This window comes from Pseudorca crassidens, chromosome 2 (genome assembly GCF_039906515.1).
Source record: "Pseudorca crassidens isolate mPseCra1 chromosome 2, mPseCra1.hap1, whole genome shotgun sequence".
Taxonomy (NCBI): domain Eukaryota; kingdom Metazoa; phylum Chordata; class Mammalia; order Artiodactyla; family Delphinidae; genus Pseudorca; species Pseudorca crassidens.
Window position 1 is genome coordinate 122,617,540 of NC_090297.1, and position 282,422 is coordinate 122,899,961.

At 41.2% G+C, this 282,422-nt stretch overlaps 4 protein-coding genes and 1 long non-coding RNA gene across 11 annotated transcripts; 3 read left to right on the plus strand and 2 right to left on the minus strand.

Moving 5' to 3' along the window:
• The first annotated feature begins 46,574 nt into the window (after positions 1 to 46,574).
• Positions 46,575 to 61,855, plus strand: POGK (pogo transposable element derived with KRAB domain). Of its 3 annotated transcripts, none has more exons than XM_067728517.1 (6): positions 46,581 to 46,840; positions 48,301 to 48,434; positions 53,904 to 54,030; positions 54,817 to 54,915; positions 56,266 to 57,749; positions 59,970 to 61,855. In XM_067728517.1, exons 2-5 carry the CDS (start codon positions 48,303 to 48,305, stop codon positions 57,735 to 57,737), a joined length of 1,830 nt encoding a protein of 609 aa, XP_067584618.1. In that variant the 5' UTR covers positions 46,581 to 46,840; positions 48,301 to 48,302; the 3' UTR covers positions 57,738 to 57,749; positions 59,970 to 61,855. The 3 variants fall into 3 exon arrangements, with proteins under 3 accessions (XP_067584620.1, XP_067584618.1, XP_067584619.1); XM_067728518.1 differs by lacking the exon at positions 46,581 to 46,840 and adding an exon at positions 47,658 to 47,772; XM_067728519.1 differs by lacking the exons at positions 53,904 to 54,030; positions 54,817 to 54,915 and adding an exon at positions 47,658 to 47,772 and having other exon boundaries at positions 46,575 to 46,840.
• Positions 61,856 to 64,551: 2,696 nt separating this feature from the next.
• Positions 64,552 to 79,860, minus strand: TADA1 (transcriptional adaptor 1). Its single transcript, XM_067728520.1, has 8 exons — positions 79,721 to 79,860; positions 75,231 to 75,322; positions 74,905 to 74,970; positions 70,473 to 70,570; positions 68,792 to 69,001; positions 67,358 to 67,509; positions 65,330 to 65,492; positions 64,552 to 64,885 (listed from the first exon to the last, which is right to left on the minus strand). The coding sequence occupies exons 1-8, from the start codon at positions 79,792 to 79,794 to the stop codon at positions 64,733 to 64,735; spliced, it is 1,008 nt and encodes a 335-aa protein (XP_067584621.1). The 5' UTR covers positions 79,795 to 79,860; the 3' UTR covers positions 64,552 to 64,732.
• Positions 79,378 to 84,694, plus strand: LOC137219637 (uncharacterized). Its single transcript, XR_010941188.1, has 4 exons — positions 79,378 to 79,538; positions 79,741 to 80,192; positions 80,947 to 81,050; positions 84,303 to 84,694. It is a non-coding gene; the product is annotated as an uncharacterized lncRNA (long non-coding RNA).
• Positions 84,695 to 112,393: 27,699 nt separating this feature from the next.
• ILDR2 (immunoglobulin like domain containing receptor 2) lies at positions 112,394 to 171,119 on the minus strand. 3 transcript variants are annotated; one of them, XM_067728522.1, is made up of 10 exons: positions 170,934 to 171,119; positions 154,567 to 154,899; positions 153,583 to 153,702; positions 135,831 to 135,887; positions 132,941 to 133,087; positions 131,656 to 131,832; positions 123,375 to 123,488; positions 118,808 to 119,024; positions 117,005 to 117,677; positions 112,394 to 115,727 (listed from the first exon to the last, which is right to left on the minus strand). In XM_067728522.1, exons 1-10 carry the CDS (start codon positions 170,977 to 170,979, stop codon positions 115,692 to 115,694), a joined length of 1,920 nt encoding a protein of 639 aa, XP_067584623.1. In that variant the 5' UTR covers positions 170,980 to 171,119; the 3' UTR covers positions 112,394 to 115,691. The 3 variants fall into 3 exon arrangements, with proteins under 3 accessions (XP_067584623.1, XP_067584624.1, XP_067584625.1); XM_067728523.1 differs by lacking the exon at positions 135,831 to 135,887; XM_067728524.1 differs by lacking the exon at positions 131,656 to 131,832.
• A 132-nt stretch (positions 171,120 to 171,251) lies between these two features.
• MAEL (maelstrom spermatogenic transposon silencer) lies at positions 171,252 to 235,961 on the plus strand. 3 transcript variants are annotated; one of them, XM_067714230.1, is made up of 13 exons: positions 171,252 to 171,377; positions 183,917 to 184,000; positions 184,248 to 184,340; positions 186,138 to 186,237; positions 187,167 to 187,322; positions 188,551 to 188,592; positions 207,624 to 207,748; positions 208,508 to 208,562; positions 208,682 to 208,823; positions 230,835 to 230,897; positions 231,655 to 231,787; positions 234,757 to 234,832; positions 235,362 to 235,961. In XM_067714230.1, exons 3-13 carry the CDS (start codon positions 184,284 to 184,286, stop codon positions 235,547 to 235,549), a joined length of 1,137 nt encoding a protein of 378 aa, XP_067570331.1. In that variant the 5' UTR covers positions 171,252 to 171,377; positions 183,917 to 184,000; positions 184,248 to 184,283; the 3' UTR covers positions 235,550 to 235,961. The 3 variants fall into 3 exon arrangements, 2 of the variants coding, with proteins under 2 accessions (XP_067570331.1, XP_067570325.1); XR_010937176.1 differs by lacking the exon at positions 171,252 to 171,377 and having other exon boundaries at positions 183,869 to 184,000; positions 231,698 to 231,787; positions 235,362 to 235,425; XM_067714224.1 differs by lacking the exon at positions 171,252 to 171,377 and having other exon boundaries at positions 183,869 to 184,000.
• Positions 235,962 to 282,422: the final 46,461 nt, after the last annotated feature.

A 282,422-nucleotide genomic window follows, 5' to 3' on the forward strand; every position in this document is an offset into this window, starting at 1 on the left:
ATACTGTTGTAAATGGCAAGATTTCCTTCTTTTTATGGCTGAATAATATTCCTTTGTGTGTGTATGCCTTTTTGATTTCTTAATTAATCTAAAAAGTAATATTTTAGTATTTAAATATATTATAGCAAAAAGCCATACAGAATATGATATATCCTAAATAGCTTTCAACTGCCCCATCTCACACCTCATTGAATAAAATTTTAGTAGCATCATTCTTAACTCTTCTTGCACATTTAATTCTCAAAATTGTAAGCAGTGAAAGGGGTCTAGACACACACATCGTGACTGAAAGCCTCAGGTTCCAAAGTCAGACTGACTCGGGTCCAAACCCCAGCCCTAACTCCTGTTACTATACAATATGGGGCAAGTTGCCTTACCCAACCAAGTTTCTGTGTCCTTATCTGTGACATGTGGATAATAGTTTCTACCTCACAGAAGAGTCATGATGATAAAATGAGTGGTGCACCTTAGCACTGTGCCTTATAAGTATCAGATATTATTGTGATTATTCTAATTTTCTGCTGCATTTCTATCCTCCTGAGGAGTTCAGAAATGCAAGTTAGATCTTCATCTTTGACAAATGGCACACACAAGGCTATTGAGACAGCATGGACAACAGAAGCCCGCCCGCACTAATGTAATGTGCCTTAAAGTTTATCCAAGCCAAGTCCGGGAATTCCCCAAAGAAAATACTTTCAACCTCTTTAAACTCTTCATACTTCCACTTCTTAGACAAAATACAAACATATTTTTCTGAATCCAAGTGCTTCCCAATAGTTATAGTTCTTTACCACAGTGCAGATGCCTATCAATAATGTTAATTTTGATGATAAGTTGTTTTATGAAAGTTAAAAAACAAAAATTTGTTGAACTGACCCTAGACATAAAAGTTTTATTGGAAATGAGAATGTGGATCAAAATCTTCAACCACCTTTTTTTTTTTTAACATCTTTATTGGAGTATAATTGCTTTACAATGGTGTGTTAGTTTCTGCTTTATAACAAAGCAAATCAGTTATACATATACATATGTTCCCATATCTCTTCCCTCTAGCGTCTCCCTCCCTCCCACCCTCCCTATCCCACCCCTCTAGGTGGTCACAAAGCACCGAGCTGATCTCCCTGTGCTATGCGGCTGCTTCCCACTAGCTATCTATTTTACATTCGGTAGTGTATATATGTCCATGCCACTCTCTCACTTTGTCCCAGCTTACCCTTCCCCCTCCCCATATCCTTCTCTGTTCCCAACGTACTTGGGCATGATGGCAGCAGCAATGTGAATGCAAGGACCAGATAAGGAATATTCTGCTGTCCTTGGTTCTCTAGACTTCTCAGACTCTATAGGCTGAGGAGATTACCCAAGGTATTTGAAGAGTTGGGACTAGATATGAACTCCAGAAGCTTTCCTTTCAGGGTGAATGAACTTTCAGATCTTTCAGCCATGAACAAATACACATAATCAGAAGTATGCATTGCTAAGAATGGTTCAGTCCACTTCCGAGAGACCCCTTCAGACAAATGGATCCTTCTGTAGGGCATGAAAAAGCCTCCATCCTATCTCCCTCATACCAGATAATACCCAACAAGAAACTGCATCCAGTGAAAATGCAACAAACACTTCTGACTAAATAACTCCCACTGAGCAAGCCCATTCCCAAGGGGAGTAAATGAGTAAGAAGACATGTTATAAGCTTAGTTTTGTTTTGTTTTGTTTTTTCAAAGTGTCACAGAGGTTTATTTCCTGCTCATGCAAAGCCTATTGTGGGTCCAGGTGAACTTCCAGGGCAACGGTCCTCCAATTGGCAACTCATTTTCCAGGTGGCTTGGATTTTTTTTTTTTTTATTGGAGAAGCTTAGTATTTTTGACATGTAGTTTTCTCTGACTCTTTGAAGGAGTCTATTTCAAAATAATGATACTTATAAATGTGAAACAATTTGAAATATGAACTAATTACTTTACATAATGTTCTTTAGATGCCAGGAAACATTAATAGCCCTTCGTGTTTGAAATGATGAAACAGATCTGTACAGTTGGCTGACCTTAAGGCACTGCAGTGAGTAGATTAAGAACCAGGAACGCCCAAAGTAGATCCTGTGGTTTAAATCACACAGCTGGCTGTCACTGTTTCCAAAGCCTTGAAGGAAATCCTAGCCCATTAGTAAATAAGCGACTCCAGTGCTGCAGGAGGTGGAAGCAGCAGCCGCCTTGCACTGTACATCATAAGACAGCTTCACACTCCTGCAATGACACCTCGACGACAGGGAATCACAGGTCCCAGTTTTCCCGGCTTATTGGAATTCAAGTGAGTATCACAGTAGGTGGCTCATAGCTTGGTGCCCCAGCTGGTTACAATTCAAAGCATGACTAGGTCCTTATATTCTCAGAAAATCCTTCCCTTAGCTGACTTAAGCATCCTGTTTAATTAGCAGACAAAACCAGTTGAAGCATGATCCTACTCTGAACCTAAAGGAAGCACCATTGTTCTAACACTGTGCTAGCAGTATTTTCCATTTATGCAATTTCATTCATTCATATTCAGTCATCCATACAACAAACATTTCAGAGCTCCAGACGCTGTCCTAGGCGCTAGGGATACAGCAGAAAACAAGAAAAACAAAGTCCCTTGGTAGTGTGGAGCTACATAATGTAGGGGGAGATAAATACTAAACAGGTAGATAATAAGCATAATGTCAAGGAGGGAAAAGGACCAGGAAGAAGAATAAAAATTTGTTATATAGAATATGGTCTGGGAAGGACTCTCTGGGGAAGAGCATCGCAGCAAAGACCTGAATGTAGTGAAAGAGGCAACTATTGTGAGCAACTTGGTATCTAGTCTCTCTCATTGTTTTTGATGTACATAAATATGTTTTTCTTCAAAAATTGAAACACACCTACTTTATTTTAAACTTACATAATTTATTTCAGTAACCCACCAATTGATGGAATTTAGTTTGTTTCAACATATTGGAATTTATAAAAATAATTGACTGAAAACTAATTATTAATTAATTATGAAATAGTGGGTAATGAAGACTGTAAGTAGCTAAAAGACTAAAGGCTGGAAAATGTGCCGATGGCATATCCAAAGATCATTTTCATGTTCACCAGTTTGCTCTTAGCCAATTACTGCACTTCACCCAGAACACTCCTTTACTATTTCACCATCACCTTCGTAATCAATCATTACCCTGGAGAGCCTATGAGCAACTTCAACACACAAGTAATTCAAGAGCTACCATCCGTGGCATCGAGAATCAAGAAAGAACATCTGAGCAGGAAACACCATCTGGCTCCCCTCCTTAAACACACAAGTCCCTTACTGATAACAAAATACACCTGGAACCTTCCTAATGCTGTGGAAATTCTACCTCAACCTAGCCTCTGCTTTCATGTGGCTCTGCCTCACTATCCATCCACTCTCTGCCATATCCTGCCCTGCTTCTCTATACCCCAGCTTTGAAAACTTGAGGAGGTGACCTAGACACATGACATAAGAAGTACTGAATTCCCACAGGATGCAATCCATTCTGTCACTTAGCACAAGGGAGGGTATGAACTGAAAGAAGAGTCATGGGAGCCTAGCCACTGTTCCTCCCTTAATAAGCCAGGTCTTTTCAAGGACCCTGGGGCCCTGCTGCACCTGTGATACAAAGCCTAAGGAAGAGGAGACTTCCTGTTCATCTTTTTAAGTGGGCCAACTCACTAGGCTGTCACCCGAACCCCTCCACCCTCATTTGTTCCCCACTTATCAGTCCTTACTACTGTACTTATTCCTTGGCCATTATTTATAGCCCCAGCCCATCTCTGTGGTTGCCTTTTATGCCCTCTCATCCGGGCAGCCTTCAAAATTCCGTTAGTTATTTTACACCTTAGCTTTCTAGCAAAGTTTTATTTTATTCACTCTTCCCCCCATCCAAAAAAAAAAAAAGCAAAACTCATAAATTATAGCTATCCAGAGTCTTTTTAGACAAAGATGGACAGCCCCAAGTTCAACTAAACATACAAACCTTTTCAAAGTTGCAAACAAATGTATAAATAATATAGAGTATAAATATTTGACTTAAAGTATCTGAGAAACTATCTCTGTAGGTGTGCTAAATATGAATTGTCACATTCAAGTAATTTGGATAAAAGCCTTTTCCCTTTCTACAGAGTGGGGATGTCTGTGAATTGTGAAACTGCAGAATTTGTTCCAAATTAGAAAGAGAGTTGGAAAGAGAAAAATAGGGAGGCAGCAGGTGGGTGGTAGAAGCATTGTTGTAGCAATCTTTCTGGAAACTTGTTTCTGTTGCTAAGATGAGCACACCACTTCCACCTAGTTGGCAGGTGGAACTCACAGAGGCAGTTTTACAATATTACAAAGTGCCATTTGTAGCTGTATTTGCAAAATTAAGATTATGAAATGCACCCTATTAATGTCATCTAATTTGATCTTTCAAGACAAATCTAGGGCAGGTGAGTAACAACAAAATATATGGACAAAAATTGGAACAACAGAGTGCAGACTTAGAACTTTCTGATATGATGGAATGTTATAAACACATTCTCCAGATTATGAACTTCTGCCTTTTCCATTGTGTTCAGTTCAATGAAAAGGCAGACCTCTAAGGAATCCCCAGTGGATGACCAAACGCAATATCGGGACTAAAGCAATGCACCAGGCAAAGCAAATATCCCTGTGGGTATTTCCAATAAAATCCTAGTGACAGCTGATTACATGGACTTTATTTAAATAAATAAGTTACATAATTTCCAAGGAATGCCGATTAATGTTACCAGCTATTCTTGGTCTCATGTTTCTGTATGAACACACTGAAGTCAGGAGCTAGAGATTGACCAGATGGGACTTGGGTCAAGACCCCCTGCCAGGACTTGACTGGTTCAACATGAGTAACTTCTGGAGATCCTGCCAGGTCAAAATTGTGGTGTAGTATCAGATATTGGGTTTCCCCACCTCAAGTTGGGGGTAACGTATAGGACTTGCAGAGAGCAACAGGTCTTTGTGCAAACAGGAGCTCTGTAAAGGACAAAGTCAGAGGCACACAAGTCAGGCTGGGAGCCACGGGGGTCTGGAGGCCAAGAGCATTGATACCTCTGGTTTGCTGGTTGTCACAACCTGGTATTACTGTGATCAACAAGCAATGGTGAGGAAAGTCCTTGCTCAAGGACATATTAAAGGGCTTACATGGGCACTGACATTATTCTCACCACACAATCCAGTAGTCAGTGCTTCTCTAAAAGATTGTATGTTATTTCTCCAAAAGAATTTACAAGTTACTCTTTTAAAAATGAATATAAGCATGTTTGGGATCATCTGCATGACCAATGACCAAATTCGTTTATGTTCATGACTGCATTGGTGCCAAAAGGAACAAGTTTTTAATTGTCTCAAACAACTAAAGAGAATGTAATATGTAAACGATAAACAACTAAGTGAAGGCTAAGCAAGTTTTCTGTGGTAAAAGGAGAAAAGTGAAAAACAATTTTTAACATCTTTATTGGAGTATAATTGCTTTACAATAGTATGTTAGCTTCTGCTTTAAAACAAAGTGAATCAGTTATACATATACATATGTCCCCATATCTCTTCCCTCTTTCATCTCCCTCCCTCCCACCCTCCCTATCTCACCCCTCTAGGTGGTCACAAAGCACAGAGCTGATCTCCATGTGCTATGTGGCTGCCTCCCACTAGCTATCTATTTTACATTTGGTAGTGTATATATGTCCATGCCACTCTCTCACTTTGTCCCAGCTTACCCTTCCCCCTCCCCGTATCCTCAAGTCCATTCTCTAGTAGGTCTGTGTCTTTATTCCCATCTTACCCCTAGGTTCTTCACGACCATTTTTTTTCTTTTCTTTCCTTTTTTTTTTTTTAGATTCCATATATATGTGTTAGCATGCGGTATTTGTCTTTCTCTTTCTGACTTACTTCACTCTGCATGACAGTCTCTAGGTCCATCCACCTCACTACAAATAACTCAGTTTCATTCCGTTTTATGGCTGAATAATATTCCATTGTATATACGTGCCACATCTTCTTTATCCATTCATCTGTTGATAGACACTTAGGTTGCTTCCATGTCCTGGCTATTGTAAATAGAGCTGCAATGAACATTGTGGTACATGACTCTTTTTGAATTTTGGTTTTCTCAGGGTATATGCCCAGTAGTGGGATTGCTGGGTCATATGGTAGTTCTATTTTTAGTTTTTTAAGGAACCTCCATACTGTTCTCCATAGTGGCTGAATCAATTTACATTCCCACCAACAGTGCAAGAGTGTTCCCTTTTCTCCACACCCTCTCCAGAATTTATCATTTGTAGATTTTTTGATGATGGCCATTCTGACCGGTGTGAGATATCTCGTTGTAGTTTTGATTTGCATTTCTCTAATGATTAATGATGTTGAGCATTCTTTCATGTGTTTGTTGACCGTCTGTATATCTTCTTGGGAGAAGTATCTATTTAGATCTTCTGCCCATTTTTGGATTACATTGTTTGTTTTTTGATATTGAGCTGCATGAGTTGCTTGTATGTTTTGGAGATTAATCCTTTGTCAGTTGCTTCATTTGCAAATATTTTCTCCCATTCTGAGGGTTGTTTTTTCATCTTATTTATGGTTTCCTTTGCCGTGCAAAAGCTTTTAAGTTTCATTAGGTCCCATTTGTTTATTTTTGTTTTTATTTCCATTTCTCTAGGAGGTGGGGCAAAAAGGATCTTGCTGTGATTTATGTCATAGAGTGTTCTGCCTATGTTTTCCTCTAAGAATTTGATGGCCTTAAATTTGGGTCTTTAATCCATTTTGAGTTTATTTTTGTGTATGGTGTTAGGGAGTGTTCTAATTTCATTCTTTTACATGTAGCTGTCCAGTTTTCCCAGCACCACTTATTGAAGAGGCTGTCTTTTCTCCACTGTATATTCTTGCCTCCTTTATCAAAGATAAGGTGACCATGTGTGCGTGGGTTTATCTCTGGGCTTTCTATCCTGTTCCATTGATCTATATTTCTGTTTTTGTGCCAGTACCATTCTGTCTTGATTACTGTAGCTTTGTAGTATAATCTGAAGTCAGGGAGCCTGATTCCTCCAGCTCTGTTTTTCTTTGTCAAGATTGCTTTGGCTATTTGGGGTATTTTGTGTTTACATACAAATTGTGAAATGTTTTGTTCCAGTTCTGTGAAAAATGCCAGTGGTTGATAGGGATTGCATTGAATCTGTAGATTGCTTTGGGTAGTATAGTCATTTTCACAATGTTGATTCTTCCAATCCAGGAACATGGTATATCTCTCCATCTATTTGTTTCATCTTTAATTTCTTTCATCAGTGTCTTATAGTTTTCTGCATACATGTCTTTTGTCTCCTTCGGTAGGTTTATTCCTAGATAGTTTATTCTTTTTGTTGCAATGGTAAATGAGAGTGTTTTCTTAATTTCACTTACAGATTTTTCATCATTAGTGTATAGGAATGCAAGAGATTTCTGTGTATTAATTTTGTATCCTGCTACTTTACCAAATTCATTGATTAGCTCTAGTAGTTTTCTGGTAGCATCTTAGGATTCTCTATGTATAGTATCATGTCATCTGCAAACAGTGACAACTTTACTTCTTCTTTTCCGATTTGGTTTCCTTTTATTTCTTTTTCTTCTCTGATTGCTGTGGCTAAGTAAAATTTTTTAAAAAGAGAGAGAGAGGAAGAAGAACTCAACTTGTCACATGACACATAGTGATGTAGCCATACCAATACCAGAAGAACTGCAGCAGGTTATACCAGGTTCATACTGAAAGCCTTGGAATAAGAACTACTATGTGGTATACTGTACAGTTAAATCAATTATGAATGCCACACATTTCAGGTCCTCTGTAGTACAAGGCTAAATTAAGCAAAAGAGAGGATACTTTGATAAATGTGTAGGACTACCCATCATAGGACAGACACACAGCCTGGCCTCAAGAAGAACCTGCTGCAGAATCTGGAAAACTGCTAAAAACTCAGACAGGATCCGCTCTCTCATGTCTCTGCTCTGACCACTGACTCCTTCTCCCCTATCTCCACAGAGCATCTTCGTCTGCTCCCAGCCTGCAGTGCAGAATATGGCTGTCCATAACTACCCAGCTTGAATCAACAGGCCCAGCAATATGAGGGGAATGTGTTTCTCAATTCCTGTTCTAAATTTCCAGCAAATAGGCTAGGTCAACTTGGGTCAAGTTCTCACACCTAAACCAAGCAACCATGGGCAGAGGGCAGAGTTATTTTATACCCACATGGCTGCTGGGAGCCGCCCCCCAGCCCCGCATGCATGAATTGAGAGGGAGCAGTTAAGAAAGTCACTGAAACCTGGAAAGATCTCTCCAAAAATGTTAACAGTAAACAATATATAAGGGTTCTGATTTTTGTGCAGTCCACAAAGACAAAAACAAAGCTTCCTCTCTGTAAAATCTTGGAAACACTACTTCTTTATAACAGGATTACTGTAAATTCTCAACCTGCTTTCATTTGCTCAAAGGTTAAGTGTGAGTCCTCTTTGACTATATTTCTCTCTTTCTCTATAGTTTTTTGCTAGATCTCTGCCATGCAGTTTCTTAGGAATAGCTTCTCTCTTCACCGGCATGCTGATGCTACCCCTAGCTCCTCTGAGATCTGTCTCCAGTACCTCTGTGTTCTCCAGAAGCCACTGTGTTCTTTCTTCTGCCCCCGGCTTCCAGGGTAGCTTCCTGACTGGGCCTGGCCTGAAAGAGAGTCCAGTACACTTCCTCTGTAACACCTACACAATGTACAGTTAATCCATTCCTCACTCAGCAACCTGTGGGTACAACAGATGATGCAAATATAGGAAGTCTTGATCTCATCTTCAAATCTGCTCAACCTCTTTCATATTGGATTGAGAGTAAACCCCACAGAGAACATGATGCTGGAAGCATGTTCTTTCTATGCCATAGATGAAAGAAACTTAAAAACTAGAAAAGGGGGCAGTGTGATGTTTTATACAGACAGCAGTTTCAGAATATTTTACTAAATTTTCCAATGGGAATTGTGATAGAAGTTATTGGTTCTGCCCAGGTAGCAGTGATTGACTTTATATAAGATGACTAGATGGGCGATCTCCCCCACTTAGAACAGAATAGAGGTAGTGCCCCTCAATTCTGCACTACCTTTGTATAATATTTCGCGGTGTCTTGTCAGGCTGTTTTCTGCTATCCAAAGAGAGGAGACCATGTTTTTCCTCTTTTTATCCCCACCACCTAGAAAAGTAAGCAGCACATAGCAGATGCTCTATAAACATTTATTGGTTTATTCACAATACTCCATGAATGAAAAAAAAAAAACAACTACCAAAGGGTTTTATTAGAAGCAGGATCACAATCACTAAACAGATGAAACTAAAGTAAACTCCACTGAGTAAAGTCATGTTTGGGACACATTTTTTAAAATGCACTCTCAGACATGTATAATTTGTGGATTTTGAGTGCTCTCTGGCACGTAGGAAAGACCATGCAACTGCTGTGAAATAATTCAGTGATATAGATGTTTTTATAATGGGACAGGGATATTTCTTTTCACTGCTGACAACCATTTACATTTTTCCACTTGAGGTTAACCTAATCTTGTACCTTGTCACTTTCTGTCTCCTGAAGAAGTAAATCCTCTGTCTATAAATGTATACAACCATAATCCTATGAGCTTCACAAAGACAGTTTGACAGTTTTGACTGGGTAACAATATTTAATAGCTCAAGGGGTAGCTGACAAAGAAGTAATTAAGAGAGAAAAGATTTTCACAAGCAGATAAAAATTCTTCCTGTAGCACAGTTTGCTAACTACAAAGGTAGAACTTAAATTCAGAGATAAATATTAGAGATAATTAGTTACTGGGTCCTTTCAAAAACAAGCTAAAAATAAATTTGAGTTTAAACCCACTGAATATAATTAATGTCAGTTACACCTCAGTAGCCTTATTTCTATGTTTTTGTAATTTTTTAAAAGTTGGCATTAAAAGATGATCAGAAATACTACAGTATTTCTGATGATATTTCTGATATGTTTATCTTTATTTTTTTATTGCAGTGTAGTTGGTTACAATGTTGTACTAGTTTCAGGTGTACAGCAAAGTGATTCAGTTTTATATATTATATATAACTAAATATATATATATATTCTTTTTCAGAATTTTTCCCTTATAAATTATTATAAGACATTGAGTATAGTTCCCTGTGCTATGCAATAGGTCCTTGTTGGTTATTCTATTTTATATTTAGTAGTGTGTATATGTTAATCCCAAACTCCCAGTTCATCCCTCCCCCCACTTTCCCCTTTGGTAACCATAAGTCCGCCCTCTCTGTCTGTGAGTCTATTTCTGTTTTGTAAATAAGTTCATTTGTATCATTTTTTAGATTCTATATATAAGTGATACTGTATGATATTTGGCTTTCTCTGTATGGCTTACTTCACTTAGTATGATAATCTCAAGGTCCATCCATGTTTCTGCAAATGGAGTTATTTCAATCTGTTTTATGGCTGAGTAATATTCCATTGTGTGTGTGTAGGACAGATAGATAGATAGATGATAGAGATAGATAGATAGATAGATAGATAAATAGATAGATCTCACATTTTCTTTATCCATTCATTTGTTAATGGACATTTAGGTTGCTTCCATGTCTTGGCTATTGTAAATAGTGCTACAGTGAACATTGGGGTGTCTTTATTATATATGTCTTTTCGAATTATAGGTTTCTCCAAATATATGCCGAGGAGTGGGATTGCTGAATCATATGGTAACTCTATTTTTGGTTTTTTGAGGAACCTCCATACTGTTTTCCATAGTGGCTACACCAATTTACATTCCCAGCAACAGTGTAGGAGGGTTCCCCTTTCCTCCACACCCTCTCCAGCTTTATTATTTGTAGCCTTTTTGATCATGGCCATTCTGACTGGTGTGAGGGGGTTCCTCATTGTAGCTTTGATTTGCATTTCTCTAATAATTAATGTTGAGCATCTTTTGTTATTGAATTTATGAGTGGTTTGTATATATATATATATTTTGCTTTGTATATTTTGAATTAATCCCTTGTTGGTAGCATAATTTGCAAAGATTTTCTCCCATTCTGTGGGTTGTCTTTTCATTTTGCTTATGGTTTCCTTTGCTTTGCAAAAGCTTATAAGTTTGATTAGGTCTCATTTGTTTATTTTTGCTTTTATTTCTATTGCCTTGGGATACTGACTTATGAAAACATTGGTACGATTTAGGTCAGAGAATGTTTTGCCTATGTTCTCTTCTAGGAGTTGTACGGTATCATGTCTTATGTTGAAGTCTTTAATCCATTTTGAGTTTTTGTGTATGGTGTGAGGGAGTGTTCTAACTTCATTGATTTCCATGCGGCTGTCCAACTTTCCCAACACCACTTGCTGAAGGGACTTTTTCTCCATTTTATATTCTTTCCTCCTTTGTTGAAGATTAATTGATCATAAGTGTGTGGGTTTATTTCTGGGCTCTCTATTCTGTTCCATTGATCCATATGTCTGTTTTTGTGCCAATACCATGCTGTTTTGATTACTTTGTAGTATTGTTTGAAGTCTGTGAGGGTTATGCCTCCAGCTTTGTTCTTTTTCCTCATGTTTGCTTTGCCAATTCTTGGTCTTTTGTGATTCCATATAAATTTTAGGATTATTTGTTCTAGTTCTGTGAAAAATGTCATGGGTAATTTGATAGGGATCACATTAAATCTATAGATTGCTTTGGATAGTATGGCCATTTTAACAGTATTAATTCTTATAATCCAAGGGCATGGGATATATTTCCATTTCTTTGAATCATCTTCAATTTCCTCTATCAGTATTTTATAGTTCTCAGTGTATAAGTCTTTCACCTTCTTGGTCAGGTTTATTCCTAAGTAGTTTTTTTAGATGCGATTTTCAAAGGATTTTTTTTTTTAACTTTCCTTTTCTGATATTTCATGGTTAGTGTAAAAAAAAGTAACATATTTCTGTATGTATCCTGCTACCTTGCTGAATGTCATCCACATATAATGAAGAATGTCTCGTCTCTAATGAAGAATGTCTTGTCTTTTTAAGTATGGAAGTTAAATTTTGCATCATAAATGTTTTAGTATTTTATGGTTTCACAGTACCGAAGAAAGAATAAAAAATTCCTGACATCTATAATTATTACTCAATGACCAGCAAAGACAATGACAAAGGTATCTGGATCACTGGAACAGGGGCCCTGCAAGCTCCAGTTTTAGCTGCTACTCACTTTAATAAATCTACAACTTGACCTCCAGAGTTTTACACTTCAGTTGTGAACAATTTGACAAATTCAAACTGACTGCGATACCCTACAGTATGAATATTTACAATGAGAAACTGTTTAATTCCTTCTCAATTTCTGCAACAATTATGATCAGTGAAAGTATTCACGTTAATCTAAAATTTCTTTTAGATGAGAAGAGAGGCTTATTTTTGTACTAATGACAATCCATCTTAGAATTTCCTTCTTTATAATCAACTAAGTTCAAGTTTCTGCCCTTGGGAATTTGGTAATGGATGTTCTATATCTATTTGACTTCTTTTTTAATTTAGAAGATTACTTTTTTTCCCGTAGCCTTGATTTGTCTTGTTGTGTAGTTATGTGCTATTATTATTTAAACATATCCTTAACAGGTGATCCCTAATGAGTAATACTTTTACAAAACAAATTATCCTTTAGCTATTTTTTGCATAAGGAAAATTTAAATTGTGTAAATTATCTAGAATGATGTAGAAAATCTGAACCTTTAGCCATCTAGAAAATGACAATATTTCCACCCTTATTCTCAATAATGTTAGTGGTTTTCAACCCCCTTTATATCCTTAAAACTATTGAAAACTCCAAAAGAATTATTTGTGTGAGTTACATCTATTGATATTTACCATATTAGAAATTAAAACTGAGACATTTAAAAAATATTTACCTGTTTATTTAAGAATGACAATAATAAACACAATGCCCTTTAAAATAGACATATTTAATGAAAAATAACTCTTTTTCAGAAGAAAGAAATTTAAGTGTAAAGAGTGGCATTATTTTTTCATTTTGCAAAGCTCTTCAATGTCTGGCTTGACAGAAGACAGCTAGATTCTAATATCTGCTTCTGTATTCAGTCTCTTCTAATATGCTGTTTTCATTGAAGTTTATGAAGGAAAGACAGCTTAATTCAGATAGTTGGGAAAAGGAAGCATATTTTATTAGCCTTTGCACATAATTGAGGCTATTCCTCTTAGACATTAAAACAAAATTCTACAAGTGATAGTTTTTTACAGATTATTTGCAGTATGAAATCTGAAACTGCCTCAATGAACTGTTTGTAGTCTTATTACATTAAAATCCTTTGGTCTATCTTGCACTTTGCACACATCTTTTAACCATGCATAATTTTGTATCATCATACTTTGGTTATTAGAAAATACTGGTTTCCTGAGTTGTGCAGATTTTCCAAATGTTGACGTTATACAATATCAAAGAATCACATTTCTCATCAGAAAACCCTTTTAGTATTAGGAAGCTATCAAGCTTATAGTAGCAAATAAATTTTTCCAATATTTGAATCTTTGCTTGAATGCTCTAATTTTATCATTGACAACAAACGCTGTCAGATGTTTTCCTTGAAGTGACAGGTTTAATTCATCTGTTTTTTTTTTTTAGAAAATGTCTGCCAGATACCCAAGTCAAAACAACCATAGTTTATATGTCAATTATTCTTTCAAATAAAAATGGTGTTTCATGAGAAAAGTCAGTATCTCAGCTCACAACTTAAACAACTGCAAAGTTTTTTCCCCCAGTGACAACCATCATATTTTAGAATGCAGCAGAAATGTTTTATGCATTTCCCATTCTATTACACAGAATGTTACAAACATCTGCGGATTGATATTTAATAAAATTCATAATTCACCAAGGACGTTGTTAGGTGAAACTGGCTTTTTTGTTTTTAACTGCATATGTATGGCAAGGAAGAATGCAATGACTACTAGTGTGGTTTGGTACCACTGCTTTGATTTGTACTGAGGTACCAGCCCTTTTACTCTTCATTGCTTTTGTGTCATCAGTGCAAATGTCAACACAGTGAAAAAGGCAAATAAAGTCGATATAATTCTGAAGTTTCCCCCCCACAGACTCTGAAAGGATCTCAGGGACCTGCGGGGGTCGAGGGACTAGACTTTGAGAACTGCTACTCTACGTAACGTTCAGTTTAGTCTTCACTTCTAAGGCTCAGGTTTGAAAACTTCAGCAACATGGTCTAGTGAAGATGGAGAAGCCAAAACTGGGTTAAAGGGGACAAGAAGAATTGCCCCAATTGGAGGACTATCCCTTCAAATAAGTGAATTCCAGCGCCAAGTGAAATTCAAAGTCAGACTGGTGGTAAGAGTGGCAGCATTGTCATATGAAGGATCAATCTGTTTATTTTTAAAAGAATCACAGCCACTAGTTATAGAGCTAAGAAGCGATTTCCCCCAGAGATGCCATCTGACAAGATTTAAGCACGATATTAAGTCTCTGACTAGGTAGGTTGAAGTCAAACACAGTGTTCACTCCTAGCAGTGGATGAATAATGTGCTGGTTAGTAAACTGAGGCAGATACCTAGCCATTATGGATAGAACCAACTGAGGAGAGAGGTTAATTTAAGGGAAGAGAGAAGAGGGTAAACAAATGCAAATCCTAAAGTATATAGATTCCAAAGGCCCACAACCAAGCACATCAGGCCTTAGGTCTATACAAGAAGGATTAATCCTAGACCACACCAGCTGGCATCTGAGTGAGGCTAGTAATAAACCTCATTCCTTGGTGAGTCTTGGTCCTGAAACTAGGAATGGTAGAGTTTACAGATTTAAAGCATGAATGACTTCATCTACAGGGTCCTCAAGAAGGCAAAGACAGACATAATTTCCCAAACCAATTGAAACGATTTTATTTTAATGATCGTGACAATTTGACCAATTATTATTATTATTAGAATGGAGCTATATGAAGAAATAATTTTAAACCATAATCTTCAGGGTCCCGGGACGCAGCATGGGGGGCTATCTTATGGTATTTATAACATGTGTAGAAGTTAGATGTATGACAATAATAGCACAAAATGTGGGAGGGAAATAAATGGCTTAAGCTCTTGTAGGGTTATTGCATTGTTTGGAAAGTGAAAAAGACTAATTTAAGGTAGACTGCAGTTAGTCAAGGGTGTATATTTTAACCTCTACTGTAATCACTAAAACAATAATGCAAAGCTGTTTAGCCAAAATGTAGTAGAGGAGATAAAATGTTATATTTTAAAAATCTTGCTTAATGGAAAAAAGTCAGGAAAGTGAGGAAAAAAGAAAAAGTCAGGAGAAAAGAACAAATGAGACAAATGGAAAATAAGTCACAAAATGCTAGAACATGTTACCTGAAAGAAAAGACAGAGATATGTTACAATAATAGCAATAATAATTATTGAGGTGCCAGGCCCAGTGCTAGACACTTCTGTGAATATTTCATTATCCTCTCAACAATTCAGTAGACAGGTATTACTGTCTCCATTTTATTACTGATAGGAAAACTGAGGCTTTTAGTAAGGAGCAGAGTCAGCATTAGAATCAGAGTTGCCTGACCACAAAACCCAAGTTTTTAACCATTCTGCTAGTATGCTTGTCTCCAGGTTATAAAGAAGATCCGAGGCTCTAGACAGCCAAACCTGCAAAGTGATGAATTTATCTGTACTATGGGAATGTGTTAATAGTACGCTCAGCTTACTAGAATACAATGAAAACTAAAGACTATGATATACATATATGTATTTATATATATATATATACCTATAACTAAATATAAACTAGTTGTAAAAACACAATAAATATATACTAAATATAATAAAAATGATTATATATGTTTGTATATAATATACCTGTGGATATATATCTATTGATCCTTATCCGTCTCTATCTATCTGCCTTTTAGACCAGAGCGTGACATTGAAAGGACCTTTATTTTGAAACAATTACATGTATATAAATAGTATTGATTTTACTTGAATGATAACAGTTTATTTTTCAAGAGGTTTTGAAATCTAGTAACAGAAATCAGTAAAATGGGTTCAGTGTAAAATCAGTTAGTATGTATCCAGACATAAGATTTCTGGGAGTTTAGAAACTTTGAGGAAAAATTTTTGTGAAAGATAACAAAAGTAAAGGAGAAGTGTAGATCTATATTATAATTACTGTATTGCTGTTCTTTAGGTTTAGAGATTTATAATGAATTCTGTATAGCTGAATCTGCTCATTATATTTTCATTTTTACTTGTCTGGATGTATATCCAGAGAATGCCATGTACACAATTGTCTGCCTCTTTTCTCTGCAAGTCAGAAGGAAGAGCGTTCTTATTTACCCTCACTATCTGGAAAGCGCAAATACCTGTAGTGGTCAGTTAATTGTAAACTTGAGTGGTCCATCAAGTGAATATAGGAGTATCCAGGAGCAGTTTAAACCTTCCTGACTCTGAGATCCTGAAGAAATATGTCATAATATTTCATCGTCACAACCAACGGTCCATTAGGTGAAAGACTGATGAGATGAGGGAGAAAGGACATGAGAGTCAATGACACAAATATAAACAGCAGGTGATCCAAAACCTGATTATACTTCTTTATGTTCAGCTTTGGCAAATAAGAGAAATGGTTTGTACCACTTCTATGTGTCTATAACCACAGGTGCAATGGAGATTCTGGCTGAAAGAACAGACAACCTAGGATTAAAATTTAGTCAAGATGGAATATCCTAGAAAGGCATAGTCGAAGGCTGACTGGGTATCTTCTAACAACAAATATTCAAACCAAATTCTTTAAATAAACATTTTACAGAAGAGACATAAATTTTTCTGGCTGGTCTGAATTATTTCATGCAGACTCTGAGAGATAATTTATTCTTTACAAAATGTTTATCAATATTATATGTTTCAATTAATATATGCTTGAAGGTCCTTGAAAAAAATTCACCAAAGCCTGGGGTAAAGAATAATTAAAATTCAGAATAACTAAACTGAACTCTTGGCATGATCTTCTAAACTTCCTATCACTGGCAAATGCTCCTTCCGTGCGTTACCCTTAAAGAGCTGTTAGCCCTTTTTCAGTTCAAACCCTAACCTAAGTGTGTTGAGTCTTCCACGTGCCTAGCACTACGTTAGATTCATTAGGAGATGCGACTGAAGTCCATGACATAGCTCTGGTCCTAAGGAATTGATCCTTTCCTTAGGAAATCAAAATACCCACTCTGAAATGGAGAAAAAAAGAGGACCATAAAATATTAAGACATGATCATTGTGACACAGAGAGAGAGAGCTGTGTTTTAAGTGAATCTCAAAGGAAGGATAGAATTTTGAAAGGGAAGATTGAGGAAAGGATATTCATTTTTCCATTTGTTCCTATTTCATCACCACCTGAAGGTGAGAATGAGAAAAACATATTTGGAGTCAGTGAGAAGACTGGCTTGTCTAGAAGAGAGTTTGATATGAGGAATAAAGGGATGAGGGAGTACATTAATAATTGTTGAGTGCCCCTATCATGGCAGGGCAGTATTATTAGTAGATATGAATATGAATGTGGATATAGACGAAGTCATAGATATCGATTCACACTTAGGCCTTCAGCAGCCCTTGGTAGCAAAATTCGTATTGCCCACATTTTGCAAATAGGAAAATACAACTTGCCTGGGGTTAGGAGTCAAATCCAGGTCCTTCTGATGGTAAAATGACATGTTACATAAGGCTTAGATAGGTACCTAAGGCAAGACCAGACTGAGCCTTAGAAATTACAATTTTATCTCTGTCACAACTCCGGATCAGTGGGCAAGCAAAACACCAGCTCCCTTTTTGATGTTCAGAGAGGCCTCTCATTTCCCATGAAGCACTCCTGTGGTCAGAGGGATGCACAGAGCAGCTCAGGGTCTCCTGACCTTCAATAGCTTGGCTAAAACAGAAGCCAACCGGAGATTAGCATTTAGTCACAGATTGTTTAATTCAAGATGATGACATAAGAAAGAATCTAATAACTATATAAACAAACTAATAACTAGATAAACAAGTCTAATAGTCTAATAACTATATAAACAACCTAGTTTCTTGCATTAATCCACTTTACAGAAGAAAAAAAAAAACAACCCAGAGCTTCTGATGATCGGAAACATTTGGTTTAATGGACTAGTTGTCGCCTTTGCCTAAGAGCTACTGGTAATATTGACTAGAATTGTCTGGCAAATAGAGAATCCGAATACATTGTGTCTAACTACACCATAATGTCACCACCTAGTGATTAAATATAAACTGACTTTCCATATTAATGTTATGAGGGAATAAGATAACACGTCCCTGATGTCCATCTCACCAAAACATTTTTTAGAAATTGAGATGAAATCAGTCTTTTCTCTGTGATGATCAGAAAATACCCCAGGATTTGTAGATGCTAAACTGTAAACTCCACAAAGGAGGAGTATATCTATGCGCATATAAAAAATATTTGTTGAGCCTTCTTTTTCTTCTCTGAACTTGCTCTTTTCTGAATCACCTTTAAAAGAAGTAGTTTCTCATATATGTAAAGTAATAATAGGAAAATATCTCCTGAGTGCATCTTCAGGGATCCTTGAGCTACCAGATAAAAACTGATGTGGCTAATGATTTTATCATAAAGAGGTTATCAACCCCTTAGCTAATTATATTGAGGAAGTGAGATGCTCTCGGCACTGTACTAAAAGATTTAAGGGAAATGTAATTCCTGGCTCCTATTCTCAAGCTTACTGGGAAGAAAAATAAACCTAAACCAAAGCATAACAAAAACTCTACACAACTAAGGAGAAAATTGTGAGTGGTCTAGACAATAGATATCACAGAAAGACTAAAGAAGAGATCGTGACGGGCAGGACTGGTCAAAGAAGGCCTCAAGAATGTGGCAGATGGTATTTTACTCCCAACTCTCTGCTCCCTCTCTTGTAAGAGCATTATACAGCCCCTCCCTTGCCCGTCTCTTCATGGGTAAAATATATTTCCACACCACTTTGTCATACTTGGCCAGGTGACAATGGGGTGTATGTGCATGTGTATACAACATGACTGACCAGAAATTCTAAATGCACATGCAGGGCTCTTTTGGTCTCTTGTGTTCCTGCCTTCTGCCATGAGAACAGTGTGTCCTAGATAAGCTGCAGAAGCTGTCCTTAATGAGCCGAATTACCAAATCCACTGAGTCATAAGATTAACAGAGAACAGAAGCAAATCATTAGACAATGGAAATAAAATATTTGGGATCCAGCCTGAGCAGGTCAGGAGAGCAAAACTAAGTTGCATGAACAGATGGTCTAAAACCTGATGTCATCTATTCTGATACATGGACATCTTTCCTTCAATTTATTTCTGGGGTGAGCGGGGCCTACAACCAGCTGATGGAGGAAGAAAATCTCAGGGCTTGTACATAGATGGATTACCTCCACATGTGGGTGAAAGCTGAAACTGAATGATCTGGAAGGCAGCAATGAAGCGAAATCCTCCCAGTGAGCAGACCTGTGAGCAGTGTGCTTGCTTATTTACCTTGAATGGAGGAAGAGATGGGTTATACTTGGACGCCTGTGTAGTGACAATGGATTCACTGGTTGACCAGGGTCCTAGAAGAAGCAAAATTGGAAGACTGGAGACACATGGGGGCATGTGGATGGACCTGTTGGCGTGAGCACAAGCGTGTAAATCTATGCTTCTCACACTGATGCCCAGGAAAGAGGAGTCCCTCAATAACCTGGCAGAGGTCCTCTCTCCTTGGTCAGGCTCTTTTCTCAGCCACTCCTGGGCTTGTGCAATGGATCCATGATGGCCATTGTATCAGGCCTTTTATGAAAAGACCCCCAAACATGGGCTCCTTCTCACTAAGGGTCCTGCCACTGATGAAAATTTGATATTCCAGTAGCAGAGCCTAACACTGAGCTTGAAGGGGCCAGCCAGCCACTTGGTGGCAAATTGATTGCATCAGACCTCTTTCACCATAGAAGGAGCATCAATTCATCCTTACTGACTTGAAACCTATTCTGGATGGGATTGGCTTTCCTTGTCCACAGTACCTCTCACAGGCCTGCAGGGTACCTAATGCACAAACATGGGGTCCTGCACAGTGTCACTGCAAGCCAAGGCAACCACTAACCAGCTGTAAGACCTCTGACAAGTTACTCTCTCTCTCTGAGCCTCAATTGCCTCATCTATAAAATGAGGAATTTAATAATAATTGTATTGGTTATAATGCATATAAAGGCATTAACATATAAGTCCAGAGTGACTTTTAGTTCTGTGTCCTATCCTCATGTTTTATTTGGCCTCCTTACCATGAGCTGTTAGGGAAGGATAGTAGTAGAGGGCAGGGCTTGAAACCCAATAATTGTTATTTTGGGGTGTTATGCTACAGGTGTGACTTCCATGAAGACTAAGACCAACCCAGCTTCACCTGCTGACTGATGTCTGGCATTCCACCATCAAGGGCTCACTTCCTTCAGCTTGAGGCTAATGTGGGAGAGATCCACTTTGCTGAAAATGTTTGTTTTAACTGTTCATCCCCAAAGGAAAGTTACTGTTGTATATAAGATTAAGTAATAACATAAAATAGCTTTCAAAGCTGTAAGCTTTGATCAGAGAGGAAATAAATAAAACAGAGACAAAAAATAGAAAAGATAAATGAAACAAAGAGCTGGGGTTTTTTTTGAAAAAAAGAGAGATGACCTAAATAAACAAAATAAAAAATGAAAGAGGAGAAATTACAACCAAGACCACAGAGATTTTTAAAAATCAAAAGAGAATACTACAGTTATATACCAACAAATTGGACAGCCTAGAAGAAAGGGACAAATTTCTAGAAACATACAACTTGCCAAGACTGAATCAGGAAGAAATAGACAATCAGAGCAGACTGATCATTAACAGTGAAATTGAATTAGTCATCAAAAAAACTCCCAGCAAACAAAGTCCAGGACTGGACTGCTTCACAGGGAATTCTACCAAACATATAAAGAAGAGATAATACCTATTCTTCTCAAACTATTCCACAAAATTGAAGAGGAGGGAACACTCCTAAATTCATTCTTCAAGACCACAATTACCCTGATACCAAAACAAGACAAAGACACTACAAAAAAAGAAAGTTACAGGCCAATATCTCTGATGAATGTAGATGCAAAAATCTTCAACAAAAATATTAGCAAAACAAATTCAACAACGTATGAAAAGGATCAAACACCATGATCAAGTGGGATTTATTCCAGGGATGAAAGTAAGTTTCAGTACCCCCAAATAAACCAATGTGATACACCACATTAACAAAAGGAAAGATAAAAATCACAGGATCATCTCAACAGAAAAAGCATTTGACAAAAGTCAAAGTTGTAACATTTTAATACAGGAAATCAACACATTCTGCTTAGTTTTCTCACTGAGGAGAGAAAAAGATGAGGGAAACCTCTGAGAATAGTCAGTCAAAGGAGCTATGAAAAGCTGCTTCATTGTACACTTAAAATGGGTGAATTTTATGGTATATAAATGATATCTCAATAAAGCTGCTTTTCAAAAAACCTATCCAGAAAGCCTTGGAGTGGAGGGCAGGGAGAAAGGAGCTATGAAGACAATGGTAGATCTTAAGAAATATCTCTAGATTACCATTAACCTAACAATTTTAATGGAATTAAATTACATAATTTACTCTTTTTTTCAATTTTGAACTACTGAATAATAGTCATATTTTTTTCCTTTCCTAGCAAACCTATTCACATTGAACAACTCCAAAACCCTTCTTTCATAAATATCCAGTACCTGATTGAGTTGTCTCCTGATGATGTGCTGGAGCTGGCTTGTACCAGCTCACAAGAGGCAATTGGTAAATTTTCAGGAATTTTGGTAAGCAGTTGTTGAACACAGGCATTAAAAATTAAACTATCATATAAACTTGAAATTAAATAAAGTATATTAAAAACAAAAATGATAAATACTCCAAACTCACCCCGTCCTAATTATTTTACTACTTTTATTTTCTATGCTCTTAAGATTATTATTTTGTGTTTTTTTTGGCTGCATGTGGGATCTTAGTTCCCCATCCAGGGATCAAACCCATGACCCCTGCAGTGAAAGTGCAGAATCTTAACCACTGAACTGCCAGGAAAGTCCTATATTTCTATTAGACAGAAGAAAGCAGTCCTCAGATCAGGAACAAGACAAGGATGTCCACTCTCAACACTATTATTCAACATAGTTTTGGAAGTCCTAGCCATGGCAATCAGAGAAGAAAAAGAAATAAAAGGAATACAAATTGGAAAGAAGTAAAACGGTCACTGTTTGCAGATGACATGATACTATACATAGAGAATCCTAAAGATGCCACCAGAAAACTACTAGAGCTAATCAATGAATTTGGTAAAGTTGCAGGATACAAAATTAATGCACAGAAATCTCTGGCATTCCTATACACTAATGATGAAAAATCTGAAAGAGAAATTAAGGAAACACTCCCATTTACCACTGCAACAAAAAGAATAAAATATCTAGGAATAAACCTACCTAGGGAGACAAAAGACCTGTCTGCAGAAAACTATAAGACACTGATGAAAGAAATTAAAGATGATACCAACAGATGCAGAGATATACCATGTTCTTGGATTGGAAGAATCAACACTGTGAAAATGACTCTACTACCCAAAGCAATCTACAGATTCAATGCAATCCCTATCAAATTACCAATGGCATTTTTTACAGAACTAGAACAAAAAATCTTAACATTTGTATGGAGACACAAAAGACCCCAAGTAGAAAAAGCAGTCTTGAAGGAAATAAACAGAGCTGGAGGAATCAGGCTCCCTGACTTCAGACTATACTCCAAAGCTACAGTAATCAAGACAATATGGTACTGGAACAAAAACAGAAACATAGATCAATGGAACAAGATAGAAAGCCCAGAGATAAACCCACGCACCTATGGTCAACTAATCTATGACAAAGGAGGCAAGGATATACAATGGAGAAAAGACAGTCTCTTCAATAAGTGGTGCTGGGAAAACTGGACAGCTACATGTAAAAGAATGAAATTAGAACACTTCCTAACACCATACACAAAAATAAACTCAAAAGGAATTCGAGACCTAAATGTAAGACCAGACACTATATAACTCTCAGAGGAAAACATAGGCAGAACAATCTTTGACGTAAATCACAGCAAGATCTTTCTTGATCCACCTCCTAGAGTAATGGAAATAAAAAACAAAAATAAACAAATGGGACCTAATGAAACTTCAAAACTTTTGCACAGCAAACGAAACCATAAACAAGACGAAAAGACAACCCTCAGAATGGGAGAAAATATTTTCAAATGAATCAATGGACAAATGATTAATCTCCAAAATATATAAACAGCTCATGCAGCTCAATATTAAAAAACAAACAACCCATTCCAAAAATGGACAGAAGACCTAAATAGACACTTCTCCAAAGAAGACATACAGATGGCCAAGAAGCACATGAAAGAATGCTCAACATCATTAATCATTAGAGAAATGCAAATCAAAACTACAATGAGATATCACCTCACACCAGTTAGAATGGGCATCATCAGAAAATCTACAAACAACAAATGCTGGAGAGGGTGTGGAGAAAAGGGAACTCTCTCGCACTGTTGGTGGGAATGTAAATAGATACAGCCACTGTGGAGAACAGTATGGAGGTTCCTTAAAAAACTAAAAATAGAATTACCATATGATCCAGCAATCCCACTACTGGGCATATACCCAGAGAAAACCATAATTCAAAAAGACACATGCACCCCAATGTTTATTGCAGCACTGTTTACAATAGCCAGGTCATGGAAGCAACCTAAATGCCCATTGACAGAAGAATGGATAAAGATGTGGTACATATATAAAATGGAATATTACTCAGCCATACAAAGGAATGAAATTAGGCCATTTGTAGAGACGTGGATGAATCTAGAGACTGTGATACAGAGTGAAGTAAGTCAGAAAGAGAAAAACAAATATCGTATATTAACGCATAGATGTGGAACCTAGAAAAATGGTAGACATGAACTGGTTTGCAGGGCAGAAATTGAGACACAGATATAGAGAACAAACGTATGGACACCAAGGGGGGAAAGCCGTGGGGGATGGGGGGTGATGAATTGGGCAAAAAAAAAAAAAAAAGAATGAGGTCATTTTGGTAACACAAACATTTGAAACATGGGTTTGAAGATCAGGTGATCAGCAAAACATCATAAAATTGATGTTGTTTGTCATCAACACCAGGGCATTTTTTAATTTAATTAATTAGTTTATTTATTTAAAAAAAGAAGAAGAAGAAAGCAGTCCTGTGAAAGAGTCAAAAGAGTCCCAAAAGAAATCGGAAGAAGGGAGAAGCTGTCTGCCACTGTTAGCTCCTCAGCTAGAGGTCCAGAGATACTGAACTGCAGTTCCAGACCACTGCGATAAAGCTACTCACACAAATTTTTGGGTTTCTCAGTGAATATTAAAGTTATGCTTTTACTATACTGTAGTCTATTAAGTGTGCAATAACATTATGTCTAAAAAGAACAATGTGCATACCTTAGTTAAAAAGTGCTTTACTGCTAAAAAAATGCTAACCATCATCTAACAATGCAGGGTTGCCACAAACCTTGAATTTATAAAATAAAAAAAAAATACTCAGCATCTACAAGGTGCAATAAACAAGTGTGCCTATAGTATTGCATCATCGTTGCTGTTATTGCTAATGGGGAACATATAGCCCCAGAGTCTGTATCCCATAGGTTAAACACTGGGTGTTGGCACCCTTCTAAGAGTTCACCTTAAAAATTCTTGCACACCATGACGCAAGAAAGCCCAGTCACAAAAGGCTCAGAACACCCAGAAGACATGTCTCTATTCTGTAGTTTTGACCTTATTTTTAATTTCCCTTTCCAAAGATAGAACGTTAGCCCTTTCCAAAGATAGAACGTTAGCCCATAAGAATCTGCTGGACTCCTCCATTGGGGATAGCAATTGTTTATCCATCAGCTGTTCTCTTCTCTATGCTGAGAGAGATTGAGCTCCAGTATAATCTACCCAACTTCCACTTGTTTCTTTTACTAATCTAGTCATTCCAATGGATATAATAATGGATCACAGATTTGTGATATCATTGCTTAGTTATTTTTATTAGTTAACAATAAGTTTCTTTAAGTTTTCACCATATTGTAAATGTTCTGAAGTTTCCTTGAATTATAAATGTAATTATTGTACCAAACGGCCTCTTTCTCTAGGATTCTCTTGAAACATCCTTTTGGTCTCTTCTGTATAACTTTCCCCTTTGGGGCCACTGGCCTTTGATCCCCTTTGTAAATTCCCAGGCTTTGAAGGATAGGCTGAGGTATATTCATTAATTTCTTCCCTTGTTTCTACCTAATAAACTCAACACTCAAGTTCGTATCCAACTCCACCTGTTCCAGGAAGCCTCCCCTAATCACCCAGCTCTGCCTTAAGCTATTCTTGGGAAGCAAGTGATAAAGAGTTTTTTGATCTTCGGTTGGTTTTGTTTGAGCTCGTATCCCAGAAATGGAGACTTTTCCTCTTTTGTAGCAGAGCTGCCTTTACTATTGGTGGCTATGGAATTAAGTAGGCAACTACTCTTAAGGACAGATTCATTAATTTCCATAATTGATATGTGTCTAAAAAGATAAGACAAGCAAAATTCCAGAATAGATATATAAAATAGTTAATGATATAAAAATGTTATAGATTGAATACAGCTTTCCATTAAGGCAGTCTATCATTAAGAAATTTTAATGCCCACATGTCTATATCTTCCCTACTTTCCCTTTTTATTTTTCCACTGAATGTCCATTGTGCGAGGCAGTTGGCAACATTGGCTATTTACTTTTCAAAGAAGGAGAAAGTGAGGCTAGAGAAATGGGGATAATTTCCCAAAGTGAAAAAACTGATAAATAACAGAGTTAGGATTAGACTCTTGGTGTGTCTGATTCCAAAGCCAAGGTTCTTTGTAATATGAATAATATATATATATGTGTGTATATATGTGTATATATATATATTTTTTTTTACAAATAAGATTATTTCTTCTAATAATTCCACCTGAATTTCCAAGATCTTCACATATTTTTTCTAGTGATACTAAAAATAAGTAGGGAATATGAATTCTTTCAGACCTTGTTTCCTACCTTATTATTTGAATTTTGGAATTTTACCACAGTATCTCTTTCTGGGGGTAATTTAGGGACTGTGACCCTTCACTGGGACCCCGAGCTTTTGTGCAGAGCCTGCCCTACCCGTAATGGACAGCAGAGGGAGCTGTTAGCCCTCCCTCACTGAAAGACTGGTGGCTGCAAGTTGCATGCTGCCCTTCCTTCCAGTTTCAAAAGCACATACCTCAAAAAGAATATTGAAGGAGACAGGGAGGGAGAAGGAGGTGGAAGAGAATACTTGGACACTCCAGAGAGAAAAGTGCTGTGATCACTGGGGCTTGGTGTGGGGAGCAGGGAAGCAGCATGTGTGAAAACAACAGTGTCTGCAAAAGCGGCAGTGGGATGTGCAGTGGGGATGGCTCCAGACAGGATGCCTATTTTAGTCACATCTGCCTCTTACTCCCGAAGTTATTGTGGAAAAAGATGCTAAATCTACCTGAACCTCCGTTTTCTCATCTGTAAGACAGCAATAATATCTGCCCTGCCAATTTCATAGAATTGTAGGGATAAAATAAGATACTTAGTGGGTACAAAGGGCATGCAAAACCGGTAATGAAGGTAATATCTGGCATACACTGAGTGCTTATCCTGTGCCACATAAGAGCTTTACATGTATGAAAACACCTAAGATAATAACACGAGGTCCAGAGACACGGAGGATTTATGGACCGTCTGCTCTGCCAAGTCACCCAGATGAAAGCAGTGATGTACCATTTTTAGTAAAAGAAAGAAGTAAAAATTACTGGCTTTGGAGATGGTCCTGCCGTTAACTGCATGGATCTGTTACTTCATATTTCTAAGTCTTACTTGCCTTTCAGTAAAATGGGAGTAACAATACCTACTGTGATTCACAGATTAGGAGAAGGAAACTAATTCCTTCCTCATTTTTCCACATCTTCTTTTGGCTCCCAGTAGTTTCTTACACACTTGTTGATAGAACCGAGAACACAACTCCAGTCTCTGGAGTGCAGCCTCAGGCACTACAACCTCATCCTAGGGGGGACCATGGCCAGCCACTGATCCACAATTCCTTGTGGGGTCTAACAGCATTAATTCCTCAGCATGTCCATTTCCCTGCTTACATGAAACCCCAAGCATTGCACACACACTCCAAACAAAAAACTTCTTAACCAGGAAACTGTTTTAAAAGAAAAACTAATGATTAGATTCAAAAAGTCTGTATCCTTATACTGAGCATTATTCACAATTGTCTGCAAGTCTTGATTCCAAATAAGCTGCCTTACTGTTGATCCACTCTCACCTCCCAACTTGTTGTGTTGGATGTTTGGATTTGGGGATTGAAAAATGAGGTCGCGCTATTATTTTTATCATTGGAAATCCCTCCCTCTGAAAAATTCTAAATTAATAAGTAGAAATCACTTTAAGATTAATTCGGTCTATGTCACTGTTAAGAAAAAACTTGGAAATAAGGCAGAAGGAGAACTGTGTGCCCTTTCAGTGTCATACTGGAGCTTCGTCTCACAGACTACTCAAAAAGTGTCTAATTCTCTAGCAGACTTACCTTTGTTTGACTTGCTATTATTGATTGAGACCAAGATTCTTTGAGGTTAGAAGATAACTTGCAGATTTTCATCAGGTAGAATTGTAAATAATTTCTCTACTATGGAAAAGTGAACCACAAAGCTGTGGTTTTATTGGCCAGAATGATACTAACCAGGTTTGCGTCTAACCTGGTAGTCGACATTCTAAAAGTCATGATGTGCCTAAAAGTTCTTCAATTGCTCTTGACACCAACTTTACTACTGATTCCCTTTTTAATGCGTTTAATAACTCTTTGATGTGTGTTCATTCCATATTTGTATAAAAATATAATTTTTAATTATTAGTAAGTTATTCTTTGACATCCTTCTCTCTTCCCTACTCTCTACCGCTGCATCACTGAATGGTAAGATAAAATTCCTGATTGTATATCAAGAGCCAGAAGTGGCTGCAAAATACAAATGGTCTTACTCTCTAACAACTGCCACAAAACAAAAACAAAACTACTCTATACTGACATGAAATGTATTATCCTTAGGACAAGCAATCTTCACAATCTAATAGATGTACAACAAGTAACTACTTTCTGAAGGTCAGCTTGTCCTGTTAGCTGAGGGTATATTCTTCAGATCTACATTCTAGTGTATATATTATGAGGCAGAGTTGCTTATGATGTCTTCGTCCATTCGACATTAATTGATTGAGTGCCTACTACTTGCCAAGTACTCTTCTGGCTGCCAGCAATGCAGTAACTAACAAAATAGACCAAGTCCATGCACCTATGAAACTTACATTCCAGTGGGAAAGCAGATGATAAGTAAGTTAATATAAAGGAAGGATGTCAGATAAATATAAAGAAGAAAATAAAGCAGACTACAAGAGATAGAAGATGTGGAATATGAGGAAGTAGCTGTTTTTTAAATGGTAGTCATGGGAGGTCTCATTTAGATGGTGACATTCAAATGGAGGCCTGAGGAAGTGAAAAAGAATTTTCCAGGGAAAAGGACAAGCAAGTGCCAAGATTCTGAAGGAGGAATGCGTACAGTGTGTTTGAGGAATGGCAAAGAGACCAATGTGGAGTGAATAGGAGGAAAGTAGTAGGAGATAAGATCAAAAATATGTCAGGAGCAAGGCTTTCCTGGTGGCACAGTGGTTAAGAATCTGCCTGCCAATGAAGGGGCCATGGGTTCAAGCCCTGGCCTGGGAAGATCCCACATGCCACGGAGTAACTAAGCCCGTGAGCCACAACTACTGAGCCTGTGTGCCACAACTACTGAAGCCCACACGCCTAGAGCCCGTGCTCTGCAACAAGAGAAGCCACCGCAATGAGAAGCCCGTGCACCGCATCGAAGGGTAGTCCCCGCTCATCGCAACAAGAGAAAGCCCGCGCGCAGCAACGCAGACCCAAGACAGCCAAAAATTAATTAATTAAGTAAGTAATTTTTAAAAATATATGGCAGGAACATAAAGACCTTAAAAGACACAGTAATGACTTTGGATTTTACAATGGTGATTGGAGGAGTTTGAGCAGAGGGGAAGACTTGCCTTTTAAAAATACTCTAGGTGCTGTGTTGAGAACAGACTGTAGAGGAGAAAAGTGGAAGCATGACGACCAGCTATGAGGTTATCAGCAATAACCTAGGTAACAGTTGCTGGTGGTTCACTTCAGGTGGAGGAGGAACGACTAGGGATATATTTTGAAGGTACAGCCTACAGGATTTCCAAATGAATTAAAAGAAAAACACAGGAATCAAGAATAACTTGGCCAGAGAAACTGTTAGGATGGAACTGTTACTTGGTAAGATGGGAACAATAGAAGAATAATTTGAGAGTAATATAGGACTTAAAGTTTGGACTGATTTGGTTTAAGATGCCTGTTAGACATACAAATAAGTATATTGGGTAGACAGCTGAGTGTGAGCTTGTAGTTATGTTCCAAGCTGGAACATAAATGTGGGTCTCATCTCAAATGTGGGAATTTAAAGCCAGGGGACCAGACTGAATAAGGAAACAAGTATAGAAAGAGAAATCTAAGAAATGAGCTCTGAGGCATTCAAATGTTCAAAAGTGTGGCAGGTAAGAACGACAAAGAAATATGAGAAGAAGCAGTTAGTGAAATAAGAGAAAAAACATCCTGGAAGAAGGGGTTTTAAAAAGAAAGACATACAGGGACTCAAACAGATACTTGTGTACCAATCTTCATACCAGCATTTTCCACAATAACCAAAAGGTAAAGGCAACCCAAATGTCCATCAACTGATGAATGGATAACAAAATTTGGCATATACATAGAATGTAATATTATTTGCCTTAAAAACAAGGAAACTCTGATACATGCTACAACATGGATGAAAGTTGAAGCCTTTATGCTAAGTGAAATAAGCCAGGAACAAAAGGAAAAATATATGATTCTACTTATATGAAGTACCTAAACTAGGCAAATTCATAGAAACAGAAAGTAAAATGATGGTTGTCAGGGAATAGGGGAGGGGGAAATGGGAAGTTATTATTTAATGGGTACAGAATTTTTGTTTGAGATGATGAAAAAGTTCTGGAAATGAATAGTGGTGATAGTTTTACATGTGAATGCTTTTAATGTAACTGAGTTATGCACTTAAAATGTTTTTAAGTTGGCAAGTTTTATGTTATGTATATTTTACCATAATTTGAAAAATATATACATATAGAAGCATGATCAACTTTGTCAAATGCTGCTAATTAGTTGAGCATATCAGCTGTCTATTATACATTAAAAGCACCCCAAAACCTTGTGACTTAATCATTTTCTGCTTATGATTCTGCAGGTCAATAATTTGGACTGGGCTCAGTAGGCAGTATTTTGGATTTTTTTATTTTAGGTTTATTGAGAAATAATTAACATATAATACTGTGTAAGTTGAAGGCATACAATGTGTTGGCTTGATAGACTTCTATATTGCAAAATGGTTACCACCATATTGTTAGCTAACACCTGCATCATGTCACATAATTACCATTTCTTTTTTGTAGTGAGAACATTTAAGATCTACTCTTTTAGCAGCTTGCAAGCATATAATACAGTATTAACTATAATCATCATGTTGCACGTTAGATTTCCAAAATGTATTCATCTTGGAAAGAAGTTTATACTCTTTGACCAGCATCTCCCCTTTTCCCCCATTCCTTAGTTCCTGGTAACCTTCACAACCATCATTTTAGTTTCTATTTCTTTAAGTTGGGCTTTTTAAAATTCCACATAAGTGATATTATGCAGTGTTTGTCTGATCCATCCATGTTGTTGCAAGTGGCAGGATCTTCTTCTTTCTCATGGCTATATACGATTCCATTATACGTATATCCATTCATCCACTGATGGACAGTTAGGTTGTTTCCTTATCTGGACTATTGTGAATAGTGCTACACTAAACATGGGTGTGCAGATATCTCTTCTAACTCCTGTTTTCATTTCCTTTGAATATATCCCTTTGAAGTGGGATTGCTGGGTCCTGTGGTAGTTGTATTTTAATTTTTTAAAGGAGCTTCCATACTGTTTTCCATAGAGGCCGAACCAACTTCCATTCCTACCAACAGTGTACAAAGGTTCCCTTTTCTCCACATACTCGCCAGCACTTATTTTTTGTCTTTCTGATGATAGCCATTCTAATAGGTATGAGGGGATATCTCACCGTAGTTTTGATTTGCATTTCGCTGATGACTAGTGACACTGAGCATTTTTTCAGGCACCTGTTGGCCATTTGTATGCACTCTTTAGAAAAATGCCTATCAGCTTATCCACTTATCTTTAATCAGATTGTTTGGGGTTTTGTTGTTGTTGGTGTTATTGAGTTGTATGAATTCTTTATATATCATGGATATTAACACCTTATTCGATATATGACTTACAAATATTTTCTCCTGTTCTGTAGGTTGATTTTCATATTCTTTGTTTCTTTTGCTGTGCAGAAGCTTTTTTGTTTGATGTAGTCCCCCTTGTTGATTTTTTCTTTTATTAGTTGTGGTTTTGGTGTCATATCAAAAAATTATTACCCAATCCAACATCAAGGAATTTCTTCTTTAGGTTTTCTTCTAGGAATTTTATAGTATCAGGTTTTATGTTTAAGTTTTTAATTCATTTTGAGTTAATTTTTGTGAGTGGTGCAAGGTCGGGATCCAATTTCATTGCTCTGCATGTGGTTATCCAGTTTTTCCAGCATCATTTATTGAAGAGACTATCCCTTCTCCATTAAATATTCCTGGCTCCTTTGTCAAATATTAGTTGACCATATACATGAGGGTTGATTTCTGGGCTCTCTATTGTGTTCCATTGGTCTATTTGTCTATTTTTATGCCAGTACAATATTTTGTAAATTACTATAGCTTTGTAATATACTTTGAAATGAAGATATGTGATGCCTCTGGCTTTGTTCTTCTTTCTCGTGAATGCTTTGGCTAGTCTAGTTTCTGTGGTTCCATACAAGTTTTAGGATTGTGTTTTCTATTTCTGTGAAAAATGCCATTGGAATTTTGAGAGGGATTGCATTAAATCTATAGATCACTTTAGGTAGTGTGGCCATTTTAGCAATATTAATTCTTCTGATCCACGAACACAGGATATCTTTCCATCTGTTTGCGCCTTCTTCAATGTTTTTCATTAGGCCATGTCGTTTTCATTGTACAGATCTTTCAGCTCCTTGTTTAAATTTATTCCTAAGTATTTTATTTTTGATTCAATCGTGAATGAGATCGTTTACTTCATTTTTTTTTCAGATGTTTTGTTGTTAGTGTATAGAAATGTAACGGATTTCTGAATGTTAATTTTACATCCTGCAACTTCCCTGAATTCATTCATTAGTTCCAACAGTTTTTTGGCTGAGTCTTTAGGATTTTCTTCATGTAAAATCATATCATCTGTAAACAAAGACAATTTTACTTCTTCCTTTCTTATTTGCATGTCTTTTATGTCTTTGTCTTGCCTAATTGCTCTAGCTAAGACTTCCAGTACTATGTTGAATAAGAGTGGTAAGAATGGGTACCCTTGTTCCTGATCTTAGAGGAAAAGTTTTCAACTTTTCACCATTGAGTATAATGTTAGCTGTGAGTTTGTTATATAGAGCCTTTGTTATGTTGAGGTATGTTCTCTCTTTACCTAATTTTTTGAAAGTTTTAATCATGCTGTATTTTGTCAAATGCTTTTTCCTCATCTATTGAGATAATCATAAGATTTTTATCTTTCGTTCTATTAACGTGGTCTATCACATTATTAATTTGCCTATGTTGAACCATCCTTGCATCCCAGGGATAAATCCTACTTGCTTATGGTGTATAATCCTTTTAATGTGTTGTTGAGTTCAGTTTGCTAATATTTTGTTGAGAATTTTTGCATCAGGTGTGTTAGAGTAATTCTGGTCTCATAAAATGGGTTTGGAAGTGTTCCCTCCTCTTCAATCTTTTGGAAGAGTTTGAGAAGGATTGGTATTAATTTTTCTTTCAATGTTTGGTAGAATTCACTAGTGAACCCAACTGGTACTGGGATTTTCTGTGTTGGGAGGGTTTTCATTACTTATTCAATCTCCTTATTCATTATTGGTTTATTAAGATTTTGTATTTCTTCCTGATTCAGTCCTGGTAGGTTATGTGTTTCTAGGAATTTATCCATTTCTTCTAGGTTATCCAGTGTGTTGGCATGTAATTATCCATAAGCGTCTCTTATGATGCTTTATATCTCTGTATTATTAATTGTAATGTCTCCTCCTTCATTTCTGATTTTATGTATTTGAGTGCTAGTATCTGGGGTTTAATCTCTGTACCTGCTCCAGTCTTCTTGCTCCCTCTTGTGGCAGGATTCTTAAGCTGTTATGTCTTCTCTGGTTCCTACCAGTCACTAGGCTAGCTAGTGGAAACCTCTCTTTTGTTTTCCAGAAGATGGCGCTATAGCTCAAGTTTATGGTTTCTCCTTGCCCACAGATAGTGGCTTGTTTTCTGAATGCTCCCAGTCTACTGGGGCTCTCTATCGAAGCCTCATGTGGAAGTGCACAGCAGGTGTCGGTGCAGAGTTGGGGAAGGTGTGGGTTTAGCACTTGGGGCCTTGGAGGTGCCCACGGATCTGATAGATTCCTGGGTTCGGTACTCCCAGAGGCTTGTGGGCAGACTTCCTGCTGAGTGCAATCAGCAGGAATGAAGTCCCTTCTCTGCTTCTTTCCCAATATCCTCTGTCCCCCTTGTCATGAAGGTCCCACCTCAAGGGGTGGGGGACCTGGGAAAGTTTCTCTTACCCCCACCTCCACTGCAATCAAACTCATTTTTTTTTTTTCTAGAATAGTGTGCTGGAATTTCTCCTTGGGAAAGCTGGACTTTTGCAAATTCTCCTTCATCCAGGGCATGGATATCTACCCAGGGCAGCACTCTCCAGGTTTTTTTCCTGACTGTGCTGAGAGAGGTCTGGGCAGGTTTGCTGGCTCCCCATTTCCACAGCCTATACCAAGGTCTGTCTGCCTATTACTGAAATCACCGGGGACAAGACTTCTCCCAGATTCCTTGGCATGTGGTGCTAGATCCCACAACACCCACAGAGGCCCTTATGTTCATGGATGGATACCTATTTCGTTGTTTAAAAGGGGGGGATACAAAGGAGAACTGTCTTACACCACCGTGATGCAGACACCACTCCTAGGCAGCACTTCTAATGGTCTTGCTTAGGGACACTTAAGCAGCTGCAGTCAGACAGCAGGTTGGCTGGGAGCTGACTCTTTCCCGAGGGCCCCATTGATAGATCTGGTGGTCAGTCTGGCCTGCCACATCTTGATTCTCCTCCACATCACCTCTCCAGCAGGAGAGCACAGACTTGTTTCCTTGGCAACTGGGCTCCAAGAGAGCCAGTATCAATGCACAAATGCTTATCAAGCCTCTGCTTGCTTCAGACTTGCTGATGACTCATTGGTCAACACAAGCCCCATGGCCAGGTCCAGAGTTTATGTGGAAGGACATCACATGGGGGTGGAGCCTGAGACACATGACCTTTTGGGGACAGTAATGTAACAATGTACCATAGTCTAGTAAGATGCAGATTGAGAACTGGGGAGGGAAATAATCAACTCCAGCCCTGTCTTCCTGTCTCACTTAAGCAAGAAGGAGGGAGAAGCATGTAACATGCTTTTATGCTGATAGAAAAGACCAATAGATGATTCATGGGACTACTGTTTCTCCATAACCTCTGTAGGACAACTAGTAACATCTGCCTGAAAGTTTTTCAAGGCAAAAATTATTCAGTACTTTACCATGCTTGAGGTTTAGAACTTTAAGGATTCCACCCAGCATGGGCTGAAACGGATCTAAAATTACTTTCATAAAGAAAAGTCTGGCTTTGCCCGCAGGTACCCTTCTATCCAGGTCACTCAATTTTTGTAATTTTGTCACTGAATGTCAACTCTGTCCCACCCTGCCCTTCCCCGGTGATGTGGATTCCTAAGCACATGGAGTCTTCCTGTGGGCAATATAAAACACCAGCGTTTCTGTTTCTCATTTGCAAATTGTCTCTCTTCAAGCTTCTAGCAAAAGCTAGGCTGGTAGCAATGCTATTCAGACAAGACTGACCCACAAATTAGCTTCCATCTACTCCTCCAAAATCTCTACATTCACTCCTTACATCAAGAATTGGACACCTAAGGGATAAATAGTAAATGTCATCCATTTATCACCTTACTGATTCACCTTTACTGAGTTACATTTCTATGTTATTCCCTCAACTTTTCCTAAGAAACAACCATATTCAGCAGTTACATGTGTGTCATGAGAATTTCAAGCAATTTCTATTCTTTTCCATGAGAAAAAGTTTTCTTTTTTTCTAATAAGAAAAGCAGTTTCTCTCTGACATGTACAGGGCTTGGAAGTGGTCATTCCTGTCCTCCCAAGAAGAAAAGCTGGAAAAAACAAAATCAACAACCCTTCTTAGATCTGTGAGAAAATTGAGGTCGTAAGGCAAGTCGCCACACTGAAAATTAGAGAGACAGGTGAATACAGAGAATCACAGCTTCCTGGGAGCAGGAGTCCACCGCTGGAGCCAGTATGGGTAGAAACACTTGCTAGAGTCTAAGTGTGGACCAGCTATAAGTTAAAAATTCCAGGGGCTGAGTCTTAGTGGAGCCCTTAACATTCATAAATTTTACCTTCAGGAGCCCCATCAGGTCCTCAGAGTAAAGATCAGAGAAAATTCCCCTCATGTTTCTGGCAAGGGAAGAGGACAAGTAGGTTTTTTGAAACAAGTCCATAGTGTTCTGTTCTTTTTTGTTCTGTTTTTGTTTTTTTGAATTTTTATTTTATTTATTTATTTTTATACAGCAGGTTCTTATTAGTTATCTATTTTATACGTATTAGTGTATATATGTCAGTCCCAATCTCCCAATTCATCACACCATGCCCGCCCCGCCCAACACTTTCCCCCTTTGGTGTCCATACATTTGTTCTCTACATCTGTGTCTCTATTTCTGCCTTGCAAACTGGTTCATCTGAACCATTTTTCTAGATTCCACATATATGCGTTAATATGAGATATTTGTTTTTCTCTTTCTGACTTACTTCACTCTGTATGACATTCTCTAGGTCCATCCACTTCTCTACAAATGACCCAATTTCATTCTTTTTTATGGCTGAGTAATATTCCATTGTATATATGTACCACATCTTCTTTACCCATTCATCTGTCAATGGGCATTTAGGTTGCTTCCATGACCTGGCTATTGTAAACAGTGCTGAAATGAACAGTGGGGTGCATGTGTCTTTTTGAATTATGGTTTTCTCTGGGTGTGCCCAGGAATGGGATTGCTGGGTCATATGGTAATTCTCTTTTTAGTTTTTTAAGGAACCTCCATACTGTTCTCCACAGTGGCTGTATCAGTTTACATTCCCACCAACAGTGCAAGAGGGTTCCCTTTTCTCCACACCCTCTCCAGCATTTGTTGCTTGTAGATTTTTTGATGATGCCCATTCTAACTGGTATGAGGTGATACTTCATTGTAGTTTTGACTTGCATTTCTCTAATAATTAGTGATGTTGAGCATCTTTTCATATGCCTCTTGGCAATCTGTATGTCTTCTTTGGAGAAAGGTATATTTAGGTCTTCTGCCCAGTTTTTGATTGGGTTGTTTGTTTTTTTAATATTGGGCTGCATGAGCTGTTTATATATTTTGGAGATCACTCCTTTGTCAGTTGCTTCTTTTGTAAATATTTTCTCCCATTCTGAGGGTTGTCTTTTGATCTTGTTTATAGATTCCTGTGCTGTGCAAAAGATTTTAAGTTTCATTGGGTCCCATTTGTTTAGTATTTATTTCCATTACTCTAGGAGGTAGATCAAAAAGGATCTTGTTGTGATTTATGTCATAGAGTGTTCTGCCTATGCTTTCCTCTAAGAGTTGTATACTGTCTGGCCTTACATTTAGGTCTCGAATCCATTTCGAGTTTATTTTTATGTATGGTGTTAGGGAGTGTTCTAATTTCATTCTTTTACATGTAGCTGTCCAGTTTTCCCAGCACCACTTACTGAAGAGGATGTCTTTTCCCCATTGTATCTCCTTGCCTTCTTTGTCATACATCAGTTGACCACATGTGCGTGGGTTTATCTCTGGGCTTTCTATCCTGTTCCATTGATCTATGTTTCTGTTTTTGTTCCAGTACCATACTGTCTTGATTACTGTAGCTTTGTAGTATAGTTTAAAATCGGGGATCCTGATTCCTCCAGCCCCATTTTTCTTTCTCAAGATTGCTTTGGCTATTCAGGGTCTTTTGTGTTTCCATACAAATTGTAAAAATTTTTGTTCTAATTCTGTAAAGAAAGCAATCTATAGATTCAATGCAATCCCTATTCTGTTCTTTTTAACAAAATCCTGCCCTCAAGGGAAACTATTTTACCAGAGGCTAAACAACTTGGGGTTTTAGCAGAGCCCAACTGACCTGGGGGAAGGGAAATATTCAGCTCCATCCCCCTCTTCCTGTCTCACTTAAGGATGAAGGGGTGGGAAGCAGAGAAGCACCTGAGAAAGTCAGAGCCCAGGAACACGGGCTCATGAAAGGACTGAGAGACCTAATCAGAGGATTATGGAATGCTTCTCCTCCCTGCCATGTCTTTATACCACATCATTTGGGCTCCTAATAACAGGAAGTCAGCAGAAAAGCAAATAAAGACAGCAATTTGTACTAAATTATTATGCGTTATTGGTCCCAATTCTTTATGCTCCTGTGGTATTTTATGCCCACACCCTTTTTTTTCCTGGACATATTTTATTTTGTTATATGATTGTTCTACAATTATTTCATACTCCTAAGATCCATAGGATTCTAATTAAAATTATTATGAAAACATTTATAATAATATTAGAAAAAATTTTTAATTACATACAATTCCACTGTTCTATCATATGAATCATTTTCATTTCTCTATGTTTTCTTCCAGTCTTTGTACCTATGCAGACATAATTGTTATGGCCTCAAGGTAGGCAGGGCGTATGTTTCTCTGCCCCTTGACTTTGGGCTTGGCCACGTGACTTGCTTTGGTCAACAGGATATGCGTAAATAAATGAAGACTTGAAATGTGCTTTCTTACAGATGCTCTTGCCTTCCTGTGTGCCTGTAATCCACCATGAGAAGAGTTTTCTTCCAGTAGCTGCTGTCCCTTCAATCTGGAACCTAAAGCAAACACACGTGAGCACACCTGAGCTCAGCCCACAAGCTGGAAACATGTGCAGCCAACCCACTGCCTAAGCACAGCCACCCAGGTGAGTCCAGCTGAGATCAGCTAAACAATAGTTGACATGCAGGCCCATGAGCATAAAAATAAATGCTTGTTTTTGTAAGACACTGAGTTTGGGAATAGATGTAATACAGTAGAAGCTGACTAACAGAAAGTTTGTGAGTAGAGGTGAGCTGCTGCTATAACAAAAGTGTAAAAAAATTGGACTGGGAAGCAGGTGGCCCAGAAACTGTTATAAACTGGAAAATGATGACGTTTTATATAGTGGTAAAATATTTGATAAAACTGTCACCTGTAGTTACTGGAAAGGCAAGTAACTAATGAAATGAGGACAAAGTTTTAAGGCAGACTGTTGGCTGTGGACTAGCTGTTACTAGTTACATTTGATAAAGTACTAGAGTAAAGACAGCTACGAAATGAGCTGAGAAAAAACTGGCCAGATTTCAAGCAGAGATTAGAGGGAATATAGAGATCACAGAAATTGCAGAGTCGGGAAAACGAAACTATTTCCCATCAAATCACAGGAGTGGCTATTAAAACACAGACTCGAGAAAAAGACCAAATCAAAAGTATGGCTCTTTTTAAGACCTTGGAAAGGACTAAAGTATCACAGAGCAGATCCTTCCAACTACACAAAAGGACCACTAGAAATATCAAAAAGCTTGGCCCAGAAGCCTGAAGTGCCCCACATTTCCTTAACTGTGTCGAGAGAGAGAGAGAGAGAGAGAGAGAGAGAGAGAGAGAGAGAGAGAGCGAGCGAGCGAGCGAGAGAGCGCGCGAGCTTATCCCCCAAAGAGTGGTAGGTGTGTCTTTGGACACATGATGCAGATTGTAATCAAATACTTAGAAAATTCACAAAGTTTTTAGGAGGGCTGTGTTTGCAAAAGGTGCCTCACAAACCCAGAGTATAAAAACAAAAAAAAAACAACCCCGAGGGTGTTCACAATGAATAAGGATCTGTGAGCCTCTATATTTTAGAGGCAGGGAGCAGGTTGAGAAGGCCACTCTGCCACCAAGATGGGCATGCTCCCCTATGGCCTCTTCAGAAGAGGTTAAGGAGAATGATGGAAAGTGAAGGACCTCCCAGAGTGTGGAGCCATAGTGGTAAAGGACATGAGCTTCGGAGTCGCTCCCAGAAGCAGACCCAGGGCCTAACCAAGAGACATTCCCAACCCCCCAGGACAGTGAAACCTGACAACACTTGCCTACTGGGCTTTCAGGATTGCTATAAATATGACTGCTCAGGGTTTCCCTGGTGGTGCAGTGGTTGAGAGTCCGCCTGCCGATGCAGGGGACACGGGTTCGTGCCCCGGTCCGGGAGGATCCCACATGCGGGGGAGCGGCTGGGCCCGTGAGCCATGGCCGCTGAGCCTGCGCGTCCGGAGCCTGTGCTCCGCAACGGGAGAGGCCACAGCGGTGAGAGGCCCGCGTACCGCAAAAAAAAAAAAAAAAAAAAAAGAAGACTGCTCAGCCTCTTTCAAATCAAAGTGTTCATTGTGGTTATCCTGTCCCTGTGCTCTCATTCTCTACAGGGTGTGCAGAGCTGGGGAGGAGGGTAACTTGCCTTCTTAAATCACAGCTCTCCTGATCAAGCAGACCTGATGTAGTCATGAAAATCTGGACTTGGAGCCGATGCTGTGAATAGATGAGACTTGGGGGTGGGGATGGATCTTGGAATGGGTGTGAGTATATTTTGCACAAGGGAGGGTCATGAATAATTTTGCAGATTGAATTATTGTTTCCAATGATTTATCCCTTGTGGTAGTATTATACAGTGACACCTACTATGGACTGAATTGCCCTCTAAAAATTCATATATTGAAGCCTTGCCCCTCAACGTGACTTTATTTGGACATGGGGTCTTTGGGAGGTAATTACGTTTAAATGAGGTTGTAAGAGTGGGTCCCTAATTCAATAGGATTGGTGGCCTTATAGGAAGAGGAAGAGAGAAGGAATTCTCACTCTCTTTCCACATGTAGCACTGAAGAAAGTGCATGGGAACACACAGTGAGATGGCGGTCTCCTACAAACCAAGAGAAGAGGCCTCAGAATGAAACCTACTTTGCCAGCACCTTGATCTTGGACTTCCCGGACTCCAGAACTGTGAGAAATAAATGTCTGTTGTTTAAGCCACCCCATCTATGGCATTTTGTTAAGGTAGCCTGGGCAGACTGAGACAACACTCCTACCATGGCCTCATGGTGGAGAGAGAGTATTTCTCCAGCTCTTGACTTTGGGCCTGGCCATGTGATTTGCTTTGGCCAACATGTTAGTGGTTATAATATGAGCAGAGGATTGACATGTACTTACACAGTGAGGCTCGCCTCTTTTGCTCAAGTGATCAGCCTGGTCCCATCTCCCAAAACCTAGTGGTTTATATTAAAAAGTATTTATTTTCATGTTCACTGGTCTTTAGGCCAACTATGGATCAGATGATCTAGGCTGGGCTCCACTGGCAGCTCTGCTTCAAGCAGTGAATTGGTTGGGCTTGGTTCCAGGCTGTGGGTTCAGTTAAGGTCAGATCCACATGTGGTCCAGAGACCAGGCTCAAGGAGCAGCTACCCAGGGAAAACTCTTCATAGCCAACCATTGGAGTATCAGAGGCAAGCCCCGCTGTGCAAGCACAGGTCATTTCTCTGCTCACATATGTCCACTAACATCCCATTGTGCAGCAAAAGCTGACAGCTACATTATTTGAATTTTGAGACTACATTTTCTCAAACAGTGTTGTTGAGGACAGTATTATATCATTCAGTTTCCCTTATACAAGACACATGAGAAACTGACCTAGCATTCACTGCTAGGGAAGAATTTGTTTTCTGCCAAAGAACTAGTTTGCTTTTTCCTTTCCAGTAAAAAGACTCTTCTGAATGTAGAGAGAAGAGAAAACTAAATACACACAAAAACATATGTGGGAAAATTACTTTGAGGATTATGGTATTACTAAGATCTCAGGAAAATCCTGAACTACAATAGATCATAAGTAATCTCAAAGGACAAGGGGCATAAGTAATCTCAAAGGACATAGGGCATGAAACCATGCCCTATGAGGAACTATTGAAGAAAACAGGAACATTTAGGGGAGATTTGAAGGAACAAAACAGAGGTTTTTAAATATCGACAAGGCTGTTATGTTAGATTTGTTTTGTGTCACCTCAGAGGCTGAGACTAGGAGCAATAAATGAATATTATAGAAGAGAACGAGAGAGGGTTGTAGACATAACATATAAACTGAGAGATAAGAAGAACCAGCATGAATGGGCTGTACTGAGCTCAACTCCACTGGTGTAAAGGAAACTAGCTATTGAATTGTGTCATCTATGAGGATAAAGGTAAAGTAGGAGATTTGCCATAGCCTTATCTGCAAGTTAAAGATAAGTGGCTTCCCTATTTAAAGAAGCCCTAGCCAGTCTGACATGTGAAGAGCTTGGAAGTCATCCCTCCTATTTTCACAAAAAGGAAAAATAAAAAAAAAAAAAAGCTGAACAAACTGAAAATCAACAAGTCTTAGATACATCAGGGAATTGAGGTTGCAGGACAAACTGCTACCCCGAAAACTGGAGAGACAGACAAATATGGAGGATTATAGTTTATTAGGAGCAGAAGTTGCAGCTGGAGCCTTGCAGGAACATGTAAAGGGCAATTGACTAATTATTGGCGACTGGGCCCCGACTAGCTTAAGAGATAAATTTGCCTGGCAGCCCTCACACTTTCCTGAGTTTTATGTCCAGGAGGCTCACCAGGTTCTCAGGGTGAATATGGGAGAAAAATCCCTTCATACATCCAGAAGGGGAAGGGGAAAATTAACCATTTTTAAATAAGCCCAGCATGCTCTGTTCTCCTTAACAAAAGCCTGCTTTTAAGGAAAACTTATTTTAACAGAACTTAACCAACTCGTGTTTTACCAGAGCCTAACTGACTTGGAGGAAGGGAAAAACCCAAGTCCAACTTCTTCATCGTGTCTCAGTTAACGGGGAAGGAGGAAAAAACTGAGAAATACTTGTGAAGGTCATAGCTCAGGAACACAGTGAGCTATCCAAAGAGATGTGTGTCACTTTAGGGCTAAAAAAAAAGGGGGGTGTACATTCTCCATTTTCTCTTTCCTCTTCACTCTGATGAAGAAAATCACAAGGCCTGCGGGTGTGGCAGAGCCACAAGATGGAAGGAACATGGGTCTCTAAATCACAGCATGGAGGAGAGTCACCTGTGGACCAGGAACACCCACAGAGGACTGTTACATAAATGAAAGATAAATTTCTATTGTTTGAGCCTTTATACATTTGTGTGTCTGTTTGTAGTCTGTACAGTATGCCCCCCTTATCCATGGTTTCACTTTCCACAGTTTTAGTTACCCATAGTCTACCATGGTCTGAAAATATTAAATGGAAAACTCCAGAAATAACTCATAAGTTTTAAATTGTGCACTGTTCTGAGTAGCATGATGAATTCTTGCACCATCACCCTCCATCTTGCCTGGGACAGTGAATCATCCCTTTGTCCAGCATATCCTGCCCATTAGTCACTTAGTAGCCATTTCAATTATCAGACTGATTTGTCTCAGTATCTCAGTGCTTGTGTCAAGTGGTACTTATTTTACTTAATAATGGCTCCAAAGTGCAAGAGTAGTGATGCTGGTAATTTGGATATGCCAAAGAGAAATCACAAAGTGCTTCCTTTAAGTGAAAAGGTGAAAGTTCTCAACTCAATAAGGAAAGTAAAAAAATCATATGCTGAGGTTGCTAAGATATGGTAAGAACGAATCTTCTATTCATGAAATTGGAAAGAAGGACAAAACCCATGCTAGTTTTGCTGCTGCACCTCAAACTGCAAAAATTATGGTCACGGTGTATGATAAGTGCTCAGTTAAGATGGAAAAGGTATTAAATTTGTGGGTGGAAGACATGAACAGAAAATGATCCAGTACTAACTGTGGTTTCAAGCAGCCACTGGGGGTCTTAGATCATGTCCCCTGCGAACAAGGGGGGACTACTGTACTACACTCAGTACTACAATTCTCTTTGCTTTTTTTCTAGAGAGACCTCTACCTGTTCCTTAATCCTCTGAGTTTCTCTAACAACACACTGCCTCTCCAGGAACCTTTTAACCCTTCCAAGAACTGTCCGGAGCAGGGTTTCCCTTACCATTTTATCAAGATCTCCCAGGAATAGTTTCAGGCTTTACTGGGAATATGAATGTAGAGGTCATATCTTGATCTTCCTCTGAGGTGCCAGAATCCCAGGGAAGAGAAAGATACAGCCAGCAGTTGTATGCCCTCCCCCCATTTGGTTCTTTATGTCTCCACTCCCAATCTCGGATTCCCTTGTGCACATATCTGAGGATTTCCACCATGAAATGGCAACTCTCCTTTCCCCTGCCTCAGAGCATCCCCATGAGGGCCAATGATGGGAGCTCTAAGTCCAAGGCTGCCTGTTGTCACTGTCTCAATGAGCTTTCACCACAAAAGGGCTACCTAACCAGCCTCCTGAGGACTCAATAGTTTAAATTTGTTTAAAACAAAACAGCGACCTCTTCTCATGTTCACAGGATGGCTGTGCAGCACAGGTCTCATTCTGGAGCCCAGGCTGGAGGGGCAGTGACTAACTAGGCATGATTTTGTCATGGCAGAGGACAAAAGCTACCGGAGAGAAAAGTGAGAATATGTGAGACCTTCTAGGACCCATGTTCAGGACTCACATGTAGTCACTTCCACCTACATCCAATCGGCCAAAGCATGTCACATGGCCATGCCAAGTGAAGGGGCATTGAAGTACGTTCTGCACAACTGAGACCTCAGCAAGGTGTGCTATGTAACAGCAGGGTGTACTACCACAGAAGCACAAAGAAGCAAGACCATTAATTCAATCTACCACAGTCCCTGAGAGATGGAGCAATGGGGGCCAGTAGCTATGCTGTCTGAGGGCCATGGAGTCTGTACTGAAGGTCAGAAATGTGTATGAACCAGCAGACACTACAGTTCAAGAGGTATTTTGTGGGACTTGGGCTCTTTGGAATCCCTATGGTTTGTGTATTGCAAAAATTCAACAGAAGGAAAGATGAAGTCAGACCAATCACATTAAAGAACTACCATGTTGATGCCATGGGTGTTCTGTTCATAATTGTTAACCACTTACTAACAGATATCCATCCTACCTAAGTACCAAAGCCACGCACCATTTCAAAGACTAGCTTCAGTCACTCCCCATTCAGACTAAGCCAAAGTCTTACGGAGAAAGGAATCACTGAATGATAGAGGTGAGGGGAAGCTCAGACAATAACTAGCTCAACCCCCTCTTTCTGAAGATGAGGAAACTCAGGCAGAGACAAGTGATGTGACTTAGCCACAAACATGAATGTCTGCAGTGTATTGTGCTGACCCCAGCACTTTGTTCCTACGAGTAAGTCGTGTTAGCAGTTGTGGACTTCTACAAAGGTGGGCCTGTGACAATAATTGAGATCATGGGGCTGTGGGTTCAAAGTCAAGAATTCAGGTGGGACACTGTTGGTTGGCCTCTTCCCAGGGAAAACCTAATCAAAGCAGCATGAGAACAGTGGGGCTCTCAGAGCCTAAAACCCTAGCATAATATTCCTCTTTGGTTATCTCATAACCCGTATCAATACTTTTTTTGTAAGAAGGTGAGCTGTCAGCAGTGCCCCTAGTACTCTTCTCCTTCCTGACTCCCTCACCTTTCCATTTGAACCAGCCATTTTCTCAGAAAAGATGGGAATGTCAATCAGTTTGAGCTAAGATGTCACACTTGCTCTAAAAATATTAACTTTATACACAAAAAGAATTGTGCGTAAAAACAAACAAAAAATCCTAATATCTACCTCTCTCCCAGTATTTGAATTGACTGCTCTCCATCGATTAGACCTCTTTGGTCTTGGTCTTTGGTTGTCCGCCATAATTACACTTCAAAGATGCGACTGTCATACTATATTTTATATATTGAGAGCTCCACAGTTCCACTGTAGCCTCTCCACGGCAGAGAGAAATCAAAGTCACATATAAATAAATACAAGAATGGCGACAAAAACTTGGAGAAATCTTTCCCTGCAGGCACTCAGTTCTCAGGGACAGTCTGAAAATTTTGACAAAATTCTCTCCTTGACCAAATTTTAGTCAGGCTCCTCTGAACCCTCTTTTCCACTAGGCCTCTACATGGGACACATACACACCCCCTCCGGTCCTCAGCCCTCCCAGCACAGAGAGAGCCCCCCCACCCCGGATATCTGATCAACCTGGCTTGCCATCAGCAAGCATCCCGTTAAATCGGTTTAGCAAGAGTCCCTCTACCCTTCTTGTCTCCTCTTAGTATTCCACCCACTGACCTCCTCACTCCCAGGTGGGTGATAATTCCCCAACTGGTCTTTGCTGTATTCAGAGTTGAGCCGGAGAGCTCAGCTCTATTGCGATAGTCTTGCCAGCTATCTCAATAATCCCGAATAAAGTCCTACTTTTCCGCTTTAACAATTGTCAGAATAATTTCTTCTTTAATGAGCTCCCAACAAAAATACCAAACCCGGGATCTTTTTCTAGAATGAGAAGCGATTCAGGGCTTCTCCGCTCACTTTTGTTGTATTGTCCACAGAGCTGCACGCAAATTCTTTGAACATTTTGGAGAAGATCCTGCTTTAGAGTTACTTCCTCCATGGCATTACACACTTGGGATTTAACACGCAACAACTACAAAAATCAGGAAGTTCCTTCAACATGTATATTACGTACGAAGTTCTGAACATATGCCTGCCAGAATATGCATGCTTCCCGAAAGATCCTAGACCCCTCCACACTCCCCCCAACCCCCTCGCTGGTCTACTCTTCATAACACATTCCTTGAAGCATGCCTTAGAGTGCCTCGAATGCTCGTCCAAGCAAGTGCAAAGCAGTCGTTCATGCAAATAAGCGCATGAACGTGTGCACCCAGGCTACATTCAGTTCAAACATAAATCCGGGCTCTTCCTGCCTCATCTATGCCGAGGTCGCACATGGTGCACAGGAAACTGCACCAGGGGAAGCAGAGAGGGCAGAGAGCACTACTCCGGCCAGCGAGGCGGAGCCGGGCGGAGGGTCGGGAGCTCAGCCAAGAGGAGCGCGCGGCGCGGACCAGCCGGAAGCCACGCCGGGAGGAGGGTCGGGAGCTGGCGCGGGCGCCGTCCCCCGGCGACGCCGCGGCCCGCTGACATCAGCCGCGCTCCTCCCCTCGCCTCCCAACACCCTCAGCTCCCGGCCGGACCCTCCCTCCTCCCACCACGTGTCCTCCCCGCTCCCTCCCGAGGGGCCGCGCGCACGGGAAGCCGGAGAGACGGAAAGGATGGCGCTGTGACAGCCGGGCCGGAGCCCTCGGCGTCTCCACCGCGGCCCCGGCCCACGCCCCGGCTCTCGGCCCGGAGGTGAGTGCGCGCGGGCGGGGCGGGGGCCGGGGGCGGCATGGCCCCTCCCTCGGGCCCCCGGCGGTCGGGCCGCGGCGGGGGCGGGGGGTCCCGAGGCTGCAGCTGCAACTGCCGCCGCCACTGCCTTTGTTGCGGGCCCGCCGGGGAAGGCAGGCGGCGCCGGCCCCAGCCGCTCGGCAGGTGCGCTGGGGCCGGGAGCGGGCCAGGCGGGGAGATGGGCCGGGCCGGGCGCGGGCAGGGGGGCGGCAGGAGCGCTCCCGGCGCGGGGCCGCGGAGAAAGGGAAATGGGACAAGATGGCTGGAGAAACCGGAGCGCGCCCGGGGGCGCGGCAGCGGCGGCGGGCGGGGCGCCGGGCGGGTGGGCGGTGGCGGGGCAGAGGATACCTCTTCGCCTGCACCTTCGCCGCGGGGCGGCGCCCCCACCCCCCCATCTCCCTCCCGGGAGCCGGCGGGGGAGGCCGCGGCCAAGTTCGGGCCCCAGCTCCAGGGATCTGAAGCCTGTTCCACCCGCCCCAGACCTATCCTGCCGCATTCGCCCGTCCTTTTTGAAAATATCGAAGGAGCAGACTTTGAACTCCGGAAGGACCTTTTCTTTGGAAGCCCGGGAGGATGCGGCCCACAAGATGCGCGCTCACTCCACACCTAGGAATTGCCCGCGCCCCTAGAGGGCAGGAGCGCGGCCCTTTGTACTGGCCTAGGAGCTGGGCGAGAGAATTTGCAGAAGAGAATTTGCGGCCCAGAGGCAGCGAGTCTTCCCGGTGGCGGTGGGCCCCAGAGCCTGGCCCCAGCTGATTTCTGCACCTTCTTGCGTGTCCAGGCATTACCCCTCACTAAGGATCACCGACTCCTGGGCTTGGAAAGTCGCTTAAGGCAGAACAGTCTTATTTTCTGACCTGGCTTATGGACAGAACCTTTGAATCTGGAAAATCCAGGTACTCTGGGCCACCCAACCTCCTGATGCTGAACTGGCCCTGTAGGAACAACCCAGTTGAGCGAGTGCTCTATCTGTGTTCAAATGCCTTCATTGAAAGGAAGCCAATACCGCTGTCTTGCTGCCAATTCCATGTTTGGGTGGCACTGGCTGTGAGAAAGTTCTGCCATTTGATGCACTCTTTAAAACCTCTTCTTGGAATGTTTACTCAGTGGCCTGCTCTGCCTTTGGGTCTCTACAGAACCAGTCTGGTCTGTCTTACACAGATAGCTTTTTAAATATTTGAAGGCAGCCAGGTATGCTATCTGCCTGCAACCCTCTTCTTATCATAATTAAATATGTCACCTTCCAGCTTCCTGGTGCTTTCCCTGAAACCCTTCCTCCCCAGGCCTGGCCCTGTCCCCTTCCATTGTTGCAGCTGAACTGTGCTTGGGGCTAAAAAGGTTTGTGTAGCCTGAGCTGGCCCCATCACAGACTTTAAAGAGTTCACACTAGCATCTGATTTTTCTGAACTGAATCTTACTTGCAGAGATGGAGTCCACAGCCTACCCTCGCAATCTGACCCTGAAAGAAGAGGAAGAAGAAGAAGAGATTCAGAGCCGGGACCTGGAGGATGGCCCCACAGATATGCAGAAAGTCCGAATCTGCTCAGAGGGCGGATGGGTAAGTAAGAAGGTGTGGAGTCCACACACAGCTGTGAGGGGCAGGCCTGGGAGCCAGGCTTGTATTAAGTCTCTTCCTCAAGCAGACATAGGAAGTAAAAATAGCCTAGCCCAGCCCGGTGTGTTTGCATTCCTGAGAAAACAGTTCTGTGGCTTTAAAAGGCACAGCGAAGAATGGAACTGGTTCTGGGAACAGTCCCTTCAGGCACGCAGCTTCAAGCACACCATCAGGATCGGGAGTCCAAGAGGCCACGACTGTGTCTCTCTCCTGTACCCGTGGATTCCCTGTATCCTGCTCAATGCCAGGCACCTTGTAGACACCAACTAAATCTCTGCTGGCCTGGGTGAAAGAAAAATTGTCCTGGCATTTGTTAAGATGATAAGGAAGACTATTCAGGACTATTGAGATAGGTTTCAAGACTGTCACAATAGGGGAGAGAGATCGGGCTCAGCAAGTGGGGATTTATAGCCAAGGAGCAGCGCGGAGGGCTCAGTGGTTGGAAAATTACTAAGAGGAGACATCCACGGTGGAGGGTTCTTTCTAAACTGACTTAGCAGGATTCTTGCTAAAACTGGTCTGGGCAGACTGAGAACCGGAGGGGGGTGTGTATGTGTCCAAGATAGAGGCCTAGTGGAGAAGAGGGCTCAGAGGAGCCTGGCCAAAGTTTGGGTGAGGAGAGAGTCTTTATCACCTACCGCTGGTTGAAGGGAACCATTTAAACCATTTAAGTAAGTCTTGGGGCACTGAACTGACGTGAGGAGAGCTTTATGGGACGAGGCCAGTTGACACAGGAGAGAGCTGCATTTCCAGCTGGTCCTGGATGGAGGGGTTGCGATAGTAGGCAGCAGTGAATAGGGAGCATATCCAAACAGCATAGTGTGATAGAATTAGAGTAAACTTATAAAAGTGTAAATGCAACAGATATTAATAGTCATCGTTATGTACATTATTCACAGTACTTACTGGACTTCATGATAATTGGGCATGAATGGTAAACATTTTAAAGAAGCAACAAAATGACATTCCTTTTCTCTGCTTAGTTTTCCACTGTGTATGAATGTCATCGGTATACATATCCTTTGTTTCCAGTGAGAGATCTGTATTCATAGAATCATGGTCCTTCCAAACTATCCAGTCCCGCTCCGCTCCCACTGCATGGGGTGCAGCAAGGTTATCTATTTTGCTCCTAGGATACACATGTACACTGACATTTGTTCTTAAAAACACCTCTTGAGCTGGAACCTTAAAAGTACTTCATTTTGTTGTATGTATGTTATACTTCAATTAAAAATATTTAAAGCAGTACGACACCAGGCTCTGGGTTTTCTCATCTAGCTATGGAGCCTGGATTGCATTTGTCTCTTCAGCCCACCCTGGCCTCCTCCCCAGTTCAGATCCATGCAGCTGGGGAGATTTTGGAGAGCAGGCATCCGTCCTATCTAGCCCTGAGCAAGAACCCATGGCTTTGAGGCTGCATTGGCCAACCGAGAACATCTAGACAGAATGGAGAAGTGCGCAAAGCAGGTGCAGTAGAAGCGCACATAAGAGTGTATTGGGACAACACAGAGAGGAGCAAGGTGAAGCCCATGCTTGGCTGGGAAAGAAGGAGGTAACCAGAGGAGCTGGAGGAGGGGGACTGGCATGTGTGGCACCCAGGCAGCCTGCCATCCATCCGCAGCTACTGAGCACAGTGCTGGGTGTTATTAAGGCAAGATCCCTAGTCTCGCGGGGGTACTAGTCTTGTGAGGAAGATAGGGAAGTAAATGTAATTAACTGCACAGTATTTGGAGTTCTGTGGGGGAAGATGGGCTCTCCTGCAGGCTGGAGAAGGCAGGCAGGGACCTGGTTGGAGCAGTAGGCAGTTTTGCCCCCAGCCCCATCCCTCCCAGGGACGTCTGGGTGGAGACGTCTTTGGTTGTCATGACTCGGGGTGGGGCTTGGGGAGTGGGAGATCCTACAGGCATCTCCTGGGTAGAGGCCAGGGATGCTGCTACCCATCGGTGATGCACAGGACAGCTCCCACAACGAAGAATTATCTGGCCAAACATGTCAGCAGTGCTGAGGTGGGAAAACCCCTGCTCTAGAGCATTAAAACTAGGGGAAAAAAAGAATCGAATATGCATTTTGGTTGTTGGGGATTGTGTTAGAGTGATCAATAAAAGCTTTTCCAACCAAAGAATCAGGCTGTATATTAGGGTAATATTTCGTGGGAGAACTGGAGTAGAAATCCACTTTCAAGTAGAAAAAAGGGAAAGTGTACTTTGAACCAAGCCTTCGGCCTAGGTGGAACCAGCCAAGGAAAGGGAGGGTCTTGCCCTCGAGGCAGCCAGAAGCAAAAGCACTGGAGAGGAAAGCTCGTGTGTGCAGAGTCCAGAGCAGCTCCTGCAGCTGGAGCCCGCAGTGGAGTCCGGGAGTGGAGGGGATGGGCGAGAGAAGCAGAGGGGGCCAGGGGACCGAGCCAGCCCTGCGGGGGAGTGTGCTGCGCCCAGGAGTCTGAGCTCCCTCCCTAGCAGCTCTGAGGGAGAAGTCCTCGGCTCGTCTTTCTAAGGGACGTTAGGGTTTGCTGCCGCCACCAGGCAGAGGCCACTTGGCCTAAGTGGCCTGCCGAGAAAGCACGGGCTTGGGAGTCCGACTTGCTAACTCTGTGACCTTGGGCAAGATACTTATCAGCCCTGTTTCCTCACCCATAAAACTGGGGTGGTGATCCCCGTATCCCTGTAGTATTTAAAGGATTCAATAAGGTAACACATTTAACCACGTAAGAGGGAGTGTCCTACACAGTGCCTGGCATACAGCAGGCGCTCTATCAGTGCACCGGTCCCAGCCCCCTAAGTGCTGTCTTCGCTGGGTGCAGCGAGCCTGGGCAGCATGTAAGTACTCTAGGACGGTTACCCTTGGAGATAAGCGTTGGAATCCCAGCTCGTGGGACCGAGTGAGGCAGCACACACAAGCTGAAGGAAGAACACCTGTCTGATGAGTCCTTGACCTTCTGAGGGAAGGGAGGAAGGCGGGGATCGAGGGCCTCTACCTGTGAGGCCAAGCAAGGGTGTCCAGGGGTTGGATGGCGGCTGCCTGATTTCTGAGTTTGGCCCAGGGCTGGCCCTGTTTACCTTCTGCTGTGCTTGGCTAGATAAAAGGCCTCTGTGGAGAGAGGGGAGGCCTGCACAGCAGGGCCTGGCTGAAGGCTTGCTCAATTCTCACAGAAGGTTGCTGTGAGGAGAATTCCTAAGCCACTGCACTGCGCGCCTCTGGAACATAATGTGGGCTTGTCTGAGGATCCTCCGGGGCTCAGTCCTAAATGGGAGGAGATGAATCCAGCCTCAGCCTCCAGCTGCCTTCTCACCACTCCAGGGCTGCTGATATATTTACCAGGCCCAGGACGTGTTACCTTTTACAAGGATCGACGTGGGTAGCCCCTCTGCAATGACAGGCATAGCCAGTCCTGTGTCCTGTTTTATCAGCAAAGGGAAAGGGCCTATAAATAGGTATGGCCTAGATCTGGAATTTCCTAGGGAGAGAAAAGGCCAAAGGGAGAGTTGTTTAAAAGCCTGGGAAGTGGGATGGGGTGGGATGGAAAATTCCTGGCTGCCTGGCTTTCCAGATTGATGGAGTCTGAGCGGAGCCCAGAGACCAATCCGTTTGTACCTCCTGGTATTTGACACTAGGGATTTTTGTCCATTCTTACTCCAAAGAGTAAGTTCAGTCTTGTGACAGATACATTTTAACGATTGTTTGAAACTATTCCTAGCAGAATAAGAGACGTCCAGGGGTTATTTGCTTAAATCTTTGATTCAAAGAACACATTTTTAAGGGATTACTACCTACAGGAAGTGTTCTAGGCTTAGGGAAACAAAACAGAATAAGCCCAGAGTACTGCCCTCAGTGAGCCAATATTCTAGTGGAAGAAGCAGACAGGTAAGCCAAGAGGACTCTGCAGTGTGATAAGTGCCATCAGAGCCTTCAGCCCAGGGCGTCACAGGGCACACAGCTTGGGTTGGGACCAGTTTCCTGGGGAACAGGATGTCTGGGCTGAGTCTTGGAAAGTGGGTGGGTGTCAGCCAGGCCAAGAATGGGGAGGACCTCCGAGGCAGCAGAGCACCATGTGCGCACACACAGAGGGTGCGAGGATGGTTTGTTCAGGGAACTGCAGCAGCTGTGTACTGCTGAGCGTGTGCGGGGTGGGAGCGGAGGCCTGCCAGCTGGTGACCTGGGAGACCCCTCTGCCCTCTGTGAGGGCGGGAGCCTTGAAGTCAGACAGTGCTGTGTCCCACTCTCAACCCTGCCGTTATTGGCTGTGTGACTTTGGGCCAGAAACGGGGCTGCTCTGAGCCAGTTTCCTCCTTAATTAAATGGGGCTGTGGGGGGAATAAGGGAAGCAGTTACAGGGCCTTTCCTAGGAGGTTCTCCCTGTGTGGAAGGGGCTGTGATGCGGGGGAGGGACGAGGTGGGCTTCGTGCGTAAGGAAGAAGGGCCAGGAGATCTAGATGATTGACGGCCGGGGGCCTGAAGAAGCTGCAGGTGGTGCAGACACTGAACTTTTGTAAGCAGATGGAAAACAGTACTCTGATCCCCCAGGCCCTAGATTCAGCTATGGGGAGTAGCTGTGAAAGCAGCAGCCCAGATCCCTTACCATTGAATACGATGAACTTTGGAGTAGGATTTTTAATGACTGAAGGAAAACACATAGTAAAAAGAAAAGCAGAGAGTTGAACAAGAGGGGGTCGGTCTGGGTGCCTTGGCTGCGTTTGGCTTCTCAGGCACCCCCGTCCCACTGGCCCATGGGGATGGGGAGGTAGGTGAGCCCGGGAGCGGGCAGTAGAGCGCTCTTCTCTGGCCTTAGGGCTTCCTGCTGCGGGTCTAGGCACGGAAGCAAAGCAGTCTGCTCTAGTATCTCATTACATAAATTGAAGCTCTAATTAGCCCTTCTGTCCTCCTCCTCGTGGATTGGAAAAGGCCGGCCGAAGCCCCTTCTCTCACTGGCCCCTCCCTGGCAGCGTTGGGTTCTGAGTCAGAAACCGGGGCTAGTGCCCTGCAAATGGAGACTAGTGCCCAGGAGGCCCCCAGCACCCTCCTGGGCTGAGGATCTGTGACCAAGGGAGAGAGCAGGGTTGTGTTGGTGGGGCAGCTGTCTCGGGGTGTTTCCTCGAGCGTGGTTGGTTCTGCCTCTGGATGGGGGCTGAGCCGTGATCGGCTCTCCCTGCTGTATGTGAGGACCCAGTGTCTCCCAACCAGTACGGGCGACTTTTCTTCTCAAGGTGCTGCTCTCCTTATCTGTGGATGCCGGGGGAGGAAAGCACTCAGCAGGGCACGGGAGACCTTGTTTTTGTCTTGGTGTTGCTTCTCGGAGGAGCCGTGTGACTCAGGACAGACGTTTCCCCGGGCCCAAGCCCTCGCCTGTGAGATGCGGGTGTGTGATCTGTGTCTGCATGTGCCTACTAGTCGCTGAGAAAGGCCTGTTCACTGTTGCAGGTGCCAGCCCTATTCGATGAGGTGGCCATATATTTTTCCGATGAGGAGTGGGACGTTTTGACGGAGCAGCAAAAGGCCCTGTACCGGGAGGTCATGAGGATGAATTATGAAACTGTCCTGTCCCTGGGTAAAGCTTTGTTTTCCTTTGTCTCCTAGAAGCTCTGAGCCCAGAGAATTGTTTCCACGTCTCTCTTCTCTGGTGTATCCAACATCCCTCTCTCCTGAACTTGGAGTCTGTCCCCTCAATGCCTGTGCCCATTTAATTTCCTGTTTTTGATTTAGGCAGGATATACATATTGTGTCCTTCTACTCAGCAGCTTGTGCCAGCTCTCAGAACCATCCTCATTCAACCCAGGCATTCTCATCAAAAAAAGAAAAAATAAGACATAATCTAAGAAATGTCACCATGGGTCTGCGCCTGTGCTTCATATGTTCCTTAGGAGGGAAGGCAGGCCTCATTGTTACCCTGTCAGCCTTAGAAGCTTGGGGACATATCCTCAAAGAATCCTTGCTCCCTTCCCAGCATTGATATCCATATTATTGGAATGTAACCATATTATTAGAATGTAACCATTTGGAGGGATCTCCTCATTTGCTCATATGGGTACCAGAGTGCTCATTAGATCCGTGGCTGCACCCACCCACTTCCCTGCTAAATGCAGTTCCTTTTTGTTGTTGCTAGTACATTAGCAGAGATTCATAAATTCCCTTGGACAGACCTATTTCCCATCATATTTTTTCTTTAAGTATCCCTGAGCCCTTTCCCCCCGCCTTTCATAAATCTGCATATTGAGAAGACTGTGGTGGGGTGGGAGTGGAGGGGAGGGTTTCTTAAGTATTATAAAGTACTTATTTTGGCAGTGTTCCAAGACAGTAACACACAGCTGTTACCTGTTCTATTTCCTATAAACAGAATTCCCATTCCCTAAGCCCGACATGATCACTCGGTTGGAAAGGGAGGAGGAGTCTCAGAATTCTGACGAATGGCAGTTCCAGGGAGGAACCTTTGCAGGTACTATGATTAACCCAATTCAACATCCATCCAATGGGAGAATAATGAAGATGAATTTTAAGTTTCCAGGTACATTCTGTGGGGTATTTAAGAGTAAGGCAAGGTTGTGAGGCAGAAAGATTATGGGCTTTGGAGTTTCAGAATCTCCTTTCCTACGCTATGTGACCTTAGGCGACTTCATCCACCTCTCTGAGCCTCCATTTCTTCACCTGTCGACTGTCAGTAATAAGTCTCAACATGCACCTTTGTATGCAGGTGAACCAAAGTGAAGTTTGTGTGGCTTTGGTCCAGCGCACATCCTGGGTGCCTCGGTGGCACACCACACACCTCTGAAAACTAAGGAAAATAGTGTGACGAAGCATGCATCCAGGGTTATTTACTTGGCTTCCTGTCTCCTTAATCTTGGATAGAAAAAGCAATAGCAGCTGTAGTACATGCTTGAGCAAATATGTCTAAAGAAGCACTCAGTCTTTTATCAAGAAATATAGTTAGAGGGCAGGCGTTGGAAAAATACAGCTTCCCAACAGCCTGAGTGGTTTGATTTGCCTTCTCTCTATAAGTAATAGTTTAAAATGCTGTCTTTCATTGATTCCAAGACACGTTTTTCCCTCATCACTTTAACATCTCTGCAGTTGAGAATGCCTCTTAAAATTGATGGCGTGCTATAGTTTCACTAGTAGCTTTTTTTTCTTACTGGCATATAATGGTGCATCTTGCAATTGATGGCATCTTAGTTCTGGTGAGATATGGTAATTTCCGTGAGTCGTGTTCAGCTTCTGTGGCCACCTTCTGAACAGAAACATACAGTGAAACCCAGTTCTGACATTGGTATGCAAGAACCATACTTCTGCCTGATGAGCTTAACTTTGCTAAGTGTGGTATTGCTATAGATTTTCTTGGTTTAAGGGATATGATTCAGCCCATGATGATACAAATTCTGTAACATTACGTGGTAATATGGGTTATAATTGGCTTCTCGTCCAGGTAAAGGTTATTTTGACCCAAGCATGGCCCACACAGTTGGTATGTGATCCAAGCTTGTTGCCTGTGTTCAGTTTCCAGCTCTGCCACTTCCTAGCTCAGCTACCTTGATGCATTACTTAATTTCTCTAGACTCACGTGCAAAGAAGAAATAATCAGTTATTGTGAGAATTAGATGGGGTAATCCATGGGAATTGGCACGGGGGTAAGGACTTCGTGTTATCTGTTATTAGAGCTACTGCTTTTAGTGAATTTGAGATTAAGGTATTCTTGGTATTTCGACCAAGAAAAAAAAAAAAAATCAGGGAATGAGCCAGAAGTCATTTTACTTACGGGCACTATCTTTGCCCCTCCCTGTCTGTCTGCCAGAAAATGAAGAATCTGACGTGAAGCCCCCAGACTGGGTGGGCCCGATGAACACGGCCTCCCAGTTTCCGCAGCCTCAGCACCTGGACAGCTATGGCCTCCGTCTGCCTCGGGACATCACAGAGCTGCCCGAGTGGGGCGAGGGGTACCCCTTCTACATGGCCGTGGGCTTCCCCGGGTACGACCTCTCGGCAGACGACCTGGCCGGGAAGTTTCAGTTCAGCCGGGGCATGCGCCGCAGTTACGACGCGGGGTTCAAGTTAATGGTGGTGGAGTACGCCGAGAGCACCAACAACTGCCAGGCGGCCAAGCAGTTCGGGGTGCTGGAAAAAAACGTCCGCGACTGGCGCAAAGTGAAGCCGCAGCTGCAGAACGCCCACGCCATGCGGCGCGCCTTCCGGGGCCCCAAAAACGGGCGCTTCGCCCTGGTGGACCAGCGCGTGGCCGAGTACGTTCGATACATGCAGGCCAAAGGGGACCCCATCACCAGGGAGGCCATGCAGCTGAAAGCTCTGGAGATTGCCCAGGAGATGAACATTCCGGAGAAAGGGTTCAAGGCCAGCCTGGGCTGGTGTCGAAGAATGATGCGAAGGTATGACTTGTCTCTGCGGCATAAGGTACCGGTGCCCCAGCAGCTGCCGGAAGACCTGACCGAGAAGCTCGTCACCTACCAGCGGAGCGTCCTGGCTCTGCGCAGGGCACACGACTACCAGGTGGCTCAGATGGGGAATGCTGATGAGACGCCCATTTGCTTAGAGGTGCCCTCGAGGGTGACTGTGGACAACCAGGGTGAAAAGCCCGTCTTGGTCAAGACGCCAGGCAGGGAGAAACTGAAAATCACCGCCATGCTTGGTGTCTTGGCAGATGGGAGGAAGTTACCTCCGTACATCATTCTGAGGGGCACATACATCCCCCCCGGCAAGTTCCCCAGCGGCATGGAAATCCGCTGTCACCGGTACGGGTGGATGACGGAGGACTTGATGCAGGACTGGCTGGAAGTGGTGTGGAGGCGGAGAACCGGTGCAGTGCCCAAGCAGCGAGGGATGCTGATCCTCAACGGCTTCCGGGGCCACGCCACTGACTCGGTGAAGAGCTCCATGGAAAGCATGAACACCGACATGGTCATCATCCCGGGGGGCCTGACCTCGCAGCTGCAGGTGTTGGATGTGGTGGTCTACAAACCCCTGAATGACAGTGTCCGGGCCCAGTACTCCAACTGGCTCCTGGCGGGGAACCTGGCCCTGAGCCCCACGGGGAATGCCAAGAAGCCGCCCCTCGGCCTCTTTCTGGAGTGGGTCATGGTGGCATGGAATAGCATCTCAAGCGAATCCATCGTCCAGGGGTTCAAGAAGTGCCACATCTCCAGCAACTTGGAGGACGAGGATGACGTCCTGTGGGAAATCGAGAGCGAGCTGCCAGGAGGAGGGGAACCGCCCAAAGAGTGTGACACTGAGAGCCTGACAGAGAGCAACTGAGGGAAAGCCAAGGTAAGCAGTCGGGAGGAACTGCCCAGCGCCTACCCTGAGAGACGTGTTGGGTTCCACAGACACCTTTTCTCTTGCCATTATTTTCCTCTGTTTCCGAGAACTCTTCGAGCCCACAGTGCAGTGCTGTAGGTGACAGGCCATCAGCATTTTCACCTTTATGTGAAACTGGTTGCTTGGCTTATTTCGTGGGTACTTTGTATAATGCATGAAGTGAACAAGGAGTGAGCTCCGAGAACACTTAATCTGAGAGCTGTAATTATCGCTGAAATTATTGGGGCCTGAAAGAGCGTAGTCTGACATGGCCCCGATAAGAAAAAGTTTTGTCTGCAAAACCAAAATTTTTCTTCCCCTTATAAATTGTGCTGAACATTTAGGGCCAGTGTGTGTACCTGATTCACTTGGAGCGGCTGTGCTCGCCTTGGCTAGCCTGTAGGGCTGGGATGTAAGGACGCATGTGCCTTCAGACTGTGTACCCTGGGCCTCGGGTCTCCGTCCTGGGGTGGTCTGCAGTAGCCCAGTGGGGAAGGAAAGAAATAGCTTATGCCTGCTTCTCCCTGGGAGTTCAGAAGTGTGTTTTAAACCATCATCTCATTCTCATGACATTCACGTGGAGTGAACAATTATAATAATTTCACAGACGTTTGAAGGGTGATACTTTTAAATTGAAACTGCACCAAAAAAAAAAAATGCTTATCTCGGACTACAGTGAGTAAAGTCTAAGGACTAAGGACCACAGGCCCGAGAATTTTCAGTTGAGTATAGAAGGGCAACAGCTTTAAAAGGAAGTGGGGGGCTTCCCTGGTGGCGCAGTGGTTGAGAGTCCGCCTGCCGATGCAGGGGACGCAGGTTCGTGCCTCGGTCCGGGAAGATCCCACATGCTGCGGAGCGGCTGGGCCCGTGAGCCATGGCCGCTGAGCCTGCACGTCCAGAGCCTGTGCTCCACGACGGGAGAGGCCACAACAGTGAGAGGCCCGTGTACCGCCAAAAAAAAAAAAAAAAAGGAAGTGGGGAGTGGGGGGCTACCAGATATCACTAGTGGAGTGAACCTCCCCACCCGGACCCCTTGAGAGAGAGTGAACGACCACCTACAGTGGGCAACATACAGAGAGAAGAGACATTTCATTTTACCTTCTTGTTCTCATTTCCCTAATTGTCAGTTCATTTGTTCCTCCAGACAGTGTTTAATATGAAGACAGCACTCCTTTTACAGAGGACCTAAAAGTATCTTGACGGTTTTTCTTTCCTTTAAAGTATAATTAGGTATTTCCATCCTACTTGCTTCTTTCTCCAAATGAAATGCTAAGAGAAATCTTGTTACACCGCCCCCCTTCATGCTGTGTAAGTTGAAGAGTGACTTATGTCTCCTTCCCTGCCCCCAAATCAAACTGTACTCCTAACATTGAACCGCAGTGTTATTCTGAGACCCCTAGAATTACAGAGACAAGGAGAAGTTCTTACTATTACAGTCGAAATCACGAAAATTGCTTTTTCCCCTCATGTTCCCTTATTCTTCCACTCCGTGAATTCAGCCTCCCTTTTCTGCCAATCATTACACTGCCTCCACTGGATTATCAGACTTTGAATTATAGTGACTTTTTATCCTTTTTACCTTCCCGCCCCCCCTTGTTAGATAACATTTTTGTGCATTTTTAATTTTCTAAGCTATTTGCTACCCAAAGGACTGGATCAAAAACTGCGAGAGGGCTTCCCTGGTGGCACAGTGGTTGAGAGTCTGCCTGCCAATGCAGAGGACACGGGTTCGTGCCCCGGTCTGGGAAGATCACACATGCCGCAGAGCGGCTGGGCCCGTGAGCCATGGCAGCTGGGCCTGTGCGTCCGGAGCTTGTGCTCCGCAACGGAAGAGGCCGCAACAGTGAGGCCCGCGTACCGCAAAAAAAAAAAAAAAAAACGCCAGAAGAGGAAAGGGAAAAAAACAATGCCGGGCTACAGCTATGTACGTAGGCATTTATGTCCGATCCCAACCACTAGCTTTGGCTCATCTTGACAGCCACAGTTCTCTGTACAGCTGCCCTGTTTTTGAGCTGAGGAAGTGCCAGAAGTAGACAGGGATTCTCATCGAACAAGGCATTTTGGAGGCGACGTGGGCATAAAACGGCCTCTTCTCATCTGTTTGGAAATCTGACTAATCTGTTCTTGAAAAGTTATACCATGTCTAAAATCCAAGGGTTAACTCACACTTAGGTTCTCTCTGTTTTCCAGCAAATGAACTGTATTTGGAACAGCTGAGGAGGAAAATCCTCAAGAAGATTTCCTCACAGCATAGGTACACAGGGAGCAGCAGGAAAAGGCCATGGGGCTCAGAACAGCCCAGGTCCGGACGGCAGCCTGAGCATCCTGTCTTGGGACACCGCCCACCCTCGCCCCACGTCCATGAGGTGTCAGAAAAGTCTAGGACCCTTCACTTCGTCAGAGACATGATTAGAAAAGAAACTGCTTCTGCCTCATTTCTTGTTTTAGAGATTACTCCATGTGTCCATCAAAAGAAACCTGTAGATAGGAATGAACAAAGGTATTTCCTGGAGAAGAGGCCATTTGTTCAGCGCCAATAAGAGACTCATCATACGGGCCCAACTCCACTGGTATTTTCTGTGGAGAAAACCTCAAGTCAATGTTTTTTCTTCTGCCTTTAAAAATGCTTCCATCAGTAGAACCTGTCCCCACACAGGTCAAGACTGCAGAGAAGGCTTTGTAGAAATGGTCATTCATGTACACCTGCTACTTACACATTCCTCTTTTGGAAAAATGAGATGCTAATAACAACAACAAAATTCAGACGTACTGGCCTGGTGCCAGCAGATGGCTTTTCTGTAGACAAACTAGGTTAGTGTGGAAGATACAGATTAAAATAAACTATGCCGTTTCATTTATCTTCCCAATCTGGTTGGCAGCTAGACTTTTCTAGGGTCTCATTTAATGGCCCTGTTTTTCATTATTATTATATTTAATGATAGGGTAGCATTTAGTACACAAGCTCTTCTGTTTCTCAGGCTGCCTGCAAAAGTCACCATAAATTATCTGCTGTCTACATGGTACAAAGCTCATTGACTCATCTGATACTTGTTTTGTTAATTCCGATTCCTTTAATGTTTTTATCGCAAGGGTGGTGAGAGGGCGTGGGTCTTTGGCCACAGCTGTTTGAAGACTTCTTCTATCCTGCAGAAACAGGTGGGAGGTCTTTGAATTTTTACACTAAAGTAATGTGCATTCCCACATACGTTGAGTGTTGTGAAAACATTCCTTCAAAGCTACCTGTGCTACGAAAAATATGCCAGAACCTCATAGACAAAGCCATTGTTAGAAATGTCATTCCAATGTCAGATCTGGTTAACAGGCTACCATAACCACTTTTCCTTCCTGTAGACCCAGCTCATTTGTATATTATACTTGTTCTTGGCATTTTGAAACACCTATTTCTACTCAGGTACTCATTTTCCTATTAGTGATTCACCTTCCTCATTTTTTAAAACCAGTTTTCCTCTAAGAGGGGAAATTTCACTTAACTTCTGAAATCTGAATAACTTTCAATGTTTGAATCATTTCCCCATTTGCTTTTACCTGTACTGTATTCTTTGTCATCTCAAACGGCATCTAAATCCAGCTACTTTTCATTCCAGAAGTTTTCATTCCCTCCAATTACACTTAATTTATCCTCCACTATCCTGGTTCCTGGCCCTTTCCTCTTTATGTCCTATTTTACTTGCTTTGGGAGCTTAAAGGACTTTATAAGACCTAATTTTTGGTTCCTGCATTGGAGCCGTAGTTGTCTTGCAGGGAAGAGTAGAAAATGGGTTCAACTCCTGTTTCATTCTACCAACACCTCCTTGAGTCTCATCGTCAGCTGATAGATGATGCCTTACAGGTTGCTTAGCACTGGAACTTCCCTAGAGGAATGGCTCTACTGTCAGGGTTTTTCTGGGCTCATTCTTCCACTGACTTTATTATGATCTATGCCTAACAGAGCCCCAGTACAACTATTTTGCAGAATGGCTATTACCCTAGAGTTACTATAGCACATATTGAGACATAGTTGTACTCCCCAGTAGATAGGAACTGACTCCGACAATAAACTTTGATAATAAAGACAATAGGCTCTGGTGGTTTTATTTATCATATGCTAGCCTTGTGAAAAGTCATATGTCAAACTCTTCATTTACACTTTATTCTCCACTCAGTTTGGTACCAATATATTACACCCTTGAAATAAAAAAGTCTGTTCATGGGATGGCAGTGTAAGTAATGTCGGTGTCTTTAAAGACAAATGTTACATGTGGTTTTAAACTGGCTTTTAAAGGTGGGGGAAAGGGCCCTGGCAAAAATAGCTTTTTCCCTCAATGAGTCATGTTTTGGATGCTCACAGGAAAAATCACACGAAGGAAATTCATAAAGGGATATTAATTTTAAAAGGATGGAAACATGCAGCTTGATGAACAGAAAACTTGTGTCCTGTTTTCATAAATTTCTCTCAAAATGAAAGTATGATGAACCTATATGCCCTTTCATGGTGTGCTTTTAGTCTTGACAATTTACCATGCCTGTAGATTCAATTAAATATTAATCTACTCTCCAAGAATAATCTAGACATTTTTCCTTTTTTAAGCCGTGAGAATTAAATGCTGAACCAATCTGTTGGCCACAGCATCTAAGTCTGACCCCGAAAACCAAGCTTCCTTACCATTGTTCAAACTGGAGGCATTCTGGTCCGAGTCAAAAGACATGAGGACACACAGGTGTTTATCTACGGTCAAAGTGAGCAGTCATTTAGAAGACGCTTCATGAAATTCGATCAGGAACGTCGTGATCACTTCAGACAATGGGAGAGGTGTTAGAGAAGTTATGTGCTTGGTTGATCCCAGCAATGGGTGACAAAGGGGTAAGAATGTGTGCTAAGCCAGCACTCTGGTACCTGGTAGAAAATAAGGCGGGCCTTATCAAACCTGGTTTTAAACAATGATATACCTACAGCTAAAAGACAATTACTGAAATCCCTACAGGAAAACTAAGCTCAATTCTAAGCCTGAAATTATCTGGTTTCTAGTAGCTTTTTTCCTCTTTGAAATAGTTATTTTTCTAAATGATGCTTGATAATAAGCACTCCTGATTTCTTAAGAACCTAATTATAGAAGAGACTGCACTCAGGGTCCCACAGTTGACCACGGTGCTACGGCTGGAGGCCACCTTTGGTGGAACAAGGCATTTGAACTCTGGCTCTCTTGAAAAATCCTAAGTATCACTCTATCCAGCTGCCTGCCTTGCCCTCAACCCAATCTCTCCACTGTACAAAATGATGCTTGAGGGAAACTGGCATGGAAAGTAGATCTTGGAGTGTAGGCCCGAAACTTGGGAGGCAAAAAGAGTCCTCTGGTGTCCTGTGGTCCCACCAGAGTAGGCAACTAGGGACTTAGGCCAGGTCCTACGGAGTAGTGAGGAATTTTTCTGTTTGGAGGGCCCTCTGCTATACAGATTTCTATGGAACCTGCCACTGCAGTGGGCAGCAGGGCATGTCTGAGGCTTCTAGCTGCCTCTCCATCTATGGAACACATGAAATTTAACACATACTTAGCATTAAGACTCAGATACATGGATAGGCCAAGCCAAAACCACTATATGCAATTAGATACCAGTTCAAATTCTTACAAACCCTAAAAATTCTTGAGTTATTGAAAACTCTAAAGGACTTTCCAGACTTGTGCCAAGAACTGAAACTAGGCTGTTTATTTTTTCTTTTTAGTCTTAACCTACATATCACAAGAGGAAGAAATGACATGCCTTAATTGGAACCTGCTTTTAATCTTTCTCATGTAGTATGTTCTTTTGAAAAGTCTCTGCTAAGATCTCAGAAAGCAAGGTTCTTCATATTTCTGTAGAAGGTGGTATTCCTTATACGTTTACTTTAATAAACAAAAAAAGTTTTCTCCCAAAAGGTTTATTCGTCGCATTTAAAGTACAAAACCAAATACACAGATCCAGATATTGAACCATATATACATATCTATACATATGTTATTCAGACCTACGTAAACCCATCTGTACATTCTAATGTATCCACCAATAACATCTCTTGAATAAAAAGCAACATATCTCTAAACAAACGAACAGTTATTAGTAACACTGCCATTTGAAAGTATAGAAAAAGATACTTCACAGGAATAGGAGAATTACCAAGTATAAATCCAATATGTTCACATGGACTCCTATAGGAATAATTAAAAGATGAACCTGCCAATCAAAGTCTTTGGGCATAACAACTCTATAAAAGAAACTTGAGTTATGAGAAGATATTTTATAAGGTTAATTACATTCTAAGAGATTGTTTTGATTTGGTTTTTAATTTAAAGAAAGGACTTTATTTTCTCTAATAGCACAGCATTTCTAAGTCTTATTTTCTATGGAGTTGGAATGAATCTTTAGGCAACTACGTATACCTGTTAAAAATTAAACTGGTCACAAAAAATATATATATATATATATAACACTGGTCACTAAAAATGATAACCGATTTTTAACACTGTGTTAAAAGCACAGTTCTTTCTTCAGGAGGAAAGCAGAAATTTTAGACTTGCCAGATACAGAATACGTGATGTCTCTAAACACAGAGATGTCCTGCTGATCGTGGGGACTAAGTTATAACAGCTTCTTTGTTCTAGAATGTCACCTACCTCACATGCAGACCACAGGATACTAGGCCTCAGATGCCTAAACAGCACCATTCCAGGCACAGAACTTTCTCAGTGCCTATTCCCATAACTGGGAACACACACACACATACATACAGAGATACGGGTCATTATTAAAATCAGATTTATTAATGGCTTCACAGTAGCAACACAAAATGTACTATCACCTTTCCATAGGAAAGGTTATATTTACTCTACACACTTCAGTCTTGAAATGTGGCCCCCAAAAGCATTCAATTCCCAATCATCAATGAATTTGCTGAGGGTCCCACACCCTCCAATCCCAATTCAGCAGAGCAAGAGCCCCTCCTTGGCTGCCAGGCGCTGGCAGTGGACTTTGTCTTGCTGCAGCTCTTCATGATTTGGATGCCAGAGCTTCATAATGATCCTTTCAATGTTGAGAGCATATACAGTGTGTGTAGGAATGACTTCCCTGTGTACCTGGGATTGAAAACATATCAGCACGTCTCCCATTATACTTCAGTATACTTACTTTTCCAACACAGAAAATGAAAGTAAGATCTGTGTCAACAAAATACTCACACAAAAGACACACAAACCTGTAAGTTTTAAGCCAGAACCTAATTAATCCCAAATCAGATAACAAGAAAACAAGGAAATAACAAGGCTCTGAAATAGAAATAAGGGGACAAGGAGATTTTTTTTCTTTCACTGGGGAGGTGAGAGATGCGGGAGGTAAGTTAGGAAGGACTCTTGAGCCGGGGGTTTGAAAGATTAGGTTACTATTAATGGCTTTAATAACAAACAATAGAAACTGAAAAACAAAAGCCAGGAAATGGAAAAGCTAGTGAATATCTTTGTAGACTTGAAGAAACTTTGAGCCTATCCATAAATCCAGGTAAACCTTAAGGAGCCAAGAGTTACCTGCAAAGCTTCAAAAAGGTCGTACATGTTCACTGGAGGCAAAGTCGTGGGTAGCGTGTCCCCCGAGCACGCCAGCAGGAGTGCGGCCTGCTGCTCAGCATCGTCAGGAGGCAGGTGAGACGCTGGATTCTGACCAGTACAAGGAGCAGAAAAGGCTGGAGGGCTGGAAACAAAATGTTTCAGAAATATTACCAGTAAGTAAGATGGGAACAACTGAACAAACAGAATAGGGATGGGCTGCAAGAATACTTCCTCTAAAATATATCTCAACGTGAATCAGAAATCCAGTTATCTTTCAGCCAGTGAATACACGAGTAGTCTATAGTTTTAATTTTTAAAGGCAGCCCATCTGTTGGGCTGGAAATAAAATGCAGTGCAACTGCATTTACCCTTCTTCCTCCACAGTGCTAAAATACTAAGTCAGGATACTGAGTCAAAATTGTTCCCTGCCCTTAAAGAGCTTCTAGTTGGAAAAAAGTAACAGACCTTCATTAAAGGAAAATGAAATTGGAAACAACCAACCTGGAGAGGAAGGTAGATGATACTGGAGACAACAGGATCAAAAATAACAAGCAAGAAAAGAAAATAAAGCACAAAAAAAGCAACAGGCAAAAATGAGGGTGGAGAAAATTCATCCAGATCTTGCCAATTTCCCAAAATAGAACCCAGGTATAACATCAACTGGGAAGTCAGACATAATTTTTGTATCGTAATACAGTAGGAGATAACCTATGCAATTCTGGAGAACACGCAGGAGGTGAAACAACAGTGAGGAGAGAACTAGAACGAAAGCACAAGTGGAGCGTGAGCGTGGGCTCCGGCAGCAGACAAAGGCAGCGCTGATAGAGAAACAAGCGGCCGACGGTGAGACAGGAGCCTCACAGGGACAGGCTGGCAGGGGGAGAGGGCAGCTGGAGGCCCGGCAGGGTCACACACCGCTCCAGCACTCGCCCGCTACGAGGGGCCACTCTTTTACTCTTTTTGGTTTGTTTTTCTCTAGAGAAGAATGACTCACAAATGAGAACAAATAATCCCAAACAGATATGCCTGAATGAGATTAAGAAAGTAAATCTTCACCTATGGCAATCTAAATAGTGAACCCAGTTTAAGCCAGTGATCTTCAAGATAAGCCCTGTGAGCCGTCTCAAGGTCTTCGGGGCCATGAAACAGGCACCAGCACCATGCCCTCCCCGTGGTGTCAGCACCATCTGCTCTCTTCAACTCCCTGCTCGGCTTTCCCACCCCACACCCCTCACTGTCACTCCTCCTGCCTTCCCTGCCCATTACTTCTTCCCCAGCATCACTCCTGCCAGCCTTCCCAATCACACTTTTTTCTCTGAAGTTTTATCTCTCTTGTCATCTCTTTACCTCTCTTCTCCCTGAAAAGGGACAACACAGGGATGAAGGTAATTCAGGTCATCTCAGAGGGATGACTCAGAATATCAGAGAGGTCCTGGGAGCCCACAGTGGAGTGCAGACAGAGAGGTTCCAGAGATCGGAGCTGAGAGACCAGAACTGCACAAGAGGATGCCAAGAGCAACCTGATGACACCCAGCACAGGCCGCTATCTTGAGCTACAGCTAAAAAAGCCAGAAAAGGACCTGGAGAGACACCTACTGCTCCTCCTCCCACCATCAAGAAACCCAACCTTGACCCAACAAGCACAGGCCACGTTCCTGAGTGAGAGCTGGCCCACTCCCCCCACCAGTCAGGTGATGCCCCTCAGGAACCATCCAGACGCACTGCCCCAGGGAACTATTCCACTGTACTTCGGAAAGTGGGGGGCACTCACTTTAAACCACGTGCAGCGGCCAAACTCTACAACTTCACTCCTAACATAAAGAGTACCATAAGAATTCACTGGTTATCACGCAAGGATGCAACTTAAGAAAATAAAACCATACTGCTCTCAGAGGTACCTTAGACGCACAGAGCCCCAGTAACCAACTTTAACAGTGGTCTATTACAAAAGAGTAGTGTAACCAATTAGGAAGGATGGATGCAAAGATCACAAGAAACTTCACATACCTTTCTATTAAGTTGTTGTAAGCTACTACACTGTTCTTCAGGTATGGCTGTGGGGTCACATTACTACCAAAGGCATATTTAAAATGACCATCACGTAATCGATAAGCTTTCCTTCTTGACACAACTGATGTCAATATATCTTTAAGGTGATTCTGTAAAAACAAGAAAAAAAAAGAGAAAAATAGCATGAACTCCTCTTTAAAAGCAAACCATAAAACTTACTTTGACCAAAAAATGTTTATTGGCATTTAGTGGATGGAGATGTGAGACAGGCAAACAAGTGCTGAAACCAGATGAATGTTCACGAAACAGCCACAGAGCCATACATACCAGGGTACGAGGGTACAGAAAAGAGCAAAGGGAGACACGCTATTTTTATTTAGTTCTATTTAGGATGGGCTTGCTCTACTTTAAAATTTATTAAAGTTTTTATATCTCTGAATTGGCTCCTCTCCCTCAAAAATGATGTTCAGATAGCTTTAAATAAAGTACAAAAATAAGTAATTTTTTTAAGCAGCAAACTACCTTGAAGCTTGGTTTAAAATGGTACAAAATGTTTCACCATCAGGAACATATTGGTTATAGTGCCCAATCTACTAAAATCCTTGCATAAAAAGAACCTTGGCTCTCTCAAAAGCCACATAAACAAAAGATATATAGGAAATAAACAGAAAGTTAGGTATTTAATATCTCTTCGCCCTTGTGAGAGCCAAGTACCTAAGAGAGGGTTAGAGAATGTCTGCGAAAATAGAGACAGAACCAGTCCCAGCCTATCCTTATTAACAGGGGTGCTGGGGTCAGGGATGATGTTTCAATTCTACCAATAAGATCAGCTCATGTCAGGACTTCATGGTACAACTTATGATTCAATGTTTATAACTTCTTGAGAAAGCTATTATAATCTCTGAGGTACCGGCAAGGAAACGGAGGCCCAGAGAATTGAAAGGAATGACCCAGCGTCACCGGTCAGTACCTGTGCACTCTAGACCCCAGTGTCTGCTCTGTCGAGTAACTAAATGAGTAAAATGAATGAATGAAAGAGTGTGCTGAGACAAGAATCCCACAGTTCAGATGCCAAGTCTAATAATGCTCTTCAAATGCCGTACCACAGCAACATCAAGTGATTTTAATCTTTAGGATTCTCAATCTCTTTTTTTTTTTTTTTTTTTTTTTGCTTAAAAACTGTCCCCTTGTTGAGAAATTAAACATCCAAAGTGTTATGCAAGTAACCTTTCTGAAAAGTTTTGTCTGTTAACTGAAGGCAATTGTTTGGATTGTGATGTTTCTCCCCTCAAAAGAAAACAAATTTCAATGATGACAATTCTGAGATCAGAGTCACATTTTAGTTCTTTTCTTGCAGTACCAGCTTTGAATAACTCACACAAGCTTGTCACATTCAATCTGTAAGAGTGTTTCTGCCACCAGCAAACCAACCTCCACTGCATAGACCACAGCTGAGACAGCCTCCTCGGTGACGTTGTCCAGCCCATGCTCGTAAGCAGTCACTATCATTCTCCCTTCAAGCTGACCCCGAGTGGGAAGCATCATTGTGTGGGAACAAAGTTTCAAGTCATCATCATCTTGGGGATCCTTGGCCACAAACTGCTGGGCTCCCGAGAGAGGATTTTGAGGCTGGAATCTATGCTATGGGTAAGAAAACTTTTCAAAATTATTCATTATGTGGCAAGTAATAAGACACAAACAAAAGTAACCTATGAATTGGACCTGAGATCCCACAAATTAATGCCACCAAAACTATACCACAAGAGTTAAAAAAAAAAAAAGTAACTCATGCACAACTAATCACAGATTCACACCCATTACACAGTAATAATGAAGACATGAGTTATGGGGAATAACAGTACTATGCATAGCAGTTTATTCTATTCAATTAATACCTCGGTAATCACAGAATATATGGCTCTGTGCTAAAAATAACAACTGGGGAGAAGGAGAAGATATAAAACTATATTCAAACAAGTCAGAGTATTTTAAGAATACTTGTAAGTAAGCAGATTCTGAAAATAAAAATATATAATTAATGCTTAAGAAAAGCCCTAAAAAAACCTAGCTAACCAATATAACAGATCTAATAACAAATATTCCAAGATAATGTAGGGTAGTGTAACTCTTACCATTATCTTCTACTAACAACTCTCAACACAGAATCTTTCTAAGACACAGTCATTAGTTTTTTTAAAAATAGTTTCTCCCAATCTTTTCCGCTTATAAAATCTCAGCCTTCCTCTGGGAGATGCTGATAGCCCAATTATACTCTCCATAATCAGTGGGAGATATGCCTCAGTAGCTTTTGCTTAAGCCCAACTCACAAGATTTTGTAGCGAATATGGCTTGTCCTGTTTGAAGTTTGTACTATAAAAGCAATACTTGTTGTTTTTCCATTTTCCAAGTAAGTATAAAACTGTATTTTATATCAAACATGCTTTTTTAAACCAAGTATACCTCTCTGGAGATACTGATGCCCTCCAGATCGAATATTCTTGACTTAAAACATAGAGCCAAGGTAGAAATAAATAAATATTTGTTAATGTTAATGAATAAAGCTATCAATACCCAGTCAAATCTATAAAAGGGATACTTTTGGGAAACTGTGTTCCCTGGATATAAACCAGAAAAAAAAAAGCAAGTTATTCTAAAACGTTTACAAATTTTATAGCCCAATGCCTTCAAGATTTCTCTGAGGATCCCCAGAAGGCTCAAGGCCTAGTGGGGCGTCAGCAGCATCCTGCCAGAGGCCTCTGGGCCTCCTGGACCCTTGGAACAGAAGTCTTCAATCTGAGAAACATTATTCATTCCACACAGATATTTAAGAGGAAAAAGAACACAGGCATAGTTGTTGAATTACTGAAAAATCATTAGGTACTAATGATAACATATTAATAATTACACAATAACAAACTGGAATAAAAATTCAGACACAATCTTTGAAACCCTCTTCACCAGATTCAAATATAATAACACCGTTTTCTCCCCAAATCATGCCCTTTTTTTTCAACTTTACTACCAGAATTGTAATATTCATTAAAAAACTAAAGCCAGTTCCATCACACCAGTGCTTAAATCAGTTGTTACCAAGATCTACTAAACAACCTACATCAAATTTCTGACGAACAGAAGAAAGCTTTTTCTTTCCCTTTGGTTTTCCAGGTTTGGCTGCAGAACCCCCTGTCCAGGGTAAAGATCCAGCACCCTCTATAAGACAGAGAAATAACAATCATAAGAGAAAAGAATGACAACTGATAACTGCTAAGTTTGTTTTCACTTTAGGCTAAAAAAGTATGAAATGCTCAAATGATGAAAATGAACAAATGCTTAAATTCAGATCTCTCATTCTCCTTCTCTAAACAAAACATTCTCCTTCCCTAAACACAACTTCTCTCAAATCACAATTTTTCTCTAGCTGTAACCAAAATTGTTCTTTTAGGAAGACAAATTTGTTTTTCACATTTTTCATTGTTTACTGGGTGTTTGTTTGCTTACTAGTAGCAGTAGTATTATAAAAGCAGGACAGAATTTTCTAGTTCAAGATGGTGAAATAAGCACATGTATTTGTCTCCTCTCTCTTCCAAGACCCTACTAAATATGATAGTAGAAAAAAGTAAATGGGGGCTTCCCTGGTGGCGCAGTGGTTAAGAGTCCGCCTGCCAATGCAGGGGACACGGGTTCGTGCCCCGGTCCGGGAAGATCCCACATGCCGCGGAGCGGCTGGGCCTGTGAGCCGTGGCCGCTGAGCCTGCGCTCCGCAACGGGAGAGGCCACAACAGTGAGAGGCCCGCGTACCACACACACACACACAAAAGTAAATGGCACACATCCAGAACACAGATAAAAAGCAAAACGAGTGGCAGACCAAGATGAGATATCAACAAATTTCAAAGATGGGCTAAAAAGGAGCCAACTTACAAAGCGGACACTTGGAAGCTGTGACCTAAGTTGGCAAGGTTGGTAAACAGGTGGAAGTAAATAAACCTGACTAGTAGATATCCACAAAGAATCTGGATTTGGAGAAGGTGAGTGCAGTGGGAACCAGAAGGGATAGTACAGCTTAAAACAAGATTAATGGAAGATTTATATTGAAAAGTCATCCATAGAAACCCCTTCCCTCACCCCCAGGACTGAACTCAGTACAAAACAAAAATGCAGGGTCCCTTGCTCAAAAGTTAAGAATTTCAAAACAACCATAGTACAGCACTAAACCAAGTGCAGGCCCTTCCAAGTTCATGGACAGTTCCTGGCCCCATGAAACCAGCCCCACTCACTCCTGTACACAGTGCAGTATAAACAGGTGGCAGGGAATGGAGAATGGAGAACTCTTCTCTAGTTAAATAGAACAAAATTTCTGGGATTTACTGAGGTAGCTGGTATGAATGTTGGTACCCTAGAGCACAGTTCTCTGCAGCTGGCATTTGAGGAACCTCACTGTAATGGCTGGCCTCCCGTCAGCTCACTCTAAAGCACAATCTCCAGGTTTTATGCTTCATTCGTAAATGTGGATTCTCAGACATTTGATGATAAGCTGTAACATGGTAAGAAAGACCAAAGTAAAAAAAAAAAAAAAAAAAAAAAAAATTGAGATCCTAGAGATAAAGAATTCAGGCAACACAAAGAACTTGAATAATTTCTAATTCATATCCTCAGAGAAGTCTGAGAAGATGGGTATCCATAAAACAAAAAGAAGACGCTACAAAAATTGCTGAATTAAAGAATGCACTGGACAGAAGGGCTGAAAGAAAGAATTGAGGAAATCTCACAAAACACAGAGCAATAAGGCAAGATGGATGTTTAAAACCAGTCAATCCAGAAAGACGTTTCAGCACACTATACGGAGCCACTGAGGTCCCATAAGAAGAACAAAAAGCAAAAGCAGTTGGTCTTTGAGAACAAGCTGGTCTAGGAGGGGGAAGCTTTTCATTCTAAGACCCTCTGTACTATTTTTTTTAAACCATGAACATATATAGTTTAGTGTTAAAAAAAAAAAATCAAAAGTTATACAAGCTCATTACAGTACACTTGAAAAAAATATCCCAAAGAATTTTTTTAGGAAAAGAAAAAAAAAATCACCCATCATTCTAGCAAAACATTATTTCATCTTGATGTTTTTGGAAGAATGAGTTCGTAAAGCTTTGAAAAAATATTCCTGGTTCCTCAGCTAAAAAAGAACTGTTTGGAAAGTCAAGTTCCTCTTCTCCATCGCTTTAAGTATCTTTGGCACACCTAGATCACACCTGATAAGACCAGTCAATCTTAGATGATTTCCCTGATGAATGGAACTTGATGTTAGGCGATGCTGCTGCTGAGTGGCCAAATATACCTCAGGTGAGGAAGCAAAGCACGGCAAGGACTAACTCTGACCCCAAGGAAGGAGGGCTTCACAGCAGCAGTCAGATTTTGGTTTGGATCCAACACTTCTACTTACTAGCTGAAGAGGGCCTCAGGTAAGTTTTTATTTTGTTTTGTTTTCTCTCCTCTGAAGTTTGTTTCCTAGCATATAAGAAAAGAGGCTAATACCTCTGAAGAGTTGTTGTGAGGATTAATGATAACGCACATAAAGCGTCTAAGGCACTGCAGTTACGGTATTCAATAAATAACATTATTAACATCATCTTTCCTGCCTGACTTAGAAAAACAGTAACCAACCTGATCACAATTATTAAAGTACAAAAAACTGTATTTCTATACTTTAATAGAAATCACCTCTTTGTTGCCAGCAAATATTAATTTCATTTTAAAGGAAGACATTTTGGGTGTTTGAGAAATAACCTCTAAATTCTAATGTTTCTTCATTTATTTTTAACCAACAACAAATATTCAAGAATATCAAAGGCTTTATTTAATTAAAATCAGCCACCTATACTAATACCACTTCGTATTTGTTTGGCATTTTTTATTTTTAAGAGCACTTTTTCCATGTTCTTTCATCTGTTTTTTTTTTTTTTAAATAATCCTGCAGGGTAGATATTACTGTCTCTATTTTATAAATGTGGACGCTAAGAACACTCAATAATTAACTACATTATCTAAGCTAGTGGCAAAACCTAAACTTGAACCCAAGCCCCTTGACTCCTATCAACCAAGGTTTTTATTTTTATTTTTTTGCGGTACGCAGGACTCTCACTGCTGTGGCCTCTCCCGTCGCGGAGCACAGGCCCCGGACGCGCAGGCTCAGCGGCCATGGCTCACAGGCCCAGCTGCTCCGCGGCATGTGGGATCTTCCTGGACCGGGGCACGAACCCGCGTCCCCTGCATCGACAGGAGGACTCTCAACCACTGCGCCACCAGGGAAGCCCCAACCAAGGTTTTTATTTCCGATCATCCCACTGAACCTTTTGGGTGGGTGCCACTTTAGAATATACCTACCTAAAAAGTAAGATCTAATCCTCACAATGTTGGCTTTTCTGATCAAATTAAACTTTATACAATGAAGTGGATTATCTTTATGATCTAACTGGCGAAAGTCCACTTCTATTTAAATTAAATAAAACATTAGAAATGTGACACAGTGTAGGATGTGCAGTGAGGGGTGTGGTGAGGAGTGGAAAACTGCCTTCCCTCTCTAACACCAACCTCCGTAAACAAACGCTCACTGCTTATTATTCTTCACACCAATGGCGACTTCTTTGAGTGTGGAGAACAAGCCTTTAGGAGATCTCATCTGAACTCTCTATCTTACAACAGAGCTTAGCAGAGGGGGATGATACAAAATACTAGTCACTTCTAGGTAAACATGGGCTTTTAATAAATGATCATCAGAATCACCACAGGCCCTTTAAACAACAAAAACTTCAATTTAATCTACAGTAGGAGGTACCTGTAAATTCAAGTTTTTAACAAGAGCCCAGGATAAGCTTTATCATGAGGCAAAGTTTTAATGCATTTACCTTTTTTTTTTGACTGATTAAAATAAAATTGAAAGAGGGGACTTGTACCACTTAAGCTCCAAAAAATTAGGGACAAAGGAATCATTCTGTCTATACCTATTTATTTAGGTCGAAGTGACAGACTTAGCATCCACATACCTCCCCACCATGCTGCTATTACTACCTTTGTTCTTCACCAATAGTTTGCCAAACACATGCTGACGCTCCAACCTTCCAGGTGCTAATATCTCACTTAATTAAGAATAGGAGAAAGTCCAGGTTCTCAACATATGCTGTGGTTTCCCCTCCACGTACTTTACCGTCCCTATATCTATGGAAACGCTCTCCTAACCACCAAATTCCCTCCCTTCACTCCTCAGCTTCTTCCTCCTGACCACCTACCCTCCTCCTCACTTCTCATTTATTTAAGTAATCTAAACCCAGCTGAATGGGGGGTAAAGACCAAAAGTCAATGAAAGGACAGAGAAATCACCTGCTTTAAAAAGGTTCTATAGAAGAATCTCTATTACACAATAAAATGTTTCTTCTGAGCAGTTCAAAGAACATTTCATTTGCAAACAAGTCTGTTAAAGGAAGTGAAAGTCTAGTAAGCCCAGCATTCTGTGGTTTTGCTGACTGACATCCCTGGAGGTGTTTCCACTCCCTTACCTGGTGTAGACACCAAAATCTGACAACGCGTGAGAATAGCCAGGAGGAAATCGTTGTGAGAATGGACTGAAAAAGGGAAGATTGTCACAAGTCAAATACAGAATATTTACAACATAAGGAACCCACTGTTTCAGTCTAGCTTTTAAGGACTTTGGATATCCCCTTCTCTGCCATTCTTTCCATTTAATTTTAAATATCCACATTATTTAAATGACCTTATACCACTAAAACCAAAATTTTTTTAAAATTTTAAATAAACTTTTAATTTATTGCAAATCTGGGAAAACTTCAGAACAGTAAAATAACTCCCCAGATAATTATTTTACCATTATCCTGTGTGAGAAGTCTATGAGCTTCAAGGTCAAACTCTTCTTTGCTGATCTTCTGCTTGAACCACAACTTTAAGTTAGCCCAGTATCTGCAGAGGCAGAAACAATATTAAGAGCCTCAGGTTTTGCTTCTTCCCCAAGTTCACCTTATCTGCCTCAACTCCCAGGAAAGGAAGGAAATTTTGCATTCCCTCGTGTTATGGACTGGGTTGTGTTCCCCCCAAATTCATTTGTTGAAGCCCTAACCCCCAGTACCTCAGAATGTGACTCTACTAGGAAGTAGGGCCTTTAAACAGGTAATTAAGTAAAAATGGAGTCGTCAGGGTGGGCCCTAACCCAGTGTGACTGGTGTCCTTATAAGAAGAGATTAGGACACAGAGAGAGAGACAGCAGGCAAAAGCCAAGGGGAGAGGCCTCAGAAGACAACCCTGCTCACACCTTGATGTCAGGCTTCTAGACTCCAGAACTGTGAGAAAATAAATCTCTGTTGTTTAAGCTACTTAGGAGTCCGAATACCATCACAAGAAGGAAAGTCCTCCCTAAAAGGGACTGAGCAGTAGTCATAGAATCAGACTCATGAGTCAACCAGCCAAAAACCACTGCTGTACCTTTCCTTTCTCACTGCTGCCCTTCTAAAAGACCTGCTCACCAGAAACCTACACTTAAGATTTATATTTTAAAGTATTATTAAAATTATCAAATATTGCATATTTGAAAATTGCTGAGATCTTAAAAGTTCTCATCACAAGAAAAAAATTTTTTAAACTATGTATGGTGAGTGACATGAACTAGAGTTACTGTGGTGACCGTTCTGCAATATATACAAATACTGAATCATTATGTTGTACCCCTGAGACTAATATACACTTATATGTCAATTATACCTCAATTTTAAAAAGATTTATATTTTAAAATGTGTATGTGTTTTATGGGCATTAATACCAATTCTGGGCAACCTCTTTCCTTTCAAATGAACTCAAGTTTTAATCTATCCTGGCTGAATGGGATTCTAAAACAGCTCGCCACAAAGAAAAACACCTGAGCATAGGAGAAACTTAGTGGTTTTTAAAGTGAAAATCAACCACTAATCATAAAAATTACTAGTTAACTAGTAGGAAGAAAGGATCCAATCTTTTATACCTTAACAACATTATTAGAAATAGGAGTAAAATACTTTACTTTTCACATCCACACCCCTTGTTTCCGTGCTGAAGAAAGATACTCCTCCTTCAAGAAACAGGGCTAAAAATTACTTAGTATGTTTTACAATCACTTTCAATTCACGATTAACTACTTTCTAATGCTCATTTGAGTTTCTAACAGAAAAGAACAAAAAAAAGGAGCGATTCCTAAACGAGATGGTTTAATGCTCTCACTGACCTATTATACCCATGGCAGGGTTTCTCCTGTTCTCCCATATGTAGACTAGCTTAAGTCTGACTAAGTATATATGTAATTGCCTGGGTTTCTGTGCTTTGCCCTCATCCCCCCCTTCCCCCCACACCGGAGAAAACCCGTAGCTTTAGTGGCGTCTTAAAGCTTCCCAAGACCCATTTCATTCAACAGCAAAACATGTTAGTTCTAGAGCCTGGCACCATGTTCCACGTGACTAGTCACACCCAGCAGTCAATAATAACTTCCCAACATCAAACACTTAAATGCCCCAACCTCTGCTTTTTTTTTTCAAAGAACAACTAAAAAATGAAATAAAGCTCCACAGAAAAACAGAAGTCTTTTCCTATCTCATTTTATACAACAAAAGAAAATAGTAACATGAGAAAAACTTCATTATTTTAAAAGCCCTGTGTTCCTATTTTATAAGAAAGAGGCAAATACATTTATATTTGGTGTATGAACTTGTTCCAGAACTAAGGCAAGGCTCTGCCAACATGATGCTGTCTATCTTTTCCAGTGGCAAACTTTCAAATAGCCAGCACTGGCTATCAAGTTGAAGACTCGCTCCCCAATCCTGGTCCCTGTATTAACTTGCTGTATAGCCATGGGCAAATGACTGTTTTCCTCAAAAATACCAAAAACAAAGTTAGTCAACCTCTATGTAGGTGAGGATGATGGGTGATGAGTATAAATGGGTCAGACTAGGAAGCACTTGAGATACCTGAAGAAAATTAAATAACATATGGCTAAATCATCCGAAAAACTAGGCACCCATTTGAACCCAGAACTCTACTGGGTACTATACAAAGTGAGTTAGCCAGCAAAGCTCATTTCTTTCTACAAGCTGACATGGGCACACAACCTGACATAAAGAACATTAGGGCCACTGCATAAATAGAAAGCAACTCATATCTGAGTTCCTTATACATCTTATTATATATTTTACCTACGAACAAGGACCACATTTAAATGGTCACGTTGTACAAACCAAAGCTAACTACTCATGGAGGAAATGTGAGAAATTACTGTATAGCAATATCACAGACTGTTCAACCAAGAAGCGCTTTTCAAGGAGCAGAAGGGGGGAAAGACCATTAATGAGAGAACGGAAAAAACTAATAGAGAACAACACTGTACCATTAACTGTTCCTGGCACAAAAGCATATTTTGATTGCGGTGTTAGTGGAGATTCAGCTAAAGATGCACCAAATTAGCTTTGGCAGCTCTATGTGACCAACGTTTGACAGCCAGTGTTGACCTTTAAAGACCAAACAGGAAATGCTAACTTCAACATTTCTGGCGACCCCAAGCTTGTGTGAGGAGTGTGGTATCACAGAGTTCACCATCGCATCTAATCAATCAATTATACACACAAGCCAGGTTTATTGTAACATGGAAACATTCACTTTCAAATATCTGTAAGCATCTTAGATGTAACCGAGTGAAAAGTCTTTTGTGCTTAAAAAGTGTAAATTTTAGCTGTATTACAAAAACAAGCTATAGTAATTAATGAAGGTAAAAGCTGTCAATTTTACTCATTAAAATAATTAAGAATTTTTAATTAAGTAAGCAAGGAAAGAGACAAAGTCAACATGAATATTAAAATATAACTTTAGGTAGAACATTTTATCTTTGGGAATCAATGTTTACAAAAAATTAAATAATTATGCCAAAATAACAGATTAGATGATTAAATTTTAATTCTAGTGTTTGTAGTTTGATTTATTAACGTTCCTAATATTAAAGCAATCTTTAAAAATTATATTTTGTTCTTAGTTATTCCATTTAGGCCATGAGTGTTCCAAGAAGTCTTACATGGGAATTCTGCATATCTATCTTGCGAGGACGAAAAGTAGATTCTGCCACCCCAAAATTTCACAAGAAGGAAAAACTCCAAAGATCACGTATGACATCCAAGTTAAGTAACTTCAATCTCCAGTCATAATGAAAAGTAGAAAGATGAGAAGGAGAAAGTGCTGGAGAAAAAGAAAGATCCCCCCAAACACCTTGCTCCTCCGGAAACATCATTTCAAAGTGTCTGTTGAGTAATGCAAACGTGTAGAATATCACAGAAACCATCTAGCAACAACAACACAAGACTTATACTTTTAAACGTTTAAAATTTGCTTCTTATATTTTAGAAAAATAAAATTGTAATAACAATGTTTTGAAAATTTCCAAACTTGACCTTGTTTGTACCTCGGAGGGTTCCTTCTATGACTTCAGCCTTGTATTGAGTTACTGATTTTACACTCGGCCATTTCAGCATCTGACCCCACTGTGTACTCGGTCCCCTGCTATAACCTGGGTGAAAGTCTGTCTGAGAGTCTCTGGGGTCCTTTGCAACCCTCTGTAAGGTATCAGAGCCAGAAATCAGATGCAAAGGCCCCAATCCTGCCATGACTTTGAAGAGTTACTTAACCTCTCAAAATCTCAGTCTTCTCATCTATCAAACGGGAATGATAACTGCACCTACCTCACATCTCTGTTGTGAGGATTAGATGAGATAGTACATTTAGGGCGCTTAAAAGGTGTTCAGTAAATGTCTGCTACTACTATCATCACTATAACTGCAGTATTGTTCGGTGACTATTTCACCGGAGGGTCTGTCTGCCTTCCGAAATTGCTGTCCACGCTCTTACCGACAGTGCCTCCACAACACCCGCGCTCAATAAGCCTCTGCCTCCAGGAAGCCCTTCGGGAGCGGGCCGCCTGAGCGGCGCCGGCTCAGACCAGGCCGGTAGTCAGCCACATGCGTCCCGCACCCTCGCACGGGCCGCAGTCGCCCAACAGGCCCTTGGGCGTGAAGGCGTGGAGTTAGGTTTTCCCGCCCCACCCAGGACACAGCCTCGGGCGAAGGCGCCCGCGAGGTTCCGGAGGGAACCAGGGAGGCCCGGCCCCTCCAGCCGGGTGAGTCGGGGTTGCCCGCCGGCCCCTTCCCGGGCCCGAGAAACCCAGAGGCCCCGCCACCCGCTACGCGAGGGCTGCACAGGCCTCGCGGCCGCGGGGGACAACTCCATAGTGGGTCGGCAGCCCGAAGCTGGGGGAGCACCCGCGCGGAAACCCGGAGGCTGCGTCCGGGGAGTTCTTACTGTTTCACGTTGTCCCCCAGGGCCTCGCTCAAGTTCTTCTTGGCCGCCTCCAGCTCGCTCACAAAGGTCGCCATTGCTCCCCACGTCTCAGCCCGACCTCAGACCCCTCGGCCACAACGACCAGCAACCGAAAAACCAACTCCGCGAAGGCTTCGGCTCTGGAGGCTCCGTCTTCTCCCGCCTGCCCCGCCCCCAAGCTCTGAGAAGACGTTTGTTTGGTTTTCGGCTCCGCCCGCCTTTCTGGAGAGAAAGTGCTGAGCCAAACTCGGTGTTTTTGTGGTCCTCCTGCTCCCGCCCCCTCACATCACGTGACCCGCTTCACCTAGCGCTCCCGCGCCCCACCTAAACCCGCCGCGCCCGGCCCGGGCTGCAGCGTCACCTGCAGGGCTGGCGTATCCCGGGCTCTCAGTCTTACCGCTGCGGAAGTTCCGAATTCGGTCCTTTTAGCTGGATGAATATCTTCCCCCTCCAGGTCAAAAAGTAAATGTAGTATTGACTTTATTCTCTTTCTTTGCCTTATTTTTTTTGCCGATCACTTATCATCTAACATGCCACTTAATTGACTTATCTTTTAATTTTCTGCCTTCTCCAACTAAAATGTGTAAGTTCCGTGAGGACAGGATTTGTGTTTTGTTCACTGATGTTTCCGCAAGTTCCTAGAGCAGTGCCTGGCACATAGTGGGCTCTCGGTAAATATTTGCTGAGTGAATGAAGTAATTTTGAAAAACAGGAAAATGCACAGAAGGATAAGAGGAAAAGAAAGAAAACAAAATGTTACCACCCCGGGAAAAACCCTTTTAACTAAGAGAGATTCCCCCTTCCCATAATTTATAATCATACTCTATCTTCAATTGTGCATCTTGGTAGAGTTTTGTTATATTTATACTTAATAATATAAATGTTTTCCTCTGGTATTGTCTTTATAATCATAATTTTGGTGACAGCATATTAAATACCGCACAGGAGGAAGGCACACAGTAACTTGTTTCCCAATTGTTAGGCTGATTATTTCCATTTTTTTCTATTAAAAGCAATATTGTTATACACTTTATACATAAAGCTTTTCCTCATTTAGGATTATTACTTTAGAACAGAGTCCCATAAATAGAATTACTGATTTAAAGACAGGAGTATTTATAAGAGTCTTGGTGCATATGGTCAAATTGCCTCCCCCAAATTTGAAATAATCCTAAATGGCTTTTAAATCTTGGGTAATTTCTCCACAGAGACTCCTTCAGTCTTCTCCATTCCTTCAGCAAATGTATAGTGAATTCCTATTATGCGCCTGGCAATCTTTTGGGTCCTGGGGATACAAAGATGAACAAGGCAGGTAAAGTCTTCCTATCTGTGTCATAAAACTCTAAAGAAATTTTGACTTTTTAAAAAGTAGTTATCAACTTATGCTTTCCATGTCTCCCCACTGACTACTGAACAAATTCCAGACTCCCTAACCTGGCATTCAAATTTTCTTATGACCTGGACTCAGCCGACCTGTCCACCTCACACACACCCAGGCCTGTCCATCACCCTTTAGTATGCACTCCGCATTCTAGTTACTTCACTTTCTATAACAAACCACATGACTCAGTCCTTTTATATATATCTCCCCTCTGCTAGTTTTGAGACCTATGGGTGGCTACCTACATTTTTTGCAATCAGGTTCAAGTTTGTTTTTTGGTTTTTTTTTTTGCGGTACGCAGGCCTCTCACTGTTGTGGCCTCTCCCGTCGCGGAGCACAGGCTCCGGATGCGCAGACCTAGCGGCCATGGCTCACGGGCCCAGCCGCTCCGCGGCATGGGGGATCTTCCCGGACCAGGGCACGAACCCGTGTCCCTGCATTGGCAGGCAGACTCTCAACCACTGTGCCACCAGGGAAGCCCAGGTTCAAGTATTAAAGGACCCATTCAATAGGACTAGGAAGGGGCACAGGTGTTTGGGTATATCTTCCAGGAACTGTCCCCACTGTATGGCTACCTGTCCACTAAGAAAAATATGACTCTTATCTCTTGGAATCAAGGCTTGAAAACATGCATACCTCTACACATCTAGCTCAATTAAATAGTCCATTCTCCTTCATCACTTTGTATACCAATTAGCATTAATTTCAGTATAGTGATTCAGGTAAATGTCCACTTAAACTGTAGCGTTAGACAATATAACAAACACAAACAGACATCTGACCGAACAATATACTTAATAGAAATCAATACTAAAACCATTTGTAATTTGGTAGTTTACTTTAAAGAAACTAATTTTAAATCTTTTAGTTATAGACGTGCTTGTAAAAATGTATACCACATATAGACAACTATTAAATAGCTTCAGAGAATGTGTGTGAAAGTCGTTTATAAAATGTAAAGAATTCTACAAATGTTAGTTTAATCTAGTTTTTTACATCTTTTTAAAATCATTATTCTATAGCAATTTGCTCTTCCCCAAATGCAGGCTAGTCTGAGAGTAACTAGTAAAGTCAACTCAATAGGATATTGGGCACAGACTATATAAAATAAGAGTTCCCTTTATTTATATTATCCATATTTTTTCCATGTCGTTAGGATGAACTGTTGAAGGTTGGTAGTATTATTCATATATTGCCTATTCTTATGCAACATCTTTCAAAATATAATTATATAAATTATAAATATAATTGTGTACAAACACAATGCAAAGGAAAACCCCTCAGAAAGGCTATTTTCATAGCTATTTTACTTGCATATCCATGAAAGCTTGGCCTCTGCTTGCTTAATTCTTCCCAGTTCTTTATTTTATAAAGCACTAGTTTGTTTGGTTTTTTTGGTGGTAGGGTTTGATGTTGACGGAGTTGTGAGATATCTCAGATCTGGAGGTGACGATGATGATGATGATAATGATTTCTCCCAGATATGATATTTAGGTTCCTTAGACCTGTATATAAACCACTGACTCATTCTTTATTCTGGCTAGCACCTAGTGCAGCAGAGATATTTGATTGACTTTCCTGGTCTGCTCATTGGCATTGATTCATTAGCTTTCTTCTCGAAGCACTGACTGCAAATGTGTGAGTTGTTTCCATTTCAGACGTCAGCAGCTCTGCTTTATTGGAAGGACTCTTACAGTTCAGCTTTAAAATATTATTGATAATATTTTAGTTGCCCGTTGAAATTACCCTCATAATGTTCACAACAATTTGTAATACTTATTATGTAGTATACTATGGTATGTATGGTACACACATATGGTACCTACATATACAGTTATACTATAGAACATAGTGACTCGCACTCAACGTATCTGGTAGAATTAAATATTTTAGAAAATTCTACATAATAGTCTTCCTCTTCTATATCTATATTGATCTACAGATATTAATATAGTTAAAGGTTATAGACTAGCATGTACTAGGTCCTAGTAAAATTTATGGTTGAAAACACTTGGAGAGGCATATCACACTGACACCACATATACTTATTTTATGTCTGCCCAAATAAGATATAAAGAGGTTCTTGATCTTTTATTTTGTGCCATGGGCCTCATTGGCAGTCTGGTGAGCCCTTCTCAGAATAATATTTCTAAATCCATAAACTACATATGATTACATTTAAAACAGTTTTATAGAAACACAGTACTATCCATGGGCCCCAGCTTAAAATCCTCTGAAGCTTTATAGGTACTTAGTTTGCTCAGGCTGCGATAACAACACATCACAGACCAAGTGGTTTAAACAACATACATTTATTTTCTCACAGTTCTGGAGGCTGGAAGTCCATGATTAAGATGCCACCAGCAAGTTTAGTTTCTGGTGAGGACTTTCACCTGGCTTGTAGACGGCCACCATCTCTCTAACGTCCTTACATGGCCTGTCCTCAGTATGTGTTTGGAGAGAGAGGGTGATTGAGAAGGAAAGAGGGGAGGGGCAGAGAGAGAGAGAGTGTGTGTGTGTGTGTGCTCTGGTGTCTCTGCTTGTAGGGACACTAATGTGTTGGATCCGGGCTTCACCCTTATGACCTCATTTAACCTTAATTACTTCCTTAGAGGCCCCATCTCCAAATATAGCCACGATGAGGTGGGGTGAGGCAAATATTCAGTCCATAATAGTACTACAGAGAGTTAATTATAGTTTCTCTTTCCTTTTTTTAGAAGCTCTTGGAGATTAAACTTTTAGGACTCTGAGAAATGGAAGGCATCTAGGGATTCTAGTGATAAAAGACACCTAAGCAACCCCTAACAATACTGAAAAGGGAGCGCTGTTTTTACAATGTGTCTTGGCACTATCATGGTTGTAATTAACTTGATGAAAGCATTTTCCCTGGAGTTAGTGAGTCTTACAATAGAGGAACAGACGTTTAAGGAATAGAAAGAAGAGGCATGATCTGTAATGTAGATAGAAGATAATTAGAAGCCAGTCAACAGTACAGTACATTAAAAAATTTAAACTCTACAAATATTAGCTTAGTCTAGTTTTTTAAATCTATTTTTAAAATTATCCTAGCAATTTTTCTTCCCCCAGTTAGAGGAGTATAAGTAAAAGTGTAAGTATTGTTGCAATTAAAAGAAGAGGGCTTCCCTGGTGGCGCAGTGGTTAAGAATCTGCCTGTCAATGCAGGAGACACCAGTTCGAGCCCTGGTCCGGGAAGATCCCACATGCCAAGGAGCAGCTAAGCCTGTAAGCCACAACTACCGAACCTGCACTCTAGAGCCCGTGAGCCACAACTACTGAGCCCGTGTGCTGCAACTACTGAAGCCTGTGTGCCCTAGAGCCCGTGCTCTGCAACAAGAGAAGCCACTGCAATGAGAAGCCCGCGCACCGCAACGAAGAGTAGCCCCCGCTTACCGCAACTAGAGAAAGCCCGCGCGCAGCAACAAAGACCAGACACAGCCAAAAATAAATAAATAAACTTAAAAAAAAAAGAAGAAGAAGATTTAGAATTACGACAATCAACTGAGAATAGAGATACAGTAGAGTTTAGCTTTCAGCTAAGAGCGCAGACTACGCGGCCGAGGTGGATGACTAATTAGCTTCCGAGGACACAAAGAACCAACCTTGAGCACAGTTCCATGGGTATCCCCAGGATATTTCTATGCCTTGAAGGGAATCTCAGAAACTCTCTTCATTCTGTTGCCTCTTCTTACTCTGGGAGCCTGACAGCAAAGACCCCGTTGGTCCTATATTAGTAGTAAGAATGCTGCAGACAGTCTGTTATGAAACAGGGTCCTATGAAGGATGAAGTTAGTCCTGGGCATAATATCAGAGATATTTATGGGATCATTCTTAAAATTTTTCAGAATATTAATTATTAAACTGTGTATGTTGAAAAAGAAATCTCTGTAAGCAGCCTGCCAAACTGAAATTTGGAAAATTTGGCTGAAGTCTTTGGCCAGGCTTCTTATAGATAAGAGCTTCTCCAAGGTGCTAAAAGATTTTTTTTGTATAGAGATGGAGGTCAAGCTTTGGAGACAGCTTTGGCACTGGGGGCAGGTGGAGATTCCAAACTGACGCACTGTCTCTGGAGTTGCTAATAACACAGGGAGACTATGCTGGATGGAGACTAGGCTCCACACGTCACCCTCTGGAAGGAGGGAAAGCCACAGTGCTGATCGAGAAAGAGGAACTGCTCTCTGCTGTTGCCCTGCAAAGTCAGGCCCCAGGGATGGAACTTGATAAGTGAATTGTAGAAGATTAGGCCAGGGCTCATTGTTTGAAATCCAGGAGGTGATTTGCTAACGGAAGTTACAGTGGCAGTTGTACCACACAGAGCATCCTATGTACTTGCAGGAGTCCTGAGCCCACTCTTTACCCCTGTCAGAAGCTGCAAGCCTGCTGGAAGCCAGGGCTTCCTCCACAGTAAGGAGCTCTGTCTTGCATATCTTTTGTTAGCTTTATACCTAATTTCTTTGAAAGTTTTTGATGCTCTTGTAAAGATACCTTTTATGTCTGTTACTTATTTCCTTTATTATGTTATCTAATTTCTTTTGTTCATGCATTGGAATGCCATGGAGGCAAGATAGCATAGTGTTAAAGTACAAGCTCTAGAGCTAGTCTGCCTGAGGTTTGAATTCTGACTTTTCCTATTTTAGGTGTATGACTCTGAGCAAGTTACTTGATCACTCTCTTTCAGTTTCCACACCTGCAAGGTGGGAATAGGAATAGTACTTACCTAAGGGTCACTGTAAGAATTAATTTTAGAGTCAAGATGGTGGTATGGGAAGACGCGAAGTTAGCATCTCCCCACAGCTAGGGCACCTGCCTGCCACTGGTGGGGAACTCTGACCCCCAAGGAGGCGGGAGGAACCCCAGAGTGAGCCAGTAGGATGTAGGGGGACCGAGAGGGGTGAAGAAGTGGAGGCCAGACAAGATCGGTGCCCCTGAGGCTGGGGAGATCAGGAGAGGCAGGTGGGACGGGCCCTCCAGGAAGAGTGGAGGGCGACTGCCCCACCCACTCGGGCACGGGGAGCCTGCTGAGCTTGCAGGCCAGTCCCCTGCCCTCCAAGGCCTCCATCTCCCCCTCACTGCCCACATTTGTCCTGGGGACATAGGAGGGAGGCCTGGAAGATCAGGAGAGGAGGCGGGAGCGGCCCTCCCAGACTCCCAGACCAGAGGAGCAGCAGAGGAGGGCATTTGCCCTGCCCACTCGAGCCCAGGGAGACATAGCTTGGGAGTTTAAGATTGACGTGTACACCCTACTGTATTTAAAATAGATAACCAACAAGGACCTACCGTATAGCACAGGGAACTCTGCTCACTATTCTGTAATAACCTAAATGGGAAAAGAATCTGAAAAAGAATAGATACATGTATATGTATAACTGAATCACTTAGCTGTACACCTGAAACTAACACAACATTGTTAATGAGCTATGTTCCAATATAAAATTTAAAAAAAGAAAAGAAAATGGAGGCAGAGATTGGAGTGATGCTTCTACAGGCCAAGGAATGCCAAGGGTCACCAGCAGCCACCAGAAGCCAGGAGACAAGCATGAAACACATTCTCCCCAAGAGCCTCAGAAAGAACTAACCCTGTTGACACCTTAATTTCAGACATCTGTCCTCCAGAGCTGTGAGAGGGAAGAAATTTCTAATGTTTTAAGCCACACTGTTTGTGGTAATTTGTTTTGAGAACCTTAGGAAACTAATATATCAGAGAAGGAATGGGGAAGAAATACCCTGGTCTCCTCCTTTTCCTGCTCTCTGATCTCAAATGGCAAGGGAGCCACAGAAGACACAGTCTGCAGAAAAGGGCATAAAGAGTCCTTTAACCTAGGGTGGGGTGCGGGTGAGGGCAAACTGAGAACATGAGCACCATACATGAAATGCAGATTATTATAAACAAGTTGCCAAACGGAAATAGAGCAAGGATAGCTGGTAAATTGCTTCAGAGAGGACATAGACCATGAAGGCTAAACGTATTTCCTTTGCTGTTGGACTGTACTAAATCACAAAGGTAAAAGCGAGATTTGGGCTCATCCCAAGGGTTTGCCTGTTCTATTCTCAAAGAACCAGGCTCACAGATGTCCACCTTCACACAGTCAGTAAGTGAAAGAGTTGGGCCTGAAACTAGGTCAGCCAGATCCTAGTCAGTTTCCCATTTTCTGGTGTAATATTTTCCTCATCTAGAGAGTTTTCTTTCAGTTAAGAAGGCCAACCTGGTGCTTTAACGTTCTCTGTTTTTGAGATATTTTCAGAAATAGCAGCTTTTTGTTCCGATGGCCTCTCAAGCAGAACTCAACACAGTACCGCCAGAAGAGTTGCCCCGTTTTCTCAGGAGAGAGGGTGCTGATTCAGAGGGTGCTTTCCCAGAGGGCTCTGTTGTGAGGCATCCAGAGCTACGGCTTCAGTCAAGCGTGTTTTAGGGCAGCTCCGTAGCTGCCCACACTCTCTGATTCATTGCACACGTGCATTAAGCATCTAATAGATACCAGGCAATGGGGATGCAACACTGAATCAAACACAGTTCCTGCCCTCAAGGGTCTTGCAGTCTAGAGAGGAGATGAGGAAGTAAAGGCATGGGGTGGGGGTGGTCCATGGAGTGAGTACCTACCTCACCCAGCATGAGATTCAGGAAGGCTTCTGAGCCTTGAAGAGTGTAGAAGGCTGCTTTTTCCTCAAGCACGATAGAAGCTCATGGACAGAATTTTCCACATTCTACAGTGTTTGTTTGTTTGTTTAACAGACTTTATTTTTAGAGCAGTTTTAGGTTCACAGCAAAACTGGGCAGAAAGTACAAAGAGTTCCCACATATCCCTTGCCCCCATACATACACAACCTACCCCACTATCAACATCCAGCTTTAGATTGGTACATTAGTTACAATCCAAGAACCTACATTGACTCGTTCCTATCATGTTTACATTAGGATTCACTCTTGGTGTACATTCTATGGGGTTTGACCAATGCATAAGGACATGCTTCCATCATTATAGTATCATACAGAATAATTTCACTGCCTTAAACATCCTCCATGCTCTGCCCATTCACTCCTCCCTCACTCCTCCCTATGCCCCAGCCCCTGGCAACCACTGATCTCTTTACTGTCTCTACAGTTTTGTCTTTTCCAGAATGTTATGTGTTTGGGATCATGCAGTACGTAGCCTTTTCAGGTTGGCTTCTTTAACTCAGCAATATGCATTTAATATCCCTACATGTCTTTTCACAGCTTGATAGCTCATTTCTTGTTAGTGCTGAATAATATTCCATTGTATGGATATGCCACAGTTTATTTATCCATTCACCTACCGAACAGCATCCTGGTTGCCTCAAGGTTTTGGCAATTAAGAATCAAATTGCAACAAGGATCCATGTGCAGATTTTTGTGTGTGCATAAGTTTTAAACTCCTTCGGATAAATACCAAAGAGTGTGATTACTGGAATGTACGGTCAGACTGTTTAGTTTTGTAAGAAACTACCAAACTTCAAAATCAGCTATCCTATGGTATATTTTTTAAATGACTTAATCTTTTTTTTTCAATTTTTTTAAACATCTTTATTGGAGTATAATTGCTCTACAATGGTGTGTTAGTTTCTGCTTTATAAAAAGTGAATCAGCTATACATATACATATATCCCCATATCCCCTCCCTCTTGCATCTCCCTCCCTCCCTCCCTATCCCACCCCTCTAGGTGGTCACACATCACCGAGCTGATCTCCCTGTGCTTTGTGGCTGCTTCCCACTAGCTGTCTATTTTACATCTGGTAGTATATATATGACTTAATCTTGAATCAAGCAGTACCTATATGAGGTGCACTCTCAGAAACTCCAGAAAACTTCCCTGATCAGCCTCTACTTGGAAGATGCCTCTCCTTCCAAGCTTGTTTCATATTTTTAGTCTGAGTCTTTGAACTCTGTCAAAATTGCAAACCTTTGTACAATTGGTAACAATTTTCATTGTCGTCAATGATGTATACCTTGAACAGGAACAAATGTTCTAAGAGTGCTTTGATTAAGCACAATGCAGTGAAGTTTAAGGGGAAGAACAACAGGATATATAACTAACTGGTCTACATACTACTGCCCCCAGGAGTATTTGCTGTATCCAGGGAGAGAGATCTGTCCTGTTTAATCTAACGGGTTCATGCCCCGGTCCGGGAAGATCCCACATGCTGCAGAGCGGCTGGGCCCATGAGCCATGGCCGCTAAGCCTGCGTGTCCGGAGCCTGTGCTCCGCAACGGGAGAGGCCACCACAGTGAGAGGCCTGCGTACTGCAAAAAAAAAACAAAAAACAAAAAAAAAAGAACAAAAAAAGGAGGAGCAGTCTGTGTCCTTGAAGAGATAACCACCCAGGCATGTACGAACAAAATTTCAATATAACATGATAAGTACTATAATCCCAAAAAACATTTATCCTTGATTTTTAAAAAGTCTGCTTAGTTGTCAGTTGATGTATCAAATCATGTGTTACAACCTTTGATGCAGAAAATATGGTTTGCTTGAATAGAGGCATTAAACACCACAGAAGCTCAGTGGTGAGCATGACTGACTCAGCCTGGAGGGTCTGAGAAGTCTTCACAGAGGAGGCAAAATTGGGGTTTAATACTCAACGATGTATGTGACATTTCCTGGCACAGGAGAGAGACAGAGGTTTTAAGGCAGACAAGTCAGACACAGGTCAGCGTGTGCAAAGGTGTGAAGTGGGAAAGAGCTTGGTCTGTTTTGGGGTGGTGATTCGGTGTGGCCAGAGGAAAAGGTACCTGAGCTGGGGGCAGGAGGGGCGGGTGGGAGGAGACAGGATGAAAAGCAGGCAGGAGGCAGCACATGAAGGGCTTTCACATCATGGGCAGGAAGCTGACCAGTAGGATAGCCACGAACCATATATGGCTCTTGAGTATGTGAAATATGGCCAGTGCAACTGAAGGGCAGAATTTTTTGTTTTAGTCATTTTATTTACGTAAATTTAAAAATGGAAGTAGTCTAAAATAGATAGATAGGTAGATAGATGGATAGATTACATGTTGAAATGATAATATTTTAGATGTGTTGGTTAAATAAAATATATTACTAAAATTAACTTCACCTGTTTCTTTTCACTTTTTAAAAATGAGACTACCAGAACCTTTAATGTGTTAAGCTCCCACTATATTTCTGTTAGGCTTTGCTGCTGTAAGCAGCTGGGAGCCATTGAGAGTTTTTATGCAGGAAAAGAATGTGATTGGGTTGAGGTTTTATAATTACAGTTCTGATAGTAGAGCAAAGGATGGCTTGGTGGGAGAGTGCACCTTGAAGTAAGGTGACCAGTTAGAAGGCTCTTGCTATAGTCCACATGAAAGCCGATAAAGACCTCAAAGAGGCAGTAGAGATGGAATGGGGGAGCTGAATTGAAAAGATATGTAGGAGAGGAAATTGGCATGGCTTAGTAATGGATTGGCTGTGGGGGTGTGTTGTACAATGAAGAACTTGACTTTTGCCCTTGGTTTCCAAGAGGTAACCTTGAAGTCTTTGGACTTTCCCAAGTGTCTTTGTTATTCATGATGGGCCCCTTGGACCACAACTGAGTTTATGCTAATACGGTGACTCATGGTGGGCCACTGAGTTTCGGGATAGGGACTGGCCATGCCAACCATGGTCACATGAAAGACCAACCATGTGATTAGGAGGTTGGGGCTTGGAGCCAAGTGCTATCAGCTAGACCTCTGAACTTTGGGGAGGGGAAAAGAGATTAGAGTGATTTCAGTCGCATAGCCAATGATCCCAGCACTCATGCCTCCATAATGAAACCCTAATGAAAACTCTGGACACTGAGGCTTGAGTGAGCTTCATGGTTGGTGATGCACATTGATGTGCTGGGAGGGCGATGCATCCTGAGGACACAGAAACTTCACATTTGGGACCTTGTCCTGTGGTTTCTTCTTTGAGCTGGTCCTGATTTTTATCATGAACTATAATCAGAAGTACAACACTTTCCTGAGTTCTGTGAGTTGTTCTAGTAAATGATCAAACCTGAAGCGGTCATGGGAGACCCTCCAATTTATAGCTAGTTGGTTAGGAGTGCAGGTGAAGTGGTTACCCCTGAGCTTGTGGCTGGCACCTGAAGTGAGGGCAGTCTTGTGGAAGAATGTGCCCTTAGCCTGTGAAATGTAACCTGTCTAGCTAGTGTCAGGATTATACGGCAGGGTGAAAGAGAACAAGTCAAGGATGACTCCACAGATTAAAAATATAAAGAACCCAACAGGAGAGGCAAGTCTGAGTCAGAGCAGGGGAAAGTGGATTGAGGTGTCTGCTGTCTTCAGGGTTGAGATGTCTATAAAGCAACGCAGTTGGAATCCAGGAGCGAGTCTGGGCTGGAGGTAAAGATTTGAGGGTGCTCCATTGACAGGAGGTTGAAATAGGAATTTTTCTGCTTTGTTGTCTTCTAAGGCTCCTTGTTCCTCCATCCACTTCCCTCCCACTCTACAGATCTTCCTGTGTCTTTATCTTTTCTACCCCACCCAAGTTATTCCTTCTTCTTCATGCTCTTCCCACTCTGGCCTGTACTGGTCCCCAGAACTGCCTACCTGCCCTAGTGTTGAGCCAATGATCTGGAGAAGCTGGATAAACAGGTAGCTCTAAGCACACCTTCCCCTGCCCTGTGTACAGTTCATCCTCTTCTCTCACCGATTTTTATCTGATAATCTGCCTACATGACTCTTGCCCTTTCTATCTTTTCTTCTGGAAGCAGAGAGCATAATATAACATGGTGAGAGTTCATGTTTTTAAATGCCAAAGACATTCATTTTTCTTCCCAACAAATATCTGAGCACCTAGTATGTGCTTAGTGTTAAAGATATAAAGATGAAAAGACATATTTGTTTACAGTCTGAAGGAATTTGAACACTTACATGTTAACCAAATTCTTTTGATCATGTGACTATGCATAAATTGTAATTGAGGAGGTAACCTAATATAAATCCATCTTAGAGCTGACAGAGGTTAATACATTCAAGATGAGTTGTAAGTCTTTTTACTGTGTCCTCAAGAATTTGTCCATTAAAGAAACTGGATTTCAAAATATAAAATATTTCTTCTTTTTTGGCTTTTAAATTAATGCCAAACATCTAGATTTTTAAAGCACTTTTCATATCCTTTCATTCATATATATATATGTCATATACATCTATATTATTTTATATGTATATATATTCATATTTATGTATATGTATTTTACATATCATATACCACCTCCTTTTCCCTTGCTCTGACACTTCTGTGAATATGGGCTTGTGGTCTAGGGAAAGAGGAAGAATTATTTTATTTTGAGACAAGCTCTACGAAAGCAGAATGAAAACAAATCCATAGAGGTTCCAAAGACGGCCACTTGTCAAAGGACTATGCAAGGATTGGCTCTATTCCTTGATACTCTGTACCATTCAAAACCTGGTAGCAACAACATGACCTGGGATCCTATTAGAAACGCAGAATCCCAGGTCCCAGCAAGACCTACTGAATTAGAATCTGCATTTTAAACAAGATACCCAGGTCATTCAAATGCACAAAAAAGTTTGAAAAGCACTGCTCAGTGAGTTTCACATGGAGTTTTGTGAAATGCTATTATTATACAAGAGAAATTAGATTTCAGTCCCCTTGTAAACACTGACTGCTTGTTAAAGACCCTTGGTGTGCTGGCCAGCATTTTTAACGAGCTGGCAGAGAAAATTGTCCACTTTCGGCTCGAGCACATTCTCCTACCTTAGGATATGGAGAAGAATCTTGAAAGAGGGACCTTTGCTCAGCACAGTTGTGCAGAGATGGGCTGTGTATTGGGGGTGGACCTGAGCAAACAGAGCCCAGTTTCTTGATGCTCCAATTTCTTGGAATGGACGTTGGGAAGAAATGTGGTCCCATGAGCAACAAGGCCCGCCCATGGCTAACTGAATGGCGGGACACTTTTAGAGCCCAAAGTTTCCCTCTCTTGGTGGTTTAAGAAAGCAACTTTCCCTGGATTCAGAATTCAGACGTTCCCTCATTGGGTTTCAGCTTTGGGGGTTTTGCCTGGGTTTGAGATCTGTACCTTCTCCTGAGTTAAGTGCCTTTAGACTTGGGGGCTAAAGGTTTGGGTTTTCACTTGGAACTTGATCACATTGTAATTATTCATAGTCACCCTGGGGAAGCAGGAGCTCATGGAAAGTGCACCGGTTAAGAAGTACGGCTAGTAGTTCCTTGCTGTGCCATTGTATTAGTTTCCTGTGGCTTCATTTATACACTACCGCAAATTTGAAGGCTTAAAACAACAGAAATTTGTTCTCTCGCAGTTCTGGAGACCAGAAATTGGCAATCAATCTGTCTGCAGGGTCGTGTTCTCTCTGAGGGCTCTAGGGAAGAACGTTTCCTTGACTCTTCAGTTTCCGGTTGCTCTAGGTGGTCCTTGGGTTTTGGCTGCACACCTCCAATCTCTGCCTCCTTCTTCAGATGGCTGTCACCTCGATCTTTCTGTGTCTTCCCTTCTGTCTCCTATAAGGACATTTGTCATTGGATTTAGGGCCCACCAGGATAATTCAGGATAGTCTCATCTTGAGATACTTAACTTCATTACATCTGCAGAGATTCTTTTTCTTTTTCTTTTTTTTAGGATGTTGGGGGTAAGAGTTTATTAATTAATTTATTTATTTTTCCTGTGTTGGGTCTTCATTTCTGTGTGAGGGCTTTCTCTAGTTGTGGCAAGCTGGGGCCACTCTTCATCGCGGTGCGCAGGCCTCTCACTATCGCGGCCTCTGTTGTTGTGGAGCACAGGCTTCAGACGTGCAGGCTCAGTAGCTGTGGCTCACGGGCCTAGTTGCTCCGCAGCATGTGGGATCTTCCCGGACCAGGGCTCGAACCCGTGTCCCCTGCATTAGCAGGCAGATTCTCAACCACTGCACCACCAGGGAAGCCCTCTTTTTCTAAATAAGGTTACATCCACAGGTTCTGTGACTATTTTGAGGGATCTACAAATCAATCCACTGCAGACCCTAATAAGCTGTGTGGCTCTGGACAGCTATCTATAAAATAAGATAAGCCTCAGGTTTCTCATCTATGAAATAAGATCTCTGTTAACAGTAGTGTTAATATTTTCTGACTCTAAGTCTTTTACTTGAGTGCTCTATCCCTAGGCAGAATAAGATGATTAAAGGGAACACCGTTGTGTGTGTGTGTGTGTTTTAAATAACATCATCCTTATGGTTCACTGTTTTTACATTAATTCTTTAAACAAATATTTGTCTAGGATGCAATTCCCAGCAAGGTGTTGGACTACAGTGATAAATGAACAAAATATAAGATTCCTGTCCTCATGGAGCTTACATTCCATGTAAGCTTACATTCTCTCCTATTGGAGAAGAGACACAATCAAGAAGTAACCAATAAATACTCAAGCTAATTAGATAATGCTACATTCCATGAAGGAAACAAGGTGACGGACAGAGGCACCAGACAGGATGACTGGGAAGGCTTATCCAAAGAAAGGATATTTAAACTGAGATATTAAAAATGAAGAAAAGCCACGAATAAGGTGGTTCAAGAAACTGAAAGGAGGCCTGTATGACTGGAATAGATTTTTTGAAGCCTCCATGTGAAAAGTGAATTATGGAGAACAAAGCTAATAGTGTATGTGAAAAATCTTGAAGGATTTTGGTTGACAAGGTGTCAGTAGTGTGCCGGGAGTGCCACTGCAGTCCCTGTGGTCGTGGGCTGCACAGGCAGAAGTCTGGTCTCCACAGGGAAGATGTTGGTCCTGTGCTGCTCAGAACACCCTCAGTGTGTTCCATCTGGACACTGTGCATGGTCCAAGTAAAACTGGGTCAGTTAAGGACCATCTTTGTTTGTTTGTTTGTTTTTAAGCATCTTCCTTCCTCCTTCCCTCCCTCCCACCCTTCCTTCCTTCCTTCCTTGCTTTCTTTCTTTCCTTCTTTCTTTCTTTCTCCCCCCCACCCCACCTTCTTTCTTTCTGTATTTTGGCCATACTGCATGGCATGTGGGATGGTTCCCTGACCAGGGATTGAACCCGTGCCTCCGCAGTGAAAGTGCTGAATCCTAACCACTAGGCCACCAGGGAACTCCCAAGACCATTTCTGGACTGTGTAAAGTTAAAAAAAATCCAGATCTGACTCCAAATGATTTGAACAATAATGTAAATCTTTACTAAGTTTTCTTGAACTTACCATACAGATGTTTGTGTGGGGCATCACAGAAAAAAAAAATCTTTAAAAATTCTCTTTAGACATCTTTTTCACCCAAGCTCCACATTCGTGCTAGCTTCTCAGCTTCTCTTCTCTTGATTGCTCTCCTTTCATACCCTCCCCCGCAGTGCTGTCTCTCCCATCACCCCCTCCGAAAAGCCAGGGCTGTCCACGTCTGCCCCTTCCTGCACTTCCCACTGGGAGTGTATTTCCCTCTCTAATTTCTCCTTTCACGACAAGCAGCCCACCCACCACAAATAAACCTTTCAACTCATTGCATTGCATACACTTTAAGATGGCCGTGGAGAATAAATACAAGAGATATTTAAAAGGTATGATCAACAGGACTCCGTTACTGATTGGCTAATCATAACATACTCTAACATTTATTTTGTTCTTGCTCTGTGTCACAGCCTGTGCTATTCTATGAAGCAGACGGTGTTCTTATGCTCATTCAAAAACGGGGAAACCAAGCCTCAGAAAGACTCCATGACTTGCCTAAATCCACAGAGCTGGAAAATAGCAAAGATGGGATTTGAACCCAAGAAGTCTGACTCTGGGAACTGGACATTTCACCCCTGTGCTGGGGTAGAAGGGTGAGAGAAGTCTGTGATGATCTCCTAGGACTCAGGTTAACTAACTGGGATTAGTGACTCCATCAACACAGGTAGGAAAACTAGGTCAAAGGGCAGGCCTTTTGTTTTTGGGGTGGCGTGGCTAGTGTAAGTTACTGTTACTCCTATGTTAAAACTCCCAGTTTATCTCTAAGGGTAATGTAAAGATTGCTTCTTTTCTGTTTTCCTGCCTTCTTTATTCTGCCTTTGTAGCAACTCTTAACTCTGATTTTTAGACTGCAATACACCAAACTCTTCCTAAAGAAATATAAAAGGATAGGTGGAACACACCCAAAGAAGATTCAAAATCAGACATGAAGCACTGATAGCTTCATAGCTTTGTCTGATCTATTTGGCCACCTTCCATCCTTAGCAATTGGAGTGGATGGCTTGGGGGGTACAATCTGGGGCTAATGGGGGTTCAGACTCTGTTTGTGTGTCTGATGCGAACTATTTGGGTAGAGCCCAGGTGCTTCATGTCCCCTGGTTACATAGGTTCTTGGCGGCCTCACCTATGACTGGGATAACTCCTGCCCCCTTCCTCCCGACCCGCATCAATCTTATAGCCACTGGGTGCTCTGGGATTATTACAAAATTTAATCAAGAACTTCTTCAGACAGTTCCTCTCCATGGTTAATGGGGAGCACCTTTTGAACAAGTTTCTTATTCATAGACTCACAAGCAAGAAAGCTGCCCACCCAGAATCAGTCTCCCTGGACAGCAGGTGCGGTTTTTGATACCACATTATTCTTACTGGTTCTCTTCCCTGACCTCCCTCATCCTGGACTAAGGCTGCTTTTGCCCCTTACGGCACAGTCACAGTTTGTTTTTCGTATTCAAGGCCTGGTTTCTGAAAATATCAGAGGCTTGACTCACAAAAGAGAGACGGTTTTAGAATCCTTTATGATCATTTTCTAGACCAAAAACACTGGGTTTCTAAGACACAGAAAATGAGGACCAGCAAGAGTCTTCTTTGTTTTTTCTTTGCGGTACACAGGCCTCTCACTGTCGTGGCCTCTCCCGTTGCAGAGCACAGGCTCCGGATGCGGAGGCTCAGTGGACATGGCTCACCGGCCATGGCTCACTGGCCCAGCCTCTCCGCGGCATGTAGGATCCTCCCGGACCGGGGCACGAACCCGTGTCCCCTGCATCGGCAAGCAGACTCTCAACCACTGCGCCACCAGGGAAGCCCCCGGCAAGAGTCTTCTTTTGCTGTCTTCTGCTCTGGCTCTCCCCCAGGGTTGCTTGGACTCATCAGTCTCAGTTTATTTGTATCACCCAAATAAAGTCACTGTCATAGAAAACAATCTTATGATCACCAAATGGGAAGGGCGGTGGAGGGATAAATTAGGAGTTTGGGATTAACAGGTATACACTACTATATATAAAATACAGTGGATAAACAACAAGGGTCTACTGTATAGCACAGGGAGCTATATTCAATGTCTTGTAATAACCTATAATGGAAAATAATCTGAAAAAGAATATATATATATATATGTATAACTGAATCACTCTGCTGTACACCTGAAACTAACACAATATTGTAAATCAACTATACTTCTATAAAAACATATTAAAAATGAAGTCACTGATATTCACGTTATATCATCCATGCAGCAGTTACCCTATGGGTCCTTTGGTATTAGAACAAGCCTTCCCTCTTGGTGCAAATGAGACCTTTGTTCTAGTTTTCTTCATAAAAATCTCTCCTCCTCCGTCTGCTAAGGCTGTAGTTATATTTTCCTCCCACTTCACAGATGGGGAGAAAGAAACAAAGAGCTAAAGCTCACACACATAAACTCTTAATCAATCCTTCCTCCTGTCTTTCCCAACAGAACTTGATTTTTCCCAGGTGTCGCTCACTACTCTCCACGTATCAGTCATGACTCAGACGCCAGTGGCTCCAACTCCGGTCCTTATTCATTTAAACCAATCAGAACATGGCAGACCTAAGTCAGCAAATTCAGGCTAGCAGGAAGGACCTGTACTATATGCTTAAAGGAATGGTTTCTCTCTCCATTCCTGTTGGTTATGAGCAAAGAAACACAGTGTTCCAGTTGCTGACCCCAAAGAGAATTAGCTTTAGGATGAAGCTTAAACTTGGATGGCAAAGATGAAAGTTAGAAAGAGGCCACTGATAACATACTTAAGCCACTGAAACACCCAAACATTATAGCTTGTTCTACATTTTGTAAGCTAATAAATTTGCTTATTATTTTTGCCAGTTTGTGTCAAGATTTCTTGGTTTTTGGGTTTTTTGCTACCAAAGCATCCCATCCTACCCTGTACTTTAATCTTCTCCACCACAGGAAATCCTATCACTCTCTCATCAGTTATTCAAGTCAGAGACTTAGGAATCATATTTGGTTTTTTCTTTTCCTGCACCACCTCCAAAATTTAATAAAGCAGCAATCCTGCTTGCTCTAACCTCCAGAATATATTCATAATCCATCCTATACCTCCATCTCCAATGCCACCATCTTAGTCTGTTATCTCTCATATAAAATCTACAATAGCTTTCTAACTGTTTCCCCTTCTCCCACCTTGGCCTTCCTATAGTCTGTTATCCATGCAGAAGTCAGAATGATCTCTTTGAAACATAGTTCGTGTTATTCATTGTTTGAAACTTTCTAATGGTTTCTCACTTTGAAAAAAAATCCAAATATCTCATTGCTTTAGTTACAGTAAAGACTACATCACTATTTTTAAAAATCTCAATATACAGTGACTTAAATAAGACAGAAGTTTATTTCTCTTTCACATAAGAGTGAAAGACAGTTCTGCTCCATGAGGTCCTTCGGAGACCCAGATTCCTTCCATCTTCTTGCTCCATCCTCCCTTAAGCAAAAAGCGTATTGTCCTTATTTGCATGGCTGGTCACGCAAGGGAAGGAAAAAGAGAGGAAGTTAAAGATAAGTATTTTCCTTTCAATCAAGCAGGGTGGGTGTCGCACACATCTCCTCTGCTCATATTCCTTTGGCAATAACATTGGTGGCATGGCTGCACCTCACAAAAAGAAGGCTGGGAAACTGTGTCTGGCGAGGTGTCAGATTAAAGTCTTGTGCCCAGGAGGAAAAGGAGAATAGATTTTGGGAGGATGATTAGCAGTGTGCCATGCTTATTGTGGCTTTCAAAGCCTACATGACCTGGCCCTTGCAGGCACTCCAGCATCATCTCCTGCTGCCTTCTTAGTTCACTAATCTGAGCCACAGTGTCTTCCTTTCTGTCCTTCAAACATCCTGAAATCCTTCCTACCTACATCCCCTTGCACTTGCTTTCCCTTTGCCTAGAACACTGCCCAGTGATCCTTGCAATCTAGGTTCCTTCTTATCCTCCAGGTAACAGCTTGAAAATGTCTCCTCCTTAGAGAGGCCTTCTCTGACCACCCTTCTACTATTGTCCTACCTCTTAATAATTAATGTCTGTAACTCTGCTTTATTTTATTCATTACACTGATACTTGTATGAAATCATTTCTTTATCTCCATACTGGCTGTCTGTCTCACTGGAATCAGAGCTCCAGCAGAATAGGGCTTTATTTGTCTGGTTCTTGTTTACTGCAGTTATTTGGTCAAGAACATCATGTAGACATGATGGGTGCCCAACAAATCCTTTTGAAAACAAATTGAGTAAGAAGTTAAAAGGATCCTAAGCAATTTCTCCCCATTTCATCCTGTGCAATTATCATTTAGATCAAAATATAAGACTTTGCATTTATTCCTCTTAAATTTATTCTATTAGACATGGCCCATTGCCCCAGTCTATAGACCTCTCTTGGGATTTAATTCTCGATTGTTCACTGCCAGTGGGTCTGTAAGTCTTTCCCAGCATCCCATGTGAGCTGGCCATCAGCCTCCAGCCCTGGGTTAATGGACACTCAATGTTCCCAGCTCCTTTAATTTATGTTGCTTTTTCACTGCACTTCCCTTTTAATATGTGCTTCCACAATCTCCACACTTGTTTATGAAGCAAGAATTAAGTGTCATGGGCAAAAATAAACTCAAAATGGATTAAAGACCTAAATGTAAGGCCAGACACTATAAAACTCTCAGAGGAAAACATAGGCAGAACACTCTATGACATAAATCACAGCAAGATCCTTTTTGCCCCACCTCCTAGAGAAATGGAAATAAAAACAAACAAATGGGACCTAATGAAACTTAAAAGCTTTTTCACAGCAAATGAAACCATAAACAAGACAAAAAGACAACCTTCAGAATGGGAGAAACTATTTGCAAATGAAGCAACTGACAAAGGATTAATCTCCAAAATATACAAGCAGCTCACGCAGCTCAATATCAAAAAAACAAACAACCCAATCCAAAAATGGGCATTTCTCCAAAGAAGATATACAGATTGCCAACAAACACATGAAAGGATGCTCTACATCACTAATCATTAGAGAAATGCAAATCAAAACTACAATGAGGTATCACCTCACACGAGTCAGAATGGCCATCATCAAAAAATCTACAAACAATAAATGCTGGAGAGGGTGTGGAGAAAAGGGAACCCTCCTGCACTCTTGGTGGGAATGTTAATTGACACAGCCACTATGGAGAACAGTATGGAGGTTCCTTAAAAAGCTAAAAATAGAACTACCATATGACCCAGCAATCCCACTCCCGGGCATATACCCTGAGAAAGCCATAATTCAAAAAGAGTCATGTACCACAATGTTCATTGCAGCTCTATTTACAATAGCCAGGACATGGAAGCAACCTAAGTGTCCATCATCAGATGAATGGATAAAGAAGATGTGGCACATATATACAATGGAATAGTACTCAGCCATAAAAGAAATGATATTGAGTTATTTGTAGTGAGGTGGAGGGACCTAGAGTCTGTCATACAGAGTGAAGTAAGACAGAAAGAGAAAAACAAATACCATATGCTAACACATGTATATAGAATCTAAAAAAAGAAAAAAGGTTCTGAAGAACCTAGGGGCAGGACAGGAATAAAGATGCAGATGTAGAGAATGGACTTGAGGACATGAGGAGGGGGAAGGGTAAGCTGGGACCAAGTGAGAGAGTGGCATGGACATATATACACTACCAAATGTAAAATAGATAGCTAGTGGGAAGCAGCCACATAGCACAGGGAGATCAGCTCGGTGCTTTGTGACCACCTAGAGGGGTGGGATAGGGAGGGTGGGAGGGAGACCCGAGAGGGAGGGGATATGGAGATATATGTGTACGTATAGCTGATTCACTTTGTTATAAAGCAGAAACTAACACACCATTGTAAAGCAATTATATTCCAATAAAGATGTTAAAAAAAAAAGAAGTAAGGAGAAATTAAAAAAAAAAAAAGAATTAAGTGTCATGGGGATTAATGAACCAGGCTTCAAGATACCTGGGTGCTAGTTCCAGTGTCTGTTGTCTTTTAAAAATTACCTCAAGAAAGTCATTCCCCTCTTTGTGATCTCATTTTCCCATCTGTAAAACAGAGGACAAAAATGCCTGTTATGCTTTCCTCACAGATTTGTTATGAATCAGATAACAATGTACATAAACATGCCATGGAACAATCTAAAATTGTATGAAATAGGAAGTAATATTCCAGACAGCCAGGGCCGATGATAGGAGTCAGGGAGAGGCTTTGCAATGTGGGAAGATTGCTGGGGATCCAGGGGCTGCTCTCTGGAGCTCATCTCCAAAACCATCAGTCCTCCATCCTTCACTTACACAATAGGGCATCTTGTCCTTTCTTCCCCTGGTTTTCATGCTAAGCATGGAAACACCTCCTCAAAGAAGCCACCAAAAAATCCCTTTGTGCTAGATGACAAGACAGAGATCTTGCTAAGAAGGGAGATTTTAAAATTCTGTTATAACCAGTTTAACACATACTAAAGTTCCTCAAAAATGCCAGAAGGGATTTCATTCATAACAAATAAAATAATAAAATCTTTAAAATATTCTTTTCATATCTCCCTCAAGACCTTACACCCCAAATCTCCTTCCCCCTCTCCAAAATCTCCTAGCTCATCTTGACCATTATCTTTTACCCTTTTCTCTCCCACACTCTGCTCATTCCATGTGAATCCACTGAGCCAGACCAGGATCCTCTGGGCTCTGCCTTCACTCATTACCTCGTTTTATATCACAAATTGCAGATGCTGAGCTGGCTGTTCCCAATATGGTGTACACTGAAAGAGAAAGAGGTTAAGAGGTGCTCATAACACTGATATTTTCTGCCTGTCACATTGATTTGTTGCCTTTTAGACTAAAAGAAACTGAGGCTCCGATATGGTGGAGAGGAAGGGAGCAGACCCAGAGGAGGTCAGAGCCTGAGTAGGTTTCTCTAGTAGCTCAGTGTTCCATCTTCCCCACTACCTGGACAGGATGTCTTCCAGGCCCTCCTGAGTTGTCCAATCCTGATATCTCTGTCTTGGATATATAACTTATAATACTTCGTGGTTCTCATGAGCTTGGGGATAGTAATGGCTGGTCTAGGTGCTGATGAAAACACACACAAACAGCTTGTGGCCTAGAGACAGGTAACTTCTTTCATGTCTCAGTCACAACAGCATCAAAACCCTCTATGGATATAAATCCTCAGTTGGAGTGAACAGCTGAGGTTGGCAGCCAGTATAGGGCCTCAGGTGTTTCTACCTCCAAAATCTTCGGCCTCTCGCCCATGGCTTATAGGTGAACACAATCCCCATCTCCTGCCCTCCAAACCCCTCTAGGCTTACATGTCACTGAGAAAGGGACCAGTATCTTGGCAAGTCCCTTTCAAAAGTTTTCCAACCTCTGCTTTAGCGTATGGCTAGGAGGAAACCCTCAAGGTGACTGAGGTCGTCTGTCCTGGCTGAGCAGTGACCTGGATATGGAAGGGTTTGGGCATATTCAACCAGCATGGGAGTGACTGCTCTCCAGCCCTCCTGCGATCAGAGCTTTCAGAATATCATAACATGATCCCACTTTGGTTTAGTTCAGCTAACGATGGAGAACTTATTGTGTACCACGCACCATAGTGATCTGAAGGAGATAGAAAAAGCATACTTTCAAAGTACTTGGATTTCAGTGGGTGGACAGACACAAAAAGGGATTCTTTTGAATTCACGTTGAGTGCAGCGACAGGATGAACACTTCTGGGGAAGCAGGGAACTAGGGCTTTTAGCTCAGCCTGGTGGGAGCAGGGATTCCTAGAGGATGTGACACCCAAACTGAATCTTAAAACATGTGTAAGGAGGTGCCCAAAGAGGGTGAGGAAGGCATTCTGCAATAAAGGCACAGAGATGCAAAACAACACAGTATATTCAAGTGCTCCTAATGATTCTGCATATGAGAGCACAGCAAAGAAAAAAGAGAAGTTGAAGTAGAAATTGGCAGTGAAGCTGCAATGGCAGGAAGAGGTTGGACCACAGAGAGCCTTGTGTACTTTCTAAGGCACTTGACCTTGTGTCAAGAAGACTGTGGAGAGCCAGAAAAGTTTTAAGCAGGGTGTGACAGAGTCAGAATTTGGCCTTGCCGGGTATTGTAATTTCAGTTTTCTGATTAGGAAATATGTATTTATTTATTTCAGTTTTCTGATTAGGAAATATTTACACATCTGGAATTTTGTAACTGAGGGTCATTATCAAGGTGTCACATGGCTTGTGTGAGAGTGTTCAGCTCTCACTCTTGGATGATCTAGGTGCTGACAAAATTTTTGCCTGGATCCAGGGGCTCCAGCACCCACCCAGTTCATGGCACACAGCCCAGTGCCCCAGCACCCAGTCCTCTGTGTGGGTCAGCACTGCCTACTGTCAGGGTGCCTGCTACCACAAGCCAGAGTTAAGCAGTCCCCTTTTATCCCTTACAATTCGTACAGTGAGATTCTTTAGGTAGACTTTTTTCTTTCTAATACTTTCTTTCTAATGCTCTCAGGAGCATTTGGCAGCTTTATAAGAAACAAAACAAAACAAAACAAAACCCAGGTCTCCATAAGTCAAGCATTGAAAATATTTTATTTGGTTTCAAATTTCCTTGAGAGCAAAAAAAAAATGTGTTGATAAGTTTCTTGGAATGAGAGATGCATCTGCTGTGATGAAGAGCTGTTTGCCAGCTCTTGAAGACTTTTCCTTCTGAAGCACTGAAAGTGGACACAAGAGCCCTCAAATGCCTGGAGAAGAGGTTTCCTTTTGAAAACGCCCCAAGGCCTGCTCTGAATGACGAGAGTTTGGATCATTGCGAAAATCCACCCTCGTCGTATTGAGTTATTTAAATCTGAAGAATCTCTAGGGGCGCTCTCCAAGTTGTCCTCATGCGGAGGCCTTGGACATGGTGTTTGCTTTTCTTTGAGAGACTATCTCTTATAAATGGATTTTTTTTCCCCTCAAGAAACTGCTGCTCTAAATTTGTTAAAACTTGTTCAGTATTTTGTTTGAATTTCTGTGTCAAATGCTGGAATGGAAAGTGTAAATCTATGGTCAGATGGGTATGAGATATTGGTTGCCTAGAAGCAATTAATGAATTTTTAGAAAAGATATATTTAAAGTCACATAATCTAACATAAAAGTTATATGTACAGATACATACATCAATAAACTTTCTATAGCATGTACAAATATTTTTTGGGCAACAAATGTCCTCTGTACCATTAGAGGTTTGGGGTGGCACAGTCCTGTTTGCCCATGACCAATGCCACATACATGTACACAAAGAGTACAAGTCAAATGAGGGCTCCGAGGGACAAATATCTCTCTAACTGCAGGGTTTCCAGTAACCCTGTGAGAGAATGCAGCTTTGGTCTGAGACCAAGATGCCTAGTGATGACTCTACCCAACTGTGCCCTCCCATGAGGGAAGTAAGCACAGAGGTGCTGGTCACCCTGAGACAGGAAATGAAAGAGGATGTGGGACCAGAAAAGAGAGCGTGGGGTCCGTGAACACTCACGTTTACACGTGAAACGTGGCCCGGTGAGCTGCAGGGATTCTCGGGAATCCAGTTAGTTCTCCTCTCCTGATAGTACAGAAAAAAATAAAGAGATGGGTAGGGAGACTAGAAGTCCCCAGTTCTGCAGAGCTTGGAGAGGAAAGGAGAAGGCACTTTGCCGAACAAGTATTTCTCTTGAAACTAGCTAGAACTCCTGACAACAAAGTAGAAGGTGAATTATTAGGGGACAACACTGGAGGTGGGAGAGAAGAAAGGGGGATATTAGACTAACCCAGGAAAGAGATGAAAAGTTTTAACTAAGGCAGTGACGCAGAGAAAGATTTCTCAACTTAGAATGAGCAGAGTGTACCCAAGGAGATACACCCATGTGTGGAAGGCTCTGGTGAGAATTTTCACTGAATTGCAAAGAAAACAGCCCCCTAATGCCCTGGATAGGGATATTACACCTGAGGGGTGTTCAAGGCTCCATGACTGTAGGAGAAGAATATTTCAGCATGCAGTAGTGGACGCCCGTTGTTATGGTATTCTGTCTGCCCAGCATCCCTTTTCCTACTTCTATTCATAACACATCCCTCCCTCCTTTGGAGAAATGTTCTTATCCCACTATCCAGTCCATCACTGAGTCTCATCCTTCTAGTCATAAATGGACTTGCCATCTCTCTGGCCACAAGGATGAGCTCAAAGATGGGCACATAACTCTGTATGGGTCAGTCACAGCCTTTCCCCAAGATTGTTCCCACGGGTAAGACCCTTCACCTATCTGGGGCCATGTGAGCTGGAAAATTGTGACTCTTGGACTGCTAGTGACTATATTCCTGCCTTGTAGAGAAGGTCTGTCCTCAATGGGAGAAAAATGTAGATATAAAAAGACAAACAGATGTGAGTGATAGACAGGGAGAGAACCTGAATACATCACCACCCAGATTTCCCTCAGTTCCTACAGCTCTTCTTCCATCCCATGATCTATCCCAGGATCTTTCTGATACACAACCTCCATCTCTTCCTTTTTTTTCTTAAGCTAGCCTGAGCTGGGCTTCTGTCATTTGCAACCAAAAGATTTTTGACTCATACTGCTGCAAAAAGAAAGCAACTTCAGCTGGAACTTCAGTGGCTGTCTCTCTGGCATGAAGGAGTAAGAAAAGCCAGTTGCCTGAACCACTACAGCAACACCAAGAGGTTATGGGAGAGAGGGGATGGTACTAATGTCCATTATAAATGAATTCCATTCAGCTGAGCAAAGGGCTTTTATAAGAACAGTGCTAAAAAGAAGTTGGCATGAGCTATGGCCGCTGAGCCTACAGGTCCGGAGCCTGTGCTCCACAACGGGAGAGGCCACAACAGTGAGAGGCCCGCGTACTGCAAAAAAAAAAAAAAAAGAAGAAGAAGTTGGCATCTCTCTCCCTCTGGCTTTGCTCTATTGGAGACTGAACATCTCAGGAAAAAACAAAACAAGCCAGGAATACATTGGTGCTGGGCTGCAGCACAAGATATGTAAACAAAATATAAGAAAACATCTCTTGAGAGCAAGGATTGTTTTTTATATAAAGTGTTTTAATGTAAGAGACTATGGAATCGTCTCTGCTTGTTTTTTTTAGAGACGGAGCAAAAGAGTGAGAGCGAGAATAAGAGAGAGAGAAAGAGAGAGAGAGATTGATTCATTTTTTTACAGTCAAAGGCCAGGGAATGGACGGTTTAAATCCTTTGGTTGCACAGTTCAGTGACAGAATTTTTGCTTGTTAATGAGAAACTGACTTCACTGTAATTCTGTAGCATCTGAGTCTGAGCTGACTTCAGTACTTATATTTCAATGGTGTTAAAAAAGAACACATTAAAACAGCTTTAAATCAAGGGAGGAATGTGCTTCATTTCCACTTCGTACCAAGCAAGAAACATGAGGTTTTCCCCAAGTGGTACCCACAGAAGTTTACCCTGAAACTATAACATGGAAAGATCTAAACTTGCAAAACATACAGAAGGACTCATCACTTCCAAATAAAGAACTCCTAATGCAGTTAATTTGATTTTCCATAAGTGAATTCATACACAACTTTTTAAGGATACAACTCTTAGACACTGAGGCACACCTCAATACCTTGAGTCCTGGAAAGTTAGCACTAGAGGCGTTCCTTTATATGTGTGCCACTAGATGGCGCGTCAGGCTAACTCACTCCCCTTCTCTGAGCAACTTGCTAGCTACCAACTACACCTCCTGCCATATTTGGTGAGTCATTTCAGGCCACCTGATGAGCATTCAGGAAATGCTTAATACCAATTCAGCAGAAATGTAACTTTCACCTAAATGGTGTGATGAGTATTATTAGGATGTCTCTACCAAGATTTTTTTCAGAGACTGACTGAAATCAGCCTACTTCTTTATTTCTTGAATTGAATGTATATAAAAATATGACTTTTACATTAAGCAAACAGAAATCAGTAGGGTTAAAATGTAAAATAGTTGATTTTTTCCCCACAACTACCTAATTCTAATCCATACTATGGGTCTACTCCTTCCTTGCTTCTTGAATGAAATCTAGATCCATAATTTCTTCGGTTACTCTTGAATAATACATGGCATTCTGTCCACTTTTAACTCGCCCAAATAGTCTTACTCCCATAATTAAAATAATAATTCTTTTATAATGATCAAACTGGACAATTTGTAAAGTTAAAGTTTCTTGCTCTCCCCTATTGTAGGCTCATTTTACTCTAGAAGCTTGCATTAGAGAGAAATGCATGTACCTTCTAGATTTTCCCCATTAAGCACTTCCACTGCTTCTTCCCTCAATCACTTCTTCTTGGACCCCCCAGGGTTGCTGTGTATATGTATGTAGATGTGGAGTTATTATGGAGAGAATGAGGACAGGTAAGGAGCAAGAAAGGTCTTTCTTGACTGGCATCAATACAATATGACATTTTACCAAACATGAATTCACAATCAAAAACTACAAAACATATAAGGAAACAAGAAACCATGAGTGAGAGTTAGCAGAAGTAAGAAACTTCAAAATTAGACCCACAAAGACTGCAGATATTAGAATTATTGGGTAGAAAGTATAAAATTAGTACATTTAATACATTCAAAGAAATAAGAGGGAATTGTATACAACAGTAAGGAACAAAACACTATCGTCAATGACTGTGCAGATTTGAAAAAGAATTAAATTGAATTTTTATAAATGAAAAATTTATAAAAATGTATTAATTGAAATTAAAACTCAAAGGAAGGAGATTAGGGGAAACTAAAGAGAAAAGTCGTGAAGTGGAAGATAAACTTGAAGGAATTACCCAGAAGAGACCACAGAAAGATAGAGATGAAAAATACAAAAGATAGATTTAAGCAATATGTAGAATAGAATGAAAAGGTCTAACATACATTCAATTGGAATTCTCAAAAGAGAGTTTAAAGAGGAGAAGAAATATTTGACATGTTAATAGCTGAGAGTTTTCCATAATTAATGAAAAATCCATGGATTCAGGTAGCACAACAAATCCCAATGTGAATAAGTAAAAAGAAATCCACAACTGGTCACATGTTGATTAAGCAAAAAAAAAAAAAAACCCCCCACACACACACACTAGAAAAAAGAAGAAAATCTTAAAAATAGCCAGAGAGACAAGACAGATTGCTTGCAAAGGAAGGACAATTAGATTGGTAACTGGCTTCTCCAAAGCAACAACAAAAGCAGAAGGGAGTGGAATAATATCTTCAGTGTGCCAAGAGAAAATAATTATTGATCTAAAATTGTATACTCAGTAAAATTATCTTTCAAAAACAAGAATGAAGTAAAGATTTTGTCTGAAACAAATACAAACTGACAGAGTATCCTACCAATAGACCATCACTAAAGAAAACTTCCTTCGGATAGAATGCAGACGTTTTCAAAAGCAGATCTGAAATGCAGGAAGAAAAGATGTGTAGAAAAAACATGTAGGTGATTCTAAACGAACACTTTATAAGTCAAACACCGTATTTTATAAAAGCTGAAAAGCAAGATAGAATTAAAGCAATGGATAACATCACAGAAAGTTCAGAGGAGGTAATCAGAGTTAAACTGTTTCAGTGTCTAACTTTAAATTAAATCTACATGTGAACATCTTAAAGTTAACCATTAAAAGAAGAAAACTGAGTCCAGATGCTTCAAGCAAGGACAAATTTTCCATTCAACCAGAGCCCTAAAGTCTGGAAGTCCCTTGAGAGGGCCTGGCCAAGAAGAGAGGATTAATTGTTCTCTGGGGGTACTTATCACTTCCTTTGCTAACAAAGTTTTAAGTTGCCTTCTCTAAATTATGATGCTGTGGAATTTTTCAAATCTCTTCAGAACTTAAAATGTCTTCCCACAAATAGTTTCCTTCCTCCCTTCCCCAAGTGCCATTTCTAGCAGGCAAATGCTTGGACCCTTCTTGAAAATGAGCTAAGAACCATCCCATTCGTCCAATCATCTTTCCCACTCCTCAACTCCTGAGTGTCAGACGGTCTGTGGAGAGTGGTGAGAGTGGCCAAAGAATGTATCTGGGCCGTAGCTTATTAAAATCTATAAAAACATACATTACACTCTGTCAGTACTTGCCTCTAGTCCCACAGTATTCATTCCCCATTACAGTGCTTAAAACAACCTGAGGAGGTCATGTATCGTATGATTTTTTTTCCCCTGCTGAGGTCATTTAATGTCAGATCATGATTAAGCATAGTTGTGCTAAATCATGAGTTCTTCATAACCAGTGTAGGTGAAAATGCTTTATTTAGTTTAAACGTTACAAATTCACTTTGTATGTTTGACACTGAAGAAAAGTCATGGGCGACAGTGATACAAATATTTCAGTTTTGATGCCACAAAAATAACTGGGCAGGTGACTCTCATGAAGCAGCTTTCTGACCTTTCTTTGTCCTGTTGCTCCTTCTACTCCCTTTTCCTTTATTCCCACAAGGTAAATTCTCATTGGATAGTGCCCAATACCTTTGTTAATAGAGTGGCTTTTCTGAAAGCCAAGGTAAGAGGCAAGTTTGTATCTCTTCTAGCCTCCCTAGAAGGAATGAGCCAGACGACATGGACCTGTATCCAGCCTCACCAAGAAACCCTAACATAACTATTAACTGAACTGCTGTATTGGCTACCTCTATATTTGGCCCCTGTTAGTTCTACCTTAAATCCCCAAATGTAGTGAAGATGACAGATAGTTCATTCCAGGCAGGTCACCCCCAAGCCCCGGAATTCTGAGTCTAGATGAATTTGTAGTTTGGCGCAGAAGTTCCTCTTCAGGAAGGACTCTAAAATCTGAAGCACATTTTGATCAAAGCCTTTTCCCCTCCAGCATCGCTAATGAAAATGAAAGTTTCCTTGAGTAGAGCTGACTCCCTCTTAGAGCAGTATTTGAGGACCAGTGCTTAGGAGGATGAAGCAGCCACAGTGCCTGTCTCCATAGCTTCACCCTGGTGATGCCATGAGTGAGCATTGCATCCAGGACTCTTCTCCCCAGATGCTGGGCTGATTCCACTCCACGGGTATTATAGGAATTGGAAAGAACCCTTGACAGATGGTCAGAAGGCCTGGCTCTATGATTTTAAAACTTACTTGACTATAGGCAAATGACTTAGCCTTTTTCAGCCTCAGTGTTACAATTGTCTGATGGGACCACCACGTCCACCCTGCCTCTCCCACAGGGGTCACTGTGAGGGTCAAATGCGATAATGCATGTGAAAGTGGTCTGTAAACAGCGCTATACCAGAAAGATAATACAAACTTTATTCTTACCACCCTCAGGCAGTGCTAAAGCTCAGGCTGCTTCTTAAAGCAGCTCCACGCTATCCTTGCTCCTCTCTGTTGTTAAAAGCCCCTTACTTGGAGCTTCACGGAGCGGCTTCCCAGGTGAAGAGAGGAAGGATACTGGTGGGAAAAAACTAGGCACTTTTTTCTTTAAGTACCTGGCCCCTATTTTGGTGAATCTGGATCTGTACATCTTATAAATCAATTTCAAACCCCTGTAAGATTGTGGCAGCATTTAAATCTGATGTTGGAAGGATATATAACGTAGATTCTTGCCCATCCCACTTTGGGTCTAAAGGCGGAGGTAGGTGTTGACCAGCCAGGCTGAAGATTTGAATGCTTCAAAAAGTGATTTATTTTTGCCAGTTCCCCAATGGTCTCTTTTCTTTCTATTCATGATCTAAGTTTTGCTCAGAATGACATCAAGGGAATGAGAAAACTACCTGTAATTCTTGTTCTCAGATCTGAGATTGTCACAACAGGATCTCTATTCTAGGACTGGGAACAACTGGAACAGCCTTCTGGGGCGTGTTCCTAGCCCTCCTTTCTCTCTGCCTCACACAGTTCTCCTACCCCTGGACACTGGCGAGCCAGTCACCACCATCGTAGCCAGATTGCTGGGGGGTTCGCTACTGCCAGCCCCAAGCGAGAACGAGCGATCTCACCAGGACATTTGAAGAAAAAATTTCGAAGCCTGAGGAAGCCTCACGACCAAGTGTTCTGGGGCACATGATGAGGTATGATCTAGTGTAAGATTTCACAAATACAGGTGATCATAGGACTCTCCTGAAATACATGTTAAAAGTACAAATCTGGGCTTCCCTGGTGGCGCAGTGGTTGAGAGTCCGCCTGCTGATGCAGGGGTCACGGGTTCGTGCCCTGGTCCGGGAAGATCCCACATGCCGCGGAGCGGCTAGGCCCGTGAGCCATGGCCGCTGAGACTGCGCATCCGGAGCCTGTGCTCTGCAACGGGAGAGGCCGCAGCAGTGGGAGGCCCGCGTACCGCAAAAAAAAAAAAAAAAAAAAGTACAAATCCTAGCCCCAGACCCACCCCGTCAATCTCCGAGGCAGGGCCCAACAATAATTTTCAACAGCAATCAAGTAATTCCTATGGTTAGGCAACCTGGGGAAACACTGATCCAACAGAAAAGACCCAGTTAGGGTTCTGACTTCACTAATGGCAGCGATGGCTTATTTCTCCATCTATAAAGAAAAGAGGGGGTGAGTTACAACACTATCTGTGACCTTAGCCTCTCTCCAAGGCTGCCTAAGGTCTCATCAGATAACCTATAGGAAGTCTTTCAGACTACTTAGAAATATTTACAGATGTGGCTAGGTCTTTTCAGCGTGGAGAACTGTGGGCTAGAGTGGCAGCCACTTCTCATGCCCAGTTTGCACAGTCCCGTGCCAGGTGCAGAGAATGGAGACGAGGCCGATCATCTCTGCAAGACATTCTCTGCATTAGTGGCGGTGGACAGCAACACTCGTGGCTGCAGAACTGAACCCCTGGAGAGCTCCCCCATGAGCACTAGGTCCAACAAATGTCCCCAGCTTCCTCATAAGTCTCTGCATGGCCTAGAGAAGTTCATCTACCTGCCACCTGCATCCATGCCCCCTCATCCAACACGTCCCTGACTCGGCTGTGACTCACAGGCAAACACTCTCAAGTGTCTTCCCACTGGGGCCTCTGCTTTTCAACCCTCTCCATCCTAACTCACCTCTTTCAGCTCAGACTTTTTAATATTGGCTTTTCAGATCACTGAGCATATCTTTAAATGGTATGGATGGACAAACACACACAACACAAATATCAAAATATACCCATTTAAATTAAAAACCTTTAATTCTCTGGGTTTGTTGTAATTTATCCATAGCAATATTTCATATTATATGCATAAAATCTCCCAGTTCTTTCTTGGGCATGTCTTATTCCCCCTATTCAATGGCAGGGTCCCCATGGACGGAGACCAAGTCTTACACAAGTCTTATCTTGTACCCCCAATAACACCTAGGAAGGAAGCTCACATGTATAAGCACTTCCTATGCAGGACAGACTATTTAGGGGAGAATAAACAGAAGGATGTGTTGAGAAAAGCTGGGGTGCCGAGGATGGCCAGTTTGCCTTTACTTGTCCAGTCAACCTTATCTCCTGGCCACATACCCAGAAATGACTGTTTTCTCTCTCGACTGGAGGCCTGGAGGTCCGAGTGATTTATGCAGCCCTTCAGAGGATAACCTGGTCCCATCTCCCCAGGTTATTTCCGTAACCTGTTATCATCTTTGTATTTTTTATTGTCTGTCTGTAGTTCTGTTGTTTGGGGACTGCGGGTTTCCAATTTTAATAATTCTTTCCCATGGCTCCCTTCAACGTTCACCAAAATCATACATGCCCCTGACTAATAAAAGCAGTATTTTTGGTCTCTGCGGCTGGTGCTATGGGGCTCTTTGGTGGTGAATAGCCTGACACAGTGCTCAGTATAATGAGATAGTAGCTACCGCAGCTACCCAAGATTCTCTAAAATTGCCTGAGCAAGTTGAAATCCAAAGCTGGTGACTAAGAAACGATGTTTTAATCATCTTTTCCATCGGAATCGGGGCCCAAAAAGACAGACTAGAGCTAAAGCTTTCAGAGGCCAGGGACACCAGCAAGTCTAAAACTCAGCACCAGGGTTATGGCTTGTGTCTTCCAGCCCTTGGAAGTGCCAGCACTGGGCTGAACTGTTCTGGTTCCGCTCACACAGGCCAAGGCCACTGTGAAGTCCTTTGGCAGGGCCAGTTCTCCCCCAGGCAATGGTAACAACTCATCCTCACCTAGCCACTTCTTTATTTCCTTGCACACATAGGACTGGTTTGGAAATGCCATGAATTAAATGGACACCAGAGGAATGGTACTCTGAGAAAAGGGCCTAGCTCCAGTCAGACAGTTCTGGAGAGACCGAGGAGATGCTGAAGAAGAAGCCTTTTTCAGAGGTTGTCCATGGAGCCATAGATAGAGGATGGACCGCTGCCGGGAGCAGAGGGATAGCGCCAAGCATCATCGTCCTCCAGTGATTTGACCCAACCATGTATCCCACCATAAAAGTGTGGGATGAAGAGCTTTGACGAAGGTCTGTCAAAGAAAGTGGAGACTGAGAGATACCTAAGGTTAGATGGAGTCAGGGTTTTAGGGCTAAACATTCAGACAAGAAGAAAAAGCCAGGTTTTCCTTGAAGAGAAATGAACATTTAAAGAGTGCACCAACTTCTCATGCCTTGAGTAGGAATCAGCAATGTGGGCTGGGCTCAGGTAGGCAGTTCTTCTGTTGGTCGCAGCTGGGCTTCCTCATGTGTTTGCAATCAGTTGAGAGTTGATAGGCTGCCAGTTAGGGTGATGGGGGTAACTGGGCCCCTCTCTCTCATCATGTGGCACGCTAGCCCAGGCTCATTCACCTGGTGGTGGCTGCAAGTTTCCCAAGAGCAGCAAGAGAGGACAAGCCCCATGCACAAGAACTTGTCAAGTCTCTGCTTGTGTCACATCTGTTATTGGGCCACTGGCCAAATCAAATCACAAGGACAGTCCCAGATTCAAGGGGTTGAGAAACAGACTGCACCTCTTGATGAGAAGGGAAGAGTGGCCATTTTTCACAATCTGTACAAATTACAAAATCCAGAGAGATCTAGCTTTGGGATTTAGGCAAAATCTATCATTTAGGCAAGGGTGGGAGTAGGAAGTGTTCCTTCCTGAGAAAGGAAGGATAATCTCTCTCATCTCCCAAGAGCATCTAGAGTGGCAGCCTGGTGAGGCCCAGGGATGCCTGTCCCACACTCAGGTGTCCTGGAATGACGAAGCTGGGATGGCAGGAACAACTCATGGTAAACAAAGTATAAAACACACAGAAGATCCAGGGGAGTCTGTGGGGGAAATGGCCCATATTCAAATTATAAGGAGACAATATATTCTTTTCTTCTTAGATTCCTTCTCATTCTTCTCTATTTTGCATTACTATCTTCTCCTCTTTTTCTCCCTCTTCTCTTTCATGTGTATACTTTATTTTTTTATTTTTTATTATTTTTTTGGTGGTACGCAGGCCTCTCACTGTTGTGGCCCCTTCCGTTGTGGAGCACAGGCTCCGGACGCGCAGGCTCAGCGGCCATGGCTCACGGGCCCAGCCGCTCCACAGCATGTGGGATCTTCCCGGACCGGGGCACGAACCCGCGTCCCCTGCATCGGCAGGCGGACTCCCAACCACTGCGCCACCAGGGAAGCCCTCATGTGTATATTTTAATCATTTATCAAAAGGCACCTGATGACAACCTAATCAGAGTGCAGAGGGAGGCAGGGCTCTGTGTGTGGCACCAAAACCTGTGAAGAGTCCAGGAGAGGGGAGGACAGGCAGAGCCCTTGATGTCCAAGACTCAGACGTTGCTGTGCCAAAAGAGAAAACGCAGTTTATGTTCTCAGGATGGAAGAAGAAATACCACTTCGACAGCTCTTGCTTTGTTCCAGCCACTCAAGAACTGTCATTCGAACAGTACACTGAAGCCATTTCTGTGATTGTCCCACAGGTCACTGTCACTGAGCTCACCACGGGCCTGATTTCAGTGTAACAACAGTCATTGACTAGTGACTGGGAGGTAATGGGGCTAAAAGGTATATTTTGTCTGAAGCTATCTTCTGCTGTCAGTGAATTCCTTCTAATAGTAGTAATCAATTCTGTCTCTAAGCACAGCACAGGAGGTATAGAAAAGAAGACTGTAGGCATAGGCATTATCTGGAAGTTAGCAGTCCAGAGCTAACTCCCTTTTAGAATTGGAAAAGGAATCCTGGTTTGGCTAAGGAAGGAGACTGGGCAGGATGAACTCTGTGGGTGAGAAACTCCATGTGTGGGAATGTGCTCACACGTAGTTGTTTTCTTGATAAGTTTCTCAGACTAGTTAGATGGGCACTGAGGTTTGCAATCAGCCTTCCTGAAAGGCTGCCCCCCATCCCTTGCTAAAGCAAAGATCAGCAAATCTTCCAAGGTGGTGGCCAGAGAAGGTCCCGGGCCTGCTGCTTCTTGGATTTGTGTCTTGTTCCCGTATTCTGCTTCTGATTTCTAGTCATCCAGAGAGTCGTCTTGAAAACAAACATCAGACCACAAGGGACATCCTGGTTGGAAAGTCACTCTGGGGGAAGAGCAGGAAGAACCTGATTAAAGAAACCCAACCCAACACAACAGATGGTTCCCTGGGCAGAGTCCACACCTGTTCAGAGCCTGGCACACCCTGACTTTTAGGGCATTTCATTAGGCTTGTGACTACTGTCCCTAAGCCTTAACTGGTGCTGAAGCCAACATACATCTCATGAAACTTAGTCCCACGGCCACAGAATAACTTCTCACCCCTTTAAGGATAACTGCAATGTTTACTGTTCCACAACAGGTAGTGCAGGTGGTGTACCATAAACCTGATATCACCTGAAAGTTCCTTCCCTACTCACAGTACTTTGGTCATCACAGTTTTTGTTTTGGAGGGGTTAATAATCATGCCAGAACCTTTTTCTGTTCATGTTCTCTCCCCATACTACACACTAAAGAAAATGTGCAGCTTGGAATCATGAAAAACAAAATGGCGGGAGAGGCGGGGTAACTGAGGAGGGGGCAGAAGCATCCAGGCTTGGAGAGTGGCCTCTGGAGTACAAAGGCACCTTGGGAACCCACATCTGTGATTGTCCCCCAACAACCTCTGAGGTCACATTTGGGGGCTGAGGGATGGAACGAGCTGCTCTTGGCGTTTAGAAAGAAAACAAAGTCTAAATAAGGCCACTTACAGAAGAGACAATTAGCTGGGCAGGGACTGAAAGACTTCTTTCACATATACTGGGCATAGGACAGTTTACACTCAATAAAACATCAAAGGAAAAAAAAGTGAGCTGTCCTTCATGAACACCGATGGCTACTAACCTCGGGAATGTGGACTCTTTGGGGCATTTGATGCAAGTTACAAACCCTCACCCTAAAAGGGATAAGGGATGGAGAGGAAGGCACACATAAGCATGCATAGAGCATAGATCGTCTGCACGCAGACCTCAGAAGCCCACCTAAAGGCCTGTGGTAGTAATGAGCCCTCGAAACCCTGATGTTAAATGCTTCTTAAAGCTCGTCATTAATGCTCTCGAATACTCTACACCTACGTACCTGCTACTTCTGCCTTTTTTCAATGCTCCAGGGGCCAACACTCACTTACTTCACCTGGTCCTGGATAAAGGGAAGCGGGGGACAAACCAGCCTGACACCTGCGTTCCCCAAGCAGGAGGCCCCGCTCCCTCCACCTGGGCCCCACTCGGCGTCTGGGGCAGGGCCCTCCTTCTCAGCTCTCCCTCCTCCCCAGCCCCGCGGCTCCTGGACAGCGATAGTGCACGCTGGCTCCCCGCCCAGACCCCGTGGAGGCTGCCTGGGCCTCACCGTCTTCTTGGCGGGTTCCTTCTTCCTCCTCTTCTCCGAGTTGCTGTGGTAGGGCAGGTCACGGCCGCGGTAGGACGGGCCCCGGCTGAGCTCGCGCTCGCTGTAGGGAGGCAGCGCGTCGTCGGGCGCGTCCTCCTCTTCGCCCTGCGGCGTTCCCTCCTTGTAGGTGGACGGCGGCGACCAGGCGTAGTAGGAGGCGCTGCGCGGGCCGAGCTGCGCGCTCAGCTTGGACGGCGTCTCGAGGCTGCCGCCGCGGCTGGCGCCCTCAGGCAGCGCCTGCCGCTCCACCCCGGCGCCCCGGAACGAGTGGTCGTACTTGGGCACGGCGCCCGGCGTGCGGCTCACCAGGCGGGGCAGGTGTGCGTCGTCGGGCGGCCGCCGGCGCGGGGGGCTGTAGGACCAGCCGCGGTCCGCGTCGGTCAGTGGCTCCCGGCTGCGGCTCCGCTGTCCGTAGTACTCTTCCAGCGAGCCGTCCTGGTAGAAGCCCCCGTGCGCCCGCGCCTCTGAGCGCTCGAAGCGGCTCCCGCCCCGGGCCTCGTGGTTGTTGCCGTCCGCCCTGCGGGACCGCGGGCCGTAGGAGTCAGCGAAGGCCGCCAGCTCGTCCATGGAGACGGCCGGTACCCCGGTGGCGAAGTTCTTCCGCGACAGCATCTCGGATTTGGAGCGCTGCTGGCTGCGGGCAGAGGAGGCGCTGGTCAGTCCAGGTAAGCCGTGCGCGAGGCAGGGAGCTTGAGCGGGGATCTAAGGGCCCCTGTCGTGTCTGGGGCCTCTGTCAGGAGACCGAGGTTCGAACCACGGCTCCGCTCCTGGCTGGATGAATCACCTCGGGCGTCTCTCACGCCTCAGAATCAACAAACAACAAGCTCAAGGCGGCCATGCCCATCTCGAGTGTTAGTGTTAAGGATCAAGATGGGGTTGTGTGGATAAAAATACTTCGTGATCTACACGGTGCTGAAACACACGTTGGGCCTTCTTTTGGCCATTACGATGTGACCTCTAGTTGACAGCCTCCTGACTCACTCCTCACACCCTCAAAGCCAGCGTGGGTGATGTGGGCCTGCAGTACACACAGCAGTGGCCCACGGAGTCCCTGTAATATTTGGTGACAAACAGAGGCCTTTCCCTTCCTCAGAGCCGAGGCCAAGTTACCTCTTGAGGTGGCAGGCAAGAGGGAGCCTGCAGTTGGTACTTTGAGAGAAAAGCAATAGTATCTACTGCCCCTCCAGATACAGGTTAGGTGAGTGGGGAAGGTGCTGTCCGGTGGGCGCTGGCTACACAAAACTGGACAGACAACTTGGCCGCCCCACATTCATTGGCCATGTGACCCAGGGTAAGTTCCTTAGCATTTGTAAGTTTCAGTTTCCCCAACTTAAAATGGGGACATTAATAGTACCTCCCTTTTAGAATTAGGAGACTCAAATGCAACAGTATAACACGTTTGGCACTTGACCTTTCACAAAACAAATGATCAAAAATGATGGAGGTGATGGGTGGGGTTTTTTAGAGGTTATAGGATAAAACGTGAGAAGAGCAGAGAAATGTTAACAAGGTTCATTAAGGGGTCTAGAGTACCCTCTTCAAGGAGCCTTGAGTGATTACTTCTGCTCATGGTGTCCCAAGTGTTCCCTTGCTTAATAAATGTGGGAAAGGGATGTTCAACAGCCCACAGAGAGACGTGGCAGAATAACCTAGAAGGGCAGACAGAGATGCTGCTGGATCACAGCAGCCTCACGTGCACCCTGCCTCCCAGCTCCTGCCCCCTCACGCCCAGCACCAGCGCTGCCCGGCCACAGCCACCTTCACCTGTGCCTGAAGCTCTCCAGATCCTCTTTGTTATACTCCATGGCCGAGGGCCCCCGGCTTGGCCCGCTGCTGCCTCGCATGACACCTGACCAGTAGTCAGGATTGCTTTCCAAGTCCCCAGACACAGGGAACTGTTTGCTTCGCATCTGATGGTAAGACTGGCGGAAACTGCTGTCTTCCTCATGCAGGGAGCTGAGTTCCGAGATGGTGTTGTTATCTGCAGGGACAAAAACCAGGCATGACAGAGCTTCCTACCCATAGAACAGAATGGGAACTCGGTTAACGGCTGAGACTGGAGGCTTTGGGAAACTCCCACCCGAGGGCCTCAATCCTGTCCAGGGTGGGTTGTAGACCTGAGCTAGTGGTATTTGTATTCTTAGCTCAGCAGGAACTGGCTCCAGCTGGAAGCCCACTTGCCTACAGAGAGGGAGGCTTCCTACATGCTCTGTTCTTGGAATAGGAAAACAATTGTTATTGTTCCACCTAAGGCAGGCTTCCCAGAACTTGGGCTCTCTACAGCTGGTCTCCTCCTAGTACATCAGCATCCTTGCTCAAATATTTTTCTTCTTGTTGTTTAATTCAGTGATGAGCCATGATGATCCCAGGCATGAGGCAAAAGGGGCAAAAAGAGAGAGAAGCCACAGACCACAGGATCTTCCCTACTGTTGGCTGAGTCCCAGGGTGGGGCCTTCAGAGTCAGTGCTACAGCTCCGCTTTAGAGGCACCCCATTCCAGCTTCCTGCAGTTGTGCCCCTCCCCACAGAGCGAGGAGTCCACAGGGCCAAGGGGGTGTACACACCTAGTGGCCATCCACCCCCCCCCCTCTGGATGTTCATCCAGGAACCTGGACTATCTTCCCCAAACAATACCAAGTCCATTTCCAGGGCCTGAGTAGACCTCTTCCACTCCCCAAAGAGTATGGGGCCATGGGTGGCCAGGACAGCTGTTTGGAGGTGTGGGAAGAAAAGGGGAAGGTTGGGCTGCACTTAGGGCTTCTGGGCCTCCGCTTATACTCTGGTCCTAGCCCAAAAATGTAAAGAGGGAGGGGATGGTCACAGCCTGCTCATTTCCTAGGGTGGCCTAAGTAGCTTTTCACAAAAGCACTTGTGAATAAGGACCAGAGTCACGGTCTGGAAAGAAAACAAAAGAACAAAGAAACTATTTATTTATGAAACTTTGAAATGGGTTGAATTTCACATTACTTAAAAAATAAATCTAGTGAATCTATTTGTAATGTAACTGAATCCATTTGTTTTCCAAAAATCCTTTGAACTTCAAACTGTTATCAAAATCAACATTTATAAGGTGTAGGGCCCGGCTGCTGAGCAACAGGTAAACCGAGATCAGATGTGGGAAGCACAGATGTGTGTCTCAGTTTCCCCTCTACCTCGTCTCCTCCCTATATCCCCAATGGTCCTTAGAGGAGCAGAGAATTTTTGCTGGTTCCCACCCATGAAGGGAAGGGAGGGTCTCCCCCCACAGCATAAACACAGCCTCCTTGTCCTGTTTTACCAGGACACAAGGCTGACCAGGAATGCCGTTCAGTTTGGTCATGTGATCAGCTGGTTTTGAATTATAATCTAATTATAAGCCTTTTCTGCCCCGTAAGGAGAATGGACTAGTCCGTGCCTATTTTAAAGGAAAACAACTCAGATCCTAGTGATTAATCAAATCTAGAACCTTTCTTTTCTCATGATCCCAGCGAACTCCAATCTCCCGGGAACCATACAGAAGAGAGTTTTAAAATGCACCGAGTGTGCTTCTTGAAAAATGACATTATTTATTCAGACCTTTCCTTAAACTTCAGGGAATAATGGACAGTTTTCACTTCTCCAGATACTCAGGGCTAGCTCTGTTTCACCATTCATATGACGGACAGTCCAGGCTGTATGCTGCTCTAAAATTTCGGCCACAGTGAACATGAACATCAACATACCCCACTTCACAGACACCTAATAATGGAACTCTAGAGCAGGATAGGCAAACTTTTTCTGTAAAGGGCCAGATAGTAAATATTGTAGGCTTTGCAAGCCATACTGTCACAACTATTCAACTCTGCCATTGCAACATGAAAGGAGTCATAAGTAATACAGAAGTGGATTGGCATGGCTGTGTTCCAAGAAAATTTACTTGCAAAAACAGGAGGTGGAACATATGTGCCCTGGGAGACGTAGTTTGCTGATTCCAGACTGAAATATCCTAAGAGCAACCCCCTATTTACAAGGGGCAGGCGAATGAGGATCACCCTGGCTGGGAAATTCATGGGCCTGACCCTGAAACTCCTATTTCTTACAGAATCTATTACTCCCTTGCCGCACCTGAAACTATGAGACTCATTTTATGATGAGATCTTCAAGAGTGTCCTATGTCCGTGATCCACCCCAGGGTTTACTTTGCTCTTCAGGAACAGAACCTCTCAAACTAAAGAGAACTAGATTCCTACTTCATCTCTCTGCAGTTATGGTAACGTCAACCTGCAGGTTCAGGAGTGCTGGGCTCCAGTTCTGGCCCCGACACTGAGCTCTGGCACTGGTTACTTTCCCCCCTGCCTCCCTTGCCTCTTCCGTAAAATGAGGGAGGTAGATTCGACAGCCTCAGTCTCTTCCGGCTCCAACATCCTAAAGTCCTATGAGTTAGAAGTCTGTGGTCTTTGACTAGAAACTGCCGCTGCAGCTATGGCACATTCCACAGTTGGCTCCAAAGTGTCTAGTTTAACAAAAGGGCACAGGACGGGAATCAGAAGAGCTGGGTTCTAGTCCTGATTCTATCACTTCAACCCTCTCGGCTTCTGTTTCCTCATCTGTCAACCCAGGCCATCCCTTGGACTCTAAGGTTCCTTGGTCATTACCTTATGGCCAGCCAGCCCTTGGAGACCACTTTAATCCAGGCAGACAGAAGACATCACCTAAACTGGGATCCACCCTTTATTTTCAACCTCCGTTTTTCACTTTTTCTCTGTGTGTGTGAGATTCACAGATTTCCTCCATGGGCCCTTTCTCCTTGATCTCTGACTATCTCTGTCTCTGTCCCCTTACAGAGATCCATGACAACACTGTTACAACTAGCTTGTCAAAGTGCAGTGACATCTGCATTCCTGACATTCCAATCTGGAGATGGTCTTTTTATAACCAGTGTGGTGGGTGGAGGCAGCAATGGATGCAACTCAGACAGGATGAAATTAGAATTGCAAACTGGGAGGAATATGTTGTCTTTAATCTGAATAAAGCTCCTCTAGTCTGGGACTGTTTCCCCAACAATGCCATCAAGTCTCTCGTGGATTCCAAGGCGAGGAGGGTTCAAAGAGAGAAACGTAGTGACCTCACTCCCAGGCCTGCCAGCACCCTCTGATCATTAGCCTGTCCGTGTCAGACCTGCCCTGTGATGCCTCTCATGACAGATGGTAATTTGGAATCCAAATCAAGAATCAGCTGTGTCAGCTGCAAAGTCTCCCAGGGCTGTGGGTGAGTTAAGGGTTGGGGCCCTGACACCTACAGACTCAGTAATTAAAACGTTCTTTGGACAAGAGGGGCAGCCTGTTTGCTGGCCCCTCAGCCTCTGCTGCTGGGCATCTCAAAGGAATGTAGGCCTCTTTTTTACGAGATTTCTTTCTTTCTTTCTTTCTTTTTTTCATCTTTATTGGAGTATAATTGCTTTACAATGGTGTGTTAGTTTCTGCTTTATAACAAAGTGAATCAGCTATACATATACTTATGTCCCCATATCTCTTCCCTCTTGTGTCTCCCTCCCTCCCACCCTCCCTATCCCATCCCTCTAGGTGGTTACAAAGCACCGAGCTGATCTCCCTGTGCTATGCGGCTGCTTCCCACTAGCTATCTACCTTACGTTTGGTAGTGTATATATGTCCATGTCTCTCTCTCGCTTTGTCACAGCTCACCCTTCCCCCTCTCCATATCCTCAAGTCCATTCTCTAGTAGGTCTGTGTCTTTATTCCTGTCTTATCCCTAGGTTCTTCATGACCTTTTTTTTTCTTAAATTCCATATGTATGTGTTAGCATACAGTATTTGTCTTTCTCTTTCTGACTTAACTGCATTTCTTTGGCAGACTTGCTCTTTCACTTTCACTGATAACGGCAAGTCGGGCAGCTGGACTGTCGTTCAATGCTAGGGCCTTTCATGTTGGAAAAAACTGATACTCAAGCTTCTACATCCTAGGTCATTATTTTGAATATATTTTAAAGGGAGTAGTAGGGAAAGGCTGTTTTAATAAAATATTTCCAACCCCAGGATTGCACGGCCCCAGCAGTACTGACTGCCCCATGGAGAGAAACGATAGGAACCAAGATGGTATATGATTGCTCTTCTTTTTTTTTAAATTCTATTATGGTTTATTACAGGATACTGAATATAGTTCCCTGTGATTGCTCTATTTTTCATACCAGAATCCCTTTTTTCTTTCCTCTATGTACTCAAAGCTACTTTCTTTAGGGTGGTATCACCAGCACCCCTACTAGTTCTGACCCTGAAAGCTCAGGCCTGCCCACGTATGGTCACCCCCAAATCCCCTTTAGCACGATGCACAGATCACGTAAAACTAACAGATGCTCACATCTGCCTCTCATCCTTCTGGCTGGATCAAACTGAGCCAGCTCCTTCTCGACATAGTATAGGACCTTCATGGAGTCTCTCTCTTTGTCAGCTTGGATCCGGTAACCTTTGCGAACTGTTGAGAAACAGACAAGAAGGTGAGGTGAAAAAAATCAGGAGAAGACAGCTTCCATTTATTTTACCAAGTAGAAAACATGGGTCCCACTAATAACAACTCTTTTTGAAATCACCCAGAAATCGTAACCTGTAGTTGTATATATGGAACCATACTTCAGATCCCCTTTATCAGATGGTTCCATTAGAATGGAGGATCGGCAGGTCAACAACAAAATTCTATTACAGTATATTTTTAGTCATTTGTTAACCTCTGCTTCCTACCTCCTGACCTCTTATAGCTCTACTTAAAGCTCATCTTCTCAAAGTTTGGGGGAGTACACTCACACTACAAAAAGACCACTCTCTAGACTAGGGCCACAGATCACTCTACAGTCTGAGGTTCATACCTTCACCTGGTGGAAGCACATGTAGCTTTAAAACAGATACCCAAACGTCAGGGACCTTGACACAGGTGGCCTAAAAGCCTCTAGTTGCTTGGGAGATTGTGCAAAAATTCCATAACTAGGTGATGCATAAGAGCTAATATTAGATTGTAGGCTTTATACATATTAGTACAAAATAAAATGCAAAATACATGGATTACTATTATGGTTCCATTATTATTTCTTTAGCATTTTCCTCTTAGGAAAGGGATTACCATATTTTTGACATGATTAATTCAACCTGCTGCTATGTGGTTACAGGCAGGTGTTCTTTTCAGGGCTTAATAAAAAACAAAACCAAAGCATGAGAGATAATACCATCTCCTACATTCCCATCACTCATATTGTCAGGGGCAAAGGCTGTTGAAGCCCCATGTCACTTATCAGTCGAGTCCAATACCAGCCCCAAGGGTGATCAGACACGGGCAGGTCCAATCTTCACAGATAAGAGAAAGAGAAAACAAGAAAGAGTGAAAGGAATGGGATGGGGACAGAACAATAAGGGTAATAGACAACACTTAATTGGGCACTGAAATGTGCTAGGTCCTGTGCTAAATGCTCTACATGGACATTGATTCCTCACAACTACATAAGGAAGTTAACTGTTAGTAGCCACATTTCATGGTTGAGGACACTTTGGTTCAGAGAGGTTTTATAACTTGCTCAGGAATAAGTGGTAGTTCTGGGACCGGAACCATGTAGTCTGACTGAAGCCCAACCATACTGGGCATCTTGCCTCTCTGGAGTCTAGGAGCAGAGACAGTATGGAGAGATAGGAGAGGAAGACAAAAAGGAAGAGCCCAGAGTAGAAAATGCTCTTAGGTGTGCCATAGGCAGTGTCATCTGAGGCACGATCCTACCTTACAGCCCATCAGGACTGTACAGTGGGATGGAAGCAAATGACCCGCCTCCAATATTCTCTGTTCCCAGAGTAGGGCAAATACCATAAAGAAACCATACGACTGCATGCACCTCTGGAGAAAATCCTGCTTTCTGTACTCTGGTCATGTTACCCCGGCTGTGGACAGAGCCCCCCACACAAGCATGTACGTGGAAGATTAAAATACCTTCCACAGACTCTAATCACAGCCCTGGCATTGAAGATTGGGAAGACGCCCACACATCCATTTGCAGGTGCACTGGTTTTCTATATGAGAACAGGATGGGCAGTCCACATTCAGCTCCAATTGTGGAATTACTTAAAAAAAAATTAATGAATCTCAGCACACGCTTTTTAGTACACCTTCTCCCGGAGGTTAGATCCATGATCCGTATGCAGAAGCAATTATTAGCAGAAATGATTTTATTTATCAAGCTACACACTCTTCCATCTCTGCAGAGGTGTTTACATAGTACAGACAGTTCACTTAAAATGCAATTATCCCACGGAACTGCTATGTCTGTTCTGAGGCAGTTATGTCTGATGGATGAAACACAGGGCTGGGAAATGGGGAACTGGGCATCTTGTAGGCATGCCGCTGGATTTACTGAGGGACCTCAAATAAGTGGTGACCTATCCAGGACTCAGTTTTCATGTCTGTAAGATACAGCTAATACTTTTCACCTTTTAAATAATCTCATAGGGGAAAGACAAATATATAAACCAAAAAAAAAAAGAAAAAAGAAAGGAGACAACCAAGACCAAATCAGTGGCGCACTTTGAGTTCTCTGTAATTATTAGGGGCAGCTCAGATGACACCTCATCCAAAAGGCTTTCTTTTTCTCTAGCTAGAAAAGTTCTCTCCCTTCTCTCTCTATCCCACTCCTAACTTACAAATCATTTACTTTGAACTTTCATCATGGCCCTTAATATATTCTCATTGGTTTCAAATGATTTGTATAAATGTCTAATCTTCCCAAAGATTCTTGAGGGAAAAGACTGCTTATCATTCTAGCTCAGCGTAAAGCCCAGGATGGTGCTCTATACACAGTATGCACTTAAATGTTTGCTTGAGCTGACTTGGTGCCAGCCTGGGGCTGGGGGTAGGGTTAATGCTTTCTTTAGAAACAGTATTTTCAGTAGTTTCCCTGTCTAGATTGTAAACTTCCTGAGGTCAAGGACAAATTCTCTCTGTTTATCTCTGCATCCTGAGCACCTAGCATAGAACCTGACACATTGCAGACACTCAAAACACATGTGTTTGTATGAATGAATGAATGAATGAAAATCAGGAATAAAAACTATATTACAGAGAATTACAAGTAAGGCAGAAAAGGCCATGTGATGGGTTTGTTGGAGAATTTTCACCAGGAAGGGGAAGGCTTGAATGGTAGCTTGAGGGAGCAGCAAGGTTTAGGTAAGTTTTGTTGTTTTGTTGATGATTATTTTTTAGTAAAGAAAATGAGCATGTTTATAGGCATTAGGGAAGGGTCTACTCTACCTGCAGCTGTGGCTTTATCTAGGTGTTCTTAATATGTGAAGCACTGTATGGCAAACATTCAGTAATACTGAGATAAAGGGGGGAAGAGTATTGCTATAGGAAACAATGTACCAACTGTCCCCTGGCAATGAGAGATGGCTGCCATCCTGAGCAACAGCTGGAAACTGCTCCCTTAACTGCAACTTGGACCGGCGCTTAGATTGCTTTCTGTGTCATTATAACAAATTGCACTCCTCATTACGAGACAGATTTGATCATGTATGCATACGTTATCATGCCCCTGCAAAGTTACAGTAACTCTTCACAGCCTCAAATGACAATGGCAGCTTCGCCTTTCAGTACTGGCATTGTAAAGAGACACCACTGTACTAGATCCTTTCAGCTTTGATTGCTAAGTCACACCAGCTCATGAGTTCAGAAATCTTAATCCCTCTACTTTGTCAAAAAGGACAGAGGCAGAGTACTGATGTTTAGACTTTAGAGGCATCATCCGTTTGGTTTCAGTAGCTAAAAAAGCTAGGCACTTCTCCCTTTAAGAGGCGTTGGTTTTCCTCTTTTAATTGAAAGCTGTATATTCGACGGGTGGCACGCTATAACTAATTCTCTCATCGTGGTAGAACCTGGCTCTGTGTCACGTATATGCTCAGGAGCACAGAAAACCTTTCTTGATCCTCCGAGCAGATGAGACTTTTCCTTCTCTGAGCTGGCATCAGAGAACAGTCTTATCATAGGCTCCTTTCTATTTGTCACTCATTTGATTTCCATTCACAAGCCCCCAGAAACCACTCTGCTGGACCATAAACTCCTTGAGAGAAGATTTGTACGCATTCATTAAATTTTTCTTGATTTGAAAACAAATAGAATGGTGTCAAGCCGATTTTTATCTGTAATCTGTCTGAAGATCAGAGAACTCTCTGATGCGTGGTGATATTTTAATAAGAAATGTACTACATTATTGGCCAAAGACCAGCATTTTTTGGAAAATGACTTTTTTCCTGAAAATGTCTTATTTCAGTTTAGGGTCGATGGGTGATTTATTTCTCTTTTGAAGTTCAGTCTGGTCCAAGTCCTTTGGTTGGTATGGATTTTCATACTTCAGCTCCTCTAATTTATTAGCCTTGCCAACTTTGATTTTTACTGGAGAGGGACTATTGGGATACTCATTTTGATGCCAAGCTATAATTTCAAAACTTCTTATTGTTAAAAGATTTGAGTTGATACTTCTGACCCAATTAAGGCTCAACTATTTTTCAGCTAATTTCCCCTTTAAAGCCAAATCCGATTTGTAAAACTTGCAAAAGAAGTCTGTAAGGCAGATATCCATGGATATAGCCTTGTTCTTCCCGTCCTATCTTAATAAGCTAAGGAAGGCTGTTTATGGATAATGGAACAGCTGCCAGATTCCACCCCCAGGGTGACAGCAGCTCAGTTGTGGGAGAAGTGATGCTTAAAATTTGCATATTCTCTGTATACATACAGTAGGCATATATATAGACACACATCCTTATTAGTTTGAAAAATGACATTTCAGAACCCTACTTGCCTATTCAATTCTTTTGCAAGAAGGATGAGTGGAGACCAGGTAGATGTGAAAATAAAATGGATTCAAGCAAGGGAAAAGATAATTGCATTAATCAAGGTGGGAGATGATGGTGGCAATGACTAGGATAGTTGAGTAGAGATGGACCAATTCAAGGTTATTTTGAGGTCTAATCTGAAGGACTTGGTGACCAGTTGGATGAGAGAAGTGAGGGAGAGGAAGAGATAAGGATCAAGCCCCTGCTTCTGGTTTGGGCTACTAAGTAGATAACGGTGCCATCCACCGAAAATAAGAAATGTAGGAGTTGGTTTGAGGTTGAGAAACAGCAGATTAATTCCATTTCCTAGATAGATGTTGAGCTGGAAATGCCTGTAGTACATTAAGGTGGGTATGTTCAGAAGGCAGGTGGATATATGGGACTGAGGAACAGGAGAGAGGATGGAGATAAAGACTGGCAGTCATCAGCATATAGATGATGACTGACGCCATGGACTAGATACGATTCCCCAGAGAGAGGACCTTGCACAAACAGGAGCACCAGCATCTGGGGGATGTGCAGAGAAAGAACAGCCAGCATATAGTGAAAACGGTAGGAAAAACTCCAAAGTACAGTGTTGAGGAGGGCAAAGAAATATGAGTGCGTTGTCAGGGGTGGCAAGAGCTTTTGAGAAGTCAAGGGGGCAAGCTTTGAGAAGCATCCATTCGAGTTAGCAATAAGGCGACCTTGGCAAGCGCTGGTCTTTGGAGTGGTGAAAGCAATAGCAAGACAGAAGTTAGTTGAGGAGAGGAAATGGAGACATTAAAGATTCAAAACTCTATCAAGGAGCTTGGCTGTGAAGAGGATAACGTGGATAGGGAAGTAGCATCAGAGGACTATAGGGTTTTTGCAAATTGTTGTATTTTAATGGGAGAGATCCGAGTGTGTTCTGAACGCTGATAGGAAGGAAAGGAGAGATCCGAGTGTGTTCTGAACGCTGATAGGAAGGAAAGGCTAAAGACGTGAGGTGGGAATGGGGTGGGGTATGGAGATTCAGCAAAGAGAGAACCTTGACAAAGCTGAAGGGGATGGCCCCAGAGCAGGACAGGAGGAGACAGTCATCTTTTTTTGTAACACAGGTAACAAACACACATAGCAGGTAACCGCTATGAAGAATGGGAGAAGGAATCAGGGTGCCTCTTACCTCTTGCCCATTCGGTAACTAACTGGCTATACTATAGGTAGCTCATCAAAGATGTCTTTTCAACTACACGGAGTGTTCAAGAGTATTGTGTACAAATGTAATCTGAAAAATTACTGTTGCTAGATGATTACCCTAAAATTGAAGTAGCATAAAAATAAAAAATAGGCTAAATTTACATCTTTATAAATCAGCATCTCTTAACACTTGTGACATTCTTTAAAGGACAATCTACATGGAACAGTGGCTTAAGCCACTTTTCTTAAAGGAGAAATAGCCAAATGCCATCAGTAATTCTGGCCACGGTACCATGAGTACAGAAATGTGCCCAGTGAGGATCATGAAGAACTCACTCCTGACTCAACGAGCCAGAAAATGATAACATGAGCCAGACTAGCTTGGCCGGCGCTGGTTGTGCATTCTCCCCTTTTCCCCTGCTGACAGAATCCTGACTTTGTTCATTTCCAAGGTGAATAGGTGTTGTGGCCTAAGAGATGAGTCTTGGTTGGTCCAAGCCAATCTGGTTTAGGAATGGAGACAGGACACAATTCTTGCCAATAAAATGACATGGAGAAGTCTGCTGGAAGGGGAAGAGGCTTCTGGAAAAGTTTTCCTCACTCTTGAGAAAAGGAGCACAAGGAAGGAGCATAACTTTTCCGTCTCTGAATGCATTTAGCATCTGGGACGCTGGCAGTCATTATGGAATCTGGAGGGGAGCCAGCCCGGGAGGACAGAGGATGCACTCGGGATGCCAGAACAGAAGACGGAAAGAACTAGGTCCTACAGTGATGCCACCTGAACTGTTCCATTAACCAAGCCCAGAACCACCTTACCTTGGAATTTCCTGCTATGTGAAATAATTTTTTTTTCTATTTTTTAAGCCACTTCTAATTGCAGTTGCTTAGTATCGCAGGATGGAGCCCAAATGCCTGAACTGCATATGCAAAAGCAGGAACTGGAAACAGGCTGAAGACAGGAGAGAAGAAGTATTTGCCATTCTATGAATAAGAGTCATTTTATTATGAGAATCCATTCAATAAAAAGTAAGAGGGAAAGGGTTCTGATGGGAAGGAAGGAGACAGAAGATTGGGGGGGAAAGGCAAGCTGCAAACAGAGCATGAGACAAGTCCTATTAATGCCTCTTTTGCCCACTCCATCCTTTGGGGAAATGGACTGTATTGTATTTATCTCTCTAATACCCTGTGTGTCCTTGATCATTAACTTTTACTTCTCAGTCTGTGACTCATTCCCAGTCTCAGACATCAGAATCCTGCTAATAGTTCCTGAGAGAGAAAAAACACAAATACCAATTACTCACTGAGGATATCCACTCCTTCCAGGGTGGAGCATTGACAGTTCATTAAATGGACTAGACATTCTTCCCTGCTCCCCACTGAAGGCTGTCCAGATACCTCCAGGGGAGAAATGTCTGTTTCATCAACCCTAGCGGCTCATTCACACCTAGGGATTTAAAAATCACCTCCTAAACATACTACATACACAGTTCTAACCTTTACTACTCTGTAGTCCTGTTCAGGTGCCTCCAGGAAGGCTACATTTTAATGTCTCTGTACTCCTCTACCCCTGCCTATAACCTCGAATTCATCATGCCCTCAATGGGGCTAATCTTCATCCAAATACACTCTCCTTACCAGTTACCTCATTTCTGTCTAGGATAGGCACCACTAGACAACTGGGCTCATTTTGAAGCCTCCGAACATCTAACTGCTTGCTCTTTCAAAGCATCTCTCAGATTCGTCCACTCATTTCAACGCCCATTGTCTCCATCATAATCCAGACACTCACATGTCCCACTTCAATCACACCTCAGCTCAAGGTCTCTGATTCTACTCTCTCCTACTTACCACTTGCTTTGTCAACATGTCACCTCTCCACTCAGGAACCTGCCTGCAGTGGATCTCATTTGCTATGGCACCAAGCCCCAGCTCTTCTGGGAGGGGTTTCAAGGCCCTCCCTAATCTGGCTCCACCATATTCTTCCACTGTCTTGCAGTCAGACAGACAAGCTAGACACTGTCAAATACACACACTGTGTTCTTTTAGCTCCGGGCTTCCACCATGCTGGCCTGTGTGTCTCTGCTTTCCTAATCCTTCTCATTCCTCTAGGCCCATCTCTAATCTCCCCTCTTCCCTGAAGACTTTGTAACCATCCCAGCTCTTTCTCCTTTGAACTGCCAGTACCATACGCTTTAGCATCTAACTGTCCCACTAAAAGTCCATTTTCTTTCCCTGGCTGGGCCACACTGCTTGTTAGACAAACCTTGTCCTACACGTCTGAGTGTTCCTCACAGTACCTGGTAGAGTCCTGAGCACTAGGTAGGGAAGAGATGACTATTTATTAATTGAATGATCAACATGCAAGGGGTACACCTTGCCTCTTTTTCTTATAATTTTAGTTATTGAGGAGCCTGGGAAGAAAGCAAGGGGCAGCTATGTCCTGCAGCCCTTGGAAAGCCTGGCACGCATTCCAGGAGATATCTGACAAAGCTGGCAGGCTCCCGTTTCCAGAATGGAGATAATCATTGTCCAAAGAAGCGTCACTGAACAGATGGTTCTCAGCAGCAAGGAACCAGAGTGGAAGCCAGACAGGAGCATGGGGCAGGGCAGTCGGGAACTAGATTTACCACTGTGGCTTCCTCCAGTGGAGTCACTTGGTGCCAGGGGAGGTGGATGCGGCTTGTCCATCAGCACGCCAGATGCGGGGGCTCCTCCCAAGGGGACAGAGGGGATGGAGTAAGGGCCGGGGACACCGGAGACAGAGGGAGGGTACCCGGCCTTTGCTGCTTTCCCTGCTTCATACACTGTGGAGGGAGATGAAGAGCAAGAGAGATTACATCATCCCACCCTCCACAACCCTCACACCAAAAATTCCTGAGGGTGTGCTTAAGGGAGCTCCTGGATGTATGCGCGGGCGTGTGTGCGTGTGTGTGTGAGTGTGTGTGTGTGTTCTACTAGTCCTGAATTGATTCATCGGAACCCCTCTCCCCCACTCTCTTGGACTCCTCCAGCGATGACATAAGGAATTACAGTGTTTAGTAGTACCTGGCAACTGAGTAATTAAGCAGTGCTGGGAGCTGTCACAGCAGCCTCCCCTGTGACAGCAGCAGCCCACTCTTAACCATGTTGCTGTAGGCTGCCTCAGCCCCTCTGGAGGAGGCCTAGCACTGGGTTGCCCAGAGCTGCTTCCAGGAGGCTCCCAACCTCTTCTAGAGAGGCAAAGCCAGCTATGTGCTGACACACGGCCCCGCTCTGTGAGCTCAAAAGCAGAGCAAACAATCTGACTCCTCGCGTGGAAACTGCTGTGTTCCTAAGGATATGAAAGATATACATTGTGTCTCTCTCCTTCAAGATGTTTATGGCAGGGTGCCAAACTTATTGCCTATATGGGCTTGGCCAGGGAGGTAAAATTGTGAATCCCCAAAGGAGCACTAGTTCCTTTGTGGACCATTTTGTCATAGGAGTAAATACAACTCATCTGTGTCTGGATGGGACCCAAAGGCTGTGGTTTGCACACGCTGTTGGTAAAAAGGAGGAGTTCTCTGCACGCACGAGGCATGATCAGAGAAGGTTTTCTCTAGTTTGGATGCCCGAGGAGAGGGCAAAAGCCTTACCCCGCAACCTCACCATCCTGAACCTGCCCTTCCTTTCAGCAATAGTGTCAGTGAGGATTCCAAATGCAGGGGTGATAGGTGTAAATCAGAAGCATGGAGAGGTGCCTGTAGGTGAGAAGGCAAACAAGAATGGTCATCTCAGGAAGCTGGGGGCTCCCAGCAGAGGAGAGTCTGGAACGATCGCTTTTGGGGTGGAAGGAGAGGCGGTGGAGAAGGCGCTCAGGGCACATAGCTGTCTGATGGCGAGGTGACATTTCTTTTGATCACTCTACATCTCCACACTCATCACTCTACTCACAGGCCTGCGGGCAGCAGCAGGAATCTGGGCAACATGGGCAGCGGATGTAGCAACAGCAGCTGTGAGGACAGCACTGGCACCAGCAGATCCCCACCAGGACGAAGAAGAGGAAGACTCCCAGGGTCACCAGGCCAACAAACACCCACTCTGGAAGGACGCACAGAGAAACCCACACTCGAGGCGGCCCCCCGCCGGGACAGGCCCCCTCTCACCAGTGCCTCCCTGTGAGATGAGTGAGTGGGAGGGACCTGGGGGAAGACAGTATCTCATAACAGGGCACGGAGCCCGCAGACTAAGGAGGAACTCTGAGAGTGAGAAGTGCAGACCCTCCCAGGACTGGGGCGTGGACAGCAAGGAAGGTTACCGGGGTCATACTGAGCACACATAATGACCAGTACAAAGTGATGCGGGAGGTTCAGGGCCCCTTCCTGGAAAAAGGGCTTACCTTACCAACTGTAGTGTAAGAACACCTATGGGACAAGAGCAGAGATTCCTGGCTAGGTAGAGGGGAGCTTTGCTTCCTGAGCTATTAAATGGTGGGTTCTGTGAATTCGTATGTTTTGTAGCCAAGTTAATCTTGTCCCTAAAAGTGTTAAGTCCTGAGAAAAAGTTCTCTATGTCTAGATGGTCTAAATCAGAACATATTTAGGTGGTCCATGTCCCTTGTGTATTCATCTGTTTTCCCTACTGAATGCCTCTTAACAGCTTTCCTGTACTCAGCATCAGTGCTGAGATCAAAACCCTTTGCTAAAGAAAACTAGAGACCTAGGCTCCGAAGAGAAGATCCTGTCCCTGTTCCCCAAGAATGGTTTGATCACACTCCAGCTGACCGTGCTACACAGCCAGCATGACCACGGACTAAAGTGGCTCAGGACTGGGATGACTGGGAAGGCTGTCACGTGTATATCTGACCATGTTTGTTAACGTCTGCTATTTTCACTGCTCTGCCAGAGGCTGAACGTGAATTTAATTCATTTGCCCATCCAAGAGATTAAGAGAAAGGAAACCAATCCATCTGGCTTAGTTAAAAATGACTGTGGCCCTGGAGTGACCTGATGTCATGCTTTTGGGACTTGGCTATAGGATCCAATGTCCCACTGTGGGGGGAGGGGCCTGGGAAGGACTGGAATGAGCCATGATTTCCTTTCAAAGCAAAAGATTAAAGCAATTCATTCTGATTGAAAACCATCTACCAAAAATCCCTTTGCAATCAACTTCAAGTACACATTGTTTTGTTTGAATTTTAGTTATTAAATATTCCTTCAGTGAAATGGAACATTCAGTTGGAGCTTGCGAATATGCTATTTTGGTTATATAAAGGGTTTTGTGATCATGATAAAGTTATTTGACCTTTGTCTAGAACATAATTTCCTCAGGGAGGAAACAAACAACTTACGTTTCCTGAATGGTCCTCCTCACTCACCCATCAGAAATACATTCAAAATAACCAGGTCACCCTCTATTCAGGAAGTGAGAAGGCCTTGTACCCAGCTAGAATGTTCTGGAGAACATTCTTGCTGAGGACAGTAGATAGATGAGGGCTTTGGCCTGTGCCTTAGCGCTAACATAATAACACAATGCGGCCTGAGATAGATATGGGCCCCGAGGATTAGCTGAGATGTGTGGTATGGTGGCTACAACTTGGGTCAGGCAGTCAAGGATAAAAGACTGGCAGGTTCCCTTGGAGAAACAAAGAATGTTATCCATGAAAGGATTCTTGGAGTCAAAAGGGAGAGAAATTCGGGAGACCAGGACCAGATATGAAAAATACAGTAACTTTTCCTTGGGACTGTGGGATATAACATCTAGTATGAAGCAATGCAGTGTAACAGTGTTTTTTTTGTGATGAGCAAATGTGTACAAATTGATGGAACTCTGGATAAGGCGGATCACCAAGAAATATCTATTTGCGTCCTTGGGATCGACCTCGGTGAAAAGAATGTCTGTATTTGGGTTGGCCAGCTCATGGGAAAGGATCAGGAGAATTCACGGAAGAATAATTAGTGAAGCTCAACTGTGAAGACTCTGCATGCTTCTTAAAACCTGAATCAAGTCAAAACCAATCGCCAGGATTATCTTGTTTCTCTCTTTTGCTCTCAGTTATTAAGCAGCTCTTAACCCTTTGGCAGAAGCTCTCCAAAGCAAGGCTGAATCATATCCTTTCCCATTCCCTGCCTTTGGTTATGTCCTCTCCCATAGTTCATTCTTGTTTCTCTCTAATCCTCCTTCCACGATGGGCTATAGTGCAGCATCAAACTGATGTTGGCTTGTCTAGCTGGTATGTCCAACAGAAGCTACATAAAAAGACAGAGGTGTACATTCGGTGCAGGTGTCCTTGAGATAGGGTCCATGGACCCCAGGGACTTAGGGGGCCAAGCAGCCCCTGAAATTGTATACAAAGCAATGTAGATCTCTAAATGTGTACTTTTCAAGGGAGGAGGGGTGCATAGCTTTCATAAGGTTTGAAAAAATGTTTTGATAAAGTTATAAAAGGCAATTCAGAGTAACATGGTTGTACACTAATGAATGGGTAAACATAAAACTTAGGGAATAAGGAATGCAGATTAATAACCACTCCGTTAAGGATACTTATAGCTATCTGGGTGCAGCTGAGATACTGAGATTGCGAAAAGGCCTGCATACCTGACACTGAAGGACTGGGTCCCCATCTCAGCCTATTTTTAATTACCATTATTCTTTTAGGGCCTAGTAACAGGAGAAATACAATTTGGAGGCTCTTCCAATGGGCTTAATTTCATCCTGGAGAATACCACAGACATATATAGACAAATGTACAAATAAATTAAAGGAGCAATTAGTAACTAATGCAGAAGCAAGACAGATGGAGGGATAGCAAATTAAGCAAATACAGAGTTAAATGACTGAATACCTGGCATAATCTCCACAGCAAAACTGGGCAAGAGATCAGCAAGCAGCCCTGTCCTGCCTAAAAGAAGTGGAAGGAAAAGAAGAAGTAAAGAGGTTACTCCAAAGGAAAAACACAGCCTGAAGCCTAGCTCCAGTTAGCACCATCCCTACATGGGGCCATTGATCCATGCTGTCTGTGTTCTGAGATGCACGTCACCAAGGCTGGGCTCAGTCAAGAGAATGAGCTTCTCCATCAATCTTTGGCAGCCATCTAAGAACTCTGCACCTAAACCAGGCAGAAGCAGAAACAGAAATTTCTCTCCAACTATTATAGAAGGAGGAAATCTCTGCTTCAAATATGAAAAAAACCTGCTTGAGCAGACTGACATATACCATCTCCATTCATTTATACATCCTACTCCACGTATATTATTGGAAAGTCAAACCCGTCTGTATCCAAACGTTCAACCTACATTTTCGTACATCCATACACAGTCCCATGTCCATATAAAAACAAAAGTACATATTTGGTTTTAACTCAGAATTATCTCCCTACATGATTCTATTTATAGCCTAAAGATATTTCAATGATTAAAGTTTTCAAAGGCAAGGAAATGATAAAGCTAGATCAGTTATACGCTCTTCGACACTCCTTCTGGCTTCAGAAATACTCTGTACATATGTATATGGTATGGCTTTTCCATACGGCACCCACAGCTGGCATGGTGTGGACCCAAGTGCCTTCTGCGTGATATGGCACAGAAGCTTAAGGGCTGGTGTCAGAACAGGTGCCCCTCGGGGCTCTGAGAAGCAAAGAGCTGTGCAGGAAACAACACACTGGAAGAGGTTGGGGAGGAGGTTAGTCCTTTTAAAAACTAGCCCGGTTTATATAGAAAGAAGTGCTGAATGCTTCCACCATGTTCTCATATCCACGTAAATATAAAGGCTGTAATAGGACTTCTGCCCTGTACCAGGTTCTCTCTATCACAGTGCAGCCTCGCTAAGAAACAAGTTGCACTAGGAAACAACTAGCAAACTCGCTTCCTTTGAGGCTTGTGATGGCAAAAGGTCACTATGGTTCCTAAGCCTGCAACCGAATCTTACTTCACTTATGGGCATGACATACGCTTCTAGCACAGCTCTGTCCAGTAGAAATATAATGTGAGCGACCAGTAATTTTAGCTTTTCTAGTAATCACATTAAAATAGTTTTTTTTAAAAAAAGATGAAATTACCTTCATAATATTTTTACTTGTACCAATGTAGCCAAAATATTAATACTTCAAAGGCTCTGTAGCCACACATCACTATTAGAAAACACACCTCTAGGGGTCTGGTCTCTTTGGTTCATTAGAAAACTTTTCCTGTTGAAGTTTGTTGAGGTGCATTAGAGAAAAAGTTACCCATGTGTGTGGTTTATATTTTGAGTCTAAAGGTCATAGTTGGTCACCGATCCTCTCCTCTATCAAATCACCCCATAGAAAAGCAGCTCTGACAAAAGTCAAAGAAAAAGAAGTTCTTCCGAGGCGCTAGGAGAGGATGCTGCAGCAGGGGCAAGGTGTTAGGGAGTCAGGTAAAAGGGCTCTTTGCTCACTTTATTTTTCTTGGCTCTCCTCAACTATACAAGGCCAGTGTGGTAAAATGTGTCCCAGTCATGTCTCCTGCATGGGTCATGGTCCCACATTTGAAAAGTTAATCAGTACCAGAGTACATTCCAAGGAAAAGAAAGCATGGAGTGGGCCACTAGGTTAACTCTGTTTTATTTTTTATTTAGTTATTTTTTTGGCCACGCCATGCAGCATGTGGGATCTTAGTTTCCCAACCAGGGATCAAACCCATGCCCCCTGCAGTAGAAGCTCGTAGTCTTAACCACTGGACCGCCAGGGAAGTCCTGAAGTTAGCTCTGTTTTAGGTTTTGGCAAGAAGGGTTTCCTTCTTTCTGTCTTCCATCTTGCGCAGCTGACACGGTAAGGGTGGTTTGGTGCTTGCAAGGTCTCTTGGAAAGTCAAGTGGGAGCCAAGTAGGTCATTGGAAAAGGGCATCTTGAAGGAGAGATGGGCTAGCCTTTGGCCTAAGCCAACCTGAAAGGCTAGGAGTCTCCCCAAGGCTCACACGTGGTCTAGTCCATTTTCCTAGGATAGGCGACCAGACAGGGATTTGGGGCCAAAGTCCAAGCAAGTGATTAAGAGCGTGCGTTGGTCTCACATGGAATGTTCTCTGTACAAATATCTCTTGGAAGTTCAACAAGGCAATAGACAGGTGGGCAAGGATTTGGGATCTTGGACATCTCTTAAAGGCATAATTAGTATTAATTACAGCCAACAGCCAATGATCAAGAAGTGAATATTTTAAAAAAAAGTCAATATACTGTGCTTTTAGCAAAACAGTTATCAGATGCTTACTTAATGGTGTTTTTTTTAATATGGACAGATTAGTACTTCTAAATATATCTTACTGTATATAGTAAAATGAGAAGCTTTTATTGTGTTTACTCTCTAGTTCTCAAGCCTACCACTGTTTTAAACATCCCTATATGTGCTGTAGCCCAAATCATTAATTACATTCATAACAGAAATGTTATTGATGATATAAGCTATCGATTTGCATATAATTTCTCACAGGAAATTAGCTATGTGATAATAATTAACTATAAAAAAATCCATACATTCAAGGAGGATATGGTACTCACACATATTATATAGAGCATATTCTATTGGAGTAAGCAGTAGACTGGCTGGGAGTCAGGGTACTGAAAGCAGCTTTGACATCAGTTTACTTGGTGACCACTTCGGACAGATTACTTCCTCTTTCTAGGACTCAATTTTCTCATGAGTCAAATGATGCGGTTGAATGAAGAGATCCATAAATAGGGAGACCATACATCTTGGTTTGTCTGGGACAGTCCTGGTTTATGCCTGTTGTCCTGGTGTAATTATTAATATCACCCCTTTTAATTCCAAAGGGTTCTAATTTGGACAATTATTTAGATGGTCACCCTATCCATAACATTTTCAGTTCTCAAATCTGATATTTAGTGATCAGAGTTGCAAACTCAATTCCATATATTTATACGGACCAGTAGATAATGCAAACAAGTGCAGCTGGTCAAATGTAATACAACTGGGAGCAGCTGGGCGTGTGGCAAATGGCATATTGTGTCTGTAGGGGCTGCTTCTATGCACCTCTAGCCAATTGTTGCCTCACAGAAAAGTGTCTTCAGGGTTGCAAATCTTCCTATTTTTCAAGATTAGCCAGACCCCAGATTTTTATGTGAAATATCCTGATTTTCAAATGTTGGCAACTGATTCACAGATTTTAAAAAATCACTGGACAAGCCATACAAAATATGTTTTGGGACTGTATAGAACCCAGAGGTCATGTGCTTGCAACCACTGCGGGGTATATATACACAGATATAATTATGATGGATAAAACACAAAAGCTGGATTTTCCCACCTGCTGTTTAGAACGACACCATGATGGTGTTCTGACACTACTGCACACAGAATGTTAGTGAATATAAGCTCTAGGCACCTATGTTCAAATCAAAATCTGAAAGCAACAGTATGACACACCAAATTGTTAGCCCTTATTTCTGGGGCACTGGAATGGGCATCATGGAAGAACAATGAAGGGGCTTTCATTTTTTTAGATTTTTTTTACACGTGTAATTGAAAGTTAAAATAAGAAACATGGACAGGAGATTCACAAAGCTTGTCACTCCAACAGAAAGACATCCATCAAGCTTCTCATTCTCCCTGAAGCAACGGCCAATAGCTGACACTTCAGAAGATGGGGAAGCCTTCCCATAATGCACCCATGTAGTGTTAGCCCCAGGGTGGTGTGGGTGACAGACTATGGCAGTAAAGTGGGTAAAATTAAATGTCTTCAGAGTTTGGGGGTAGCAGATTATACCACTATGTTATGTCAACAGTAGAGAGGGAGAGAGAGAGCAAAGCTCTCTGGCTTTTATACCATGACCTATATTTTCCTGGAGCTAAAGGCATTTTAAAAAGTGAATTTATGCTGGAATCCTATATTTCTAAAAGTCATTTTGCTTCCAGCTTCTTGCTTAACAATTCCTAAAAAATGCTGTTGCCACTTAGAAATGCTCTAACTTTTCTTCCTATTCTACTCTATTCTGTCACATCCAATGAAGGTCTGATGTTAGACAGTCCAAACAATTGCAGTAAATACATTCCAGATTTCAGCAGCACTTTACCAACACTTGTGAATCACTGTCATTCTTCCAGGATTCAGTTAGAGTGGCAATTACAAGTCACTTTAACGTCTAAGAAAAGGATGGAAAACAGACCCAGCAAATAGAAAGCCAAATTTACTCTTTTCAAACCCCAGCTCAAACTATGAGTAGAAAGTACAGTTTTCACGTAAGCACTTCAGAGTTTTCCCCAAACCTTGCAGAATCCATTACTTTTAAGAAATTTCCACATGAATAGACCAAATGAGTCAGGCATACTACTAGTTTGTACACGCACACATGCAAGTGTCAGTATCATTCCATACGGTCATCAACATCATAGCCCAAAACATTCATGTATTTTGGGTTGGATGACGAGGGCAGAAACAATCACTTTGATAAAACAACTTACAGATTTTACCTATATAATTCCCTGTTTCAGCTGTTTTCTGCCACTGACACCTTGAAGTTATCCCCAACTGAACTCTCGGTACATATTCCTGAGAACAAGTTCACTTCTGGAATGTCTCCAATTCATTCATTCAACAAAGAAATGTATATTGTGCCTGGTGGACACGCAGAGAAGAACAAGACTTGATCCCTATGCTTGAAAGCCTCAGGCTCGCCCACGCAGCTTGTCCAGCAGTGTGAGGCTAAGAATTCGGCTTTACTTCTCTTGCTTCTGGGTCACATGACTTACCAAGGTCAAAGGACTTTCTTCCTGCCAAATCCCGTTTTCATTAGCTTTTTTTTTGCATTTTTGACATCAGGTTCCCCCAGTCATGAGGCCTTCCCTCAGAGGCACAGTCCTTGCCTGGTTTCCCACTCCTCTCCTACCCATGGCATTATATTCCTATATTTCACAACAAACCATGTCCCGGTGACATTTCTCCAAGGTTCTGATACCCTTTTCTTGGCCGGTCAGGCCCTCAATGCAGGATGTACTTACCTTCTTTACTAAGATAACCAGCTAATGAACTTCTCAATCTTCTGCTTCATTCAAATTCTTACCACACACAGTCTACAAGACTCTGAAATATGTTCCGACAGAGCCGTGTAAGAATACTGCCGTGAGAGGCTGCATCCTCCTCCATGGTCCCGGTTTCATGAGAGCACTTGTCTCTCAGCTGCCATGATTCCTTTACATGTGCCTCCGCTAGCAGGATGGAAACCCCGCTGCCTCCCCAACAGCGTGGCATGAGGAGACACCTCACCCGTCAGGACCTTGAACTTTTCCCAGTAGTAAATCCCCATTGTTTTCTATGCTGGGCTTCTGATTTACTGCTCACGTTAGTGCCTTTTATCCAGCTCAAATGGACTCTTAATGAGAATATGAGGGAACCATTCATTCATTCAGCACTATTCTATGTAATGGAGAACGTTTAGCACCCCTGGACTCAGGGCTCAATGCCAGGAGCATCCTCTACTCACTGGAATATCCCCAAATGCCATCTTGCCATCTCAGGGGATTGAAGCACCGCCTCATTCCACCCCCACAAGCTGAAAGCCACGAGGCTAGGGTATTTTCAAGGCGGCCATTACACAGAGATACAATATGTGCCCCAAATTGGTTTTTGTCTCTAGTCTTAAAACTTAAATCCAAGCTCTGATCATTAGTCCAAGTTCTAGATGTAGGACAAACTTGTTTTCAGATCCTAGATCGGCTACTCAATTATTTGATGACAAAAGACACATTATTTAATGCATTGGACCTTATGAAAAGAAGGGAAAACAATACTGCCTTTGTCCTTGTGATGTCAACACTGCTGACAGCACAGTTATCTCCATTCATTTCTTTGAAACGTACTAACTTGGAGTCCTTTTCAGTTTTGCCGATATATCATACAAATGAACTTTCTGTTCGGGATGATCTAGAATGTTTTTCTTCCCCAGCTTCTTGAGGTTCCCTTCTTTTCCCTTCTGCTTAATGGACATCTGGGCTTCATCCCACTTCCAGGCTTTCCTAAGATGCCCTGGATCCATTTTCAGGGATGTACTGTAGCCACCCGTGACCTCTCAGATCCTAACCCTCTAAAAGGTTTCTCTCCTAAATCTTTGAGGAGAGCAGATGTTTTTCTCTGGCCCTTTTAAGTGTCAAGTTGTTTCTATGGCTGTTTGGAATCCCCCCACGTTGGAAATTTCCCAAGGGCACACACATCCCTGTTTTTATTCTATATGCCTAGGGCAACCATGCATTCAATAAATAAAGATTATGATTATCCATCACAAATGTGGATATAGCCTCCCTTTCTTTTATATGTAAACTATGTATTTAAGCATTTCATGTGTGTTTTTTTTCTTTGTCCCTTTCGTTTTAGCTCACTTTAAATTATAGTGAATAATTCTCCCAGTGAATTCTCTCCACAAAATGAGTAGTATCAGACCATCTACAATTAACTGTTCATAAATGCTCCAGCCTTTTCGGCAGTGATTATAAGCTTGGCCTAAGGCACTGACTTCTATTCACACAGAATTCTAAAATCAGGTTGTATTGCCAGAAAGGATCTCGGAGGTCATCTAATCCATAACCCACTCTATGTTTTCAGGAACCTGAAGCTCAGAGAGCATAAGAATCTTACCCAAAGTCACACAGCTGACTAATAAACCAGGAGTAGAACCTGGGTCTACTCACCCCCATCCCTATCTTTTTTCCCCAGTATCTGACTCCCCCTCAAGCTTTGCTTATTCTTAATTTAGAAATGTTAGACATGTGCAGCATTTCTAATCTCCTAGTATCTGCAGTGAGCAACACAGAAATTTATGTTTGTGGCATTACTGCTCTACTTACATAATTAAAGTATAATGTCTGGATATAGGAGTGTTGGAGATGGCTAACGATTTCAGCACCTTTTAAAGCTGTGACCAGAAAATGATTACTGAATACATCATAACACAGTATGAGCTAATTAAAAGGCATTCACCATGCTGCTATAAACTAATAAACAATAATAAAAATGATTGCAAAGCACTCTGCCTTTGCAAAGTGCTATAGTGATCCAACCCCCTAGCCCTCAAGAGTGAGTAGATGCAAAGTGTTATTAGTAATATAACGTGCTCAACTTGGCCTGAGATGAAATGACTAAGACAGTTAGATTTGATTCCAAAATGATATGGAGCAGGGTGGGATTTAATGGAGGGAGGAAATTGAGTTTCTTGGTGCCCAGTGTGATTTCCTGAGCTCCCTGTGCTCCAACCATCAGACCTGCACAGACACTTCAGATGCAAAGATAACAGGAACGGCTAGTTTCCTTAACCCAAAAAGCCCAGGTGGTCCACGGCAGACACGGAGGGGCACACAGCTTGGTAGGTCTCGGGTTGTCAGAGTTCCTGCCCTTTCCTCCGTGGCCAGCCCCCTCTCGGTGTGAGGGGCGTGAGCATGGAGCATTTCCCAGAGCAAATTCTGAGGCACTGCACCGTGTGAACTCAAACCTGCACACTTGAATAGCGGCAGCTGGCTTTGGAGAAAAATGCCATGGCTGTCTCCTGACCGGCTTTCAAGGGCTGCCATTCTTTCTTTCCAGGGCTGAGCCGATTTTCGGCGACACCCGCTCTCCCGCGGGCCTCCAGGGCCTCCCCTCGGCGGGGCCCGTCCCCTCCCTCCCGCGCACCGGCTTCGCATTTTTGCCGCCTCCCGGCTCTGTCGACTACAATGCGGCCGGCGGGCTGACCCAGCTGCTCCAGCTCCCGCCTGGGTAACCACGGCAACCGCGGGCTTCAGGAATGCTCACTAATTGAAGGCCGAGTTTCCTCCCACAGTGATGAGCAACAAGTGAAGCAAAAATAGTGAGGCGGGATAAAGGCTTCGAGGGAGCGGGGGAGGGAGGGGAGAGCAGTCGCAGAGCGGGACTGGGTGCCTGGGGGTGAGGGGAGGGCAAACGGCGCCTTCAGCACCTCGTTTGTTCTCTTCACAAACCCAGGGCAGTGAAGAACCTTAAAGGACACCGTTTACCCGGCAGAAATCTCAGCACACGTTTTTCAGTGAACAACTGTTACTGCAAACCACCACCTCTTTGCCGGGCCCCTTTGCTTCTAGTAAGTGAATGGAGATGTGCACATCCCTAGGTCCCCATAATTAGAATGCCAGCTAACACCCAGGGTGCAGCAGGTGAAGGTGAGCTGAAACTAATTTGATCCCAGCTCCTCTGGATCTTCTGTTCTCTTCAATCAAAAGGAGAACTTTCCAGGTGATCATCTCTAAAGATGGGGTGACCATCATACCAGTATGCCTGTTGTCTTGACATAAATTAGTAAAAGTCTCCCCTTTTCACTCTCAAGAGTATTCTCATTTGGACAATAAATGATAAGGTCACACTATCAAAAGTCTTTCCAGGCCCATCTAGATCCTAATCCAAGCCTTAGGTGCTCCCCAAACCCTTCCAGACTTCATCAAATGGCCTCTGTGACCTAATCCTTGTATTTAGGTTAGGTAGTAAACACCCTGTAATTAACAGAGAAACGGGGGCTTCCAACAGCTACCAAAACATAGCAACCAAAGGTCGGCATGCTGGGACAGAACACCCTGAAACCCACTAGCGGAAAGATTCCCACAGGGCCGATTAGGGTCACCACTCGCAAGGCACTGCACAGATGTCACTGAGAAAACATGAATCTATTAGTAATAGGATTGCCAATTAACAGATGGCTCATTAAAGCCTCTGCCCATGGAACGGGCTAAAAGAAAATCAGCTCTCTAGGAGGAGTCCCGGAACACAGAATTCCCTGAAGAGGGTTCCCTCAAATTAGGGATGACATTCTGGCAATGAGATGTGGGGTATAGGAATCGGTAGGAGAAGGGAACTGACATTTACTGAGTTCGTATTCTGTGTTATTTCATCCTCATACTAGGTCTTCCATGTGACTTTCATTTTCCCTCCCCCATTTTTACAGAGGAGGAAACCAAGACTCGTCAACACTGACTTACTGAAGGTTATATTGATGCACCGAGTCCACAGATATCTGACCCCAAAGCCCGTGCTCTTCACAGTGGATCTTATCCAGTAACCAGATTGACCTTTGGTCAAGATCAGGGTTTTGCAACCTTGGCACTATTCACATTTGGGGCCAGATAATCCTTTGTTGGGGGTAGGAGGGCCACCCTGTGCATTGTAGGATATTCAACAGCCTCCTTGGTCTCTATCCACTAGATGCCATGCTACCCCACAAGACGGGACAACCACAATGTTTCCAGACATTGCCAAGTATCGTCTGGGTGGGGGTCCAAAGAGGCCCCTCTTGAGAATCAGTAGCCTAGATATTTAATATCAAATATAGTTTTAATCTTTTCTTGTATTGTTCTCTCATTGCTTCAGAAATATAATGCTTATCTTTACCAAAAGACAGTAATTTTCATAGGGACAAAACAGTGCCATTTTAAAATTTTGTATCCTCACTGTGCTAGGGACATAGTATGCAAAAGAGACTGGTTAAAAGTTAAATCGTAATGCAAACGCAAATCACGCTTGAAGCAAAACTGACTCTATCGCATGGTGCCTATCAAAGAGCAAGGTTGCGATTATGCCGTGGAGAGGTCTGAAGGCCAGAAGAGGCTTCTTGCAAAGGGTAAAAGGCGTGATCCCTAGTCTTTGGAACAACCCCAAACCCCACTCCACTGCTCAGATGGTAGAAAGTTCATTTTTGGCAGCCATTAACCAGAATCAGATGCTAGTTGATGCCTGGTTGACTTTTCTGCCTCCGCCTTCTCCTCCACCCCTTCAACAGTTTTCTGGTTCTTCTCAAAACCAAAACCCACAGAGGCATCTAGGTAAGCTCAGGGCAGAGTAGGCCAGCTGGGAGAAAAGCCAGCGGGGCTGGGGCCTAAAAAGCTCCCTCCCATTATAAGTTTTGTGTCCCCACTTTCATGGGAGGCAGTGCAGTTATCTCAGGTCTTCAGGAAATCCGAAGATAGATAGGGTAGGTCCATCCTGCTAGAGGAATCAACTCCCCTTGACGTCTTTCATGTGAAGCCAAGACATCTGAAGTATAATCAAGTCTGCAAAGGAAAATGTGGGCACAGCCCAAATGGAAAGATATTCCAAAGGAGTAACCCCCAGATTTATGGCTAGAGTGTGACTCGGTAATTAATTCCTTCTCTCCCTTTTGCCAGGAGTCAACTTCTCTTTCTTCTCCTCCAATTCTTTCCCCCTCTTCCTCTGTTTGTAAATCTTTGAGAGAAACAGCAGCAGCCACTCTCAGAGATCAAAGTTTGAGCAGGCAACAAAGACCTCCGAGGAGGAGGCTGTTGCCATGGGAACTCTCTGAGCTGAAGCCCTTTTAATCGGCAAATCTCCTGGTTAGCAGCTCAGGCTAGGGCTGGTAAAGAGGAAGAGAAGGGGAGTCTTGGCAACAAGTAGCCTTTCTAAACAGCCAGAACTCCACCTGGGGGTGGAGGTAGGACAGGATTCAAATTGAGGCAGCACTGACACGGGGGTGAGTGCCTGAGTATTTCTGCACAGCCATAGAAACAGACTTCCATCAAAAATCCCTAAAGCCCGTGACAAATTCCGAGATGTCCCCTCCCAAGAATTCCCTGATTTCTTATTATGTTCTTAACGGCTTTTTAATACTAATGGGCAGAAAGGTTGATTTTAGACTGGAATAACACTTTCAGGCGCAGTATTGTGAATAATGTGATTTTTTTAAAAAAAATTAATGCATGCCTGTTTCTCCACCTCTTGTCTGGGTAATATATGTTTACTTCTGGATAAGTCACAGGAGGAAATGGAAGGAAAAATAGAAGCACGACAGGAAAACAAAGGTAATTCTGTGGCATTACCTTCACATTCTGTGGCATTATTCTTCACAGGGAATAATCAATCCCAACTTAGCGCCTACTCACAAGGACCTGCTGGGAACAAGCCTATTTCTGGCCTCCTGAAATAGCATGGCATTTGGCCTAAAAAGAAGCAGAAATTGATGAATTCCACAAAATATTAACACTGTGTTTTTGCCTGCCTGGCATTCTTTTCTTCTTCATTTGGAAACAAATGTCCAACTTCTCTTTAGGAAGCTGGTCCTTTACCCTTTTGCCTTCAATTCATGTGGTTCATTTGGGGCTGGTGGTACCCTACACGCCACCCCGCAACAACAGGACGTTTGCTGACACTGTGGAGAGAGGCAGTTTATCCTCCTGAGAGCAAAGGTGTTAAAGACCTGCTAGGGGCCAGGTTTGCAGACAGCCTGCCCAAGAATGTAGCTAACACAGAGGAGATAGAGATTCTTTAAAACATAATCTGAACACTGGGACTCAGCCATGCTTGAAGCTAGGAATACCCTTGGACTTATTGGTTACCTGAGCCAAAAAGGTCCCCTAAGCCAGTTTGAGAAGCTATCCCTTGCAATTAAAAGAGTTCTGAAGAACACAATAGTTAGCTCTGATGGTGAGAGTTTGAAGAGAGATTTTCTTCTTTTTCCGTTTTGTTTGAAATTTTTATAATAAACGTACCATTTTTTTCTAAAACAGAAACAATATTAAAACAGGACAGGAGTATTTGGGGCATCACCCTATACAGAGAATTAGTTCTGCAATCTGTGGATCTTTTAGATAAAGGCAAAATTATAGAAAGAATGCTAAAGCCATCTTGCTTATCCTAATATTTTGGACAAGAGAACCTGTTCCATGTTGAAAGCTCATCAGAGAGGGAGTCTCTATAATCTCCTTCAACCAACCATAATTTCCAAAAATTGTGATTTACCATTAGGAAAGTCTTTCTTAGCTTTAATTCTGAACACTCTCGGCTCATGTCCGGTTATTCTTTTCTCGGTCCACAGGCACAAGTGTTCATCCAGCCATATTTCCACTGGGGCCCTTCCCCTCCTTTATCTCCTTGGCCCTTAAAAAACAAGCTACCACATGACACATCAGAAAGAAGGGGTCAGGCCCTTATATTGTGCACAGAAAGAAGTAAGAACAAGGCGAGCTGCTTTTAGATTTTAAAACAACAACTTCCCTACTTGAGCCTTCCTGAATGGTGAAGTCCTTTTCCTGCCAGCTGGAGCTGACCAAGGGAACTTTATTCCTATCCAAACAGTGGCATAGTTCCAGGTTATAAACAGACTGTTCCCGCCACTGATCCCAGACCAATGTCTAATCTCAGGGTGGCAGATTTCTGGGCACTTCCACCCTCTGTGACTGTCTTCTGGTATGGCCCTACGATCCCAGACATCTGTCTAAATATTTCTAAGGTACCTGTCACTGTCATCTCAAAGCACCCTAAACACCATGTGCATTTCTACCTTCTGAATCATCAAAAAGAGACTAAAGAGTGTTCAGTATAGTGTTTGCATTTAGTGTTGAATCAGCAGTTATCCTCCCATTTCTCTGAATCACATCTTTGCATATTTCTGAAACCTCTGAAAGAAGCATCTGAAGCGATCTGTAGATGGTTCAGATGTATGGGGAAAAGAAGGTGGGTCATGCTCAGTGGGGAGGTCCACAATCTGAACAAAAACAGCTATGTCTTGGAAGTGAGAGCCCAGGTTAGTGGTTACAGGCATTGGTTATAGGTTTCACTGAGAAATGAAATGAGATACTAAAGCAGATCTGGGACAAGTAAAAATCTTTACCTATGGCCTAAAGCAGCAACAACATTTTTAAAAACATGACTTATGCAGGGGAGCGTTCTATAGCTTCTTAATATAGACAGGTCGTGTGGTATCGTGGAAAGAGATGAGGCTGGGAATCAAAACACTTGGGTTGGATCAAAGACACTCTTTTGGAAGGGGATAATAATTACAAAACCTGAACATTAATTTCTGCATTTGGAAAACAAGGGAAATAATGCCTGCTCTCCTACATTACAAGGTTATAATAGAAAAATTTTGCAAAGTCAAATTATTATCAGTGTACATTAATGTTAGTAGTAGATGTAGTAATGGCATCACTTTGGTGGATATTTATTGCTTTTGGGGGCATCTCACATCCATTCTCCCTTTTTTTGGTAACAGTGCCCCAATTTACTTTGGGGAATTAATTCTTCTCCGTATGTTGATGGCCTAGCCACCAAGAGCCTCTAATCTCCTAATGCTGAGCAGTGGACACCTACCCAACTGGACCAGCTGGACTCTCTCTCCTGAGACTGATTCTTGAGTGAGAAAATGCAAGATCAGAAAAAAAAAGAGATGAGTTGATTTTTTTAATGTCCATGGAGCCCTAAATACATTGTCTATTAATTCTTGCTACATAGACCCTGGAGCATCTCTGGCGGGGCAGGAATGGTGCTGTGTTCATCAAAACATTTTTACTTTCTTCCTGGACACAAACAAAATAATAGGAGAAGTAACCCATGTCACTGACAGACCTGACCCCTAAAAAGTCCCCCATGAATGACCTTCCTTACTTTTTCTTTCTGTGCAGCTGGGAGCAAAGTTCTCCAATACAGCAAACTAAAACAATGGAGAAGCCTAGACCCCTACGCCATACTTGAGAGGGAACTGCCCAGGTAAAAGCCTCCTAACCCACATCTGACTATGACAAGATGACGTAATGAACTTCTATGGTGGCAAGTCACTGAGATTCGGGGGTTGTTTTTACAGAAGCTAGTAAGTGTTACCCTCATATATTATCCTTTTTGGAGACTGATTTTCCAGCCTTTCTTTCAATTTTGATATCCTTCCAATGAATTCCTTTCCTGCCTAAGTTAGCCGAAGTCTACTTCTGTTGCTTTCAACCATAGTCCCGGATGGTTCTGTCACTAGTAAAAATTAAAATACCCAGATAAAGAATCATGACCGATGAGATTAAACCATGTTATATATCACTTGAGACTGTAGACATTTATTATATAAATACTTCATAAGTCAACAAATATATACTCAGCACTGATTAACATTTAAGAGTCACAAAGTAAATACTGGTTACAGATTCTGCCCATTTATCATTTAAAAAAACATTCATTCAAGCTTCTTTATTCTAGACACTCTGCTAAGCATTGCAGATAGAAAGGTGAATGAGATCTGGTTCTTGCCTCTGAAGAACTCATGTTCTAGGGCTATTGAGAAGCGTCCGATGTCGTAGGGGAAATCAAGACAAATACACATGCAGTACCTGTGTGGCCACTCACATGAAGTCAAACTAGAATATAAGACTGATAAGGTTCTGTCCTTGACGCTTTCCATTTTATATAATCTTCTCGAGTGACTCATCTAGTCTTTCATGGTTGTGACTATCATTCATGACTCTCAAATCTATTATCTCTAATCCTAGTTTCTCCACTGAGTTCCAGACCTATATTTCTAATTGTCAGCAAGACATCTCCACCTTGGTGTCCCACAGGCCTCTCATATTCCACATGTTTTCTACATCTGTGACTATTTCTGTTTTGTAAATAAGTTCATGTGTACCATTTTTTTTTTTTTTCTTAACCAAACTCATTCTCCTGCCTCTCCAACCTGCTTTCCAAACTGTGGCCTCTCTCTCGGTTGACGGAACAGTTGGCTACCCAGCTAGCTAGAAACCATGGTGTCCTTTTGACTCATCCCTCAGTCTCATTTTTTTTTAATGCATTAGTCACCAGGATCCATCAATTCCATCTTAGAAATGTTTCTGTGTTGTTTGTTCTCAATTCATTCCTCTGCTTCAGAATCTCATTCCCTTTTACCCGTGCTGCTGCACCTCCCCATAACCCATCCCCCTGTTCTAGCACTCCTCTCTAATACACTGTCCACCCTGCTGCTAATTATTGTTTTGACCCTGAGATCTAATTTCATTCCTCTGTCCTGATCATCCTTGGAGAAGAGCTCAAGTTTCAGCTCCTTCAAGCCTCCATCAATAGTTCATCCTCATTCTTGTGGAATTAGTCCTTTTAACCCTGACCTACTGCAAAAGACCAGAGTTTATTCCTGCTGGCTTCCTTGTGAGTGAGCACCACCCTGTATGTTCTTGTAACCAACCTGTAAGTCTTTTATCTCTGTCATGTGGACTGAATTACCGGGAGGTCATTTTCTCATTTATCAAGGTAGTCACATCACTCACATTCATCTACTTTTTAAACCAAGAATTTTAAAATTGAAATAAAGCTCAAAAATAACTGAGTTGAACACCTTTTCCTATACATAAGTGCCTGATATAATAACTCATAAAAAATCTTCCACCTTCTTAAGGATATAGAAATTACTACTCCTAAGAACACTGATTGTATCTTTAGATGTCTGATTGTTAACAGTTCTTTCTTTATCCTCAGATGGACTCGCTCCCTTTGTAACTTCCTAGCCACACAGACAGAGTAGGTTTCCAATCTCTCTTCTATACAATTTCACTTCAGATAGCTGGAGACACTTCCCATGCTCCCTTTCCCAAGTCCTCTTTCACTAGACCAAATCCTCCCAATTCCTCCTACCATTCCTCATATTAAGTTCAGTGGCTTATGGAGGTTGTAATTAGCAAACTGTGGACTCAGTTATCTTCCCACTGAGGTCTTAATCTCCTTGAGGATGACTTCAGAAATCAGGTTGCTCTCCCAGTCTCACATAAAAAGAATACCTAACAAATGGGCCTGTAGGATATAACCACCAAATAATTAGCATTCTTTAAACTGTGAGGGTACTTTGAAAAATTCCATAAAGGGGTGTCAAGACCGAGAAGACTCAGAATGTTGCATTTGGAAGTAAATACAGTACTTCCTGCACCCAGAAATTCTCATAGATTTCAAACTAACCCCTTTAATTAACTAACACAACTAGCATGGCACATTTACCATGCTTTCAACATTTCTAATTATTTAGAATAAATTTCTAATTAATGTGGAATATAGCAGAATTACGTGTTTCTCCTCCCCAAGAACCCTAGTATGTATCTGTTTATCTCACAGATATGCTGCTTCTACTGTGATGAGCTGATTTGCAGCATCCCCACTTTCCCTTTATGGTTCTTTTTAGGGTAACACTGATTTCTGTTCTTATCTTTTCTTCCATCTTTGTTGACCATTTTCATCTGAGTCTTCCTTTCACCCACCCTGTGGTGCTGAGGACAGCATCTTTGCCCAAGTTGCTTTGTATGTTTTGATCCAGAGCAATGCCCTTCATACACTTCAGCACATCCTCAGATGACAAGGCTTTCACTCTATTTATTTCCCCACATTTGCAGATCTGGGACCAAATTATTTAAAGTGGCTTTTACCTGGCCTCCTTTTCCTGCCCAGGCAATTACTTTGCTGCAAATGGTTGCACTGGCCAAATAACTGTGTTCACAATTAGCTAATTGCAGGCTCAATGAGCCACTTGTTCCTTCAAACTTAGACATTAGAGTTGTGTTATTAGGCAGAAATTTATCTTTTTATTCCCTACAGAGTCACAGCAGATCCCGAATCTGATTGCCCTGTAGTCTTTTACAATGTCAATATAAACCTTTTACATTTTTATTTCCTTTTGAATATATGTCGTATTTCCCATTCTTTTACAGATCACAGCAGTTAAGCTTCATATACTGGACTCATGTATTTAAGTAAACATGTATTTGAAATAATCTAACTGTCTAAAAAGGGCTAATTATTATTAATTAAAGGATTAATCATTAATAAATAATTATTACCTTAATCCATTTTGTAAACTATAAAATTAAGGCAAGCAGTACAGTTGACTTGCCAAAGTCATGATAGAGTAAAACTAAAAATCTTAAGCAAATTCCATTTTCTCCTGGGGCACTGAGTTTCCCACAGAGGGTAAAAATTAACCTTCAACCTCATTTGCTTCTAAAAGAAAGCACCTTAAATATTCCCCCCAAATTGTTAAGACCTGGTTTCTTGGAAGCTACAAAAAATGTAAAATGGCTTCAAGGATTTACCTTTTATCCTACAATTAATGTTGTTTCTTTTCTTAATTTCTGTATGTTTATTCTAATTTTTTTGTCCAGCCAACATTTACAGAGCACGAAATATGTGCTCAATTTTCAGTTTCATACAAGGAGGTCATCTCCCACTGATATTCCTCCAATCCACAAAAGAGAAAAGTACCCAAAAATAATGAGTTTTCATTTATGAAAAAATTAATATTAATAAGGATTAGATTATAGTTGCTTTGCGAATAACTTGGACACTTTTAGGTTTCAAGAAATTTGCCTTCCAATTAAACACTATTACGTCTCCCCCATAGCTCTTTTCACTGAGCACCTTTTATTATTAAAAGTTTACAGCCATCTTTCCTTAGGATTGTCTTAAGTGGAGATAATTGAATGGGAAAAGATTCCTTTGTCTCAGGAGATCCTAGCACACCAGCGAATTCTTATCTCTCAGCTGTCTCTACCCTGCTTCAAAGGCCTCTGGCATTTTCCTCAATCATTAGCATATGTAAAGAATAAGAGCAGAGAGAAATCAGGGTTAAAGGTGCAAGTGGAAAGGAGGGGAAAAAACTAAGAAAGCAGAAGAAACATTCAGGAAAATGGTAAAATGTGGGCCATAGACACCAAGAAACAAAATATAATAAATACAACTACTGCTCATAAAGAACATATTCTAAAACTGGTTTGTCTGTGCACCAAAGGTAAAGCCTGTGCGTGCAACCTGCTGACACACGCAGGGAGGAGAAGCGAGAAGAGGGAACAGTGCAAGCAGTCTAAGATGAAAATGTTACTGAGGGTTGTCACTTACCCAACACCAGCAGTTCCACCGAGTCCTCGTTCTTGCCCTCCAGGTCATCAGGGGTGGTGATGATACAGTAATAGAGTCCGCTGTCTCCCCACATGAGTTTTCCAATTTGAAGATCTGCATCTGTTATCACAAAGAGAAGGACCGGGTCCTAAACTCTGTCCTCTGAAGGAAAACACTAAACAATGGGGGGGGGGGGCAGCCCTTCTGGGTGTCTATAGTGTTCTATTTCTTTACCCTGATGGTGTTTGACGAGATGTTTGCTTTATTTAAAACAAACAACGAAACAATAATAAAAGCTAGCATCCCTAAGGGGTGAGAATTAGAGCGCCCCCAGAAACTGGTCTAGTTCCAGTCTGGTTTCTGGAATAGAAGACTGCTTTCAACCAGGCCTGCAGAGGCCCTTGAAAGCCAAGTAAATTCCAGAATTAACCTGGACTCCTGGAAATGAGCTGGGTTCACAGGAGTTCTTCAAAATTTGGAACTTTTCCTTGCCCAAAGCTGTAGGGAGCAGGAAAAAGGGTGGAACTGATGTAAAACTACCTGAGGCTTGGGCCATGGTATCTACCTGGCTCTGAAACTTGTACACATACATCCCTTCTCCCAGCAGAGGAAATTCTTAGGGAAGTCTGCTTTCTGAGTTAAGGAAAGGGCAATAAAGGCTGGTGTCAAGGTGTGAGGTATTTGACTGAGAAAGCTTTCACTAGAACCCATTTCAATTCAGTTCTGATAATAAATTCCTCAGGCTGGAGGTCAGGCTCATGAAAGACTATTTCCAAAGCTCATCTCTGTCTTCTCTTGATATTACAAGCCTCCATCCTTCCTCTCCACGCCATCCCATTAAAGCAATTTGCTAGGTTTCTTGATACTCCCATCCCCCATAAAATCAAAGTCTTGAGGGATTGAAAGGGCGCAAGGCTGACATCCTCTTGTATCTGGGAGGAATGGAACCAATCTTCCCTAGATTCAAAACAGAGACATTATTACCATGAACAATTGTGATCTCTCTGCCCCTGTAGAAATCTCCCAGGGTCACGGTCGAGCCCTGTTTGGAAGCTACCACTCGAACAGTCCTCCTACTGTCTAAACAATCCAAGTAGGGGTCCCATTCCAGGTTTCTTTTGCTGAGAGATTGGGCCCGGGGAGAAGACATGCCCAAGGATTCCCCCATGCGATCCTGGCAGTAGGACTTGAATTTCCACTGCACGACTGCAGGCTGATGGGAAGACGTGGAGAAGTGGCAGCGAAGCACAGTGGGCTGGAAGAGCATGGCCACCTTCTTCTTGTCGGGCACTGTGACCTGAAGGCCTCCAGCTATGGCTGCAAAATAGAATGAACATGTCCAAATGGTATCAGTGTCCTGGACCTCACCTCACATATCATAGGTGTGCCTTTCCACCTTACCTCCCTAACCTGTCTCTCCCCTTGTTTTCTCCATCACAATGAAGAGCATCAGTATCTACCTGGTTGCCTTGTCCAGAAACCTGCCTTCACTCCCAGTGTCCAACTGGTCACAAAGTCGTGTCAACTTGACCTCTTAACATCTTTAATATTTCCTTCCCCTTCTTTAACCCCACTACCATTGCTTGTGTGTACGCTCTCCTCATTTCTTGCTTATAATTTTGCAATAATCTCTCGTCTGGTCTCCCTGCTGGCAGTTGCCCACATGCAGTCCATTCTCCTTGCTATAAGTTCAGGTTATCTTTCTAAATCTGACTGTTATGACTCTCCTTCTTAAAACCCTTCACTCATCCTCCATGGCCTTCAGGACAAAACCCAAAGTTCTTGGCAAGGCATTTAAGGTGCCCCATCAACTACTCCTCCTCTGCCTCACATCTTGTAGCACGTCCATTTGAGCACCAACCTCCGATGATACCAAACTAACGGTTCCCCCAAGTGGGACGTGGTATATCACACCTCTAGATCTTGATATTTCTTGTTTATGGAATGCTTTTTCCTCACTTCTCTTCCTGAAACTCTTTTCCATCTGTCAAAACCAATTCAAAGGCTTCTTGTCCAGTCTTCTGTGACCAGTCAATCCATTTGTCACTTCCTCCTTTGTGCCATCAGTATCCCCAGCATTCTCCTCTAGACATTTACTATAATAATTTTGTAATAATTTTATACTTATTTTCATGCCTCCATCAGACTTGTCGGGTCAGGTAAGGAATGTGTCTTGTCTTGCTGTCCTGGGTGAAACCCATAGATACTCAACAGCTATTTGATAAATGAGGACAGTGAAGCCAGGACATATGACTTCAGGAGGAAGTGACTTCCCTTCCAGCTGGTGACCCAGCAAACAAGACAGAGATTAAGGGGAAAAGAAGGCTTTGAGAGGAATGGAGAATTTTGGATCAAAAGCAGTAGACTAAGTTCAAAAGCTTTGAAGGGTAATCAAAAAAGGGTGGGGGGAGACTAGAAAGCAGATGAGAAGTTTAAGTGTTTAAAAAGATCAGTTTGAGGCTTGGTGTCCAAGAAAGAGAGGGAAATTTCAGTGAATGAAAGCCCAGGGGAGTGTTTGAGAGGCAAAGGGCTTCTATGAACTCAATGGTAAGATCTAGAAATTCCAGGCAAAGAGAACATAACTTCTTCAGGTGAATGGGAGAGTTAAGAGTTTCTAGCTTGATCTAAGGTTAGAAGCAGAAGTAGAATCACGATGAGAGGCAGAAAAACGGAATATGAATAGAAAGACATGATAAAGAGGTTCAGAGTTGAATCCAGGAGCCTGCCAAGCCAGCTTCAGGTAGCTTGAGGCAAAGAGTTTCACCCTAGAATTGCAGGTGGACTTGAGACATACAAGAAAGGGCTAGTTTCCAGGGGAAGCCTACTGTTCTTCACTATTGCCCATGGTCCCAATGACATCCCACAAAGCAAACTCACTCTCACAGCTCAAACATGCACTTATTCATGAAACTGTCTTTATAGAAGCTCTCTTAACAAGGGCAAGATACCATATTTGTACCTACTTCTGAGTTCCAGACCAGTGCCTCTCTTCCATGAAAGCACTGTGAAAACTAGGTTCTAATTCCTGTTAGGGAGAAAAGGTTTCTGCATTCTATGGAATTGGGAAGAGAATGCAACAGAATATTTGAGATTTAGTGTTTCGAAACACTAAATCTGAAATAGTGCTAAACACTAAATAGTGCTCAATAGCTACTATGGAATAAATGAAGGAATGGGTGAGCAAATGAATGACTATTAACATGGGAATTTCTAGGACTTTGCAGAGAAAACGGGTTAAATGACTTATAAACAGCATAGTATAGTAAGAGAGCATTGGCATCAAAAGATAGGGCTTTGAATCTCATCTGGCCGTTGTACTAATGGTGAGACCTTAATGAAGCCTCTTAAGCAATACTCACCTGTAAAATGAGCCTCATATTCCTTACTCAACAGAGTTGTTAACAAACCTTATCTCTCTCTCTGGGCGCCTGCAGAGAGTGAACTCTATAACAGAGAACCTTGACCATGACCAGTAGAGGGGAGATCTCAAATGCAAATCCTACCTCACCTTTCCTGCCTTTTGCCTCGCCTCCCATTCTAAGGCTCCTGAATCTCGATGAACATCCACCACTAATAGGTTTGATTACAGCCAAATTATGTAGATCAGCCCCACTGAGGGGCAAATAATTCCTAGAAAAGAACCCCAGCTCAGAAAAGAACCCTAGTTCCCAGGCTCCACTGCTTCCCTTCACCACCCCCAAATGTTGGTGTGGCTGATTCCACTCTTTCCAACTCACACACCTGGATGAAGAAAAGGCTTTTTTTTTTTTTTCAACAGTTTCTCCTTAAATTCTATTGCATTAATTTTTAACCTTGTAGTTCTTCTTCAAAACCTTATTCACGCTCCAGTTTTCCAGGTAACAAAATGGGACAGAGAGTTGAAGTGTCTTCAGTTAGCAGTGGTTGAGACTGGATAACCAATCACAGGCGTTGTTCCCAGCACAATGCTCGGTAGTTGACCAACCACCCTTCTTCTCTGCTACCTATTCAGGCTCTTCTTGGGAAATCACATTTCCTTAGCATTCCAAGATAAATGAAACCAGCGAAGGAGGCAGGTGCAGACAAAAGTGTTGGGGGGGGAGGGTTGTTTTTGGTTTTTTTGAGAGAGTTAAGTATGGGGTTTTCTTCATTAGATGATTACTAAGAATAACCCCCTCCTCAGCTCTGTTCTCTGTTAATGGATTAGCTACTTGACCAAGCCATTCAGCTCCCTTAATTATCATTTTTTAAAATTGTGCACTCCCTTAATTATTAATAGAGGTTAGTCAATTCACAGCTTCTATGACACACACATAAGTTCATGTTCCAAAGAATAAAGAATATGTTTCCAGAAACATCTGCCTCTTTACAGCATGATAATTAAAGGCATGGATTTTAGAGTGAGTCCTAAGTTAGAATCCAAGCCCTACCACTTCCTAGCTGCATGACATAAGGCAAATTACTTAAGTCTTAGGACTTTCAGTGTCCTTACTGGTAAAACCAGAATAATAGTAACTATCTTATGGAGCTGTTTGAGGGTTAAATAAGATTTTATCCTGGGCTTCCCTGGTGGCGCAGTGGTTGGGAGTCCGCCTGCCGATGCAGGGGACGCGGGTTCGTGCCCCGGTCCGGGAAGATCCCACATGCCGCGGAGCGGCTGGGCCCGTGAGCCATGGCCGCTGAGCCTGTGCGTCCGGAGCCTGTGCTCCGCAACGGGAGAGGCCACGACAGTGAGAGGCCCGCGTACCACAAAAAAAAAAAAAAAAAAAAAAAGATTTTATCCTAAGCACTTAGGATAACACTGGTATACAGTAAGCACTCAATAAATGTAGCTGTTGCTGCTCCTGGAAGCTGGAAACCGAGGGTACCCTGAGTGTGTGTACACATACACAGAGATGTATATATATGCAGGTATAATGGAAACCTTGGGAATCTAAGCTAAGGATAGATCTGGATAGCTGGAGAGGACAGATCTAGGAATTTCAAGGAAATGTCAGTTTATTGGATCTTTGAGGACCATAAAAGTGAAGAGTTAGAGAGAAAGCTGAAGATGCCAATCCCTGTGTTAGCTCTAGAAGCATCAAAATGTAGGATGAATGCCACCCAGGTCCCAAGCCTGCCCAGGCCAAACCTATTAGGAACCCCATTCCCACTGGAGGGTAAGGTCTAGAATTGCTCTTCTGGCCCTAACCCTGGATTCTGGGCGAGGGCAGGGGTTCCTACACCCACTGAGCCACATGTCTTTCCCTCAGCCTGTGTTTATGTGAGACTGTGTTTCCACCTGATTTGCAATTCACTGGTACCAAAGCCTTGCCCTGAGTTCCATTCTGCTTGCCTGGGCTCTGATATAAGCCCTTCTCCTGAGGATTAGGTTTTGTTCCCTCTATCCTCACACATGACTGTAGGTTTTGTTCCCTCTATCCTCACACATGACTGATCCATATCTGAAACTGTAACCTTGCTATCCACCCAACTTCAAAAACTACCTCTCATGGGACACCCACTCCTACCCCAGATCGGGCCCTTCAGAGATAGTAGCTAATTTGGATGAGGACCAAGATTGACAGTTCCCCAGGGACACTGAGATTTGGCCTGGGAACACCCTCCCTCTGACTCCAATTCCCAATAGATCTGCCCTGGGGCTAGGTTAGTATCCTGAACTTGGGTCCCACCTCTTATAGATTTTTTTTGTTTTTCTATGTTACCACCTGTCAGATGCCAAAAACCTAGTACTTCTTATGCTGGAGTCTATACAGGCTAATAAGAATACCTTTGAATGCCAGGTAAATAAATTAAAATTTTCCAGCCTCTTTGTAATGTTCACCTGTGCATTTGATTTAAGAAATCTTATTCTCCCATGGTTCCAACTACCCGTTATGTCTCAGACCCTCAACTTCATGAAACCTCATCTGCACGTTTAACAGATACTTCAAATTAAACATATCCAAACTTTGTTCATCATCTTCTCTTTTCCCACCTCAACTCTTGCTTATAAACCAGTCTTTCTTGTCTCCCTAGCTCTTTTGCCAGTATACTCACTGTCCTATCATCGTAGATAGAACTCATAGCTTTGATCATCTCCTCTTTGGCTCTAACTATATTCACTGGCCACTAATTCTAAATCTCTCTCAAATTTGACCCTTCTCTTTTCCCATGGTCACTCCTAGTGGGAATAAATCAAGTTTCTATTCCTTCTACCAGGAAGTGATTATGAAACACTTACTGTATGTTAGAAATTGTATTAAGTGCCATGGAGTATCTTAATAAATTCTCTCCAAAAATCCTGTAAAGTCGGTATTATCATTACACCCAATTTACAGATGAAGAAACTGATCCTCAGAAACTGTATGTATCTTGCCAAACACCTCAGGGTTAGCAAGTGACAGATTTGAACCCAGGTTGACTGGCCCCAAAGCTCTTACTATCACTTTATACAAGTCCTCATTACATTTTTGGTTTTATAATAGCCTCTTCAGTGGTCTCCCTACTTCCAGCCCGATGTACTCTCCACATTTTTTCTATCTAGAATATTCTTTTTTTAAAAGACTGATCGAATCATGTCAGGCTATAAGGCCTCCAATGACTTCCCATTCCTTTAGGATAAAACCCAAATGCCTTGACACGGCATGTAAGGTCTTCTCCATGATTTGGGCCCATGCAAGTTCCAGGCATACTAAGATGTTTTCCATTCTTTGACTATAAATATGTTATTCTCCCATCCTGGGGAAACATCAGGGCATGTAACTGAGGAGTTTCTGGGAGGTAGACTGAAAGAAGCACTGAGTGTGTGTCATGCACACACATGAACAAACACGTGCTGGCACAATGGGAAGGCTGGGAGTCTGAGTCCAGGCAGGGGTGACACCATAAGGGACTTGTGTTATTAAGCTCTTATAAGAGCTTTTACAGGAGTATGGAAAGAATCCATGTTTCATCCTACAAAATAAAGCAAGTATCCCCCAAAACTGGAAAGAGTAAAGTAAGTGAAGTATGTCCTATATCATACTATATAGAATACATCTGTAAAAATTAGGACTCCTGACTGAAAGAAGACATATTGAAGATTGAAGATCACAGGTGGTTTTCTACATTTGCAGAGGAGGGAATCATCATTCTTAGACCACCAGACCATTCCTTCTGTTTCTATTGTTCCCCTGATCCTCAGGAAAACCACCCTTGGCTATCTAATACAAATTCATTCAAAAATATGTTTTAAAATACAATGTTACATTCTGGGAACACAGATTTTAAAGACCAGTCTCTGAGCTTGAGAAATTCAATATAAACTTGGTTTCTAATTCTAAGGTCCCTGAGGGCAAGGACCAGGATTTGTTGATTCTGTACCCTCAGTATACAGCAAGCTCTATTTTATGGAATGAATATGTGGAATGAACAAATGAACAAGTGAATCGGAAGGGCCTTTCTTAGCAGGTGGTCCTCAGTGCAGAGAATGGATTCTGGTCAATAACTAGGAAAGCTGCCTAAAAGTAGAGTGATGAGTGACAGCTCAGAGCATCAGCTCCCATCTCAGCTAGTCACCAGGGGTACCAAGTCACCAGGCCAGGGAGGATCAGCTCCAAGTGCAGACAATGCCTCACTGCATGTGGCAAAATAAGTTCCTGCCCCAATTCTCATGTAAAGAAAAGGATTCTATACATGACGAATTGTGTTCTTGCAAGGATAACAAAAGCAGTATCTACAGAAATGCCGTTCTTATTTTAGTACTTTCATTTTTTTCAAAGCAAGTTCCTTTTCCCCACTAGTTGTAAGCTATTCCTGCCAGCATCTTTGAGAGGCAGATCTATAAGCACAGCCCCATTTTAGAGAAACAAAGATTGCTGCTAAAGATCATGGAAAATTATCATCACCACAGACAGGCATCTTTAGAAATTTTGTATCAAGCTCACCCATCCCTTAACTCTTGAACTCCCAGAAGTGGGATTTGACCTCAGAATTGCCCATTCACCAGCATATCTTGGCTTTCAGACTCCTAAGTTTTTTCTTCATTCAGTATGACAATACACATCTTCCTCTTCCTGCCTTTAACTTAGATCTTTAAGAAATTCATCTTTCTGTCCTCACATTTTTAACATACTGTCCCAATTTCCTAGGACATTGTTTTAGGAACAATTAATGGGCAGGTTTTCTAAGTGTAAGAGATGGATAAGGAGTGTCCGAGCATCTCCACTAGGTTTGGTCCATGGCGTGTCCATCTCTTAGTAGCAATGTCAGCATGGGAAGCGAATCATTTTGGGAAATGATGACCCACAGGCTCAATTTTTAAAGACAAAACACAGCTTGAACCTTTTTTCCCCCAGAAGTAGAAACCATTCATCTTCTTGATATAGTTGGGTTAAATAATAAAATAAAAAAGCCTTTACCGGGCTTCCCTGGTGGCGCAGTGGTTGGGAGTCTGCCTGCTGATGCAGGGGATGTGGGTTCGTGCCCCGGTCCGGGAAGATCCCACATGCTGCGGAGCGGCTGGGCCCATGAGCCATGGCCTCTGGGCCTGCGCGTCCGGAGGCTGTGCTCCGCAACGGGAGAGGCCACAACAGTGAGAGGCCCGCGTACCGCAAAAAAAAAAAAAAAAAAAAAAGCCTTTACCAAGAAGAGTAGACATTTCCTTGCTGTTTGCCTATTTTCTAAGCCTAGTTCTCCAGCTTGCCTATTAGTCCTGCAAGTTACTCAATTTCCTTTCAATAAATGTCTTTCCTGCTTAAATTGGACAGAATCAGTTTCTCTTGTTTGCTACCATAGTACCTAATGGCTTGATCCATTTTAGGGTTAGGGTGACCAGATGTACTATTTTGAGATAATAAAAAATACGACAGCATTCTTGCATGTTTTCTCCCCAAGACTCCTAAAGGGCATCAGTATCTCCCCCCCTTCCCATGGGGCTAAAGTAGACACTGGTGCTGCCCTCGCCCAGGTGGGCATTGCTCATGGCCTAGTTATTATTCGCTGCCAATAACTCTAGCACTTGTGCACACCGAGCTTGCCATTCATTAAGCATATGTTCTGTGTGTCCCATGGAGCCATGCTTTCCCATTCTCTGCCACCACTGTGCAGATGAAAGCAAGAAGCATATCTCCTTTCTGTCTGATTGCCTCGTCTTCCAGAGATCTGAAATGAGCTCGTGGGTAATGTCTAGCTGGCCCACATGCTGTTCCAATACGACTAAAGCAGTACTAAAAGAGGTCAGTCTCTACCCTGCAGGGCCAAGGTGCTTTGGAAGCTGTCCTGATTCATTCAGGTGGGTCAGACTTCTAGGATGGATCAGCCATTTGGACAGAGAAAGCTCCTGTATGAAAGCTCTTCTCCACTTTTATCAACTTGTTACCTGTATTTCCAGTTTAGATCTCTCACCCAAGCTCCAGACCCAAATATATAACTTCATTCTCCATCTGGATGTTATACAAGCACCCCAAACTCATCATTCTATAGATGGAGATGCTAACTGCTCCCTTCTTTTAGTAACAGAACTTCCCAGGTTTTAATCTGGCCAGCCAAGCCAGCCACATACTACATTTCCTAGCCTCCCTTGCAGCTAATTGTGGCCATGGGACTAGATTCAGGACAAAGGTATGTGAGGAGAAGTGATGCGTGTTATTTCCATGCCACCTCTCTAAAAATAAACTACTTGCCCTGACCCTCTGCTTTCCTTGCTTCTGCTTGCTGAAGAGTAACTATCACTGGAGCAGTCTTGGGAGCCACATGTTGGGAATGGTAGACTCAGTCCCACTAGATCTCTACTGTTACGGGAGAGAGAAAAAAAAGAACAATTTTGTATGAGTTACTACATTTTAGGGTCTTTTTGTTATAGCATCTTAGGCTATACTCTAACTAATCTAATGAAAAAAACTGAACCTGTCTCTCCCTCCCTTACACGTTTCTCCTCCTATATTAGTTCATGTCCACAAATGGCATCCCCAGCAGACCCAAGCCAGGTACCTGGAGGCATCTTTGATACTCCTGTCTTTCAGCCTCCACATCCAACCAACCCAGGACTATGGACTACTTCCTCCATCTCTGGTCACTCTGTCCATTTCTGTCATCTCCACTGCACCACAAGACTTCAGGATCTCATCATATCTTGCCTCTCTTTCTGTAAGCATCTTCTAGCTGGTTTTTGCTGCAAGTCTGCCTATGTCTAATCTACCCTTCACACTGAGGTGCAAATGATATTTCGAAAATGCACATCTGATCACAGCACTCCTTTACTCTCACCCTTTTAAAGACTCCCTCTAGGCATTCAGAGGTACAAGGGCTCATTTCAGATGGGGCCACTCTCTTCCATTTCTCCCACACCACTAAATTCTCCAGCCATACTAAAATATTTGTACTTTTTGAAAAACATCATGTCCTCTTTTGATTGTTGGCTTTTGCACATGCCGTTTCCTCTGTAAATTTCCCTTCTCTCCGTCCCACTCTTTCTCTAGTAACTCCTACCTATCTTTCCGGACTTCCTCAGCTAGCACTTCCTGTAGATGCTTCTTCTTGCTCTTATTGCAGTCATATTACCCTAGAGAATCACATCACCTTGCCCGAGAAGTTCCTATTTAGTCATCTGTCTCTGCCATTAATAACAAGCTCTCTCCTTCAGGCTTTTAAAAAGTCTGCTACGTAGTAGGTACTCAACCCATTTGTTGAATGATTTAACTCAGTTGATAGATTGTATTATTTGTTCCCAGTTAGTTTTCCCTCCTCACTCTTAGATTGTTCCCTGGAGGTAGAGTACACTTACTACTCCAATGACTAGAAGCTTGGCCATGTGACATGCTTTGGTCAATGGAATATGAGTACATGTACCATAAGACTTGTCCAAGCAGAAGCTTAAAAGGCATTTGTGTGGTTTGGCTCTGTGCCCTCCCCCTACCCACCTTGAGTCCTCCACCATGAGAACAGCATGCCTAGATAGTGGCTGCTCCTTCATCCTGGGCCTTGGACTAAGAAGACATTTGGAACTGAGCCAAGTCCACCAATTGGCTACAGTTGACCTGTAACTGACTGCAGCTCTCATAGAACACGAGCGACTAAATGTTTGGTGTTGTGAGCTGTTGAGATTATGGGGTTGCTTGTTGCTGCATCAAAATGCTGACTAATATTCCTATTTGAGGTTCATAATAAGTATTGAGAGCTTACTATTTGCCAAATATTGTGCTACGAGTTGTACATAATCTCATTTTAATTATCACAACAACCCTATAAGGTAAGTTAGCTTCCCCACTTTAAAGAAAATAAGGTAAACTATTAGGTTAGTATTCAAATCCAGGTCAGTTTGAGCCTCATCCCTCTCCCCCAACAGCCCCCTGACGAGCCAAGGGCAAAGGAGGAGTAACGATGCAGGATCCCAGTTGAATGTGAAGGTTCTACTCCTATTTTAGAGAACCACGTCCTGCAGGGCTCTAGCTGCTGTAGGAGAACAGGGAAGCATCATGTGCTTCTGAGTTCTTCCTTGTTTCGTGGCCCATAAAGAACTCTAGTTATCCAAAATGCCTTCTTTCATTCTCAGGAAGCCAAAAGCCATCTTGAAGACCAAGATTTTAAGCGTACATATGCCACAGTGACATCCTGTGTAGCTCCTGGGTGCACAGTACCAGCCCCTAGTCCCAGAGGGGCTCTGACATGCCAGCAGTCTCTGCTGTCACAGGGTCACATCCACTGCTCTCCTGTGCCTCACTAGAGCACTCCTCATTCACTCTTTTCCTGTAGATCTTAGGATTTAATTAGAAATACTAAATGCTATTCTTCATCACTTCTCCCTGTAATATTTCCCTGAGTTCTATGAACTCTGAGCCTCACTACCCAATGCCCCATAATAGATACCATGTATGTTCCCTTAAATCAGGAGTTCCAGTTTTACCCACCTTAACCAGAAAATAATGTTTCTCTTGGATTCAGGCATTTGAAACAACCAAGTCATATGTAAGTCAGTGACACTATTTCTTATGATAATCAATAAGATACCACAGACTTAGACAAGTAATTTACTCCCTTTTATGTATAGGTAGGTAATATCAGCCTTACTTACTTAGAAGGAACAAAAGGGATAATGTCCATGAAAGCCATTTAACACATAGAAAAGCATTACAGTATCTAAATAAGCAAGAGCAACAGTCAGATCATACCTTTCTTTATATTCCTGATTGGCGGTAAGTTGATACAAGAGCTAAAATAGTTGGAAGGGGTGAAGAGGTGAGTGTGTCCTGGAACAAGAAGTTGAGACTAGAAGGGACATTCTAGGGCCATGTTGGCTAGAGTAGGATTCATCTCATCTGGCCCAAAGCACTTGCCTTGCTTCAGCAGTCCCCCGTATGACTACATTTAATTGTTCAGAGTGGACCCTATCCTGTCCACCAAGCACTCAGTGCTACTCCACTTGTTCCTCTGAAAATGGTAACAAGAGCTCTCCCTTCCCAGCTGCCATTTTTCATTCCAATCATTAGTGGTCAGGGAAAGGCTGAAGACAAATGGGGCTCCCTCCATGGCTCCTCACTAAGGATCTATTGCTTTGTAAGTTTGATTTCCAACTCATCAAAATTAAATGGAGAAAAGTTCAGAACCATAGACTCTTAGAGCTGAAAGTGACCTAAGATGTGACCTCATTCAAAAGATTATAATACATGCAACCCCATGTTCACTGCAGCTTTATTTACAACAGACAAGATATGGAAACAACCTAAGTGTCCGTCGCTTCATGAATGGATAAAGAAGGTGCCATGTATATTTTTTATATGTGTGTATATATATATATAAAATTTATATTTATATACATGTACACACAATGGAATATTATTCAGTCATAAAAAAGAATAAAATCTTGCCATTTGTGACAACATGGATGGACCCTGAGGTCATTATGTTAAGTGAAATAAGTCAGAAAGACAAATACTGTATGATCTCACTTATACATGTAAACTTTAAAAAGAAAAAACAAAAAAATGAGCTCATAGATACAGAGAACAGATTGGTGGTTGCCAGAGGTGGTGGGTGGGTGAAGGGGGTCAAAGTCTACAAGCTTCCAGTTATAAAATAAATAAGTCCTGAGGATATAATGCACAGCATGATGGCTATAGTTAATAATACTGTGTTGACTATTTGAAAGTGGCTAACAGAATAAATGTTGAAAGTTATCACAAGAAAAAAATTTGTAACTATATATGGTGATGGATGTTAACTAGACTTACTGTTGTGATCATTTCATAATATATACAAACATGAACTCATGTTGTACACCTGAAACTAATGTTACATGTCAATTATATCTCAATGAAAAAATAAAATTACATGCCAAAAAGAAAAAAACTGATCATAAGACCCAGATCCCATGGATATACAGTTAATTTGTGAAGAAGATGGGACTGGAACCCAATCCTCAAATCCCAGGTCAGGGTTCTTTCCACTAACCAAGTCCTGGTACTAATGCTACTAATGCTGTACTAAGCACTAGGTACTTGAACTAAGACCACAGCATGGTACTAGCATAGTGTTGCACTAGGACTACTAGAACTAATACCCAAATCTGTATAAGCTAGCCATTCAGCAGAATCATGACTCTAAAGAGTAATGGGGATACTGAAACAACCCCCCTCTCCTAGTCTAGAGAGAAGCACCCAGGCTGAGCATGGTGGGACATGGAGAGGGCTGTGACAAGATGCTGGAAGAAGATGCTCCAGTATGAAAAAGGTCTCTTCCATGGAGGAAAGTAGAACAGAGGAGGGAGAAAAATTGAAAAGTATACAGGATCGGAAAGGAGATAATGGAAATTAAGGTGTCAGGAATCTCTAAAAGCAACTCTTCCTTCCCCAGGGCTAATTACACTTTAACCCTCCGTACCCAAGCCCATCCTCTCATGGTCACCACGCATCTACCTGAATGCAAACCAAACCAGCCACCGTGTCTGGATACCTCCCTGCCTGCTGCAGGCTGGGTTAGAAGCCACCATGAGGCACCCACAACAGTTAGTGCAGATCTCTATCATGGCCTTTGTACAGGGTATTCCATAATTGTGTGATCACTGTTCCATCACTGGAGTCTCCACCATCAAACTGTAAGCTCCTTGAAGGCAGGGCTGTCTTATTAACCCCAGCACAATGCCTGGATGTGAAAGTAACTCAGCAGCTGACTGTGCGTGAATAAATGTATTAACTCAGCCATCACCTCTTTGGGAGTTTGTTTCCGAGCTGCTCCACTCCCACCCCAGGTTTCAGGCACGTATATGCCTCATCCGTGCTCTCGTAGCACCTGTGCAGCTCTCATGGCTCTTATCATAGGACCTCTTACCTCCATATCAAAATTACCTGAAAACTCATTTGACTCACTGACTAGACTGACAACTCTTTGAGGGCAAGGACTGTGTCTTTTCTCTCTCTATTCTCAGCACCTATCATAATACTTAGAAACCATAGGAATTCAATACAGACCTGGAGAAAGATGAATAAATGAATGAATACAACCAAAAGGGTACCAAAAGAAATGCTAATAGAACAAGCACTCTTCGTCACAGAGAGACCCAAGAGTCTCCAGGAAGACGAACTGCCTGCTCCCAGAGTGTCGCCACAGCTCTGGCGTTTCTTGCAGCCTCTGCTGCCAGGAAGGGCTGAAACGCCATCCATATTCAAGAACAAACACAGAGTGAACCCTCCTCAAGTCCTATTGCTAGATGGTACCTGTTGCTAAAAGAGCAGCTGGTAAGCATTTTGTTTCGTGCAAAACGACAAGGACAACAACAAAACAATTTATTACAGGAAGCAGCATCACAATGACAATGAGAAATCATGAGGCTAAATATACAGCAGAAAAAAAATACAGAATTTTTGTAATGAAAGACGAGGAAGGAGCTGTTAGAGTCTGAGGAAAAAATCCTGAAGGGTTGATTAGAAATTGCTCAGCCTGCATGAAAAGAGAGAAACTAAGGGCGGGGGGGAGGGGAGGAGAGGAAGAGATAAAGAGAGAAGAGAGAGAAAGGGAGGGAGAGGGAGAATGAATGTGGTTTTTTTCCTGGCTCTCTGACTCATTTTTAATCTGTCCTTTCCTTTCTCCCTCCCCTTCCACCACCCACTCAAGAGAGGATTCATTGATTGGGCTGGACTGAAATGTCTTACCTTTGCTCTGTGAACAATGAGTCTGAATCCATCTCATCCTTGCTGCTCCTCTCTCTTCCCTCCCTCCCTCTCCCCAGACGCCATTGTTAGCTGCTTCACTTTGCTGAGGCTGAGGCTTGTCCACGGTGGGATGCGGGGGGGAAGGGGAAACTGGGACCAGGGGATGCCAGTGGGATCTCCGGAGCCAGGCTTACTTGCAGAGGCTGGAAGTCCCAGCCCTCTGACAGCTGGGATGGCCCTGATAACTAACCTGTTGCCTGCTTCCAGGCAGGAGCAACCTCTCCAGGTACGGATGGGAGAAAGCACAGACCAGATGAAGCAGCACCTTCCCTCAAGACAAAAACAACCCCCCCACACACACACACACCCCACAAAGCTCAGAGAGGGAGCTCAGGAGAGTGCAAACAGGACTGGCCCGGGGTCTGCGAGGACTGGGTCTAGCGCCCGCTCCAACACACACTTGCTGTGTGCACGTTGCCTCTCTGGGCCTCCATTTGTATAAACTGAGAGGACTGAATTAGATGGTCCCAGGGACCATTTCATGAAAAGCTGTCAGCCATCTAGCAAGGGCTATATGTTCCCCTTCTGCCCCATGCCCTGCAAATCCCTAGAGAGCTCTTTTTGGGTATACCCCAGGGTGTCTGGAAGAGCACCTCTGACTTGGGGACCCCTCCCCAGATGCCTAGCGGACTTCAGGGAGGCGGTGATAAAGGTTCGAGGCCAAAGTTCCCCTCAAATATGATAACTGAGAAGTAGAGGCAAATTAAGGACGTTCAGAATCAGTGAGGGTGGAAGTAGAAGGCACTGGGAGGCCAGGGGAGTGGGGAGACGTGGATCAGGCAATCCCTGAAATTAGAGATGATTCATATTTGAATAATGTGGGAGGGATGAACTCACAGCAGCCAAGAGAAGAGGCTAACTCTGCTGAGGGACCCCTCCCCAAACCTAAGCCCCACAGGGGGCAAAAGCCAGTGTTAGGGACCCTTCATTAGGAATAGAAAGAAAAACTGAAGCAATCTATAATCTTATTCTGAAGCTAAGTGACATAGTGGTTTTGTCTTTCTTCTTAAATGTATTTTACCCTCTTTCAGTCACTTGCCTTAGATATTTTTATCTTGTTCCTCTTTTCCTACTGACTTGATTTTTCCCAGTCTTCAGTGCTCCCAGAGGGGACACAACTTTGTTCTTGGTGCTATTTTCCATTTTCTCTCCTGCCCTTCACTACCCCATCTTGTCTTCACCACTTTTCTGCTCCCTTGTTCCTCTCCTCCATCACTCGGTTCCACCTTGCTTTGAGTTGTTGCCTCAGACCCAGTCCAGACTACCCAAGCCTTCCTAACCCCTCCACCTCCACCCAAGGCAGGGCTGCTCTGTGAATCTCTCAGGGCTGCCCATTCAGCCTGGCCACCTATCTCTCAACCTCACAGATCATCCTGTGGGAACACGTGTTAGGAACCAGAGCCGTTCCAGACCCCAGGAGGGTGGGGAGAAAGTTCACCAAAAGGGAGGGGGAAACACAGTGGTCTCAGCTAGAGGAAGTGACTCTAATGCTAAGGGAAGGCCCTACCTTCTGAATGTCTCTGCAAATTATCTTTATTAGGGGGTGTTCCCACCTGTTTATGGGGGGAAGAAGGCTCTTCTCTTCTATGGGACCACTCCCCAAATGGTACCAAATGCGAGTGGGGCCCTCAACTCCACAACCAATCAAGCCTCCATCCCCGTGTCCTTCCTCATCCCCGCTCCCCTGCACACCTGGGAGCCACTGAAGAATGCCCCTGGGGCTCCCGGCTTCTCTAGGGAAGGAATTAAGAAGACACTCCTTTACTTCCAACCCCCAGAAAACCAGTTCTCTTAATTAATCAGTTTCCTCCGAGCTTTCATTTTTTTTTTCCCAACCAGGCTTTTCCCAGGACTCACAGCATTACAAAGTCAAGATAAGACCGAGGAAGAACCGTTGTATGAAAGGAGAAATGAACACTGGAAAGAACAATCTCATATCTCGAATGAGTCAAAACACCTGCATCTCGATCCAGCTCACTTGATACGGGGTTTCTCCCCGCCTCCCCCATCATTCTAACACACACACACACACACACACACACACACACACACACACACACACCCCTCCCCCCACTTACCACCAGCCTGCTAAGCAGCTTTAAGCACAATGGGGGGTAACTGGGGGTGCGGTGGGTGGGCTAGGGTTAGAACAGTACCAGTACCGGAATACATATAAAGTTATCCGTCTCGGTAGAAAACGCCTCTTACCTGTTAGCCAGAAGAGAGCAACCCACGCCAGCACGACCCTGTCCATTTTCCCCAACTTCCCATCCAGATTAAGGAGTGAGGGAAGTGGGAAGCGACAGAGACGGGAGGATCGAGGTAACCGAGTGGCGGAGGCGACGGCGGGCGCGAGCGGGCCCCCGGCGTCCCTGGGCGCCGCCGCCCGGGCCGCGCAGGCGGGGCCCCGGGCTGACCGCGCCGCCGGCGGCAAGCGCGCTGCCGCGGGCTCCCGGGGTCCGCGCGGCGCTCGGCTGCGCCTTCCCCGCGGGCTGGCGCACCCGCACGCCCAGGCAGCTCGGCCCACCGAGCGCCTTCCGGCCACAGAGCGCGCCGCGCGGGGGAGCTCAGCCGCCGGCTCCTGGCCCCGCCGCCAGCCGCCCCGGGGCTACCAAAGTTTCTCGGTCACGTGCACGCCCCTGCGGGCCGCAGGTCAGCGCTGAGTGACAAAGTACAGGGGGGAGAGGGGGCGCGGGGGAGGCGGCAGGGCGGGCTGCGCGGAGCCGGGAGCGATCAGCGCGGCTGCTCCCAGCGAAGCCAGCGTTCGGAACCCGAGCCAGAAGCGGGGTTGGGGACTCGAGGAGGGGGAGTCTGGGTACGCACGTGGCCAGGGACATTCTGAACTGGGACAGAGGGACCTGCGGGGACTTGGCATAACTTGTTGGCAAGGGTGTGCGCTTTCGCTGACCCCCCTGCCCTGCCCCTCCGTTCGGTTCCCTTTTTGACAGTGCAAGGAACCGAGGGGCTCAGCAGAATTGGAAAAGGTAGGCGGGAATCCCTCGTTGAAACTTTCTCCTGTTAAAACATTATGAGGTTAAAGCATTATGAGATAAGGGCATGCAGCTCTTTAACAGAAAATATGTAAAACCAGAATGAAATGAACAATTATACGGCTCACATTTGTACAACATTTAATCGCTTCTCGGCCTTTTGGCTAAAATCAGGCGCATTTGTACAACAGTTTGCAGGGCGCATTAACATGGATTACTCCGTTTCTTAAAAGGATCTTGTGTGTGTAGGAAAGGATTCTAAATGTATGTGTTTCGAGACAACCGAGAAATGTGTATGTTAACGAACATATTAAGCATCTACTAGGTGCTAAGAACCAAGGCTACAAAGATGAGGAAGACAGACTTCCTGCCATAAAGGGGCCTCATCTTGGGGCCCGGAGAGGGAGGTAGATCAGCACATTGAACACAAAACACATACTGGTAGTAAAACAGAGCAAATGCTATGATGGAGATCTGGAGAAAGGGCCCTCAGAACATGAAGGAAGGAGCAGTTTAGTGGGGAGTGGGGGAGAGTGGGCAACACCACAGTAAAGAAGGGGTAACATCCCAATTGGTATTTGCAGAATGGGCAAGATTTGTGCTATTGAGGGATGGGGGGTGGAAAGGGGACAGGTCAGGGGGAATTCTGGGCAGAGGAAAGAAAGGAGACAAGGCAGAAAGGTAGAAAATTCCTCTGAAAACAGAGTGGTTCTAGGCTTGAGGAGAGTTCCTGGAGAGAGACTCTAGGTGCTTAGGAATGAATGAATGTATATGTGAAACGGAGATGAGATGTGAACATCAGAAATGGTGAGAATTGACTCTGGTCTTTCATGGCTGCCTGACATCGCAATTCCCTTCTTATTTTCGAGGAATCCCAGCTATGGAAGCCAAAAAATCTGGAGCAGTCTCCCCAACTGGGGACCCTCTCACTCAGAGCTTTTTGAACCTGGAGCACATGAGGCAAGAAGCAGAGTCAGCGGAGAATCAGTTTTGCTGCTGAGGTGGGCAGCTGGCGTCCAGTGTTCACAGGCCAGCCATGGCACAGGTCAGGCCATCAGACTACTGTGATGTGCGGTTTTTGGCTGTGCTCCTGGTTGTGTAGCCTCTCTGGGTTCCAGCTCACTTTCTACACCTGGCTCTTCAGACTTCCTGGCAATTCTGTGAGCCACCCCATATCCTCTTGTAAATTCTCTCTTTGCTTATTTTGGCCAGAGATGATTTCTGAAGCTTGCAATTAAGAACCCTGACTAATATGCTGTGTGAGAGAAATTTGGAGGATTATTTTCTTTCATATACAAAAGAAGGAAGGAAGGAGGGAAGGAAGGAAGGAAGGGAGGGAGGAAGGAAGAAAGGAAGGAAGGAAGGAAGGAAGGGGAAAATCGAAATAAAGGAGATAGCTAACATTTGTGGGTTTCCTATTAGGTTCTAGACGCAGTCCTAGATGTTTCACAAGCTTTCTCGGTTAATCCTAATGAGGAAACTCAGGCCCAGAGAATTTAATCATCTTAAGATCAGGTAGCTAGCAGGTGGCAAAGGTAGGATTTGAACTGAGATCTTGTGGCTCAAAGCATATTCCCTTTGCACTATAAAACTGACAACTAAAAAAAAAAAAAAAACTGACATCTAGACCAGAGGGTTGACATGATGATGTATTTGTATCATCTACAAATTATTTACTGTGTGTGTGTGTATATGCATATGTGCCCATGAACACACAGCATAAGAGTTTGAATAGTGTTTAGTATTTAAGCATACATAACGATGGTATTTTATGCAAAACTTGGACATTAGAGTTGAGAAATTGGAAATGGGGGATGGACTAAGCTAAGGGAACCTGGATGTGCATGGAAAGTGGAAAGGGAGAGCCCACAGAAGTGAACTTTGAATGTGTGCTTGGTGTTTGTTTGTCAGCAAGGAGTCAGGGCACTTGGGGAAGAGTTTGTGCCAGAGTGGATCATAGAATGCAGGGGCCTGGTCCACCATCCAGGGAATGTATTTTCTGTGTAGCACACTGCATGTCTATCTTCTAGCTAGAGAGATACGGTTGATCAGCATCTTCCTGAGGGGGTGGAGCCTGGGCCATCCCTAAGGAGATGCTAAACTGGACTAAATCATGGTGTGTACCCCTCCCTAATGCATGTTATTACCAAGGTGATGGAGGGTTAAGAGGAACTTTAAGGGTACACCTGATAATTCAAAACATGCAGCCTAAAGGATGGAGGTAGGAGGAGGGTGGGACAATGGTATTATTTTGCTGTATTGGTGGAGGTAGCAGGATATGACATCAGAACCCTGGTGCTCTTCCAAGTGTGGTGTTTGAACTTCGGCATCAGAATCACATAAAAGTGTTTGCTTAAATGCAGATTACCAGTCTCTACTAAGAACTATGAGATCAGAAATTCTGGGTGGGACCTGGAAATCTGCATTTTAACTGCCTTCCTCACATTCTTCTGAAGCTCACTAATGTTTAAGAAGCATTACTTAATCACTTTTTTGTTTTTCTGGGAGGCTGTTGAGTTGATGTTTGCAAATGAGCCTCAGATTCAGATCTGGTTAAGCTCCAGTGGTCCGTTTATCCTGGCCAAATGGGACAGGACCCCCATAGAGATGAATTTTTCACCGCCAAGGGAAGGGTCCGGATCCCCAACACTTCAAACGTTCTGCTGCAACCAGAGACAAAATGTCAGAATATAGGCCTGTGTGGGACCAGATCAGGATTCCCAGGAAGCCACAGCTGGAATTGTATATGATGGGGAGTGGGTGTGGACTGACGGGCGGCTTTGCCAAAGTTGCACCCTTTAGAACAGAATTAGGACATGGAGAAAAGAGAAGTGAACCACCGCAAGGAGACAGGCTGGTAGCTGGTAGCAACCACATAGTTATAAATATAATGCAGCTGAATCCTCTTTAAAACATGATTTCATTGCAGGCACATAGGCATGCATGCACATGAATTCTGCTGAACGTAGATCTTTTTAAAGCACACAGATAATATCACATTTCTACTTCTCTCTGATCTGTTCTTCCAGGAGGAATCTATGAGGTGTGACTTTAAAACAGATACCATGTTTCTTACCTAAGTTTTGTTCCTCTTTCCTTCCCTTGGGCTACCTTTTCAGTTTGTTAATGTTCCCCATCCCCCATATCTTCAAAACCACCTGCAATGAATTATAATTTTTTTACAAAAATCTAAATTAAAGTGATAAACTAAAATAAACAAACAAACAAACAAATACTGGAGACTCTAGGCACCCTGTACTGGAAACTGGAAACATTTTCAATCTGGAAGCCATTTCATATTGCAGAATAAATTGTTTCATTAAGAAAATGCTTTAAAGAAAGGAAATGCAAATATAAAGCACATGATGCCAAAGAATTTTAAAAAGCTCTACTGCCAAGAACAGTGGTAAGTATATAATAAGTAAAAGATTGGGAGCATGTACTGAAAATTTCACATACTTGAAGCAGATTTAACCCAAGAGCGTGCTGTCTCAGGCTTCAAATCAAACTGCGGTGGTGCAGTGGGGGCAGAATTCCATGATGTCTGCTTGCCCCGTGCTGAGGCCAGACCCTACCAATGGTAGGCAGCTCCCACCTGAGCTAGCTCTCTATGCTTTCCCCACAGAGGTCTACCCAAGGATAATGTGCAGACAAAAAGAGCAGAACATCAAACTATATTTAGGGCATGGTCTCAAATGTGGAAAATGTATTTAAAAGAGATGATGGAAGCAACAAAAGAGTAATAATGGTTATCTCAGGTAGGATAGTCATTCATTTATATTTTCTTCTTTAGATTTTCTACATGCTCTAATAGTTCTACAATGAAGAAAGAGTTGCTTGGACAAAAGATACAGCTGTGCCACAATTTACTCAGTCTCTAGGACATCCCTGGAGGAAGGAGTGAGTCACCAGGAAGGTGTGACGGGTGTTTTATCAGGCCTGTATCTTTAGCCAGATACAAAGCCCCCAAATGTACACCTGCACTCATTCTGTCTCAATCATGAGCTGTTAATCAAGTTAATTATGAGCAGTTGAAGCCCTGGGAGCCCTTAGTGACTGACAGTTCATCCTATAATTTCTCTGTGAGTTACAGAGCCAAAGATGAAGTAAGGCTGCTTCTCTTTTAGAAGCCCTATCTCCAGTTTCTGCTTTTGTTTTTGTTTCAGTGTTAGCCTCCTTAGGAAACCAGCACAGCATCAACAGCCCCCCAGATTAGCAGCAGAGCAGATTCCAGTGATCAAGCAGCATCCTTTAGCCCAAAGGGGGAATGATGAAGGGGGCCTGTCTTTCTGTATTTTATCCAGGCTTTGGATTCTAGGTCTTGGCGATTAAGCCAGAAGATTGCTTCTCAGCCCTAAGCATTCTCCTAGAGGCCTTCTCCCCTGGCACGGGTCAAAGACAGAGCCCAAGAGAGGGAAGTGAGCCAGAATAATTATGTCATCCAATGACCTCACCCCCAGAAAACAGGCAGGTAAGGCAGCTGGAACAACAGAGTCAGAACACTGAACAGCACGAAGGGAAGCAGCTCTAGCAACGGAAGGGTCATTTGCGGGCCCTGGAAAGCTAGTGTTAAAGAACAGAAGCCTTGACCTTTGTGTTGGAGTTGGGGGGTGAGGCTCTCTCTTGAATCGTTAAATTCTGTACTCCTACCCGATTCTGAGTGGGTGCCCTATACACAGAGATGATCAATATGTATTTCTGTCTAATTAATTACAACCTGTTCCAGGGCCTTCTTCCCTTTTCCTCATCTTCTCTTCTCTCTTGAATTCATTCATTTATTTATTCCATACACATTCACTGAGCACCTACTGTATTTTAGATACTATGCTGTCTAGAAATTCAAGATGAGTAGGAATTCAAATGAGTCATAGCCTCTTCTGTCAAAGAGCTTACAGTTGAGTTGTAGCCGTGTGTGTGTGTGTGTGTGTGTGTGTGTGTGTGTGTGTGTGTGTGTTGGGGTGGGGGAGAGACAGACACATGGCCTTTAAATGTGATAGTGTGACAGGGCCCATATTAGGACATGTTCTAGGTATGGTTTGGGAACAAAGGGAGAGGGGTCAGTTACCCGTCTGGAGTGCTGGTCAGAGATGTCTTCATGAAAAGGTGACCCCTGAGCTAAGTCTTAAACATGATCTGGGCAGAATTTCTAAAAGCAGAAATGGAGCAGGAGGTAGTGCAGATGCATAAGCAGTGGGCCGAGATGAGAGTGGGGCCAGCTGCCAGGAATATGAGTCAGCAATGAGGCTGGAAAAGTTGGCTGAGGTCGGACCAAGGTGATCCAGGCTATCAGGTCTGGACTGAACTCTGCAGGCATTGGACCACCCATAAGGATATCTAAGCAGAAGAACAAGATCAGACCTGTATGTCAGCCAAGTTATTGTGGCCACAGGATGTAGGATGTATTGGTGGAAAGAGAGACAACAGGCAGAGGCCTCTTCCATGGGAGAGCTCATCACAAGAGCCCAAGAAGGAACAAGTACCAGAACTAAGCTATAGCGTGGCAGGAATGAGAAGCAAATAGTATGTAAGAGAGACATTACAGGGAGACACAAGAAGTAGAATCCACGTGACCTGACAACAGGTTGCGTGTGTATAGACTGAGCAAGCCAAGGAATTGTTCACCAGACTTCAGGGTGAGTTACTCAAGAATGTGGTGTGCATTCAGGCAATATCTAGAGATGATGGGGAACTTGGAAATTCCCCTTTTTTGCTTTGGCAAAGCACCGTGTAATAAACATCCTTGAGCACCTATAATGAACAACTTGGAATACTTATGTTAAAGAAGCAGGGGTCTCACAGAGGTCAGAGCCGCTCATGGGCTGTGTGGCCTGGGGAAGGCACTTTACCACTCTGAGCCTCAATTTCTCACTCTGCAAAATGGGGATGATCATTGAATCTATTTCATAGGGTTGTTATGAAGAGGAGAGACGAGATTACGCTGTGCAGTGTTTAGCAGGGAGTCTGACACGGTAGATTTCAATGAATGTTAGCTATTATTACTATTATTATTAGCACGGGTTGGAGGATGCACGTTAACCGTACTGTCAGGGCCTTAATTTAAACTAGCATCAGGACAAAAATAGCATGAGGAAAAACATTTTCCTAAAATGCTGTTTCTTTTGGGGTGGTTTCATAATGCTCAGCTGAAAATCACACCTCATACTTAATATTTAAAAAAAAAAAAGTAGAAGCCATCCAAATTTCCAATGGCTTCTCACCCCTTTAGACTGAAATCGAAAATCCTCACAGTGACCTTATAAGCCCTGCATGATTTGGCCCAAGCTCCCTCTGCAATATCCTCTCTGCTCTCCCCCTTGCTCACTTCACTCCAACCACAGACTTACTTTGCTATTCCTTAAACACCCCTGACGTGTGCCCACCTTGGAGTTTTTGCACTTTCTACTCCCTTGGTCTGGAACGCTCTTTGCCTGACATCTTCATGGTTTGCTTCCTCACTTCCAGTGTTTGCTTAAATTTCATTTCTTCAAATAGAGGCTCTTCTGACCGCCCTAAAATTGTCCCCTCCATCCGTCCCTATTCCCTTATCCTGTATTATCTTTCTTCATTGGACTTATTGTCCAATAAGATGTTCAGACATCTTATTATATACATAGTTGTTTCTTTCTTTATTGTCTGCCTTCCTCATTATTAGGTTTGTTCTGTTCAACTTATTATCGTGCCTGAAATAGAGCCTAGCACTCAGCAGACTCTTAATATTTGTTAAATGAATGAAGCACTTCCTCTCAGCAACTCTTCTCTTAGTTTCCGTGGTTTTCTCCCTGCTTCCTCAGACATTCCTTCTTCCTTACCTTTCCTGGGTTTTCTTTTTCTAACTGACTTCTAAATGTTGGTGTTCCTCAGGACTCCATCCTGGATCCGTTTTTCCTCTCTTCACTCTCAGCCTAAGCAGTCGCATCTATTTCCATGAATTTAAGTACCAGCTTTATGTGGCTTACTTCCAAATTCTATCTCTAGCCCAGAGCTCCAGACTTAGCCGATTGCCTGCTTGACATCTCCGCTTGACTGTATAAATAGGCATTTCAAAAGTAACATGTCCATAACTGGATTCTTGATCCCTCCGGCCCCAACAAAAACCTGCCCCCCTCTAGAATTTCTGAATAGGAAGATCAATGTGGTTGGAAAAAGAGAAAAACTGTTCTGTTTACATAGGACTTTACTTAAGTAAAACTGGAAAAAAAATCAATTGTATCAAAGAAGGAGAGGAGGAGGTAATAGAATTATGAGGAGCGTTGGACCCTCTTTGGCACTAGCACAGTCCTCGCTATTTTACAAAAAGACACCACTTGCCACTGGGTTACCCGAGTCGAAACCCTAGGATTCCTCCCTTTCTCTTACTTCTGCAGCCAATTCATCAGCTAGTTCTGTTTTTCCACAAAGTACAATTGAAACCGTCCTCACCTCTCCATGTCTGCTCCATGTCTCTGTTCTAGGTCATCATCATCTCACGTGGACTCCTGAAGAAGCCTCCTAACTCATCTCCTCGTGACCATTCTTGCTGATTTGAACCTGTTCTCCGAGTAGCATCAAGAGTGACCTTCTTAAACTGTAAACTATATAATGACACTTTAAAAAAATCCCTTAAATGACCACCCACGTCCTTAGAGTAATACTTGCACCCCTGACACTGGCCATGCCCACATCTCTGCTGGTCACTCTATCCTCAGCATGCACCACTCTCCACCTGACTGGATACACTTCAGCAACACCAACCAGTCTTCCATCTGTTCTGAGGATTCAACAAATTCTTTATTGCGTGAGGCCTTTTCATGTGCTGTTCCCTCTGTCTGGAATGCTCTTCTTTCAGCTCTTCGCATGACTAGCTCCGTACCTTTGCATCCTTTCTCATTTTAAGTGGCACCTCCTCGGAGAGGTTTGCCTCCGATCACCTATTTAAACATTTAACAGTTAAATCCAAATATTCTTTTGAATTTTTAAAATAAGATAAAGCGATCTTGGCCAAGATGGAGTAACAGGAAATGAATTTATCCAGCAGCCTGAAACAACTAAAAAACTGGTTAAAATATATGAAACAATGTTTTCAGATACTGGACATCAGGAAGCAGAGATGAGTAATCCTTGAAAGAACAGAAACAGGGTTAGCCCTGTGATTGCCCCAGGTTGTTGCCTAGAGAGAGGATCCAGAATGCAGCATCAAGAGGGGTAACCTAGGCAGAGTCCTGTGGTCTCCCTGGGTTAAGGAGATGGTGTTGGGTGTCTGGTAGGCCAGGGTGGCTAGAGTTCACAGGGCAGAGTACCAGACAGAGAGAGCAGCACGAAGAAAAAGCTCTGGAAATCTGCTGAGGATCTCCCTTGGAGCTCCAGCTGAATACTGATCAGTGCATGTGTGGGAGGAAACTATACAGTGCCAGGGAAAGAACAACGTGAAAGGATTAGAAGGAACAATCCTTGAAATTCACACAGGGCTAGAAATAGTCTGTGTTTCCATTAGCCAAAGTGGGAAAACCTCTAAATTCATGGGTTGTCAGGAAGAGTACTCAGAAGGGTGTTATATCAGCAGAGGAGAAAATTAGTCCTAAAGGTTGCTCTGATTCCGAATAACAAAGCAAACCTTTGTTTAATAATAAAAGCAAACCTCAAAAGAAGGAAAAACTAGACTAAAATTGTTTCCAAATAACATAACACAAAGCACAAGAATATTTATAAGAATACAAAAATATGCAGCATTCAACAGGGTAAAATTTACAACTGTCATCCAACCAAGCATTGCCAAGCTTACAGAGAAGCAGGACAAAATACAACCCATAATAAGGAGAAAAATCAACCAATAGAAACAGACCCAGAAATGACAGATGATGAAATGAGTAGGCAAAGACATTTAGTACTTATTATAACTATATTCCTTATTATAACTACATTCCATGTTAAAGGCAGAGGACAGATAGACCCTGTTAAGTAGAAATATAGAAGATATAAAAAAGATTTAAATCAAATTCTGAAGATGAAAACTAAATGATTTGATACAAAAAATACACTAGATGGGATTAGTAACAAATTAGACACTACAGATGAAAAGATTAGTAAACATGAAGAAATAGCAGTAGAAAATGCAAAATAAAATGCAAAGAACAAATACTGAAGGGAAAAAAATGGAAAGAATATTAGTGAACTATGGGGCAACTTTAAGCAGCCTAAGGGGGGTAGTGAGGAAACTTTTGGGGGTGGATATGTTCATTATCTTGATGGTGGTGATGGTTTCACAGCCATACACATATGTTAAAGCTCATCAAGTTGTGTGCTTTAGATATACGTATTTAACTTACTGTACTTCCATCATGTCTCAACATTGGTATAAAAAAGCAGTCTGGAACTAAAATCCCAGATAATAACATGGGAGATGGCAATGGGGTGGTGGAGCAGTGGGTTGGGATACTAAGTGAGGGGAAGCAATAGCTTTCTAAGCTTCTTGTCTATTTGGGAAGAATAGGTCTATTTGTCTAATAGGTAATGGGTACCTATTAACTGTATAAGTTGTTATAAAAATATGTTTTAAAACAAGTGTCTTAAAAAAATAAAATAAAACAAGTGTCTTAAAAATATGGGTAGCTACTGAATGAAGCAAAATAGAATGCATAACTTGAAACCAATGTAAGAGAAAGTAGAGCAAAAAATAACTGATCAATTCAACTAAAGCAGAAAAAGGAAAAATAAGAAAACTAGAAAGATAGTAAACAGAAATTGAAAATACTTGAAGTTTTTTATTCAAGAAACTATAAAAAGAACCACAAACTAGCCTGAAGTAATAGAAAGAGGGACTCTGTAAACTTAAAAGCAGAAATAAAAAGAAATAGGAAAACTGTAAAGTTCATCAATAAAACCCAAAGTTGTTTTTTTTAAGATCAATAAAATAAACTTTGGCAAGTATTAAGAGGAAAAAGACAAGGTATAAATAACATTAGGAATTATGTATATTTTAAATTACAAGCAAATATTTTATGCCAATAAATTTTGTTTTTTAAATCAACTTCATTGAAGTATAATTTACACACAATAAAATGCACACCTTTTAAATGTATTGAGGAGTTTTGACAACTATATGCCACCTGTAACGACTACCACCACAACCAAGGTATTTCTGACAACCCAGGAGTTCTCTTGTCAGTTCTCAGTCAATCCCCTTTGTCTACCTCTTGGCCCTAGGTAACTGCTGATCTGATTTCTAAATGATAGTTTTGCCTTTTCTTGAGTTTTGTATAAGTGGAATCATACAGTATCTATCCTTTTATGTATGCCTTTTTTCATTCAACAAAATTATCTTGAAATTCATCCATGTTGAATATCAATAGTTCATTGCATTTCATTCCTGAATAGCAGTCTACTATGGATATACCACAATTTTTAAATCAGTTCATCTCTTATTGAAACACTTGGGTTGTCCAGTTTGGGGCTCTTATAAATAGAGCTGCTATGAAATTCATTTCCAGGGGGATATATTTTTTCATTTCTCCTAAATGAGTGGAAGTTCTTGGTCCTATGATAAATGTATGTGTAACTTTGTAAGAAACTGCCACTGTAAGAAAATTCTAGTTGTGTCACATTCTTGCCAACATTTTACAGCAATATAAATGAAAACCTAAATGAAATAGACAATTTTATAAAAAGTAATGAATTACCAAAATTGGTTGAAGGAAAAGTAGGGAACCTGAAAAGACTAATAACCATGCAAAGTATTGAAATGGTAATCAAAGGTCAACCCCACCCTCCAAAGATATACTATGATCAAAGAGTTTTACTAGTGAAGTTCCACCAAAGTGTCCAGGAATAGATAATTCCATCTGTTGTTCAAAGTGAACAGAGAAAAAGATAGCAGTTCATTTTATGAGGCTATTACAACGTTGATACCAACATTTTGTAAGGATATCATGAAAAAAATCTGTAATTTAATATCACTTCAATCAAGGAAGCAAAAATCCCACATTAAGTATGCTTTAAAAAATAAGCAATGCCAAACATGATCAATAAGAGGTTATAGTAGTAGGAATGGTAGGATGCTTTAACTTTAGAAAAATCTAGCAATATCATTTATTGAGCTAACCAATTAAAGGATAAAACCATATGGTCATCTGAAAAGATGCACAAAAAGCATTTAATAAAATTTCAACTCCTGTTCTTGATTTTAAAACATATACATACAACACGTATACACATACTCAATAAACTGAACACAGATAGGAATTTCTGCGGGAAGCACATATTACTAGAAAATCCAAGAAAATCGACTGGCACTATTTGAACCAATTTGAGAGCTCAGCAGGGTGACTAAATACACAAGATTAACACTAAAATCAATACCTTCTCTACACACCATTGTTAACTAATTAGAAAATATAATGGAAAAAAGAAATACATATAATAGTTCCAAATATATTCTAGGAATAAAACAACCAAAAAATAAATAAAGAAACCAGACCTTTATGAGGAAATCTATAAAACTTTATTCAAAGACATTATTTAAAATCTCAGCCTCTTACTGTATGTTTCCTTCCAAACACTTAAGAAAAACTGCGTTTTTAAAAACCATGTTCTTTGAAACACTAATGCCATTTAAGAATGGGGAAAACCCAAATCAAATCATACTGGTGGTTTTCATCATCTTACCCGCCTCCCTCATCCTTAGATTGTAAACTTCTTGAGGGAAAAGATCGTTAGTCGTGTTCCTCACTCTGTCCCCCCACCCAATACCTTTCACAATTCTCAGCACAGATTTGGCCCCTTGCAGTTCTAAAACATCGAAGAATCTGAAGCACTTGCTGGTCCTCTTTCTCTCTACCTATTTTGATGGATGTTACGCAATAATATACCGAAATTGCTCCAAGCCTTCCAGGTGATAAGACCTCCGCCAACGACTCATGCCAGACAATCAGAATACTCCTCACCTGTGACCTCTCCCCGCCCCCACCCGCCCCCAAGGCCGCAAGAGGGGGAATCTTACAGTCTCGGGCTGTTTTTCTCCTGGTGAGGCCAATGCGCCTGCGCACCGTGCCCTGATTGGCTGAGAGCTGCGGACCTGCGCGCGCAGGCCTCCACCTCAGTTACTAAAGAGCGTGAGCTGGACGAGGGCGGGTGAGGGTGGCACTGTCTCTGGCCCGCCTTGAGGCCTGTACCACGCCCGCCATGCCTAACCGCAGGGTCAGTCGCAATTCCTACTATTTCTTCGTGCAGGAGAAGATCCCCGAACTACGGCGGAGAGGCCTGCCCGTGGCTCACGTCGCTGACGCCATCCCCTACTGTTCCGCTGACTGGGCGGTAAGGCTGGAGGCCAGTGAGCCCAGGGTCGGGCGGTTGAGCAAATAGGAGGGAAACAAGACTCGAGGAGGCCAGTGACCCCTGGGCCCCTCCTGGAGGGGGAGGGACACCCCCACCCCCACCCTTCCGCGGCTCAGGGCAACCGACGCCGCTTCCGCCTCCCTGTAATGTGCAGGCATCTACAGGCTGGGCCCTGGGCAGTAGGCCCTCACTGCTGCTGCTTGTCTCCCCCTTCTATCTCCTCAAGCTCCTGAGGGAGGAGGAAAAGAAGAAATATGCAGAAATGGCTCGAGAGTGGAGAGCCGCCCAGGGGAAGAACTCTGGGCCTTCGGAGAAGCAGGTAAAATTAGCCAGAGAAGAGCAGTCACCTGCCTTGCACGTAGGCATGCTCAGTAAATGCTGGATGAGTGAATGTCAATGGTAGATGACTGGGTGATTTGGGTGAATGCAAAGAAGAGTTTTTCATTTTTTTCCTCATGTAAGAGAATGCCTGCTAAAAAAAATGGCAGGCTCCGGTACTAGGGCACACCTGGGTATCATTTGATGGTGAAGGCCAGGGAAAATCCCATTAGAAAACCTGCACCCGGTAGACCGTGATTAGCAAAGGGAGCGTTGATATTTAGAGTTTGTACTAGGTGACCTCTAAGTGTCTCTTTCAACTCCTTTATGATTTAAGAACCCTTTTTCAAATGTTTGAAAGTAGTTTGGTCCCCTCTCTCCTTTTTTTTTTCTTTCTTTGCGGTATGCGGGCCTCTCACTGCTGTGGCCTCTCCCGTTGCGGAGCACAGGCTCCGGACGTGCAAGCTGAGCGGCTATGGCTCACGGGCCCAGCCGCTCCGCGGCCTGTGGGAATCTTCCCGGACCGGGGCACGAACCCGTGTCCCCTGCATCGGCAGGTGGACTCTCAACCACTGCGCCACCAGGGAAGACCCCCCTCTCTCTTTTTGAATGACACCTGGAACAAGGCCAGTTCCTGTGTTTAAAGTATGGAAATAACAAGATTTATGGATGTTTGTGAACGTTTGTGTCTTACAGGTAAGAGTTGTATAAAGTTTATTTGGGTTAATTTGTGTGTAGCAGGATGTTAAAGCACTAAATAAAATTTGGTGCTGATTCATATCAAGAAAAGGCAAGGTAATTGTGGAATTTCCCCCCTCCCTCTGTGTTCTTCCCATTCTTACATAGCAAAAATTCTATTCTTATTATAAACTGTTAATATTGGATTGAAATTCGAGAGAGTTTTGCTTGTTTTAGGTTTGAGAGATTTTTATTTTATGGCTTTATGTTTGAGTAGACGCTCTAATCAGTTGAATTTGTACTTGTAAACCATAATTTTTTTTTTTCTTCTCACTACAGTGTCTTAAGACATCTCCCCTCAAAATGAAAGCCATGTTGTATGTTTACGTCATTGAGACTTGGAGTCAGCACAATCTGGTTTTTACTTTGAGTGAAGAACAAATAATATTAGAGTACTTTGGGAAATGTTTTTTTTTTTTAAATTATTTTTGGGCTGCATTGGGTCTTTGTTGCTGTGCGCGGGCTTTCTCTAGTTGCAGTGAGCGGGGCCTACTCTTTGTTGTGGTGCGCAGGCTTCCCATTGCGGTGGCTTCTCTTGTTTCAGAGCACGGGCTCTAGGCACGCGGGCTGCAGTAGTTGTGGCTCGTGGGCTCTAGTTGTGACGCACGGGCTTAGTTGCTCCGCGGCATGTGGGGTCTCCCCGGACTAGGGCTCGAACCCGTGTCCCCCTGCATTGGCAGGTGGATTCTTAACCACTGCGCCACCAGGGAAGTCCTGGGAAATGATATTTTTTTGGCCACTGGACAGGCATGTATTGTGTGACCCAGTAGGATTAGTTTAGATGATCAGTAGTGGGCAAATGGCTTTCAGCAGTAATTGGAGTGGTTATTTACCACTCAGCCTTTTGATACAAAATATTTATAGATTTTTGCCATTGTCTGCCTTTGGGTGTTGGTTTTGTTGACGATTATTTATTTATATACTCATTGGGTTTGTTGGCATGGAGAGGTTACCAAAGTAATCTGTGGGTTGTTGCAGTTATTTTACTAAATTTAAATATATGGTATAAAGTGCCCAGCGGGAGTTTAAGTATGTGGTCAATGATTACCTTTTTCTTTAGAAACCTGTTTCCACCCCACTGAGGAGGCCAGGCATGCTTGTACCAAAGCAGAATGTTTCACCCCTGGATATGTCAGGCTTGTCTCTAAAAAGTGATCAAGGTAGAGTAATCCTAAAATGTTTGCTTAGATAAATTTGGGTGCTTAAAATACTATGATATATTGATCAGTAAACGTGTGTTCTGTTCATTTTGATTCTGCCTTTCAAAGTAATTGACTACAGGTGTTTGAACACGATGGCACTAAAGTTGTAAAAGATCGGGTAATGTGCTTTCGTTGAAGTAACACTGGAGTTTTTTTTTTTTTTTTTTTTGCAAAAATCTGGTCTCGTTTTCTACCACTTCATATGTTATTAAACATACTTTTGGATTTAAGTGTTTATAGCTAGACACTTACATACTCTTGTTATAAAAGTAAAGATAAATTGAGCTAGCCTAGATAAAAACATAGCTAATCAGAGTCCTTCCTATTCCTTCTGGCTGTTTTTTATTAAATATGTTCTTTGTTAAAAATTTAATCTTCAGCAGTCTTAAGTGTGGCCAGTCCTGGTAAATAATACCTCCTTACATTCTCACATTTCTTTCTTTCTTTCTTTAGAGAAGCTGTAAGTGGTCTTGTGTATATTGGTAAAAAGTAAAGAGTGAACTAAATTGTCCATAGTTTATATCAGTTTTTCTACACTGATTGTACTTGGTTTTATTTACCTAGGCCTTATATTTCTTGAGTATGGGTCACAGCTTTTCTTAAGTCATTCCTGAGATTCAGGGCTTATGTACAGCTAAATTACGTAGAGCTGGCTGCAAGTTTGAATAATTTTGTTACTTCATGCAAAGAGTGGTTACTACTTTAATCCTTGATAAGTGTAATTATAAAAATTGATTAATTTACCTGGTATAGCTGGTTTATTTTCTTTTCCAACTCATTTAGGGATATAGGAACACAAGGAGAAAGGTTCTAAAACTTTTGGTTTTGTCAAAGGGGTAAATGCGAAATGCTCATCTTTTCGTGTTGTCTTTTTTATTTTTTTTAAGCTGTCCTTGGAGGCATTTTTTATTTTTTGAACATTTTTAGCCATGGCGAGCTACCTCCTCACTGTGAACAGCGCTTCCTCCCTTGTGAAATAGGCTGTGTTAAATATTCTCTCCAAGAAGGTATTATGGCAGATTTCCACAGCTTTATAAATCCTGGTAAGTGGCCAGTTAGAGTAGATGCTAGATCTTTAAAAGTTGTTTTTTATACTGACCTTATTTGATAATAGTATTTTTATTAAAAGCAGTTGTGTAGGTAAGTTCTTAAAATGTAACACAGGACTTCATAATAATTGGATGAAAAACTTTAGAACTAAGTGTTGACACAGAGTTTTTGGTTTAGTCTTTTAACCTCAAGTAAGCATTAGAGTTGGGTGGATAGAATGCTTGAAGAATGTGTAGACTGCTATTTGCTTATTTGCAGTCTTACATCTTAGAATTTCCTGAAAGCTTCTTATACCTTGGCTCTTTTCTTTACCCCATCCTTCACCTCCACAGTCACTAGTTTTTAACTTGCTATTGCCTTATAACCTTGAGCAAAGTACTTATCCTTTCTGAACCTATTAGCTCTATAAATTGGGGATAATGCCTATTGGAGGCCTGTTCTAAGGAATACATGAGAAGGTGTGGAAATAGCGTAGTATTTAATAGGCTCTCGGGTATTCTCATTATTTTTTCTTCCTACTACTCCACCCCATCAAAAGCAATTAGTAATGAAGACATAGGATTTGATTCAATTCCCAGGTTGGTAAAGAGTAGTTAAGGGAGTACTATACCTTTAAAGGTAAGTGGGAGGGATGTGTAGGGGGAAGAGTAAAGGAGAAGAGGTTGGGAAAAGAAGAATTTCATCTTCAGTTTTATCAATTGCTTTAAAATTCATTAGGACAGTCCAGTACTTTTCCTTGTTTTGAGATAACAAGAAAAATTTTCCTACTTAACACTTAGGAGAGTTGCTGCTTAGGACACGTCAAAAAACTACTTTTTTCTGTACGGGTGTAAAACATTAAAAAATAGAATTTGGAGACTTTTTTCCTCCAAGAAATACGTAAATACCTTGCTATATCAAGGGCCTCATGAATCCCTGTGGCCTCTTCGTGGACCCCTGGCTAAGATTCCTTTAGCACAAATTTTCTTTACCTAGTATTTCTTTCTCTGTGAGGAATAACTTGCTTTTTAAAGTAGCTTAGACAATATACCAAGATTCTTTGATAGTCATAATAGCTTTGGTTAGGAAAAAAGTCCCCTAGGAGGGTTTAATCTTCTGTAATTTCACATAGCAGTAACAAGTACCTATGTTATGATTTGGTTATCCTGTGGAATATTACTGTAGCACAACCGGAGAGCTTCCAGATTTCTGCTTCTCTCAATAAAATATTTTGTATTACAGGTGAAATTCCACGAGGATTTCGGTTTCATTGTCAGGCTGCAAGTAAGTATAAAGTAATGGGGTAGAATATAGGCATTGAATACGTGTGTACCTGGTTAAGATGCTGCTTTAAACAGACACATAAAACATTGATTGGGGGGAAGAATAACCTAAATTATTGTCGGAGAATCTTCATAGAAGTGGTAGATGGTGTATGTAATCCTCAAAAACTTTAAAATTATATAGAATGAAAGGAGAATATCCTTTTCCCTTTATGGAGATTGTGTTTTTATTTTCTTCTTTTTTTCTGCTTATATCGTTTGGCTTGAAGATCAGCGGCTTTTACCCACCAGGTGCATAGGTAGGTCTTTTAACAGGTATCAGGTTACCTAGATTTAGGGCCATTCACAGGAATATCCATTCAAAATTAAGGGATAAAAAGTTGATACTGGGCCTCCCTGGTGGCGCAGTGGTTGAGAGTCTGCCTGCCGATGCAGGGGACATGGGTTCGTGCCCCGGTCCGGGAGGATCCCACATGCCGCGGAGCGGCTGGGCCTGTGAGCCGTGGCCGCTGAGCCTGCGCGTCCGGAGCCTGTGCTCCGCAGCGGGAGAGGCCACAACAGTGAGAGGCCCGAGTACCGCAAAAAAAAAAAAAAAAAAAAAAAAAAAAGTTGGTACTTCAAAAATAACAGAATGTTATACAGCAAAACAGCTATGAATTAATTTTTCAGATGAGGAAAATGGGTTTCTATTTTAGTATTTTGCAACCAAAGGATGTGACTGTATATCTAAGCTCTTGTACTCTTTTCTAGAAACTAGATTTTAACCAGTTTCTTATTTGATTCAAATGAAAATCATGATAATAGGTTTGCTTTTTAAGTTTTATTCAAAATGTCAGTTTTTTTCTTAAAAATGTAGGCAATTAGCCAGTAGAAGTGTTTGAAATTAGAAATAAGTTTTTCAAATCTGCCATAACAAGCAGCTGTTTTGTAATACTTATAATATTGTTCTTTATAAGTGAAGAGAATATTTTAGACTCATTTTTGGTTATGTCCTTTGAGTTTTTTCCAGTCTTAGTGAAAAATATGTCCTAGTCCTTTTTTTGTTTGCCTGGGATCAGGGCTGTAGGCCTTGGAACAAGGAGTTTAAGGCAGTTTTTTTAAGTAAGTTTGTAGCTTTGAATGAAAAAAATTATAGAATAAAAATTCTGTTGTAACTTTGAGGTGTGAACCTAGCTAATCTCAAGTGTTACATTGTCTGAGGTTATTTGACAAAATAGGTAGTGGTAAAACCAAAAATAGAAACTTAGCTGGTGAATTAATTTCACATTTTTACTTAAGTTCTTTTTCTGGTTTGCTCATCTGATGAGTGCATTGGAATCCCTATGTGCCAGACACTCATTTGTGAGAATGTCCCTTTACTGTTTATTTTGTTTCTGATTAAATTTTTTAAAAAATTATTTTTAAAGGCTTATTTTTACAGTCTTTCCAAATTAACTAACAGAAAGTGTGGTTCTTTTTTTTTCTAACATTTTTATTGGGGTATAATTGCTTTACAATGGTGTGTTAGTTTCTGCTTTATAATAAAGTGAATCAGCTATACATATACATATATCCCCATATCTCCTCCCTCTTGTGTCTCCCTCCCTCCCTCCCTATCCCACCCCTCTAGGTGGTCACAAAGCACTGAGCTGATCTCCCTGTGCTATCTGGCTGCTTCCCACTAGCTATCTGTTTTACATTTGGTAGTGTATATATGTCCATGCCACTGTCTCACTTCATCCCAGTTTACCCTTCCTCCTCCCCGTGTCCTCAAGTCCATTCTCTACATCTGCATCTTTATTCCTGTCCTGCTAGGTCCTTCAGAACTGTTTTTTTTTTTTAGATTCCATATATATGTGTTAGCACATGGTATTTGTTTTTCTGTTTCTGACTTACTTCACTCTGTATGACAGACTCTAGGTCCATCCACCTCACTACAAATAATTTCATTTATTTTTATGGCTGAGTAATATTCCATTGTATATATGTGCCACATCTTCTTTATCCATTCATCTGTCAGTGGACACTTAGGTTGCTTCCATGTCCTGGATATTGTAAATAGAGCTCCAATGAACATTGTGGTACATGACTCTTTTTGAATTATGGTTTTCTAAGGGTATATGCCCAGTAGTGGCATTGCTGGGTCGTATGGTAGTTCCATTTTTAGTTTTTTTAAGGAACCTCCATACTGTTCTCCACAGTGGCTGTATCAATTTACATTCCTGCCAGCAGTGCAAGAGGGTTCCCTTTTCTCCACACCCTCTCCAGCATTTACTGTTTGTAGATTTTTTGATGATGGCCATTCTGACTGGTGTGAGGTGATACCTCATTGTAGTTTTGATTTGCATTTCTCTAATGGTTAGTGATGTTGACAATCCTCCCATTTACCATTGGAACAAAAAGAATAAAATACCTAGGAATAAACCTACCTAAGAAGACAAAAGACCTGTATAGAAAGGTCTTATAGAAAACTGTAAGACACTGATGAAAGAAATTAAGGATGATACAAACAGATGGAGAGATATACCATGTTCTTGGATTGGAAAAATCAACGTTGTGAAAATGACTATACTACCCAAAGCAATCTACAGATCCAGTGCAATCCCTATCAAACTACCAATGGCATTTTTCACACAACTAGAACAAAAAATTTCACAATTCGTAGAGAAAGTGTGGTTCTTAGAAACAAACCTATTAAGGACTCTAGGAATGTTTTCTTGAGTTTTTTTTCAGACTAATTAAAACTGAGCACAATGTTTTTCATTCAGGAAACCTAAGATCCTTGGAGCTCACCAATTTAAGCGTGTCTTAAATTGCCAATTTGATAACCCTGAGAAATGTGCCAGTTAAATAAGACAAATGAGTGTATTAGAGTGACAGCTATGTCGACATAATAACTAAAAATGCCCAGGCTAGTGTAATCAAGCTGATATTTAGGAAAAGACCGTGTTTCATACAGTAACACACTGAAGCAATTAAAATTTGATGTGGTTACAATTTGATTAGAAGTTAAGGAATGTGCATGTAGATGTTTCAAATGCTCCTGTGCTATCTGGCCTTTTAAGAAGTAGTTACAAGTGAAATCAAGCGAAGGCTTCGTGGGCATTATGGTTTAGCACATAATATTGAAGAATTTCAAGATTGGAAGAGATTTTGATAGACTCCCCCCCCAACCCGTATGTTCCTCTGAAGGGGAGTGCAGGTTCTGTATGTGTGTGTTGGAGTGGGGAGGAGGTAGGAGGTTTGGGCCCATCTCATTCTCCCACACTTCCCCAGAGCAGCTCTGCTTCTGTCTATTTCACTAATTAATGATTTTTGAGAGAGAAGCTCTGCTTTAAAAGGAGCAAAGCCTTAGAAACTGCTTTTAGCTTCCTGTACAAAAGGTCTGTCAGCTTTTAAAATGAAGCTTCATACACAAAAACATCATAACATTCACTTAAGGTGGAAAGAATATTAATGATCAGCAGTGCACCTGCTATCAATCAGCTGAAGAAATAGCACATTGCTGTTATCATTGAAGACCCCTATATTTTTCCCTGATTTCATCCTCCCTCTTAAGAGAACCACTGTTGTGAATTTTGTGTTAGTTCCTTTGTTTTATGAATAATTTTATGATAAATACATATTTAAATGGTGTATTTAATTCTGCTTGAACTTTAACATATTGTGTATATTTCTTGTATTTTTTTTAACTCAACAATGTCTTTTCCCCATTTCTCCATTGGATTGTTTTTCATCTTTTTTTGGTTTATGGAAGTTTATAATATGTTTTTATTGATTGTTTTAATTGTGTGCAGATACCTGTTTGCAGTTTGTGCCTTGCATTTTTTTACTCTCTTTATGGTGTATTTTAATGAACAGAAGTTTTTATTTTTAGTTCAGTAAATGTATCTTTTCCATCATGGTTGTGGGGTTTTTTGGTCTTATTTAAGATTTCCCTTCTACTTGAAGGCCATGAAGATATATTTATTCTCTTCTATAGTTCCAAGTTCTTATTCCACCTGGAATTGACTTACGTATGATGTGAGGAAAAGATTCAGTTCCGTTTTTTTCACATGTGGATAATCAGTTGTCTCAGTGTATTTTATTGAATAATCAATTTTTCCCCATATGTAGTGCCACCTGTATCATATCACGTTTCATTTTATGCATGAGTCTTTCTGATATCTTCTGTTCTATAGACCTGCTTGTTTTTTGGTGCCCATGTCATACGTTAAACACGATATTTTGATCATATTTACTTGACTTTGTTCTTTTGGAATATTGTGGTTATTCTTGACTTTTTGCTTTTCCACATACAATTCAGAATCAGTTTATCATGCTTCACAAAAAGCTTGTTGAGATTTAGAATCTCAGGATTTGGAACCACAGGATTCTAATCTCAGGATTTGGGTTTTTTTTAAGGGAGTGTTTATGTATTTTTATGTTTTTAAATTTTTAAATGTTATGCAGTTTTAAAGATTACTTTCCACTTACAGATACTACAGAATATTGGCTATAGTCTCCATGTTGTACAATACATTCTTGATCCTGTCTTACAGCCAGTACTTTGTAACTCCCACTCCCCCACTCCTATATTGCACCTCTCCCACTGGTAGCCACTGGTTAGTTCTTTATATGTGTGAGTTTGCTTCTTTTATGCTATATTCGCTAGTTTGTTTTTTTAGATCCACATATAAGCGATGTCATGCAGTATTGATCTCTCTCTGTCTGGCTTCTTCACTTAGCATAGTGCCCTCCAAGTTCATCCACGTTGCTGCACATGGCAGAATTGTGTTCTTTTCTGTGGCTGAGTAGTAGTCCTATGCATATATATATACCACAGCTGCTTCTTTAATTTTTATTTTATATTGGAATATAGTTGATTTACAACATTGTGTTAGTTTCAGGTATACAGAAAACTGATTTAGTTATACATATGTCTATTCTTCTTCAGATTCTTTTCCCATATAGGTTATTACAGAGTATTGAGTAGAGTTCCCTGTGCTATACAGTAGATCCTTGTTAATTATCAATTTTATGTATAGTAGCGTGTATATGTTAATCCCAAACTCCTAATTTATCCCTCCCCCCTCCACCTTTCCCCTTTGGTAAGCATAAATTTGTTTTCTGAGTCTATGAATCTTTTTTAAGTAAGTTCATTTGTATCATTTTTCTTTTTTAGATTCAACATATAAGGAATATCATATGATATTTGTCTTTGGCTTACTTCACTGAATATAATATTCTCTGGGTCCATCCATGTTGCTGCAAATGGCATTATATTCTTTCTTATGGCTGATTATCTCCATTGTATATGTGTACCACATCTTTATCCGTTGCTCTTTTGATGGATATTTAGGTTGCTTCCTTGTCTTGGCTATTTGAAATAGTGCTGCAGTGAAAACTGGGGTGCATGTATCTTTTTGAAATATGGTTTTCTCTGGATATATGCCCAGGAGTGCAATTGCTAGATCATATGGCAGCTCTATTTTTAGTTTTTTAAGAAACCTCCATACTCTTCTCCATAATGGTTGTACCAGTTTACATTCCCAGCAAGAGTGTAGGAGGGTTCCCTTTTCTCCGCACCCTCTCCAGCATTTATTGTTTGTAAACTTTTTGATGATAGCCATTCTGACGAGTGTGAGGTAATAACTCACTGTAGTTTTGGTTTACATTTCTCTCATAATTAGTGATGTTGAGCATCTTTTCACGTGCTTTTTGGCCATCTGTATGTCTTCTTTGGAGAAATACATCTTTAGGCCTTCTATCCATTTTTTTTTTAACATCTTTATTGGGGTATAATTGCTTTACAATGGTGTGTTATTTTCTGCTTTATAACAAAGTGAATCAGTTATACATATACATATGTTCCCATATCTCTTCCCTCTTACATCTCCCTCCCTCCCACCCTCCCTATCCCACCCCTCCAGGCTGTCACAAAACACTGAGCTGATCTCCCTGTGCTATGCGGCTGCTTCCCACTAGCTATCTACCTTACGTTTGGTAGTGTATATATGTCCATGCCTCTCTCTCGCTTTGTCCCAGCTCACTCTTCCCCCTCCCCATATCCTCAAGTCTGTTCTCTAGTAGGTCTGTGTCTTTACTCCTGTCTTACTCCTAGGTTCTTCATGACATTTTTTTTCTTAAAATCCATATATATGTGTTAGCATATGGTATTTGTCTTTCTCTTTCTGACTTACTTCACTCTGTATGACAGACTCTAGGTCTATCCACCTCATTACAAACAGTTCAATTTCGTTTCTTTTTATGGCTGAGTAATATTCCATTGTATATATGTGCCACATCTTCTTTATCCATTCATCCGATGATGGGCACTTAGGTTGTTTCCATCTCCGGGCTATTGTAAATAGAGCTGCAATGAACATTCTGGTACGTGACTCTTTTTGAATTATGGTTTTCTCAGGGTATATGCCCAGTAGTGGGATTACGGGGTCATATGGTAGTTCTTTTTGTATTTTTTTATGGAACCTCCATACTGTTCTCTGTAGTGGCTGTACCAATTCACATTCCCACCAGCAGTGCAAGAGGGTTCCCTTTTCTCCACACCCTCTCCAGGATTTGTTTCTAGGTTTTTTGATGATGGCCATTCTGACTGGTGTGAGATGATATCTCATTGTAGTTTTGATTTGCATTTCTCTAATGATTAATGATGTTGAGCATTCTTTCATGTGTTTGTTGGCAGTCTGTATATCTTCTTTGGAGAAATGTCTGTTTAGGTCTTCTGCCCATTTTTGGATTGGGTTGTGTTTTATTATTGAGCTGCATGAGCTGCTTGTAAATTTTGGAAATTAATCCTTTGTCAGTTGCTTCATTTGCAAATATTTTCTCCCACTCTGAGGGTTGTCTTTTGGTCTTGTTGATGGTTTCCTTTGCTGTGCAAAAGCTTTGAAGTTTCATTGGGTCCCATTTGTTTATTTTTGTTTTTATTTCCATTTCTCTAGGAGGTGGGGCAAAAAGGATCTTGCTGTGGTTCATGTCATAGAGTGTTCTGCCTATGTTTTCCTCTAAGAGTTTGATAGTTTCTGGCCTTACATCTAGGTCTTGAATCCATTGTGAGCTTATTTTTGTGTATGGCGTTAGGGAGTGATCTAATCTCAAACTTTTACACGTACCTGTCCAGTTTTCCCAGCACCACTTATTGAAGAGGCTGTCCTTTCTTCACTGTACATTCCTGCCTCCTTTATCAAAGATAAGGTGACCATATGTGGGTGGGTATATCTCTGGGCGGCTTTCTATCCTGTTCCATTGATCTACGTTTCTGTTTTTGTGCCAGTACCATACTCTCTTGATTACTGTAGCTTTGTAGTATAGTCTGAAGTCAGGGAGCCTGATTCCTCCAGCTCCGTTTTTCGTTCTCAAGATTGCTTTGGCTATTCAGGGTCTTTTGTGTTTCCATACAAATTGTGAAATTTTTTGTTCTAGTTCTGTGAAAAATGCTAGTGGTAGTTTGATAGAGATTGCATTGACTCTGTAGAATGCTTTGGGTACTAGAGTCATTTTCACAATGTTGATTGTTCCAATACAAGAACGTGGTATATCTCTCCATCTATTTGTATCATCTTTAATTTCTTTCATCAGTGTCTTATAATTTTCTGCATACAGGCCTTTTGTCTCCTTAGGTAGGTTTATTCGTAGATACTTTATTCTTTTTGTTGCAGTGGTAAATGGGAGTGTTTTCTTGATTTCACGTTCAGATTTTTCATCATTAGTGTCTGGGAATGCCAGAGATTTCTGTGCATTAATTTTGTATCCTGCTACTTTACCAAATTCATTGATTAGCTCTAGTAGTTTTCTGGTAGCATCTTTAGGATTCTCTATGTATAGTATCATGTCATCTGCAAACAGTGACAGCTTTACTTTCTTCTTTTCCGATTTGGATTCCTTTTATTTCCTTTTCTTCTCTGATTGCTGTGGCTAAAACTTCCAAAACTATGTTGAATAAGAGTGGTGAGAGTGGGCAACCTTGTCTTGTTCCTGATCATAGTGGAAATGCTTTCCGTTTTTCACCATTGAGGACGATGTTGGCTGTGGATTTGTCATATATGGCCTTTAGAACGTTGAGGACAGTTCCCTCTATGCCTACTTTCTGCAGGGTTTTTATCATAAGTGGGTGTTGAATTTTGTCAAAAGCTTTCTCTGCATCTATTGAGATGATCATATGGTTTTTCTCCTTCAATTTGTTAATATGGTTTATCACATTAATTGTTTTGCGTATATTGAAGAATCCTTGCATTCCTGGATAAACCCCACTTGATCATGGTGTATGATCCTTTGAATGTGCTGTTGGATTCTGTTTGCTAGTATTTTGTTGAGGATTTTTGCATCTGTGTTCATTAGTGATATTGGCTTGTAGTTTTCTTTCTTTGTGACATCCTTGTCTGGTTTTGGTATCAGGGTGATGGTGGCCTCATAGAATGAGTTTGGGAGTGTTCCTCCCTCTGCTATATTTTGGAAGAGTTTGAGCAGGATAAATGTTAGCTCTTCTCTAAATGTTTAATAGAATTCACCTGTGAAGCCATCTGGTCCTGGGCTTTTGTTTGTTGGAAGATTTTTAATGACAGTTTCAATTTCAGTGCTTGTAATTGGTCTGTTCATATTTTCTGTTTCTTCCTGATTCAGTCTTGGCAAGTTGTGCATTTCTAAGAATTTATCCATTTCTTCCAGGTTGTCCATTTTATTGGCATAGACTTGCTTGTAGTAATCTCTCATGATCTTTTGTATTTCTGCAGTGTCAGTTGTTACTTCTCCTTTTTCATTTCTAATTCTATTGATTTGAGTCTTCTCCCTTTTCTTCTTGATGAGTCTGGCTAATGGTTTATCTATTTTGTTTATCTTCTCAAAGAGCCAGCTTTTAGTTTTCTTGATCTTTGCTATCGTTTCCTTCATTTCTTTTTCATTTATTTCTGATTTGATTTTCATGATTTCTGTCCTTCTGCTAACTTTGGGGTTGTTTTGTTCTTCTTTCTCTAATTGCTTTAGGTGCAAGTTTAGGTAGTTTATTCGAGATGTTTCCTTTTTCTTAAGGTGGGCTTGAATTGCTATAAACTTTCCTCTTAGAACTGCTTTTGCTGCATCCCATAGGTTTTGGGTCGTCGTGTCTCCATTGTCATTTGTTTCTAGGTATTTCTTTATTCCCTCTTTGATTTTTTCAGTGATCACTTTGTTATTAAGTAGTGTATTGTTTAGCCTCCATGTGTTTGTATTTTTTACAGATCTTTTCCTGTAATTGATATCTAGTCTCATAGCATTGTGGTCGGAAAAGATACTTGATACAGTTTCAATTTTCTTAAATTTACCAAGGCATCATTTGTGACCCAAGATATGATCTATCCTGGAGAATGTTCCATGAGCACTTGAGAAAAATGTGTATTCTGTTGTTTTTGGATAGAATGTCCTATAAATATCAGTTAACTCCATCTCGTTTAATGTATCATTTAAAGCTTGTGTTTTCTTATTTATTTTCATTTTGAATGATCTGTCCATTGGTGAAAGTGGGGTGTTAAAGTCCCCTACTATGAATGTGTTACTGTCGATTTCCCTGTTTATGGCTGTTAGTATTTGCCTTATGTATTGAGGTGTTCCTTTGTTGGATGCATAAATATTTACAATTGTTATATCTTCTTATTGGATCGATCCCTTGATCATAATGTAGTGTCCTTCTTTGTCTCTTCTAATAGTCTTTATTTTAAAGTCTATTTTGTCTGATATGAGAATTGCTACTCCAGCTTTCTTTTGGTTTCCATTTGCATGAAATATCTTTTTCCATCCCCTTACTTTCAGTCTGTATGTGTCTCTAGGTCTGAAGTGGGTCTCTTGTAGACAGCATATATATGGGTCTTGTTTTTGTATCCATTCAGCCAATCTGTGTCTTTTGTTGGGAGCATTTAGTCCATTTACATTTAAGGTAATTATCGATATGTGTGTTCCTATTCCCATTTTCTAAATTGTTTTGGGTTCGTTATTGTAGGTCTTTTCCTTCTCTTGTGTTTCTTGCCTAGAGAAGTTCCTTTAGTATTTGTTGTAAAGCTGGTTTGGTGGTGCTGAACTCTCTCAGCTTTTGCTTGTCTGTAAAGGTTTTAATTTATCCATCAAATCTGAATGAGATCCTTGCTGGGTAGAGTAATCTTGGTTGCAGGTTTTTCTCCTTCATCACTTTAAATATGTCCTGCCAGTCCCTTCTGGCTTGCAGAGTTTCTGCTGAAAGATCAGCTGTTAACCTTATGGGGATTCCCTTGTGTGTTATTTGTTATCTTTCCCTTGCTGCTTTTAATATGCTTTCTTTGTATTTAATTTTTGGTAGTTTGATTAATATGTGTCTTGGCGTATTTCTCCTTGTATTTATCCTGTATGGGACTCTCTGTGCTTCCTGGACTTGATTAATGATTTCCTTTCCCATATTAGGGAAGTTTTCAACTATAAGCTCTTCAAATATTTTCTCAGTCCCTTTCTCTTTCTCTTCTTCTGGAACCCCTATAATTCGAATGTTAGTGCGTTTAATGTTGTCCCAGAGGTCTCTGAGACTGTCCTCAGTTCTTTTTCTTTTTTCTTTATTCTGCTCTGTGGTAGTTATTTCCACTATTTTATCTTCCAGGTCACTTATCCGTTCTTCTGCCACAGTTATTCTGCTATTGATCCCATCTAGAGTATTTTTCATTTCATTTATTGTGGTGTTCATTGTTGTTTGTTTCATCTTTAGTTCTTCTAGGTCCTTGTTAAATGTTTCTTGCATTTTGTCTATTCTATTTCCAAGATTTTGGATCATCTTTACTATCATTATTCTGAATTCTTTTTCAAGTAGACTGCCTATTTCCTCTTCATTTGTTAGGTCTGGGGTTTTTATCTTGCTCCTTCATCTGCTGTGTGTTTTTCTGTCTTCTCATTTTGTTTATCTTAGTGTGTTTGGGGTCTCCTTTTTGCAGGCTGCAGGTTCGTAGTTCCCGTTGTTTTTCGTGTCTGTCCCCAGTGGCTAAGGTTGGTTCAGTGGGTTGTGTAGGCTTCCTGGTGGAAGGGACTAGTGCCTGTGTTCTGGTGGATGATGCTGGATCTTGTGTCTCTGGTGGGCAGGTCCACATCTGGTGGTGTGTTTTGGGGTGTCTGTGCACTTATGATTTTAGGCAGCCTTTCTGCTAATGGGTGGGGTTGTGTTCCTGTCTTGCTAGTTGTTTGGCATAGGATGTCCAGCACTGTAGCTTGCAGGTCATTGAGTGAAGCTGGGTGCTGTCATTGAGATGGAGATTTCTGGGAGATTTTCGCCGTTTGATATTATGTTGAGCTGGGAGCTCTCTTGTTGACCAGTGTCCTGAAGTTGGCTCTCCCACCTCAGAGGCACAGCACTGACTCCTGGCTACAGCACTAAGAGCCTTTCATCCACACGGCAATTCTAATAGTAGCTTTTACTTTTTCACCACTTCCCAAAATTATAGTTCTCTTTTTCTGTTTAGCAGCTTTGGATGGTTCCTTCACCGATGGAGAAGTTATCCAGTGGTACTTTCGCACTGCCGTAGTCTCAAAGCTCTGTGTATGCTCTTTAGATGGTTAACACATTTACCCCAAGAGCAACGCTGCAAGCTTGGCAGGCCTGCCTCTGAGTTTGTATCCAGATACCAAATCTTGTTTACCCCAAGTTGTTGAATTTTTTCAGTTTTATCACATTGCATACTCTAGTTTGCTTCCTCTACTTAGCTTCCAAATGTTGGTTGTTGGGTTTTTACCCTCCAGGAGATTGCAATAGTCTCTTCTGGAGAAACTTCTGTGATCCTAAGTCCTTTTAAGTCAGGAACTGAGGGAGATTCTGAAACTCTTCTTGCTGTAGTCACCAGCACCAATAGACACTGGCATCTGCAAATCCTCTCCAAAGATGATTCATGGACAGCTTTATCTCTGCTAGTGTTGGAGGGTCTCCTGCAGAGCCAGGGGGTGGCTGTGGCTCACCATGGGGACAAGGACACTGGCAGCAGAAGTTCTGGGAAGTACTCCTTGGTGTGAGCCCTCCCAGAGTCTGCCATTAGCCCCACAAAACAGCACAGGTAGGCTCCAGTGTTCGGTTGCCTCAGGCCAAACAACCTATCCGTTTTTTTTTTTAACATCTTTATTGGAGTATAATTGCTTTACAATGGTGTGTTAGTTTCTGCTTTATAACAAAGTGAATCAGTTATACATATACATATGTTCCCATATCTCTTCCCACCCTCCCTCTCCCACCCCTCTAGGTGGTCACAAACCACCGACCTGATCTCCCTGTGCTATGTGGCTGCTTCCTACTTGCTATCTGTTTTACGTTTGGTAGTGTATATATGCCCATGCCACTCTCTCACTTTGTCAGAGCTTACCCTTCCCCCTCCCCATATCCTCAAGTCCATTCTCTAGTAGGTCTGTGTCTTTATTCCCATCTTACCCCTAGGTTCTTCATGAACTTTTTTTTCCCTTAGATTCCATAGATATGTGTTAGCATACGGTATTTGTTTTTCTCCTTCTGACTTACTTCATGCTCTATAACAGACTCTAGTTCCATCCACCTCACTACAAATAACTCGATTTCGTTTCTTTTTATGGCTGAGTAATACTCCATTGTATATATGTGCCACATCTTCTTTATCCACTCATCTGTTGATGGATACTTAGGTTGCTTCCATGTCCTGGCTATTGTAAATAGTGCTGCAATGAACATTTTGGTACATGACTATTTTTGAATTATGGTTTTCTCAGGGTATATGCCCAGTAGTGGGATTGCTGGGTCGTATGGTAATTCTATTTGTAGTTTTTTAAGGAACCTCCATACTGTTCTCCATAGTGGCTGTATCACTTTGCATTCCCACCAACAGTGCAAGAGTGTTCCCTTTTCTCCACACCCTCTCCAGCATTTATTGTTTCTAGATTTTTTTGATGATGGCCATTCTGACCGGTGTGAGAGGATATCTCATTGTAGTTTTGATTTGCATTTCTCTAATGATTAATGATGTTGAGCGTTCTTTCATGTGTTTGTTGGCAGTCTGTATATCTTTGGAGAAATGTCTATTTCGGTCTTCTGCCCATTTTTGGATTGGGTTTTTGTTTGATTTTTTGTTATTGAGTGCATGAACTGCTTGTGAATTTTGGAGATTAATCCTTTGTCAGTTACTTCATTTGCAAATATTTTCTCCCATTCTGAGGGTTGTCTTTTGGTCCTGTTTATGGTTTCCTTTGCTATGCAAAAGCTTTGAAGATTCATTAGGTCCCATTTGTTGATTTTTGTTTTTATTTCCATTTCTCTAGGAGGTGGGGCAAAAAGGATCTTGCTGTGATTTATGTCATAGAGTGTTCTGCCTATGTTTTCCTCTAAGAGTTTGATAGTTTCTGGCCTTACATTTAGGTCTTTAATCCATTTTGGGTTTATTTTTGTGTATGGTGTTAGGGAGTGTTCTAATTTCATACTTTTACACGGACCTGTCCAGTTTTCCCAGCACCACTTATTGAAGAGGCTGTCTTTTCTCCACTGTATATTCTTGCCTCCTTTATCAAAGATAAGGTGTCCATATGTGCATGGTTTTATCTCTTGGCTTTCTATCCTGTTCCATTGATCTGTATTTCTGTGTTTGTGCCAGTACCATACTGTCTTGATTACTGTAGCTTTGTAGCATAGTCTGAAGTCAGGGAGCCTGATTCCTCCAGCTTCATTTTTCGTTCTCAAGATTGCTTTGGCTATTCACGGTTCTACCCATTTTTTGATTGGGTTTATTTTTTTGATACTGAGCTGCATGAGCTGTTTGTAGATTTGGGAGATCAATGCATTGTTGGTCACCTCATTTGGAAATGTTTTCTCCCATTCTGTGGGTTGTCTTTCTGTTTTGTTTATGGTTTCCTTTGCTGTGCAAAAGCTTTTAAGTTTAATTCAGTCTAATTTATTTATTATTTTTGTTTTCATTACTCTAGGAGGTGAATCCAAAAAGATATTGCTGCAACTTATGTCAAAGAGTGTTCTGCCTGTTTTTTCCTCTAAGACTTTTATAGTATCCAGTCTTACATTGAGATCTTTAATCCATTTTGTGTTTATTTTTGTGTATGGTGTTAGAGAATGTTCTAATTTCATTCCTTTACATGTAGCTGTGTAGTTTTCCCAGCACCACTTATTGAAGAGACTGTTTTTTCTCCATTATATATTCTTGCCTTCTTTGTCGTAGATTAATTGACCATAGGTGCGTGGGTTTATTTCTGGGCTTTCTATCCTATTGCATTGAGCTATAAGTCTGTCTTTTTGCCAGCACCATTGTGTTTTGATGACTATAGCTTTGTAGTGTAGTCTGAAGTCAGGGAGCCTGATTCTTCCAACTCTGTTTTTCTTTCTCAAGATTGCTTTGGCTATTCAGGGTCTTTTGTGTTTCTGTACAAATTTTAAATCTTTTGTTCTTGATCTGCCATTAGTAATTTGATAGGGATGCACTGAATCTGTAGACTACCTTTGGTAGTATAGTCATTTTGACAATATTGATTCTTCCAGTCCAAGAACACAGTATATCTTTCCATCTGTTTGTTTTTCATCTTCGATTTCTTTCATCAGTGTCTTATAGTTTTCAGAGTAAAGGCCTTTTGCCTCCTTAGGTAGATTTATTCCTAGGTATTTTATTCTTTTTGATGTAATGGTAAATGGAGTTGTTTCCTTAATTTCACTTTCTGATCTTTTGTTGTTAGTGTATAGAAATGCAAAAGATTTTGTGTATTAATTTTGTATCCTGCAACTTTACCGAATTGATGAGCACTAGTAGTTTTCTCATAGCATCTTTATGATTTCTTATGTATAGTATCATGTCATCTGTGAACAGTGACAGTTGTACTATTTCTTTTCCAATTTGGATTCCTTTCTTTTTCTTCTCTGATTGCTGTGACTAGGACTTCCAAATTATGTTGAATAAAAGTGGGGAGAGTCGACCTCCTCGTCTTGTACCTGATCTTAGAGGAAATGATTTCATGTTTTCACCATTGAGTATGATGTTGGGTTTGTTATGTTCCCTCTATGCCCACTTGCAGGAGAGTTTTTATCATAAATGGTGTTGGATTTTGTCAGAAGTTTTTTCTACATCTATTGAGATGATCATGTGGTTTTTCTTCTTCAATTTGTTAATGTGGTGTATCACGCTGATTGATTTGTGGATATTGAAAAATCCTTGCATCCCTGGGATAAATCCCACTTGATCGTGGTGTATTATCCTTTTAATGTATTGTTGGATTTGGTTTGCTAGTATTTTCTTGAGGATTTTTGCGTCTATGTTCATCAGTGATTTTGGCCTCTAATTTTCCTTTTTTGTGGTATCTTTTTCTGATTTTGGTATCAGGGTGATGGTGGCCTCATAGAATGTGTTTGGAAGTATGCCTTCCCCTGCCATTTTTTGGAAGAGTTTCAGAAGGATAGGTGTTAATTCTTCCCTAAATGTTTGATAGAATTCATCTGTGAAGCCATCTGGTCCTGCACTTTTGTTTGTTGTGAGTTTTTAAATCACAGTTTCAATTTCAATACTTGTGATTGGTCTGTTCATATTTTCTATTTTTCCTGGTTCAGTTTTGGGAGATTGTACCTTTCTAAGAATTTGTCCTTTTCTTCTAGGTTGTCCATTTTATTGGCATACACTTGCTTGTAGTAGTCTCTTATGATCCTTTGTATTTCCTTGGTGTCTGTTGTAACTTCTTTTTCATTTCTAATTTTATTGATCTGAACCCTCTCCTTTTTTTTCTTTTTGAGTCTGGCTAAAGGCTTATCAATTTTGTTTACCTTTTCTAAGAACCAGCTTTTGGTTTCATTGATCTTTTCTGTTGTTTGCTTTGTCTCTCTTTCATTTATTTCTGCTCTCATCTTTATGATTTCTTTCCTTCTGCTAACTTTGGGTTTTGTTTGTTCTTTTTCCTTTAGTTGCTTTAGGTATAAGGTTGAGTTGTTTATTTGAGATTTTTCTTGTTTCCTGATGTAAGATTGTATTGCTGTCAACTTACCTCTTAGAACTGCTTTTGCTGAGTCCCATAGATTTTGGATAGTCATGCTTTCATTTTCATTTGCTTCTAGGTATATTTTGATTTTCTCTTTTGATTTCTTTGGTGATCCATTGGTTGTTTACTAGCATATTGCTTGGCCTCTGAGTGTTTTTGGTTTTTACATTTTTTTTTCTTATAGTTGATTTTTTTTTAATATCCTAGTGTTGTGGTTGGAAAAGATGCTTGATATGATTTCAGTTTTCCTAACTTTACCCAAGCTTGCTTTGTGGCCCAGCATGTGATCTATCCTGGAGAATGTTCCATGTGCAGTTGAGAAGAATGAGTATTGTGCTGCTTTTGGATGGAATGCTCTATAAATATCAATTAAGTCTTTCTGGTCTAATGTGTAATTTAAGGCCTGTGTTTCCTTACTGATTTTCAGTCTGGATAATCTATTCATAGATTTAAGTGGGGAGTTAAAGTTCTTTACTCTTAATTGTGTTACTGTCGATTGCTCCTTTTATGGCTGTTAGCGTTTGCCTTATGTATCAAAGCACTCCTGTGTTGGCTGCATATATATTTATAATTGTTAAATCTTCTTGGATTGATCCTTTGATCATTATATAGTGTCCTTCTTTGTCTCTTGTAACAGTCTTTATTTTGAAGTCTACTTTGTCTGGTATGAGTATTGTTACTCCAGCTTTCCTTTGATTTCCTTTTGCATGGAATACCTTTTTCCATCCTCTCACCACTTTCAGTCTGTATGTGTCCCTAGATCCGAATTGGGTCTCTTGTAGGATATATATATATAGGTCTTGTTTTTGTATCCATTCAGCCGGCGTGTGTCTTTTGGTTGGAACATTTGATCCATTTACATTTAAGGTAATTACCCATATGTATGGTCTTATTGCCATTTTGTTAGTTGTTTTGGATTTGTTTCTGTAGGTCTTCTTTCTAACCTTTCTCTTGTTCTCTTGTGATTTGATGACTATCTTTAGTGTTGTTTGATTTTTTCTTTTTTGTGTATATATCTATTGTAGATTTTTGGTTTGAGGTTACTATGAGGTTTTGATATAGCAGTCTATATACATACAAGTTTGTTTTAAGCTGCTGGTCTCTCAGTTTCAAATGCATTTCCAGTGTCCTGCATTTGTACTCTCCTCATGTCAGGATTGCTGGTTTTGATACCATATTTGTAGGTGGATGATTTCCTGCCTTTATTGTATATTTACCTTTACTGGTGAGATTACCCATTTGTAATTTTCTTGTATTCTGGTGGTCTTTTCCGCCTAGAGAATTTCCTTTAGCATTTGTTGTACAGCAGGTTTGGTGGTGCTGAATTCTGTCAACTTTTGCTTGTCTGTAAAGCTTTTGATTTCTATGTCAAATCTGAATGAGAACCTTGCTGGGTAGAGTATTTTTGGTTGTAGGTTTTTCCCTTTCATCACTTTAAGTATATTATGTCACTCCCTTCTGGCTTGCAGAGTTTCAGCTGAACAATCAGATGATAACCTTATGGGGATTTTCTTGTATGTTATTTGTTGCTTTTCCCTTGTTGCTTTTAATATTTTCTTTTTGTCCTTAATTTTTGTCAAATTGATTAACATGTGTCTCAGCACATTCCTCCTTGGATTTATGCTATATGGTACTCGCTGCACTTCCTGGACTTGGGTGACTGTTTCCTTTCCCATGTTAGGGAATTTTTCAGCTACTATCTCTTCAAATGTTTTCTCAGGTCCTTTTTCTCTCTCTTCTCCTTCTGTGACCCCAATCACGTGAATGTTTGTGCATTTAATGTTGTCCCAGAGGTCTCTTAAACTGTTTTCATTTCTTTTCATTCTTTTTTTCTTTATTCTGTTCCGTGGCATTGATTTCTACTATTCTGTCTTCCAGCTCACTTATCTATTATTCTGCCTCATTTATTCTGCTGTTTATTCTTCCCAGTGTATTTTTCATTTCAGGTATTGTATTGTTCCACTCTGTTTGTTCTTTATATTTTCTAGCTCTTTGTTGAGCATTTCTTCTGTCTTCTTGGTGTGTGTCTCCATTCTTTTTCTGAGATCTTGGGTCATTTTTACTATCATTACACTCAATTCTTTTTCAGGTAGATTGCCTATCTCCACTTCACTTAGTTGTGCTTCTCGAGTTTTTATCTTGTTCCTTCATCTGGAACATATTCTTCTGCCATCTCATTTTGTCTAACTTTCTGTGTTTATGGCCCCATAGGCTTTAGGTTTGTGGTTCCTCTTCTGGTGTCTTCCCTGTGGTAGGGGAGGCTAGTCTAAGAGTCCTGTACAGGCTTCCTGGTGGGAGGGATTGGTGCCTGCCCACTGGTGTGTGGAGCTGGGTCTTGTCCCTCTGGTGGGTAGGGCTGTGTCAACGGGTGTGTTTAGAGGCAGCTCAGGGCTCAGGAAGACTTGAAGCAGCTTGTCTGTTGATGGGTGGAGTTGTGTTCCTGCCCTGTTAGTTTTTTTTTATCTCAGCCATGAAACTTGCTCTTCTGGAATTAGCAACTTACTCCAGGGGGAAAACTGCCCCCAGAGCTAGACTAATCTCTCTGGATTTTATAATATTTTGCATCTTGATCTAATAATTCCTTGCTACTGCAGGTGCTATTGACATCCTAAATTTTTGTGGGAAGTTTGGTCTGAATTACTTGGTCCATATTTTACTGGAAGTAGAAGTATTCATCGTACAGTCTTTTAAAAAGCAGTCATTACTATCAATGTCTCCAGCCTTATTAATAAACCAGATTCATGAAAGGCCACATAGGAATAGTGAAAACACTGTATAGGCTCTTTCACTTAACCTCGGTTTGAGTCCTGACTCCACTGTTCACCAGCTGTTAACTTACTGCTAACTTTTGTGTTTCTCAGTTAACTTACTGCTAACTTCTGTGTTTCTCAGTTATCTCTTTCCTAATATGTGTATATTGTCTACCTCATAAGATTATGGGATAAAATATGTAAAGTACCTAACCATAAGCAGGCTTGGTACAAGTGCTTAAATATGAGTTATCCACTGCTCCCTTCCTGTACCCTTACTTCTATACCTACTCCATAATATTTGTCTTAGTCAAATTTTTAACTCCTACCTACTTTTTATTTCCTTCAGGTGATTCTAGTCACAAGATTCCTATTTCAAACTTTGAATCTGGGTGTGACCAAGCAATGGTGTTACAAAACCTTTATAGATTCATTCATCCAAATCCAGGGAACTGGCCACCTGTCTACTGCAAGGTAATTTCAACATAAGAATTTCTTTTAAGTCATTACTTAGAAACCAAAAGATCCATGAAAGATACCCAAGGAAATAACTTTTGCCTGTGTATTAAAATATATATGTTCGTTCTTATTTTGAATGTAATTAGGTATAATGCTTTTTCTTCTAAATCTCTCTGGTATTGGAGGGATTTTGAAGACTGCAAAAACTGAATGTATTTCAGCTTCGGTCAATCTCATGTTTTTAGTTCCTCCTTCTGAAATATCTTCAATTGTTTTTACTCTGAAGGATGGATTTCTAGTCTGTACACCTATTCTCCTAGGCAAGAGAATTGTTTGTTCAAAATTGTTTTTGTAGCAGTCCCTTGACCTTCCTTTTGTAATCTTTGTTCTTTGTTTTGTCTAAGTTCTTCTAGGCTAGGTGTCATAGAATTGGGTTTTAACCTTACTGTTTATTAGTGTCACCATGAAACAAATCACCTTATTTATCTTTTTCTGAACATTGGTTTCTTCATTTGCTTACCCTAAGTCTCACTTGCTGTTCATAAAGTATATTAACATTGCTTTATGAGCATAGCTGGTTATTATTAGCAGTATTTTCTAGAATATGTTGCTCTGTTTTACAGTTCTTGTTTAGTTGTCACAGACTATTCACTCTCTCCCTTCTCACCATCCTTACCCCTCCTCCTTCCCCTTCCCCCAGTTTGAAAGGACCACATTAATTAAAAGTAACAGAAGATAGGAGAAAATAAGTAAAATTTTTTTTCCCTTCTCCAGTCTGATGATAGAGCCAGAGTCAACTGGTGTTTGAAGCATATGGAGAAGTCATCAGGTAAGTTAAACTGGGTCACTGCTCAAATGCATTTTAATATCTGTGTTTCCATTTTGATGTACATGTTCTGTGTACCTAAACTTACTAATTGTATGTGTGTTTCTGTTTACCAATGGAAGAAATCAGGCAAGATCTAGAACTTCTCACTGTAGAGGATCTTGTAGTAGGGATCTACCAGCAAAAATTTCTCAAGGAGCCCTCTAAGACCTGGGTTCGGAGCTTCCTAGATGTGGCCATGTGGGATTATTCTAGCAACACAAGGTATTTATAGTGATTTTGTGATAGTGATACTGTTTTCTGAACTGAAAAAATATGGTATGATTAGTTTTTGCCTTTTTAAACAATATTTTCCTATGAAACTTCGGAATCATTGTATTTCCTTGAATATAAGATTTAATTGATTGTAAGGTACATTGTTACTTCGTCTATCAATAAAAACAAAAAAACTACCAAATAAACTGACAGTGCTTTATCACTTAGAATTTCTGTACTAATGAAAGAATATTTTGTATTTATTTGTATAGACATTTTATTACATAGAATTCTTATAGTTATAAGAAATATAGATGTGAAATAGGGCTTTCATGGTGGCGCAATGGTTGCGAGTCCGCCTGCTGATGCAGGGGACACAGGTTCGGGCCCCGGTCTGAGAAGATCCCACATGCCGCAGAACGGCTAGGCCTGTGAGCCATGGCCGCTGAGCCTGCGCGTCTGGAGCCTGTGCTCCGCAACGGGAGAGGCCACAACAGTGAGAGGCCCGCGTACCGCAAAAAAAAAAAAAAAAAAAGATGTGAAATAAATTGAAAGTATATTTTTTACTTTGAAATAATTTTAGGCTTACAGAAAAGTTGCAAGACTCTAGTACAGGGAAGTTGTATATACCATTCTCAGATTCTCTAACTTAATATTTTTATATGTTTATAACTTTTTCTCTAAATATACATACACAGTTTCTTTTTCTCAGCCTCTTGAGAGCAAGTTGCTATCATGATGCCTTTTCACCCCTGAGTATCAATGTGTTTGTTCCTAAGAACAAGATCATGTATATTGCCACAATCCAGTTATCAAAACAGGATATTGCCATTGATACAGTACTACTGTCTAATCTAAAAGCTATATTCAGGCTTCCCTGGTGGTGCAGTGGTTGAGAGTCCGCCTGCCGATGCAGGGGACATGGGTTCGTGCCCTGGTTTGGGAGGATCCCACGTGCCGCGGAGCGGCTGGGCCCGTGGGCCGTGGCCGCTGAGCCTGCGCATCCGGAACCTGTGCTCCGCAACGGGAGAGGCCACAGTGGTGAGAGGCCCGCGTACCGCAAAAAAAAAAAAAAAAAAAGCTATATTCATATTTTGCTAGTTGTTCTAATAATGTCTTCTATAGCCAAAAAAAAAAAAATTTAGGATCCAAGCCAGGACGACATGTTGCATTTAGTTATTATGTCTCTTTAGGCCCTTTAATCTGGAATAGTTCCTCAGTCTTTGACTTTCATGATCTTGACCTTTTTGAAGAGTACAGGCCCATTACTTTGCAAAATGTTTCTCAGTTTGAGTTTGCCTGTATTTCCACATGATTAGATTGAGGTTATATATTTTTAGCAGAAGTACCACAAAAGTGATGGGTCTTCTCAGTGTGTCATATCTGGAGGCATCTGATGTCAGTCTCGTTACTGACAGCTTTGATCATTTGCTTAAGATAGTGTCTGCCAAATTTCTCTATTGAAAAGTTACTCTTTATTACCTTATAATTAATATTCTGTTGGGAGATTCTTTGAGATTTGGTAGATAATCTATTCCTCAAACTTTACTCTGCTAGTTTTAGCATCCATTGATGATTTTTGCCTGGGTCGATTATTACTATTTTTGTGAAATGATGGCTTTCTAATCTGATTTTTTTAAATTTATTTTTGGCTGCCTTAGTCTTTGTTGCTGCACGCGGGCTTTCTCTAGTTGCGGCGAGCGGGGGCTACTCTTCGTTGTGGTTTGCGGGCTTCTCATTGGGTGGCTTCTCTCGTTGCAGAGCATGGGCTTTAGGCACGTGGGCTTCAGTAGTTGTGGCACTTGGACTCAGTAGTTGTAGCTCACGGGCTCTAGAGTGCAGGCTCCGTAGTTGAGGCGTACAGGCTTAGTTGCTCCACGGCATGTGGGATCTTCCCAGACCAGGGCTCGAACCCATGTCCCCTGCACTGGCAGGTGGATTCTTAACCACTGCGCCACCAGGGAAGTCCTTCTAATCTGATTTTTGCTTCTACATTTATTAGTTAGCATTCTACTGTAAGGAGCTTTTCCTCTTTGCTGACTTCTTTTCATTTATTTATGAGTATGGAGTCATGTGTTCCTATATCTTATTCAGTCGGCCATAATCTCTTATTAACTTATTTTTATGCTCAGATTGTTTCCTTTATGGCCAGTGGAAGTCCCTTCAAAGCAGTGGTCTCTTTGTTTGGGTTTTGTTGTTGTTGTTTACATTGCTGCCTCATTCTTTGAGTGCTTCTTTGCTTTCCAGCTCCATATATTTCAGGTTCATCTTGTACTTTTCCCTGCTTCAGCTTTGAATTAGCCATTTCTCCAAGGAGCCTTGATTCCTTTTAGTGGAAGAGTGTGCATTTAGGAGATAGAATCTGGGTGCTGGGTGTTCATTCCTATTAGACTGTCATTGATTCTAGTTCCCCTTAGTGGAAAGAGCCAGTAAATATATGTGTATACATACCTTTCATAAACATATTTATGCAGCTAGGCTCACCTGCTTGCTCCTTCCTCTCTCTCTCCCTGTCTTTATCTCACCATGAGTTCATGCTGAACCTACAATTCCAATATAAAACCATAGAATTTTCCAGTTTTCCATTTTTGTATTGCCCTTCTGAGTGGAAAAACCTGGTGCTCAACATTTTTGTTTGTCCAGTCCTAGAATGCATTAAGTTGTTTTAGAATTAAGTGATAACCACTATTTTTAAAAAAGGCATATTAACAGTTTAGAATCTTCTTTCAGTTGTTTTAGTCTGAAGGTAGTCAAAATACTTTGTTCAGAAGTTATTGGAGTTGGTTCTTTTTTTCTCCTTCAGTGTGGTTAAATTATTCATTTGAAATATAGTTAAGTCTGTTTGCTTGTTTTATTCCATTTTTGGTTTTGCTCATATTTGTTGGTTTTATTATATTTTGAATGTGGAATGTATTAGCATAGTTGAAACAAAGTATATTCAGAAGTATCACTCTTCAGTCTAGCTCTATAAAGTTCCTTGGATTGCATTAACTTTATAAATTAACTTGGAAAACTGAAACCTTTATATAATGTTGAATTCTGTTCAAAGGCAAGAGGTGTCTTTCCATTGTTCAGATCTACTTTTGGGTCTTTCAAGTCTGTTTTAAAATTTTTCTCACACAGATTGTGCCTGTCTGGGACTGGTGAATTTTTGTGGGGCAGTTCCCACAAAAATTTGTCTGTTTCTTCTATGAAAATTGATTTGATTAGGCTTTCTGACTTTAATGGGATCAATTTTGGTAATCTGTAATTCCTTAGGAAATTATGCATTTTATATACATTTCCAAATTTGTTTAAGATTAAGTCTGCAAACTAGTGTTTTATAATTTTTAAAATTCCTTGTTTCACTAGTTATTTATCTCATTGTTTCTGATATATTTGTGCTTCTACCTTTTTCCCCTAAATCATGCTAGCGTAGTGCATTGTCTGTTTTTTTCAAAACAACAGTTTATTAGATCTGCTAATTTTCTGTTCTCTTCCTCATTCATTTCTGCTTTTATATTCTTGGTACTTTGTGGTTCTTTTTTTTTAGATTTTTGGGCTCGTTATTTAGTTAATTTGGGGTTTTCTTTAAATTGGTAAGTGTTTAGTAGAGTTAATTTTCTCTTAAACATGTCTTGCAGTGCATCCCATAAGTTGTTGACGTAGTATTTTGTCATTTTTTAAAAAAATTCTGTAGTTTCAGCTCTCTTTAACCCGGGAGTTAATATGAGGCTTTTAAATGTCCAGATGGAAAGCTTTTTTGGTTTTTGTTAGTAAATTCTAGCGTCTTTGCATTGTGATCAAAGCATTGTTTGTAATATTTCTACCTTATGGAAGTTACTAGTGTTTTGCAGTTTTTTGGTAACTAAATATATAATCAATTTTTGTGAATGTTCTGTGGGTATGTGAGAAGAATATGTGTTTATCTGGGTGCAACATTTGACAAGTATCCATAAGCTCTACATTATTGTTTAAGTTGCCTTATCTCTTTATATTTTGTCTACTTGATCTGTGTTATATTGAGAGTGCTGTGAAGTCTCATTACTACTGTTCCTGTGTATGTCTCATTATATCTCCTATAGCTATAAGTGGCTGTGTTATTTGATACCTTTACAGAAAAAGTTTGCTGAATCTTGATCTAGTAGATTGATCAAGGGCTCTTGGGAATGGCAGTAACTCTGTTCTTGCATGTTTAAAATTTTTTCTGTTGGTTTACATTTTATTTCCTTGAGTTTCTAGAAAGTACAGCTGCATTGTTTTATTGCTTTATGTTGCTTCTTAGAAGTTTGTTCATTTAATTCTCTTGATCTTTTAAGTTATTTTGCTCTTTTTGCCTGGAGACCTTAAGAATGGTTTTTCATCTTTAAAGTCTAATAGTTTTACTGGAATGTTTCTCTGAGTATATTACTGCAGGTCAGTCTTCCCAAGTGTTTGGCAGGCCCTTTTAGTATGCAGAATCAGGTCTAATTTCTGGAGATTTTTCTTAGATTGTAGTTTAATATTCTATTCCATTTAATTTTTCTTAAGGATGTCCAATTATGTATGATTGGTCTTCTTTACCTTTCATTAGGTAAAGGTTTTTCATAAAGGTTTTTCTGACCCTTATTTCTTCTTTCTTTAGTCTCTTATTCTCATGGTAGTTTTCTGTTTTCTTCAGTTTCCCTTATTAACATCTCATTTGAATCTGTTCTTCCTTAGGCAGTTTGTAATTCAGTTCTTTTCCTATATGATTTTTATTTCCTGAGTTTTGTCAACTCTTCTTTCTGTTCTTAGTTTTGAAGTTTCTTATTCAGGCCATGTTTTTGTATCTTCAAAATTTTTGTTTAAGGATATTTAAGTCATATATTAATAACAATGTAGAATGTTATGTTACGTTATAGTGTTGTTTTATAGTTTTCGTCTCCTTCATGGTTTTTTGAGGGGTCGGGGATGGGGAGAGTTATCAACTATAGTGATTCCCATTTTCTGTTTACCTCTTGCAGTGGCTTTCTGTTCCTTTGCATTGGTTTGAGATTTGTAGTTCAAGTGCTTCCTCTTCTGTCAGTGTAGCAAAGTATGGTTTCTTAGAATGCTTTCAGGGTGGTGGCAGTGTCGTTGTGGGTCTTTCCATTTTTTTCCTGCTTTCTTTGTCCTGGAGGATCCTTAGTTTCCCCCTCTGTGCTTTTTTTCCCCCTTCACACAGTCTCTAAAGGACTCCTTCCTTTCCTCTTGCCCTCTGCTGCCCAGAAACAATGCCTTCCAGGCTGCCTTCTAGAGTCTTCAGGCACTTTTAAGTCAGTTTCCTGTAGCCAGTGCTCTGATCTACCAGGATTCTGAATATTTATCAACCGTCTCATTGTGGGAATGGTTGTAATTTAATCTTGGGCTCTCAATTTCCCTTCTCTCTCTTCCCCCATGTTTTCTGGGCTTCACCCTCTCTATAAAGCTATATAGAGGCTTGGGTGTGAACTTGAGAAATGACTCCATTGGAAAGTAAGGATTTTCTTTTGGTAATTGAGTCTTGTAGTTATGCTTCTCTTAGTTATGCTGCAGGTATATACTTTGTTTTGCTTAATCTTGTTAGGCTTAAAAGTTTATGGATGATGTGTTAGGATATTTGGATTTATGTACCATTGCCTCAGCTACTGGCTAAAGTATTCCTAAAATTTCACATTCAGAATCATTCACTGTCCATGTTTTCATACATTGTTGTCTCTGTGCCATCCAGGGTGGTGATGTGGCATTTCTTAAAATGGAATTGTGCTCTTGTCTCTGGATTTTCTCCCGAGCCACTCACAGACACCTTTTCTGCAAGTTTTGATGCTGGTTCTTTCTTGATCTTATCAGATGATACCAGTAGAAGGTTTCAGAGACAAACCAATACTTTCTCAATGGTTTATTGACTAAAATGTTGAAGGATTACAGTTGTTTGGTTATCCAGAATAATACTCAAAGATATATGCAGAACAGAAACAGATTAACAGATATAGAAACAAACTAGTGGTTACCAAAAGGACGAGGGTGGAGGGAGGGACAAATTAGGGATATGGGATTAACAGATACAAACTAATATTTATGCAATAGGTGAACAACAAGGATATACTGTATAGCACAGGGAATTATACCATTATCTAGTAATAACCTGTAATGGAATATAATCTGCAAAAATAATCACTAAGCTGTATACCTGAAACTAACATAATATTGTAAATCAGCTATACTGCAGTAAAAACAAAAATAAAAATAAAATACTACATACCACTGCTTTAAAAAATAATAAATTTGTACATGTTTAGGCAGTAGCAGTTGTAGAATACCTTAAATTGTATGATGCAGTCCAATAAATGCATTCAGTTAAAATGTGAAAAAATCATGTTTTAGAATAGAAGAAATGGTGTTGAGTCTCAGAGTACCTACAGGCTGCAACAAGAGTAGAGTAGCAGGGCCTTCCCTGGTGGCGCAGTGGTTTAGAGTCCACCTGCTGATGCAGGGGACATGGGTTCGTGCCCTGGTCTGGGCCGCAGAGCAGTTGGGCCCGTGAGCCGTGGCCACTGAGCCTGCGCTCCGCAACAGGAGACACCACAACAGTGAGAGGCCCACGTACTGCCAAAAAAACAAAAAAAATAGAGTAGCTTTGGTGTAAGACATTTTTGGAGGTCTGTGCCATGGGATTTTATTAAAGATAGAACCTGTTACATAGTACTTAAGAACTTTAATAATAACTGCTTTGGAAAGGATGGGTCTGCCTTTTCCTGAGCTTCATAATATTGTAAGATTCCAATATATAGTATTTTACAAGGGAGTTTTGGTTGTAGCAGACAATAGGAACTATTGTTAGAATCTGTTAGTTAATATAAGCAGATAGGACTCTTTTCAAACACTGCTCTTAAACTTCTACTTAAAGGACATTAAAGTTTGTAATAAATATTTGATAAATGTTGTCTAGCTCTAGGAGAAATGGGTGGGTTTTATATTGGTGAAATAGAATACAGTTACACAAAAAGTATCAGAATCTTAAATAAGCAGGCTGTTAATGACTATCATGTTACTTTGAAGGCTAGAGTATATAACCTTTATAGATACCCCATTCTCCTTGTTGCTTCCTGTCATAATTGTCCTTGGATTAATTCACTGTGACCTGCTGACTGAAACAAGGCAGCTTTTATTTAATCAACGAATATTTATTGAGCATCTCCTCTGTCCCTGTGAGCAGAGATTTGGGTTAAAGGAAGGACCTTTCCAAGAGAAGAAAATGGGCAAAACAGTGACTCGGGAATGAAAACATAGAGACCGTTTAAGAAAAAAACAGTGAGTCAGTTTGACGAGAGCAAAGAGCATCTGTAACTGTCGGATGACAGTGGTTCCTGAGAAAGGGAAAGGCAGGGTTATCCTTGAAAAGGAGAAACTTAACCGTGAAATAAGAGGAAAAGAGATCGCTGAGACCTTTGGAAATCAAGAGGAAAAGGGTGTAAAAAAGGCCTTTATGCTGCACATTATTTTAGTGAATGAGGTGGTGGTGAAACTTTGGGAGTAAATTGCGAACTTAGCAGACATATTCACTTACAACCTTATGTCACTACTTCGGAGTGGAATTTCATAAAAGAAACGTTGGAAATCATTCAAATTGAAGCTATATTTCAGGCTGCATAATGAATATTAATAGCGTAACAGTGTACATAGCTGTTCTGATAATCGTTAGATTTTTAGAATATGAATCTTCCTTTGCTAGAAAATTCACTCATATTTTGGGATGATTTGGAGGAAGAGGACCAATAAGTATAAATAAAAACACATCCAAATAATGTCATTTTTAATAGTATAACTAGATTTGGAGACGTTTTTCCCTGGAGTCAGACTTTAATGGGTTTGTTGTTGTTGTTGTAGTTTGTTTTAATACTGTGGTACATTGTTAGTTTTTTAACTGCTTTCAATTAAAATATGAACTCCAATGGAACATGTGTATATGAAGTAGGTACTCTGGAGATTAAGTTCTGAACAAGGAGCAAAACTAACTGGAAATTTAAAATTACTTGATTCCACATGGGCATGTAAGGACTTAGTTTTTTTGTTTTCTTATTGGAGTGCAGTTGACTTAAAATGTTAAGTTAGTTTCAGATGTACAGCAAAGTGATTCAGGTATACATATACATATATCTGTTTTTTTTAACATCTTTATTGGAGTATAATTGCTTTACAGTGGTGTGTTATTTTCTGCTTTATAATAAAGTGAACCAGTTATACATATATATATGTTCCCATATCTCTTCCCTCTTACGTCTCCCTCCCAACCCCCCTCCCTATGCCACCCCTCCAGGCAGTCACAAAGCACCAAGCTGATCTCCCAGTGCTATGCGGCTGCTTCCCACTAGCTATCTACCTTACGTTTGGTAGTGTATATATGTCCATGCCTCTCTCTCGCTTTCTCACAGCTCACCCTTCCCCCTCCCCATATCCTCAAGTCCGTTCTCCAGTAGGTCTGTGTCTTTATTCCTGTCTTACCCCTAGGTTCTTCATGACATTTTTTTCCTTAAATTCCATATATATGTGATAGCATACGGTATTTGTTTTTCTCTTTCTGACTTACTTCACTCTGTATGACAGACTCTAGGTCTATCCACCTCATTACAAATAGCCCAATTTCATTTCTTTTTATGGCTGAATAATATTCCATTGTATATATGTGCCCCGTCTTCTTTATCCACTCATCTGTTGATGGACACTTAGGTTGCTTCCACGTCCTGGCTATTGTAAATAGAGCTGCAATGAACATTTTGGTACATGACCCTTTTTGAATTATGGTTTTCTCAGGGTATATGCCCAGTAGTGGGATTGCTAGGTCATATGGTAGTTCTATTTGCAGTTTTTTAAGGAACCTCCATACTGTTCTCCATAGTGGCTGTACCAATTCACATTCCCACCAGCAGTGCAGGAGTGTTCCCTTTTCTCCACACCCTCTCCAGGATTTATTGTTTCTAGATTTTTTGATGATGGGCATTCTGACTGGTGTGAGGTGATATCTCATTGTAGTTTTGATTTGCATTTCCCTAATGATTAATGATGTTGAGCGTTCTTTCATGTGTTTGTTGGCAGTCTGTATATCTTCTTTGGAGAAATGTCTATTTAGGTCTTCTGCCCATTTTTGGATTGGGTTGTTTGTTTTTTTGTTATTGAGCTGCATGAGCTGCTTGTAAATTCTGGAGATTAATCCTTTGTCAGTTGCTTCATTTGCAAATATTTTCTCCCATTCTGAGGGTTGTCTTTTGGTCTTGTTGATGGCTTCCTTTGCTGTGCAGAAGCTTTGAAGTTTCATTAGGTCCCATTTGTTTATTTTTGTTTTTATTTCCATTTCTCTAGGAGGTGGGGCACAAAGGATCTTGCTGTGATTTATGTCATAGAGTGTTCTGCCTATGTTTTCCTCTAAGACTTTGATAGTTTCTGGCCTTACATTTAGGTCTTGAATCCATTTGGAGCTTATTTTTGTGTATGGTGTTAGGGAGTGATCTAATCTCATACTTTTACACGGACCTGTCCAGTTTTCCCAGCACCACTTATTGAAGAGGCTGTCCTTTCTCCACTGTACATTCCTGCCTCCTTTATCAAAGATGAGGTGACCGTATGTGCGTGGGTTTATCTCTGGACTTTCTATCCTGTTCCATTGATCTATGTTTCTGCTTTTGTGCCAGTAGCGTACTCTCTTGATTACTGTAGCTTTGTAGTATAGTCTGAAGTCAGGGAGCCTGATTCCTCCAGCTCCGTTTTTCGTTCTCAAGATTGCTTTGGCTATTCGGGGTCTTTTGTGTTTCCATATAAATTGTGAAATTTTTCGCTCTAGTTCTGTGAAAAATACCAATGGTAGTTTGATAGGGATTGCATTGAATCTGTAGATTGCTTTTGGTAGTAGAGTCATTTTCACAATGTTGATTCTTCCAATCCAAAAACATGGTATATCTCTCCATCTATTTGTATCATCTTTAATTTCTTTCATCAGTGTCTTATAATTTTCTGCATACAGGTCTTCTGTCTCCTTAGGTAGGTTTATTCTTCTTGTTGCCATGGTAAATGGGAGTGTTTTCTTGATTTCACATTCAGATTTTTCATCATTAGTGTATAGGAATGCCAGAGATTTCTGTGCATTAACTTTGTATCCTGCTACTTTACCAGATTCATTGATTAGCTCTAGTAGTTTTCTGGTAGCATCTTTAGGATTCTCTATGTATAGTATCATGTCATCTGCAAACAGTGACAGCTTTACTTTCTTCTTTTCCGATTTGGATTCCTTTTATTTCCTTTTCTTCTCTGATTGCTGTGGCTAAAACTTCGAAACTGTGTTGAATAAGAGTGGTGAGAGTGGGCAGCCTTGTCTTGTTCCTGATCGTAATGGAAATGCTTTCAGTTTTTCACCATTGAGGACGATGTTGGCTGTGGATTTGTCATATATGGCCTTTATAATGTTGAGGAAAGTTCCCTCTATGCCTACTTTCTGCAGGGTTTTTATCATAAATGGGTGTTGAATTTGGTCGAAAGCTTTCTCTACATCTATTGAGATGATCATATGGTTTTTCTCCTTCAGTTTGTTAGTATGGTTTATCACATTAATTCTTCTGCGTATATTGAAGAATCCTTGCATTCCTGGAAGAAACCTCACTTGATCATGGTGTACGATCCTTGTAATGTGCTGTTGGATTCTGTTTGCTAGCATTTTGTTGAGGGTTTTTGCCTCTATATTCATCAGTGCTATTGGCCTGTAGTTTTCTTTGTTTGTGTCATCCTTGTCTGGTTTTGGTATCGAGGTGATGGTGGCCTCATAGAATGAATTTGGTAGTGTTCCTCCCTCTGCTATATTTTGGAAGTGTTTGAGAAGGATAGGTGTTATCTCTTCTCTAAATGTTTGATAGAATTCGCCTGTGAAGCCATCTGGTCCTGGGCTTTTGTTTGTTGGAAGCTTTTTAATCACAGTTTCAATTTCAGCGCTTGTGATTGGTCTGTTCATAGTTTCTGTTTCTTTCTTATTCAGTCTTGGAAGGTAATACCTTTCTAAGAATTTGTCCATTTCTTCCAGGTTGTCCATTTTATTGGCATAAAGTTGCTTATAGTAATCTCTCATTATCTTTTGTTTTTCTGCAGTGTCAGTTGTTACTTCTCCTTTTTCATTTCTAATTCTATTGATTTGAGTCTTCTCCCTTTTTTTTCTTGATGAGTCTGGCTAATGGTTTATCTATTTTGTTTATCTTCTCAAAGAACTAGCTTTTAGTTTTCTTGATCTTTGCTATCGTTTCCTTCATTTCTTTTTCATTTATTTCTGATCTGATTATAATGATTTCTTTCCTTCTGTTAACTTTGGGGTTTTTTGCAGAAGGGGTTCTTCCTTCTGTAATTGCTTTAGGTGCAAGGTTATGTGGTTTATTCGAGATATTTTCTGTTTCTTAAGGTAGGATTGTATTTCTATAAACTTCCCTCTTAGAACTCCTTTTGCTGCATCCCACAGGTTTTGGGTTGTCGTCTCTCCATTGTCATTTGTTTCCAGGTATTTTTTGATTTCCTCTTTGATTTCTTCAGTGATTACTTCATTATTAAGTAGTGTATTGTTCAGCCTCCATACATTTGTATTTTTTACAGATCTTTTCCTGTAATTGATATCTAGTCTCATAGCGTTGTGGTCAGAAAAGATACTTGATACAATTTCAATTTTCTTAAATTTACCAAGGCTTGATTTGTGACCCAAGATATGATCTATCCTGGAGAATGTTCTATGAGCACTTGAGAAAAATGTGTATTTTGTTGTTTTTGGATGGAGTGTCCTATAAATATCAATTAAGTCCATCTTGTTTAATGTATCATTTAAAGCTTGTGTTTCCTTATTTATTTTCATTTTGGATGGTCTGTCCATTGGTGAAAGTGGGGTGTTAAAGTCCCCTACTATGAATGTGTTACTGTCCATTTCCCCTTTTATGGCTGTTAGTATTTGCCTTATGTATTGAGGTGCTCCTGTGTTGGGTGCATAAATATTTACAAGTGTTATATCTTCTTCTTGGATCGATCCTTTGATCATTATGTAGTGTCCTTCTTTATCTCTTCTAATAGTCTTTATTTTAAAGTCTATTTTGTCTGATATGAGAATTGCTACTGCAGCTTTCTTTTGGTTTCCATTTGCATGAAATATCTTTTTCCATCCCCTTACTTTCAGTCTGTATGTGTCTCTAGGTCTGAAGTGGGTCTCTTGTAGACAGCAAATATATGGGTCTTGTTTTTGTATCCATTCAGCCAATCTGTGTCTTTTGGTGGGAGCATTTAGTCCATTTATATTTAAGGTAATTATCTATATGTATGTTCCTATTACCATTTTCTTAATTGTTCCTACTACCATTTTCTTAATTGTTTTGGGTTCCTTATTGTAGGTCTTTTCCTTCTCTTGTGTTTCTTGCCTAGAGAAGTTCCTTTAGCAGTTGTTGTAAAGCTGGTTTGGTGGTGCTGAACTCTCTCAGCTTTTGCTTGTTTGTAAAGGTTTTAATTTCTCCATCAAATCTGAATGAGATCCTTGCTGGGTAGAGTAATCTTGGTTGCAGGTTTTTCTCCTTCATCACTTTAAATATGTCCTGCCAGTCCCTTCTGGCTTGCAGAGTTTCTGCTGAAAGATCAGCTGTTAACCTTATCGGGATTCCCTTGTGTGTTGTTTGTTGTTTTTCCCTTGCTGCTTTTAATATCCTTTCTGTGTATTTAATTTTTGACAATTTGATTAATATGTGTCTTGGTGTATTTCTCCTTGGATTTATCCTGTATGGGACTCTCTGTGCTTCCTGGACTTGATTAACGATTTCCTTTCCCATATTAGGGAAGTTTTCAACTATAATCTCTTCAAATATTTTCTCAGTCCCTTTCTTTTTCTCTTCTTCTTCTGGAACCCCTATCATTCGAACGTTGGTGCGTTTAACGTTGTCCCAGAGGTCTCTGAGACTGTCCTCAGTTCTTTTCATTCTTTTTTCTTTATTCTGCTGTGCAGTAGTTATTTCCACTATTTTATCTTCCAGGTCACTTATTCGTTTTTCTGCCTCAGTTATTCTGCTATTGATCCCATCTACAGTATTTTTCATTTCACTTATTGTGTTGTTCATTGTTGTTTGTTTCATCTTTAGTTCTTCTAGGTCCTTGTTAAATGTTTCTTGCATTTTGTCTATTCTATCTCCAAGATTTTGGATCATCTTTATTATCATTCTAAATTCTTTTTCAGGTAGACTGCCTATTTCTTCTTCGTTAGGTCTGTTGGGTTTTTATCTTGCTCCTTCATCTGCTGTGTGTTTTTCTGTTTTCTCATTTTGCTTATCTTTCTGTGTTTGGGGTCTCCTTTTTGCAGGCTGCAGGTTCGTAGTTCCCGTTGTTTTTGGTGTCTGTCCCCAGTGGCTAAGGTTGGTTCAGTGGGTTGTGTAGGCTTCCTGGTGGAGGGGACTAGTGCCTATGTTCTGGTGGATGAGGCTGGATCTTGTCTTTCTGGTGGGCAGGTCCACGTCTGGTGGTGTGTTTTGGGGTGTCTGTGGACTTATGATTTTAGGCAGCCTTTTTGCTAATGGGTGGGGTTGCGTTCCTGTCTTCCTAGTTGTTTGGCATAGGATGTCCAGCACTGTAGCTTGCTGGTCATTGAGATGGGGATCTCTGGGAGATTTTCGCCCTTTTGGTATTATGTGGTTCTGGGAGCTCTCTTGTGGACCAGTGTCCTGAAGTTGGCTCTCCCACCTCAGAGGCACAGCACTGACTCCTGGCTGCAGCACCAAGGGCCTTTTTTCCACCCGGCTCCTCAATTTGGGATGATTCGTTGTCTATTCAGGTATTCCACAGATGCAGGGTACATCAAGTTGATTGTGGAGCTTTAATCCGCTGCTTCTGAGGCTGCTGGGAGAGATTTCCCTTTCTCTGTTCTCACAGCTCCCAGGGGTTCAGCTTTGGATTTGGCCCCGCCTCTGCGTGTAGGTCGCCGGAGTGTGTCTGTTCTTCGCTCAGACAGGACGGGTTTAAAGGAGCCGCTAATTCGGGGGCTCTGGCTCACTCAGGCCCGGGGGAGGGAGGGACACGCAGTGCGGGGCAAGCCTGCGGTGGTAGAAGCCGGCGTGATGTTGCACTAGCCTGACATGCGCCATGCGTTCTCCTGGGGGAGTTGTCCCTGGATCCCGGGACCCTGGCAGTGGCGAGCTGCACAGGCTCCCTGGAAGGGGGGTGTGGATAGTGATCTGTGCTCGCACACAGGCTTCTTGGTGGCGGCAGCAGCAGCCTTAGCGTCTCGTGCCCGTCTCTGTGGTCCGTGCGTTTAGCCGCGGCTTGCGCCCATCTCTGGAGCTCCTTTAAGCAGCGCTCTTAATCCCCTCTCCTCGCGCACCAGGAAACAAAGAGGGAAGAAAACGTCTCTTGCGTCTTCGGCAGGTCCAGACTTTTTCCCGGACTCCCTCCTGGCTAGCCGTGGCGCACTAACCCCCTGCAGGCTGTGTTCATGCTGCCAGGCCCAGTCCTCTGATGCTCCGACCGAAGCCCGAGCCTCAACTCCAGGCCCCGCCCGCCCCGGCGGGTGAGCAGACAAGCCTCTTGGGCTGGTGAGTGCCGGTCGGCCCTGATCCTCTTTCCTCCTTCACAGCTCCCTCCCACTGGTGCAGGTCCCGTCCCTATCCTTTTGTCTATGTTTATTCTTTTTACTTTTGCCCTGTCCAGGTACGTGGGGGGTTTCTTGCCTTTTGGGAGGTCTGAGGTCTTCTGCCAGCGTTCAGTAGGTGTTCTGTAGGAGTTGTTCCACGTGTAGATGTATTTCTGGTGTATCTGTGGGGAGGAAGGTGGTCTCCACGTCTTACTCTTCTGCCGTCTTCCCGGAAGCCTCTATTCTTTTTCAGATTCTATTTCCCATATAGGTTATTACAGAGTACTGAATAGAGTTCCCTGTGTTATACAGTGTGTCCTCGTTGATTATATATTTTACATGTAGTAGTGTATATATGTTAATCCCAGCCTCCTAATTTATCCCCCCCGCCACCTCTGCCCTTTGGTAACCATAAGTTTGTTTTCTAAGTCTGTGAGTCTGTTTCTGTTTTGTAAATAAATTCATTTGTATCAATTTTTTTAGATTCCACATATAAGCAATATCATATGATTTTTGTCTTTCTGCTGGGCTTATTTACTTAGTATGATAATCTCTCGGTCCATCCATGTGGCTGCAAATGGCATTGATTCATTCTTTATGGCTAATATTCCATTCTATATATGTATCACATTCTCTTTATCCATTCCTCTGTCAGTGGATATTTAGATGGCTTCCATGTCTTGGGTATTGGAAGTAGTGCTGCAGTGAACATTAGGGTGCATGTATCTTCTCGAAATATGGTTTTCTCTGGATATATGCCCAGGAGTGGGATTGCTGGATCATATGAGAGCTCTAATTTTAGTTTTTTAAGGAACCTCCATATTCTTCTCCATAGTGGTTGTACCAATTTACATTCCCACCAACAGTGTAGGAGAGTTCCCTTTTCTCCACACCCTCTCCAGCATTTATTGTTTGTTAACTTTCTGTTGATGGCCATTCTGACCAGGGTGAGGTGATACCTCATAGTTTTGATTTGTATTTCTCTAATAATTAGTGGTGTTGAGCATCTTTTCATGTGCTTTTTGGCCATCTCTATGTCTTCTTTAGAGAAATGTCTCTTTAGATCTTCTGTCCATTTTTTGATTGGGTTGTTTGCTTTTTTGACAGAGCTGCATGAGCTGTTTGTATGTTTTGGAGATTAATCCCTTGTTGATCACTTCATTTTCAAATATTTTCTCCCATGCTGTGGGTTGTCTTTTTGTTTTGTTTATGGTTTCCTTTGCTGTGCAAAACCTTTTAAGTTTAATTAGGTCCCATTTGTTTATTTTGTTTCTATTTTCATTACTCTAGGAGATGGATCCAAAAAAATATTGCTGCAACTTATGTCAGAGTGTTCTGCCTATGTTTTCCTCTTAAGCCTTTTATAGTATACAGTCTTACGTTGAGGTCTTTAATCCATTTTGAGTTTATTTTTGTGTATGGTGTTAGAGAGAATGTTCTAATTTCATTCCTTTACATGTAGTTGTCCAGTTTTCCCAGCACCACTTATTGAAGAGACTGTCTTTTCTCCATTATATGTTCTTGCTTTCTTTGTCGTAGGTTAATAGATCATAGGTGTGTGGGTTTATTTCTGAGCTTTCTATCCTGTTCCATTGATCTATAAGTCTGTCTTTTTGCCAGCAGTGTTTTGATGACTATAGCTTTGTAGTATAGTCTGAGGTCAGGGAGCCTGATTCCTCCAGCTCCGTTTCATTTCTCAAGATTGCTTTGGCTATTCAGAGTCTTTTGTGTTTCTGTACAAATTTTAAATCTTTTGTTCTAGATCTGCCATTAGTAATTTGATAGGGATTGCATTGAATCTGTAGACTACCTTGTGTAGTGTAGTCATTTTGACAATATTGATTCTTCCAGTCCAAGAACACAGTATATCTTTCCATCTGTTTGTTTTTCATCTTCGATTTCTTTCATCAGTGTCTTACAGTTTTCAGAGCACAGGTCTTTTGCCTCCTTAGGTAGATTTATTCCTAGATATTTTATTCTTTTTTGATGTGATGGAAAATGGGATTGTTTCCTTAATTTCTCTTTCTGATTTTTGATTGTTTGTATATAGAAGTGCAACAGATTTCTGTGTATTAATTTTATAATTAATCCATTTTTAGATTCCTTTTATTTCTTTTCTGCTGTGGTTAGGACTTCCAAATCTATGATGAATAAAAGTGGAGACAGTGGACAGCCTTGTCCTGTTTCTGATCTTAGAGGGAATGCTTTCAGTTTGTCACCATTGAGAATGATGTTAGCTCTGAGTTTGTCATATATGGCCTTTATTATGTTGAGGTATGTTCCCTCTATGCCCACTTTCTAGAAAGTTTTTATCATAAATGGGTGTTGAATTTTGTCAAAAGCTTTTTCTGCATCTATTGAGATAATCATATGTTTTTTCTTCAGTTTGTTAATGTGGTGTATCACACTTACTGATTTGTGGATATTGAAGAATCTTTGTGCCCCTGAGATAAACCTCACTTGATCATGGTGTATGATCCCTTTAATGTATTGTTGGATTCAGTTTGCTAGTATTTTGTTGAGGATTTTTGCATCTATGTTCATCAGTGATATTGGCCTGTAATTTTCTTTTTTTGTGGTATCTTTGTCTGGTTTTGGTATAAGGGTGATGGTGGCCTCATAGAATGAGTTTAGGAGTGTTCCTTCTTCTGCCATTTTTTGGAACAGTTTCAGAAGGATAGGTGTTAACTCTTCTCTAAATGTTAGATAGAATTCACCTGTGAAGCCATCTGGTCCTGGACTTTTTGTTGGCAGTTTTTAAATCACAGTTTCAATTTCAGTGCTTGTGATTGGTCTGTTTGTATTTTCTATTCTAGTTAGTCTTGGAAGGTTATATCTTGCTTAAGAATTTGTCCATTTCTTCTCGGTTGTCCATTTTATTGGCATACTGTTGCTTGTAGTAGTCTCTTATGATCCTTTGTATTTCTGTGGTGTCCACCATAACTTTTCCTTTTTCATTTCTAATTTTATTGATTTGAGCCCTCGCCCTTTTTTTCTTTTTGAGTCTAGCTAAAGACTTATCAATTCTGTTTATCTTTTCAAAGACCCAACTTTTAGTTTCATTGATCTTTCCTGGGTTTTTTTTTTTTTTTTTTTTTGGTCTCTATTTCATTTATTTCTGCTCTGATATTTATGATTTCTTTCCTTCTACTAACTTTGGCTTTTGTTTGTTCTCCTTTCTCTAGTTGCTTTAGGTGTAAGATAAGGTTGTTTATTTGAGATTTCTCTTGTTTCGTGAGGTAAGATTGTATTGCTATAAACTTCCCTCTTAGAACTGCTTTTGCGGTGTCCCATAGGTTTTTGATCATCCTGTTTTTGTTTTCATTTGTAGGTATTTTTTGATTTCTTCTTTGATTTCTTCAGTGATCCATGGGTTGTTCAGTAGCATATTGTTTAGCCTCTGTGTGTTTTTGTTGTTTTACAGGTTTTTTTCTTATAGTTGATTTCTAATCTCCTCGTGTTGTGGTCGGAAAAGATGCTTGATATGATTTCAGTTTTCTTAACTTTACCCAAGCTTGCTTTGTGGCCCAGCATGTGATCTGTCCTGGAGAATGTTCCATGTGCACTTGAGAAGAATGTGTGTTCTGCTGCTTTTGGATGGAATGCTCTGTAAATATCAGTTAAATTCATTTGGCCTAATGTGACATTTAAGGCCTGTCTTTTGTTATTGATTCTTCTGTCTGGATGATCCGTCCATTGATGTAAGTGAGGTGTTAAAATCCCCCACTGTTAACTGTGTTACTGTCAATTTCATCTTTTATGGCTGCTACATCAGGGTTCTCCTATGTTGGCTACGTATATTTTTACAGTTGTTAAATCTTCTTGGATTGATCCTTTGATCATCATGTAGTGTCCTCCTTTGTCTGTTGTAACAGTCTTTAAAGTCTATTTTGTCTGATACGAGTATTGCTAACCCAGATTTCTTTTGATTTCCATTTGCATGGGATACCTTTTCCCATCCTCTCACTTTCAGTCTGTATGTGTCCCTAGATCTGAAGTGGGTCTCTTGTAGACAGCATATATATAGGTCTTGTTTTTATATCCATTCATCCAGTCTGTCTTTTGGTTGGAGCATTTAATCCATTTATATTTAACATAATAACTGATATGTTTTTGTTGCCATTTTGTTAGTTGTTTTGGATTTGTGTTTGTAGGTCTTTTTTCTTCCTTCCTCTTTTTCTTCTCTTGTGATTTGATGACTATCTTTAGTGTTATGTTTGGATTCCTTTTTCTCTTTTGTGTGTATATCGTAGACTTTTGGTTTGTGGTTACTGTGAGGTTTTGAAATAGTAGTATGTATATATATACACAATTGTTTTAAGTTGCTCGTCCCTTATTTCAAATGCATTTTCAATATCCTACATTTGTACTCTTCTCACAGTTGCTGGTTTTGATATCATATTTGTGTGTGAATGATTTCCTACCTTTACTGTATGTTTGTTTACCTTTACTGGTGAGCTTTCCCATTTGTACTTTTCTTGTTTCCAGTTGTGGTCTTTTCTTTTCTGCCTAGAGAAGTTCCTTTAGCATTTATTTGTAAAGCTAGTTTGGTGGTGCTGAATTCTCTTATTAGCTTTTGCTTATCTGTAAAGCTTTTGATTTTGCCATCAAATCTGAATGAGAGCCTTGCTGGGTAGAGTATTCTTGGTTGCAGGCTTTTCCCTTTCATCACTTTAAATATATCGTGCCACTCCCTTCTGACCTGCAGAGTTCTGCTGAAAAATCAGTTGATAACCTTATGGGGATTCTCTTGTATGTTATTTGTTGCTTTGCCCTTGTTGCTTTTTTTTTTTTAAGCACTGTAATTTATTTTTCATTGAAGTAAAGTTGAATTACAATGTTGTGTCAATTACTGCTGTGCAGCAGTGACTGAGCTTCACACACACACACACACACACACCTTCTTTTTCGCGTTCTTTTCCATTATGGTTTATCACAGGATGTTGAATATAGTTCCCTGTGCTATCCAGTAGGACCTTGTTGTTTATCCATTCTGTGTATACACCAGTTTGCATCTGCTAACCCCAAACTCCCACTCCTACTTTCTACAACCCTCCTCCCCCTTGGCAACCACCAGTCTATTCTCTATGTCCCTGGTGTTTTTTTCTGTTTCATAGATAGGTTCATTTGTGTCATATTTTAGATTCTACCTATAAGGGATATCATATAGTATTTGTCTTTATCTTTCTGACTTACTTCACTTAGTATGATAACCTCTAGGTCCATCCATGTTGCTGCAAATGACATTATTTCGTTCTTTTTTATTGCTGAGTAGTATTCCATTGTATTTATGTACCATATCTTCCTTATCCATTCATCTGTTGATGGACGTTTAGGTTGTTTCCATGTCTTGGCTGTTGTGAATAGTGCTGCTATTAACATAGGGGTACATGTATCTTTTTGAATTGTAATTTTGTCTGGATATATGCCCAGGAGTCAGATTGCTGGATCATATGGTAATTCTATTTTTAGTTTTGTGAGGAATATCCTATACTGTTTTCCACCGTGGCTACACCAACTTACATTACCACCAACTGTAGGAAGGTTCCCTTTTCTCCACACCATCTCCAGCATTTAACTGTTTGTAGACATTTTAATGGTGGCCGTTCTGAGTGGCATGAGGTGGTACCTCGTTGTAGTTTTTATATTTGCATTTCTCTGATTTGTAGTGTTGAGCATCTTTTCATGTACCTACTGGCCATCTGTATTTCTTCTTTGGAGAAATGTCTCTTTAGGTCTTCTGCCCATTTTTTGATTGGGTTGTTTGTTTTTTTGTCTCCTTGTTTCTTTTAATATTTTCTTTTTGTCTTTAATTTTTGTCAGTTCGATTACTATGTGTCTCAGCATGCTCCTCCTTGGGTTTATCCTGCCTGGGACTCTCTGCACTTCCTGGACTAGGTGACTGTTTCCTTTCCCATGTTAGGGAAGTTTTCAATTATTATCTCTTCAAATTTTTTCTCATTCTGGACTCCTATAATGTAAACGTTGGTGCATTTAATGTTGTCCCAGAGGTCTCTTAAACTGTCCTCATTTCTTTTTATTCTTTATCCTGTTCCACAGCAGTTATTTCCACCATTCTGTCTTCCTGCTCACTTACCATTCTACTTCATTTATTCTGCTATTTATTTCATCTAGTGTATTTTTCATTTCAGTTATTGTTCAGCTCTGTTTATCTTCTAGCTCTTTGTTAAAACATTTCTTGTATCTTCTTGGTCTGTGCCTCCATTTTTTTTCTGAGATCTTGGACTGTCTTTACTATCATTATTCTGAATTCTTTTTCAGGTAGACTGCCTATTTCTACTTCATTTAGTAGTTGTTCTGGGGTTTTATCTTGTTCCTTCCTCTGGAACATATTTCTTTGACATCTCATTTTGTGTAACTTTCTGTGTTTGTAGTCCCACAGGCTGTAGGATTGTAGTTCCTCTTGCTTCTAGTGTCTGCCCCCTGGTGGGTGAGGCTGGTCTAAGAGGCTTGTGCAGCCCTCCCAGTGGGAGGGACTGGTGCCTTGATTTAGATGTAGTTTTAACTTAAGCCTTCATTTTAGAGTTAGTTTTATGAATCATATTTATTGAATCACTTTTTGTAAAAGCAGTGGGGAATTCTTAATCTTATTTTTAGATAGCCTTCCATTCAGTTAAATAACAAGTGCAGATAATGGACTTTTTACACTTATTGTTTAGCGTGTTTATAATTTCTAAGTGAAGATTTTTGCTAAGTTCAGAGAAGGTTTCTATTATGCAGGTAGTACTGTTGAGTCTCAAATAACTTACGCACTCAGGGGAAAGATATACAGGTTTATAGTGGCTCTCGTCATGAAAGTATGTTGTTGGTCATTTCCTCTCCAACATCCCCTCTTGAGGTCTTCACTCCAACATCCACTCCTCAGTGACACCTTTCCTGCCTACCTTATCTAAAATGTCACCCTTCTCTTGCATTTCATGTCTTTTTCTTGTTTTTCTCCTTAGAACTCATCTAACTTACTATATTATTATACCTACATATCTTTTGATCTGACTTCCCCATTAAAAAGTAAGTTTTGTGTGCATAAGAGTTTGTGTTTCATTCTGTACTGTATCTCTAGTGTCTAGGACAATGCCTGGTAAGTAGTATGTCGTCAGTAAATGTGTATTTAATGAGTATATGTTAACTACACTCTATATATAGATTTTCTATATATATATATAAATACATATATAGATTTTCAAGGTAAAATCTGTTATAGCTGCATGTTTGCAATGCGTCATGAATTTGCATCAGAGGAGGTAACATTAAAAACTTGTTTTTAAAAAAAGTCTACTTTTTATATGTTAAATTAGAGACCTTAATCTTTGAGTAATAGTTGAAATCATTTAAGAAACTGACACTAAGGTAGAAATTTGGCACATAAAAACCCATAAGCAGTGCTGCTTCAGTTAGATGATATTAAAGTCTTTTTTTTTTCTGTACAGGTGCAAGTGGCATGAAGAAAATGATATTGTCCTCTGTGCTTTAGCTGTTTGCAAGAAAATTGCGTAAGTTGGAGAAAGGAGTTTCTTCCTAATGCTCTATTCTGCACTGAATTCTTTGCAACTTTGCTTGTTGTTGCTTTGGCATTCAGGGTGCATCACTGTTTACCTCTATTTCCACAACTGTCTTTTAAAACAAAGGTGTTTTTAGTCATGTTACTTGTATTCTTCTGCCCATGTCACTACTTGTCTGGTGGTTACCACCTGAGCAATTTGAGCCTTCAGAAGCACTTATTGAAATTTTTTTCTTCTAGGATTCCTGTAGGAAAGTGAAGTTCCCTACTGTCATTAAGAACAGCACTTCCTTGTGAAGGTGCTGAAAACATATAGACCCTTTTCTCCTCATTTTGTAGGGAAAGTACCTGCAGCCTCAGCTCTGTGGAAGCTCTGGTAATCCCTTTACACAGCTGATGATAGTTGGTTCTGAGGATGAATAAGTGTTTCTAAGTTTTCGCCCTGTTGCTGTTGTTGCCTCTCCCTGCCTTAAATATTTGAGAATTCTGGTGCTCTTCCCCCTCATTCCCATTCACTTATAATGGATCTGAAATTTTATTTGGTAATCAAAGTATTGCTTACCAGTAATGACCAGTTTTATGATATGTACTGCTACCTATTCCCATTTTTTCTCCAAATCTCTAAATTTCTTTTTTCCCAATTTACAACAATATCTCACATGCTTTGTCAGAAATTTTTAAAATGTGAATGCTTTTAGAATGAATTAGATAAGATTCTGATAATAAACATTTTAAATTCCTTTTTAAAGATACTGCATCAGTAATTCTCTGGCCACTCTCTTTGGAATCCAGCTCACAGAGGCTCATGTACCCCTTCAAGATTATGAGGCCAGCAATAGTGTGACACCGAAAATGGTTGTATTGGATGCAGGGCGTTACCAGGTAAGGAGCTCACTTTTCGGGGCTGCTAGTCTCTCAAGATCAGGCCTTTGTTTGGTTCTCTCTTCTGTTAAAAATTTTTTTTGATCCTTCATGGAATGTCAGTTTTTAATCCAGTTGGATCTTACAAAAAATCCTTTTTCTTCCTTGTATATTTTCCTACTGTACTTAACAAAGAAAATTAAAATTAGCATTAGTGTTTATACGAAACACATCCAAACAATTATTCCAAAAATTATGTGATACACATTTTTGAAGTAGATATTTTAAATATAAGACCTCATTCAGGATTTGATTAGAGGCTATCTAATTTCCCTACCACCCCTCTTCCCTCCTTGGTATTTACTTACTAGTAGGCCTCTCTACACTACCAAGAGCATAGCAATTAAGAGTATGGGCTCTTTCAAGTTAGAATTCCTAAATTTCACTTCAGGCTCTGCTACACATAGGCTGTGTGACTCTCTGCAAGTTATTTGAACTTTCTGTGCTGATTCCGTATCTGTGGAACAAGAATAATAATAAGGGCTAGTAGTCGTTGTAGGATTAAATGCAGCAGTATATGAAAGTACTAAGACCTCTGACTTAGTAACATTTATTATCTACTATGTTCTATTTTTAAATAGTTAATAAAATAGTTAATAAAATAGTGAAAAGGGAACCCCAAAGTGGAATGAACTATTGATAAAACAACTATTAGGATCAATCTCAAAGGCATTACTTACACTTAGCAAAAGCAGCAGTCTCAAAAGGTTACGTAATGTATGATTCCGTTTATATGACATTGTTAAATACAAATGATAATGATGAAGAACGTATCAGTGGTTCCCAGGGGGTACGACTGTAAAGGGATAGGAAATTTTTGAGGTGATAGAATGGTTCTGTATCCTGATTGCAATGGTGGTTTCACGAATCTCTTCATTTGTTAAAACTCGTAGAAATGTACACACCAAACAAGTCTGTCTTACTCCATGATAATTTCAAAAATAAAAAAGAGAGCTCTCCATATAATCTCTGGGCAAGACTCTTCTCTCTCCTGTCTGCTGTTAACCCTTAACCCAGTGGTTCTCCACTAGGACCTATTTCGTGTCCTTCAGGGGACATTTGGCAACACTTGGATACATTTTTGGTTGTCACAGCTGGGGAGGGGGTGCTGCTGGCATACAGCGGGTAACTTAGATACCAGTAAGTCTGCTAAACACCTGACTATGTACGGACAGCCTCCTGAGCAAAGTATTATTTAGCCTAAAATGTCAGTAGTACCCAGGATGAGAAACACTGCCTTATCCCCATCATCACCATCTGTGTTGAGACTACCAGATTTTGTCTCATTACCCCTCTTTTCATTGTTCACATCAGTCACTATGGAAGCTCAGGATACCTAGATCCTTGCTCATCTCCCACACTCATCTTGTTAGGCTGATTCTGTTTTTCATCCTTCCCCAACTCCTGAAAAACTGTGGGTCTTCTCAATCTCAGTTATTTGTCTTCAACCTCCTCTTGGGAAGGTCTGTTTTCCTCCTTGGCTGTAACTAAAACTTGGCTGTCCTCTAAAGATACTGCTTCCCTGTTAGCGACACTTTTTTTTTCTCTCATTTATCACGGGCTTAGATTTGAAGTAGTTGTCCTTGTTTAACTTTGTGGCCTCTAGACTTCTTTCTGCCTTCTCCCTAAAATCCCTAGGCTTTGAATCACATGCCATTCAGGCTGTAGTACCTGATAACCCCTTCTTGGAGCCAATAGGCCCCTGAGTTGGTCATCCTCATTCTTAGAGCAACACTGAGCCAGGAGATCAAACAATATTCCTGGCAGAATTCTTGATTTCAGTTTCCCTATAGATGATCCTTCCAGCTGCCTGACATTTCAGTTCCTTGATTTGCCCTTCTCCAGTGATCCTGGCCCCTGCCATACATCAAGTATCCACTCCCGTGATCATATTCTAGGCCCCAATGGCATCTCCCCATAATCTCAATTTCAAGCATCCTCTCTGACTACCACTGTCTTTCTCTGGTACATCAGTGCCAACAGTTCTTTGATCTCTCCTGGGACCTTCAATTCATTGTATGCCTCCACTGTTCTGCCCTCCTTTGCAGGGTCACTGCATGGCACAACTCCAGGGGTACCATTCACACATGGACAGGTGCTTCAGCCTTGTGTCTCCTCTCCCCACCTTGCCCTTCACCTCCTTCCTTCCCAGCTTAGATTTCTTGCTCCATTATTTTCACTCACTTGCACTATGAACTCCACTGGCCCTTCATTCTTCATCATAGTTGGTTGACAAACACTAACCTTCATTAAATCAACTCTTCACCTACTCTGTTATATATTTGAAGCTAACTGAGGCTGAAAAGAAACCACCATACTGACTGGTGTGGTCATCACCACCACCCTCAAGTGAGCCCTTAACCTTGCCTGGCAGTTGTCCATTTCTCTAGTTTGATTAATCTCCCACTCTCTTAGACAGTTATTTCTCATCTTCTCTCACTTCAAACTTCCATCACCTCTTCCTTCATCCTTGTTCTAGCTGGTGCTCGTACCCCTCCTTCTCTGAGAAAATAGAAGCAATCGAGGTTTTCCATATATTCCTACCATTGCATCTACCATATACTCAAATGCATGAATTGTCTGTGTTTCTATCTAAGACCAATCCTTTTATTTCTCTATTCTCATTCTCTTACCTACGTAAGGACATGGCTCTAATAATTTCATCAGGGTTTCTCTCTGTTCTGAGTCATTCTTATCAGGAAACCTGCTATAATCTCATATTTAAAAAAAAAAAAAAACCCTTTCCTGACCCTGTAATTTCCCCCTCAAAGATTGCCCTCTGCTCCCCTTCACAGCAGTACTCTTCAAAAGTTGATCAGACATTGGAAAAGTGGGTGTTAGTTTGTATTTAAAGAGTAATTTGAAGTAGATGATCCGATAATAAATAAACATGTTTTCCCGTTTTTTTTTGTTGTTGTTGTTACTTATAGAAGCTAAGGGTTCAGAGTCCAGGATTCTCTCATTTCAGCTCTTCTAATCAGGAACAGAGATCAAACACACCCACTGGTAAGCATCTTATATTTAATAAGAAGGCACCTCAAAGAGTTTAGGGTCTTTTTATGATCCTGAAAACAGATGATCTAAGTTGGCTTTAGGGTATAAGAATCTTGTTGAATTGGGAGTTTTACTTGGCATAAGCACTTAATTTGGATATGTAGATTTTTGTATCACTTTGATAAAATTTAATTTATTCAGAATTTTGTTCAGGGCATTTAAAATAAAACCTGTTACTTTTGTAGCAGCTGTAGTTTTATAGTTTTGATATGAGGGTGTCTTTTGGGGAAATGGGAAAGTTTAAAAGAGCCAGTGACATGAAATTTCACATGGTCCCTGAAGAACTTCAATTAAGGTTTCCAGGACTTAAAAAGAATATTCTTGTTCAGCCTTTTTGCCTTTACACTAAGAACTATCTCCCCTATTGACGATCCATTTAATCATGGCTTAGTGAAAAGGCCTGCAGTAGGTTGAGTCAATTGAGGGATCTCTAAGACTATAAAACTGCTGTATTTCTTTTCTTGTATTTTTAATATCCTAGGTGACTCCCCATCTGGGGTGAAAACATCTGGCCAAAACAGCAGTGTTCGGGGAAGAGGGATTACCCGCTTACTAGAGAGCATCTCCAATTCCTCCAGCAATATCCACAAATTCTGCAACTGTGAGACTTCACTCTCACCTTACATGTCCCAAAAAGATGGATCCAAATCTTTCTCTTCCTTATCTTAATGATGATACTTTTTTCAATTTCTGGAAGAACAACGGACCCGACTTCCGTTCTGACTACAGTCATATTAAACAGATCACATCAACAATAAATGTCACTGCTATAAGAACTACTTAATTTGTAAGGAAATTCTGTTTCATAGATTAAAAATAATTGTGGTTGGAGAAGATCTTGGCATTTTTGCTTTTTTCTTGAGGGCTTGTTCTACTTTCTGACTGTATTATGGGAATGCCATTAAAGTTTTGAGTCCTAGCTTTTACAGAGTTGTGCTTTTGGGAATATTATATTTTGGTATCTTTTCTCTACAATAAAAGTATTAAGTATCTGTTATGAAAGGTTTTAAAATAGTTTTTATCTATTTCTTTCCATTACGGAAATGTGGAACTGTACCCTTGAGACCTGCAGCTGTTTTCATTGCAAATACCTAAGAAAATCAGCCTTTAACAAAAATAAAGTTTTGCTACTTAGTCTTTGAAATATGCTGACTTTGGCAAAAGTCATTTGAAGGATAAGAAGCCAAAAAGAGATTATGTAATTTTCCCCAAATAACATGGCTAGATAGTGACCAGATTCCAGGTCCACTTGACCACAAATCTCTTTGCATATACTAAGTAGATGTATATGAAGTCAAGCATGTGCCCTGTTTGTGACTGACTTAAACTGGCTCATGTTCGCTACTCAGGCTGTTATATAGCCTTGGAGTAGGAGAAGAGATGTATTAACCCTTTTTACTTGGAACCACAGTAAGACCATACATGGCAGTAGCAGAGATCGCATTCTAATTTAGGTCTGTTTGGCTCAAAACCCTAGGGAATCACTTGGTGTCTGTCTAGGACTCTGGTTTATCTTAATACCCATATTCTCCTTTACTAACTACTGAGTACCTACTTTGTGGATGTATATATACACATACACACACACGTATCATCTTGTAAAATCCTTAATAACCACTCTGAGGAAGGAGGTACCTCCATTTTACAGACACAGAACTCAGATTCAGGTCGTATAGTTACTTTATGGAGGAATTGTTAACCAGGTCTGACTCCAAAGACCATGTTACCCACATCCACACTTCCACTTCCTGTTCATCTATTTCTGATAATCAGATCTTTAAACAAAGAATAGGTCATTGAATGTAAGTTTATATACTGCATTTTCTACTAGCAGATTGGTTTTTAAATCTTACATATAAGCTTTGAGACCATTCTTTCTTCAAAATCACCATGACAGTAATTGGGTTGGCTTCAAAAGTGGAGGGAAAGGGCTTCGCTGGTGGTGCAGTGGTAAAGAATCCGCCTGCCAATGCAGGGGACACGGGTTCAAGCCCTGGTCCAGGAAGATCCCATATGCTGGGGAGCAGCTAAGCCCGTGAGCCACAACTACTGAGCCTGCATGCTACAACCACTGAAGCCCATGCACCTAGAGCCTGTGCTCAGCAGCAAGGGAAGCCACTGCAATGAGAAGCCTGCACACTGCAAGGAAGAGTAGCTCCTGTTTGCTGCAACTGGAGAAAGCCCACGTGCAGCAGCGAAGACCCAGTGCAGCCAAAAATAAATGAATAAAATAAATCTATTTTTTTTAAATGTGGAGGGAAAGCCTAAAATTATAATTCAGAGCTATGGCTTAGGTACCTAAGACTTGTTCTGTGCCATATGACTTTAATCCCGTGTTAATCATTCAACTTGTATTTTAAAATTTTTTCTGGTTGTGCTGTACTTTTGAGGTATATTATAATATGTCAAACCAAAACAATTCAGTAGGCCCCACGTCTTTATTTTAGGAGAATAACTGGTCTTTCCCTTCACAGATAATTAAAACTCTAAACTATATTAGTAGTAAAATTCAAATGGCTGTCTTCTCAAACTCCTGTCCTCTATTTTCAAAATTCTTTTGGCAGTAAATTCAAAAGTATTAACTACCCTTCAAGAAGACCTGATGAATGATAACATATCCTGGTTGAAGGTAATTTCTGCTGCAACTCCAGTAGCATTTTCTTTGTGTTATCTGACAATACTTACAGCTTTTAATTACTGTTGAGTTCATGACCTATCATCTTTTACCCAATTACAAACTTTGCGGTGCCCATATTTCTGTATGAGAAAGGTGTTCAGTACATGTTAGAATAATTGTCATTGGAAGTAATGGAGAAGGTATGCCAGAATTTCATTTCCACATCAAATGATAAAGTATTCCATGAGTAAAGGAGCCCACCTTTCTTATGAACTTCATTCCCATTCCTTTCTTCAAAACTAAGTGATTAACTTTGTTTAGTGAGCATGTTTTAAGGCTTTACTAACAGCTGGGTTAAAAATACTAAGAAGAGGGGCTTCCCTGGTGGCGCAGTGGTTAAGAATCCGCCTGCCAATGCAGGGGACACAGGTTCAAGCCCTGGTCTGGGAAGATCCCACATGCCGCGGAGCAACTAGGCCCGTGAGCCACAACTACTGAGCCTGCGCGTCTGGAGCCTGTGCTCCGCAACGAGAGGCCGCGATAGTGAGAGGCCCGTGCACCGCGATGAAGAGTAGCCCCGCTTGCCACAACTAGAGAAAGCCCTCGCACAGAAATGAAGACCCAACACAGCCAAAAGTAAATAAAATTAAAAAGTAACTGTACCATTTAAAAAAAAAAGGAATCTTTAAAAAAAAAAAATACTAAGAAGAATAAAAATGTTGCCCCTGCCTTCGAGAAACTCAGTTTCATAGGAGCAGTAAACAATTAATGCAGTACTAAAAGTAGTAGACACATAGATCAATGGAATAGAATTGAAAATCCAGAAATAAACAATCCATATCAATTGATTTTTAACAATTGTGCCAAAACCATTCAATGGGGGAAATGATAGTCTTTTCAACAAATGGTACTGGGACAACTGGATAGCTACATTCAAAAGAGTGAATTTGGACCTTAACCGTTCACAAAAATTAACTCAAAATGGATGAAAGACCTAAATGTAAGAGCTAAAACTATATACAATTCCTAGAAGAAAATATGTGTAGGGCTTCCCTGGTGGCGCAGTGGTTGAGGGTCCGCCTGCCGGTGCAGGGGACACGGGTTCGTGCCCCGGTCCGGGAGGATCCCACATGCGGCGGAGCGGCTGGGCCCGTGAGCCCTGGCCACTGAGCCTGCGCTCCGCAACGGGAGAGGCCACAACAGTGAGAAGCCCGCATACCGCAAAAAAAAAAAAAAAAAAAATGTGTAAATCTTCATGACTTTGGATGAGGTGATGGTTTCTTAATAGGACACCGAAAACACAAGTAACCAAAGAAAATATATATAAATTGGACTTCATCAAAATTAAGTCCAGAAAAAGTGTCCTTGTGTGTGTTAAAGGACATTATTAAGAAAGTAAAAGGACAACCCACAGAATGGAAGAAAATATTGAGTTGGCCAAAAAGTTCATTTGGGTTTTTCCATGAGATGTTACCAGAAAACCCAAACTTTTTGGCCAACCCAACATTTACAAATCATTTATCTAGCAAGGTCTAGTGTACAGAATATATAAAGAACTTTTACAACTCAACAATAAAGAGACAATCTAATTTTAAAGTGTGTTAGGTGTCTCTCAAGGTCTTTTGAACATATTTTAAATTGGGTTGTTCATTTTTTTATTGTTGAGTTTTGAGAGTTCTTTGTACAAGTAAGATAACAGTCCTTTAAATAAACAACCTAATCTTACACCTAAAGCAACTAGAGAAAGAAGAACAGAGTCCAAAGTGAGTAGAAGGAAAGAAATCATAAAGATCAGAGCAGAAATAGGAAGAAAACAATAGAAAACGTCAATGAAACTAAAAGCTTGTTCTTTGAAAAAGTAAACAGAATTGATAAACCTTCAGCCAGACTCAAGAAAAAAAGGGAGAGGGCTCAAATCAATAATATTAGAAATGAAAAAGGAGAAGTTACAGTGGACATCACAGAAATACAAAGGATCATAAGCAACTACATGCCAGTAAAATGGACAACCTAGAAGAAAGGGACACATTCTTAGAAAGGTACAACCTTCCAAGACTGAACCAGGAAGAAATGGAAAATATGACCAGACCAATCACAAGCACTGAAATTGAAACTGTGATTTAAAAACTGCCAACAAACAAAAGTCCAGGACCAGATGGCTTCACAGGTGAATTCTGTCAAACATTTAGAGAAGAGTTAACAACTTTCTGAAACTTCCAAAAAATGGCAGAGTAAGGAACACTTCCAAGCTCATTCTATGAGGCCACCATCACCCTGATACCAAAACCAGACAAAGATACCACAAAAAAAATTACAGGCCAATATCACTGATGAACATAGATGCAAAAATCCTCAACAAAATACTAGCAAACAGAATCCAACAATACATTAAAAGGATCATACACCATGATCAAGTGAGATTTATCCCAGGGATGCAAGGATTCTTCAATATCCAAATCAATCAGTGTGATACACTACATTAACAAACTGAAGAATGAAAACCATACGATCATCTCAATCAATGCAGAAAAAGCTTATGACAAAATTCAACTCCCATTTATGATAAAAACTCTCCAGAACATGGGCATAGACGGAACATACCTCAACATAAGAGGCCACATATGACAAACTCACAGCTAACATCATTCTTAATGGTGAAAAGCAGAAAGCATTCCAAGATCGGGAACAAGACAAGGCTGTCCACTGTCTCTCCTTTTATTCAACATAGATCGGAAGCCCTAACCATGGCAATCAGAGAAGAAAAAGAAAAGGAATCCAAATTGGAAAAGAAGTAAAACTGTCACTGTTTGTAGATGACATATTATACATAGAAAATTCTAAAGATGCTATCAGAAAACTACTAGAGCTCATCAATGAATTCGATAAAGTTGCAGGATACAAATATAACACAGAAATCTGTTGCATTTCTATATAATAACAATGAAAAATCAGAGAGAAATTAAGGAAACAACCCCATTTACCATCACATCAAAAAGAATAAAATACCTAGGAATAAACCTACCTAAGGAGGCAAAAGACCTGTGCTCTGAAAACTATAAGACACTGATGAAAGAAATCGAAGATGACAAACAGATGGAAAGATATACCATGTTCTTGGACTGAAAGAATCAATATTGTCAAAATGACTATGCTACCCAAGTTAATCCACAGATTCAATGCAGTCCCTATCAAATTACCAATGGCATTTCTCAACTAGAACAAAACATTCTAAAATTTGTACGGAAACACAAAAGACCCTGAATAGCCAAAGCAATCTTGAGAAAGAAATACGGAGCTGGAGGAATCAGGCTCTCTGACTTCAGACTATACTAAAAAGCTACAGTAATCAAGACAGTATGGTACTGGCACAAAAACAGAAAAATAGATCAATGGAACAGGATAGAAAGCCCAGAAATAAACCCACACACTTTTGCTTAATTAATCTATGACAAAGGAGGCAAGAATATACAATGGAGAAAAGACAGTCTCTTCAACAAGTGGTGCTGGGAAAATTGGACAGGTACATGTAAAGGAATGAAATTAGAACATTCTCTAATACCATACACAGAAAGTCAAAATGGATCAAAGACCTAAATGTAAGGCCGGACACTGTAAAACTCTTAGAGGAAAACATAGGCAGAACACTCTTTGACATAAGTCACAGCAATATCTTTTTGGATCCACCTCCTAGAGTAATGAAAAGAAAAACAAAAATAAACAAATAGGACCTAATTAAACTTAAAAGCTTATACACAGCAAAGGAAACCATAAACAAATCAAAAAGACAACCCATAGAATGGGAGAAAATATATGCAAAAGAAGCAACTGACAAGGAATTAATCTCCAAAATATACAAACAGCTAATGCAGCTCTATGTAAGAAAACAACCCAATCAAAAAAATGGGCAGACGATCTAAATAGACATTTCTCTAAAGAAGACATGCTGATGGCCAAAAGGCACATGAAAAGATGTTCAACACTGCTAACCATTAGAGAAATGCAAATCAAAACTACAATGAGGTATCACCTCTCACTGGTGAGGTGGCCATCATCAAAAAGTTTACAAACAATAAATGTTGGAGAGAGTGTGGAGAAAAGGGAACCCTCCTACACTGTTGCTGGGAATGTAAACTGGTACAACCATTATGGAGAAGAGTATGGATGTTCCTTAAAAAACTAAAAACAGAACTACCATATGATCCAGCAATCGCACTCCTGGGCATATATCCAGAGAAAACCATAATTCAAAAAGACACATGCACCCCAGTGTCCATTGCAACACTATTTCCAATAGCCAAGACATGGAAGCAACCTAAATGTCCATCGACAGAGCAATGGATAAAGAAGATGTGGTACAGATATAGAATGGAATTTTACTCAGCCATGAAGAATGAAATAATGCCATTTGCAGCAACATGGATGGACCTAGAGATTACCACACTAAGTGAAGTAAGCCAGACAGAAAGACAAATATCATATGATATCACTCATATGTGGAATTTAACTTTTTAAAAGTGATACAAATGAACTTATTTACAAAAACAGAGGCAGACTCACAGATATGGAAAACAAACTTATGGTTACCAAAGGGAAACGGGGCAGAGGGGGCGGGAATCAGGAGCTTGGGATTAACATACAGACACTACTATATATAAAATAGGTAACGAACAAGGACTTACTGTATAGCACAGGGAACTCTACTCAATATTCTGTAATAACCTATATGGGAAAAGAATCTGAAAAAGAATGAATATATATGTGCATATATATATATATAACTGAATCACTTTGCTGTACACCTTAAACCAACATTATAAATCAACTATACTCCAATAAAATTTAAAAAAATATATGAGTCCTTTATCAGATGTGTCTTTTGCAAATATTTTCTCAGTCTGGCTTCTTACTCTTTTCATATTTTTTTTTGCAGAGCAGAATTCTTAATTTTAATGAAGTCTGGCTTAATGATTTCTTTCATGGATTGTGCCTTTAGTATTGTATCTAAAAGGTCATCACCATACCCAAGGACATCTAGGTTTTCTCCTTTGTTATTTTTTAAGGGTTTTTATCATTTTGTGTTTTGCATTTAGATATATGCTCCATCTTGAGTTAATTTTTGTGAAAAATCTAAGGTTTGTGACTAGATTTCACCTTTTTGCTTGTGGATGTCCAGTTGTTCTAGCACCATTTGCTGAAAAAAAACATTCTCTTCTGCATTGTGTTGCCTTTGCTCCTTTGTTGAAGATCAGTGCACTATATTTATCTGGGTCTTATTTATGTGGTTCTGTTCTGTTCCACTGATCTAATTGTCTATTATTTCAATACTACACACTCTTGATTACTGTAACTTTATAGTAAATCTTGAAGTAGGATAGTGTGTCTTCCAACTTTGTTCTCCTTCAGTACTGGGTTGGCTGTTCTGGGTCTTTTACTTCTCCATATATACATTAAAATCAGTTTGTTGATATCTACAAAATACCTTACTGGGATTTTGATAGGGATCACTCTGAATTTATAGATCAATGTTGGTAAGAACTGACCTCTTGACAATATTAAGTCCTCCTATCTGTGAAAATGGAATATCTCTACATTAATTTAGTTCTTTGATATCTTCCATCAGAATTTTATAGTTTTCCTCATATATATCGTATACATATTTTGTTAGACTTATATCTAAGGTATTTTATTTTTAGGGGGTACTGATGGAAATAAATTTTTAATATTTAAAGACAATTTTTTTTTTTTTTTTTGTAGTACGTGGGCCTCTCACTGTTGTGGCCGCTCCCGTTGTGGAGCATAGGCTCCGGACGCACAGGCCCAGTGGCCATGGCTCATGGGCTCAGCTGCTCTGTGGCATGCGGGATCCTCCCGGACCAGGGCACGAACCCGGGTCCCCTGCATCAGCAGGCGGACTCTCAACCACTGTGCCACCATGGAAGCCCTAAAGACAATTTTTAAAGTAGTTTTATTATTTTTATTTTTTACTGTATAGTTGATTTTTAAAGTAGTTTTATTTTTTTATTTTTTACTGTATAGTTGATTTACTGTATAGTTGATTATAGTTTTAATTTTTTATTGTATAGTTCCTATAGTTAGAAACTAACTGTTTTGTTAGTTTCTGCTGTACAGCAAAGTGAATCAGTTATACATATATGAATATCAACTCTTTTAAATTCTTTTCTCATATAGGTTATTGCAGAGTATTGAGTAGAGTTTCCTGTGCTATATGGTAGATCCTTATTAGTTATCTATTTTATATATAATGGTGTGTATATATCAATTCCAATCTCCCAATTTATCCCTCCCCGCTTACCCCCTGGTAACCATAAGTTTGTTTTCTACATCTTTACAGGAGTTTTAGATTCACAGCAAAATTTAGAGGAAGCTACAGAGGTTTCCCATATACCTTGTGCCTCCACACATGCATAGCTTCTCCCCTGTTAGCAACATCCCCCATCAGAGTGGTACATTGGTTACAATTAATGAAACTACATTGACACATCATAATCATTCAAAGTCCATAGTTTACCTGAGGGTTCACTCTTAGTGGTGTACAATCTATGTGTTTGGACATACGTAAAATGACATGATACATTATATATCCATCGTTATAATACAGAGTATTTTCACTACCCTAAAAATTCTCTGTGCTCTGCTAATGTGTTTTTAATTTCAAATTCTGCTTGTTCATTACGGGTATATAGGAAAGTGATTGACTTTTGTATATTAGTCTTGTATCCTGCAACTTTGTTATAATTGTGAATTTATAATTAAACTCACAGGGGTTTCTTTGGTCAATTCTTTTGGATTTTCTACATAGATTATTATGTCATCTGTGAACAAAATCAATTTTATTTCTTCCTTCCTGGCCTTTCTACCTTTAATTTCCTTTTCATATCTTATTGACATCAAAATATGAGGTAATAAGTAATCTTTCTGATGACATGAGTGTTAAAGGTAGAGGTTTTTGGGAAAAAGAAGATAGGTCTGAAAGAAGCAGTGAGGAACAAGGAGATGCTACCCCAACTTCTAAGCCCAGTGGCAACAGGGGTGTGAGAGAAAAACAGCCAGCATTTGAGAAGACTGCAGGGGAAACTGTGCCTTCAGGGGCAATCCACGTTTCAGTTATAGTAAGAAGATGAAGGGAGTCTTCAGAAAAAGACATTGAAATTAAAGCAGTTTTGCTGAACCATGAATTTTAGGGGGAATGATGGAAAGGTTCAGGAATTGGAGAAGAGTGGTAGAAGGGGCAGAATAAGGGATGTCAGGAACCTTGGAGAAATCTGAGTGTGGGACTTGACCTAGGAATCTGGTGGTTCTTGTGATAACTGACATAAACAGGGCTCTAAAGGGCATGAGAAAGTTGGTCCTTGTGGATTCAAAGCAGATAGTGATGCTAAGACTATCATTGTTAGCAGATCAGGATGAGTGAGTTTCTATGACTTTTCACTCATGATGATAAGAGTAAAGGGCTATGGGAGGTATGCTCCTAGACCCAGTACACTAGACCTCTGTTAAAGGAAATGTGGTCACTCTAAACACGTCTGCCTCATTCCTGCATGGTGGGAATTCTGAGAAAGTTGTGGAAGGCCTGGGGGTAGAAGATGGGCACAAAGCTTAATGCAGGTAGCAGGACTGCTATCATTTGTCTGAGTCTGAGACCAGGAGCAAGATGGAGAGTCTGAACCTGGGCCTTTCACGTCTCAGGGATCTGAAATAGTACCAGGTTGGTGAAACCCCCTGGACACTATCAGAAACAAATGGCAATCCTTTCTTAAGAAATGTTTGTCCAATTTAGTCCTCCAGGATTCCCTCAGATTAAGGTCAAGCAGTAAGCTCATTAAGCACATGAAGCCTAGGAAAAGATGAAACATTATGACAGCAGAAACAGCAAATAATGGAATTACTCATTCAGGTACTGCAGATAATGGAATTGTTAGATATGGAATATAGAACAGCTATGCATGAAATGTTTAAGATTCATTCACAAAGAGAAAGTAATAATTATTTGAATGAACAGGCATATTTGAAGAACAAAAAACAAAGGGAAGTTATAGAAGTGAAAAAATATAAATTGTTGAAGTGAAAAAAAAACTCAGTGGAAGACTACAGCTGAAAAAAATAGAAATCTGGAAGATAGGTCTAAGAAATTACCTAAAATGCAGCAAAAAGAGACAATACAATGGAAAAGGAGAGAAAGGTAGGAGATTTGGAGGAAAAAGGGAGTCTAATATTTGTCTAATTAGAATTTCCATGGAAGAAAGAATAGAGAGAATAAAGGAGAGGTGGTTTTTAGAGAGGTAATGGCTGAAAATTTTCAGAAATGATGAAAAACATGAATCCCCAGGATAAATTTAAAAACAAAAACTATCCTAGAGATATTGAAGGGAAATTCATGAACACCAAAATAAACTTCAAAACCAGCCAGAGAAAAATATTGCCTTCAAAAGGACAATGACAGCAAACTTCTAAAGCAGTAATGGCAATCAGAAGGTGTGAAATAATATCTTCAAAACGTTGAGAGCAAAGAAACTACAATTGTTAACCCAGTAAAACTATCTTTGAAGGAAGAGGATAAGATAAACACATTTATAGATTAAAAACAAAAAAGAAAAGAAAAATCAAGAGAACTGCAATAAAGGACTTCTGAAAGAAAATGATCCTAGACAGTCTTAAGATACAAGAAGAAATGGCGAGGATATAAAATAGCAGACATGTATGTAAACCCAAGCAAATATTGTTCATATAAAAAATTATAAGTATATTGTTTAATCCAGGGGGTTTATAAATGGACAGCACTAAAATACTGGGTCTATAATAACATATAAGTCAGAGAGGGAGTATGTTGAAATTAAAGTGTTCTAAGTTCCTAGAATTGTTCACTAAAAGGTTAATATATTATTTGACACTAGATCTTATCAAATAGGTTTGGCAAAATGTCCAGGGTAACCATTGAGAGAACAGAAATAGAGTGAATAATTTCTAAATTTATAAAGAGAAAACAATTGGAATAAGGAAAAATATGATCAATAAAAAAATAGGCGTAAGGAAGATGGCAGAAGAGTAAGATGCAGAGATCACCTTCCTCCCCACAGATACACCAGAAATACATCTACACATGGAACAACTCCTACAGAACACCTACTGAACACTGGCAGAAGACCTCAGACCTCCCAAAAGGCTCTTGGTGCTGCAGCCAGGAATAAGTGCTGTGCCTCTGAGGTGGGAGAGCCAACTTCAGGACACTGGTCAACAACAGAGCTCCCAGCTCCACGTAATATCAAACGGCGAAAATCTCCCCGAGATCTCCATCTCAACAACAGCACCCAGCTTCACTCAACGACCAGCAAGCTACAGTGCTGGACACCCTACGCCAAACAACTAGCAAAACAGGAACACAACGCCACCCATTAGCAGAGAGGCTGCCTAAAATCATAATAAGTCCACAGACACCCCAAAACACACCACCAGACGTGGAACTGCCCACCAGAGAGAAAAGATCCAGCCTCATCCACCAGAACACAGGCACGAGTCCCCTCCACCAGGAAGCCTACACCACCCACTGAACCAACCTTAGCCACCGGGGATAGACACGAAAAACAACGGGAACTACGAACCTTCAGCCTGCAAAAAGGAGACCCCAAACACAGTAAGATAAGCAAAATGAGAAGACAGAAAAACACACAGCAGTTGAAGGAGCAAGATAAAAACCCACCAGACCTAGCAAATGAAGAAGAAATAGGCAGTCTACCTGAAAAAGAATTCAGAATAATGATAGTAAAGATGATCCAAAATCTTGGAAATAGAATAGACAAAATGCAAAAAACATTTAACAAGGACCTAGAAGAACTAAAGATGAAACAAACAACGATGAAAAACACAATAAATGAAATGAAAAATACTCTAGATGGGATCAATAGCAGAATAACTGAGGCAGAAGAACGGATAAGTGACCTGGAAGATAAAATAGTGGAAATAACTACTGCACAGCAGAATAAAGAAAAAAGAATGAAAAGAACTGAAGACAGTCTCAGAGACCTCTGGGACAACATTAAACGCACCAACATTCGAATGATAGGGGTTCCAGAAGAAGAAGAGAAAAAGAAAGGGACTGAGAAAATATTTGAAGAGATTATAGTTGAAAACTTCCCTAATATGGGAAAGGAAATCGTTAATCAAGTCCAGGAAGCACAGAGAGTCCCATACAGGATAAATCCAAGGAGAAATACGCCAAGACACATATTAATCAAACTGTCAAAAATTAAATACAAAGAAAGCATATTAAAAGCAGCAAGGGAAAAACAACAAACAACACACAAGGGAATCCCGATAAGGTTAACAGCTGATCTTTCAGCAGAAACTCTGCAAGCCAGAAGGGACTGGCAGGACATATTTAAAGTGATGAAGGAGAAAAACCTGCAACCAAGATTACTCTACCCAGCAAGGATCTCATTCAGATTTGATGGAGAAATTAAAACCTTTACAGACAAGCAAAAGCTGAGAGAGTTCAGCACCACCAAACCAGCTTTACAACAACTGCTAAAGGAACTTCTCTAGGCAAGAAACACAAGAGAAGGAAAAGACCTACAATAACGAACCCAAAACAATTAAGAAAATGGTAATAGGAACATACATATAGATAATTACCTTAAATATAAATGGACTAAATGCTACCACCAAATGACACAGATTGGCTGAATGGATACAAAAACAAGACCTATATATATGCTGTCTACAAGAGACCCACTTCAGACCTAGAGACACATACAGACTGAAAGTAAGAGGATGGAAAAAGATATTCCATGCAAATGGAAACCAAAAGAAAGCTGGAGTAGCAATTCTCATATCAGACAAAATAGACTTTAAAATAAAGACTATTAGAAGAGACAAAGAAGGACACTACATAATGATCAAGGGATCGATCCAAGAAGAAGATATAACAATTGTAAATATTTAAGCACCCAACATAGATGCACCTCAATACATAAGGCAAATACTAACAGCCATAAAAGGGGAAATGGACAGTAACACATTCATAGTAGGGGACTTTAACACCCCACTTTCACCAACGGACAGACCATCCAAAATGAAAATAAATAAGGAAACACAAGCTTTAAATGATACATTAAACAAGATGGACTTAATTGATATTTATAAGACACTCCATCCAAGAACAACAGAATACACATTTTTCTCAAGTGCTCATGGAACATTCTCCAGGATAGATCATATCTTGGGTCACAAATCAAGCATTGGTAAATTTAAGAAAATTGAAATTGAATCAAGTATCTTTTCTGACAACAATGCTATGAGACTAGATATCAATTACAGGAAAAGATCTGTAAAAAATACAAACACATGGAGGCTAAACAATACACTACTTAATAACGAAGTGATCACTGAAGAAATTAAAGAGGAAATTAAAAAATACCTAGAAACAAATGACAATGGAGACACGACGACCCAAAACCTATGGGATGCAGCAAAAGCGGTTCTAAGAGGGAAGTTTATAGCAATACAAGCCCACCTTAAGAAACAGGAAACATCTTGAATAAACAACCTAACCTTACACCTAAATCAATTAGAGAAAGAAGAACAAAACAACCCCAAAGTTAGCAGAAGGAAAGAAATCATAAAAGATCAGAAATAAATGAAAAAGATATTAAGGAAACGATAGCAAAGATCAATAAACTAAAAGCTGGTTCTTTGAGAAGATAAACAAAATAGATAAACCATTAGCCAGACTCATCAAGAAAAAAAGGGAGAAGACTCAAATCAATAGAATTAGAAATGAAAAAGGAGAAGTAACAACTGACACTGCAGAAATACAAAAGATCATGAGAGATTACTACAAGCAAGTCTATGCCAATAAAATGGACAACCTGGAAGAAATGGACAAATTCTCAGAAATGGACAACCTGCCAAGACTGAATCAGGAAGAAATAGAAAATATGAACAGACCAATCACAAGCACTGAAATTGAAACTGTCATTAAAAATCTTCCAACAAACAAAAGCCCAGGACCAGATGGCTTCACAGGCGAATTCTATCAAACATTTAGAGAAGAGCTAACACCTATCCTTCTCAAACTCTTCCAAAATGTAGCAGAGGAAGGAACACTCCCAAACTCATTCTATGAGGCCAACATCACCTCGATACCAAAAGACAAGGATGTCACAAAGAAAGAAAACTACAGGCCAATATCACTGATGAACATAGATGCAAAAATCCTCAACAAATTACTAGCAAACAGAATCCAACAGCACATTAAAAGGATCGTACACCACGATCAAGTGGGGTTTATTCCAGGAATGCAAGGATTCTTCAATATACGCAAAACAATTAATGTGATAAACCATATTAACAAATTGAAGGAGAAAAACCATATGATCATCTCAATAGATGCAGAGAAAGATTTCGACCAAATTCAACACCCATTTATGATAAAAAGCCTGCAGAAAGTAGGCACAGAGGGAACTTTCCTCAACATTATAAAGGCCATATATGACAAACCCACAGCCAACATCGTCCTCAATGGTGAAAAACTGAAAGCATTTCCACTACGATCAGGAACAAGACAAGGTTGCCCACTCTCACCACTCTTATTCTACATAATTTTGGAAACAGAGAAGAAAAGGAAATAAAAGGAATCCAAATCGGAAAAGAAGAAGTAAAGCGGTCACTGTTTGCAGATGACATGATACTATACATAGAGAATCCTAAAGATGCTACGAGAAGACTACTAGAGCTAATCGATGAATTTGGTAAAGTAGCAGGATACAAAATTAATCCACAGAAATCTCTGGCATTCCTATACACTAATGATGAAAAATCTGAACGTGAAATCAAGAAAACACTCCCATTTACCACTGCAACAGAAAGAATAAAACATCTAGGAATAAACCTACCTAAGGAGACAAAAGACCTCTATGCAGAAAATAATAAGACACTGATGAAAGAATTAAAGATGATACAAATAGATGGAGAGATATACCATGTTCTTGGATTGGAAGAATCAACATTGTGAAAATGACTCTACTACCCAAAGCAATCTACAGATTCAATGCAATCCCTATCACACTACCACTGGCATTTTTCACAGAACTAGAACAAAAAATTTCACAATCTGTATGGAAACACAAAAGACCCCGAATAGCCAAAGCAATCTTGAGAACGAAAAACGGAGCTGGAGGAATCAGGCTCCCTGACTTCAGACTATACTACAAAGCTACAGTAATCAAGACGGTATGGTACTGGCACAAAAACAGAAAGATCAATGGAACAGGATAGAAAGCCCAGAGGTAAACCCACGCACATTTGGTCACCTTATCTTTGATAAAGGAGGCAGGAATGTACAGTGGAGAAAGGACAGCCTCTTCAATAAGTGGTGCTGGGAAAACTGGACAGGTACATGTAAAAGTATGAGATTAGATCACTCCCTAACACCATACACAAAAATAAGCTCAAAATGGATTAAAGACCTAAATGTAAGGCCAGAAACTATCAAACTCTTAGAGGAAAACATAGGCAGAACACTCTATGACATAAATCACAGCAAGATCCTTTCTGACCCACCTCCTAGAGTAATGGAAATAAAAACGAAAATAAACAAATGGGACCTAATGAAACTTCAAAGCTTTTGCACAGCAAAGGGAACCATCAACAAGACCAAAAGACAACCCTCAGAATGGGAGAAAATATTTGCAAATGAAGCAACTGACAAAGGATTAATCTCCAGAATTTACAAGCAGCTCATGCAGCTCAATAACAAAAAAACAAACAACTCAATCCAAAAATGGGCAGAAGACCTAAATAGACATTTCTCCAAAGAAGATATACAGACTGCCAACAAACACATGAAAGAATGCTCAACATCATTAATCATTAGAGAAATGCAAATCAAAACTACAATGAGATATCATGTCACACCAGGCAGAATGGCCATCATCAAAAAATCTAGAAACAATAAATCCTGGAGAGGGAGAAAAGGGAACACTCTTGAACTGCTGGTGGGAATGTGAATTGGTTCAGCCACTATGGAGAACAGTATGGAGGTTCCTTAAAAAACTACAAATAGAACTACCATATGACCCAGCAATCCCACTACTGGGCATATACCCTGAGAAAACCAAAATTCAAAAAGAGTCATGTACCAAAATGTTCATTGCAGCTCTATTTACAATAGCCCGGAGATGGAAACAACCTAAGTGCCCATCATCGGATGAATGGATAAAGAAGATGTGGCACATATATACAATGGAATATTACTCAGCCATAAAAAGAAACGAAACTGAGCTATTTGTAATGAGGTGGATAGACCTAGAGTCTGTCATACAGAGTGAAGTAAGTCAGAAAGAAAAAGACAAATACCGTATGCTAACACATATATATGGAATTTAAGAAAAAAAAATGTCATGAAGAACCTAGGGGTAAGGCAGGAATAAAGACGCAGACCTCCTAGAGAACGGACTTGAGGTTATGGGGAGGGGGAAGGGTTAGCTGTGACAGGGCGAGAGAGAGTCATGGGCATATACACACTAACAAACGTAGTAAGGTAGATAGCTAGTGGGAAGCAGCCACATGGCACAGGGATATTGGCTCGGTGCTTTGTGACCGCCTGGAGGGGCGGGATAGGGAAGGTGGGAGGGAGGGAGATGCAAGAAGGAAGACATATGGGAACATATGTTTATGTATGACTGATTCACTTTGCTATAAAGCAGAAACTAACACACCATTGTAAAGCAATTATACCCCAATAAAGATGTTTAAAAAAAAAAAAAAAGAAAAGAAAAATGTCATGAAGAACCTAGAGGTAATACAGGAATAAAGACACAGACCTTCTAGAGAACGGACTTGAGGATATGGGGAGGGGGAGGGTTGAGCTGTGACAAAGCGAGAGAGAGGCATGGGCATATATACACTACCAAACGTAAGGTAGATAGCTAGTGGGAAGCAGCCGCATAGCACAGGGAGATCAGCTCAGTGCTTTATGACCACCTGGAGGGGTGGGATAGGGAGGGTGGAAGGGAGGGAGACGCAAGAGGGAAGAGATATGGGAACATATGGATACATATAACTGATTCACTTTGTTATAAAGCAGAAACTAACATACCAGTGTAAGGCAATTATACCCCAATAAAGATGTTTAAATAAATAAATAAATAAACTCACCTCCTGGGTGAAGCAGGAGAGAGGAAAAGAAAGAAAAAGCATGGAGTTGTGGGAGACGATAAATAGCAAAAAGTAAAATGGTAGAATCAAGTGCAATACGTCAATAATTACCATAAATGTAAAAGAACTAAACTCACCAGTCAAAAGTTTGCCAAACTGGATTTTTAAAATCCCAGTTATATGCTGTTTACTAGCTATACAGTAGAAGCAAATTGGCAGAAAAAAAGAAAAAGGATAAAAAAGTACATATGTACCAGAGAAATACCAACCCCCCCAAAATGTGTTATTAATATCAAACAAAGGAGTGTTTAGCAAAAATCATTCAGTTAGATTTTTTATATTTCCTGATTAATTCAGTAATTTTTTCTTCATTAATAGTTTCCAAAAATGCAAAATTAAAAGTAATAGAACAAAAGCAGAAATTGACAAATCTACCATCATGCTGTAAGATTTAAACGTGTCTTTGGTAAGTCAAGCATACTAAAAACCAGTAAATATATAGAATATTTGAAAATTTTAATTAAACTTGAACTAACAGACAATTTGTTAACTACATTTATTTCAAACACACATGGAATTTTTTTCAATGGTAATGGACCAAACTGTAAAACAAGTCTCAATAAATTTCAAGGAATTGACAAGTCATGTTCTTTCTCAATTATCAGTATATATTAAAAAAAATTTTTTAATCTCATACATTTGGAAGTCATAATGAAATCCAAAAACTTATGACTAAATTGATAGTAAAAATCTGCATAACAATTCTATTAAATACTACATATTACATTAAGAGAGAGGAAAAAACATGGCTTTAAATATATTGGAAGAAAAGAAGAGCTGAAAATTAAGCAACTAAGTAACTAACTTAAGAAGTTAGAAAATGAACAATATACCCATGAAAAGTAGGAGGAAGGAGAAAATAAAGAGTAAACATCAGTGAAATAGAAAACAAAGATACAACCATGAGGTTCAACAAAGCCCAAGCTGGCTCTTTGAAAAGATTGTTAAAATAGACGAAAAACTCTGATGAGATGAATCAAGCAAAAAAGACGGCACAAACAATAATTAGGAATATAAAAGGAGGCATAAGTCCAGACCAGCAGAGGTTAAGACGTGAAATAATACTGGAACATTTCATACCAATAAATTTGAAATCCTAGATGAACTGGAAACAAATTCCTAGAAAAATGTAATTCACTAGAAGTGCTTTAAGAAGACATAGAAAGCCTACACTTCCTGTAATGGAGAAATTGAAACATTAATTTAAAACATTCTTAAGAATAAAATGCCAGGGCCACACAGTTTAACAGGTGAATCCTACTAAATTTTCGAGGAATATGTTATTCCAAATATATACAAAAATATATAGTCTGTGTCCTAGTTAGGTTTATTCAGGAGAGCAAAAGTGATTTAGCATTAGACAAATCTATAAATGTCATTCATCACATTAATATGTTCAAGGGAGAAAAGCATATTATCATTAGAATAGATGGACAAAGAAGTATTTGACAAAATTCAACACCCACTCATGATAAAAACTCTAAGCAAACTAGAAATAGAATTAGAACTTCCTTAGCCTGATGAAAAGCATCTACAAAAATTCTACAGCAAGTACTATTCTCAATGGGGAAACTTTAAAAGCTTTTCCTTTAAACTCAGGAACAAGACAAAAAAAATGTACTAGGTTACTTCTATTCAACATTGTACTGGAGTTTCTAGCAAGCACAATATAAGAAAGAAAAAAAACGCACAAAGTTTGGAAAGGAATAAATAAAATTGTCATTAGTCACAGATATGATTGTCTACATAGCTCAAAGGAATCTGCAGATAAAAAGTAGAAAAAATAGGGAATTCCCTGGCTGTCCAGTGGTCAGCACTCCATGCTTTCACTGCAGTGGGCCCAGGTTCAATCCCTGGTCAGGGAACTAAGATCCCACAAGCCATGTGGTGTGGCCAGAAAGAAAAAAGTAGAAAAAATAGAAGAGTTTAGCTGACTATAAGGCCAATATAAAAAAATCAAATACATTTCTATATATCAGCAATAATAGTTTGAAAAACATTTTTAAAGACAGGAGGGGGTGGAGTCAACATGGCGGACTAGGAGGACACATAATTCGCATCTCTGCACAACTAGGGCACCTACCAGGCACTGGTGGGGGACCACGGACACCTAAGGGGACGGGAGGAACCCCCAGCAACTGCATAGGACATGGGGCATTGGGGGGAGTGAGTGGGGAGGAGAAGTGGAAGTGGGACGGGACTGGCACCCTTGAGGGGTGGCTAGGGAAGGGGAAGGGATCCCACTCCCAAAAGGGGAAATTGGGGGACCATTAGGAGGGCAGAGGATCAAAAGGGAGCATGGCCAGTTTTCCCCTGTCCACTTGGGCCCCCGGGAGCCTGTTGAGATCCCAGGCCTGATCCTCTGCCCACTGAGGCCCCCTCAGCCGTTCAGGTCCTGAGCAAGTGGGAGGGAGGGAAGGGTGAGCAAAAGTAAAGGCCAGACCTCCGGGACCCGGACCACTGAGGGGTGGCTGGGGGAGGGGAGGAGTTCCTATACCCAGTGGGACCCACTGACGGTTTGGGGTCCAGCCAGGATGGGGGAGACCCGGGGGAGACGGGGGTGTGTGTGTGTGGAGGGACGGAACGAAAGGCGGCCAGAGCTTTCCCTGTCCACTTAGGCACCAGGGAGCCTGTTGGGCTCCCAGGCCTAATCCTCTGCCCTCAGAGCCTCCCTCCTGTGGCGCAGAGCCCAAGCCCTGCCCCTACACCCCCACCCAGGGCCCTACCTCTACACTTGGAGACCCCCTCTGAGACTCCCTCCAACTGCACTGGGCCTAAACCCCACCCACACACCCTCACCAAGGACCTTACCTCCAAACTCCCAACTCCACACTCCAGAGGCCCTCCTTTGGAGGTGCTGCCTGTCCCCTTCCACAGAAGGTCCTAAGCAGGCGTCCCACCCCACACTTGAACGGTGCCCTGCCTAGGCCCCACCCCACACTCAAATGTTACCACCCACCCACCTAGGTCCCATCCCACCCTAAACCCCGCCCCTGCCTAAGTTCCACCCCTGCCTAAACTCCACCCCCCATAACCAAGGCTTTTTTATTCCTTCTCTTTTAGATTGGGGTTCTGTTTTACCTTGTTGATTCATTTATATTTTTATTTTTTCTAATAAATATTTTGTTTTTCTAATTTTATGCTTTATACTTTGTTATTGTTCTGCTCCTTTTGGCTTGTTCCCCCCCCTTTGTTATTTTTCTTTTTTCTGTTGTGATTTTATTTTACCTTGTTGCAGTTGTTTCAATTATATTTTTATTTTTCCTAATATATATATATATATATTTTTTTTGCTGCACCACAGCTTGCAGGATCTTGGTTCCCAGACTGGAGGTCAGACCCAAGCTCCTGTGGTGGGAGCTCTAAGTCCAAACCGCTGGCCTAACAGAGAACCTCAGACTCCGGGGAATATTAATCAGAGTGAGGCCTCCTGGAGGTCCTTATCTCAGCACCAAGACCCAGCTCTATCCAACTGCCTGCAAACTCCAGTGCTGGATGCCTCAGGCCAAACAACCAGTAAGACAGGAATACAGTACCACATATCCAAAAAAAAAAAAAAAAAAAGATGAAATGACAAAAAAATATGTTACAATGAAGAAGCAAGATAAAAACTTACAAGACCAAATAAATGAAGATGAAATAGGCAACCTACCTGAAAAAGAATTCAGAGTAATGATAGTAAAGATGATCCAAAAATCTCAGAAACAGAATGGAGAAAGTACAAGAAACATTTAACAAGGATCTAGAAGAACTAAAGAGCAAACAAACACCGATGAACAACACAATAACTGAAATTAAAAATATTCTAGAAGGAATCAAAAGCAGAATAACTGAGGCAGAAGAACGGATAAGTGAGCTGGAAGATAAAATGGTGGAAATAACTACCAGGGAGCAGAATAAAGAAAAAAGAATGAAAAGAATTGAGCACAGTCTCAGAGACCTCTGGGACAACATTAAACATACCAACATTTGAATTATAAGGGTCCCAGAAGAAGACAAAAAGAAAGGGTCAGAGAAAATATTTGAAGAGATTACAGTCAAAAACTTCCCTAACATGGGAAAGGAAATAGTCAACCAGGAAGCACAGAGTCCCATACAGGATAAACCCAAATAGAGTCACGCCAAGACACTTATTAATCAAACTATCAAAAATTAAATACAAAGAAAAAATATTAAAAACAGCAAGGGAAAAGCAACAAATAACATACAAAGGAATCTTAATAAGGTTAACAGCTGATCTTTCAGCAGAAACTCAGCAAGTCAGAAGGGAATGGCAGGACATATTTAAAGTAATGGAAGGGAAAAACCTACAACCAAGATTACTCTGCCCAGCAAGGATCTCATTCAGATTAGATGGAGAAATCAAAAGCTTTACGGACAAGCAAAAGCTATGAGAATTCAGCACCACCAAACCAGATTTACAACAAATGCTAAAGGAACTTCTCTAAGTGGGAAATACAAGAGAGGAAAAAGACCCACAAAAACAAACCCAAATCAATTAAGAAAATGGTAATAGGAACATACATATCGATAATCACCTTCAATATAAATGGATTAAGTGCTCACCAAAAGACACAGACTGGCTAATGGATACAAAAACACCTTTATATATGCTATCTACAAGAGACCCACTTCAGACCTAGGGACACATACAGACTGAAAGTGAGGGGGTGGAAAAATATTCCATGCAAATGGATATCACAAGAAAGCTGGAGTAGCAATACTCATATCAGGTAAAATTAGACTTTAAAATAAAGACTGTTACAAGAGATAAGGAAGGACACTACATAATGATCAAGGGATCAATCCAAGAAGAAAACATAACAATTATAAATATTTATGCACCCAACATAGGAGCAACTCAGTACATAAGGCAAATGCTAACAGCCATAAAAGGAGAAACTGACAGTAAGACAATAATAGTGGGGGACGTTAACACCCTCACTTACACCAATAGACAGATCATCCAGACAGAAAATAAATAAGGATACACAGGCTTTAAATGACACAACAGACCAGATAGACTTAACTGATATTTTTAGGACATTCCACCTGAAAGCGGAAGAATACACTTTCTTCTCAAGTGCACATGGAACGTTCTCCAGAATAGGTCACATTTTGGGTCACAAATCAAATCTTGGAAAATTTAAGAAAATTGAAATCATATCAAGCATCTTTTTCAACCACAACGCTATGAAATTAGAAACCAATTACAGGAAAAAACAGTAAAAAACACAAATACATGGACGCTAAACAGTGCACTGCTAAATAACCAAGAGATCACTGAAGAAATCAAAGAGGAAATCAAACAATACCTAGAAACAAATGACAATGAAAACATGATGATCCAAAACCTATGGGATGCAGCAAAAGCAGTTCTAAGAAGGAAGTTCATAGCAATTCAAGTTCGCCTCAAGAAACAAGAAAAATCTCAAATAAACAATCTAACCTTACACCTAAAGCAACTAGAAAGTGAAGAACAAAGAAAACCCAAAATTAGTAGAGGAAAGACATCATAAAGATCAGAGCAGGGCTTCCCTGGTGGCGCAGTGGTTGGGAGTCCGCCTGCCGATGCAGGGGACACGGGTTCGTGCCCCGGTCTGGGAGGATCCCGCATGCCGTGGAGCGGCTGGGCCCGTGAGCCATGGCCGCTGAGCCTGCGTGTCCGGAGCCTGTGCTCCGCGGCGGGAGAGGCCACGAGAGTGGGAGGCCCACGTACCGCAAAAAAAAAAAAAAAAAAAAAAGATCAGAGCAGAAATACATGAAATAGAAACAAAGAAAATAATAGCAAAGATCAATAAAATTAAAAGCTGGTTCTTTGAGAAGATAAACAAAATTGATAAACCTGTAGCCAGACTCAACAAGAAAAAAAGGGAGAAGACGCAAATCAATAAAATTAGAAATGAAAAAGGAGAGATTACAACTGACACCGCAGAGATACAAAAGATCATAAGAGACTACAACAAGCAACAATATGCCAATAAAATGGACAACCTGAAAGGAATGGACAAATTCTTGGAAAAGTACAACCTTCCAAGATTGAACCAGGAAGCATTAGAAAATATAAACACACCAATCACAGGTAATGAAGCTGAAACTGTAATTTAAAATCTTCCAACAAATAAAAGTCCAGGACCAGATGGCTTCACAAGTGAATTCTATCAGTAATGTAGAGAAGAGTTAACACCTATCCTTCTCAAACTCTCCCAAAAAATTGTGAGCGAGGAACACCCCCAAACTCTTTCTATAAGGCTGCCATCACCCTGATACCAAAACCAGACAAAGATATCACAAAAAAAGAAAACTACAGGCCAATATCACTGATGAACATAGATGCAAAAATCCTCAACAAAATACTAACAAACAGAATCCAAAAACACATTAAAAGGATCATACACAGTTATCAAGTGGGATTTATCCCAGGGATGCAAGGATTCTTCAATATATGCAAAATAATCAATGTGATACACCACATTAAAAAATTAAAGAATAAAAACCATATGATCATCTCAATAGATGCAGAAAAAGCTTTTGACAAAATTCAACACCCATTTATGATAAAAACTCTCCAGAAAGTGGGCATAGAGGGAACCTACCTCAACATAATAAAGGCCATATACGACAGACCCACAGCAAACATCATTCTCAATGGTGAAAAACTGAAAGCATTTCTCTAAGCTCAGGAACAAGACAGGATGTCCACTCTTACCACTATTATTGAATATAGTTTGGGAAGTCCTAGCCATGGCAATCAGAGAAGAAAAAGAAAGAAAAGGAATACAAATTGGGAAAGAAGTAAAACTGCCACTGTTTGCCAATGACATGATACTATACATAGAGAATCCTAAAGATGCCACCAGAATACTACTAGAGCTAATCAAAGAATTTGGTAAGGTTGCAGGATACAAAATTAATGCACAGAAATCTCTTCCATTCCTATACACTAACAATGAAAGATCAGAAAGAGAAATTAAGGAAACAATCCCATTTACCATCGCAAAAAAAGAATAAAATACCTAGGAATAAACCTACCTAAGGAGGCAAGAGACCTGTACTCAGAAAACTATAAAACAGCGATGAAAGAAATCAAAGATAACATAAACAGATGGAGAGATATACCATGCTCCTGGATTGGAAGAATCAATATTGTGAAAATGACTATATTACACAAAGCAATCTACAGGTTCAGTGCAATCCTTATCAAACTACCAATGGCATTTTTCACAGAACTAGAACAAAAATTTTCACAATTTGTATGGAAACACAAAATACCCCGAATAGCCAAAGCAATCTTGAGAAAGAGAAACAGAGCTGGAGAAATCAGGCTCCCAGACATCAGACTATACTACAAGCTTCAGTAATCAAGACAGTATGGTACTGGCACAAAAACAGAAATATAGATCAATAGTACAAGATAGAAAGCCCAGAGATAAACCCATGCACATATGGTCACCTTATCTTTGACAAAGGAGGCAAGAATATATAATGGAGAAAGGACATCCTCTTCAATAAGTGGTGCTGGGAAAAACGGACAGCTACATGTAAAAGAATGAAATTAGAACACTCCCTAACACCAAACACAAAAATAAACTCAAAATGGATTAAAGACCTAAACATAAGGCTAGACACTATAAAACTCTTAGAGGAAAACATAGGCAGAACACTCTATGACATAAATCACAGCAAGATCCTTTTTGCCCCACCTCCTAGAGAAATAGAAATAAAAACAAAAATAAACAAATGGAACCTAATGAAACTTCAAAGCTTTTGCACAGCAAAGGAAACCATAAACAAGACCAAAAGACAATACTCACAATGGGGGAAAATATTTACAAACGAAGCAACTGACAAAGGATTGATCTCCAAAATATACAAGCAGCTCATGCAGCTCAATATCCCCAAAACAAGCAACCCAATCCAAAAATGGGCAGAAGACCTAAATAGACATTTCTCCAAAGAAAACATACAGATGGCCAACAAATGCATGAAAAGATGCTCAACATCACTAATCATTAGAGAAGTGCAAATCAAAACCACAATGAGGTATCACCTTACACTGGTCAGAATGGCCACCATCAAAAAATCTACAAACAGGGCTTCCCTGGTGGTGCAGTGGTTGAGAGTCCGCCTGCCGATGCAGGGGACGCAGGTTCGTGCCCCGGTCCAGGAAGATCCCACATGCCACAGAGCAGCTGGGCCCGTGAGCCATGGCCACTGAGTCTGTGTGTCCGGAGCCTGTGCTCTGCAATGGGAGAGGCCACAACAGTGAGAGGCCCACATATCGCAATAAATAAATAAATAAATAAATCTACAAACAATAAATGCTGGAGAGGGTGTGGAGAAAAGGGAACCCTCCTGCACTCTTGGTGGGAATGTAAATTGATACAGCCCCTATGGAGAACAGTATGGAGGTTCCTTAAAAAACTAAAACTAGAACTATCATACAACCCAGAAATCCCACTACTGGGCATATACCCTGAGAAAACCATAATTCAAAAAGAGACATGAACCACAATGTTCATTGCAGCACTATTTACAATCTCCAGGACATGGAAGCAACCTAAGTGTCCATCAACAGATGACTGGATAAAGAAGATGTGACACATATATATACAATGGACTATTACTCAGCCATGAAAAGAAATGAAATTGAGTTATTTGTAGTGAGGTGGATGGACCTAGAATCTGTCATACAGAGTGAAGTAAGTCAGAAAGAGAAAAACAAATACCATATGCTAACGCATATATATGGAATTTTAAAAAGCAGTACGGAGGAACCTAATGGCAGGGGAGGAGTAAAAACGCAGAGATAGAGAACAGACTTGAGGGCACAGGGGTGGGGAAGCAGAAGCTGGGATGAAGTGAGAGAGTGGCATGGACATATATACACTACCAAATGTAAAATAGATAGCTAGTGGGAAGTTGCTGCATAGCACAGGGAGATCAGCTCGGTGCTTTGTGACGACCCAGAGGGGTGGGATAGGGAGGGTGGGAGGAAGGCTCCAGAGGGAGGGCATATGGGGATATATGTATACCTATAGCTGATTCACTTTGCTGTACAGCAGAAACGAACACAACATTGTAAAGCATTCATACTCCAATAAAAATGTGGAAAAAAAATAAGAAGGGGGAAAAAGCATTTACAGCAGCAAAAAAAAAAAGCAGCAAAAAACAAACAAACAAAACTGTGAGGTACCTAAGAATAAATCTGACCAAAAAACTGACCAAGACCTAGTTTTTCTATCTATAGAAAGACTCAATATTGTAAAGATTTTCGTTCTTCCTGGACTGATCTGTAGATTCATGCAATTTCAATTAAAGTCCCAACCTTGTTTTTGTGGGACTTCACAAGCTAATTCTAGGAAGATAGAGACGAAGAAAACCCTGGACACACCTATGGAAGAATAATATGGTAAGCGGGATGGGAGTTGCTCTGCCAGATGTTTGATTATAAAACTTATTATAATGATAATTAGGGTTGTGAGATACTAAAGTAAGGATAGCCAAATTAATGAATGGTACAGAATCACAAGACCCATGCATTTACGAAACTGATATATGACCAAGGTAACATTTCTGACCAATGGGACTATTTAGAAAAGTGTCCAGGAACAATTGACTGATAAACGCATAAAGGGAAAAAGTTGAAATTAGAACCCTCCCCCACCTTATTCATAAAAAGCAATTCCACTTGGTCTAAGAATTTAAATATGAAAAGGAAATCTTTTAAATTTTAGAAGAAAATAATATCTGAGGTTATAAGGATTGTTTGAACACACAATACAGAAAGAGTGGACTGTAAAAGAAACTATTGCTAAATATGACTTCATTAATTTAAGAAATTGTGTTCATTACAAAAAAAAAAACTACAGAGAATGTGAAAAGACAAGCCACAAACTGGAAATTATAAGCACAGAATCAAGACAGCAATTGCCTCTGGGGAATGGGAGTGAGAAAGCAGAGGAATGCATGTGTCAAATATTACATTTAAAGGGACAATAAGGAGCCAATTTTAATAGAGGCCTTTTGGTGACTAAAGCAATAAATAGTAAAATAGCAAGTTACTTTCTTTCAAATTATGATATCTTAATCTTTAAGACAGTTTACACTAGTTGTTATGGAACGGGCTAGAGTTAGTGAGTTACCTGAGACTTTTCTTCTATTTTAGAAAATAAAGGCAGGAGAGCTCTGTGTGCTATCTCAGTAAATCAGATGTCTTTATCAGCTGCTGAGCTGAAACTTTGTGTCCTTACTTAGCTTTAGGGAAAAAAAAATCTCAAAACTGTCAGTCCAGCTGCAGTTGGATGCCACCTTGGGAATTTATTCACACAGCACATCACAGTTTGAGGACTCTAAAAAGTTCATTTCTCCACTTGCGATGACAGACAAGGATGGCAATTTAAATAAATTTGGCTTCCCAGGAGCTGAGAGGCAAGTCTGCCAGCAGAGTCTAAAGAGCATCTACCACTGGAATTTGCTAAAAATAACATACATTTTCTGTCTCCCGATGGCATACAATAGTGTTAAGCACAGCTACTTTAACACCGGAACAGATTACAATGGAGGGTGATGAGCGCTTAAAAAGGCTTTAACTAGTAACATTAGACCCTTGACTTTTACCAGATGCTATCAGGGCTCTTTGGGAACTCTTCAAATTTCCAGGCACCTGCTTTTAACCAGAAAAAAAAACTCATTGGAGGCCAAAATGCTGCTGAACATGACTTGAACTTGGAGAGTAGGGCACTAGTTCCAATTCCATTTAAGTATACTTAAATAAAATACAAGCTACTCCTGCCTAAATTTCCACGAGCCCTGTCTTTCCAGCCCAGCCAGAACATAATCTCATCCTTGCCTCTCTTAGGACACCAAACACTTTCCGTCTTGTAGTAAAGCAGTGAATGTATATTTTGTCTCCTCAACTTGAGGACAAAAAGACATCCTTTTTAGCTATGATCACTACTATTATTTGGAATAGGTACTATATTTGCGTACAAATTCAGAAGATACAAAGGGTACATGGTAATCCCCATGCATGAAGTGCGTGACACCACTTGTGCCCAGTGTAACCATGTACCCAATTCTGTTCCCCAGGGGCACCCAATATGGCCAGTTTCTTGCGTGTCCTTCCGAAATACTTTACACCTACAGAAACATACTAAACGTGCATGCATTCATATATTCTTTATCCTCGCTTTCAAAAAATAGAAATGATAGCATACTGTTCTGCATCTTGTTTTTTTCTACCTGGTGCATCTGTGAACTCATTCCATATCATTCTACAGAGTTTCTTCATGCTTTTTAACAGGTGCCTGTATTTGCACATGTATGTAGCAACACACTGCTGTATGGCGTGGCTTATCCCTGCTCAGGTACAGTTAAGTCACTTCTCATCTTTTACTGTCACAAAAGCTGCATTGAATATCCTTGTATGTACATATGTAATTTTGCACATGTGCAAGTACATAAGAGTCCCTGTTTCCCCCACTCACCACATAGAAAGTTCCCAAACTTTGATTTTCTCCAGTGTGATAGGGTTTAACTATGTTTAACTATGGTACAGCAGCATAATTTAAGTTCCATTTGTCTTAATGTGAGTGAGGCCGAGGATATTTTATATGCTTAAGAGCAATTTATATTTCCTTTTCTGCTAACTAAGCATTCCTGTCCTTTGTCCACTATGCTATTGAGTTTGATTTTGATTTTTAGAAGTCCTTTATGACATAAATTGCAAATATTTTATCACAGCTTATATATATATATATATATATATTTTTCTTTTTGCGGTATGCGGGCCTCTCACTGTTGTGGCCTCTCCCGTTGCGGCGCACAGGCTCCGGACGCGCAGGCCCAGCGGCCATGGCTCACAGGCCCAGCTGCTCCGTGGCATGTGGGATCTTCCCGGACCGGGGCACGAACCCGCGTCCCCTGCATCGGCAGGCGGACTCTCAACCACTGCGCCACCAGGGAAACCCACAGCTTATATTTTAAAATCTTTTTTGTTGTTTTTGCCATGCTGAAATTCTTATTTTTATGTTGGTCAGATTTATCAGTCTTTTTTGTTTGGAGCTTTATGTTTAGAAATGCCTTCGCCATATTGAGGTGAAAAATAAATGTATATACACCATGTTTACTTCTTAGACTTCCAGAATTTCATTGTTTTATATTTTAATTTTTGGTCCATCTAAACTGTATCCTGGTGACAGTGTGAGATATGGATTCAAATTGTATTTCTTCCAGATGGTTATTAGCTGATTTCCCTGCATCATTTATTAAATAATCCATATTTCCACACTACTTTCAAAATACAGATTTTTCATAAATTCCTGTGTGTATTTAGGTCTAATTCCTGACTTTCTGTTCTACTCTATTCATGTGTTCTTATGCTCCATTTTATTTATTATAGCTTTACAACAAGTGTTTGTATCTGATATGGCAAAGGAAGAGTTTTATTCATTTTTAATCCAAACTCTACCCTTCATTTCATTTTTCTACTTATTAATTCATTTATTTACTATTCAAACACCTTCTAAGTACCGGGCATTATGCCGGGTGCAGGAGAGAAAAAGATTAACAGCAGTCCTTACTCTTAGGGAATTCACAGAGAAGTGGACATATAGATGGTACCCAATCAATGTTCAATGAATGTCAAATATCTGCAGTATTAGTGGTTAAGAGTATGGGCCCTGGGCCGATAGTCTCCATTCACATCTGGGCTCCACCACTTACTGGCCGTATGGCCTTGGGCAAATTATTTGACTCTGTGCTTCTCTTCTAAAAGTGGTGATAATAACACCTACCTTATGGAGTTGTTACGAGGATTAAAAGATGTAATGTACTTCGAAAATCCTTGGCACCACGTAAATTCTAGGTAAGACCATCTCACCTTGACGCCCCAGGGCCTTCAGGGGTCTCTGAATGCTCTGATGTCTTCCCCCGAGGCTCCTCCGTACTGGTTGGCAGAAATGTCACCATGGCCCAAGACCCCACCACCCCCTCACGCACATGGTGGCTTTACGACCATCTGCCTTGAGACTATTGGGCGAATCTCACTGTGCTGTTTATTTCTGTTTGCATCATCCACCTTCCCCCCAAACACCAGACTCAGGTCATCCCTCTTCCCGCACAACGGAAGTCCCCTGCAGCTCTGTACATTTCTTCCCTGACCCAATCTCTCAGTCCTCCCCATCTCATAAAACCCTTCCACTGGGCCCTCTGGAGCTCAAGGGCAGTTGTGGGCACACCCTCCTGTATATACCACCTCTCGTCAGAACACTCCATCCCCGTCATGCTCTGTAGTCCCCTCCACTGCCAGCTGCTTCTGTCCCACCTTCCTCATACCCCGAGGCCTAGAGGTGAGGTGGGTGTTCCCCGTATCCTCATTGTTCTTTAAACACCATTTTCCCACTCTCTTCCTCCTCCCTAAAAGCTAAACCCTAAGGACCTCTGGGCTTGAATGTCCCGTTGATAGACTGTCACTCGCTATCCCTCCTTGCTGCTGTCATCTACCCCACCAGAGAACTCCCACTCATTCCTTGCCAATTTCAGCTCTGGGCTCACTGTCACACTCTCCAATGCCACTTCTGCCATGGTTCTAGGTGATTTCAGTCTCCACGGAAATGATCTTTTCAAATCCTGATGTCTCAGTTCTTTGACATCCTCTCCCCAGTGAACTTGCCCTTTATCTCTCTTCAACTACCCCACCTCCTAGTCATATCCTAGTCCTTAGCACTACCAATAACACAACCCCACCATACATTCCATTTCAAGTGTTCTGTGCTCTACTCACCACCTCACATTTTTAGCTCGCACCTTCTGGCACCCCAAGTTCAGCAATTCTTCTATTGCACATGGGACCTACAACCTGTTGATTCAGTCACCATTTCCCCCAACTCTTACCATGCTTTGTCTTCACTTTGCTTTTTGCCAAAGTCCACAATCAAGTGTTATAAACACTCCCTTAAATACATTCTCACCTCCTTCACTCATCTCTTACTCTTTTTTCTGGCACAGTTCAAATCTTTGCTAAGCCCAATTCTGTGCCTATTCTATGTCAGCACCCACACATCTGAATACGGCAGGAGAAAGACACACAGCCATGCTGCCCAGTCTCACTCTAAATTCATGACCCCCACCTCCGGGGGGGCCCTTAGTGTTGCTATGTCCCTAGTCCCTCACTCTCCCACTGTTCTAGATGACTATACATTTTCTTCTTTCCTTAAAACTCCAATACCCCCTTCCCCATCCTCACTCCTAGCTTTATACTCCTAGAACTTCAACAAGCTTCCTCCGCCACATCTACCCAGTTACTGGCATCTGTCCCATACTTGTGTCCTCCCCACCCCAGCCTGTTTGAGTGGACGACTTGCTCATGACCCTCCTTAAGGCCAGCACCACTCCTCCAGGCTACAGCTCGTCCCTTTCACTCAGAGCATTGCATCTGTAATTCTCCTTTTTCCTTTGGTACCCTTAATGCTTCCCACCCTATTCAATCATACCCATTACTGTACACACTTGATATTATTTCTCCCATTAAAAATAAAAACAATCCTTGTACTCTCTACTGCTCCATTAGTGGCTCCCTTTTAGGGCAAAGCTTTTCTTCCTTGCCTCAACTCCTCTCCTCCCATTGTTTCTTGAACCCAATCAGGCAATTGTCCCTCTCAGTCAACAGTGACTTTTCCTATCAAGGTCACCAGTGACTTTCATACTGCTAAACTGAATGGTCAAAGTCTCAGCCCTCCTCCTCTTAATTAACCAGCAACATGTCTTAGACACAATTGAAACAGGTTCTTCACTTGGCTTCCAGGACACCACATTGTCTTAGTTCTCTCCTGTCTTACTGATTGCTGTTCAGTCTTAGCTGCATTACCCACCTTCCTCAAAATTTTACACTTCCTCGAGGCTCAGCCTACAGAAAGTATCAACCCCACTGAAACCCTGATTTCAAACTTCTAGACTCCAGAACTGCGAGAAAATAATTTCTATTGTTTTAAGCCACCCAGTTTGTGGTATTTTGGATGGTAGCCCTAGGAAATTAATACATATTTCAATAAAGCTACTTAAAAACAAGCAAACAGGGCTTCCCTGGTGGCGCAGTGGTTGAGAGTCCGCCTGCCAATGCAGGGGACACGGGTTCGTGCCCCGGTCCGGGAAGATCCCACATGCCGCGGAGCAGCTGGGCCCGTGAGCCATGGCCGCTGGGCCTGCGCGTCTGGAGCCTGTGCGCCGCAACAGGAGAGGCCACAACAGTGAGAGATCTGCGTACCGCAAAAAGAAACCCCAAAAAACAAGCAAACAAACCTTTGACGGCTTTCCATCTCAAGTCACGAACAAGTCAAAATTCTTTCTTTAGCTACCCAGACCCTGCACTACCTCTTTGACCTTGCTTTCTACCCTCACCTTTGCTCTAGCCTCACTCTTTTCCTTGCTGTTCCGTAAGCACTGCAGGGACACTCCTGCATGGAGCCTGCGCCCTGCTTGGTCCATCTGCCTGCGATGCTCTTCCGTAGATAATCTGTGTAGCTCTCTCCTCATCTCCTTTAAGTGTTTGCTCAGATGTCATCTTCCCAGCGACCTCTTCTTCAAAATAAAAGTCCCCCCACATTCCCTAGCCCCCATCCAGATTTATTACCATTCACTATTGCATTTAGAAGCATTTGGCATACTTTGGGAATTCCCTGGTGGTCCAGTGGTCAGGACTCTGCCATGCATTCACTGTCAAGGGCACAGATTTGATCCCTGATGGGGGAACTAAGATCCTGCAAGCTGCACAAGGCCAAAAAAAAAAAAAGGTATCTGACATACTTTGTTTCACTAACTCAATTTTTTCATGATTGCCTTTTCCCATCATTAGAATGTAAGCTCCAAGGGAGCAGGGAATTTTTCTTCCTCTTTGTTCACTGCTGTTTTCATGTTGCCTGACACAGAGTAGGTGATCAATAAATATTTGTTGAATGAACAAATGAATGAATGAATTTACCTATTATTCCCTTTTTTCAGTCAAAATAATGGGGCCATCTTACTATTTGATACAGGGCTATTGTTTTTGTGGTCTTTTGTTGTTTTTACTCTTAATTATACAAATTTTCAAACATCTAAAAGTAGAGAGAATATATAATGTAACTCCCACCCTGACTGAACAATTATTAATAAAATGTGAACAGTTTCATTTTATCTATATCCCCACCCATTCCCCATACCTCTCAAGAGATGATTTTGAAGCAAATCCCAAATATCGAATCATTTTAATGTGTAAATATTTTAATATGTATTTCTGAAAGATATAGGGTCTTTAAAAAATACACAATATCATCACACCTAAAATTAATAATTTCATAATATCAGTGTTCATACTTCCCCAGTTGTCTTATAAATATTTTCTCTTTTGCATTTTGTTTTTCACTTTGATAGTTTGAATTGGGATACAAATAAGTATCATACATTCTGATTTGTTGATATGGCTCTTTTATTCTGTAAGTTCCCTCTTTATTTTTTTTGTAAATTTTTGGTTGAAAAAGCCAGCTCTGTATTTTCCCATAGTTCACTTCCCATAATTGTACTGTAGTTTCTCATAGTCTGGATTTTGCTGACTGCATGGCTGCATTCCTAAGTGTCATTTAACATGTTCCTCTGTCCCCTGTATCACCTATGAACTGGTAATTAGATTTAGACACTTGGCACATTTTGATTCTTTTTTCTCAAGTCTGCTTTACTGGTGGTGTTTGTACTTCAAATAGGAGGAGCAGTCTCTTGTTTTCTCTTTTTAAGGCGTGATGATCATTGCAGAAATCTACCAGGTTAGTAGTGTTTGAAAAATAGCTGTATTCGATCATTCCCTCCCCCATTTTTTAGCCGAAATACTTCTACAAAGAGAAGCTCCTCCACATTCACCCCACATCAACTATCTGGTTTCCCTGATCATTCAGGAAAGAGAGGGCAAATGTTTCATTTACCTATTTTCAAATAAATGATGTGAGCTATTCCTAGCATCTTCCAGAGGTGACTGATGAGTTGTTGTGGTTATTTTAGCATCATTATGAACGATAGATATATTTTTATGTGTTTTAATCTATTATAGTAATTATCTTTATTGTTGCTCAACTTGTGCTATCTTTGGCCAGTGGGAACTTGTTTAGATTGACTTCTGAATCCTATTAACACAATTCCAGTGGTCTATGATAACTTCCTTACTCTCTGATATGACAAAATGTCCTAAACTTAACCTTGCACCTTTCGTGCCCTAGACCTGGATTCAGCCCTTTCTCCAAAGAGCCCTATTTTCTTTTGTGGGCAACAGTATTTATTTAAAGATGCAATCTGACCACTAGTGGTGCCTCACTGGTACTAGGTCAGTGTGCAGTACAGAACTAACTAAGCAGAATTAGGTTATCCAAACCCCACGTATTCCAAAGAAAGGTTTGGCTCTTAACTGACTCCTAGGAGATAACCTCTAACTAATCCCTTGAAATATCCTGCCTGATAAGAATGTCTGTTTATTGAGTACTTTGGGACACACCAGGTAGCCTGTGCTAACAATGTGACTTATGGTGGGGGCCTTGGGCCACACAATATATATCAGTTGACCTCTGGAGGACATGCCTACATAACTGACCTCTAAAGTAAAAATCCTGACATCAATGCTAGAGCAAGTTTCTGTGGCTGGCAATACTTTGTGCAAGTTGCTATACATCACTGCTGGTAAAATTAAGTTTTGTCTGTATGACTCCCTGGGAGGGGAAAACTGGAGGCTTGTCTCTGGTCTGCCCTATGTGCCTTTTTCCCTTGCTGATTTTAGTCCGTATCATTTCATTGTAATAAACTGTAATCGTGAGTATAACAACTTTGCTGAGTTCTGTGAGTTCTTTTGGAGAATCATTGAACCTGAGGTTGGTTTGGGGGACCCCTGCCTATAGTTGGGAACTGTGTCTGGGCCTCTTAAGTAGATAGAACTACAAAATATGTATTTTTAAAATCTAAATACATCATGATTTCATGCTGATGAAGTACAGGTCTACAGGCTCTTACTTAAACTCACTAATCTTGCATTTATATCTCCTTTAAACCACACCAAAAATATCTGGTTCTTAATGATACCAAATAATCACATTTCTTTAATCCTACAATACAAAAATCTGAGAATAGCAATACCAAATCTACCACCAACAATATGATTATTGAGAACAATGTAAGGCTTTGTTTTTGCTGTTGTTTTTGTCCTTAGGGTTAATTCCAGTGGAAATATATGAGCAAATTATTGTTTTTACAGTCATTTTAGATAGTTCCTTCCTGTGCAATTATGCTGTTAACTGGATACACAGATATAATCACTTATTTTTGCTTTTTTAGGGATTACATTTTATTTAATTTTAAAAAATATATATGTTTCTAAAGACAAATCTTTGGGATATTCCAAAAAAGCTCCTCCCCTTTCCCCTTTGTATATAATGATTTAAAATTTTTTATTAATCTTTTATTGGTTTTTATAACTTAAGCAAATACATACATGTATATCTATATCTCTATCTGTAGATATATAGATATAGAGATATAAATATATTCACATCTTCCCTTTCTTATAGAAATGGTAACATACTATATGTGTTTTTCTTCACCTTGTTTTTTTCCACTTAACAATATACCCTAAAGAACCCTCCTACACTGTTGGTGGGAATGAAAGTTGGTGCAGCCACTATGGAAAACAATATGGAGGTTCCTCAAAAAACTAAAAATAGAGGTATCATATGATCCAGCAATCCTACTCCTGGGCATGTATCTGGACAAAACTATAATTCAAAAAAATACATTAAAAAAAAGATACATGAACCCTTATGTTCATAGCAGCACTATTCACAAGAGCCAAGACATGGAAACAACCCAAATGTCCATTGACAGAGTGGATAAAGAAGATGTGGTACATATATACAATGGACTACTACACAGCAATAAAAAAGAATGAAATAATGCCATTTGCAGCAATGTGGATGGACTTAGAGATTATCATACTAAGTGAAGTAAGTCAGAAAAAGAAAGACAAATACCATATGATATCACTTATTTGTGGAATCTAAAACATGACACAAATGAACCTATTTACAAAAGAGAAACAGATTTGCAGACACAGAATAGACTTGTGGTTGCCAAGGGGGGAGAGAGGTGGGGGAGGATAGACTTGGAGTTTGGGGTTAGCAGATGCAAGCTATTACATATAGAATGGATGAACAACAAGGTCTGACTATATAGCACAGGGAACTATATTCAATCCCTATGATAAACCATAATGAAAAAGAATATAAAAAAAGAATGTACACATATGTATAACTGAATCACCTTGCTGTACAGCAGAAACTAACACAGCATTGTAAATCAACTATATGTCAACAAAAAAATACGTATGTTCAACAGAAAACAAAACAACAAAACAATATACCCTAGAGATCACTGCATTGTAGCCTTCCCTTTTTCACTGTATTGTATTTCATTGTGCAGCTGAAGCTGTTTATTTAACTGTTTTCTTGTTGATTCAGGTTGTTGCCAATCTTTTGTTATCACAAATAGTGCTGTAATAGTACCTTGTTTGTACATCTCATCATATTTTTGTAGTACGTTTTCAGGATAGTATTCTAAAATCTAGATTCTTAAAATATAAATTTCCAATGTGATTGCTGGGTCAAATGATAAATGCATATATAATTTTGCTAAATGTTACCAATTTCCCCTCTATCAGAGTTATTCTGCCATCGTGCATTCCTACCAGTTATGTATTCAGGTGCTTGTTTCACCATCGCCTTGCCAAAAGAGTATGTGGTCCACATTTTGGATTTTTGTTGAACTTACAGGTGGGAAATGGTATCTCAGTGTAATTTTAATTTACATTTATCTTTTGAGTGATGTTGAGCATCTTTTCACAGGTTAACGGTAATTTTCACGTTTTTTCAGTGCATTTTCTGTTTATCTCTGACGATGTTCTTGTCAGGATTTTCCTTATATTTCATATTATTATCTTACCTTTCTGCTAACAGCCTCAAATTCTAGCAAGAACGGTATACACCAAAGAACCCTCAGGTCCTGGTGTAACTACAACTGAAGAGTGGTATAGGGACCATGAAGAATCACAGATGACGTACAAGTATATGGACAGAAGTACAGATATTTTCAAATATTGGTTAAGGTTTTATATTATGAGATAAGAAATCCAATATTTCTTAGGTAATTAAGTTAATTTCCTTTACTCATTAATTCAGCTGGCATTTCTTGAGCACATGCTATGTCCAAACACTGTTTCAGGCACTGGAGATATAATGATGAATTTATTCTCCTACCTCAGGGAGCTAATGGAGAGAGAATGACATTATTCTCCTGATTCAGGCTGAAATATCACCCCTAAAGAATATATTCTTCTTTCATGTGATTTTCCCCATGTTTCCATTTGTGGTATCAAGAAATTGGGGATCAGCCCCACTAGTGGATAAAAATCAGCGGTAAAATCCCTATTTTCTGCCATAAAGATGACTTTCAGTGCTGGAAGAGGAACTTCGGCCTCATCTTATCTCATTTGCTTCTTCTATTGATGAAGGAAAAAAGATCCAGAGATCTTAACACTCCTCAAAGTCACACAGCGCCAGGGCCCCTGGTTTTTATGTCTTACTAGGTTATTTTCACAGCATCAACCTCATAGAGAAGTTAAAGGAACAAAAGTAATGCAAACACAACCTACCCTTTGGTCCGCATCTAGTCTAGAGAATAATTCCTATTAATGGGGACCTGGGCAATATTTGGTGGTGGCATTGTTTCTGCCAGGCTGTTCCCTAGCATGTCCCACCCTTATGTGCCAAGCCATAGAGCTCTCCTGGGTCATGGAACTGGTTCAAAGGGACAGCAGGATGTTTTTAATTACATGAGGGAGACAATAAAAGCCAGTTAGAGAAAAGTGGGAGCAGGAAGATAAAAGTAACATGTTGAGAGAGGAGGAAGGCTGCTCTGAACTGATAAACCATATAGATTTTTCCCAAAGGGAAGGAGTAAAGCTCATGACATGTATACTTGTACTTAAGCAACTAACATTTCTTTAGGGGTTCTTGACCTCTCTGAAAGAGAAGGTTCTGCAATAAAGCCCAGGACTTAAATAGTTAGACTGTTTGGACTCTAGCTCTGTCACTAACCAGCTGCCTGAATCCTCCTTAAGTCACATCAATCTTCTGAGCCTCGGTTTCTTTATCTATAAACAGAGTGTGGCTGTCTGACTGAGAGTGTGGATGTGAGGATGAAAATGGGTCATGTCTTTGAATATGCTTTCTAAAATTCAATGCTTCTTTCATTCCTGAACTGGCTATTCAAGAACTTCTGATACATCAGCTCCCTTCCCCCATACCCTCAAATACATGTATATACACTGCAAGATATTTGGATAGGGAGACTGAGTAGCTGTGATTCACTGAGGTGGATTTTTCTAGAAAGTGGCTCATTTAGCATTTCAGCATGGTCTTGGAAGCCTGCTTCTGGATTCTGGGTGAGATGAGACACTTTGAATCCACCTCACAAGGCTCCTGCTCCCAGGCAGCTGCAGTGTGTGCTCTTTTCAGAGCCATATGAGACAACTGCCCTTTGGCAGAGTGAGCCCATCTTCTCTCTAGGCAGCACAAAAGAAAGCTCAAAAGCATCTCCTGTTTTGATTGCCAAGTGGGGGAGGGAGTGAAAGTAGCCTAAATTATGAGTCCAGGTGTCTCTACAGAAATACACTTCTGCCTCTCTGAGATGCTGACATCACTTTCTGCTGCATGTGTTTCCTGAGCTCCATGTTCTGGCTCCCTGGGAGGTCTGCATGTAGTCGGGGCATGCTGCCAGCCTGAAAGTGTGAAAGGTTCCTTAACCTGGCAGTAGACCAGGCCGACAGGTATCTGTCAAGGCCTCTGGGAACCTGGGAAGTGAACTTTAGGTGGAAACAGAATGGCTTATCTTTCCATGGGTAGCCTTGTTTTGACTGAGGGGAAAAAAATCATAGAAGATTGTCACACTGAGTAAACAATGCTCAGTTAAGACTTTCAACTGTGGAATACTTTGTGTAGATTTAATGAGGAAAATGTGAAATAGAAACATGATGGGTTTGTTTAAAATACTTGAAAGAAGAATCTATAAGGGGTTGGAGACAAGCTGGCAGAGTAGAAGGAACTGAGCTCACCTCCTCTCATGCAAACACCAAAATCACAAGTAATGGCTGAACAACCATCAACAAAAAAGACTGGAAACTACCAAAAAAGATATTCTACACCCAAAACAAAGAAGAAGCCACAACAAGAGGGTAGGAGGGGTGCATTCATGATATAATCAAATCCCATACCTGCTGGGTGGGCGACCCACAAACTGGAAAATAATTATATCACAGAAATTCTCCCTCAGGAGTGAGAGTTCTGAGCCCCACATCAGGCTACCCAGCCTGGGGGTATGGCATCAGGAAGAGGAGTGCCCAGAGCATTTGGCTTTGAAAGTCAGTGGTGGGTGATCACAGGAACTCCATAGGACTGGGGAAAACAGAAATGCCACACACAAAGTCTCATGTACACCAGTGCCCAGGGAAAAACCAGTGACTTCATAGGGGCCTGGGCCAGACATAACTGCTGGTCTTGGAAGGTCTCCTGGGGAGGTGGGGCATGGCTATGGGTCACTTGTGGGGACAAGCACTGGTGGCAGTGGTACAAGGGAGTACTCATTGGTGTGAGTTCTCCTGGAGGTTGCCGTTTTGTCACCAAGACCCAGCCCCACCCAACAGCCTGTAGGCTCCAGTGCTGGGACACCTCAGACCAAACAACCAACAGGGAAGGAACACGGCCCCAGCCACCAGCGGACAAGCTGTCTAAAGTCTTCCCGAACCCACAGCCACTTCTAAACACACCTTGTGGCACAGCCTTGTTCACCAGAGGGACAAGACACAGTTCCACTCACCAGTGGGCAGGAACAAGTCCCTCCCACCAGGAAGCTTGCACAAGCCTCTAGAACATCCTCACCCACTGGGGACAGACACCAGAAGCAAAAGGAACTACAACCTTGCAGCCTAGAGAATGGAAACCGCAATCACAGAAAGTTAGACAAAATGAGATGGCAAAGGAATATGTTTCAGAAGAAGGAACAAGACAAAACCCCAGAAAAACAAGAAAGTGAAGTGCAGATAGGCAATCTACCCAAAAAAGAATTCAGAGTAATGAGAGTAAGGATGATCCAAAATCTCGGAAAAAGAATGGAAGCACAGATCAAGAAGATACAAGAAATGGTTAACAAAGAGCTAGAAGATATAAAGAACAGAGGAGAGATGAGCAATAAAATAACTGAAATGAAAAATACAATAGAAGGAAATAATAACGAATAAATGAGGCAGAAAAACAGACAAGACAGAATAGTGGAAATCATTGTCATGGAACAGAATAAAGAAAAAAGAATGAAAAAAATGAGGACAGTTTAAGAGCTTCTGGGACAACATTTAATGCACCAACATGTACATTATTGGGGTCCCAGAAGGAGAAGAGAAAGAGAAAGGGCCAGAGAAAATATTTGAAGTGATAATAGCTGAAAACTTTCCTAAAATGGGAAAGGAGGGCTTCCCTGGTGGCGCAGTGGTTGAGAATCTGCCTGCCAATGCAGGGGACATGGGTTCGAGCCCTGGTCTGGGAAGATCCCACATGCCGCGGAGCAACTGGGCCCATGAGCCACAGCTACTGAGCCTGCGCGTCTGGAGCTTGTGTTCCGCAACACGAGAGGCCGCGACAATGAGAGGCCCATGCACCGCGATGAAGAGTGGCCCCCGCTCGCCGCAGCTAGAGAAAGCCCTCACACAGAAATGAAGACCCAACGCAGCCTAAATAAATAAATTAATTTAAAAAAAACGGGAAAGGAAACAGTCAACCAAGTCCAGGAAGTGCAGAGAATCCCAGGCAGGATACACCCAAGGAGGAACATGCTGAGACACATAGTAATCAAACTGACAAAAATTAAACACAAAGAAAGTATTGAAATCGACAAGGGAAACACAACAAATATCATACAAGGGAATCCCCATAAGGTTTTCAGCTGATTTTTCAGCAGAAACTCTTCAGGCCAGCAGGGAGTGGTATGATATATTTAAAGTGATGAAAGAGAAAAACCTATAACCAAGAATACTCTACCCAGCAAGGCTCTCATTCAGATTTGATGGAGAAATCAAAAGCGTTACAGACAAGCAAAAGCTAAGAGAATTCAGCACCACCAAACCAGTTTTACAATGAATTCTAGAAGGAACTTCTCTAGGCGGAAAAAAAAAAGGCCACAACTAGAAACCAGAAAATTACAAATGGGAAAGCTCACTGGTAAAGGTAAACATACAGTAAAGGTAGAACATCCACACACAAATATGATATCAAAATTACCAATTATGAGAAGAGGAGAGCACAAATGCAGGATATTGGAAACACATTTGAAATAAAAGACCAGCAACTTAAAACAATCTTGTTTATATATAAACTACTATATCAAAACCTCAAGGTAACCAGAAACCAAATTTCTACAGTGGATACAAACAAAAAAAAAAGAAAAAGGAATCCAAACACAACACTAAAGTTAGTTGTCAATTCACAAGAGAAGAGAACAAAAGAGGAAGGGAAGAAAAAGTCCTACAAAAACAAATCCAGGGCTTCCCTGGTGGTGCAGTGGTTGAGAGTCCGCCTGCTGATGCAGGGGACACGGGTTCATGCCCCGGTCCGGGAAGATCCCACATGCCGTGGAGCAGCTGGGCCTGTAAGCCATGGCCGCTGAGCCTGTGCGTCTGGAGCCTGTGCTCCGCAATGGGAGAGTCCACAACAGTGAGAGGCCCGCGTACCGCCAAAAAAAAAAAAAAAATCCAAAACAGCTAACAAAATGTCAACAAGAACATATATATGAAAAATCACCTTAAGTATATGTGGATCAAATGATCCAACCAAAAGACAGACTGGCTGAACGGATACAAAAATAAGAGACCCATATATATGCTGTCTACAAGAGACCCACTTCAGATCTAGGGACACATACAGACTAAAAGTGAGGGAATGGAAAAAAAGTATTCCATGCAAATGGAAATCAAAATAAAGCTGGAGTAACATTACTCATATCAGACAACATAGACTTTAAAATAAAGACTGTTAGGTCTTCCCTGGTGGCACAGTTGTTGAGAGTCTGCCTGCCAATGCAGGGGACATGGGTTTGTGCCCTGGTCCGGGAGGATCCTGCATGCTGTGGAGTGGCTGGGCCCATGGGCCGTGGCCACTGAGCCTGTGCATCTGGAGCCTGTGCTCCACAATGGGAGAGGCCACAGAAGTGAGAGGCCCACGTACCACAAAAAAAATAAAAAAATAAAGACTGTTACAAGAGACAAAGAAGGACACTACATAATGATCAAGGGATCAATCCAAGAAGAAGCTATAACAATTGTAAATATATATGAACCCAACATAGGAGCACCTCAATATATAAAGCAAATACTAAGAGCCATGAAATGAGACATCAACAGTAACACAATAAGAGTGAGGGATTTCAACACCCCACTTACATCAATGGACAGATAAACCAGACAGAAAAATCAGTAAGGAAACACAGGCCTTAAATGAAACATTAGACCAGATGGATTTAACTAATATTTATAGAGCATTCCATCTGAAAGCAGCAGAACACACATTCTTCTCAAGTGCACATGGAACATTCTCCAGGACAGATCACATGCTGGGCCACAAAGCAAGCTTGGGTAAAGTTAAGAAAATTGAAATCATATCAAGCATCTTTTCCAACCACAACACTAGGAAATTAGAAATCAACTATAAGAAAAAAAATGTAAAAAACAAGAACACATGGAGGCTAAACAATATGCTACTAAACAACGATCACTGAAGAAATCAAAGAAGAAATATAAAAATACCTAGAGGCAAATGAAAATAAAAACAGGATGATCTAAAACCTATGGGACACGGCAAAAGCTGTTCGAAGAGGGAAGTTTATAGCAATATAATCTCACCTCAGAAAACAAGAAAAATCTCAAATAAACAACCTAACCTTATACCTAAAGAAAAGAAGAACAAACAAAAACCATAGTAAAAGGAAAGGAATCATAAAGATCAGAGTAGAAATAAATGAACTAGAGATGAAGAAAACAATAGATATGACAATGAAACCAAAAGCTTGTTCTTTGAAAAGATGAACAAAATTGATGAACCTTCAGCCAGACTTATCAAGAAAAAAAGGGAGAGGGCTCAAATCAATAAAATTAGAAATGAAAAAGGAGAATTTACCACAGACACCACAGAAATACAAAGGATAATAAATGACTACTACAACCAGTTATATGCCAATAAAATGGACAACTGAGAAGAAATGGACAAATTCTTAGAAAGATACAATCTCCCAAGACTGAACCAGGAAGAAATAGAAAATATGAACAGACCAATCACAAGTACTGAAATTGAAACTGCGATTAAAAAACTCCCACCAAACAAAAGTTCAGGACCAGAGGGCTTCACAGGCGAATTCTGTCACACATTTAGAGAAAAGTTAACACCTATCCGTCTGAAACTCTTCCAAAAACTGGCAGAGGAAGAAACACTCCCAAACTCTTTCTATGAGGCCACCATCACCCTGATACCAAAACCAGAAGAAGACACCACAAAAAAAGAAAATAACAGGTCAATATCACTGATGATCATAGATGCAAAAACCCTCAACAAAATAGTAGCAAACTGAATCCAACAAAATATTAAAAGGATCATACACCATGTTCAAGCGGGATTTATCCCAGGGATGCAAGGATTCTTCAATATCCACAAGTCAATCAGTGTGATAATCACATTAACACCTTGAAGAATAAAAACCATATAATCATCTCAATAGATGCAGAAAAAGCTTTTGACAAAATTCAACACCCATTTATGATAGTAACTCTCCAGAAAGTGAGCAGTTCAAGCTTTCCTTGAATTTGCTATGGGAAATTGTCTTCAAGCTTCTCTCACATCTGGAAAGAGAAAAATCCCTCACCCATGAGTTTCCACACTCCCATCAGGAGCTTCTATACAGGGGTACCCCAAGTGCCAAGAGATTTCACATGCTTTTTATATGAGCTACAACAGCTGCCTTTTCAGTCAAATGTTCTCCAGGCTCTTAGTGTGAGAGTAATATATCAGACCCCATTTTCCTAAGAGAAAAACTAAAGTGTAACTAATAATTTGTTGAGTGCATACTATATGCTATGGGCACTTTTATATGCATTATCTCTAATCTAACAGAGGAATTTAAATGAACTATTTAAAAATATTCCATTAACCCAAACAAAGACAGGAAAAAAGAATCGTAAGAAGAAAAACCTAAACAAAACAGAATAGGAAACAAATAGCAAAAGGGTATTGTTTAAATTTAACAAAATACTTGCAAAATCTCTACATTGAAAACTACAAGATGAAGGATACAAAATTAATGCACAGAAATCTCTGGCATTCCTATACACTAATGATGAAAAATCTGAAAGTGAAATCAAGGAAACACTCCCATTTACCATTGCAACAAAAAGAATAAAATACCTAGGAATAAACTACCTAGGGAGAAAAAAGACCTGTATGCAGAAAACTATAAGACACTGATGAAAGAAGTTAAAGATGATACCAACAGATGGAGAGATATACCATGTTCTTGGATTGGAAGAATCAATATTGTGAAAATGACTATACTACCCAAAGCAATCTACAGATTCAATGCAATCCCTATCAAATTACCAATGGCATTTTTTACGGAATTAGAACAAAAAATCTTAAAATTTGTGTGGAGACACAAAAGACCCCGAATAGCCAAAGCACTCTTGAGGGAAAAAAACGGAGCTGGAGGAATCAGACTCCCTGACTTCAGATTATAGTATAAAGCTACAGTAATTAAGACAATATGGTACTGGCACCAAAACAGAAACATAGATCAATGGAACAAGATAGAAAGCCCAGAGATAAACCCATGCACCTATGGTCAACTAATCTATGACAAAGGAGGCAAGGATATACAATGGAGAAAAAACAGTCTCTTCAATAAGTGGTGCTGGGAAAACTGGACAGCTACATGTCAAAGAATGAAATTAGAACACTCCTTAACACCATACACAAAAATAAACTCAAAATGGATTCAAGACCTAAATGTAAGACCAGACACTATAAAACTCTTAGAGGAAAACATAGGAAGAACACTCTTTGACATAAATCACAACAAGATCTTTTTTGATCCACTTCCTAGAGTAATGGAAATTAAAAAACAAAAACAAATGGGACCTAATGAAACTTCAAAGCTTTTGCACAGAAAAGGAAACCATAAACAAGATGAAAAGACAACCCTCAGAATAGGAGAAAATATTTGCAAATGAATAAACGGACAAAGGATTAATCAATATTAAAAAAACAAACAACCCAATCCAAAAATGGGCAGAAGACCTAAATACACATTTCTCCAAAGAAGACATACAGATGGCCAAGAAGCACATGAAAAGCTGCTCAACGTCACTAATTATTAGAGAAATGCAAATCAAAACTACAACAAGGTATCACCTCACACCAGTCAGAATGGGCATCATCAGAAAATCTACAAACAACAAATGCTGGAGAGGGTGTGGAGAAAAGGGAACCCTGTTGCACTGTTGGTGGGAATGTAAATTGATACAGCCACTATGGAGAACAGTATGGAGGTTCCTTAAAAAAATAAAAATAGAATTACCATATGATCCAACAATCCCACTACTGGGCATGTACCCAGAGGAAACCATAATTCAAAAAGACACATGCACCCCAATGTTCATTGCAGCACTATTTACAATAGCCAGGTCATGGAAGCAACCTAAATGCCCATCAACAGAAGAATGGATAAAGAAGTTGTGGTACATATATACAATGGAATATTACTCAGCCATAAAACAGAACAAAACTGGGTCATTTGTTGAGATGTGGATGGATCTAGAGACTGTCATACAGAGTGAAGTAAGTCAGAAAGAGAAAAACAAATATCGTATATTAATGCATATATGTGGAACCTAGAAAAATGGTACAGATGAACCGGTTTGCAAGGCAGAAATTGAGACACAGATGTAGAGAACAAACGTATGGACACCAAGGGGGGAAAGCCGCGGCAGGTGGCGGTGGTGGTGTGATGAATTGGGCGATTGGGATTGACATGTATACACTGATGTGTATAAAATTGATGACTAATAAGAACCTGCTGTATAAAAAATTAAATAAAATTAAATTTAAAAATTTTTTAAAAAGAAAGTAGAAACAGGATTAAATAGAAAGCTAGTTGTTATTATTTCTCATTTAAAGTATAATATTAAAAGAATTTTCTGGGGGAAAAAACCCAAAAACTACAAAACAGTGCTGAGAGGAATTAAAGAGATGTAAATATTAGGAGAGATATACTATGCTCATACACTGGAAGACTCAATATTGTTAATATGTCAGTTCTCCCCAACTTATTGATTCAGTGCAATCCTAATCAGAGTTACAACTATTTACTTCATAAATGTAAAAGTTGACTCTCAAGTTTATTAAAGGCAAAGGATCCAGAAGAGCCAGAACAATCTTGAAGAAGAACTAAGTTAGAGGACTCGGATGTCAAGGCTTACTATAAACCTATAGTAATCAAGACAGTAGTACTGGCACAAAGACAGACAAATAGATCGACAGGAAAGAA

What these genes read in the sequence shown, in the direction of transcription:
- ILDR2 (XM_067728522.1), bottom strand. Translation starts at nt 170,979, where the DNA reads ATGGACAGGGTCGTGCTGGCGTGGGTTGCTCTCTTCTGGCTAACAG. An exon ending in AGAGATCACAATTGTTCATG is followed by an intron (nt 153,703 to 154,566) that starts GTAATAATGTCT and finishes TTGTGATAACAG; the next exon opens with ATGCAGATCTTCAAATTGGA. An exon ending in CACTGGAGGAAGCCACAGTG is followed by an intron (nt 123,489 to 131,655) that starts GTAAATCTAGTT and finishes GTTTCTCAACAG; the next exon opens with TTCGCAAAGGTTACCGGATC.
- POGK (XM_067728517.1), top strand. Translation starts at nt 48,303, where the DNA reads ATGGAGTCCACAGCCTACCCTCGCAATCTGACCCTGAAAGAAGAGGAA. An exon ending in TCTGCTCAGAGGGCGGATGG is followed by an intron (nt 48,435 to 53,903) that starts GTAAGTAAGAAG and finishes TCACTGTTGCAG; the next exon opens with GTGCCAGCCCTATTCGATGA. An exon ending in CCAGGGAGGAACCTTTGCAG is followed by an intron (nt 54,916 to 56,265) that starts GTACTATGATTA and finishes TCTGTCTGCCAG; the next exon opens with AAAATGAAGAATCTGACGTG.
- MAEL (XM_067714224.1), top strand. Translation starts at nt 183,869, where the DNA reads ATGCCTAACCGCAGGGTCAGTCGCAATTCCTACTATTTCTTCGTGCAG. An exon ending in GTCTCTAAAAAGTGATCAAG is followed by an intron (nt 186,238 to 187,166) that starts GTAGAGTAATCC and finishes ATTTTTTTTAAG; the next exon opens with CTGTCCTTGGAGGCATTTTT. An exon ending in GCTGTTTGCAAGAAAATTGC is followed by an intron (nt 230,898 to 231,654) that starts GTAAGTTGGAGA and finishes TCCTTTTTAAAG; the next exon opens with ATACTGCATCAGTAATTCTC.
- TADA1 (XM_067728520.1), bottom strand. Translation starts at nt 79,794, where the DNA reads ATGGCGACCTTTGTGAGCGAGCTGGAGGCGGCCAAGAAGAACTTGAGC. An exon ending in CTGTGGTCTATGCAGTGGAG is followed by an intron (nt 67,510 to 68,791) that starts GTTGGTTTGCTG and finishes TTGTTTTTACAG; the next exon opens with AATCACCTTAAAGATATATT. An exon ending in TACAACAACTTAATAGAAAG is followed by an intron (nt 65,493 to 67,357) that starts GTATGTGAAGTT and finishes TTTTGTTTCCAG; the next exon opens with CCCTCCAGCCTTTTCTGCTC.